A 288,358-nucleotide genomic window follows, 5' to 3' on the forward strand; every position below is an offset into this window, starting at 1 on the left:
AGAGGACCTGGGTTGGATTCCCAGGGCCCACACAGAGGCTCACAACCATCTGTAACTCTAGTTCCAGGGTACCTCGACAGCCTTTCCCACTCTCCGTGGGTAACAGGCACACACATGGCGCACTTACACACAAGCAGGCAAATACTCACACACATAAAATAAAATTAGTAAATAAGTCTGTTTAAGAATATTCAAAAGGAATGTGGTCCTGGGGCTGGGGAGGTGGCTCAGTGGTCCAGCGCACTTGCTTTTGCAGAGGACCCAAGTTCAGTTCCTATCACCCATGTCAGGGGGCTCACAACCACCTGTAACTCCAACACTGCGGGATCCAGCATCCTCTTCTGGTCTCCTAAGACATCCACAAATACATTCTCACACACACACACACACACACACACACACACACACACACACACACACACATATAACACAACATACCTTTTAGAATGTAGTACTTAAACACTTTATCCCTAGCAACAACACCACCCAGCCCCTCCAAAAAAAAAAAACAAAAACAAAAAAAAACAAAAAAACAAAAACAAAAAAAAACAACCCTTCTCTTTAGAAAAAACAAAAACAAAACTATGGTATTACTTCATGAACATTGGTTTGGATTGTTCTCTCATTTCCTCTGTTTAGTAAGTGCTACTGGTGTATGTGAAGAGAGTATATTGCTCCTAGTACTTACTGAGTTTAGAAGAAGCAGCGACTTAAAGCACATCAGGGAGCCAAGAGTCTCCTAAGAGCTGCCCGACCAGTCTTTCCAAACACCCTTCCTTCCGGCATGTCCTCAGCACGGCCCAGCTCACAGGGTCAGGAAACTATTCCAACTCCAGCACCCAGTGAGTCCCGCTAGAAGAACGTGCTTAGGACAAAGGAAACAGCAACATCTGCACACTTGCCTAGAGCAGCATTGTTCAAAAGGTGACAGCTTTTAAGATCAGCTCATAACCCAGCTCCTCTTCTCCAGGGCTCCTCTCTCTGGGCAGCCACAGGGTAAATCTCTGGAGGCCATGTTTGCCCTGTATAATCAAATCTCCCTACCCACAGCTTCAACAGGGATGGATCTACCACCAGCTTGGTGTAGAAAGGAGGCCGAGGATGGTTACTCTATTGATGGTCAAGGTGGCACATATTCTGTTCTGGGGGGCATCTCCATCCCCCACAGGGAGAGGTGTTCCTGGTAAGAGAAAAAGGAGTGAGGCCGGCTCACCAAAAGAAACGGAAGAGGTGCAGGAAGAGCGCAAGAGTCCTCTGGCTCTTTCCGGACTCCCAGCTGCCCTTCTACTGAGTGATTCTACGATATCACTTCCACCTTTATAAGAAAGCATCCTATCAACTTAAAGCTTATGGAATCACTTTCTCCCCACTCCCCACATTTGTTCTTTTCAACACAGGGTTTCTCTGTGTAGCTCTGGCTGTCCTAGAACTCACTCTGTAGATCAGGCTGGTCTCGAACTCACAGAGATCCACCTGCCTCTGCCTCCTGAGTGCTGGGATTAAAGGTGTGCACCACCACTACCCAGCCGAATCACTTTTTCTTGTTCATAACTGAGTCTTAACAAGACACAAGAATTAAAAACTAAAAGCAGCTCAAATATTCCCCAATAATGAAAGAATTAAATAAATTATTGCATGTTAGCATGGTTGATTTTTTTCCAAAGGATTTATTTTATTTCAGGTTATATGTTTGTGCATCAGTGTGTGCATATGAGTGCAGGTGCCTGTGGGGGCCAGAGGTATCAGAGCCCCCGGAGCTAGAGTTTTAGGAGCTGCCTGGCACAGGTTTTGGGAATTGAACTTGTTTCTTCTGCAAATGCAATAAGTTTTCTTTTAAAAATGCTTTTTTATTATTTTTAATTATGTCTATTTATTTATATCTATGTAAGGGTGTGTGTCTGTGCAAGTACCCATAGAGGCCAGAGATTCCTGGTGCTGTAGTTACAGGCATTTGTGAGCCACCTGCCAGCAAGTGCTCTTAACCACTGAGCCATCTCTCTAGTGACCAATAGTAAGTGTTCTTAACCACTGAACCATCTCTTTAGCCCTTAGCTGAAAAATTTTAAATCAGTGTTTCAAATTGCTCACATGGAAAAATGCAGACTCTGAAATTATATGTACATGTTACATGCAACTATTAAAATGTAGATCGAGTCAACAAGGGCTGGAAGAATCCATAAGGCAAACAGTTACTAAATGTGTTCTCTGTACCATTGAACTATACCCTCAGATCCCAACAATATCTTTCAAATAAAATTTGGGCCACCAGGATTTTGAGATATGGCTCTAGCACATCTTTCCCAGAATATTGATTATTCTGATTATGATCTACCCTATTATTCTCCCCTGAAAACACAGATGTCCTTGAATCCTTGTCTTTTTTTTGTCCATTTTTTTTGTGTGTATGTGCATGTATAAATGCATGTTTTTTTTTCCTTGTGTGTGGGCTCATATGTAGGTGCACATGGATGTGTGTGTACCTATGTTTGGAAGCCTGAGATTGGTGGAAGAGGAATCCTCTTCAATCATGCTTCTCCCTTCTTGCAGCAAGTTCTCTCAGTCAAAGCTAGACCCTGCAGATACGGCTAGTCTCACTAGGCAACTTGCTCTCAGGATCCTTTGTCTTTGTCTCCTGGAGAGAGTTACAGGCTGACTGCCATGGCTGCCTGGCATTTGCATGGGTTTCTGGGGATCCGAACTCTGTTCCCTGCACTCGTGTGGCGAACGCTTTAACTGCTGAGCCACCTCCCCAGCCCTGCCTTCTTGCCTTTCAGTCCCCACATGTGAGCAGCAAATTCAACACCTGTGACAGGAAAATCTGCTGCTGATCTGCCTCTTCATGCCATGCCCTCTGTCAACAGTATGGTGCAGGAGACACCATCTCACCTGGATTGCCACATGTCCCTAGCCGGTTCCTCCAGGTCCACTTAGGTCCCTTGTGTGACTACCTTCACAGAAAATCAAGGGTAGTTGTCAACTGATAGCCAGACTTATGACTACTGATTTCTGTTATCCAAAAGAAGGGGACCAGGGCTCTTTGGAGAATTGAGTGACTATAGTTGTGGGCAAGAACTGTAGAAGATCGGAGGAGGCAGGAATTGTACAAGACTAGCTCAGAACATCTTTTCACACCAGATACCAGTGAAGCCACTCCAGTCCACTGAGGTCATGTCAGAGACTCAGGAGGCAACCTAACGAGGTCCTGTTGGCACAAGACAGCGCAACTTAAGTATTGATCTTCAAATAAGTTACTGCAAGAGACTGGAACTGATAAAGTGCTTGCATCATATACTACGGGATGATGAGAAAGCTCAGTGGGTAAAGGTGCTTCTGCCCACGCCTGATGACCCAAATGCAGTTTCCAGATCCCATGGACAGGCAGAAGGAGAGAACTGACGCCATAATGTTACATGTTTATCCCCACATGCTTACCATGGCATGTGCACCCACATAGACACACAATAACAATAATTAATAATAATAATAATGTGGACCCATGTACATACATAGTAGCAACAACAATAATAATTAATGAGCACAAAAAACTGAATTAAATAACTGTATGGAAAAATAACCCCCAAATCATTTAGGAACTTGATTAGGGATTATAGCAAAACAAAGCTCACACAAAAGGTCAATTACTTCCTTATATATCTGCAATAAGTTTGAAATTTCAAACACAATGACATTTATATTAGTGCCAATATAGAAAACAAAAAATAACAAAACTCTGCAAAACAAAATAAAAAAAAAATCCTTTGGTTATAAACCTGACAGATATGTCCAAGATGTATATGAGAAAACCTACAAAAGTCTGATGAAAGAAACCAAAGACGTAAGCTAGGCACAGTAGTTCACTCCCACAGTCCCGGAGAACAGGTGCTGGAATGGAAGAATCCCTTCCTGCAGGGCTGTGACATTCCTCAGGGCCGCAGAGCAGAGCCTGTCTCAGATTAGAAGGCTGCACTATTTGTCTGTTGCTGTGATAAAGAAATGTGACCAAAAATGACTTCTAGAAGAAAGCGTTTATTGGGGCTTAGGGTTCTACACTGAGCAGGGCCCATCCTGGCAGGGAGGCATAAGTCAAGCAGCTGGCTGCCAGAGCGGGACAGGACGCTGAAAGACTACATCCTCAACCACAAGTGGAGAGGTTGAACCGGAAGTGGTCTGGTGTTTGTAACCTCTCAAAGCCCGCCCCTAGCGATGCACTTCCTCCAGCAAGGCTGCAACTCCCCAGCAGGGAGCGCCTGTTCAAATGCCTGTGGGGGATATTTATCATCCAAACCACAACAAAAACAAAGGACAAAAAGATACAATTAAACAGGAAGCTAGTCCCCAAAGATCCTCTTGTTTCTACTTCCCATAGGGTTCGGGTAATAGGAGAGGGAGGCCATCTCTGGCTTTTTATGTGGATGCTAGGAATTCGAACTCTGATCCTTACACTTGTACAGCAAATGCTCTTATCCTCTGAGCCATCTCCCCAATCCAGTCTTGTGCACATTAAACAATGCTCTACCACGAAACTAGGGCCCCAGCTCTTATGATTTTAGTTTTAACATGTATCTTACACTTTCTAGAATCCATTCCCAGGTTATCATGTTCCATAGAGATGTTTGTCACCTCGATCTGCTGTCTGCTGCCACCAGGTTTTAATTAATAATTAAATGAATTAAAGGTTTAATTAAAGGGTTTTGTTTTATAGTGTGTTTCTGTACCTGATTCACCAGACTCCCCCCCTTGTCTTTAGATTGGTATTTTCATCTGCTTAGTTTTCAGAGGACAGTCAGGATAATGTCCAAACTAAAGGAAAAGTCCCTTTGAAATGTCGAGTGATTGGAAGTGCGTATACTCTATGGGAGGAAACTTCTGGAAAATATCCAAACATTAGGGCCAGAGTTTCCTGCCACTGGGTCACTCAGCCTGTGGTGGTAGGTTCTTCCCTCTCCAGATCACTGTCTCTTGCGAAGAATGATGTTGACCTGCCCAGTACAGAGACTTCCAAAATTCATATTTTATAAGACATTTGTGTTGTGGCTGATATTAAACTTGAAGGTAGAATTTATATATTTTTAATACTTTCTTTGCAACATAAATGTACACATTTCAGAATAAGTGGTGGGAAATCGTATCTACCTTTTTACCAACTAACAAAAGTGTTTCTCAATGTTTTAATGTGGAAATCTCTTTTGTTTATGAAGTTTATTCATTTGGTTGGGTAGCTATCTGGTTGGGTAGCTATCTCTCTAATTCACTTAACCATTTACAATTTCATTGTATATTAATAAATGTATGTTGTATATTTATTATACAGCATATGTACACAGTATTATGTATTTATGACAAAACAGGATCTAAATTCTCCACCTATTGATCTTGTCCTTGAATGCTGAACCCTGTAGTTGTGGCATACACAACCAACATTTGGATGCTGGGACTGAAAGCAATCCATATAGTTACAGTCATCCAAGGCCACATCTAATATTGAATTATAGCCTGAAAATACCGAGGCACCTCCCTGGGTACCTCTTGGGCAACCTGTATTTTTCCTGGGAAGGAAGGAATACAGATGATAATGAGGTGTTACAAATTACCTTTGCGTCTCCTGATCTCATTTTATCTTTCTTATATCTGTTTTCTATGAAGGATGGGAATGATTACAACCCACATTTTCATACTGTATTAGAGATGAGAAAAAATGATGAATATGTGACTTTCCTGGATGATAAGTAGTAGAACTAAGCCTTTGGCCCTAAAGCAGTACTTCACATTATGAGGCTTTACCCAGGGCAGGGAAGACGATGGTTCAATCTGTAAAGTGCTTACCTTGTAAGTATAAGGCCCCGAGTTCAATACCCTAAGCCCACGTTAACAAGCCTGTTGTAGTGGTGAATGTTTGTAAAAACAGAGCTGGAGAGGGAAGACAAGCAGGTCTGCGGCTCTCAATAGCCAGCCAGGTTAGCCTGCTTGGCGAGCTCCTGGCCAGGGAGAGACTCTGTCTAAGGAGGAAATCTCTGAGGAATATGTCTCTGTCTCTGTCTCTGTCTCTGTGTGTGTGTGTGTGTGTGTGTTAGAGTGCATACTTAACATGCATAGGAACTCTGGGTTCCATCCCTAGCATCTGAGGGAGAGAGAGAGAGAGAGAGAGAGAGAGAGAGAGAGAGAGAGAGAGAGAGAGAGAGAACAAAAGGAGACCTTTTTCTTTTGTTGTTTTTTCCACTCTGAATTTTTTTTCATGTCGCCACATTTCAATCCATTCTGACTGCTGACAGCAATAAAATCTATAACTGCACTTAAGTTTTCAAAAGGAAATTTCTGAATCACCAGCAATGCTGATGAGAATTAAAAAAGCATGGTATCTTCCCTGTCGTTGGATGTATTCTCCCTTCAAGATAGGCATGCCGCGTAAGGATTATGTGTGTTAGATTCCTGACGCTGTCTAAGAGACACCTACTACCTGCTCCTAAGCTGTAACCACTTCTAGGGCATTTAACAACATTTTATATTTTATATATTTTTTTTTCCATTTCTGTTCACTCTTAAGATGGGACTAAGGCAATGGATCACTGTTGTAGTTGGTGGCAGTTTTAACTTCACGGCGAATATGAGGCATAATTTATGCTAATTTACAGGGCAAGGATTTCTCCTCTAACATAGGGAGTACTTAAGCCATTTGCATCTGCTTGTATTTATCTTCTGGCAAGACTAGATAATGCTAAAAATAGAATATATTATGAAACAAAACAATCTAATTGTACGTGTGCAGTTGAAAATACAATGTTATACCAGGCTCTGTGTTTTTCTTCCTTTAAACACTGAGGTTTCAGGTACTATTACATATATTTACAGTCTTGAGAACCAAACCAGTTTTAACCAGATTAGAAAATAGACTACATACAATGATAACACGATGCCGGAAAGAAATGAACTGAATAATTAGATCTCTGGTTAATACAGCAACACCAAAGTAATACTGAGACCCTCTGCTCATCAGTGAATACTTTCATGGATTTTATTTTAAAGTCTTATGTCCACAAAGGAGGACTGTCAAAATGGTTATTAAATCAGAGAATGTGAACATCCACAAACAGATGATTCTGTTCATCTTAGCTGCAAGAAAGAAATCTATAATTGAATGATAAGGAAAATCTGGAAAGGGGTTACATATGCTATATTAAATTTTATATCTAGAATGTGCATATGCATATGACAAAAAATTCTACATGAGGCTGAGAAATGAGCATCATGAGATGGATTATTTAAGATGACTATTATGGATTTGTAAAAAGGAACGTTTTAAAATGAGAAATATCTATACCTCTTTCCCTCTTTGTGGTCTGGAAGTCTTTGTCTCAACCACAGTCCTCATCCTCGTTAGCCCCCAGCCTGTTGTGCATGTTTGCCTTGTCAGTTTTCTCTCTTCAGATGTTTTAATCACAGCTGCTATTTTCGTTGCATCTTTCAATGAAAGAAGTGAAACACGGAGAAGATTGAGGCCACAGAGTTGGTACCCAGAGCTTGTCTGGGACAGGTGCTGAGCGCACACTGGGTGAGTGAGTGGACAGTGCTGAGCGCACACTGGGGGAGTGAGTGGACAGTGCTGAGCGCACACTGGGGGAGTGGACGGTCTGAGTGCACACTGGGGGAGTGGACGGCGCTGAGTGCACACTGGGTGAATGGACGGTGCTGAGCGCACTGGGTGAGTGGACGGTGCTGAGCGCTCACTGGGTGAGTGGACGGCGCTGAGTGCACACTGGGGGAGTGGACGGCGCTGAGTGCACACTGGGGGAGTGGACGGCGCTGAGTGCACACTGGGTGAGTGGACGGTGCTGAGCGCACTGGGTGAGTGGACGGTGCTGAGCGCTCACTGGGTGAGTGGACGGCGCTGAGCGCACTGGGTGAGTGGACAGTGCTGAGCGCACACTGGGGGAGTGGACGGTCTGAGCGCACACTGGGGGAGTGGACGGCGCTGAGTGCACACTGGGTGAGTGGACGGTGCTGAGCGCACTGGGTGAGTGGACGGCGCTGAGCGCACACTGGGTGAGTAGATGGTGCTGAGCGCACACTGGGTGAGTGGACAGTGCTGAGCTCGTACTGGGTGAGTGGACGGCGCTGAGTGCACACTGGGTGAGTGGACGGCGCTGAGCGCGCACTGGGTGGGTGGATGGTGCTGAGCGCGCACTGGGTGAGTAGACAGTGCTGAGTGCACACTGGGTGAGTGGACAGTGCTGAGAGCGCACTGGGTGAGTGGATGGTGCTGAGTGCACACTGGGTGAGTGGACAGTGCTGAGAGCGCACTGGGTGAGTGGATGATGCTGAGTGCACACTGGGTGAGTGGACGGTGCTGACTGAATGAGTGGACGGTTCTGAGTGCACACTGAGTGGAATGGATCTTTGCAGCCAGGCAGTTACTGAAAAAGCTAAAGGACCCATATTGCAGTATAAGATCACAAAAACAAATAAACGAAATAATCCTATCTTTAAATTTTGGTATTGTGTTTCCAGTTATTTTTATATTTATTTAATTTTTTAAAATTTATTTTTGAGACTATAATTCAGTTACAACACTTCTACCTTCCCTCCTTCCATCCCTCCAAATCCTCCCATATACCCCTCCCTGCTTTCCTTCAAATTCATGGCCTCCTTTTTATGAATATATATATGGTTTTTTGAGATATGGTTTCTCTGTGTAAGAACCCTATCCTGGCTGTCCTGGAACTCACTCTGGTTTTGAACACAGAGATCTGCCTGCCTTTGCCTCCCCAGTGCTGGGATTAAAGCTGTGTGCTACCACTAACAGTCAAAGTTGTTTTTTTTTTTAAGTCCTTTAAAATATTTATTTAGTCAGATGTAGTGGCACATGCCTTTAATCCCAGCACTCGGGAGGCAGAGGTGGTGAATCTCTGTGAATTTGAGGCCAGCCTGATCTACAGAGTGAGATCTTGGCCAGCCAGGGTTGCATAGTGATGTATTGTTTCAGTTTTTTAAAATATAAATTATAGCCGGGCGGTGGTGGCGCATGCCTTTAATCCCAGCACTCGGGAGGCAGAGCCAGGCGGATCTCTGTGAGTTCGAGGCCAGCCTGGGCTACCAAGTGAGTCCCAGGAAAGGCGCAAAGCTACACAGAGAAACTCTGTCTCAAAAAACCAAAAAAAAAAAAAATATATATATATATATATATATATATATATATATATATATATATATATATATATATATATAAATTATATATTTGGAAAGGAATGTCACTATTGCTCAAGCTGACCATAAATTCTGAGCTCAAGTGATCCTCTTGTCTTAGCCTTTTCAGTAGCTGGAACTACAGGCACATCCCATTGCCCTAGCTCCCAACCTAAAATCTCCTCCTCCAGCAAGTGCCTCACTTGGCTCCTGAAAGGAGTTCCAAGGATGCAGAAAAGGAGTCCACAGGGAGGACCTAGCGGGTGAGAGGGATGGATATACCTAGTTATTGGGGAGTGGTTGGCCGGACTTGCAGAAAAGCCCCAAATGACCAGTAGGACTTGTGCCTATTGGAGATGGCTAAGGGAGAAGGGAGCTGGGATGCAAAGGAGCCGTCTCAACATTTCACAAGGTGAGACCATGGAGGGACATGGCAGTTCAGGATGCTGCTCTGTAAGCGCTGGGCAGGCCCATGGATCTGGGGTGCATAAGGCAGCGGTAGACGAGAATGATGAAAAGCGGTGAGTAGATTCTTTTGTGACATGCCTCTGTTTAATTCAGGAGGCAAGGGAGAGCTGATGAAAATCCTTTATTTTATCCCTTTTGGTTTCTAAAGCGCATTTAAAAATGTTTTGAGTTCTTTCACAGGAAGACATCTAAAACGTGAAATGTATTGTTGCTGGTGTTTAAGATTCATACCTCTTGCCAGGGTAGTGGCACACGCTTTTAAATGATGGCTCTTTTTCTTAAGAAGCCTCACACAGCCTTGGGTGCATACAATTGCTGTTTTCTTGTATATGCGTGAAGCCTGCACCTAAATATGTTACTTTTCTTAATAAACTCCAACTTTGATTCAAAAGGAAAAAGAGCAGCGACGAGTCTTGGCCTTTGCATTAAAAAATTAATTTACATTTGATCATGAGCCTAAATGTAAGAGCTAAAAGCAAAACATTTCTAGAGGAAAATGGGGGAGGGGGGCAGCTATCTTAGTGACTGTCTTTTGCAAAGATTTCTCAGATACAAAAAACCATTGCTATAACAAAAAAAAAAAGGGTAGGGCTTTAAATTAAAATGCAAATTAAAATTACAATGAGATGCCTGATGGGATAGATAATATTAAAAAGACCCCATCCTGCGGTGGTGGCTCACGCCCTTAATCCCCTCACTCAAGGCAGAGGCAGGAGGATCTATGTGAGTTTAAGGCCAGACTGGTCTACAGGGTGAGTTCAAGGACAGCCAGAGCTGTTTGTTATACAGAAAAACCCTGTCTTGAAAAACAAAAGAAACAAACAAAAAAGATAGACCATAGTAGAGCTTGGTGAGGCTGTGGAGGACCTGCGCTGTCATGGATGGCGGGTGGGAGTGCAAGATGGGACAGGAAATGATGTTCTATAGATGAACCAGTTTTTAGAAAATTAAACATACAACCCAGCCCCTCAACCTTTGGGTATCTTCCCAAGCGAAATGGAAACAAAACAAGACAGAAACTCATCTCTAAATGCTCACAGTGGTTTGATTTGTGATAGGCCCTGACTGAGAATAACTCAAATATCCATCAATAGACACATAGATTAAAAGAAAAAAAATCGTGCCATAGTCACACAGTGAAAATCGGAACAAGAACTAACTGTTAACATTAGAGGAGGAAAATCCCCTCAAAATAATTGTGTTAAGTGAAATAAGCCGGGGGTGGGGGAGGGGTGGGGGGACCTGTCTGATGTTCTTTCTTATGGTAGAATAACGAGCCAGATGAAGTCTCTGGCCTGTATTCTAGTGGTGGTGAGAAGTTTGAGTAAATAAACAAACACAATAGAATGTCAAGTGGAAGCACGACTATGGGGCAGAGGGAAGTGGCTGAGGGGGGAAGGGTGAAGGGCCGGTGGGAGTGGTGGTTTGAATAAGAACGGTCAATGCTTAGTCACCAGGAAGTGGAATTATTTGAAAGGATTAGAAGGATTAGGAGGTGTGGCCTTGTTGGTGGAGGTGTGTCACTGGGGATGGGCTTTGAGGTTTCAAAAGCACATGCCAGGATGCCAGCACCCCCATCTCTTCTCTCTCTCTCTCTCTCTCTCTCTCTCTCTCTCTCTCTCTCTCTCTCTCTCTCTCTCTCTGCCAGTGGATCAGGATGTAGCTCTTAGCTTCTGCTCCAGCACCATGTCTGCCTGCACACCACTGTGATCCTGCCATGATGATAATGGACTGAACATCTGAAACTGTATGCAAGCTCCCAATTAAATTCTTTCTTTTGTAAGTATTGCCTTGGTCATGTTGTCTCTTCGCAGCAGCAGAACAGTGACTAAGACTGAGAAGTGCCTGTGCTATTTGTGACAGGAAGTCCTGGCGGTCTACAGGTGACAGCCTCCAGTGCCCTAGGCATGCTGGAATGATTTGGTCCACGCTAGTTTTACTCTCATCTGTGACTTTGGGGCCTCGATCTGTTCATGGGGTGGTACCTTGCTGGAAACAAATGGGAGTTGCAGTGCAAACATGCCAGCTTCCCTCCCACCGTTGAGGACTCTGAGGTCTGTGCCACAGGTCTCCAGGAGGTTCCTTGTGGCCTGGATTGATCCTCACCTGTTCTCAGTGGTACGCAGGCTGTTATAGAAGTTTGTATTGGCTCTCCCCTTCTCTGCCTCACCTCTTCACTCCTCCCCATTTCTCCCCAGTACCACATTTTACAGAGTCTACATATGCTACTTATACTCTCATGCTTAGTGTTAAAGAACCCAGCCTAAGTTTGTAGATCTAAGGAGGGAGACTCTCAGAACGAGGCTCTAGAATTGATTGGATAACAGGCTGGTCAACAAAGACCAGATGGCAACAAGGACTCAGTTTTCATCAACAAATGGGCATGCTGCAGCCTCATCATTACTGGCATAGTGTTCAGATGGAAGAAAGTACGTTGGGCAGATGTTAACAGAAATGTATGGGGTGGAGGGAGGGAGTAATGGTCACTCTGAGACCTACAGAGCTGGGTTGATTCCTGTTAACGGATATAGAAACCACAAAGGAAGAAAATACCATTATTTCAGGAAACCAGCACGAGCTGAAAACCAGGCACCTTTCCGTAACATCAGTTTTGTAGGAAGCAAGGAGAGTTAGCTGAAAAACAAGGCTCAGATTCGATGGTAAACTAAGCAGATCTGTAAAGAAGATTGGCTTCAGAGCCCAGCAGGTTTCTTAAGGTAAAGTCAGGGGCTTGCTTAGGAAGAAGCACCCTGAGACTCTGATGCGGGTTATCTGGGTGATAGCCTTGAGGACTTTAAATCTCCAGATTGCTCTCAGCATTCTAAGTCAGAGTATTTTGGACTTTCTCCTTTGCTAAGTAAAGCCAGGCTTCTATTGCCTGGAGCCTGTGCAGAGGCCTCACATAGAGCAGATGCATCACAAGATAACACTCCTTTCTATTTCCTTACATCTCTTCTTGGCTTCTAGACCAATAATTAGAAGTCTTTTTTATGAGCCACACAGGGAAATACTGTTATGTGGAAAAGGGATGATTCACCAAAAAGCACTGCAGAAGCCTGGCAAGTATGTACCAACAAGAACCAGAGAATGTACCTTGAAATGGATCTTTTTTTCTTTTCTATTATCAGCTTGATACAGTATAAATTCTTATCCTAATAGTGAAATGTTTCACTGAGGCTTGCCCAGTGATTGAGTGAAACCAAAACTTATTATAAGCCATAGTCGTCCTAGGGTCCCCCCTGCTATATAGCCTCCCTGGTTCTGTGGGTTGCAGTCTGATTGTTCTTTGCTTTGTATCTAGAATCCACATGTGAGTGAGTACATACCTTTTATGTCCTTCTGGGTTTGGGTTACCTCACTCAGGATGATATTTTCTAGTTCCATCTATTTGCCTGCAAATTTCATGCTGTCATTGTTTTTCTTTGCTGAGTAGTACTCCATTGTGTACATGTACCACATTTTCTTAATCCATTCTTCAGTTGACAGGCATCTAGATTGTTTCCAGGTTCTGGCTATTACAAATACTGCTGCTATGAACATAGTTGAGCATGTATCTTTGTGGTATGATTGAGCATTCCTTGGGTATATGCCCAAAAGTGGTATGGCTGGGTCTTGAGGTAGATCGATTCCCAATTTTCTGAGAAACCATCATACTGATTTCCACAGTGGTTGTACAAGTTTGCATTCCCACCAACAGTGGAGGAGTGTTCCCTTTGCTCCACATCCTCTCCAACATTGACTGTCATTAGTGTTTTTGATCATAGCCATTCTGACAGGTGTAAGGTGGTATCTCAGAGTCATTTTGATTTGCATTTCTCTGATGATTAAGGATGTTGAGGATTTCTTTAAATGCCTTTCAGCCATTTGTGGTTCTTCTTTTGAGAATTCTCTGTTTAGCTCTGTAGCCTATTTTTAATTGGATTGTTCAGTATTTTGATATCTAGTTTCTTGAGTTCTTTATATGCTTTGGAGATCAGTCCTCTGTCAGATGTGCGGTTGGTGAAGGTCTTTTCCCATTCTGTAGGCCTTCTTTTTGTCTTATTGACCATGTCTTTTGCCCTGCAAAAGCTTCTCAGTTTCAAGAGGTCCCATTTATTAATTGTTGTGCTCAGTGTCTGTGCTGCTGGTGTTACATTTAGGAAGTGATCTCCTGTGCCACTGTGTTCAAGAGTACTTCCTACTTTCTCTTCTATCAAGTTTAGTGTGACTGGATTTATGTGGAATGGATCTTAAAGCACGAAGAATGGCAGAATACATGGCTTGGCAGGAGAGAGTGTACCAAAGTTGGTGCGTTATCAAGTAACTCACCATGTTGGATGTATGGTAAAATGACGAGAAGAATGCTTAACATGTGCCATGCCAGCTCTTGAAGTTAAATACAGCAGTAGATGCTGGAACTTCTTAGAAGAGAGATATGGAAGGTGTCTGAAGGTTGGAAGAGGTTAGAAATAAGAATGTGCTTGTTACCAGAGGCCTCGATAATGAACAGTATTCCTCAGTAGGGCCCAGAGGATGCACCTCTTGTTAAAAGATGAGGAATGTTCTAGTGCATTCTGAGATCAGAATTGTCTGTCCTTAGATCAAGGTTGGTGGTGAGAGATGTTCCATAGTCGGTGAGGATAACAAGAGTCTGGAGACCAGTTGGTGGTAACAAACCACCAGCCACAGAGGCTACCGTTAGGACCATGTTTTCCCCCAAGCTAATTCTGAGGACCAGATGTTGAGGAGTGAAAAAAGAATCTCAAAAGAGCACATAATTATTTATGGTTTTGTAAAATATGGAAAATGAAAAAGATGTGTATGCATGAATGATAGGTAAGTACACAAAACTAGAATAACAGAATTCTGGGAGATGTGGGGGGGGAGAATGAGGATAAAGAGGGGGTGCATATAGGAATGGTTAAGAATCATCACCAGCAATATTCTTTCTCAAGCGAGCTGGTGTGTAGTTTATACAGGTGTTCCCTTTATAGTTTTTTGGATGTGCTTAATCTTTAATAAATAATTTAAAGAAATAGTGTCTAACCACAATTTCTCACCGGATGTGACTCACAGTAAAGACTAGTGTATTAGTCAGGGTTATCTAGAATCACAGAACTTATGGAATGAGTCTCTAAATATATCTGTCTATTTATCTATATATAAATCTACACATATATGTATATATGCATAAATATACATATATATGGGAATTTATTAGGATGACTTACAGTCCTGCATGTCCAGCAACGACTGGCTGTGAATGGAATCCAGCAGTTGCTCAGTCCCACGAGGCTGGGTGTTTCAGCTGGTCTTCTGTATATACCGGACTCCTGAAGAAGCAGGCTCCAATGCCAGAGAAGGAATAATGTGCTGACAAGGAGAGGGCGAGCAGGCAGAGAAAAAAAGCTTTCTTCTTCTGTGTCCTTCTATAGATTTCTAGCAGAAGGTATGGCCCATATTAAAGGTGTACCTTCCCACCTCAAAATTTGGATTAAAGGTGTGTGTCTTCCCGGCTCAAGATCTGGATCAAAGGCATATGTCTTCTCACCACAAAGGTCCAGAGTAGAAGTGGATTCACCCACTTCAAAGCAAGTAACAAATCTCTCATAGGTGTGCCCTCCATTCCTGAATTGTAGTTCATTCCAAATACAGTCAAGTTGACAACCAAGAATAACCATCACAAGTAGTGAAGTACATATGGGTATTGGGCCTTGCACCAAATAGATCCTCTCACTGATCCTAGGGTTCATTGACTTGGTTAGACAACTGGTCAGGGATCCTCTTGTCTCAGTTCCCTAGTGCTGGGATTACATGCACATGCCAATGTTCCTAGCTTTGACGTGAGTGTTGGGGATCCAAACTCAGCTCCTTATGCTTTCATGTCAAGCCCTTTACTGACTGAGCCATATTCTCAGACCTCTGAGGTTTCACATGCAGTTTTTGGTAATATTTATCCAGCAGTGTAGTAGTGCTGGGCAAATGATGCAATTTATGTACTATCTACTGGAGCTGGTACACAGCTAACGCTCATGGAATAATACTTGCTATTCTGATTTGCCCATGCTTCCCACCTTTTCCTCTTTAGAAAATTCCCATCTTCTTCATGTAACTTCAATTTAATTTTGTCCTGCAAACAAAGTATTATGTGGATGGGCTGTGCCTTCATTTTCAAATGTATATTTTAGTTTCCAGACTGATCTCAATTCAACCCTTAGTTCACAGCTTAGGTTGGTACATGGAAAAAGATCAATCTATCTTAGTAAATACACAAAGAAACAGGTAGATATTGTGAGCTGAATCATGTTCCCTCAAAATTCCTATGTTGGGAACCCAACCCCCGAGAGCTCAGGATATCTGTTTCAAAACAGATAAAGTTTTGAAAGTAATGATGAATTTGAAACGAGGCTGTTAGAATAGAACCCTGATCCAGTACTGCCAATGTCTTTGTCAGAAGAGGAGGTAAAGCCAAAGACATACACACACACACACACACATACACACACACACACACACACACACACACACACACACACACACACACACACACACACAGAAGAGCTCGGGGAGAAGACAGACATCTGCAAACCAAGGAGAGAGGTCTCGTGGTCACTGGACCCAACACCTTAGTCACTAAGACTATGAGAAAATAAGTTTCTGTTGTTCAAGCCATCTAGTCCCTGGCATTTGGTAAGGAATCCCTAATAAACTAATGTAGCAGGGCAAGTATAATGACCCCATTTGTAAACATGACGTGTAAAGATGTACAGCATCATGAGCCGTGAACGGCTGAATTGGTGCCGACTCTGGGTCCCCTCCCACTGCTTTCTGCTACTTTTCATGGTATAATAAAGGTCCAAGCTGGACATACTTAACTTTTAAGTTAAATTGTGTTTTTTATCACAAAATAGTATAGGGGTATGCAAAAAAAAAAAAAATTAGCCCTTGCCTTTTCCTCCTTTATGAGACTAAGGTGCTATCCACAGAGTTAGTGAGGCACTTTTTCCTTTATCTAATATGGTTTCCTTAGGGGTCATTTCAACTCTTAGGACACCCCCCCTTAGTATTAGCATCTGTAAACTTATACAGATGGGTCAAATCAGAACATCCTCTATTAATTTCCCATTATTAGAGATGAACCATTAGTAATCTCAAGACATACACACACACACACACACACACACACACACACACACAAACACCTCTCCATTACTGAGCTCTTTTCCTTTTGAGATAGGGTCCCATGTAGTCCAGGCTGGCCTCAAAGGTGCTACGTAACCGAGAGGACGACTTTGAACTTTGATCCTCCTATTTGTGCGTCTTGAGCTCTGGGATTGCAGCATTGAACCCAGGGCTCTGTGCATGCTAGACAAGTACCACCAACTGAGCTATATCCCTAGTCCTCCTTGTATTTAATATTCATTTGTCACAATCTTAATGTCTTCTTTCCTTCCATATTGTCTTAGTTTTCTTCGGTTGTTTTCTTATTTTCTTTTCAATGTTTACATTAGACTTTCTTCAAGTATCTGGTGATCATTGACGGCCATTTATGTGGCTTTCTTCTTCTTTTTTTGAGCTACAATATAGTTACTCCTCCTCTTTCCTTCTCCGAAACCCTCTCATTTATCCCCCTTGCTCTCTTTCAAATTCATGGCCTCTTTTCTTTAATGTGGTTACATATATACGTGCATGTATGTACACACACACACACACACACACACACACACACACACACACACACACACTCCTAAATACACAAATACAATCTGCTCAGTCTATATAATGGTACTTGTATACAGGTTTTCAGGGCTGGACAACCAAGTGGTGTGCTCTTCCCCGGGGAAGCCTGTTTCTGCTGCTCCCAGCATTCCGTAGTTGCCTGTAGCTCTGTGGGTGTGGTTGCGGCCTCAGGAATTCCCTGCTTTCCTCCGTGTTAGCATGTTGGTGCTGTTCTTGTCTGACTTAGCTTCTCCTTGCAGTGGCTGCTGGTGTTCTGTGACAGCGGCGTGTGTTCTGATGGACTGGCTCGTTCTTTGCCAGATACTTGTGGGAGCTCAAGCTGTGGCTTCCTTGTCTCTGAGTCAGACACTCCTGATGGCCACCATGTTCTATCTTTTAGAATTTTCTGGCATTCACTCTCTGCAGTCATCACCCTTTTTTTTTTTCTCTTTGTGCTTTTTGTAGCTTAAAAAAAATCCCTCTATTGTTGCCTTAGGGGGTTTTGGGAGGAAGCATCAACAGACACAGGTTGCTAACCAGGAGTCCACCTTTCTAAGTTTTGACTTCTCTTGAATTTTACTATTAGTCAATAAATATTGGTTACTTTCAGTTCAGTGCAAATGAATGAGAATTCCCCTAGGTAGTGCCTTTCCAGCAGCTGCTGCAGTGGCTTCTTCATAGAGAAAGCATGTGTGAAGGGCAACGTAACAGCATCTACTCTGGTGCCACTCATATAAGACTTTGTGCTTGGAGAAAGGTGAGGGGGTGTCAGCCAGCCACTCTGGTGATGTTTCTGTGGATCCTGAGGAGGATGAAGAAGGCGTCTGCATGAGTATGGCCTAGTGTGGGGTGGCAGAGCCTGAAAGAGGTGAGACCTGTGATGGGGACATCTGACATGAAGGGCCAAACCCCAAGAAGTTGAGGAGGCACCTACATCCTGGGGATTAGCTGGGTGAGCTATAAAGCTCAAATTGGGAGTAAGAAGGTGTCTTCATGTGGGGATGGCCTGGCACAGAGGTCAGGCTGAAGAGGGTAGGGGCAGTTAAGGGATAATGAAGTAAATAGATGAATTAGGGATAACTGTAGCCAGACTTCTCACTATAGGAGAATGAAGTCAAATATGAAAAGAGAAAGAAGTAGAAGAACAGCACAGTTGAACCAGAAGTAACTGCCAGTGCGAGGTTATGGGATGCAATGTGTCTATGACACCTGCTTGCTCAGTGCAGTGTGCATAAGTGACGTCTTTGTGTGTGTGCCACCTATTCTGCCACCCAAGGGTCCAAGAGTTAGGAACGGAAGCTGCAGCCACCAGTTCTGCAGAGATCTTGGCTTCCAAGTACTAGTTGTCACTTGAGAGGAACAAGGGCTCCTTGACTGGGTGCCAGACTTAATAATAATAAATAGCAACCATTCCTTGCATATAAACTTATTGCACAAAACACATCTATACCAAACATTAATTCATTATTCATCTGAAATTCAAATTTATCTGATTGTCCTGTCAATTGCTTGGCAACATGCTCCTTGGAGAAATGACTGACTCCACCATCACTGGGACAAGGAAAGCACAAGATGAGACCGGAACATTTGTTGTGTTTTAAAGGAAGTAAATGTTCAGAGCTGGTGAGATGGCTCTGCAGGGAAAGGCACTTGCTGTCAAGCCTGATGTCCTGAGTTCGATCCCTGGGACCTCCGTGGGGGAAGGAGAGCCAACTCCTGCAAACATTCCTCGGGCCTGTACATATATTCCACACTCAGACATACAGCACTAAGAAGTGTAACAAGAGGCTGGAGAAGATGGCTTGGCGGGTGAAGCTGTTGTAGAGGGCCAGTTTGGTTCCCAGTGCCCACACGAGGTGGCTCAAAGCCACCTGTAATTTCAGCTCCGGGTGATCCGGTCCCCTCTTCTGGCCTCTTCGGGCTCAATGCATGCGTGTACATATACTCCCCCGACATCATACACATAATTAAAAAATAAGTCTTTAATAGGTGTAAAAAAAGAAATATTCAGAGAATCATGGGCCCAAATGATAGAATCCCAGCTCAAGGGGATTCTGCTGGCTAAATATGGGCCATTTTGAGCATCAAAACAATCATTACTCCCAACAGCTCATAGTCCACTGAGCAAAATAAAAAATGATAATCCACACTGATAAAATGAAAAGAATAAAAGTTTGATGAAGACTATACTATGAACAGAGAGCTAAAATATTTGCTTAAAAGTTAGTTACTAATTTCAAGTGAGACATTCAGCAGCTTCACTCTGGGTTCCTGGTGAAGAAGACTGGCAAGGCACCATTTCAGTAAAGTAAGTGAAGTAAATGTCATCAGTGCTAGGATGAATTAAAACTGTCACCTGATGCAGAAAGAATACGCTGTTATTTTGGCGATGTTCTTGCTAAATAAACACAAATGGGTTGGAGTTGAGGGATAGTTAACGAAATGATTAGTTGTCATCTTGAAAAGATTAAGGTCATGTAAGCCAAAGGCTTTTTGGATGGGACAGCGAAGAGATGGGACAATTAACTACAACACATTCTGAAGTGGCTCCTTGTCTTGCTATAAGACATATAATGAGCCAGGCGGCGGTGGCAGCATACGCCTTTAATCCCAGCACTTGGGAGGCAGAGCCAGGTGGATCTCTGTGAGTTCGAGGCCAGCCTGGTCTACAAAGCGAGTTCCAGGAAAGGTGCAAAGCTACACAGAGAAACACTGTCTCGAAAAAACCAAAAAACAAACAAACAAACAAAAACAAAAACAAAAACAAAAAAAACATATAAATGACATGAGGGGAATAATTGAATTTAATGAGGTCCTAGGATTATATTAGCAGGACTTTTATCATTAATTGTGATTATTAATGAGAATATCATTCATAGATCCCTTTAAGCATTTGGAGCAAGAGGGCACATGGTTGACAACTTATTCCTAAACTGCTCAAGATAAAGCTGTTTGTGCTGGAGTTGTAACTGTAAGTTTCAACTTGTTTTTAAATAAGCAAAAATACTTTTTTTGTTTGAAAAGGAAAGAAGGTATAAACATCTTTTACTTGAAGCTATAAAAAGAGCTTAAAATGCAGTAATAAGTGTGTTTTTCAATACCAATACAAAAGACAAAAAGTCAGCCATCTGGAGATCACAAATTCATTTATTAAAAGATGATCCTAAGAGTTAAAATTTCAGCTTTAAAACTACAGGAAAAAAAGATCAGCTTCTCCAACTACATATTTTCTGTGTAAAACATAGGAAGAAAATGGATATCTAGAACAAAAGCATTTCTAGAGGTTAGACAATAGTATTTCATCTCTAGGGGAGACCTCAGTCCTCTGTGTACCTGGGATTTTTCTACCCATCTCCTCCTTTCCCATTTTTCTCATTCACGGACCCCCCACCTCACTCCAACCTTTAGGTAATTGTGCCCAGCCGAAACATTTCTCTGCTGTACTTGGAACAGGGCATTACCTCAAGACACCATGCCAACGAGATCTAAATGAAAGTGTTCTGGTTTACTGGGGAAAGAATCAACGTGGTTGTGACTCTTTTTGGATTAGCAGCCTTTTGTTACTTGCCAACTAGATGATAAACGTCAGCAGGAAACCAATGCCAAAGGAAAAGCAATAGCCTGGGTTTAGGTTTGAATGTGAAATGCTGCCCCTGCTTCTCCAGGCCCCTGTGTTTGAACACTTGGGGAGAGGGGCTGTTTTGGGATGTCATAGAACCTTTAGGAGGCGACACCTGGCTAACCCTGAGGTGGGTCAATGGTGGCAGGACTTTGAAGGTATAGGCCAGCCCTGGTCCTAGTCAAGTGTTTTGAGCATCCTGTTAAAATGTGAACAAGCCATACTGGAAGCTCCGATTGCCAGAGGAAGTTGCCAACTATGGTTTCTTATCCTCATTCTTCCCTTTTGGTGTTTCTTTCTGGTGGATGGTACATCGAGGAGAAAAGAAACTGACACACCTGGGCACCCAATGGCATCAGTGAGCATCGCATCAATTTTGGACTCCCTGTCAGCCAACTTCTCCTCCTCTTCCTCCTCTTTTTTTAAGTTTCACTCTAGAGTCCAGGCTGGCCTTCTTCTTTGGCTTCCAACTCCTGAATGCTGGGATTCAGGACTGCATAACAATGCCCTCTCCCAGCTGAACTTTTACAAAGTAAAACAGTAGCCCTTAAATATATTTATGCCAGTTATGTTATTGGCACCATTCATTACTCACGAGTTAGGTGTGGTGTGGTGTGGTGTGGTGTGGTGTGATGTGGGGTGTGTGTGTGTGTGTGTGTGTGTGTGTGTGTGTGTGTGTATGTGTGTGTAAGGAAGAAACCGAGGAGAGTTGGGAACTGTTAATGCAGTGAAAGGACCCGTGTTTAAGACTGCTTTGGAGAGATCTGGGGGATATGTGAGGGTCAGAGGAACAAACGTAGTGTCATGGGAAGAAGATACAATGGGATGTAGTTGCTGAGAATTTCTCTAAATTAGCAGTTGTATTTGATGTGGAGTTCCCCCTCATCTGTGTGTGTGTGTTTGCATGTTTTCGAGTGTGAGTGGTGCACATGGTTGATGCAGCCGGAGGTTGATGTGAAAGTTCTTTGATCACTCTTCACCTTCTTCATGGAGGCCTGGTCTCTCCATTGAACCCAGTGCTTGCCAATATGACTAGTTTGGTTAGTTAGCTTGGTCCAGGAATCCATCTCCACCCTTTGAGCACTAGAATTGCAGGTGGCCTACCATACCCACATGGCGTTCTCACATAGGTTTTGGGAATGAAAACTCTGGTCCGGTCCCTGAAGTTGCAGAGCAAATGTTTCAGTCATTGAACCATCTATCTCCCAGACTCTGATGTGGATTTAGGAGATGTTTCCTATGTCCTAAGTAGGTTCCTCTACTAACTGCCATTCTTAACTCCAAACCTAAAAGGCTGCTGGGTAGAACAGTCTTTGGTTATGAAGTGAAAGAACAGTAGTGTCTGGCTCATGAGCCGGCGCTGGGACAGTTTAGGGGGATGCCAGCTATGGTGCAGACAGTTGGCATCCAACTTCTCATGTGAATCTCTTCATATAAAATAGCAGGCCATGACTTTTATTTGGCTAGTAATGAGATGCTAGCCCTGGAGTGCCAAAGCTGTACATTTTTGAAATGGAAACCTGTTTGTTGAAAAACAAACCTTCAGCCAGCATCTACTGAAGGACAGCTGACCTAAGGTGGCACCTAGTTTATGGAAGAGCCAACATTTTTACCATTTTTAAAGGCAGGGTCTCACTGTGTAACCCAGGCTGGCATCACACTCCAGATTCTACAGCCTTGCCTCCTGAGTCTTGTCCACAAGTTCTTTTACAGTTTAGATTAGAATCCCAAACTCATGGTTCTGGAAACCTAGCATCACAAAAGTGGGTAGCATTGTCATAGCGGGTCACAAGACTGATGTGACCACCTTACTAGGCTAGAGTACTCCCACACTTTATGTCTTGTCAAAGTGCAAGCCTGCTATGAAACTTGTTCAGACCACTGTCTGAGCTCAAGGGTAGCACCCAAGCAAGCGATGGTAGAGTTTGGTAACTGCCATCATGTGGTGCGCTATCTGAATGTCTTTTGTTTCTGCCATTATAGTCAGGAAGAAGTCAATAACTATTTCATGAGAAGACTTTAGGGATGAAGCTGTTAGTGATATGTATGACTTTTGCCCACACGTTATCTGCAAGGCTAACTGCGCATGACCCAGTCTAAATGCAAAGGAGGCTGGGAAATGTAGGCTCTTCACCTACTTTGTGAGACTTGAAAATTAGGTAATACAGCATTGATAAAAGCTATTTCCTTTTCTTTCCTATGGATCAGGTGACTACGGTAATTCAATGTGATGAAGCAACAGTGGTGGATGGTGGTGGTGGGCTGCAGGAGCAGGCTTCCTGCTGAAGGATAAAGGGACATAGTCAAGGGAAGCAGTTGTAGATTTTGCTCTGGTCACAGTCAAAGGGAAGCAGTTGTAGATTTTGCTCTGGTCACCCAAAAGGTGGATAGAGAATAAGAACTATGGAGTTAGAAGATGCTCTTGAGAGGGTCCTAGGAAGGACAATTCAAGGACAGAGGAAGAAGTACTAAGGTGTGCCTGGAAGACCAATCTAGGTCTTCCAGGGAAAGCATGTTGGGAAAGCAAGGTGGAAGGAGCAGTACCCAAGAAATGTACAGATTCCTTTCAGAAAATAGGGGTGCTCAGTAATTTAGTGGCTCCTCTCTACTGCAAAACATAAAGCTGCTTTAAACGAGGTCAAAGGCAAGTATACATCTACTAAAGAAAACAGACAATTTTTCACTAAAATTTCAAAATGCTCAATGGATTTGAACAAGCTGTAAAAAGAGGGTAAGAAAACAGAAGGCAAGTCTCTGTATTAGTGGAGAGCATAGTTTTTGTTTCTCTAAGGAGACACAACTGAAGAATGCTTTGTGTGAAATTTGATTGGACAAGGATGGGTGGTAAGCCATGGAATATAATGTTAGGACAGGAAAAATTAAATATGAACTGAAGTTAGCCATAGATTTTTTTTGTTACTTTCTTAGGGAGGATCAAAGATTAGGGTAGGTACAGGTGTATCCTCTTCCTGAGCACTTCCTGCGGAAGTACTTCAAGACTTGAACTGTCAGAATGCCTGCAAACTCATTTCAAATTGTCCAGAAAGCAGACACAGCAAAATGATAATGCCTGAACTTGGTGGACAGAGTATGAAGACATATTACCATGCTCTTTGTAGTTATACAAATTGACATAAATTTTCAAAAAGAACAAACATTTCTGCTACATCTTGGCTTATCAAGAGAACAAAAGCTGTAACTCATTTACCCAGAGAACACATCAGATAGTGTTAATTAACAAATTCTTTTTTTTTTTTTTTGAGACAGGGGTTCTCTGTACACACAGCCCTGGCTGTCCTGGACCTCACTCTGTAGACCAGGCTGGCCTCAAACTCAGAGATGTGCCTGCCAATGCTTCCCAAATGCTGGGATTAAAGGTGTGCGGCCCTGCTGCCCAGCTTAATCAACAGTCTTAAAAGGTAGTAGCTAGAACTAACAACTACTCACCCTGTCATATTCTAAGCATTAGGCTATAAACTCCACAAACGGAGGAGGAGTGAAGCCTTTTTTCCCAAATATTAAAATATTTTTTTTTTTTTTTGTGTGTGTGTGGGCAGAAGTTAGAGAGGGAAACTTGGGAATGTTCTCTCCTTCCACTGAGTGGGTCCCAGGGACTGAGGTCAGGCTGCCAGGCTTGGCAGCAGGCATCTGCACAGACAAGCCATCTCCTTGGCCCCATTTTTCTCTCGCTGCACAGCCTCTCTCCTGCATTTAGCCAACTGCTAAGAAGTAGGAGAGATGTGTGATTTTGTCACATGAATGGTGATGTAAATGTGAATATTCTGTGTACAATACTCTTCTACTTTCTACATATTCTGGAAGTAAAAACAAGTGCACACTAGTAATATTTGCACAACAAATGCTCTTAATTTACTTCCTGTAAATTCAGTAATTTAAGTTCTGGGTCACAAACTAGACGTTCTCAATCCTTTGTGCCACAAAGTTAAGTAATATCTAGCCCTACTTAATACTTTTATACATTTTTTAAAGACAGTTTTACTTAACATTTTAAAAACGGCGGGAGCCGGGCGGTGGTGGCGCACGCCTTTAATCCCAGCACTCGGGAGGCAGAGGCAGGCGGATCGCTGTGAGTTCGAGGCCAGCCTGGGCTACCAAGTGAGCTCCAGGAAAGGCGCAAAACTACGCAGAGAAACCCTGTCTCGAAAAAACCAAAAAAAAAAAAAAAAAATAAAAAAAAAAAATAAAAACGGCGGGAAGGCATCACACCATACAACAGGGCCCATGTAGGAGGTTTATTGAGGGGAGGGAAGAGAAGAGGCAGGGAAGGGGGCAGAGACCGGTTCCTTGGGTTGAGCATGAAGGGAGAGGAAGGGAGAGAGAGAGGGAGAGGGAGGGAGGGAGGGAGGGAGGGAGGGAGGGAGGGAGGGAGAGAGAGAGAGAGAGAGAGAGAGAGAGAGAGAGAGAGAGAGAGAGAGAGAGGAGAGAGGAGAGAGGAGAGAGGAGAGAGGAGAGAGGAGAGAGGAGAGAGGAGAGAGGAGAGAGGAGAGAGGAGAGAGGAGAGAGGAGAGAGGAGAGAGGAGAGAGGAGAGAGGAGAGAGGAGAGAGGAGAGAGGAGAGAGGAGAGAGGAGAGAGGAGAGAGGAGAGAGGAGAGAGGAGAGAGGAGAGAGGAGAGAGGAGAGAGGAGAGAGGAGACAGGAGCTGTACAAGGCCCGCCTTTTATAAGCAATCAGTGAATGTGCACAGGGGGTGCTCTTAGTGGCTGCAGGTGAGGTCTGTCCTGTTAGGACCCTAACGGCAGGCCAGTACAGACGCCTAAATGCTAACAGTGGCTGGGTTTTATTACATATTTCACGACCAGGTAAAACCAAGTGGTTATATCCTGAAGGAGAAGCCTCTGAGGTTTTAAGGCTAGATTATGAATGATTACAAATGATTCAGTTGTTTTACTGTTTTAAAAATTGAAACCAGTGGTCACCTATCACTTACTTTTCAGAATCAAGTCCTCTTACAAACCCAAATGAGGAAAGCAACCCAGAAGAGTGCTATCAGTCTGCAAGTTCCCTGGGTTGATTTCATTCTCTTAAAATGTCATCGATTCTGTCATTCTTCAACACCTGCCACAGCACTGTGAAATTATTAGGGACCTGCTCACTGAACCAGTGACCTTTCCTGCAACACCTGACACTTCCTGCCTACTGCTTCTTTTTATCAATTTCTTTGTACACGTATCAGGGATTATAGCAGTTAGTTCTAAGTCGAAGGGCAGAGGGAAGAAAACATTTTATTTTCAAGGCAAGTTTCCTATTATTTAATCCATTTTAAGCATTAATCTTAAAATTGTCACTCCTGTAAAAAATAATCTTCCACTATTTCATGCATAATGCACGGATTCCATTCCCCTCCCCTTATCATCTCTTATTCTCTTCCTAGACCTTTCTCCTTCCCTCAACAGTCCTCAACAGGTCCCCAAATGCTTAGGCCAGAAGGAAACTTACTCAACTCAGAGCTTTGCTATGTGGGACTGAACAATATTCTATAGATCCCAGGAATCAGTCTGCTTTATTGCTCCAGAAGGTTGAGTCAGTGTGATAGAATGGTCTTTTTTTGAAGACCTGGGGTGGAGCTAGCCTTCCTATTTACTTGCTTTCCTGACTCTGGGTAAATCACTTCATTTCTCAAGGCCTCAGCTTCCTCCAGTTTTAAAATATCACCAAGTTTTAACAAAGAGCTAAGATAAGAAATGGTAACAGTCAAATGAAGTATATTGGGTGGTATGTCACAGTATATGTGGAATTACTGACTAAAATTATAAAAATAATTCCATATATTCTAGTAGGGACTGTAGGAGAAAAGAATAAGCCATTGTGACTTTTATAAAATCAATGAACCAAGGAAATGAAAAATACAAAAGATCTTGTGGGAAAACAATTTCTTATAATTGTCTATGAGAAAAATACAAAGCAATAGAAGAGATTTTACTCACACAGCTTTGAGAGTAAACAATACCTTTATGAACCGAGGAGAACTATAATACAACTAAGATGTTACACTTTTAATAGTTTAAAAAACATTGTTTTGGAAGGAATATGTGTGTGTGTATCCTACTTTAAAGTTTACTATCAATCCATAAAGTAATTAGGTAAGCTAAATTCTAGAAAGAATCTGTCCACCCACCCCCACCCTCCACAAAAATCTGGGCCAGCCTGGTCTATAGAGTGAGTTCTAGAACAGCCAGGGAAAATCTGTTGGGGGGGGCAGGGAAGAAGCTGTCCCAAACATAACTCATTTGGTGGCATTACTGTACCCGAATCTTGGTATTCAAATATGGACTACAAAAAGACACTGGAATTGTGGGCATTTCAGAGATTGCACATTAGAAAAATAAAGACTAATCCAATTGTTATCAATATACTTGTGATGGTTATTCTTTGTTGTCAACTTGTCTAGATCTGGGATTAACTAAAACCCAAGCAGCTGGGTACACCCATAAGAGTTTTTTTTTTTTTTTTTTTTTTTTGGTTTTTCGAGACAGGGTTTCTCTGTGTAGCTTTGCGCCTTTCCTGGAGCTCACTTGGTAGCCCAGGCTGGCCTCGAACTCACAGAGATCCGCCTGGCTCTGCCTCCCGAGTGCTGGGATTAAAGGCGTGCGCCACCAACGCCCGGCCGAGTTTTTTTTCTTAACTAAATCATCTGAAGTGAAGACCCACTTTTAATCCAGATCTTCTGAAAATTCACCTTTAATCTGGGCTACAGCTTCTGCTGGCAGCCTATGTGAAGGACATGGAAGAAGGAAGCTTGGCCTCTTTGCTTGCTTGCTCTACCTCACGGACAAGTCCGTTCCTTCACTGGCATTAGAGCCCACTTCTTCGGCATTCTGGTGAACATTGAAAACCAGCTGAGGCATCCATTCTCACGGACTGAACAACTGGATTCTTGGCCCTTTCTGTGGTAGACAGCCATTGTTGGGACTAGCTGGACCATAGCCTGTAAGCCATTCTAACAAATCCCCTTTCTACAAATTCTGTTCCTAGAGAGAACCCTGACTAATACAATAGTGGATATGTGAAAGGTCCTCAACAAAGTCAGTAACTGGGGAAATATAAGTTAAAACTGAAATGAGAGACTCTCCACACTGAGCAGGATGAGAAAACTGAGTTCTTGCCAGAGTCGTGAGGTGTGGAGCAATGGCACTCATATGTAGCTAATGTGACTGAATCATGTTAGAAGAGCGTGTGACATTATTTATTCATGTTTTATGATATACACTCTCAAGTACAGATTACACAGAAACTGATGTAGATGAGAGGGAATACAGACTTAAGGAACTCTTTGCAACAGCATTTATAGCAGCCTCAAACTGAACCCAGACTTCCATCAACAACAAAATGGCTAAACAAACTGTTACAATGAAACACTGTATATGCAGCAATTAAAGGGGACGAATTATAGCTATATGAACAACCTGAACAACATATGGATTACAGCACAGTTGAGCAAATATGGTAAGCATAACAGATTACATGTTATCTCATTTATGTACCATTCACAAGAAAGGGAAAAACTAAACAATGTAATGCTTAGGGATGAACACCTGTGATAAAACAATAAAGAAAAGCAAGGAAATGATTACCACAAAGGTCAGAATAATAGTAACTTCCAAGGGAGAGGGAGAGTTGTGTTTAGGAAGGTCATTAGAGGGCTTTTGGAAGGTTAGCAAAACTCCACTGACTGGCCTGGTTGACTGCTTACAGGGTAGTTTCTTTGATAATTACAGCACACAATTGCCTTCTATGTTTAAAGTCTATTTCATGAAAAAGCTTAACTGATAGAACAGTAGAAACCAGCCAGGCGGGTGGCACACGCCTTTAATTCCAGTACTCGGGAGGCGGAGGCAGGCAGATCTCTGTGAGTTTGAGGCCAGCTTGGTCTACAGAGTGAGATCCAGGACAGGCACCAAAACAGCACGGAGAAACCCTGTCTCGAAAAAGTAAAAAACAACAACAACAAAACCAGTAGAAACCACTGGCATGAGATAATAAAACCTTGATTAGTTTCTCATACAAGCTCATTCAAGGGAAAAGTTATGAAACCTATATGGACATCCCTTCGTCACACTCTTAACACCGTATGCAGATCTTTATGATAAAGTGATGAGCCAGGAAAAGAACCCTGTTACCTGAAATAAGTTTTTGATCCTGATTTACATTTTTGGAAATCTGATGTATTTCTCTTCTTGATTCATAGGCAATATACAGAACTGAAGGGATATGGAACGAGTTGGACATGTACGAGTTCCTCCTCTCCAGCAGCCAGCTGTGTAACAGCTGTTTTCTCCTGTTACCAGGCTGGGAGGGGAAGAGAATGGATCTTATTCAGTAAGCTTAGTGGAGCTGCTGTTCCTAAGTAGGTGGCTCAGGGCTCACAAGAGTGCCACTCTGTCCCTCAGCGACGGGGTTCTAAAGTGGAACCCTAGGCAATGAAACGGCTCAGGCCTCTGACCACTCTGCCTGGCACACACTTTCCTGGAAGCCTTCTCAGTGGCAGAGCTCTGATGTCTGGACTCTCTCCATTCAAAGTCCACACAACTAAACTCTGAGGGGCCCAGCTTCACAAAGCTCCCCTAAACCTATATTGCACATCTGTAATTTCTGCTATTAGGAAGAGAGGTCAACAAAAAGGATTATGTTGCAGCCATGTCTGGCTATTGATTCTCTGTGAGTCTTCCTTGAACATGGCAGGTGAATGGATCATGCTTGTAGACTGTCAAACCCAGTGTGAGGAGGGTGAGATATCCCACTCCTGGGATTTCAGGTGGAGTACATCAGGGTGGAGTCTGTCCTTACTTCTGGGGCATCCTCCTCCCCCTTATTTATTTATTTATTTATTTATTTATTTATTTATTTATTTATTTATTCTTGCTGCCTTTGAACAAAAATGAACCCTTGATTTATCAGAGTAGACATTTCCTTGATCTACTGTTTGCATGTGGTGGCTGCAGCAGTGGCAAAGCCCTGTGTTTCCCAAATATGTGGATAGTGTATTTAAAATGTCCAATCTTCCCAAGCAAGGTTGAAAGAGCTAAGATACCCACCAGTGATGCTTCCAGAGGCATGGGGTGCTGGGGTCCGGCCACACAACTGTGGGATTCGTTTCTCTTCACCTCTGCTGCTGCTCTAATCTCATTCTCACACCACTAAGGAGGGAAGCAGGTTCAAGACAGATTTCTTGAGGACTGTGGTCCTTTTATCTTGAAAATTCTTTTACTAGAGAACCACAGCTTAAATTTCACTAGATTTTCCTAAAACCTATTTCCTAGAACAGAATCTGTAGGGCAAACAGCCCAATATATTTATTAATAACGGGGAGGAGGGGGAGGGGGAGGAAAGGAGGGGAGGGAGGAATGCGCGCGCGAGCGCGCTTGAGTAAGTCCTGAGACGCGGGCCAAAATTTTTCGAAGATAGTAAGGGATGCATTGTGATGAACAAGATCAGCTCTCCCAAAGATCCAAGAGACTAGCAAGAATGACTCTTAAAAGGGAGGCTCGACTACATCCGCCCCTTGAAAACGTAGAAAACCCTTCTATAATAGCCCAGAGTTGGTTCGCTTTCAGCCCTCTGCTCCCCAATCCCGGCAATTCGCCCCCTTTCCCACAAAAGCCTGAAGTTGCAACTCCACAATGTCAAAGCCGCATCCCTTTCCTTTCACGGCTAGAGGGTGGGGGTGGGGTGTATCACAACTCTCAGGTTTCTAAGCTGCGATTTACAAAAACACTTGCACTTCCCACCATCACGGCCGAGTTCCGGGATTGCTAGGCGAAAGGCATTCATTCACCCATGCATTCACTCATCAAAACCTTCGTACCGCACCGCCACACATATAACGCGGCTCAAGGTTTCGCCCCACTCCACGGGAAGGGTGGGGCATGCTCCCGGGAGCAGGTGCAGCAACTGGGCTGTAGGTCAACTTTTCCACCCGTCTCGCTGTTTCGAGAGTCTGCTCTGGGCCAAATGCCTCACCTTCGGGTGGTGCGCGCCCTAGCCCGGCCCTGGGGCCTGGGCCTCCTCCTCGTTCCCAGAGGAGCAGTCCGCACCTGCCCCGGAGGGAACGGCTACGGAGCTCGCTCTCCGCGCCGCCCTCGGGTCAGGGGTAAGATCAGGCGGTAGCTTAGGCTCGCCTGGGCTCCTCCCCTTCCTCTCTTCAGTTCTGACGCGGCCGTAGAGGCGGTGGCGGCGGCGGCGGCGGCAGCGGCGGCGGCAGCAGCAGCAGCAGCAGTCCCGCGGCCCGAGGCGCACCCACCCGCTCACAGCGCTCGACTTCCTCTTCCCTTGGTGCGTCATCAGCGCGCGCCGCAGTCTCCCAGGGCGGGGTGGCTGGAGATGGGGAGAAAAGGCCAGCGGAGGAAGGCGCAGAGAGGAAAGAGAAGGGAGGGGGAGGAGAGCGGTTGCTAGGCGACTTGCGTCATCGCCGGGCGCCGCTCTCCTCCCGCCCCTCTCTGGAGTGAGGCGAGAGCCCCGCACAGAGCGAGGGAGACAGCGAGCTGAGCTCCGGGCGCTGCCGCCGCCGCCGGTGAGAGCGTGAGAGCGAGTGAGTGAGCGAGCATCCGAGAAGACCGGGCGCCCGTGCACTGGCCGCCGCCGAGACCTTCGCTTCAGCCCGGGCCAGCGGGAGCCGCGGCCGCCGTCTGCTCCCCCCCTTACCTTCCCGGCCGGCAGCGACTGCCGCCGGAGCCGGAGCCCTAGCCGGAGCCGGAGCCCGCGGCCGGGGGGCAGGGAGGCGGCTGCTGCGGGTCGGGACTGATAGCTGCTCAGCCGGGAGAGGACGCCCGCGAGGGGCTGGGCTTTCTGCCTCGCCCCGGGGAGTGGGGCGAAGGACCCCCCGAGGTGTAGGGAGGGGGTCCCGGCCGCCGCGACACATGCGGGAGCCGGGAGCGGGGGCGGCGCCGATCCGAGCCCGCCGGGTCCCCAGCCTAGCCACAGTCCGGTCCGGCCGTCCGAGGCCGTAGCATCCCTTCGTGGAGTGTATGAGCCGGGGCCCCCAGCCCAGGAGCCACCGCCGGGCCGGGGGGGCGGGGACCCCGATGTGAAGCGGCTGCGGCGGCGTGGTGAGCGGCCCGGGCGCCGCCGTCCTCTCCTTCCCCTCCCCTCCCCTCCCCTCCCCTTCACCCCCTCTGGGGGGCTTCTCTTTGGGCCCGCCGCCGCCCCCTCGGCTCCTCGGCGGGACTCCGGGAGTTCTCGGCGCCCCCCTCCCCGCCCCAGCCCCCCCCAGGGCAGCGGGGCCGGGGGGGACCCGGGGGGCCGGCCGCAGCCTCCACCCAGAGGAAACTTTACCCAAACAAAATCATCGAGCTTTCCGATCGTGACTGTCCCGGGACAAGTGGCCCAGGACCGGCAGAAGCCACAGCCTGCAGAGAGACCCAGGAAGAGGAAAACCGGTGAGCGGGGCCGCCGCCTCTCCCCCGGCAGCAGCGCGGAAGAGACCCGGGTGGTTGCCTGGTGGAGCGACGCTACTAGCACCGCTTCTTCCTCAGTTCGGCGCCCAGCCTTTCGCAGCTGCCGCCTCAGCCCGAAGGAGGAAGGGAGCCAGCCCACATTGTCAGCGCCACCGCTCGTCCCTGAAGCGTGAGTGGACTCGGGGGAGGGGGGACATTCTGGGGTAGCAAGTGGGAGCGGGTGGGTGCTTACTTAGTGCTGGAGTTTGGCTGTTTCTTGGGAGGGTTGGCAGTGGAGACCTTTCCTTCCTGCTGAGGGGAGAAGGCATCAGGGGTAATGCAAGTACAGGGGGTTTTACTTAGAGGAGGAGCAATGTCTCCGGAGTGGACGTTTGCACCTTTCTGCACACCAATTGGCAAAGGGAAATCGAGAAAGCCCATGGACAGGTCTGTCCTGTACATTTTCCTGGCCACCGATTATGATCCGGCACAGTGGTTTTTGTTTCAGGGAAACTCCCATGGATTCCCACGTGGGAATCACTTGAATCAACTCCTTAAAACTCTTAACTATTGTTTTTGAAGTTGTCCTTGAGAGGAAGATCACTTTTCATTTTAGTACATTCGGGAGTTTGGTACCCCCGAGGCCGTCTTTCCCAAGTCCAGAGATTCTAGTGTGTAAGGAGGCGGCTAGCACGGTTCAGTAGCTCAGGAGAGTCCGAGTTCCTAGGATGCACACAGCTCATTGAGACTGAATTCGGGGAGAGCACTTAATGCATTACCATTTCATAAAAGTGGCAACACTTTCTTCTTCCCTAATGCTCTTTTCTTTTTTGGGGAAGAGCAATGTATTTTATATGATAGCACATTTTCACTCGGGATTGAAAGGGCATGTGTGCGGCTTCTCTTACTTGGCTTCACTTGTCAACTTAGGAGAAGCCTATTACTCTTTCAAGAAAGTATTTCAGTTATCTTAAGAGTGCTTAAATTAGAGGTACAGAAAAGTCATGTTTCACATATGTAAGGTTAAACTAAGCACCTTGAGGGTTAAACATACTGTGGGATCACATAGTGTAAGACAGAATTCTGGTCCATTCAGACGACTGAATATGGGCAGAATAGAGATGTTTTGTAGAAATGGACACCTGGGCTTGTCCATCCATCTTAATTTCTCCATTTAGGATCATGATTAAATTGATTGAAAGTTTCTCACATTTTGCAATGTTTGGGTCCTGTTCTCTCTTTTTAAAGTGACTAGTCTGAAAGTTTACTAGTTTCTGCATTATGTATCAACTCACCTATCTTCAAACTTCCAAGATATAGTTTGAGGAATGCTAAAACAACCATGAGTTTATCTTTTCCTGCTTTTATAGGCTTTGGTTATTCTCTTCTGTTGTCTGTCCCAACTTTTTACTCTTAAAAGTGCTTTTAGTTTGTTTTTTTTTTTCTTCCACATTTCTCTAATCACTTTGTCCTCCTTTGGATCTTCTTGCTGTTTTCCTTTTCCTTTGATATTTTGTTTTTCATGTTTTCATAAGACACTGTAAATTCTACTTAGTGTAAATGGAAATTCACATGAAAATATTGGATGGTGAATGTAACTTTAGGCTTAGAATAAAACATGTTTTTGGATCTATTAACCTTACTTTGTGACCCTGAAGAAGTCGTGTATTCCATTTTTCGAAAAAAATGATTGAGAAACTAGTCTTGCATAGTTTGCTTTTTGGGAAGAAGGGGATGTAAACCAAGAAATTCTACTTTGAGTGTGTATCGCATCTTGTCAGAGTTGCATACTGACTTTAGGATTTGATTTGTTTTAAATTGGGGAAGTACTTTATTGAATGTAGAAATAACAAAACATTTGATACGTTAAGTCTTTGGGGGTACCTTCTCCTTACCAATGACAAATGCAGTTTGCATTGTAATCAAATACAAATTGCATAAAATTGTTGGAGATGGCCCAGTGGGTAAAGCTGCTTTCTGTATAAGTCTGAGGACTAGAGTCTGATTCAGAGAACCAAAGTTGGAAGGGAGAAAACTGACTCTGCAGAGTTGTCCTCTGACCTGTGTCACATGCACACACGTGTGGTGGTAGCAGTAATAGTAATAGTAATAATAATAGTAATAGTAATAGTAATAGTAATAATAAATAGATTTTTAAAAAATGTAGGAAAGGGGGAAACGTATTACCATTGTTACTCCAAGATCACTATATGCCAGGAACTGTCATTGCACCTTTCATTATGGAAAGGTTGATTTTTGGACTACCCAGGAATAATTGGAGTCTCTGAGCCAAACTTGGAAGAGCTCCTTCAGGAAGAAAAGAACACATACAAGCAAAATATTAAAGATTCAGAGTCAGAACTCTAAAAGTCGAGATCTAATTAGGAAGTTAGCTTGGTGGGAATACATACATACCTACTGCTGGAGGCTCTCCACTAGGGTTAAGATCAATTTGCGCCGTATAGATGCATGGTTACAGTTCACAAAAGAATTTGAAAACTGCTCCAGAGAGGGTAGTTGCAAGTGATTGGGAGAAATTATACTCTAGAACAAAGACATTATGCTGGCTTTAGGATTTTGTTTCTCTAGGAAACCAACGTTTTTACACCATGGGGGCTGCACAGAAGGAGGCGTGAAAGAGGAAATGCTTTGGATGTTTTTTAGCATGATGCTAGTAGTTTCTCAGGAGCAGGAATTCAGAAACGGGGTAGCAAGGCTTTGCTTTGGATGTTGAATTTTGGTTAAGAGCTGGATATCCATATAGTTCAAGTGTTGGCCCATTCTGCTTTTCTTTTTTTTTTTTTTTTTTTTTTTTTTTTTTGGTTTTTCGAGACAGGGTTTCTCTGCGTAGTTTTGCGCCTTTCCTGGAGCTCACTTGGTAGCCCAGGCTGGCCTCGAACTCACAGAGATCCGCCTGGCTCTGCCTCCCGAGTGCTGGGATTAAAGGCGTGCGCCACCACCGCCCGGCTCCATTCTGCTTTTCTTTCTCTCCCTCTCAACTTTTTCACTTTTTCTCTGTGGTTTCTTTTCTTTTTTTTTTTTTTTACTCTGTCTTTTGTCCCAGGCTGACCTTGAACTTGCTGTGTAGCTGAGGATGACCTTTAATTTCTAATCATCCTGATCCTGCCTTGACTTCCTGAATGCTAGACTTACTGGTGTGTGCTGCTATTTTTGGTTTATGTAGTTGCTGGGGTTTGAACCTAGGGCTCTGTGCATTATCTAGCAGGTACTTTGCCAACTGAGCTATATCCACAGGGCCATGCTTCATGTGGCTTTCAAGACTGCAAAGTAGTTTGGGTAATATGCCGACAGCGTGGGTAGAGATAGGAGTCATTCTTAAAGCCTTTAGGTTTCTGAGATTACTAATACCGAGTAAAGAGCTGAAGAAGGAGTTTGAAACTTTGGGGATGGGGCATATTTGTGTTAGCTTATGCACAGGCATAATAAGAGGAGAGACATTCCCCAAAAGACACGCTTCCTAAGTGAGCGAAAATGGCAGTTAGAAAGAAGAGCAGTCTTTAAACTTAGCTGTCAACTCAATCCCAGGGCATATAATTCTGTCTTAGAAACAGTTACAGGTTTTCAGTAGAGTATTTATATCCTGAGTTGTATTTTCAGAAAACTTAGGACTTTGATAGGGAACTAAAAAATAAAATGGAAGATTAATTTCTCCAAACTCAGGTTTTTGATATTTTCAACCTCCATGGAGATTTCTCTGTGTAGCCCTGATTGTCCTGAAATTTGTTCTGTAGACCATGATGACCTCAAATTCAGATCCAGTGCCTCTGCCTCCCTAGGTGATCATTGCCTCCCTAGGGATTATAAAGATGCATACCACCACAACCCAGCTAAGCTTGGTCTTAATACTAATGAAGTGGGGCTAACACTTCCTGGAAGGGAAGGCTGTCTCCCTGTCTTGAACTTTCACGGATGTGTGTCTTTGTGTCCCATACAGTGCAGGGGATATTCCTGTGTTAGCACTGAAGTGTTAGGGATACTTTCTTTTGTGTGAACTTAAAATTAAAAGCAATTTAGTTCTTAAGAATATTCAGGCAGCTTTATGGTTAACATTTGGTGTTGCCTCTGACAAGGATAAAGGATTGTGAGTAGAAATACATAATCATTGTCTTTATATTCCTTAGTTTGAATTCAGTGCCTTCCAAAGCTTCTTTGGCTTCTTAAGAGAATATCTGGTAGTCAGAAATCCAGGAATAGATATTTTTAAACAAGGAGCCTACAATGATTTTACATACCTACAGTGTAGGTCTACAGTGATTTTAGGGTGAGAAGATAGTGATTGGAATATCTGCTATATAGGTTTTTTTTTTTTTTTTTTTCTCTGCTTTCCCCATTTCTTACATGGACACAGACATGCTTAAATGTTTTAAAAAGGCAACCTTTTAGCATTAACATGATTTACTAATATGGTGGAACTCCATGATGGGGAATGGTAACATCTACATTCTTTGACATGGCAGTTTTGTTCCTAATACGAGAGACTTGAGGGTTCCTATGTTTGTGTCTTAGCACCAGAGGGCTCCAGACTGTGTGTGGCTTAGCAGCAGCTTATTTAAATATACTTTGAAGATGATTCTTGGAGAAGTCTTGTGGGACGTAGAGGAAGGGTTGGCAACTTTTCTGTGTGGGTCAACATACTCACACAACTTGCAGCTCTGTTCCTGCTATGTGAAAGCAGCCATAGATGATATGGACTTGAGCTCCAATCTGCTCCAATGAGAGCTCATGCATAAAATCAAGGAGTAGATGGGGTTTGGCCTGTAGGCTGAAGTCTATAACCCCCTGCCAGAGGACACTTAAATCTGCCAGTACATAAAGTGAGCTACATTACACTACAAAGCCAGATTTGCCATTTTAGGTGGATTCTGTTTTCCAGGTGATGTATTCCTCTGGGCTGCTTGTAATGATGAGAAGTATGGACTAAGAAGCAGACATGATACTCTGTAAATGGAGCTAGAAAGAAGAGAACCCCATTTTATCAAAAGATGCCATAATTGATGTCTCATTTACTTTTTTATTTCTGTGACAAAGCATCATGACCCAGGCAAAACACACACACACACACACACACACACACACACACACACACACACACACACGCGCGCGCGCGCGCGCGCGCACACACAAATTTAATTTGCTTACAGTTTCAGAGGATCAGCCTGTGATCATCGTGGTGGGTGAGCATGGCAGCAGGCAGGTAGGCATGGCATTGGAGAAGTAGCTGAGAGCTCACATCTGACCACAAACACAAGAGACTGGGTCTGCCGTGGGTTTTTTTGAAGCTCAAAGCCCACCTCCAGTGATACACTTCCTTCAACAAGGCCACACCTCCTAGTCTTTCCAAAATAGTCTTTAACAACTGGAGACCAGGCACTCAAATATATGAGCCTGTGCGTCATTCTCATTCACACCACCACAGTTGATATGGAGGATATACTTATTTTGTATTATGGCTAAAAGAGTCTGTGAAGGAAGAAGCCACCCTCTCCCCCAACCAGAAGTACTATCACTGAGCTACATCCCCCAGTGTTAGAGGCTTACTTTTGAAAGGTTCTGAAAATAAATTGTAAAACATTTAATTTCACATTAAAAGCATTTAAGTTCTTTTAAATCAGACAAAGATGTTAAGTCAGATTTTAGGAATGTTAAATTTTAATGCATTCATCTCTTTAAAATCATTTTAGTAATGATCTCATTACTAAATCAGTGTAAAAAATTTAGTTCAGCCAGGCCATGGTGGCTCATGCCTTTAATCCCAGCACTCCCGAGGCAGAGGCAAGGGGATCTCTGAGTTTGAGGCCAGCCTTGTCTACAGAGTGAGTTCCAGGACAGCCAAGGTTATATGGAGAAACCCTGTCTTGAAGATCTAAAAAGAAAAAAAAAAGAACTTAGTTCAAAATTATTTTCATTTTTTTAAAGTGTTGCTGTATCTTAAATCACTTATATAATTTGAATGTATATTTTAAACAACATTGCTATCTTTAAGGGTAAATATATTGCAAATGTATTGTCTAGAAAGGACTAGCTATTCACTTAGTGCAAGTTTTAATGGTACAGATAATTTTTTTTTTTTTTTTTGTATTTTTTCCCAGACAGGCTGTTGCTTTGTAGCCCTGGCTGTCCTGAAACTCACTCTGTAGACCAGGGCTGGCCTCGAACTCGAACTCTCAGAGATCCGCCTGCCTCTGCCTTTGGAGTGCTGGGATTAAAGGTGTGCACCACAGTGCCTGGCTACAGGTAATGTTAAAACATTGTTTCATATGACAACAAATACTAATACCTGTATTAAATGGTAGTATATTTACCCTGGTTTTACGAATTTTGTTTCTAGATGCTCTCTTTTGTACATTGCAGTACACTTGTAATTCCTTTTTTGTTAGTTTCAAAGCTGTCTTTACTATAGTGATCCCTCTGTATCATAAGGCCCTGCAGATACCGAATCTGAGCATGTTTAAGTCTCTTAAAGGGTCCAGTGAGGTGGCTTGCTGCTATGCCTGAGGACCTGAGTTTCATCCCTAGAACCAACATGATGGAAGGAGAGAACTGACTCTTCAAAGTTGTCCTCTGACTTCCATGTGTGCAGTGTTGTGTGTGCCCCCCACAAATGATGTAATAAAAAAGTATTTACATACCACACATATATACCTATGTATACACATATCTTCCTGTATACTTGAAAATCTGCCTCTAGATTAGTTATAATACACAATACAATATAAACAGTTAACAGTTGTTATACCATATCATGCAGGGGATGACAACAAAAAAGTCTACGAATTTACTATACTCATCTTTTTTTCTGGATATTTTGATTTGTGGTTGGTTTAATCTTCAGGTAATAGAGTGAACTATCCTTTCTGTATGTATAATTGATACTTGGCTCTCTTGAGCATATGGATTGAGAGGGTAAATTTAGGATTTTTTTTTTTTTTTTGTGGAGCTGTTACTTTAGGGCGCGTGCATTTGCATGTGTGCGTGTTTGAGACAGGCTGGTTTTGAATGTGGGATCCTACTGCCTCAGCTTCTGGGGTCATGAGATTGTAGGTATTTACAACCATGCCTGGTTTTATTTTGATCTTTTAAAAATCTCACTTTAAACATTTTGCTTTTTAAGATACTTTAATCAAAGGATGGGTGGCAGAGTTAAAGACGTGAGTGTTCCTCTCGTGTCTGGAAGGATGTGGATAGGGATGTTTTCCTTTGGCAGTACTTAGTAGGCCAGGCTGGGGAGCCTTTCGGTGTGTGTTCATCAGCACTGCAAAGAGATGAGTAAACTGCTTTTCAGTAGTGAACTCTTGCTATTGCATCTTTCTGTTCTGAGGCTTTCCCCATCTAGTATAAAACCATTCTGGCACAGGCCTGAAAATATACAGATTTCTGCTGTTTTCCGATGCTACCTCACTTTGAGTTTCTTGTAACACCTTTCATATCATATGTAAATGGAGTATATTTCCTAAATGAAAATGATGTTTATACATATTCTAGTAATTACATGTTTGTATATAAATGTACTTAAAATTATTCCTAAGACACTTTGAGATTGTGGAATCCTTGAGAAACTATTGCAGTTCTCTCTGAGTTCTGGGACAGGAGAAAGAGTAATTTAAAAGAAAAATTTTCTAAAATGTTCCTTTAAATTTTCTAAGTACTCTGGTTCTGTAATAGAATAAGCTCAACCAGGAAACACGAGAACCAGCCTTCAGTTGTGTTATTTCCCCTGCATGTAGATGGAAATGCACACGAGATCTTACTGCTCGGCTGTCATTTGCTTTCTCCTCATCAGACCTAAAGCACAGCTGCGCGTCAGTCAGGTCCTGTGTGGTTTGTTGCTGAGCTTGTCGCCTCTGCCCTTTCCAGGTGAAGAAAGGCTACTGGAAATCTGGGTGGCTTTTGGAAGGAGGTAGTTCTTTTTTCCCTTCTCTGTGTTTGTGTACCTGGTGTATTGTGATTGACACCTTTGTCCTGTGCTACACGGCTGCTCTAATATTTGTAAATCTTAAAAGCGAGTGCAAAATAAGGTTGACACCACTTCAGCTTGGCCTTACCTCTGAGAGGGCACCGTTGAGCACACTATGTTTGCCTTGGGCTTTCACATCCACACTGCTTTCGTTTTTTGGCTTCTCGTGATTCAGCTTAGGCTAGTGTAGAACTCACTATGTCACTACACAGGCCTCAAACTTGAGAGCCCTTCCTTTGTGCCAGCTTCCCAGGGCTGTTGGTGCTGGAGTGCTATAGGCCTGTGCCACCACTCCACTCTCCAATACCGATGCTTGTCTGTCGGAAGAGTGTGTACCGTTAGTCGATGTTTTAGGATGTCTGATTTTTAGGAGAGTCTAAGGAGTGATAGAACTTGGCATGGTGTTCTGGGTCTGAGAATTTGTGTCACCGAAAGTATTGAGGTAATTTATAACTAACTACAACCAGAGGTTGAAAACATTCCTGGAAACAGCAACAAATTGCTAGCTCATGTCTCATTTACCTAGGAATATACATTCACAATTCTGGCGCTGAAGACGCAGTTAGATGGGCAGTACATTTCCTAACTTGGTGGCCTTGGACACAATGGCTACTTCAGCACCCATTCACAGGGAAAGCATGTTCTTCACAGATTTGCTCTCCTTAAAAGAATTGAAAACTGTCTTTTAATATGTGACGTGGAGAAGGTCAGAGTCAGGCATTATTTTGCTCAACATTTTAATGAGCACTTGAGTTTGTAGTCCTGTTTCATAAGCATCAAAAATGAATATATGTTTCATTAACATTTTATTAAAAAAATCCTTAGCCAGGCGGTGGTGGCGCACACCTTTAATCCCAGCACTTGGGAGGCAGAGCCAGGTGGATCTCTGTGAGTTCGAGGCCAGCCTGGGCTACCAAGTGAGTTCCAGGAAAGGCGCAAAGCTACACAGAGAAACCCTGTCTCGAAAAACCAAAAAAAAAAAAAAAAAAAAAAAAAAATCCTCAAAACTAGAGAAATGTCAGAACTAGACATTTATAGACAAAGGTTTTTTTGAACATTACTGGACTTTTAATTCGTTTCCAAAGATCTCAATACTAAATGGAACAGGTTTCCTCTTTATTCTTAAATAATTAGTGATATTTTTTTCTGATAGTGATGATGATTCAAGTTGCCCATTGAGAAATCCCAGAATGTAATTCAGTTATCAGTTCTTCTCATTTTTTACTGCCTCTTTGACTCTGGAAATAAAAGCTTTGGAAAATAGTGAAGCTGAACAGATTTATCTGTATTGGTTACATTTCAAACTGAAATTGAAATATCTTTATTTAGGTGAACATATCATTAGTAGATACCTAATTTTACTCCTTTTTTTTTTCATAAAGTGATTTATGTGTGTTTAATGTTCCTTAAATACAAGATCGCTTTCAGAAATACTTTTTCTTCAAGTCTAGAATTTAGTTGGTTTTTATCAGCATAAGTGCTTCTTAATGGGTTTAAAAGAAGATTTACATTGTTTTTAATTGTATGTATATGTGTATGTCTCTGTGGGTTTGTGCACTGTGCATGTATGTGCAGATGCGTGGAGAGGCCAGAGGTGTCAGTTCCTCTGGAGCTTGAGTTCAGGTGGTTGTAAACCCCGCAGTGTGGGTTCTGGGACCTGAACTGGGCTCTTCCGTAAGAGCGCTGTCTGCTCTGACCTTCTAACACATCTCTCTAATTCCTCTGATGTTACTGTATTTGGAAGGTTTTGATGACTTGAGAACCATTTGCTTATGCTATTAACCATTTTATGTAGCAGAATTATATATTTAAGTATATAAAAACCCACCGGCCAGATAAAAGATGGGAAACATATTTTTTTTTTAGCAGTGATGATCTTGTTAGCGCTGATCTTTTTGCTTTATTTTCTCCTTTTAAGGCCAATTTCCTTTAGATTTTGTTGTAAATGCAAAATTAGGTTTGGTTATCTGAAGGTTGATTTCTGGTTAGATGGTTGATTTAATGAAGATCTAATTTTTAAGATTTTCAGTATTTTAACTTTTTCTTGTTGGTAGCAATTGGAGATCCGTCTCCAGCTTTCTTCCTATTTCAGTTATTTTCAAGAAGGATCTTAGACTTAAGGGGGGAGCCTGTCTTGATTTCTCTAAGAACTCAATCATCTGTTGCCTTATGTGTGGTTGGTAGCTGTGAATTTGGTAATAAGATTTTTTAGAGTGCTTACAGGGGGTGGGGGCCCTTTATCCATGGATCTTTTACACAGATGGGATTGTTTTTATTCGAGAAAGGTAAGATTTTAATTTACTGGATTGAGAAATTTGGAGTGGGAAACAGAGATATTTAAATTTGTTGTAAAAGTCACCCTGTAGGACAGGAGAGGAGGTATATACAGGGGAGGGAGAGGAGGTGTGTACAGGGGAGGAGAGGAGAGGAGGTATGTACAGGGGAGGAGAGGAGAGGAGATATGTACAGGGGAGGAGAGGAGAGGAGGTATGTACAGGGGAGGAGAAGAGAAGAAGTATGTACAGGGGAGGAGAGGAGAGGAGGTGTGTACAGGGGAGGAGAGGAGAGGAGGTATGTACAGGGGAGGAGAGGAGAGGAGGTATGTACAGGGGAGGGAGAAGAGAAGAAGTATGTACAGGGGAGGAGAGGAGAGGAGGTATGTACAGGGGAGGAGAGGAGAGGAGGTATGTACAGGGGAGGAGAGGAGAGGAGGTATGTACAGGGGAGGAGAGGAGAGAAGAAGTATGTACAGGGGAGGAGAGGAGAGGAGGTGTGTACAGGGGAGGGAGAAGAGAAGAAGTATGTACAGGGGAGGAGAGGAGAGGAGGTGTGTACAGGGGAGGGAGAGGCAGCAGGGCAGAAGAGGGAGGGCTGAGAAGCAGACTTGGGGAGCCTGTCTCCGGAAGTTTTGAGGTCAGTCTTAGTCAGAGGTCACACCCTGTTATTTCTTTGGGTTGTGGACTTGGGGTGTTACCAGTTGTTATCTGTTACTCTTTGAAATGTTGATTAGAAGATTGATTTTCTTCTTGGCTTTTCAACATCTGGATTCTTAAAACCATTGAATTTATAATCTGTATGCATAATCATTGTGTTCCAGGGTGGGAAAATTTCCACTGTACCTGATAGGAGAAGGTCTGGACAAAGGGTCTGACTTCCTGCCGTCCCTGATTGGCTGTTTTTATTCCCTAGCTTCATGCGAGAGGGATGTTAGTGATTCTATATGAATAAATGAGGCAGACTGGGTTGATGGCCCAAGTTCCAGCTCTGCTACTTTGTGGTCTTGGGCACATTATTTATTCAATGTGTTTCCTGTAAAGCTGTGAGGATGATAATAGTACCTAGGGCTCTCAGAGAGTCATTAGGACTGAGTGGCATTATGCACAAAAGCCTTAACGCAGTGTCTGGCTCAGTGCTCAGTAAATGCTAACTGCTGTAGTAACACATAGTATCAAGTTATTGTTTCTGTGAGGTTGCTCTGTTTTTGAAAACTGATGTCATTTGTGATCTTTGCTCTTGAATATGTCCCTATTTTGAATATTGTTTTTATTCAGCAGAAGATATTGACTGAACACCTACTGTGCCAGGCATTGATTTAAGTGACCAGAGCATACAAATATCTGCTTGCTTGAAACTTATCTCTGGTTGGAGGAGGCAAGATACACACAATAAAGCAAACCAGAAATTAAGAAGTTGGGTTGGCGGACTTTGTGTGTTGGGAACTGCCATTAATCAAACCTGCTAGTCTTGCCCTGTTTCTGTTGCCGTGCTTGAGTTGGTACCCTGAGCACACCACACAGAGCTGGCCTCTTCGTCCCCAGCTCCAGTTCTGTCTTCCTTTTAAGGCGGCCCCAAGGTGTTCATCTTTGCCTTAACTTACCACTTAGGCTGGCTAGCTCAGGCTTTTCCCCTTCAGCCTTCAGCCTTCAGACCTTTTTGTTTTATTCGTGTTTTTGCCTCTCTCCCTAGCCTCACACCTTTTGCTTTTTATCTCTGTCATTCTCCAGACAGTTCCCCGAAAATCTCTTTTCAAATGTACTCACTGTTTATGTGGCATTTTCCCATTTTGTATTTCCTCCCTTTTCATTATCCTTAATTGAAATAGTTAGCTTGATTAGTCTCATTAAAATTTTTTTTCTTGTATCTTCAATTAAATTGTGAACCTCTTAAGGTTATAGACCACTTTTCCATTCTAAGCTGAACTTCCTTACTTAGGAAAAAAGGATAATACTTGCTCCAAGGGGTGTTGTGACTTTTCTAATAGAGAACACAGAGAAGATCTTCACAGATGGTGGTTTCGCTTTCCCTTACCCACTCTGGTTGCTCCAGTGGTGACCTTAGTGCTGAAAGTTAGTTTATCCTGTGCAGGGTTTGGGAGGTTTTACAATTTCACTTCCATTTCCATTAATAGTTAGTTTTAGTTTTTCTTTTTTTAATGGTTAGCTTTTTTTTTTTTTTTTTTTTTTTTTTTTTTTTTTTTTGGTTTTTCGAGACAGGGTTTCTCTGTGTAGCTTTGCGCCTTTCCTGGAGCTCACTTGGTAGCCCAGGCTGGCCTCGAACTCACAGAGATCCACCTGGCTCTGCCTCCCGAGTGCTGGGATTAAAGGCGTGCGCCACCAACGCCCGGCAATGGTTAGCTTTTTATGTTGCAGTATTACTTTTCAAAAATCACATGAAAAATGTGCTGATGAGCCGGGCGTTGGTGGCGCACGCCTTTAATCCCAGCACTCGGGAGGCAGAGGCAGGCGGATCTCTGTGAGTTCGAGGCCAGTCTGGGCTACCAAGTGAGCTCCAGGAAAGGCGCAAAGCTACACAGAGAAACCCTGTCTCGAAAAACCAAAAAAAAAAAAAAAAATGTGCTGATGAAACTAACAATGATTATAGAGCAGGAACTCAGGCCACCGGTGTGTGGGTGCAAACACAGGTGCTCACACTTACTGCTCGTGGGACCTGGGCAAGTTCTTTCATGTCTGTTCAGTTCATCTGTGGTGGGGAAAATCAGAGACTGTATTTTTAGGAAAAGTGAGGCTCGCAGAGCTGTATCTGGCATGTAGTAACTCATGTGTAACAGTGGAGGTGTTTCTGATGGTCATAGCTGTATGGAGGGAGAAGAAAGGAGGAGCCGAGGAGCAGTGTGGGGGGCATGAGCTCCTGGTATCTAGTGAATAGAAACTGGTATAGACGATATGTAGATAGGACAGTACTCGAAGCAGAGGATTATCTGTAAAATCCCAATAATGCCAGTGTTGGGGAACCTGCTTGTAAGTAAGCCCCCACTCTTTCTTTTGCGTATGTTCTTTGTATAAGGTATTTTACCAGTCAGATTCTGTATAAGAACTGGCTATTGATAAGGAGAACAGGGATAGGACTTATTTCACATTCATTCTCTAAGGAAGACATAGGGAAATCAGTCGATAACACTTTTTTTTTTTAAGGTGAAGGGCAGTTGCTTCAATGATAATTAAAAAGTTCATATGCTCTTTCAGAAAATGGGAAAACTTTCCCACTTGATGGCAGCTTTCACTAATTTTTCACATGGTAAACTGTTCACGTAAAAGTGTATTGAGGACTGAGGGCTCGTGAGATAGGAATGCTCGCATGTGTATTTTGTAAGTGACCTGTGCATTAAAAGGAAGAGCACACATCCAGATGCGGAAAACTGTCTGACGGGGAAGCCTGGGCCGTGTGCTCTCTTTCTCTCTTTCTCTTGTTTGATTACTTACTAAGTCAAGGAATTTTTAATGGAGGAACTTGCTTTCCTATCTTCTCTTTTTAATTGTTTTTTATCATTGTTTAAAATTAAATCTTGCTGTTCTCTGTCTATTTCATGAGCTTTTTTATTTCTTTGTTTTTGTTCCTGCTATTTTCACCTCAGTTGACTCTTGGCTGGTAGCCTTTCTAGTACAGATCCTATCTACATGCAGACCTCTCTTTACTGTCCCCTAATTGCTGGGAGACAGTTAAGCCCTAACGTCCTCAAGTGGGAATTGGGAAGAACACATTTTCTCTTGGACATGGTATTGCTTGTGTGCCATCTGGTGAAAATCAAGAAACTAGTCACATCATTTTCAGTTTGTATGTATGCTTTGTATGCAGAAGACTGGCTATGTTTCCAGGTATACAAAACATATGCATACTTTGTTTGTTTGTGTGTGTACATGTGTGTATACAGCTGTCCCTCAGTCTTGGTTCCAGATTCCCCCAGGCTCTTTGCAGCACTGCTTATAACCACCTGCATCACCTTGCATACTTTGTCTCTAGGTTACTTCTAGCTAATACAGTGTAAAGGTGATAGAACAATGGTTAAACCCCATGTTTAGGACAAGGAAAATGTGTGCATTCAGTTACACAAAGCAGTTTTTCTCTGGGTGTGTCTATGCTTGTGTATTTGCACTTACCTGTATGTTAGCATATGTGTGTATGGAGACTAGAAGTTGATATCTGGATAGTCTTACCTGATTTTTTAAGGCATGTCACCATTGAACCTGGAACTCACCAGTTGTGATAGGCTGGCTGACCACTGTGCTCTAGGGATCCATCTGTGTCTGGCGTCCTGGTGTTGGGCTTAGTGGCTGGTTTTTAACATTCACCCTAGGGATCTGAACTGAGATCTTCATGCTTGCATAGACAACTGTTTTCTAATTGAGCCATCTTCTCAGCTCCAACAAGCACTTTTTACATTTTTGTTTCTATCTTTAGTATTTTTGATCTTGAGTTAAACTGAGGATGTTGAATCTGTGGATGTGGAGCCCATAGATGCAGAGGCCCACTGGACTTAGGAGTATATTTATCTCTGCACCTTACTATTCCTCTGTCTAGAGGAGTCTTTCTTCTTTAAGACCCTACCTAAAGATCCTCCTAGGAAACATGTCTTGATTAATGTAAGTAAAGTTAGTTATTTTACTTAGGGTTTCTGTAGCTTTTACAGCCTCTGCTGTGATTCTGCTTTTCTCTTTACTTTCTTTGAAGGTAGCAGTCATGTCATATTTACTTTGTTTAGTGAATTTCTCCTCCCCCACATGCCTTAACATTCCTGCTACATAGTAGGCATATGGTATATGAACCAAGACCGGAAGAGAACAAAACAGGAAATGTTTTTCAGTAATCTCTACCCTGGGAGCTTTGTCTTCTTACCTGTAAACCTAGGTGCTTAGTGGTGTCTTCTTAGAGGTATTCCGCAGATACTGAGTGAATTAGAAGTACATTTTACAATAATTTTGTTTTAAATGTACGCGCGTGTGTGTGTGTGTGTGTGTGTGTGTGTGTGTGTGTGTGTGTGTGTGTGTGTTTGTGTGTGTGTCTGTGTATGCAAGGTGTATGCAAGTGCCTGTGAAGGCCAGAAGAGGACTTCGAATCCTATGGAGCTGGAGTTAACCTATGGTTGAACCACCCAACATGGGTATAGGGAACTGAACTTGGGCCCTCTCTTAACCACTGAGCAATCGCTACAGCCCGAGAAGCGACTTTTCACAGTTGGTAGATTTATTGTGACCTTCTTCCCTCCTCCTTTCTAAGAAACATGGAGAACTAGGCCAGCTCGGCACATCTCGGAGAGCTGTGTTCCACGCTGGCCTCTCTTGACTCAGTAGGAAGATGCGACCCAGGTGTCTTCAACTTTTCCTGAAACTTGTTTGCCTTTTGCCTAAAAGATTTGTATTCAACCCTGGGTGTAGTATGCAAAATATACATACAAGTTAAATCATTTACTGGCAGTAAATAAAATTTAAAGCAATTCTTTGGTTATATCATTTATTAAAGACAAAAGCAAATTTACATACTAATGTGATGGAAATGCTTCCCAATTTTTACGTAAAGAATTAAATCTTAGTTGACTACTTGATCTGCAGGGCACAGACATTTTTAGCATTTTTCCAGAGTTGATTGATATTTTGATTCTATAATTATCAGTGCTGAGAATGTTGCTTTGCTTAATTGTGTAGTATAAATGGCAGTAGTATGTTTAGGGTAATTTCAGAAATTGTTGGAAATTTTGTTCTAATTTTAAGCCAAAATTCACTGAATAATTTTTTGAAATGAAACTTGAGCCAGCAACTTGTTTTTCAAAGCAAACATTCTAATACAATATAATTAAGAGATACACTAATTTGATACTTGCATTCTCGGGAATGATGGTTGGAATATATTAAAAGTCTTTGTTTTCCATAATTAAACCATTATGTTTCTGTAAGGGCAGGAAACTCTGTATGGGCAGTAAAAACACTGCATGTCACAGTAGTCTCAAATCTGACCCAACACATTTAGGCGATTGATGTGCGTGTGTTTGCATGACATGACATGCACAGTGCGGAGTGTTCGTGTTCTGTGTTCAGAACCAAGACTTCAGTGAAGTCACCTGATACAGCATTCGGCATCTGATTTTACATTAGCTTTCAGACATTGTGTGTTCAGAAACTTACCATTGCCACATTTTTCACCATCTCCACACTGAGCTATGTGACCCCAGTGGGATAATGACCAGCAGTTTAAGAAATGTTGATCTAAAATGGGTTGCAAGACGATTTTGATTGATAGTTTTTTTTTTTTTTTCATTCACGGGCCTCTTCTGGTGTTGTGTTTGGAAAAAAAAAATGAATGTTGTCTTGTTAGTCTTGGATTACACTGTAATGTAATATTATAATGCTAAATGAAACTTAGAACCAAACCGAAAGAATATGTATATATTGGTGTGTGTGTGTGTATACACGAATGTATGTATGTATAGCTGAGGCATTTGAGGCTTGAAAGAAGGAAGAGCTCAATTGGAAGTGAGGAAGTTGCCACTACATCCCTTTTTCTTTTAATGATTGATTTTAGCCTCAGACGTGTCCTAGTTATTTATAGGTAAAAAGCTAGAAGGGAGAATTGTGTGAATCTAGGAGACAAGCATGTAGATTTGGTCATGTGGCAAATTAATAATTTGTATTGGTCATCATGGTCATCGTTAGCACTTAGTGAATGTGTCCTGTATGTCAGTCATTGTGCTAATGACTTCCACATACATCATTTATAGTTTATTTCTCATTTTGTCACATGCTGTAGGTAGAGGAAACAGATTGAGAGACTTGAACACAGGGCTAGGAATTTGAACTCAGGGAACTCTGCATTGTGCTGCTTTCCATGGTAAGCTGTGTTCCCACAGGAGAAGTGTAGTGGGTCACTCTGTTAGAAGGAAGATTACAGGCTCAGAGAATAGCAGTTCCCAGGTATGTTTCCATTTTCAAAGTCATTGTGAAATTTAAGCCATATTTGAATGGTTTTGCATGAACCTTGGTTTTTAGTCATGTTTTTAGTGTCACTTTTAGACCAGCAGTCCAAGACATTGTCACTTCATTGCAGCAGTTTATTGAGGTAAAATGTTTTTAAAACATAAAGTAGGGCTGGGGTTGGTGCAGTTGAGTGGTAGTGTGCTTGCCTAGCGTGTACAAGGTCTGGGCTCCATACTTAGCACTACCAAAATCGGGGTAGAGGGAAGGGACTTTGTCAGTTTTACACTCCGTTAATAATCTTTAAAATTTTAATTAATTAGTCAGGACAAGATTGCAAGTAGTCTGGGCCGACCTTGAACTCCTGATCCTTCTTCCTCTAGCTGACTGCTGCTGGGATTGCAGGCACTTGCTGGCATCCTCGGGGAAGGAGATTTATTTAGCCTTTGAAAATTAGGTTTGGATGTGTGTGAAGCATAGCAGAATTTGAGAATTAATACTTGTTAATCTCTTGATTATGTTATTTAAGTAAGTGGTTCTGTGGAATATTCCTCTAATGTAATTTCCTTTTGGTCATTTAAACAATGTCACTTTTTTCTTTCCTATACTTTGTCTAGAGTAAGTCCATACTCAGTATATTATTGATACTTTCACTTAAGAATTACTTCTGGCCGGGCGTGGTGGCGCACGCCTTTAATCCCAGCACTCGGGAGGCAGAGGCAGGCGGATCTTTGTGAGTTCGAGGCCAGCCTGGGCTACCAAGTGAGCTCCAGGAAAGGCGCAAAGCTACACAGAGAAACCCTGTCTCGAAAAAATCAAAAAAAAAAAAAAAAAAAAAAAAGAATTACTTCTGATGTCTGCATTACTATTTTTATGTTTATTTGGAGATTTAAAAGCTTCACATTTTAATTTTACTACCTTACAAAGAGCTAAGCCTGGGGATTGGTTTTTAAATGTTTGTTTGTTTATTTATTTTGGTAGTGGAAATCAAACCCAGGGCCCTGTACATACTAGGCAGGCAGTCCACTACTTTTTAGTAAGTAGTGTTAGTATGTTTAAACTTTGCCTATCTGAGAATTTGAAACTGTGCTTTTGTAAAATTTTATCAGAGGTTACGTGTAAGAGTAGAGTACCTAGTTACTCTCGAGTACCTAGTTTAATGTTTCATTAAAGTTTAAAAAATACCGAAATGGGGGTGGCTGGAGAGATGGCTCCACAGATAAGGACTTGTATGTACTGCTCTTCCAAAAGACCCAGGTTCAGCACCCCTACTCCCCTAGCTCATAACCTCCTGTAACTGACTCCCGAGGAACCAGCACTCATGTGCCCCTCCACCACACATACACACTTAAAAATAAGTATTTTTTGAGGAAAAAAGCCTGAATTGGGGCCTGAGATTCTTAGTTGGTACTTGCTTGCAGGTTCAGTCTCTGGAACTGACATGGTGGAAAGAGAGAACTGACTCCCTCTGCATGCACACTGTGACACATGTATAACAACACACAAATGTATGTACATACACAAACCACCACAAAGGAACAGCCCTGCTTTATAAATTTAAAAATGCACAAACACGGTTGAATTCTGCTAATGGAAACTGGGGTTTGGAGCAAAGAGAATCAGAAGTCTTAAGCTCTTCTTGTCCTTGGACATTGTTGGCCTTTCTTAAAAGTGACTGTTAATGTTAGTGGTGTAGAAGCGGATGGACAGACACCACGGTGAGCGCTCAGGGCAGGCATTACTGAGGCAGTAGAATTGCCCCTTCCCACAGCCCTGTGTCCTATTGAAAGCTTGGCCTGAAGGTGGAGTGTGCTCACACCTCCTCCCTGACTTGGTAGTTGACCTGGGCTTGATGCAGGCAGCTCGGCTCCAGTGCTACCCCATACTGCTTGTGCCGTTTGCAGTTTAGACCAGAGCCTAACCCACACACTATGCAAGTGTTGGCTCTCTTCGGTGGCATTTAGTTACATGTTCTCTAAGTTTGGCAGAGCATGCATAGTCTTCCTTTTATTAATTTTCACTATTTAAACATTGATTGATTGATTTGTGTGTGAGTGCACATGTGTTTTGATATGTATGATGCATGTGGGCCCATGGGGACACACATGCCCATAATGTGGGTGTGGAGGTCAGAGGACAGTTTGTAGGAGTCAGTTCTCTTTCACCAGGGGAGTTCCAGGGATCACGCTCAGGCTGTCAGGTTAAGAAATAATCACCACCCTGCTGGCCCCATTTTTCCAATTAATTAGGTTTCAGATTCTCTCTCTCTCTCTCTCTCTCTCTCTCTCTCTCTCTCTCTCTCTCTCTCTCTCTCTCTCTCTCTCTCTCTCTCACACACACACACACACATTTTTTTTTTCTTAACTAAGTTCCCTGAAGTTCTTGGATTGGCCATGTTAGAGCTCAAAATTAGTTTTTCTTACACTTGCTGACTCTTGTATGAGTGGATGAGAACTGAGACTGCTTCTCTTCGCTGCCCTCTTCTTTTCTTTTCTCCTGTCTTTGTATTTCTCTTCTCCTTTTCCCTCCCTCCCTCCCTCCCTCCCTCCCTCCCTCCCTCCCTCCCTCCCTCCCTCGCTCATCTGCTTAGGAAGGCAGATGGTTGCACACTGAGTTTATAGTCTTGTTTCTGCTCACAGTTGATGGAGGAAAAGCAGCCTTACAAGTTACAAAGTCTTTCTTACACTGAAGTTTTGAGTAGTGTTGCCTTATTTTACTGACAGGGGAAATTGAATTAGTCCCTTTTGGTGAGGTGATATATAGAATTTGGTTTAGTGATGAAGATTGGCAGCATTAAAGAGAACTAAGCCATATTTTCCTAATTCTGAGGGTCACTGGCTTTTCAGTGCTGCATAAACAGTGATTACAAACTCACATCTGACAGTCTCCCTAGGACCCTGGGTCTGCTTCAGCTGGTCCTCCCCGTCTCAGGGAGCTTCCAGGCTGAGTGACGTTCAGGCCTGTTCTCTCTCTTCCCGATGCTCTGCCTTGTCTGGGAGCCTCACTGGTTGGCAGAGTTATGGTTGTAGGACAGATGTCCCTGTTTTCTTGCTAGTTGCCAGCCGGGGATCCTTCTGAGTTCCTCGGGCCTGTCTGTGTTTTTGCCATGTGGCCCCTGCAGCAGTGTCGAGATGAGTCAAAACCCAGTGATTGAGTCTGCTCTGCCCACATCTGCAGATGTGCACAGGGATGGTGAGCGCACCTGTCGGATGTGCTTGTTTGCTGTGCCCTGTGTGCTTTCGGTCAACTGTACTGCGGCATAATTTATATGAAATAAGCCCGTCTAGTTAAAATGTATGGTTTGAAGAGTTTGACAAATGTATATCCCATGAAAACATCACAAGGGAGGAAGTTGCATCATCCTTTAAAGATCGCTCCTCATCCTAGTCAATCCCTCCTTAAAGCCACTTCATCCTCTGACAAAAACTCATTTTCTGTTTACTCCAGACTAATTTGTACTCTGGTATTTTAAATAGCGTGAAGAAAAAAGAGGAGATGGAGACAGGTTATTCTTTGGTTTTTTAAAAAAGTAATTAAAATTTTAGCTTACTTTAGGTCTATAGATATTTTGTTTGCATGGATGTCTGTGCATCACGGGCATGATTGGTGCCCACAGAGGTCAAAGGGGGCATCTGATCATCTGTAACTGGAGTTAGAGCAGTTGTGAGCCACCTGATGTGGGTACTGGGAATTGAACTTGGGTCCTCTGGAAGAGCGGCCAGTGCTCTGAACCGCTGAGCCATCTCTCCAGCCCTGGTACAGATTATTCTTATCTTCTGTTTTCCTCAGATTCCTCCGTGACAAACTATTTCCTTACTAGGTGTTGCTTTATTGTTTTGGGATGTGGCGAAATGATTCTTGTTGCCTTTTCTCTAGATAGTTCCAGCATGTTCTCAATCTCTGTTAGCTCCTAAGCTAGACAGATTTGAATAGGCAGCTTCCTCATGCACTTTTCTAGTTACTGTCTCATTAGGCCAAACCAGATAATTTCCCACTAGAAATTCTAGTATTGTTGAATCTTTTCACTGGTTACCGAGAAGCCCCCACCCCAGAGAGTTCAGAGCACACTCATCTCGTTTCCTCTTGTTACAGTTCACATCACAGTGTGAGTTTAGGAGACCTAACAGTTTCCCTGGTGGTCACTTACTGTCATTCCCCTCCCCACTCCGTGTAGTATGCAGTGTTGTCGAGTGCAGGAAGCTCTCTAGGAAGCCTTGCTTCTTGCAGCAGTAGAAAAAGGGCGCTCAGAGGAGACTCAGTGAGACTCCCTAACAAGCTGTTAACTACGTCTGAGACCGAATTGCACAGTGCCACATACCTGAATGCAGACTTTCTACTAGTGCTGTTGAGACAGGTGGTACCAATTTCAGTGTACTTTATTATATGTTTACTATGTATTTGTATAATAGATCCAAATATTACCACTTATGCATTTAAGCTGACTTACTGAAGTATTGAAGTGCTATTAGAATATTAAATCTTTGATGTCATGTGTGCATTTTATCCTTTATACATCCAATTTAGTGTTCCCTCCCTCCCTCCTCTTTTTCACCGTCCTTGGTATGTAGCTTCCACTGGCCTGAGTTCCCTGTGTAGCACAAGCTGGCTGCACCCTCCCGTCTCTGCTGTAGATAGTGCACATCCCAAGTGCCCAGTGGTGAGTGTGCTCATGTTGCAGGTGCTGCTAGCTAGTGGCCACTGCATTAGACATGCGTATGCTGCAGATAGTGAACTCTCTTTTTCAATTACACAACATCACAGGAACTCCCCAAGAAGCTGCCTTTAAATAAATGTCTAATTTCTTGTAGGTTAGGGAGGGAGCTCAGAAGGTTTTTGGGGTTTATTTTGTGAAGATAAATATGTTGTAATACATTTTCATTATACAAATAATGGCATTATTGGAGAGGTGGAGGAGTCTGGGTAAGAGGCTACAGATTATCCTTGCTTTTTTAATCCAAATGCCAAGTTAAATTTGTGCTGAGTTTCTTGTAAGTGTGTCATTTTAAATTAAAGAGAGAAATAGATTCCTTTTGGTCTTAATCTTTCCTATCCAGACATTCCCTATTAGCATCTGTTGACCTACTTGATCTTTAAAGTTTTGCATTCTTTTTTTCCAGGCTGCATTCTCTATAGGGTCTGCACGTGGCATTCTCACAATAATCTGCATGCTTCCTGGACAGAAGTAGAAATCTGTATTTTTGTTTACACTATAGTCTCACAGCTCAGGCTGGCCTGGGCTTTATTATGTAGGTGAAGATGGTCTTGTACTCCTTATCCTTGCATCCTTACGGCGTGCTGCCCTCGCTGCCCAAGGGAAGCCGTCTCCTGTCTCACCCATACTTTTCAAGCACAGAAGAGAGGTAAATTAGAGTAAGTGGGGAAACAGAAACCAAGAGTTCCTTTTCACTTTGTTAGTAGAATCAAGAATGTGTGAGAGCCTCTGTGCTCTCCCAGGGGTTCCTGTACTGTCGTCTGTGTAGCCCTGGCTGTCCTGGAACTTACAATGTAGACGAGGCTGATCTCGAACTCAGGGAGATCCTCGTGCCTCTGCGGCCTGAGTGCTGGGATTAAAGGCGTGCGCCACCGTGCCTGGCCTGCCTTGTTTCTTACACCCACCGTGCACCTGTTGAAGCGAGGGGAAGAGGACTCGCATTGCTTTTCTCACTGCCCTGACAACATGCTCAACAAAAACAGTGAGGAAGGCAAGGCTTATTTGGCTCATGATTTAAGAAGTGATAGAGTCCATCATGGAGATGGAGGCTTGGCAGCAGGGACTTGAGGTGTCTGGTTGAACAGTGTGACATAGAAGCTTTGGAAAGTTCTTGAGCAGAGGGGTCTGCAGGTCTGGGTCTGCCTGTGTCATAGGGTAGCAGGCAGACTTGCTGACCACGGTCACTGTTGTCATCCTGTGAAGGACTGCGTTAACCCAGGGTCCTGTGTTCCTCCTCCTCTTCCATCGTTAGCACGATGTGCCACATTGTGTGTAGTTACCGACTCAGAAAGCGGCTTCCGCACTCCTGTTACTGTGAGGGTTTCAGACAGCGATTATATAGCAGTATGTGTGCCTTCAACCCTTTTAAACCGTGCAGGCACATATGTCTGTGGAGGCCAGAAGAGGGTACCAGGGCCCTGCAACTGGAATGAGCTGGCGCTTGTGAGCCTCCTGATGTGAGTGCTGGGAACTGAGCTCTCGTCCGTGGACGAGCACGAGTGCTCTTACCTGCAGAGTTCTCGTCTCAGCCTCAGCGTCTGACTTTTGGCTTCTCTGTTCCTTCTTTCTTTTATCTAGGAAGCAGTGACTGCTCGAGCTCATTAACCTCATATCTCCAAGATTGTCACTGTGAGACTCTGGGCCAACTGGAACAGTGTCTTCGCAGTTCTGCTAGGTATTTGACAGGAGTTGGAAACAAGACTGCACCAGTTCACCGGCTTTATTTGCAGTATTGGAGTGCAAGGCTTGGTGCGTGCTAGACAAAGCTTTACCACTGAGCCACATTCCAGCCCACTTGGTTTTGTTTAATTGGTGCTTTTAGATCCCCCTCCTTCAGACTCAGAAAAACAAAACAAGACTTGGCAAAAATAGTACAAAGAATGAATTCCCATATGTCTTTCATTTGATTTCTTCAGTGTTAATACCTTACGCTTTAGTATGATCAAAACCAGGAAAATAACATTGATATGGTACTGTTACCTCCTCCAGGCTAACCACACAGTGCTCTGGTCGGTTTACTGTTGCATTTTGTCCCACCAGGATCTAACAGTCATTCGCTAGTCACACTTGCTGCTGTATTAGCTACTTCTGTTGTGTGATAAAGCACCTTGACCAAGGCAACTGCTAGAAGAAAGGTTTGTTTGGGCCTACAGTTCCAGAGGCCTGAGGATTCCGTTCACCGTCTTGGTGGGGCAGCATGGCAGCTGGCAGGCATGGCTGCTGGAGCTGGAAGCTTCGAGCGTCCATCTCGCACCACAAGCACAAGGTTGAGTGGACTGGGGATGGAGGGAGTTTGTTTTAGGCTGCACAGTTCTTCTAATAAGGCCCCACCTCACCTCCCCAAACAGTACCCCAAACTGGGGGTCAAGTGTGCAAGTGCCCGAGACTCTGGGAGGCATCTCATTCAAACCACCACACTTCCCACAGGTCCTTCATTTTCTTCTTGTATTATTATTAGACTTTGGGAGACCACTAGTCAGTAATTGTGTTGAATCCCTCCGGTGTTTGTTGGTATGATTGGTGACCATTCTTGCTGAGAATACTACACAGATGGTATCCCGAGTCTTATTGGATGGCATACAGTATTGGTATGCTCATCCCCTTGTGCTGTCAGCATTGGTCGCCTGGTTAAGGGATGCTAGGCTTGCATAGTAGTTGCATGTCAGCCTTGCGATTGAGTGTCCATGGGGAAAGTACTTTGTGATGAAGTCGGTTACTTTATTTTCATCATGCTTTCACTAGTTTCAAATTCTGTTGCTCTTATTACCTGATAAGTAGCACTGCTTTAGTGTTTGCCCAGGGTTACCTCCTCTCCTTTCTCCTGTAAGGAGCAGCTGCCTCTTCTGAGGGACTTGCTTTTCTTTTTTTCTAAGTTTATCAAACTAGGCTCATGAATATTTTTTGTTTAATCAGAGACTCAGATCTATAGTCTCTGGGTTTAACCGTCTTTTCTTCATTTTGGTGTTTTGGCCATCCTAGATTTGGTCTTCAGGAGCCTCCTTAAGGCACTTGATCCTCTCCCCATGTCTCCATCACTTTTTGAGGCCAGGTACAGCAGCAGCACAAGATGTCCCAGGCCCATCTTGTCCTTTCTTCTGCCCCCGTCCTGATGTCAGCTGTCTCACCAAGGAAGTTGGACTTATTTTACTGTAGCTTGAAATTCTTGCAGTTTTCTCTCTGTTAATTAATTAATTTATTTGTTTATTAATTTTTTTTTCCATTTTACATACCAACCACAGTTCCCCTTCCCATCCCTCTTCCCACTCTAACGTATTTTAAGAATGTTTGTGTAGAGTGACTTTGGATGACCTGGACATGTGACCCTTCTGAATGGACACTAGTTTATAGCCAGTCGTCTTTGTGAGAGGCTTCCCTTCCCAACAGATGTAATCATGGGGGAGTTTTCCACATGTGAACATTGCTTTACAAGTTATTCCATGGGGAACAATATTTTTCTTTGGTTTTGTTAAGTATTTGGTAATAAAAATTTAAAAAGCTCTTTTAAAAGTTTCCTTCTAATATAATATGGTATACAAATGAATGTTTAGGTCCTTCACTTACTTAGTATATTGTAATCGTTTCAATTTTTCCATAAAGGACGTCTAGACTGTTTCTAGGTTCTCCTAGTTCACTTCCACGTTAGAGCTGGGTTACTCTCTAGAATAGATCTGTTTGTCTGTCTGTCTCCGTGTGGTTTGGTATGGTGTGTGCTATTGTGTGTATGCATGCACGTGACTATCAGGTGTACACGCCTGTGCATGGACGTAGGAAAGCCAGAGGAAGTCAGTGGGAGTCTCCCTTTCTGACTGTTGGCCGGCCTTATTTGGATGACACAGGGTCTCTTCCTGAGCCGGAACCGACACTGCAGCTGCTCTGGCTGGCCAGCATCGCCTGTTCCTCTTCCCAGCGTTCTCCTCAGCTCCTCATGCTTGCACAGGGAGTGCTCTCCCTGTGCTGGCTCCCCAGGTCTGCAGTGCATTTTCCATCAGCTTCACAGAGCCTGTAGGAGATGTCAGTTTCCCCTGCTGCTTTGATTTGTAAAGCAGGCGTTTGTCCTCAGTTTATTTCCTATGTGTGTTGTAAACTGCAGCTTGAACTATGCAGAGTCCTGAAAGCTGGAAAAGAGAAAAACATGGAGCATGGTTTCTAAGCCACTGTCCCAGAGGTTGTGCTTTAACTCCACGAGGCATTAGGACCCTTGTACTTAGACTGTGCCGTGCACTTCACAGCGTTCACCCGTGTGTCCCACTGATTTAGCCCAGTTTCATCTCCAAGTTCTGTTTTCCTACGGCTCTCCAAGTGTGCCCGCTGCCGTGGCAGCATCAGCCTCAGATCAGAATGGGCACAGTGGACTTCCTGGCTCACTCTTCCAGGTGATGTCGCTGTCTGGTGAAGGTGGAGCAGTACCCATGCTCCTAGTGACTGCACAGGAGCAGCCAGCTCTGAAGTTTCAGAGTTAGTCAAATGCTCTTCAGCTGTTTCTTGTCGTTTTTGTGACTGATTTGTTTAACGATTCTAATCAAACATTTGTGTGTGAGTTTGTTAGAAAAAGTATGACATCTTGATTATTGATTGTGTTAGGGAAACTAAATTTCAACATTGATGTCTACTCAAGTAGCCAGGTCATGCTAAACTTTCCTTTTTAGAGGCTTCAGTTCAGTGTGTTCATAGTCAGTGAGATATGAGAAACAAACACTGTTGCTGCTGTTGTTCTTGTTGAATAGTGGAAAACATTTCGATTCTCATTAGCGTTAACTGTGGAGTGGAGTAAATTTTTATGAAATTCTTACCCAGTTAGTCAGTGAGCAAAGAGCACTTCTGTTTTAAATGACTTCTGTTTCGTCTTCATTCCCACAGACTGGCTAGGATTGGCATCTGCAGACTGAGCAAGTTATGAACTCTCTCTGGGAGCTTTTATAGTTCTGAGCATAGCCTTTTCAGTGTGTGTTGTATGGGGGTAAAGCAGGGAAGGAACATCAGTTTCTTCTTATGTATTCCTGGGATAGCTGGGGCAGTCAGTTTGATAACGCTAATTTTTAGTACCTATGTGATATTTTTGACATATATGAGAGATTAGTGAGGTCCATGCCATTAGTAATAATTATTACTTGGTTGTTACCATTTAAAAATTTTTTTTTAGTTGTTTTTTTTTGACATAGGGTTTTGCTGTGTAGCTCAGATTGGCATCCAACTCAATCCTTCTCCTTCAGCCCGTTGAGTGTTGCGATCACAATTGTGTGCTACCATGGCAGACTGATCATTTTAATTTTTAAAAGCCACACCTTGACAGGATTTCTTTTCATTTGGAAGCTCTGTGAGAACTTGTCTGAAGTCCTGATGGCGTCTGTCTCCCTTGTTCTTTGACTCATTGAAAACTGAAAGTGATTTTTCAGAATTTGGATTTATTGATTTTTGATACTATTACAAAGGCCTTTGATGTCATAGGCAGTTGTTATTAAGTAGCCGAGAATGACCTTGACCTTAGGACCTGCTTGCCTCTGCTTCTCTTGTGCTGGGATTGTAGGCTTGCTCCACTCTACCTGGTTTAAGCACTGTTGGGGATCAAACCCAGGTCCTTGTGTGTGCTGGTCAAGTGTTCTACCAACTGAGCTTCAGCTCCACTTGTACCACTTCCCTTTTTGTCCATTCATTTAACAATATAAAGAGTTAAATTGCATACAGAAGATATGAAAATAATGCAAATAAAAATCAAAAGGCATTTGAATTTAGTTACCACTTGTGATTTAATTTGTATTATTTATATAAAACCATCTGTATTAGTTTATAAAAATCTTTTAGCAAATACATTATACTTTATATTGAAAATTGTAAAAAAAATTCCCTCCAACTGAAACAGTTAACAGTCACTGGCAAGACCAGTATTATTTTTATGTATAATACTGAAAAGATTTATGTCCTAGGAATAGTAAGTACCAGGGGGACTTTTTAATCAAGAGCCTTGGAATGAGCTGCTTAGTACTATAATTTTCTTTGTAGCATGCCTCACTGCTATGAGCATTAAAAGAGAAGAAAATTGAAACATTGTTCATGGGTAAAAGTCTACATGGTGGGCTAGTGGGAAGGCTCAGGAGGAAAGTGCTTGCCGCCAAGCCTGGTGAGCCGTTTGATCCCCGTAACTCACAGCATCAAGGAGAACTGACTCGAGTGAGTTATCCTCTCCCTTTTACACATGTGCTGTGGTTTGTGCGTGCATGTACACATACACACACACACACACACACACACACACACACACCCTCACGTTTTAGAAAAGACGGTAATCAAACCAAACCAGGAGCAATCTCGTTGAATAGCTCCTTTCACAAATAGAAACTGTTCTCTGTGTATACATGTAGAGGTCTGAAGTTTGGAACAAATCTTTAGGTTATACATTAAATTCCAGTTGACCTGTATTGTGGGGAGATTGTTAACAGATCTCAAATGTTTGCTATTTCGAGTTTGGGTAGATACGTTTTTTAGCTCGCCTCTTCTGTGATGTGCTTTTGAAGACAAAGTAGAGGTATCTCAAGAAGTTCGAGCACTAGTTTTTCCTCCCCTTCCTGCTCTGCCTGCTGTTTTCCTTTGACCAAGCCTGCAGTAAGTTCTTCATGTCCGATCCCCAGAGGCTTCTGCTGGTGTTGACCCCACCGTCATCATGATCTGCAAATACATGGTGATGTCCAGAGACTGCTCTGAAGTCAGAGGAATAAATAGCCCATGGAAAAAGGAGGAAGAGACACTTGAACAAACCTGCTAGCTTTTCTTTTGAGAGAATTGGTTCAGTAGTTTGTTTCCATAGTGTGTTTTGTGGCAGTAATTTTAGGTAGGACAGCTGGTCCTGAAGAGAGAGTTCTGTGATTAAGTTGAAGGAGCACCATATATTGTTAATTATAGCCTAGTAAGGTTCACAGTGCACATTAGTATGTTAAGGGCTCTGATTGCTTATCCTGTATTTCTTAAGTGTGTTGGACAATGGGATTCTTTCCTTCAAACTCTTCTGTCCTGTGACAAATGCTGCCCTCTAGAGGCTCTTCAATTCGAGCACCATACTCCTTAATGGGAACTAAGTAGCCGGTAAACACCAAGTGCAGAGTAACAAAACAGCCTACTAGAAAAATAGTGTCTAGTTTAATTTTAAGAAAATGTATGTTCTAAAATTGGATTTATTAAATTTATTGCCAATCATCTTAATCTGGTCTCTTTTTGGTAGTACTTGGGGTGGAACCTATGACATGCACTAGGTGGGTCTTCTATCATTGTGCTACACATGTACCTGAATACGTTCTTTTAATAGAAGAAATTATTGTTATTGTTTTGATTTTTATTACATTTTAATTTTGTGAACATGTACTTAGAATGCAGCGAATGCCTTGCAAGGGTCAGTTCTTTCATCTTCCCTGGAGTAAGTTCAGGTGATCAGGCTTGTCAGCAAGCACCTTGATCTGCTGAATCACCTTGTTGGCCCTATACGGGGAAGTTATACAGGCAAAGATAACTTTTGCCACACAATTCTACAGGGGTTTCCCCTATTATCTATGAGTGTTGCTTGTTGGTGGCAGAAGTTATCTTTGCTTGTCCGTGTGTGTGTGTGTGTGTGTGTGTGTGTGTGTGTGTTTCCCTTAAAGACAAGCTTTCATTCTGTAGCCAATAAGTTCATATATAGTCTAGACTGACTTTAAACTCCTGATGAACCTCCTGCCTCATCCCCTCACATCCAGCTTTGCCTACTTTCTTGAAGACCTAGAACAACCTTGCTTAGGAGAGTGACCAATCTTACCCACAGTCCTTAGGTTCCCAGACCTCTAACTGGAGCTAAGATTATACCATACTACACCCTTGTCTAGTCAGACTGGAAAGAAAAGGACTGTGTATTGAGTACTTTTTAAGACTTGCTAAGATAGCAAAAACTATACGTATGTATGAAATTGTTTCTAAAAATGGGTGGGGAGGAGAGGAAAAGAGAGGGGAGGGATAGACACATACAGACACACAGACAACATGCTTGTGCAGTTTTGCTGAATGAGGTAATGTGGTGTACTTACAAAGATTCTGGATTCAATATTTTAGCTCAAATGGTTGTAATTGTTTGCTCCTTTGATTTTGGTATTGCCTTATACTAACTGAAACTCATGGTACAGTTTAGAGGAAGTGAAACCAGGGTCGATGGAGTCCATTTATCTGTCTGACCATTCAGCCATCTTTCTGATTCTCTCTCCAGAATTCGCCACTAAAGACCCTGAATATACTGCATTTACCTAAGTGATAAGAAAAGCCTTAAGGGCAGTGTTTATTAGAACACTTGACTGCTGCTGTGGTGATAGAAGATGTTTCCACTGAAACTGCAGGAAGGGCTGTGGATTCTTCCGTAAGGAAGCTACACATCATTCCTGTAAGGAAGACTGACAAACAGAATGGTCAGAGACACACTAGCATCAGTTCTCCTTCGTGTGGCTATACAATGGTAGACTCCCTAGGTCTCAAATAGAAGGCAGCCCTTTGGGATCTGTTAAGTTCTCCCCACTCCCCACCCTCCTAATACTGGGGACTGAACCTAGGCCTCTGTGCATGCTAGACAAGTGCCTGCTCCTTGTAGTTTGTATTTCAAGACAGTTTCTAAGCTGCACAGGCTTGCCTTGAGTTTGTGATCCTCTTTCCTTAGCCCTCGCCAGAGGCCGGGCTAAGTTCCTTTTTATGTGCTTATGTGTTAACACCTTTCCCTTCATACTTTTCATTCCCATCCTCCTGTGCAGTTTAGTCTGTAGGTTATAGAAAAACACAGGAAACAGCTGTCACTTAGAATCTCTGATATTGGAGCTGGTCTAACAGCTGATGTGTCTTTCACATTCCTGTGAGGAGCACTCTTTATTTTATACAAGCCTTTGAATCTGTCATCTTGAGAACCTTGTTGGGATTTATCGTTAAGAATAATTGTATATATTGGTCATGTTTTTGATTTATTTCAGATAGCTTCTCTCGGACATTTGCATGCTAGGCCATAATATGCAGAATTTGGTTTCTCAGAATCCCTTCTAATAGGACACAGGCATGTGATCTAGACTTTTTGTGGATTATATGCATCCATAAGATAGAAATTCAAAAGAGAAATGCTCTTGCTTGGAAAGGCTACTTCATGCGGGTATGGGGGGTGAGACACTGCGTTTAAGGAGGCAGTAGTGGCCGAGGGCCCTGTGCCCTTGTCCTAACTGAGCTGTGGTGGTACTAGAGTGTTGCTATGGGGATCATTTGGGAGACTGCTGTTTCCTAGCTGCACAGCCTGCAGGTTGGTGCTTTAGCTCTCTGAGAAGGATCCTTTGAATCGCCTGATATGTTTTAACAAGTTCTTTTTTGCAACTTAGATTCCTGGTTTTGTAGATTTTTCTTTTATGGTGAAAGTATTTTATTTTTCTAAGACCTAAAAATTGCCAAGCACATTACCTGCAGTTTTTCTTCCCCAGAGGTTTACATTTTTGCCACCATTTTTCTTGCCTAGTGTGTTTGCACCTTTGAATTGTTCCCAGGTGTTTTTGTCCTCCACCTACTCAGATTTAGTTCCACTGTAGTTAGGAGACCTTTCTGAACAACCCCAGCTGCCGGCTGGCTTCTTTTCTTCTGCACGCCAGCTGCAGTTGTCTAGGTGAAGTGTTGGTTTTTCTTTCTGTGTGCATCTTAGTGCCACACTGAGTGATAAGCTCCCAGTGAGCTGGTGACTGGCCTTTCTGTGTCTTGCATTATCCGCAGAATGCACCTCTTAGATTCAAGGTCACCTGAAAAACAATGAGGCCAGGCTGAGTGAGCTGAGATAACAAACTAGTTATACTTGATTTACCTTAGCAGGCTGGCCAGGAGGCCCAATTTCCTTCTTCCTTACTGAGGCTCAGAGCTGCTCTCTTCCATAGGTCACGGCTGCACCAGCTGAATTATGTCTTTGTAATGGTTCATGGTTTGTACCTTGACAAAAGCCTGTCTATCTCCTACTTCCTGCCTCGCTCCTTTCCTTGTACCTTTTAGAAATGGCAATCATTATCAGCAAGTTCACTACTCTAAATAACTAACATTTTATATAAATATAAATATTTGTGTGTGTGTGTGTGTGTGTGTGTGTGTGTGTGTGTGACTCAAACACACCGTGGAAGTTCAGAAGGTATTATAACATACCCTTTGTGCCTAATTCAAGGTCAAGGAGTCGTTAACCTTTGCTTGGTCTCCCATGAATCCCTCACCTGTTTTGTAGCTCAGGCCTGCTTTGAACTGAGCTTTTCTTCCTTTGAAGTTCTTCCCTTCTCAACCGTCTTCCTCCTTTACTAGATGCCCCGTGTCCTAAGGCCCTGTGCTCATTCCACTGTGGCTTTTGTTTGTCTGTGGTAGTCAGTGGTTCTCAGCCTTCCTAATGCTATGGCCCTTTAATAAGTTCCTCATGTTGTGCTGACCCCCAACCATAACATTAGTTTGTTGCTACTTTATCTGATATGTAACCCCAAATGGGTCGAGACCCCAGATTGAGAACCACTGATCTAAGAAAGGTACATAAAATAACCTAAACAGTTTTATGCCACATTGCTTTCCTAGGTACATTCAAGTGACACATGTAAGCTAGTTTACTTCTTAAAGTTGCTGTTAACTTTTCCATGCCGAGTAAGGTTCGGTTTTGCCTTTTAGCAAGCAATATTGTAACAAGCGCACATAGTGTTTACAGTAAGTGTGTGACTTGATCTGGGCTAGACACCAGGAAGGGGGTTGGAGGGTCTAATTGCAGGTATTGCTTTTGGGAGTTAATACTTGATACCTACCACCATGTTTTCCTTGTCAACATTTAATTTTATCTAGCTTCTGATTGGCCTATCTGGAAGATGAGAACTGAGTTTTCATAGTTTTTTTTTCAACTTTAACTTGATATAGAATTTGTTTAATTTTATTACTTTAATTTCTAGTAAAGTTGAACATCTTCAGTCATTTTGGTTTCCTGTTCTTTGAATCTTTTCTTTGTATGCTTTACATTTTATTTGTTTTATTTTGGCTTTATATTGATTTCTGGCACTCTTTTCTAATAGTTTGTACATTACTGTTCTAGGAAATATGCATTGCAAGTACTTTTTCTAGTCTCTCTTACACTCAACTCAGTTAGTGTCTTAGTTTGTTGTTTGAGTGTATAGTTAATGTTGACTCTCAGCCCGACAGATTGAGCCATGCCTAGGAGCTTAGTAAAGTCCACTTGTGGGTGTTTGCAGACGGGCTTGAGAGAGGAAGAGCTGCTCTGCCGGTGGGCTGCACCAGTCAGTAGACTGCGGGGCAGGTGGAGTGGAAGTGGGAAGGGGAACAGGTGTACACAGCCCTCATCCCAGTACTCTGGAGTCAAGCGTTTTAGGCTTCTTTGACCTACTTAGCAGGACCTTGTCTCAGAGCCCAGGGACTGAGAATACACTCCATGGTAGTATGTGCAAGGCCTGGGTTAGATCCCCCATCCCACTCCAGAAGAAGGGGGCGGAAACCTGAGGAGGGAGGTGCTAGGGGAAGGAAGCAGAAGCCTGCCGGCATAGGCATAGGCATAGGCATAGGCATAGGCATAGGCATAGGCATATAGGCATATAGGCATATAGGCATATAGGCATATAGTAGGCATATAGGCATATAGGCATATAGGCATATAGGCATAGGCATATAGGCATATAGGCATAGGCATATAGGCATAGGCATAGGCATATAGGCATATAGGCATAGGCATAGCCATAGGCAGGCATGCTGTCTTTCTGCTTCCTCACCACTGTGATATGACACCATGATAAGGGCTACTCTGCTGTGTCACACCCTCCTGCCACCAGGAACTACAACTCCAAGTCAAAGAAATGCCTTCTGCCATGTGCTTTTAACAGTGCGAGAAGCCTGGCTAAGACAGCGAGTTTGATTTGCATTGTTTCTGTTCTTGGGCTGACTTGGTTTGTCTGCTTTGATGTCCTCATCATACTGTTAAAATTAGAACAGTTTTAATGTGGTTTTGTTATTTATCAAGTAAATCTTCTCTGAAACTTGGAGGTCAGCTTATTGCTTTCACACCTCCTCCCAAAATAGTCTAATAAAAAGCAGACCCCAACAGATGTTGGAATTCTGATTGGAACTCACTGAATTTATAGCTTTCAGCACGGGTAATGGTCCTCTGTCTCCTTATGTCCTGTTTGATGTCTTCTGATACAGTTGATTGCTTTCCATCTTTAGATTATTCTTGTTACTGTAGCCTTATGTAGACCAGGCTGGCCTCAAATTTAGACATCCACTTGTTTCTGCCTACCAAGTGCTGAGATTAAAGGAATGTACCCCCATACCCCATGTGCCTACTCCCTAGTCCCACCCCACATTTTTTGTTCCCCCTGAACTCTTTTTTTTTTTTTTTTTTAAATGTATTGTGTATACAGTGAGTGTTCTGTCTGCAGGCCAGAAGAGGGTATCAGATCCTATTATAGATGGTTGAGAGCCACCATGTGGTTGCTGGGAATTGAACTCAGGACCTCTGGAAGAACAGCCAGTGCTCTTAACCTCTGAGCCATCTCTCCAGCCCTCCCCCTGAACTCTTAATTCAAATAATAGATTCCTTGGGGTGCCCTGTGTTGATAAGCCTATAAATTAGCAGAGTGGTTGTTAATGCTGCCCAAGCCTGTTCCTTTAATTTTTCTGTACTAACATTGTATGTTTACTAATGCTGCAACCCATCCTTGTTCTTGGTTATTTTTATGTTAGCGTGTGGAGAAGGGAGGGAGTTTTGAGTTTTAAGGACCAGAGTCTTAACTGCAATCCATATAAAGGTTAAATACATAGTTCCAGCTCGCAACCCTTTATAGGGCAGAAACTTTGTCCCTTTGCAGTCTTGTACTGACATGTGAAGATTTCACTTTCATACTGGCTAAAAGATTCATTTGAAAGAATGGCTTTGATGTATCCTTCTTAGTGAAGCTTCTATGGGAGACTTTTCAGAAGTGAAATACAGAGATAGTTAATACATTTCTGTAATTGAAACCACACTCTGGACAGCTACTGTAACCTGAATCCTTCTTAGTGTTTGGGGCATCATACACTTTGTTATAGCATGGCTTAAAAGAATAACTTGGATAAGTCCCTTTAAACTTCTTCAGTAGAAGTATCATTATATCTTGTCATGTAAATGACTACATAAAAAAATGACTACTATAAAATAATGCCCAGAAAGCATCTAGAAGCATCTTAATCCCTGGGGTTAGCCTTGAATCAGCTGCCACCTTTCTGGAGTTTTTTTTTTTTTTTTTTTTTTAAACAAATTCTAGGGAAGACGCTGGTATGAGTGTGCATTTCCAGCACCACGGTAATTCTTCTTGGGTTTAGTATCTGCATGGATGACTACCCAGTGTTCTGGGCTTTATTTACTTCCTGTGATTTTTTTTTTTCTTTCTTCTTCAGCCTATGACAGGGAAATTGTTAGTGATTATTACACTTAGCTAATCACTGGTGTCCCTCCTGAAAGCTGGGTTAGCTGTTCCTACTGTAACTCCTTGTACTTTAGTGTTTTGCTTCTTCTGTGCATTAACTTGCTCTGTTTTGCTTTTCTCTTGTTAACTGAGTCTTGTCTACTTCTTAGCCAGGCCGTAATTCCTCCTTACTTGCATCTATTTGTCCCATTTGAATTCAATCAGTTACCTGTTTTCTTTGTTCCTGTACCACTTAAATACTGTAGTTGGAGGCCACTCCGGGGGGTGGACATATGCACACATATGTACACACACACATATATGTATAGAGACTTTCAGTTGTAAATAGGTAATTTTACATACTTGTAAGGGTGAGATTATAAAAATGATTATAGACTCGTGGCCAACAAGCAGTGGGTGTTTACACAGCTTGGCTGCCGGTCGTGTGTTTTTGTTGATTGTGTTCCTCATCTTCCTAGTGTCACTTCAGTCACTCTCTGCAGACCCCACCAGTGTCTCTTCCACAGAAGACCTTGCTCCCACTCTCCGGGGAAGACAGGAGTCCTGGTCGGAGTCCTTAGTTCATTCTTACTGAAATCCAGGTTCCCTTCCTCTGAGCCACGTTACATTTCTGCTGCTCTGCATTATTCTTAACTTGTAAGCAACAATTTAAATTTGTTTTTCCCCCTTTGATTTAATTATTAAATAAAAAGTGAAATTTTCTTGATTCTTGGACCTAGACTACTCTCTCCTGATTTTTTCCGCTTTCTCCAGGTATTCTCAATACCTTTATTCTACACCACACTAACCTGACTGTGCTCCAAACCTATTTATGACTCCGTGTAGCTATCTTAGTAGTAGCTCAAGCAAAATAAGTTTAAATCTGAATTACCAATCCCCACTCACATGATTTGACCTTTAGCTTATCTTTCAGCCTTTTCTCATGGCCTTTTACTTGTTATCTCTGTGCTTATAATTATTCTGGTCTTACGTCTTAAATGTATATATTTTTAATATAGACAAAAGTTTCTAATGTCAGTCATTAGGGAGATGCAAGTTAAACCTATAAGATAAACTTCAAAAAATGGCCAGAAGGGCTAAAATTCTAAGACTGGTAACACAGATTTTCTAGGAAGATACCCAGGACCCTCTTAGATTACACCTTTAGCAGCCTCTTACAAATTGAAACATGTATTACTTCTGCTGGATCTAACATTGTCCTCCTGTGTATTCCAAAGAGAAATGTAAACACTCATTCACAAGAAGCTCTTTGAAAAGAAGGAGTACTGAATTTATTCAGAGTAGCTGACAACTGGAAGCAGCCCAAACATCATTCAGTAGCTAATGGCTAAAGTTTCCTGCAGGCAAGTGCTACTCATTAATAAAAAGGAGCCTCCAATGTAGAAAGAGATGTAGATGAATTGCACAGACACACTCAGCAGACGAAGCTGGATGCAGAATTGGTAATTTCATTTGTACCACGTTCTAGATAAGACAGAGCCAGTCTCTAACGACAGAAGTAAAGCGAGTGACCCCTGAGTGCCTTGGGTTGTAAAGAGCGCTGACGGTGGAGAGTTGGCCAGACAGGCTTCCTGACGTGCAGGAAGTGTTCCGTGTCTGACCAGTGTGTGAAAGAGGGGCTATCTGTTTGTTGGACAGCTATGAAATGTGTATTTCCAGGGATGTAAATTTATCTAGTAATTCTAAAAATAGTTGAGTGACGGGGAATGGGAGTTAAAGATGAAAACAAGAATTGATTGGGAAAGCTGGCTAATGGGTCCACAGCCATTTATTCTGCTTATTCTGTACATTTTATGTATGCTTGAAATTTTCACATAAAAATTTGAAGGTCAAATGTTATGAAGACACAAATACCGGTGCATGCTCTATTAGGGCAATAAAATAACCTTATTAATGTAATTCCTGTCTCTTATGATTCTACACTGATTCCATTCTCTTGAGTCTCTTTTTAAACCTTTTTTTTTTTTTTTTTTTTTTTTTTGAGGCAGAGTGTCACTGTGTAGCCCAGGCTGACCTTGACGTTGAAGTCCTTCTGCTCGAGCATCCCAAGTGCTGGGATACAGACATATCCACCCTGTCCAGCTTTTCTGTGCTTTAAGCAGCTTCTGTATGTTTTAAAAGGTCACTTCCGTAGAGGAAAAGCTGTTCTTGATTTAGAATACTCATTAGGGTATGCCCTAAATCACGGTCATGGTTTGGATCTAAAATGACCCTTGCAGGTTCATGTTTTGAATTCTTGTTCACAAGCTGGTGCTGTATGGGAGGTGGGTCTCAATGGTGGAGGTCGGTCACTAGGAGTGCTCTTGAAGGTTGTAGCCTGGACTCTGGTTCTGGCACTCTCTTCCTCCTTGTCTGTTGTGATGTGAGGAGCCTCTGGCACAGGCAGGCTTCCTCCTCTACAGACTCCCCTCCGCCCTTCCTGCAGTGGTGCATGCCGACCTCCGCCCTTCCTTCCTGCAGCAGGCCTGCCAGCCGTCTCAGCTGCTCCATCAGTAAGCCCTTCCTGCCTGTAGTTGTCCTTGTCGGGTGTTTTGTCATAGTGATGAGGCAAGTCGTTAACAAGACTGTCTCTCTCTTCAGAAGACTGACGTTTGCAGAGGGCGGAGGGCAACTATTCTTCGTAGTCTAGTATTGTTTTACTTAGGCTTTTTACATCCTTGTGACCAATACTTGAGAAAAGCAACTAAGGATAAGGTGTATGTGTGTGTATGTGTGCACACACGCACATATATGCACGTGTGTGTGGAGGCCAGAGCTTGACCTTTGGCACAGTTTCTCAGGACAGTCATGTAACTTGTTTTTTGGGTAAGGGTCTGTCACTGGGACCTGGAGCTTGCTAATTTGACAGCCTGGCTTCAGAGCCTCTTGTCTCTGGGACAAGCATGCTTCACCATGCCCAGCTATTTATGTAGGCGCTGAGGATTGAACCCAGGTCCCTGTGCTTACTAGCCAGGTACTTATAGACTGAGCTATCTATCTCTTGAGTCTTGGGAAGCTGTATTTTGGCTCAGGAGTTTCGAGGTTTTAGTTTATCATGGTAAGGAGGGCATGGCAAAGCACAGCATGTCACATCAAGATAGCCCGGAAGTCGAGAGAAGGGGTACAAGGGGGGCAAGGGCAAGTTCCAGCCCTAGGTTCACGTTCTAGTGACTGACTGACTTCAGATTTTCACCTCCCAATACTACAGTCACACCACGAATCCATTAGGGGATTCTTGTGTTGATTTGATTAGGACAGAGCCCTCAGAATCTAGTTGCTTCTGAAAAGTCCATCGGCAGGCAGCCAAGCCCCTAATACATTAGACCAGGATGGAGCAGAAGGAATGGCATTATATACTCAAACTAGAGTGTGTTTTCACATCCTCAGTGAATGACTGTGTAGCTTTAAAAACTAAGCAGCAAAGTTTAAGAGCTGTTGTTATGGCTGACTCTTATTGTTCTGTTTGTATTTAAAATGGGATGAACAAGAAATAGTTATGAGAGGTACTTTTCTTGTGACCTTATTGGCATTGGATTTTTTTTTTTTAAGGAGCATTAATGATACACATTAGATTTAGAACTAAGCAAGAAAGGCTCTGCAGTTGGTTCTCTAAAGCTCCCGAGTGTTATCGTGGATCTTCCATCTCCATCTTTGGAATCTATGATTAAGGGCCCTTCCCTGTTTTCACAGATTGTTCTGGATACTGCCCCCTTTCTGTCTTAGGTTCCCTCCTTTGCCTGCTAGCTTCAGGGAAAACAGCCTTTAAGGGCTTGTTTTCTTTATTTTTATACTGATAGCTAGGAAAATAAAAGTTAAATTTGTATGGAAAAATTAAAACATGGATAGAATAAAAGTATCCATTGCCTGTTTTCACAGCCGTTACATTTTAAAATTTGATGTTTCACTGCCAAGGGCAGGTATGAACTTCAAGTTATGCGGTTCGACAAACGCTTTGCTCACGATCCTACTATTGAGCTTGTTATCTCTACATGTTAAAAAGCACTACAGGTGCTCTCTGGAGTTTTGCTGTCCCATATACCCACAGGGTACTTGGTAACCTAAACGGGGTGAATCTTTTTACTCTTGCTCCCGCCTAAGAGAGAGCAGATTGTAGTGGTCAGGAATGAGCTCTGGGGGCTCAGATCACCTTCCTACATCCCACTTAGGTCACTGTGACAAAGGGACCTACCTGCCTATGCTTAGGGAATGCAGAGTCAGTGCTTCTTGGGTTCTGAGAACTCAGTGGTACCACTCTTCATGAAGAGGCAGGTGTGTGTGTGTGTGTGTGTGTGTGTGTGTTCATGTGTTTGAGTATGCATGTGTGTGGTAGCCATCTTCCCATCTTTTCTTTGAATTGTGGCAAAATATACATAGTATGGAATTTATAAGAGTTTAAATATTGTTTTGCTTTGCTCTACAAATATATATTAATTATTATTACATAATATATTAACATTCTTTTATAATTTCATTATATACAAAAATATAATATACTTTGGTTATAGTCTTATAAATTATCTTATTTGTTTTCCACTCGCACAAAACCCTTCTTCCCATCAGGTCCCCATTTTATTTTCATGTCTTTTTATTGTAGGCCACTACATTTCTTTAGGATTCCCTGTATGATCCTGGGTTATGGAGTATTTACTTGAGTGAGGGCAGCCTATAGGTAGATACAGCTGGGGTATATAACTCTCCCCCCAGAAACCCTTACTTGCCTATAGCTCCCATTTGCTTTTGTCGTTTAACAAAATACCCCAGGCAATACAGTAATGGTGATAACCTAGCTCACCCAGGAATAGCTTTAGATCTGCTCTAAGACTACCTTCAACAAAATTCAGTTCAGGCTGGAAAGATGGCTGCTCTTCCAACAGACAGCACCCATGTCAGGCAGCTCATTGCAGTCTTTAACTTCAGTTCCGGGGGATCCAATGCTCTCCTTTTGCCTTTGTGGGTGCCTGCACTCAAGTGCACAAAATGTACACACAGATACATACCTGCACATAATTAAAAAACAAAGTAGTTCTGTGACTTAACTTTGCCAAATCCTCACTTTTTATCTCCGAAATGTGAATACTAACAATTTCTATATTGTTGAACTTGGAGAGCATAAGATTATTATGATTTTTTAAAGAGACATGCGAAGTTCCCAATTTTGTGTTTAGCATGTATTGAACAAGTGTGGCAGAACTAGCCCTTTGCTTCTCTTAACGTTGTTAACATTTTGATCTTATTCTCTTTCCTTTGAGATGCTCCCCACCTTCCTCTCACCTCACTTCATATTCTCTCTCTCTCTCTGTCTCTCTCTCTGTCTCTCTCTCTGTCTCTCTCTCTGTCTCTCTCTCTCTCTCTCTCTTTCTCTCTCTCTCCAGCCTGGTCTGCAGAGTAAGTTCCCGGACAGCCAGGGCTACACAGGGTTTGTCTCCAATAACAAAACAACAACAAAACAGGTCAGAACAAACAAAAACTAGAAAGTCAAAATTGACAAAACAAAAGCATACAACCTCCACAAAAACAAAACCCAAACCAAACCACAGTGTCTGTTTTGTGTTGGCCAGCTCCTCCTGGACTGATCTCTTTCTCAGCAGGTATCAGTTGTAAGTATCTTCTTGGTTAAGGGTGGGACTTGGTCCACTTCCCCTTCTTTTTGCTACGATTTTGTCTGGTTTGAACTTTTGTGGGTCTTGTGCATCTGTTGTGTGCCTGAGTTCATCTGTGTATCAACCTCTTTGTGTCTGAAAGATGCTCTTTCCTTGGAGTCATCCACCACCTCTGGCCCACACGATCTTTCCACCTTTTCTTACACATAGATTCCTGAGCCTGAGTCCCAAGCCAGATGTGTTGACTGTGGGTCCCTGGTACAGAGCTGTTTTGTGGGTCAGCTAGGAGTAAAAAAGGAATGGAAGATGGTTTAAAAGGGATGGCTGAAGGAGCTGGCAGAGAAGAACTAAGATTTTAAACATTTTATATATATATAGTGCAGTGGCAGTGATATTTTACAGCAATCACTATTCATTTCTGTAATCTTTCTTTTCAACAGAAATGCTTTGCCCTAAGGAATAACTCTCCATCCCTTCCTCCACAGTCTCTTATAACCTCTGTTCTACTGTCTCTATGAACTGGATGATTCTAGGTAGAATATGTAAATGCATATGTCATTTGGCACAATGTTTTCAAGGTTAATCTACATTGTAGCATGTGTTGTAGCTTTGATTTACAACTTCATTCTTTGTGAATGGAGAAGATGCTATTCCAGTAGAAGTGAAAATGTGTCCACAGAGTTTTTCCAAGAATATTTATAGTAGGTTTATTCAAAAGAGCTAACAAGTAGAGACGGGGATGGCTGTGTCGGCCGGACTAATTGACTGTAGCTGGTTTATGTAAGAATATGGATTAGGATAGTTGTGGTGTGTGGGGTTAGAATCCTGAGGAAATGGTAAGTAGTAGAGCAAGAGAGAGAGCCCTTGGAAAAACAAGAGCACAAGCCAAGACAGTATCATGAACATTCCTAGTAAGATTGTAAGTGGGTAAACGCATGATTAGGTCTATGTGTTCTGAATGCTGGGCTGGCAAGATGGCTCCACAGGTAAAAGAAGTTGCTGGCAAGCCTGATGACCTTTGACCCCTGAAACCCATAAAGTGTCAGAACAGAACCCAGCTCCAGAGAGTTGTCCTCTGACCTGCATATGCTTGCCGTTGTGTGCGTGGTCCTGCTCCCAAATTAAAACAACAACAACAACAACAACAACAACAACAAAATATCCAGTTCTTCCTATTGAATTTAGAAGTAGCACAGTGTATCTTATAGTTCTCAGGAACATTGTCTTGAATCCTTGAAGGGGTTGAAATTACCTGCTATTGTAATCATTTTATGCATTAATTGATTTTTATCTTTTAATAACAAATATTTTAGGAAATACTAAATTTAAACTAGTAGTCTATACTATATGTAGTCATATTGCTTGTGGATCATATTTTAAAAATCCAATCTTCATGTACTTCTGTGGTGCCTTTATTCCCCAAATCTTTATGCATTCTGAAGGTATTGGAAATGGGGACTTTTAGGGCTGGAAAGATGGCGTAGTGGATACAGAGTTCTACCATAGCACCCATATTGAGTGGCTCACAACTTTGTATAACTCTAGCTCCTGGGGGATTCCATACAGCGTTTCCCTGTGTAGCTTTGGAGCCTGCCCTGGAACTTGCTCTGTAGACCAGGCTGGCCTCGATTTACAGAGATCCACCTGCCTCTGCCTCTTAAGTGCTGGGATTAAAGGAGGGCACCACCACTGCCCAGGCCACTTTTTTTTTTTTTTTAAATTCTTAAAACGGGAGGTTTTGATAATTCAGATGGTTGGGGGGTATTTTGGAGTGGTAGTGCTGGAGGTTGGTTGTTCACAGCAGTCATCTTTCTAAGTGACAGACCTCATAGAACCTTGCAGTAACTGCTCATTACTTGAAATCAAGGCCAGATTCTAGAGTAACCAAACATGAACCAACAGGCATCTCCTAATAGGATATTTCCTTAAGCCAGTTCTTTACAAGAGTGGTATTCCATTGTAGCCTTACTGATGGATTAGAAGTCTGATTGTGGCATTTGATTTACCTATCTTTGTATAAAATTAATTATATGTCCTTTAGATCATATTTAGTAGTTATCAATATCATATGGTATTTTGCAGTAGTTTTTCTAGGTTCCCACTTTATTCTTCAGATTAAATTGGTTGAGGTCAAAGATGCATTAATTTTGCAGCATTTTCTGTGCTGTGCTGACTGAAGTTGATCAGTTAGTGCTGATTGGACAAGTGATCAGTTATGCTTTTGATTTTGAATGTTATAAGGGATGTTTCTGAGACACTTAGCAGGTAGCATAGATTTATACTTTGTTCTCATGGGAAAATAGAATAAATTAAAAGAGAATAAAGTACATATTAGTTTAATCCTCAACATATTTTGCAGTACAGAGAGAACATTTTTAGGCTTCTGTGGTAAAATGGAAAAATGAGGACACCAGTCTCTGAAGCTTCTGATGTCTACAGTTGAACCAGGGATGCTTCAGCAGCAGCAGTGGAGCAGTTGCTCTGTTGGTTGAGATGCACTAGTAGCTCTGTCAGTCAAGGGCTGGGAGTTCTTCCTTCAGTTCATGGTTCTGCCAGAGGAGTGAAGGGAGAGCAGTTGACCTGCTCTGAAGCAGAGAATAGGAAGTTTTTACAAATAGAGTAAAGCACATACGATGTGAGGAGCTAGGTTACCGCTCCATCTCTTTAACATTAGAAATTTCATCTTTTCATCTCCTGTCTTCACACAGTTGACCCTCCGTACTTACTAATTGATATGAAAATACAATAGCTTTAATAGGATGGTTTATTGCAATTAAGGTAACACAACTGAATTGTTTGCACATCTCTGAGTGCTATTAGATACCCAAAGTAATATGAGGTACAGGATTGATTAAGCTAGAGAAAATGTAATGCCACTGAGATGGTACATCTTCCTGTTTATTTTGTGTGTCTGTGGACATGCGTCTGTGGAGGTCAGGGGACAATACTTGTAGAAGTTGATTCTCTCTTTCCATCATGCAGGTCCAGGGGTTCAAACTCAGGTTGTCAGACTTGGCAGCAAGCATCCTCCTCTACACTGAGTCATCTTGCTAGTCCTTGAACTATAACTTACCTGTTAGGCTTTTTCTTTTCTAATTTTACTTTTATTCGTAATTTTCAATTGTGCATATTATAGGTGTTTTTTTTTTAGATTGTCAGTGTATTTTTTTTCCTCATTTGTTTTTATTCTCTTGGCTGTGCTTTTTTTGTTCTTCAGTTCTCTCATGTTATTTTTAATTCATTGCTTTTCTTCCCTTAATTTTACTTTCCTGGAGAAGGCTGTCCTCATTAGGGCTATCATTGCTGTGATGAAGCACCATGACGAAAAGCAACTTGGGGAGGAAAGGGTTGGTTTGGCTTGTGTGTTCTGAATCACGATCAGATGGAAATCACGGCAGAAACTCAAGCAGGACAAACCTGGAGGCAGGAGCTGATGCCAAGGCCATGGAGAAGTGCTGCTCACTGGCTTGCTCAGCCTACTTTCTTATAGAACACATGGCCACCTGCCTAGGGGTAGTACCAACCACAGTTGGCTGGACCTCACCTTCAATAATTAAGAAAACACCATCAGGGCTTGTCTACAGCACTGGAGACATTTTCTCAGCTGAGGTCCCTCCTCTCAGATGACTACAGCCTGTGTCAACTTAACATAGAACTGGCCAGGATCAATTCTTCATTCATTTCTTATTGTGTCTTGTCCATTTCTATCATGGTCTTTGTGCTTTTAGTGAAAGATTAAAGCAAACAAACTTGTAACTCTCCACTGTAGTCACTTCAGTTGACCTTATTTTACTGTGCTTTCTGTGACTTTTGGTGGAGAGGTGGGAAATTTTCACTAGCCAAAATATTGTGATTTGGATTATCTGAGTACTATGTGGCTTTTTGGTTGGTGACTTCTGTTCCTTTCCTGGCTAAGAATTGTAGTTGTTTGTTGGCAAAAGTGGGGGGCGTTGTGTGGTTCCTTCCTATGCTGGTCTCTTCTCTGCAGGAGATTAGAAAAGGTCAGGAGGGGTTGATGTTGCCTTTGGTTTTTCAGTCTTTTTTTTTTTTCACTCTTTTTCTCCAGAACATGTAGTTTCTACCTTTGTATTCCTTCACTTGTGAATCTCAGCGGTCCATTTGAGTTCCCTACTGTTGAGGTGTGGGCTTCTGGGAGCTACTCCCTGCCGTCTTTCCAAGTCTTCTGTGTCCTAGCCATGTCCACTAGATTATGTGCTTTTGTGTTGAGGCTGCCTTTTTGTAGGGTAAGGAGGACATGTGGACAGGTGAAGATGTCAAGGGGGCAGCTGTTGTCCTAGGAAGAACCCAGCCATCTCTTGACCTTTCACTTTACTGTTTTTTACCTTTCACTCTTAGAAGAGCCTTTCCTAACTTCCTGTCTCATGAGATTATTCCATACTTTAAATGTTTTACTTCGATTTTCATTTATTTATTTGATTTAGGCATCAAATTTTACTAAGAGAATTGTAACTAGAATGGAACGACCCAGAGAGATAGTTTTTTAAAGTTGGTGATTGAATGTTCTTGAACCATTCAAGGAACAATCTGTCAATGATTGTTCCTACCTCAGCTGTGAGTGTAACTGCTTTTGTAATGTGTGAGAATTTTGGTATTGTATTGTTTCATTGCCTTCTTGCCTAATACTGCAATATTTTCTAACAGACTTAAGATTTATATCTGGTGGTGAGTTTCTTTTCATTGTACACACACACACACACACACACACACACACACACACACACACACACACACCCCTTTTGTAAATGAAGTTTGGTTTCAGTTTTCTTAGTTTCTTTTTTCTTTTTTTTTTTTTTCCTGACAGGATCCTGTGTAGCCCAAACCCCGACCTCTCAGTCTTCCTTCCCCACCTCCTGAGTGCTAAGATTAAAGGTATGTGCTCCTGTGCACACTTCTGTTGGTTTCCCTGTAGTCTCTTTCTCCATAACGTAGAGACAATCTGTGTATATCAGGAGGACTGACATTTAATAATACTGAGACTTTCCCAGTCCATGAATATATCTCTCCGTTTAGTAGATCTCTGGTTACCTTCCTTAGCTTAAAGATTTTTCACATATTTTGTAGATATAAACTTACTTCTCTATTTAATATTTGTTGTTATTGTGTATGTACATGATGTTGATCAGAGGACAACTTTCAGAAGTTAGTTCTCCCTTTCCCCTGTGAGATCCAGGGTCTGAACTCCATGTTGTCAGGCTTGCCAGCAAGTTTACCTGCTGAGCTGTTGGTCCTCTTCTCTTTCTTGATGACATTGGAAATGTTACTGCTGTTTTTCTTTTTTCTTTTCTCCTAGTTACTTTTCTGTAGCTCTGATAAAACACCGTGACCATGACAACTCATTTAAAAGAAAGCGATTAATTGGGTTTACTAGTTCCGTTTGAGTCCATGATGGTGGAACAAAGACATGATGTTAGAAACAGTTCAGAGGACCTGGGTTCAATTCCTAGCATGCAGCAGCTCGCAAATGTCTGTAACTCCAGTTCCAGGGGCTCTAACACTCTCTTCTGGCCTCGGTGGGTATCCAGCATGAGACTGGTGTACATATGTATACAACATGTGTAGGAAAAACACCCATATGCAGCAGATACAAATGAAATATTGGAGTAAGTTCCTTTTAGAGGACAGGAATTCGACTTGTACAGTCTTGTACAGTGTACATGTCAGGACAGTAAAAGGATGCACTGGTGCTTGTGTGGGTTTAAGGAAGATGCATGCTTGATAGAAGTTGGCTGCTGGTAACTGAGGGATTTTGAAACGGTCTGTGGAAGTGTTGAGGAACACTGAGGAAACATGCACTCTACAGATGAGGTGAACTGTACTGAAACCTCTCTTGTACTGTTTTGATAATTGGAGTAAATCAGGCGGTTTAAAGGCACCGGCCATAGCTTCCTTCTGGCTTGCTGGAAGCAGCTTATGAATGTCAGTCAGAAAGCTGAGGTATTTCTTTCAGACTGAGTTACCACATGAGAGCTTTCTGCTGTTCTTTTGTAGACCCAATGCCCCACACTTTATTAAGGAGACAGAAGTGTATCATGAGGCCCTTTTAGTAAAAATTTAGATTTTTTTTTAAATAAAACTTTCTCATGCATACAGCTTTTAAAGATATACTTGAAGGAAAGGGTAGTAGAGTATAGCTTTGTATAAGAGGAGGAAAATAAAGTGGCCTACGCTAAGCTCCTTTGTGAATATTAGAGTAGACTAAATGGGTGAGAAACTTGAGAAATGACCTCTGATGTTTCTCCCCAATAATTTAAGGTCTGATGTTGATGTATCTCCAGTAGCTGCCTCTTCGCCCTGGGGAACACACCCCACGATGTCAGTGGGTGCTTGAAGTCTTACTTGGGATGGAATAGTGTAGATCCATGTGTACCCTGTAAAGTTGAGAATTTTTACCCCTCCTGTAAAACAGTGGTTTTCAACCTATAGATTATCATTTCTTTGAGGTGAAAACATTCAAAATCTAGCTTTTTTGAAAAATACATTGTTATTGTTATTTGTAATAGTTAAACTATAGACTACTGTGCTACAGAATACTAGAACTTCTAACTTACATAGTGCCTGGGAAAGTACTGGTTTGTTAAGTATCAGTGTTTGCATGGTTAAGACACAGGGAGAAGCTTCATGAACTTTACTATTGTTGTACAGTGTGCAGCCACTGAGGTAACTGTACTTCTGTGTTAGTGGAGACTTCCTGCTTCCATTCTTAGAGACTTTCTGAGATCTCTATGTTATCAGAAATCATAAAATTGGGTACTACCCCTTCACAAACCCACAGTTTGGTTCTGTGGGCTCTAGACAAGATCTGTTGATCTTGCCGTTGGTCATTGTAGACTCTTACCTTCAAAGTAGACACCCCTCTCCCCCCCTCTCCCTCCCTCCCTCCCTCCCTCCCTCCCTCCCTCCCTCCTCCTCCTTTTTCCTTTCTTTTCTTTTTCTTTTTTTACTGAGAGGTACAGATCTCTTTGGGGTAAGAGTTCAGTAGTTAATCTTTCTCTTTCAGGAAGACAAATTTCTCATTAAGGGGTTTCCCTTTTTTGTTATAGGATATCTCTCCAATTAACACTTACATTATAGGATGCTGATATTGCTCTTAGTAATTGAAAGACAAGAACCTTAAAGAAGTATGTTTCATGCGTGAAGGGAGAATGGAATCTGATTTTTAAAATGGACTCAGTGGAAGTGTTTCTGTACACTGTGGTCCGGAAGTGTCAGCTCCGTATTGTGTGGCTGGCTGTCCTCTCACAGAAACCTCAGTTCCTGGTTGAGTGCAGCTTTCTCCCCCAGGCCAAATTCTTACATTCCTGTAACGTTTTGGTTAGTCGTCTCTAATAGCTGCTGGACTGAGGAGTAGCTGAAGTTCGCAGCGTTTGGGGATTGTTGAGGGAACTTCCCTTCAAGGCCTGGGTTTGCAACCCAGTGGGTTTGCCAGGTGTCCAATGGTTAAAGGTGTTTGCTGCCAAGTCTGCCAGCCTGAGTTCAACCCGTGGGACCCACAGGTGGGCAAAGAGAGCACACTTCCACGAGTTGTTCTCTGATCTCCTTATGGCACTTGTGTGCACACATACACATGGCTGTGCACCTGCCAAACAAACAAACAAACAAATGTAAACAGAAAGGAAACAGGTAACAACCCAAGGCAAACCTGTTGCTGTGGATTATAAAGTAGGTGTCTTTATTCAAATGTGTTAAAAAAAAAACCCTTCAAATTAAATCAAGATGCCAATTTAGTTTAGAGAAAAATAGAAATTGTTTACATTAAGAGACACTGATTAGGTAAATCAAATGGAAAAGTAAAATAAAAAGAAATGAGACTAATATTTTAAATAAGGAATCTATCATTGTCAATCTTAACAAGAAATTTAGGGATATAAGAATATTATTTGATAAGCATTTCTTCAGCAGGTTAAAAAGACTTTTCTTTAGAGACATTGATTTAAAAAAAATCTTAGTTTTCTAAACAATAGGACTGAATAGTTGTCTTTAAAGGTTTTACAAATGTGTGGCATGACCATCTGGTTGTTGTTAATTCCTTTCTTTATGTGCTGAGTTATGTATTTGTAGTGTATGTGTATGTTGTTGTTCATGTATGTGCGTGTATGCCACAGTGTATGTGTGTGTGGAGGTCAGAAGACAGCTTTCAGGAGTTGGTTCTATCTTTCCACTGTGGGTTCTGGGAATCAAATGAGTCAGGCTTGCATGATAAAGTTTTATCTGCTGAGCCACTTGCTGGCCCATATGTTTGTGAATTTAACTTGAATATAAGAAGTGTTAGCAAAACTTGGTGTAAGTGGTGGAGCTGTAGCCCGGTGGTAGAGTGCTTGCCTTGCATACATGGCATCCTAGGTTCAGCACCCCCACCCCAAGACACCATTCACAAATGGAGCTGTAGAGAGCTCTCAGTGAGCGAGAGTGCTTTGCAGCACAAGCGTGAGCCAGGAGAGCTCATGTGCCCTTGTGACCCCAGTGCTTGGGGCAAGCATCCGTTGGAGACCGAAGGATGGCTGTGGCTTGCTGGCCAGCCAGCTTAGACAAAAAAACAGCAAGCTCCAGGTTCAGTGAGGGACCCTGTCTCAAGGGTGGCTGCTGGAAAAGCAGAAAGTGCCCTAACCACAGAGCCATCCCTCCAGCCTTGGTTGTCATTTTCTTGATGACTTGAAATTTTTTTCAAAATGTGTTTTGCATATGAATCTTAGTTGCACATGTCCCTTGCTAGAGTTCTCTAATCTATAGTTTGCATGAAGTTTTTTATAAATAATATCTGATTTTAACAATCAATTTTCCCTTATGTGTGATTTAAGAATAATCTTTGCCTTATTTAAAAAAGGTAAACCATTTCTTGTCATCTTACAGAAACTTTATTGTCCTAAATTTTGTTTACATCTCTAATATGCCTTTCTTTCTACATTTTCTATGGTCTGAGGTTGGATGCTATTAATTTGATTGCTCTTGACTTTAGCACAGTTAGATACAGAAAATCTATTGGTATGATGTACTCAGGAAATCTTAAAAATTACACTGTGTGTTGTGTATGCAGGTGTGTGCTGTGTACATACTTGTTTAGGGCAGAGGACAGCTTGCAGGCTAGGCTCTTTCATCCTTGTGTGTTCTGGGCATGGAGCTGAGATCAGATAGAACACGACCTAGGGCCTTTTCCTGCCGATCCATCCTGCCAGCCCAAGGAACATTTTATTTTTATAACTGGTGGTATACTTTCTAGATGGTAACAGTTTGTGTTCTTAGTTAAATCTGGTGAGTCTGTAAAAGGAATTTTAAGAGTTTTCCCCCTTGACTAAAAGGCAGGCAGTTTTACTTGATACTGAAGTACATTCGTGTCTTGTGGTGGTGATAAAAGATGTGTGTCTTTTCTTTTGAGGTGGTATCTTTAGCCCAGGCTGCCCCAAAACTTCCTGTGTGACCTGACATGGAACTCTTGATCCTCTTGTATCCACTTCCCAAAAGGGCGGAACCCATATCCAGTTTATAATGATGGTTAAAACGTGAACTGTGTAGTTGAGTGCAGCTGCTGTGTTTAAGCAGATGACTTAGTCGTTAATAAGAGTGATATGATTAACAACGGAAAAGATAAATACAGGGTTTTTAAGGTCCAGAGTGAAGTGCCTGGCAATTAGTCAGTTCCCTAAATATTATTTAGAACTTTTATTCCTGAGTCTTTGAACCTAATTAAACTTGGGAGTTGACAGAGATGATTTGTAGTATAATTTTTATTAAATAAGATGACTTAAATCTGACTTTTATAAACAGTAAAGTCAATTTGTCAGTTTATATATAACTTTTCTGTGGATAAAATATTTTAATATTGTCAACTTTGCCAGTGTTCTGGTAGTTTGTTAGTCCTCCATGTGTTATGTATACAAGTTCTTTTTAAGAACATGAGAGTTTTGTTTAAATTAGGCAGTCTGTTTAACTGACATTGAATCATTTTTATTTTCTTTTTGTTATTAGGAACTCTCGGCTGTCAAGGAGACTTTTAAAAGGCTCTCTAAATACTTGGTAAGTACTTGCTTTCCCTGTACTTTTGCATGTTCCTTACGTTGATGCATATTCTATTTGAACACCTCTGACAACAGTAAGTTAAATCGCAATAAGAATTATATTTGTTTTCATTTTTACCTAGGTACGAGAATTTCTTCTCTTTATATCTTTTGTGATCCCTCTACACATTGTGTCTAGAAAATCAGGTTAGTAAGCAGGAATAGTAAATTTATGAATTAAATAAGACTTTTCCTACCTAAGATTATATACTATAACACATACAGATTTATTATTATTGTTGTTATTATTATTATTCCATTCATTGCTTGACTGTTCCTTAATGTATTAAATATTGTTTACTACAGTGTGTCAGCATAAACACTATTACTGTGGGTTAGCATCTATGCTATTTCCTATCTGTACTATTTCATTTTTTTGTTTTAAGAGTGAAATTAAAACTTTTGTAGTTACTCTAATTAAAAATCTGCTAAGTTACCATTTCACTAGGGCGAACTGTTTCTTCACCCCTGACCCCATCTCTGTGTATAGATAGTGTGTGTGTGTGGTAAATAGATGTGTGCACATGGGAGTACAGCTATGTGTGCATGCATGCTGAAGCCAGAGGAAGATGTCAGGTATCTGGCTTTATCATTCTTTCACCTTATCCTCTTAAGACGGGGTCTCACTGAAACTTTAGCTCACCATCTTTTGGCCAGACTGGCTGGCCAGCAAGCCCTGACAGTCCTTTTGTGTCCCCACCCCAGTGGTGGAGTTAGAGGCCCACGTGACCCTGCCCAGCTTTAATGTGAGTGCTGGCACCAAAACGTCGGCTCTTAGGCTCGTACAGCAAGCACTGAGTCACCGCGCCATCTCCCCAGCCCGTTTCTTGTTCCTGCTTCTTCTAGGCCCGTTCCTTCTCCTAGATAGCCGCCTTCTACATTTACCCATCCACCCATGCATCTACCCACACACACATTGTGTATATTCTGCGTATAAATCAGACCCTAGTTTCTTTTCCCTGAATTTGGCTTAATCATCGATTAACATGGTGATCTCATTTCTACCCATTTTCTTACCATATTTTTACTCATCTTTATAGCTGGAAGTGGGAGGGGGGCAAACCTCCATAATGTGTATGTGCTATAGTTTCTTTGTCCATTCATTCATCTGTTATGAATAGTGCTGCCATAAATGCTGATGTACGTAACACTTCGTGGTATGCTGACTTAGATTCTTTTGGATATATGCCCAGGAGTGGGATAACTGGATCATATGGAGTTCTATTTGTAGTTTTTTGAGGAGCCTCTGTACTAATTTCCATAGTGGTTACACCAGTTTACATGCACTCTTTTTTAATAGTGAAAAATTTTAAAGTGATTAAGTGTTCTACAAAATGAGACAAAATGCTTAGACATCTGATAATCAAATTCCATGATATAGTTTATGGTTGTTTTAATAATATAATCACCAAAAATGTTTATTTCATTAGCTAAAGGAGAGTCCCTAGATACATAAAGAAATATGAAATGAAAAAAAAAAATCCTTTCTTGTACTAAACTGTTTACTGTATTTGAAATAGTAAATATTTAACCAGAGGATATTTCCATAGCAATTATAGCAAATGCTTACATGCTCAGCAGTTGCGATCTTCACTTGTAATCTGTAGCAAATTTAGGAGCGTATGATAGAACAAAGATACTTATACAGATTTTTACTACCTTATAGTGTGGTGACTGATTCTGGAGTGTATACACAGAAAGGGGTAGTTTGACCCTTCCTAAATTTGAGTTAGAACCAACTGTCAGCATTGTTGGCTTATGGTTAATATTGAATTTTAAATGTATTTAGTGGCAGTTTTATTGTCCTATAGTTCACACAGCAGGAAACCTCATCCTTGTATACTGTTAGTGATCCTTGAGTATATTCAGTGTGTACACTCCTCACGGCCATTCACACTCAGGCTGCTTTCATTTCCCTTCTTCCCTTTGTCTCTCTCTCTAGGCAATCAATGACGGGGCTTCTGCTTGTGAGAGTTTGCCCGTTTTGGACATTGGTAAAAATGGCACCACACAGTATTTGTTCTTTTGTGCCTGGCTTCATTCACTTAGCACAATATTTTCAGTATTGTATGTGTCATATCAGCATTTAACTTATTTTTATGACGTATTAATAGTTGTTCGTATGCCACATTTTATTTAGTCATTCATCGGTGGGTAGATCCACTTTTTTGGTTGGTAGGAATGTATGTGTTGTGAGCTTTCTTGTATAAGTTTTTGTGTGGATGTCTATTTTTATTTCTTTTGAGCATATGTGAATGGGGTAGGATTGATACTTAGTCCTTTGTGTACCTCTTCAAGTAGCATTTTACAGTAATACACAAAGGTTCTAGTTTTCCTGCATCCTCATGGACACTTATGCCTGTATTTTAGTCTTCCTAGTTGGTGTGAAAGGGTGATTTCATTGTGGGTGATTTCATGTGCTTGCTGATCATTTGTTGTCTCTGAAGAAAGAGCTATTCAAGTTCTTTACTCATTTTTCAGCTTATATTATACTTTTAATATTGAATTGTGAGTAGTCTTTATAAATTGTGACTACTAGACCTTTATCAAATATGAGTTGCAAATATTTTCTCCTATTCTTTGCATTATCTTTTTATTTTTAAAAAATGTCATTGGAAGAATGAAAGATTTTAATTTTGATAGAGCTCAGCATTCATTTTGTTGTGCATTTTGCATAAAGTTACAAGTTCATTTTAAAATAAGTACTTACTGATAGTCAAAGTCTGTGACAGGCTTCATCACAAGTCCATACAGAACACTGACATGTCTTGTATCTCATGGCCAGAGCTCAGCAGAAGCAGTTACTATTGTATTTGTGTTTCAGTTCCTCAGGGCTTTGTTTCCATTAACCTCCTGTTTGACTCTGTGTGTTACAAAGACTATGTTGTTCGTGTGTGGTTGGTTTATGTCAGTCAGTGTGGTATGGTTGGTTTATGTCAGTCAGTGTGGTGTGGTTGGTTTATGTCAGTCAGTGTGGTGTGGTTGGTTTATGTCAGTCAGTGTTGTATGGTTGGTTTATGTCAGTCAGTGTGGTGTGGTTGGTTTATGTCAGTCAGTGTTGTATGGTTGGTTTGTCAGTCAGTGTGGTTGGTTTATGTCAGTCAGTGTGGTGTGGTTGGTTTATGTCAGTCAGTGTGGTGTGGTTGGTTTATGTCAGTTAGTGTTGTGTATGGTTGGTTTATGTCAGTCAGTGTGGTATATGGTTGGTTTATGTCAGTCAGTGTGGTGTATGGTTGGTTTATATTACTCTATGTTGTGTGAGCATTCTTTCCCCTACGCCTGATGAGACAGGGTCTTGCTCTGTCTCCCTGGCGGGTCTTGGATATCCCAGCTTCCCAAGTACTGGGATTTTGGCAGTTTAACATTCCTGCTTGTGATTTCTGTTCTCAAGAGAAAATGGATCCATTTGAGATATGTCTTTGTTTCTTTTTGACTGAATATGTTTTGACTGGTCATGTGGTCTGGGTGGCCAGAAGCTTCCTTAGAGTATCGCAGACAACACAGGCTGACAGAAGAGCTGAGATGCTGGGAAGAAACCTTGAGGCCAGAGAACATCAGAGGATGGGAGCCATCCGAGTACAGTCTCTACCCAGTTCTTCCACTGCCACCGTCAGCTACTCAGGGGCCAGGGTAACGTCCCAGGCATCAGGCTGAGAAATAGAAAGATGGCTCAGAGATGAGGGGACTGAGCCAGGTAGTAGCCACACACTGCAGAGGAAACAGTTTGGAGTTCCCATCTACAACACTAAAACCAGAAGTTCCTCTGAAGGAATATAGCAAAGTCCAGATATGCTGTTATTATTTATATTGTCTGTTTTCCTCCAGAAATTACTAGATACATATGGAAAGTAGATATGACTCATTTTCAGATACAGTAAATTAACAAGTAGAAACTAACTATGAGAGGACTAGATAATGGTTAAAGATTTTAAAATAACTCTGAGGTATCATCAGGAAAAACAAGTAATCCTGTGTTCAGATGATTGAAAAAAATACTGCAGAGTGAATAGATAGAGCACAGAGAACATCAGCAGAGATACTGTATAAAGAAGCAGGAGAGAGTTTAGGCCTGTCTGGAAAGAGAGCTAATTAAATAAGCAAAACAACTGTTGAGCAATGAGGAGAGTCAATTAACTCAGAGTAATAAAAGCCATCAACTGGAAGGAGGGGGAGGATCAAGAATCGAGACAGTAGAGAGAAAGACCTGGTCAAAGATGGCTGGCTGTGTCAGTCACAGGAGGAGAAATAATGGCTGGTGAGCCTATTCAGTGGGAAGAAGTGTCAGCCCCAAAACCAAGAAGCGCAGGCAGAACCACCATCAAAGAATCTACACTCAGTCGCGTAAGTGGTCGAGCTGCTCAGTTGCCACCAATACAGAGAAAATCTTGAAAGCAATAACAGAAAAAGAACTTATCAGAAACAGTGTTGGCTAGAAGGTGAGGAGTCGTCAGTCAGAGAGCTGAAAGGGGAAGCTGTCACGTATGAATTCTGTGACTTACATTTGAAAGTAAAACAATGACATGTTTAGAGAGAGAAACACTGGGGCTTTCTGTTATCTGACCACAATTAGAAGTAACTCGAAAGGAAATCCATCAGTTTGAAGGAAAATAGCCATCTAGTGAAAGAACTCACATCAATGCTAGCAAATATGTAATACTGTCATTTTTCTAATTATAGAAAAGCTGCATGCTTTTTCCTTACTGTAAAAATAAAAACAACAATCTATAATACTATATTGTTGACTAAATAATGTCTACATGAAAACGTTTATCAAATTGTGCTGTTTCTTTTTGATTAAATTTTGATTTTTTTTTGATTGTTGTTGGGGATCTTTATTGTACTTTTTGTTTATTTGAATGTGTTTCTTGTTAAATATCTGAGAAATGATACACCAGAGTGTTTTTAATAATATCACAAATTGATGTTAAATGATATTCTTTATTATATGAAATCTGTTTAAAGTTTAATTTCTGTTCAGGATTCTTAGTAGCACATTTTTACTTCTTTTTTTTTTTTTTTGGTTTTTCGAGACAGGGTTTCTCTGTGTAACTTTGCGCCTTTCCTGAGACTCACTTGGTAGCCCAGGCTGGCCTCGAACTCACAGAGATCCGCCTGGCTCTGCCTCCCGAGTGCTGGGATTAAAGGCGTGCGCCACCACCGCCCGGCTAACATTTTTACTTCTTAAAATGTGAAAATTTTATAACATAAACCTGCCATTCTAACTATTTCAGGTAGGCAGTTCAGTTACGTTAATTACATTCACACTGCTGTGTACCTATCACTACTTATATCCAGAACTTTGCTCTTACTCATACCAGAAACTCTGTACTAAGTGAGCAGCAGTTCTCCCGTCCCCGGATCCTCTTCTTCCAGCATTGTTAGACTGACTGACTCAGCTGTCAAGAGCCCTGTGTCTTCTTGACACGAGCTGCTTAGATAGCTATTTGCTGACTCTTCTCAGTGTGTGATTGATTTTCAAAAGTCTTTTATTCAAAGACCATTTTATATTTTTGCTTTTACATTTCATACATTTTATTTTAGAAATTCTTTTAGCATCTCTGTATATACCCTGGCTATCCCATAATTCTTACATAGACCAAGCTGGCCTCAGATTTGCATCGGATCTACTGCCCTAGACTCTGGAGGGCTGTATTGTCAGCTCAGCATGTGCCACCATGTCTGACTTTTTATATTTTGTTGTTTTGTATTGTATTTTGGAAGACTGAATAATCCCCCCGACACTGTGTCTGCATCTTAATTTTCAAAAGCTCTGTGTGCCTTGTGCTGAAGGAACTCTGCATATGTGATTAAGAATGCTGAAGAGGCTAGGAAAGAGGAAGAGATTAGAGAAAGATGCACAAGTGGTACTGTGCTTTGAAGAAGAAAGGGGCCAGTAATCTGGGGGATTCAGTAAGCATTCTGCGGGCTGTAAAAGCAAAGGAGAACAAATTAATTTGGCCTGCAAGCACTTTGGATTTAGCTCAGTAAAACTAGTTTTGGATGTGTGATTTCAAGAACTTTGAGCTAATAAACTTACTTCTGCCAGTGAGTTTGTTATGTAGCCACAGAAGCTGATGCAGACCTGAGTACCTATTCATGGAGTGTTGCTATTAGAAAAATCCCTTTAGATATGTGTGGGAGAACTTGGGGAATGTATAACAAGTGATAGAATTTTGAAGAGCATGAATGGAGAAAACCTAGCTTGCTTTGAATAAGGTGAAATATAAAAGTTTTGCTTGATGAGGCCTCAGAAGGACATAAAGGACCTTGGTTTAAAAAAAGAAAAAGAAAGCTGGAATTGGGGCTAGAGAGATGGTAGACCGGTTAAGAACACTTGCTGCTCATGCAGAGGACCCGGGTTAAGTTACCTGCACCCACATTAGGCAGTCCCAACTTCCTGCACCTCTACAAGCTCCAGTAGATCTGATGCCCCCTCAGGGCCTCTGTGGGCACATATATGGATGTGCCCATACTAACATACATGTGCACAAGCACATGCATGCTCTTACACAAATAAATAAATAAAATACAAAGAAAAGAAAGCCAGTTTTCGTAAGGAATCGGTGAAATCCTCATACATAGATGGCTGATGGAAACGTGATTGTTAAAGGTACTGCTGGTGAAAGTCACCCGTGGGTGCACGTGTGGAGGCTGATGCTGAGGACTTTCTGTCATGGGCCATTTTATTTGTCAGCACAGGGTCTCACTGAAGGTAGAATTTCCCAGTGGGTTAGACTGGCTGGCCAGCGAGCCCCTGCATCCTCCTGCTTCTGCCTCCTCGGTGGTAGGATTGCAGATGCATGCTAACCTTTTTACCTGGGGGTCTGGCTCAGGTCCTCAGGCTTGCCCAGCAAACATTTCGCCTATCTAGCCATCTCCTCAGTCTCTACATTTATATTCTCATAAAATACCATATTGCTTGGAGCAAACATCTTTTAGGGCTGGGGGTGAAACCCGAGGATTTGCATGTACCGGGCAAGCTCTCTCACTGATCTGTTTCTCTAACCCTATACATGGTTAGGAGTTTTGCTTTTTGAGACAAGATTCCTTTGTGAAACTCTGGCTGTCCTGGAACTCACTCTGTAGACCAGGCTGGCCCTGAACTCACAGGCGCTCACTCCTGGGTGCTGGGATTAAAGGCGTGTACCACCACTGCTCCGCTACTTTGAGACTTCTTTTTGAACACATGGATATGTAAAAATTTAACTCAAAATTCAGAACTTCCTTGTTTAAAAGTTAAAAATTGAAATTATGATGAAAACAGTTATTTAACAAAATACATTAGTCTATTTAGATAAGCTTATTTATTGAAGAAAGTTACTTGGAAAGTAGAAGTACATTGTTTTTTGAATCATTTTAAGTGATAACATTTCATAATGGCTGATTAGTACATTTGAATTATACATATCCATACATTCAGCCTTTACCTACCTTTTAAAAGGACTTTGTTCTACAATGGGGTCTTGTTTGCTTGTTTTCTGATGGAAGCATATGTAATAATAATAATTGTGTTTTTGACCATCACTAAGTCGAAATTTAGTGTTTATATTTAAAGTAAAATGTAGTGCTACTTAGTATGGAGTTTCTAAATATTATAGTTCCCTCTTCTGTCGCTTCAGGGTTACTGCACCATGCTCAGCCTTTCAACAGCTGTTTAGGAATCACTAGCAAACTTAAGTTGCTGCTTGTTTCTCTAGGGCCAGAATTCCCATGTGTGCCAGTTATATTGTTAGCGTTTCTTTATTAGTTGAATTTAGAACACTCATTGCTAAAAGTTGTTTGTAGTTAAGTTAATATGCGAGTGTGGGTAACAAGGTAGGGGATACAGTGAAAAACAGACACTGCACAGTGTAAGTGTTGCTGCTGGACAGTGGCAGGGGAATCCAGGCGCCTGGAGAACTTCTTGGAATGAGAATGATGGAAGAAGGTAGGGGCAACAGAGTGCTACTCTTTCTGCTTAGAACTTGTTAACTGTAAAAGACATTTATGAGACAACATGGAAAATTTGGATATTGACTGGTGTTAATTGTTATGGAAATACAGCTAATGTGATGATATCGTGTGGTGATTCAGTGAACATGAGAGGCATTTGTGAAATCGTGTGTGCGCGTGCGTGTGTGTGTGTGTAGGGTGGTATGAGTGAATGTGTGTGTATGTGTAGTGCATGTAGGAATTTAGAATACCTGCAAGAAAGAAAAAAGACAAGGCAACACTGGCAGTATTTTGAGTTGGATGTAGTTGTACTAAATATGAATCTGCAAACCCACTCTTCTTTCTTCTGCATATTGGGAACTTTTCATTTGGAATGCCCGTTCTGTTCCTGCTGACTGTCTTGCTTGTACTGCTCCTCCTCTCCTGACATTTAAAAGTGTTCTGAAATATTTTACAAGTTTTACTCTGATTTTTGTTGTAGACATGAGGCTTTTGCAAACCATTTAATCTTTTCTCCTGTATTTTTCTTCTTGGTGAGGATCACCATTTATTACAGTAATTATTTTGCTTGTTATGTCTTTTTTTTTTTTAAACTTAGTTTTGTCTTTGATCCTGGAATATAAGTTTAATGCTGGTGGAAGGGATTTCTATTTCTTTTTGAATGTCTTTGTTACTCTTACTTGCCTAGCACATTAGATGCTAATAAATACTTGAGTCATTGAGTGAACGAGAATTAGTTCTAGAAGACCAAGGACTTGAAGTTCAGTCAAGGATAGAACCAAAGAGAATGTTTTTGAAAGTTAATCTTATGGGGCTTATGGGAACCTCAACCCTGTGGGGGAAAAATGTGGGCTAATATGTACAGATTTAGATACTAAGTCACCCACCAATTTTTACTATAAAACCTTGATATATCAAACATTCACCATAATTCTAACAATGGGAATTCCTCTAAGTTATTGTGTCGTACTCTTCCTGGTTGTCTTCTAAATGTTACCTGGTTTTTGAGACAGAATCTCATTCTGATTTCCAACTTATATGGAAGCAATCTTCCTGCTCAGCCTATCCACTCTCCAGGACTTCATGCCTATGCCACGGTGACTGGAGACTAGCCATAATATGTTCTTCTTTATTTTTATTTTTAAGATTTATTTTATTTTATTTGTATGAGTGTTTTGCCAGCATGTATATCTTTGTACCACATATATGTTTGGTGTCCATGGAGGCCAGCAGAGGGCATTAATTACAGATAAATATGTGCTAATTGAGAAGAATATCCTATTGCAGAGTTGTGTTTGTAGGTTTCTGTGGATGGATGGTGGATGGATAGATGGAACTGGAGATCTGATCCAGGGCCTTGTGCATACGAGGCAAACATTTAAGGCTACTACTAAACAGATGGATCCTCTTGTTTTCTCAAGAATTGAAAATTAATTCAGTGTGCATACATACAGTATTTAACTTTTTAAAGTAAAATTTTGACATTGAGTTACTTATAATTAAGGAGGAAACTGGTTAACTTTATAGAAGTAATCATGAGGACTGGGAGTGTGGCTTAGTGGTTGTGATGGTTTGAATGAGAATGGCCTGTAGTGGTTCATATATTTGAATACTTGGTCTGTAGTAGGTGAAACTGTTTAGGGAAGGATTAGGAGGTGTGGCCTTGTTGGAGGAGATGTATCACTGGTAGGTGGGCTCTGACCTGGCCTAGTGTCTCTGCCTCCAACCTGCTGATGAGTTGTAAGCTGTCAGCTACTGCCATGGTCCACATCATGGTGGTCATGAACTCACCGTCTGAAACTGTAAGCAAACTCCCAATTAAATTCTTTCTTCTAAAAGTTGCCTTGATCCTGGTGTCAGTCACCTCACTGCTATAGGGCAGTAACTAAGACAACGGTAGATTGTAGGCGGAGTTTTCCTGTTTCAGCAGCGCTACCAAATAATCAACACGGAGACTTAATATGAGTTATAAATGCAATAGCTCAGGCTTGTTGCTAGCCAACTCTTGACTTTAAATTAACCCATATTTCTTATCTATGCTTTGTCACGTGGCTCATGGCTTGTAACCTCATTTTCTACACATCCTGCTTGGTGTTTGGCTGATGTCTCCCCTGACTCTGCCCTTCTTGTCATCATTCTCAGTTTGGCTTTCCTGCCTAACTTTATCCTGTTCAGCCATTGGCCAGTCATCTTCTTATTAAACCAGTTCAAGTGACAAATCTTCACAGTGTACAAAAGGGTTATTCCACAGCAGTAGATCACTTGTTTACCATGCTTAAAGCCCTGGGTTTCATCCCTAGTACTAGAGAGAAAAAAATAATCATACTTTTAATTTGTTCATGATCAAATATTAATATGTAATGTTCCCTGTAAACAGGCCTGTAGGTAGATTTGATTAAATATTCACTGTCTTTTCCCAGAACAAAATTATACTTTTTTTTTTGACATTTTAAAAATGTTTGTTTCTGTTGGTTAGTCTTCAAGTTCTGTCTGTATGCAACCTAAGGATCAATAGTACATTGAATTAGCTGACAAGGAAGAAAAATGATAAATAATGAAAATGACCATTATTGCTTACATTCTATTTTTGTTAGAACTAATTTAAGAGCCAAGGGATATTGGGGGTGGTAGGGGAAATGAGGCTGATGAAGCATTTCATGGCTGGATGTTTCAGAAGCATTTTATGCTCTTGGATCTTGTTTTAGGCTTTGTTTGGAAGCAGTGGTGATGCTGAGGGCTCCTCAAATGCCTTGCTTTCATTGAGAGCAGCTTACATGTGCTGGGGACTTTAAATTGATACTTGCTTTATTTTTACACATGATGATGTACTTCTTCTGAGCATATTGTATATTTATTGGCAGTGTAAATTATGTCAAGTGTTAATGCTTGGTGCCTGTTCTTACCCTAGCATGATGCATTAATTTTTTCATTACCTCTTTTTGCTCCCCCACCTCCCCTATTTGCTAGAGAAGCTCATGAACAGCAGTTGAGACCTTGTCCCCTAATGTCTTTGACGTGCATTTCAAAAGGTGGCAGCGTGGCTAGAGCTAGATTTTCCAAGTTCTGTCGTTCAATCATTTTAGAACTTAGGCTGGTGGTCCTTTGTATTTTCATGTACTGGCTGGTGTAGTAGCAGCACGGGAAGGTAGACTTCAGGACAGGACAGCTCAATTGCATCTGGATTTAAATTCTCTTAGCATGCAGTGCCTTCAGCAGGCGAGTAGGAGGTTACTGAATTATTTTGCTTCTTTCTTTCTGTAGCTTTTATTTACAGAAGGTTGGGCTTTTGTCCCCCCCCCCCCTTGTGCGGTGCATGCCTGCTCATAGGTATTCTGGAAAAACTGAGTTAAGTATAACATGATATCAAAAGGACAGTGCAAGGTGAAGGCAGGAACAGTACTGGCTCTTGATAGCTCTAAAGCAGGGAAGGAATTGAGCATGAGACATACACAAGTACAGAGCTCTTCAATGCCACAGGACGTAGAATCTTGTAATGGAAGGCCTTTTGTTATTTTCACTTTCCTTTTTTTAAAAGATGTATTAAAAAGAATTGACAGTTGTATCTGTTCATTAAGTTATTTTGAATATGGTTATTTAAGAAGACTAACGTATTTGTATTAATGTGATTCTCTTATTCTGGGAATTTAGAAAGAATTATAATTACCAGATGCAAGTAACTATATCAGGAAAGGTAGAATGTTTTAAGTATAAACATATTAGGGAATTAGGGAATGACTAATATCTTTAATACTGTTTGCTTATATTTTCAAAGAGGTTTTCAAATTTCTCTGTCTACTGAAATGCAAATGACCAAGGGAGAAGATGCAGTGTGAGGAGAGGTCCTTGGTGGCTTTTAGTTATTACCGTACTTATGTACATAGTCACATCCCCTTTTTCCCAGTAAAACTGAACAGCCTCAATAGCTGGGATTGCATGGCTCACCTTGCTGCTCATTTCATCATTTTCTGTGCTGAATCGTTTTGTAGTAGAATTTCATTTTCATTACCTCTCAGGTCTGAGTACAGTATTCAGAGGGAGTTTTTTACTTTGTACATTGTACTCAACCACCCTCCTGCCCTCTCCCACCACTATTCAAAGATCTGTACCAGCTACTATCCAAATTTAAATTTTATTGAAAAGAAAAAGGATTTAGGCCTATGTTTTCTGTTTTCCCATTGAATTTGAGGTTGACAAATAAGATTGAGAACAGTACTGTAAATAAATCTGTAGTAGAGAAGTAAAGTGAGTGAGCATGCTTACTGTGAGTGTTTGGCAGGCTTCCTGAAGTGTAGATCCTAGGTCATCAGTTCTGACTGGTGAGCTAGAAGCCTGCCCAGTTATTCGCTCCTGTTGTTTCTCTGAGCAGCGCTGCAGCAGTTCTGAGTCGGAGTCTTTCTTGAACAGTGTGCGGGGACAGCGAGGGGTGGGGCTCTTTCCGGTTGGCTGTTGAAATTTACAGAGGGAACAGGTTGGATAGGCTGAGCGGAAGGTGTAGGCAATCAGATCCAAACTGATGGAAGGCAGAAAGAGTGGTTGGTATGTTTCGGGGTGTCTGGAGTTTGCTCCTTTGCTAAGTTCTTGAGCTTTAATATAAACACGTTGGAATATTAAAGCACTTTACATTTTTGTGCAGTAGCAGGAGACCTGATGCTTCTCACAGATTTTCTTGGTGATGAGTTTGTGGCTGTTATCTTCTGTTGTTGTGAACTTGATTTTTCAGTTGTTTTTAATTCATTTTTTTTTAGCAGTGTTTCTTTCAGCCAGAGAGCTGCAGAATGAGTCAGTTAGCTAGTTTTAGTCTGTATGGGACCTTACTAGTTGTGATTTTTCTAAGTCAAATTCTCTTTTAATGATCAAGTCAATGTGTGGCTGTGGCTGCATCATTATTTCTTTTTTAATGAAGAGGTTGTGTCGTTCGTCTTGCTGCTCCGATCTGTTCCCTGGTAGCCATACATCAGACCAGTTGCAGAGATTTTCCATCGAATGTCCCAGGCAACCAAAGGTAACTACATAGATTTATTTCAAATAAAAATATACAGTTAAAATGCCTGCATTATTAGTAGGACCAAATGATTAAACATAAAAGACCAATTAAGATGTTCTTAGCAGTTTTCTTGACCTTGCAGTAGCTATCCAATATCATTTTGTCATCATCAGATTGTGGCAGTGGAAATGTACTGCAGTAATTGATTTTGTAATAGGATCAGGTGATTTACCAGCGGCACTGAAAACCACTTGCTTGCTCTGACTCTGGAGCACTCTAATGGATGTTGTGATTGCAGCCTGGAGTTGCTTCGAGACTGCTGGCCACCCACAGCAGCAGCAGTAGCAGCATTTATTTTAAAAAATCAGGAGAGTAGTAGGCTTCTCTTGTTTGTGTTCTTTGCTGTCAGTTTTACTTGAGTGCCCCTGTGAAATCCTAGAGATTATGGTTTTCTTTTTCACCAACCAGTTCGTAAAAAGTTTATCGGTGTGCCTGGCCTTAAATACAATAAACCACAGTCTTCTCTCTCCACTTCTGAACTCAGCATCAACTTACTGTGGTGGTGACATGAGAACACATATCTAAAACATGAGCTTCTGAAGGATGTAAAACATCCTTAACACCTGGAATCTCATCAGGTTCCAACTCTAGCTGTATGACAATATCGGGACTACAGGAAATTAATTGACCCATAGAGTTACTAGAAACTTTGTTTAGTGTCTATTTTTGGTGTTTTGGTTTCTCAGTGGTTTATTTAGGAAGTCTGAACTGTATCATTTCTTGGGAATATCAAGAAAAGCAGTAAGGGCTATTGTAATGTTTAAGTATACAGCAAATTAATATAAGGGCTATTGTAATGTTTAAGGATAAAGCAAATTAATAAACTTGATATCCAATATTATTTAATGTCCAAAATTTACAAAATGACTATATCTGAGTAATTTTTTGGCTTCCTATGCCTTTAGAGCAAATAATTGATTACAAATATAGGCATACAAACTCATTCTTAGAATGCACCTGCTATTGTAGGGATGTGAGCTCTGTGCTGATACCCTGGCTGCTGAGGTTTTACTACAATAAGCTCTTGCTTGGGGCTTTGTATTGGTGAAAAAACATCTCCTCCCCCCCCCCCAGCAACACTGCCATTCTGTTTAGTATGTAATACAGTGTTTTGTACAGAAACACACACACACACACACACACACACACACACACAGGAATAATGGCTTCCCTGCCATCCCTTAGATGTGTTCCTGCTGTTCTCCCTATTGCATTTCACAACACGTAAAATAGTATTCAAAATTTGCTGTTGCAGAATGAAGCATAGTACTGCCATTGCATATGCTATCCAAGCACCATGTGGGGACTTTTCCTTTTTGATAGGCCCAGGGGCTAGTACTTACTGTTTGAAGCCTTAGTGTTTCTTAGAAGGTGAAAATATTAATAGTCACACTTTAAAAAGGTAATTATAGGTGATGTAATATCAACATTGGGTTTGTAGTCTTCCTTAGATAACTATTCTTCCCCTCCTCCTGCCAACAACAGAAATTCCTCTGTGTACATTGGTAATATGTACATGAGGATGTTATTGCCATTTGAGATTTGCTCCAGGGCATGTCTGAATTCAATATTTATTGGAAATGTTAAATGATGTACCAGCAGCAAATCGATCAAATGTTTTACTGTAGTATTGTACATTAAAGCCCCCTTCCCCAGCTTTGTATAGTTGATTGAGCACACCTGAAGAGAAATAAGTGCCAGTGTGTGACTGCTTGCTTAAAATCATTGTGAAAGGTACAGGGTTCTGTTACTACTCTGTAGTGCGATAGTGTTTCATTTAAAATTAAATGGGAAGGGCTGGAGAGGTGGCTCAGTGGTTAAGAGCACTGATTGTTGTTCTTCTAGAGGACCTGGGTTCAATTCCCAGCACCCACATGGCAGCTCACAACTGTCTGTAACTCCAGTTCCAGGGGACCTGATACCTTCATACCAATGCACATAAAATAAAGTTAAATAAATTATTAAAAAATAAAATTAAATGGGAGATGTATCTTATGAAGTTCTAGACCCAGTTTAGCCTTTTCTAAAGAGTCCCAGATCAAGCATTTAAGATCTGGATTTTATCTGACTAATTTGATGATCTTGGTCAAGTTACATATTTATGAACACGTTAAGGTCCCTTAAAATACTCATTCAAAAGAAACAGTTTATCCTGTCAGTGAGAGGTACCTGTAGTACTGGGGCTTGAAGCTATAGAAATTGGAGTTAAGTGGAAGGAATTTGGAATTTTAAAGAATGAATTTGTAGGCAGTATTGATACCTCATTTCCCTATTCATGTGTTTTTCTTTTTGTTAAGAGTGCTATTTTATCTTTTTGATACCTAATATTCTCTAAATAGGATATTTGTCCCGTGATTTATAATTGCATTTAAAAGACCAGACCTGGGGTTAAATTCTGACACTGGTGGTTTTTTTCCTAAGCACTCTAGTGATGATAATGTTAGGTCTTTTGTTTAGTATTTAACACGGTAGTTTTTAGTGATCCGTCTTTGGAAAGGCACTGTTGTTTCTAGTGCTCTGACATGAGTGCCGGGTATGTAAGTTGTGTGGAGGCTCCTTTGTTGCTTAGGCAACCAATAGGGTAGGTTTTATGAATTAGTGCTTTCCCAGGGGTGGTGATGTAATACTGGACTCACACTTTTTCTTGAACTTTTCTTTTGGACCAGGCTGCTCTAGTAAGGACTTCTGTGTCAGTCATTTCATTTGTGAGATGAGTACTCTCAATTTTTTTTTTTTTTGCAGGTGTATGTTTCAAGACAGGGTTTCTCTGTGTAGCCTTGACTGTCCTGGAACTTGCTCTGTAGACCAGGCTGGCCTCGAATTCACAGACATCTGTCTACCCTTGCCACCGGCCAGCCAATATTTTTAAGACAAGGAGACTGAGCTTACTAAGGTCTTGAAACTTTCCTAAAGATCAGACAACTAGGAAATAGTATAACCAAGATTGAAGCTCTACTTTAAAATACTTTTCTTTGTGATAAGAAATATTGCAATAAGACATAATATTTTCTTATATATTTCAAGAATTTTACCTTTCAATTAAGCTATAACTGCAGAGATTGAAGCAAATGTTTAAAGATACTCTCATTTAATATTTATGTCTTGCATAAGAAGGAAGTGACATGCTGGGCCTCTTATTGAGCAGTCACATGTATGTGGTAATTCATCTTAGAAGCATCTCATACTGTTGTGTGTCCTCTTTTGGAGTGGTGCTTAAGGGGTCACTTGAATCTGTATCACTCAGAAAGGAAGGGAAGTAAAAATTAGGTCTGGGGACATAGCTCAGTCTGTCATGTGCTTGGTGTGTAAGCTTATGGACCTGAGATTGATGCCTGGTACCCATGTAAAGGCCAGGTTGTAGCTCCCAGCACTGGGGAGGCAGAGACAGGGCTCCTGGGATTTGCTGGCTAGCTACTCAGGTCTGATTGGAAGCCTCAGGTTCCAGTGAGAGACCCGTGTTAAAAACAAGATGAACTGTGCCTGAGGAGAAGCAACAGCCCAGGTTGTTCTCTGGCCTCCCTCCAATTGCACATGCACGCATTTACAGGTGTTTCGACATACACAGTGGACTACACCCGTGTATATACACACACACAGTATATTAGTAACCATTGGCAGATGCTGTGTAATGGGATACAGGAATCTGTTGTGTAAAAAATTATTTCTGTGTATGAGTGGGTATCTGGTGCATACGTGCAGTGCCTACAGAGGCCCGAAGAGAGTGTTGGATCACACTCTCTGAACTGCTTCATTTGAATACTGGCCATTGAACTCAGGTCCTTTGTAAAAGCAGTGTATGCTCTTAACCACTGAGCTGTCTCTCCAGCCCTGGGTTCTTTTTTAAAGAACTTTTTGTGTCTTTTGAGAAACATTGATACTGAGAACATACTCTCATCTATAACTTGTTCTGTATGTTGTCTACAAGTTTTCCTTTTCTTAATTGATTTTTGTAAAGAATCATATTTGTAAAATCATGCTTTGCATTGTTAATGGTGTTGAGATAGAATGAGCAATCGCCTATACTGATAATTGTGTAATACAGGAGCGTGTTTAAGAAGGAGTAAAACTTCTGGTAAACCTTGACTCGGTAAATCTCCTGAAGGGAGTTTTCTCCTCACCCAAGTATGTTCTAGTTATTTAATGTAAAAATTGCGGTTTGGTAAGAGGAGTGTGTGCCATGCCGTACTCTGCCCTGTGTTAGGCCCTGGGCATTTTGTACATTTTATCTGTTTTCATCATTACCTAAAACATTCATTGGATAGAAGCCTCACTTTAGAATTTATGAGCCCTCGAGACTTGCAGACTCGATGAGATCACACTAATTGGTGGGTAGGGTTTTACCTCAGTATTACATAACTTCAGGGCCCACATTCTTATCCTCAATATTGTCTTAGTTAATTCCATCTGAAATTGTAGCGTTCAGAATGTGGGGAACAAGGGAAGCTTGTAATATAAGGCTTCCTTATTGAAATTACATAATGAACAATTTCCATTTTTAGTCAGCCATTGTTAGATGCCTGCTGATGAGGACGATTCATGTGCCGTTCTTGTCACTTACTGGTAGCTGGATGATAGTTCAGTTCCTGTGCAGACAGACCACTGCAAATACTGGAACAGACCAGGCAGAAATTGCTCTGTGGAGGTCGGAGGTCGGTGGGCCTGTTACTGTTAGGAAAGCCGACACCGGAGAGCACAGGTTAGATGTCGTTGGAGCTTGAGGTTGTTAGGCCTGCTTTAATGGCTTTGAGAGAGCCATCTCAGAAGAGAGCAGTGGAGAAGGAGCCATTGATTTGACTCTTCCACAAGTTCTAGGAATCTTTCCTGGAAGCAGCGCCCTTGCCTCCCATGGATGGTTTATCTTGTTGAGCTTTAAGACTCAGCCTTGTTGGTGGCAGCTGATGTGGTGAGAGCGGGTGGCTAGCCGGAGGAGGGCATGCAGGACAGGGAGGCGGAAAGCAGCAGCATCACAGGATGAGTACCCGGAGGGAAGGGGCTAGTGCTGCTGAGGTGATCCACGAATTGGGCAGTGGTGATGGGAAAAGCGTGTTTGAACAGGAGTAAGTAACAGGTTGTAGTAGTGGACTGAGTCCAAAGCCACAGATTGCACTTTTAGCTTGAGAAGTTACTAGTTTTTGTTTGTTTGTTGGTGGTGGTGGTATTTTTTTGGGAAGGTGGTAGTGGTGGTAGTGTTCAATTCAAATGGCTACTCTGGATATTACATTAAGTTCCCTCTATCTAAGACAACTACTCATATCATGCAGAACTTGGCAAGAGTAATTGGTAATTGGCTTCCATGGGCATGAGTTAAGAGCAGTCTAGAAAGTGGCATTTTTTAGGACCTAAGACTGGAAATGTTTTGGATATTCTTTAGTCATATCTTTAGGGGACAGACATCTGAATTCTTAAGGAGCACTTCTTATAAATTATTCATTTATTCTTTATTTTAAAATAGATGATTAAGATTGACTAAAAACCAGTGTTAACTTTCTAAAGACATCTGGATATGGTAGCATCTGCCTGAAATTCTAGTCTGAAAGTTAAGCCAGGAGGATTAGCCTGGGCTACTTAGCGGAGCCCTGTCTAAAAACAATACAAAAATAAACCCAAACATTAAATGTGTAAGCAACAGAGAAATAAGCCTAGGAACAAAAGTCTGTAGTGGTTCCTTCTGTGTGGGCCAGCCACCCAAAGAGCGCCTTTAACATGTTCGAGGAGCAGCTGCAAAGTCCTTAGTTACTCAGAGATCAGAAGTCAAGACAGTACACTTTCTGCTCACTGCAGACTTTATTACTGACTTTTGCTTTTTAAAATTTTCTTTCTCTGATTTGAGTTTTATTAAGAATAAATTGAAAAGAAAAGTTAAAACAAGAATTAAACCTGAGCAATTGAATTGGTACAGATTTCTGCTTTGTGAGACTTCACTCATTTCTCTTGGTTTTGTGTTGACATTTAAGAGTCGATGTTAGACTTGTGCATGTTCACAGGAGGACTGAGTGAGGTTAAGGAGTTGGAGCCTTTATGCAGGAGGGAATGGCCAGTGGGTCCAGTTTCTGGAGTGGGGAAGATGTTCAAAAGAACTGATGTCATTAGTTTGGAAATGTTAAGGGAAGGCACAGGGAAGAAGAAGGAGTTTAAAAAAAAGTAAGTGTTGAGATTGGCACATCACCTGCATTGACGGAGTACCCATCCTGACAATGCTAGTCATCTCAGGAGTAATGGTAGTTTAGCAGGCTGAGTTCTAGTCACTTACAAACATTTTATTCTGTGTAGATTGTAGTTTTGATCCTTACTTATTTGTGTTTTATCAGTAGTGGAAATTGCCCTTAATTACTGCTTGTATTTATTTTTTAGTAAGAAAGGTATTTGTTTGTTTCATATTAAAATTTTTGCAGAGACCAGATGTGGTATGCCACATGCCATTAATCCCAGCATTTGGGAAGCAAACACAGGTGGATGTCTGAGTTTAAGGCCAGTTGGTCTGTGTAGCACAATTCCAGGATTACACAGGGCCATACAGTGAGCTCTCAACAACAACAACAACAACAATAAAATTCTTATGGAGAAGAGACATGCCTCATAGTGAAGCTTTTTGAAATCCAATGAAGTAAATTTAGGAAATGAAGAAAGAAAAATGAAGTTTTGGAGTAGTTATTGACCTTAATCCCCAAGCCAGAAGCCAATCCTGAATGTTAGAACAGAGAGCTTACATTGACAGAAAAACCAAAACTGGTGTCAGTGACTAAGTGCCAAGGATATTATTATCTGTACATTGGGAAGGATGTGATTAGTGTTTACTAAGTTGATGGACGTCTTTGTTAAAGGGCCACTCCACTCCTCCTCTACCCTAAACACCACACATGCTTTCTCTCTTAGTCCTTGCTTAAGTGGTTCCATGGTTCACAGCGTCACAAATGGTACATTTGAACTTAATGATTCAAGTTTTAATAATTTGTATTGTCAAAATTAAGTTATGAATCATTGAAAGTGTTAAGTATATATTATCAACAGATTTAAATGCTGAACTCAACTTTATTGTTGTTCAGCTTAGTTAAACAAAAGAGTTACCTATAACCAGGGATGCTGCACAACTCTTTCTCCTTGTTAATTTTGGATTTTCATGAAGAAAATAACTTCAATTTTGCTCTACAAAAGGCTAAAACAATGACTCCTAGGGGAACATACCATTTTAATGGATGGCATTTTTGTCATGGCATTACTATAAAATCAATGAAACTGACTCAGATTATGGTTTTAAAAATGGACATCATAGACCAGAATTTAAGTTTAACTTGGCATAAAGGACCAAGCATTATAATTACAATCTGCATTTCTAATTTTTCTTTTCTTTTCCTGAATATTTCATTGTAACCATCTCTATTAGTGTTTCTTACACCACAAGCTGAAATGGGCATTGTTTGAGGCTGACTGAACATGATTGAAGTGTGCAGCAGGAATAAAACTTCATCTCAGTGTAGATGGTCTTTACCCCATCCATGGTTGCAAACCCTGAGGAAGTAAAGCTGGATCTAAGTAAAGCACTTGATAGCTCTGGACATCTTTGAAAGCTGTAACATGAACAGTTCTGTTACATATGGTGATCTCTGCAGAGATCACTCAGTGGGTAATATGCTTGCCCCATAAGCATGAGGACCCATGTTTTGATCTCCAGTACCCAGGTAAAAAGTAAGGCCTGGTGGTATGCGCCTGGAATGCTAGGACTAGAGGGATGGGGATAGGATCCCTGGGGCTTGCTGGCCAAACAGTGTAGCTAAATCGTTAAGTTGTAGGCTCAGTAAGAAATACTGTCTCGACTACTTCCTACTTTCTCTTCTAGCAGGTTCAGAGTAGCTGGATTTATGTTGAGGTCCTTGATCCACTTGGACTTAAGTTTTGTGCACGGTGACAGATATGGATCTATTTGCAGCCTTCTACACGTTGATATCCATATCCATTGATATGCCAGCACCATTTGTTAAAGATGCTTTCTTTTTTCCATTGTACACTTTTGGCTTCTTTGTCAAAAATTATATGTTCATAGGTGTGTGGGTTAATGTCAGGGTCTTCAATTCGATTCCATTGGTCCACATGTCGGTTTTTATGCCAATACCAAGCTGTTTTTATTACTGTAGTCTTGAACGCATTGGGATAGAAGATCACTTCCTAAATATAACACCAGTAGCACAGACACTGAGAGAAACAATCAATCAATGGGATCTCTTGAAACTGAGAAGCTTTTGTAGAGCAAAGGATATGGTCAACAAGGCAAAGTGACAGCCTACAGAATGGGAAAAGGTCTTCACCAACCCCACATCTGACAGAGGACTGATATCCAGAATATATAAGGAACTCAAGAAATTAGACATCAAAATGACCAATAGTCCAATTAAGAAATGGGCTATAGAACTAAACAGAATTCTCAACAGAGGAAACTCAAATGGCTGAAAGACATTTAAGGAATTGATCAACATCCCTAATCATCAGGGAAATGCAAATCAAAACAACTCTGAGATACCACCTTACGCCTGTCAGAATGGCTAAGATCAAAAACACTGAAGACACTTTATGCTGGAGAGGATGTGGAACTAGGGAAACTCTCCTCCACTGCTGGTGGGAATGCAAGCTTGTACAACCACTTTGGAAATCAATATGGCACTTTCTTAGAAAATTGGGAATCAATCTCCCCCAAAAACCAGCTATACCACTCTTGGGCATATACCCAAGAAATGCTCAATCATACCACAAGAGCACTTGCTCAGCTATGTTCATATCAGCATTGTTTGTAATAACCAAAACCTGGAAACAATCTAGATGCCCTTCAACTGAAGAATGGATAAATAAATTGTTGTACATATACACAATGGAATACTACTCAGCAGAGAAAAACAATGACATCATGAGGTTTGCAGGCAAATGGATGGATCTAGAAAAAATCATCCCGAGTGAGGTAACCCAGACTCAGAAAGACAAATATGGTATGTACTCACTCTTAGGAGGATACTAGATGTGGAACAAGGATGACTGGACTGCTACTCATATCACCAGGGAGGCTACCTGGAAAACAGGACCCCAAGAAAGACACGAGGATCGCCCAATGACAGAGAAATGGCTGAGATCTACATGAACAATCTGGACATGAGTGGGAGTAATGAAGGGTGAGGATCGAGGGAAAGAGAGCCTGTGGGAGTGGGAGATCCCAGCTGGATCAAGAACAGAGAAGAAGAACAAGGAATAGGAGACCATGGTAAATGAAGACCACATGAGAAAAGGAAGAAACAAAGTGCTAAAGAGGCCCACAGAAACCCACAAAGATACCCCCACAATAGACTGCTGGCAATGGTTGAGAGACAGCCGGAAATGACCTACTCTAGTGATGGGATGGCCAAACACCCTAATAGTTGTGCCAGAAACCCCATCCAAGGACTGAGGAATCTGGATGCAGAGATCCACGGCTAGGCCCCCAGTGGAGCGCCAGGAGTCTAATTAGCGAGAAAGAAGAGGGTTTATATGAGCGAGAATTGTTGAAACCAAGGTTGGATAAAGCACAGGGACAAATAGCCAAACGAATGGAAATACATGAACTATGAACCAAAGGCTGAGGGGCCCCCAACTGGATCAGGCCCTCTGAATAGGTGAAACAGTTGATTGGCTTGATCTGTTTGGGAGGCATCTAGGCAGTGGTGCCAGGTCCTGGGCTCATTGCATGAGTTGGCTGTTTGAAACCTAGGGCTTATGCAGGGACGCTTGGCTCAGTCTGGGAGGACCTGCCTGGACTGAGTCTACCAGGTTGATCTCAGTCCTCGGGGGAGGCTTTGCCCTGGAGGAGGTGGGAATGGGGGTGGCCTGGGGGGAAGGGGAGGGGGGCAGGAGTGGGGAGAACAAGGGAATCCGTGGCTGATATGTAGAACTGAATGGTATTGTAAAATAAAATAAAAGGGGAAAAAAAAAGAAATACTGTCTCGAGTGAGTACTTGGGAGGCAGAGGTGGGTGGATTTCCTTGAGTTCAAGGCCAGCCTGGTGTACATAGTGAGTTTCAGGCAGCCAGAATTTCTTAATAGAGAGACCTTGTCTTAAAAAGACCAAAATAAATAAGGAGAGAGAGATATAGGGAGGGAAGGAGGGAAGGAGTGAGGCAAGGGATGGACAGATTGAGAAAGATACCTGATGTTGACCTATACTCCTCACATGTATACATGTGCAAGCACGCCTGTAGTACCCATGCATAGACAAGCATGGGTATGTTTCACATGTATACAAATAATAAACAATCTATCTTTTTCTGAAAAAGAGTGAAGTTCTGCAAAATCAGGCTCTGAAAATAGGAATATGGCATTCAGAAGGTTCTGCAGTCTTGAATTCTGTACCACCAACAACCAGTAACAGTTCTAATAAAACACCAGGCAAACAGGGCCACCCAGTGTCAGTTCTGAGTGTTAAGATTTAGGACATACTTGGGATACAATTGCTGAAATAATAAAAGTATCTAGGATATAGTCTTTCTATCATTGTCCCATCCCTGTAAAAATAAATGTGGAGGAAGCATTTCATGTCTTTACTCATACGCAAAGCATTACTATGGAGTTTATTATGGAAAACTTAGTAGTTGAAGCCATTAGCCAGCCTGTGGTTGTCCTCTTCTGCAGATTTTTTATTTTAGACCATTTATTTGTTTGTTTGTTTAGTGACTATTTCTGTGTGTGTGAGTGCATGCATGCCATGGTGCTTTTACAGGAGTCGGTTCTCCTATCGTTCTTTTCTTTTCCGTGTCCATGGACAGTGAACTCAGGTCATCAAGCATGGCAGCAAGTGCCTCTTTGGCCCCTCAGTTTTATTCTTAATGTTATTATATATTGATAATGCCCTTTTGGTGAGAAGACTTTCTTCTGATGGTGTTGGCTGATTTTTATGTCCACTTGGCATAAGCTGTAGTCCCCTGGGAAGAAGGAATCTCTGCTTCTATAGGACTGATTTTTAGGTAAGTCTTTAGGGCATTTTCTTGATTGATATGGCAGGGTTTGCCTACGAAAGCCATAGAGAGCAAGCCAGTAAGCAGCACTCTTCCATGGCCTCTGCATCGGCTCCTGCCTCTAGGTTGGTTCCTACTTGGTTTGAGCGCCTGCCCTGATTTCCCTCAGTGCTGACCTGTGATGTGGAACTGTAAGCTGAAATAAACTCGTTACACCCCAAGATGCTTTTTATCATAATCATGGTGTTTGATCACAGTAATAGAAACCCTGAGATAGGTGTCTTTATAACATTAGTGAAAAATACGGTGGACTTAAGTGACTTTAACACTGTACTGACTTTGTCCCTCAGTGGTGAATACATTAACTGATTCACACTGCAGAAATGTTTCATAGAGAGATAAACTGTATTTTCTAGTCCCATGCTTTGTCATTGATTCTTCATGTATTAACATAGATTTATAGACATTCTATTTTGCTTCTGTATTATTAGTAAGTGCCAAGCTTTTCTCCCATGCGAGAGGGAAGTAGTTGGAATGTAGCTCACCCTTTAAAATTCACTCGTATATGGGCTGAGGTCAAGGCTCAGAGTTACGAGCACTTGCTGCTTTTGCAGGAGATCAGGTTCTGGTTTCCGTACCTATATGACATTTCATAATTATCTGTAACAAGTTCCAGGGGACCAGATGCATTCATGGTATACATGTACATACATGCAGGCAAACAGGCACATAAAATAAAGGCAAGTGTATTTAAAAATTAGTTTGTATAGCTTTAGTGTATATGGATTATCTCACTTTTTTGTTAGGATTATTGTATATTTCACATTGTGTACATGTTAACTTATACATAATCATTTCAAGGTAGTAGATAGAATAAAGGAGATTAGGCAAATTTGTGAGCTGCATGTGGGAGCTGTAAACAGACCTGAGTTCCCTACCAAGAGTAGCAAATGCTTATGATCTAGGCAAACTTCATTTGAGTGAGGTTTGGTTATATTTTGTACTGCTTATTAGTAGGGTTCTTTTGAATATTGAAACAGTTTATACAAAACACTGCAGTGTTTGGAATATAGCTTGTACTCAGCAAACATTTTTGTCTGTGTGGCAGAACTCTGATTCAAAGACCACTCAATTCCCACCCTTAGTTATGGAGAAAAATGAAGCCAAAACTTAGCTGTAGGTTCAGAAGTGGAATAGTAAACATACATACCCGTGTCTACTCAGGCAAGCAGATTCTCTTAATTCAAGGCTTTTCTTTAGTTGGTAAATGTTTCACGTGGTCGTACTCTTTTCTGCTTTTATCATGGTAGTGGTGATGGTGATGACGGATTGGCAGGAAGCTTTTAATCTGAATTCTTCCTCGAGTCAGACTTGCACTTGAGAGTGCAGGCTGCTGCCGCCCTGGAGGCTGTGTCAGCACTTCCGCTCACACCTGCTTGCTCCTCCTTCCTAGAGCACAGGAAAATGTTCTCCTAGCTAAGCTATAGTACTTAGATATGGCAAGTTCATTGTTTACTCTCAAAACGTGCCATTTCTCCCTGTCTGAACGCAGCATACAGAGTTGCTTGCCTTATCCTCTTGTTACTGTGTGAACTGTATGAGTTTTCTTTCCTGACAGTTTGTAAATTAATACAAAGTTAATCTGGTTATTATGCAGTTAATTCTCTTTTGTTTCTCTTAAAACGATCATTATATTAACATTTTGATAAAAATGCAGCAACAAAAATGAGTATTTTCCTTTCCTTGGTTTGTTTTCTGGTAGAAGAAGGAAGTATTTCTAGAATTGAGATTTGTTGCCATTATCTGCAGTCATTTACGTCAGAGCCCGGTTCCTGGGATGCTAGAGGATATGCATAGAAGGTGTATGAAAGAGGTTATATGGCTTTATAGAGGTCATTATGTCCTTTTATGTTTTGCAAATTCAAGAATTGGAATTCGTAGGATTTGATGTTGCAAAATGCCTGACTTCTATTAAGTTTTAAACCATCTTATAAAAATTTAGATTGCATATCCAAATTTGTTAATACTAGGCAATGAGCTTTGAAAAGTGCTATGCTGTGTTATTTTTCCTAGTTGTTATATTCCAGTGAGATTAAGTTCTATTCTGTGTTTCTTTTCATGGTTGTTATATTCCATTGAGATTAAGAAACCTACAGTGTGTGTGTGTGTGTGTGTGTGTGTGTGTGTGTGTGTGTGTTGAGTTATTTTCACAGATAAAGAATGTTTAAATGCTGGCATGTCATTAGTACTTGTGAAGAAATGTATAAAGAATTAAAATGTGAAAAAAGTATGCTCTGTAAAATATGTCAGGCATGTATTCAAGTTGTAGTGCCTTGCCAAGGAGCAAATTCCATGTTATTAGTTGTTGAGTATGTAAATCAATCATATGTGTGATATATGACTAAGCTGAATATTTTTGTTTATTCATTTGTTTCTCCCATTAATATTTATTGAATTTCAAGTGTAGAACTGTACACTTTCAGTCACATAAGATTTCTTCCTTCTTGGGCTTGATATATATAAATCATAATCTAATTCCAAGTAATTGATAGTACAGAGTACTAAAGTCCTAAGTAGATTTCAAGCTATCTTAAAGAAATGGCAGTTTTTTGGTCATAGATCAGCTTTATAAAATAGTCGGGTTTTTTGTTTGTTTGTGTGTTTCTCATGTATATGTTCTGGTTGCCTAGTACAGTAATGGTGATTTTTAAATTAAACTTTGGTTACAATGGTAGGAAAAGGAAGCAGAGGGTACATGCCAAAAAGAGCATTGTATGGCTGTGCTTTAAAGTAATTAAAAATGTAAAATTTGAGAAAAGTATATTGGCTGAACTTTGTAGTTCTTAAACTAAACTATGAAAGGATTCCTTTTGTATTAGTTACTTTTCCTGTTGCTGTGGTAAGACACCCTTAACCAAAGCAACCTAAGGGAGAGCGGGCTGACTCTGGCTCACACTTGGTTATGGTCTGTCATGAAAGGGAAGTCCTAGTGCTCAGGCTGCATTCTTACTGTGGAAACAGTGTTGAACTCGTGCTGCCCAGCAACTCTTCTCTTTGTCGTTCTGTTTAGGACCCAGCCTAGAAAGTCAGTGCACCTCCCAACTTGAGGGTGGACCTTCCAGCTCAGTTAACCTAATCAAGGAACTAGGTACAGGCATGGCCAAAGGCTGCTTTCCTGGGTGGTTCGAGGTCCTATTAATTTGACAGTATAAACTGTCACACTTTCCAATGGCTAGTGGAATCTTTGATTTTTTTCAAGGGATCTCATGATTATGGCCTAGTAGTATATACACGTACTTGTGTGTGTGTGTGTGTGTGTGTGTGTGTGTGTGTGTGTCTGTTTGCACATACATACAGAGGTCAGGTCAACCTCTGATGTCATTCCTCAGGCACTGCCCACTTTGTTTTTTGAGACAGTGTTTCTCACTGGTCTGGGGCTCATGAATTAGGCTAGATTGGTTGGCCAGCGAACCCCAGGGGTCTTCCTGTCTCCTTTGCTTTGATTAGAAGCAGTAGTCATGTCTGACTTTTTTTTTACGTGGGTTCTGGGGATTGATCTCAGGTCTTCAAGCTATGTGGCAAACACTTTACTGGTTGAACAGTCTCTTCAGCCCACTTACCTTATTTCTTAATAAGAGAGAAGAATCTTCTGTTTATATATAAGCACAAGTAGAAACAATTCTCTGACACCTTCCAGTTCGGTTTCCTGTAGGCTCCTAGAGCAGGTCCCCCTTCCCCACTGGTTGAATAGTGGTGTAAGGAGGTGTGTTAAAATAAATTAACTGACTTGAAGATGAATGTTAACATTGTGCGAAATAGTTTCTAGTAGAATCGTTAAGACAGACATCACACATTTTACAGTAGTATGCTCTATCAGTTTCCATATCTCATTCAGCTCTACTTTAAAATCATAAATGCCATTGTTCCTTGGCTCTTTCTTGTGTGCTAGCTGAGAAAATTTGAAATGGGTTTACAGAAGATCTTAGCAAGCCAAGTTTATTACAGTAGAAGTGCACTCTAAATTGACAGGGAGGGCTGACCAAGAGGACTGGCCCACAGGTCTCTCAGGCTATGAGGTTGGTTTTTAAATCTTTTCCCGTGTCCACTAGTTACGTCCCCTTCCTTCTCCCCTTTGAACCATAGCTTTATAAAACAGCTTGTTTTTTTATCTTTTCTCAGTGTATACACCCAGTGCCAACTTGTTTGTGATCTAGTGTCCTGATGACAGGATCCCATGACCATTTGTCAGCTCTGATATCCTGTTGCCATAGAGCTAAGATTAAACCATGCTGCCTTATCCAGACCCCTTCGTCCACTGCTCTCATATGACTTCAGCCCATGGTGTGACATCCGGGAACTGAAAGTAACTTAAATGACACTGGCCAGATGAAGCTGTGGGGAAGTTCCTATCAGATTGACAGGTCTTATCTTTTGCATTTAACTGTCACCTTTTCACAGACAGTGGCTTTAAAGTGGTGGCTAGGTGGTGATATTCCTGGGCAGCTAGCTGAAGCAAATTTGACCGTTCTCTGAAGCAATATAAATTCAACCAGAGGCACAAAGAATTCCTATAGACAAAGGTCCAAGAGAAAATCCCAAAGGGACAGTGATGCTCCAATAGACAGGTGAATTGGAAAAAAAAAATGATTAAGAACCAGGTATTCGTCTCCTTTGCACTCCAAAAAGAAACAGAAGGATGGGGAAGAGTCTGTTTAATATAAAAAGGCAATGCCTTTTTTTTTGGAGCTGTAAAGGTATTCTTGTTATTATATATGCAAAGCTCAGAGGATATCAGTCAGGTTAAATAAAAAAAGAATTTCACACTCAGACCCAGCATATAGTAACTGCAGAACAACCAGCCTAAAGAAAATATTTAAAATACAACCAGAGAGCAGAAGTAACTTACCTAAAAAGAATTAGGTATTTCACTGCATTGGGAGTAGAAGTTGTGTACTCCTGATGATGGTAACTTTAGTGCTGAGAAAAACAAGACAAAATGGAGACCTGATGTGGTGGTAGGGAAGTGGACATGTAATGATTCTGTCCATATTTACTCCTACTAGTAGTTTTGACAGCTGGCAGACCCCTCATGTGGCTGTTGCCTACCACATCAGAGGTGCCAAAGGGGGAGTCTTTATGCTGGGTTACCTGAGCCAAAGGATGACAGTACTGTATAGACGGTACTATCTTTGGAAAGCACTGCTTATTATAGTGTGCCTGCTGCTCTAGCTTTGCAACACTGATGTTTAATTAAAAAGTGTCCGTATACACACTATAAGCCATTGTTTCTTTGGTCAGAAAATTTCTCAGCATTGTAATGTTGTTGTATCATCCAAAAATGTCAGCTATTACCCCTTGTGTTAAGAAGACAGCTACCTATTTTGAAAATTAGCTTAAACTTTAGCTTCGTTAGTTACCTTGGAAGTCTGGAGAGAGGTAGAGGAAGGTTTTGATTTTTCCCTGATCTGTGCCTACAAGGCAGCAAGATCCCACCACCTACAACTCAAAGGCGGTTTTGTCTATGATCGAAGTATTTATTCCCAGAATTCCAAAACACCCATAGCTACGAGGTCTGGGTAGAAAAAAGCAAAGGGAATAGTGGGAATAGGGCACAACACAGGACCCCAATACTTGCTTGCTTACAGTGTCCCCTCCTTTTGTCTCCCAGATTACCTACTGGTAGATCTTTGTCCACAGTAACAGAGCGTCTGTAAAATTTGAGAAGCTGTTTTCACTAGTAGACCAGTAGTATCTGGAGCTAAACAAATTCAAATCTAGTATGTGCTGAGACTACACTGGAAGGCTTGCTGATTTTGAGCTCTATACTTTCATAGGAGAAATTTCTTGGAACTTTTTGATCAATAAAAGGCAAACAGAATGATGAAGTTTAAAGTTACATGTGAGAACTACTTTAATGAAGTCAGATGGTTGTGTTGAGAAAGTCAGTTAGATAATATCATGGTTAGACTTTGATTTTATATCAGCCAGAGAGGCCATAGCAAGTAGAGCTTTCAAGGGAGGAGATTTTAACTGGAGTAAAGAAAGATCTTTGTATGTTTAAATTGATTGAAGAAATGCAATGTATTGCTTGGATTGTAAGAACTGGCTGTGTGGATAGTAAGATCACCTGCTGTGTGGATAGTGCTATAAAAGTATTTGACTGTATTAACTTAGTATTTACAATGCTCTTCAAAGTATATTATTCACATGCTGTACTCATCTATACTCAAGACTTAGTTAAGAGAACTTGATGATCTAATGATCCGGCTTCCCATTTTGCTCTGCACTTGTTAGCTGTTGTCATCTTGGTCCAAGCACTTAACTCTCTAGAGCCAGTTCTAGGGTCAGTTCTAAAGCTGGTAAACACAGAAGACACATGAGACCCTCCACAGTTCCACTTGAGAAGTGTAGTGAGTGGTCTTTATGTGTCATTTCCACTTCTGACTACCAAACAGCAGTTTCAGACTAAACACTGAGAACCCTTTATACCCTTAGAAATTACTGAGGACGAGGCCACCTAAAACTCTTGTGTGTGTATGTGTGTTTTGTCTGTTCTATTCAATAGTAAACTTAGTAAATAAAACACACTTGCCTATTAGAGTTCCGACACCACCATGAATTATTGTCAGTGTGCACTGAGAGAGAATGGGAATGAAGAGGCAGTGGGGTTCTTGGTGTTTTCAAGTGCGGTCATATGTAGAAGTTTCTGCCAGCCTTCCTTGTTCCTTTTGCCTTTTTGTGGTCAAAGGCCTCAGATGGACATTTCTGGGAAATGTGAGCTCAGAATGAAGGAGCTTTTCAGTATGCCCTTTACATATGTTAGGTCCTTGTCCTCGTTTTTTTTTTTTTCTTTTTGTTCCTGATACTTGAAATTTCAGCACACACACACACACACACACACACACACACACACACACACACACACACACACACACTTCTTTTTGAGACAGAGTCTCACAATGTAGTTCAGCCCGGCCTACAAGTAGGTAGTCTTTCTTTTGCCTCCTCTGAAGTGCCAGGATCACAGACACGTGTCACTATGCTCCACTTTAACTTTTAATATTATTCGCTCTTACATAACTTCCAGTTATCAGTTTTAAGAAAGCTTTTAAAGTGAACTGCCTCATCATGATTTCAGTATCTTGCTTGCCAAAATTCTTCAGAAGAAAAGTATTTCAGATGTTGCATATTCTGAGATTTTGCTTTATTTCTGTAGCCGTTATTGATTGATCATCCTAATTAAAAAAAAAAAAAAAAACTGAAATCCAAAATGCCCCAGAAGCCAAAATTATTCACTCTCATGTTGGCACACAGAAAGTTTCTGATTTGGGAGCAGCTGGACTTCTTGAGATTTTGGAGTAAGGGATGTTGAACATACAGCATAGTAAGTACTCAGTGTGTGGGGGAATATCTGTCAACATTGTATATGCACAGGCGCTTATTTAATCTTTAATGCTTCTGTGAGACATAGGTACAGTCATTCAGAATCCTCTTGTGCAGATGAGACAGCTGGGATTTAAAAGCATTGAGTGATTTGCCCAATTTTATAGGTAGGTGCTGGTCCAGCTTGTCTGTGTAGCTACTCACTACGAATCTAGGCCTCTCTCTTATCCACCAAGCTTTATAGCCTGGACATTATGTAGCTGAGTATTTTTCCATCCATTGGCTTTGATATCATCCAGCAATGGTCTATTTTTTTTTTTTTTTAATATTCTTTGTTACCATTTCTTATTTTTGCCCTCAACGTAAAACAACTGTGCTGGAACTGGAATGGATTATCTTTGACCACAGTATTGTGTAACTTTTATAGCCTTGGGAGTGGAATTCAGAAGGGCAAATATGTTGCAGTAGATGGTCAGTGCTTAGGAATTTTGAACCTTATTTTTTTCACCTGTGACGCAGCATGTATCTGCTGTATCTGCTGCATGTGCTGCAGCACGTATCTGACAGTAACATTACACTTTATATATGCAGCATCCAACAAGCACCTCACATAACTAAGATTCAGTAGGAGACAATGGTTGTTTTTCAGTCGTTTGGGGAACTAGACGACAGCAAGGTGAGGAAGCTGGACACCCTTTTTGTGTTAGAATCTAGACTTTGATTATCATTGTTTTGCTTTAAAAATAATTTCAGATGTCAAAGTACTTTTAATTAAATGTAAATACAGTGCTTACTTAAATTCATATGCAGCTTTAAAAGTACTTTGTAACAAATCATCAAGTTACTTTTCTGATGGCTGTGATAAAACATCATGACCAAGGCAAGTTTCAGAAGAAAGTGTTCATTTGGACTTAGGGTTCCATAGGGCTAGTCCAATGGTAGGGAATTGTGGCAACAGAAATAGCTGAGAGCTCACATCTCAAATCACAAGCAGGAAGTAGAGAGCAAACAAAAAGTCCAGCCCTAGTGACATACTTCTTCCAGCAAGGCCCCAGTTCCCAAGCCTCCCCAAATAGTGCCACCAACTGGCAAACAAGCATTCAGATGCCAAAGACTATGGGGGACATCTAATTCAAACCATTACTGAGAGCAATAGGAATGCATGCATGAGTTTTGGGGTATGCACAATAAGGTGAGGCGATGTTGCCAATTACCAAGACCAATGAGTCTTAGCTTCTTGCCTGCTAACATTTTATTTTCTGTATCCTGAGTATCTTAGTTGGTAGAGTAGGAAATAAATCAATAGTGTTTTCTGTATCATAGTTCCTTAATTGGTAGTGTAGGAATTCGATAGTGTTTTCTTTTTTATTTCTTCCCTTTTCTTATTTCGAATTAGTGCTTGGATCTTGTCTAAGCAAGAAGAAATGAAGGAAATGGACCTAGAAGTTTGAAGATCTGTATACCAGTCCTTTGAACAAATGTAAAAACTAGTGGTTTTGAGGGTCGTGACCACCCTTATTGTCTCCTTAGTTGCGTCAGTGTCTGAGGTCAGTGGTAAAATCCTTTGGCAGCCTCCACTCTGATGAGGAATTCAAGCTGTGACCAACCCACGATGCTAATCGATGCTGCTGCTTACTTTTAGGGTGACTGTACAACACATTGTACTGAAACTGAGGGTGCCTCCAAGTTGGAGAGCACTTGCAACTTCTGCCTTGTTAGGTTGATGTAGAAGTACTGCTTTGTAACCTAAAAAATCTGAAAAAAGTCTTGTGTGAAAAAATAGATTATTACAATTAGGATCTATTTTAATGATTCATCATTAAGATGCTGTTGCTTTATTTCTGCACAGATAGAGATCTCTATAAGAGAATCACAGTATTTCTTACCACGTAGAGTTCACAGTCTCTGTTAGAAAAAACATATAGAAAATAATTTAAATTTAATATGCTTTAGAATTGTAGCTAATGTTCTAAGTGGCTTTGGTTGGGAGAATTTTTATGGCAGTGGTGGTTTGGCTACCACAGTGTTGATAGGTAAGAGGGACCAAACCAGAAGGAAATGCAGATAACCTGGTTTCTACCCATAGTTGTATTGCCTTTCCAAATCTTTCATATTCATAATGCTGAAAGTCAAACTAATAAGAAAAACTATTTTCTTCCTAATTTTAAGTTATTGTCAGTAGCTACTACACTGTTTATTTTAGGTGCAGGGCTTTATGCCTTTGGTCAGTATTCTGTCCCCAGTGCTGGCTCATAACATTTACATCTCTCTTTTTCAAGTACATATTGTATGATAACACTCTTGTACAGGGCAATTAGACACTGTCGTCCTTAGTGTGTCCATGATCCTTCTTGCCAAGAGTTTGGAGGAGGGAAAAGTGATTGTTTCTGAGACTCTGTCTGTGAATAGAAATTGTTTGGCATATTCATCTAAGACTATCTGCTTATACAGAGCAAGGAGAGCAATCCAGACAGGAGTTCTTAAAAATGAGTAGATAAGTAAGGGGGCAGCATGGACTTAGTAGAGTTGGAACTACAGACTTAACAAATGAGGACTCAGGAAGTGATGATGTAAGAGGGGCAGGCAGTAGTAGTCACAGAGAACATGATTCTTGGTTTTAAAAAGCAAATTATAGGAAAAGATTTCCCCCTTTATGTTTTAAAACCAATAGTTACCATATTAAAATGATAGCTAAGTTGGGAACCTCGTTAAGGAAACAGATTCATCTCTGGTTCTCTGCAAATACTGTTTTCCATACTGCAGTGATAGATTTATTTTGAAGTTCAAAACATTCCTACAAAATGATTGTGAGGCAGAGTGGAGAGAACATCTAAAAGGCTTTGAATCCATAATAGTTACTTGCCAGTCTCCTTGTGATGATGGTGCTGAGCAAGGCTTTCTTTAAAGATGCTGAGTTGTTTTTGAAGCTGAGCAGGTCTGGGTCTGTCTCACCAGTCCTGCAGTCACTGGCTCTTTAGAGAGAGGCTTCAAGTGCTTCACCTAGGGCTGTTGCTCCTGTGACTCTCATGTTCTCTACCAAAATGTACCTGCCGGGGACACTGACAGTGAACGTGGGGCTAACTCTTCCATTCCAGCAGTGTGCATTTGTAGAAGTCTGTCATTTTGTCTATTGAATTGGGAAAATCTGGGTTTTAATCCTGTTCCCTGATGAGATTTTATCTGATGTTATTGTAGGGAAGTCCTTACTCATGAGGGTATGGAATCCAAGACCAACACCTTCCTCAGCATTTAGCAGCAGACTCATAGTAAGAGAAAAGCAAATAGAGAAGGTTGTATTGTCTGCAATTTTATGCACGAGCACACAGTTAAAAGTTAAACATGTAAATGTTTGTAATTTACCACCAAGATTTGACATTTCAGGTTCTTGCAGTGAGTCAACGGTTGGAAAAGAGTGATTGAGACACCTGGTATACATGACTAATGATGCTACTAAATTAAGTTCAGGAACATGACCTGCCCGCTTTGTTAAGCAGGACTAGAGATCTGAGATTGACTGTGGAGTTAGCACATACTTTGAGCACCTATTTGGATGCATAGGTACATCCTGTACAGCGAGGGTTATTCTAGTGCCGCTGTGTATTTAGTACTGTAGGGACAGGCAAGACACGGGGAGGAGGGCATGGTGTGGGGCTTGTTACTGGTTTCAGTGGGCTGGTGAGAGTGTGCGTGTGTGTGCAGGGCTTCATGCCGTGCGGAGGCCAGAATGGATGCTGAGTGTCGTCCTGTAGTGCTCTCCAACTTATATTTTTAAACAGGGTCTCAGTAAACCTGGAGCTTACGATTTCCTCTGGACTGGCAGGCTAACAAATGCCTGGAATCTGCCTGTTGCTCCCCTGCTCAGCATTGTGGTTATAGGCTTGCTCTGATATGCTAGGGTTTTACATTAGTGCTGGAGATTCGATCTCAGATCCTCATGCTTGTAAAGCAAGCAATTAGCCACTGAGTCATATTATCAGCCTACCTGTGGCCCTTTGATAGCCATTTGTGGACATGTGCATGACCCTGCTCCCCCCAAAAAATGAACCCAGTCGACATGCATGTGTCAACATGACAATGCTTTACCTTCTTGTTTCAGTTCCACACCATTAACAGGTGTCCTTTTCATGATTTGTACTGAAATATATTTCTCATTTTTGTGACTTTTGTTGCTTGTGTTGTTTAAAATGACCCCAGTCATACAACCAAATCACCCGCTAATGTTCGAGAAAGATTGTGAAGCTACCTTACAGAGAAAATAATGCATGTTAGATAAGTCTCGTTCAGATAGGTTTTATACTAGTTGCGCATGAGTTCAATGTTGAGTCCATCATATGCATTAGATAAGGTGTTTTTTTTTTTTTATATCAGAAGTGGAGTTCTGGTAGATAAACAGTGTTGTGATCCAGAGGCTGATGGGAACCGTTTTCCCCAGGAACAGGGCTCAGGATGTACTAATTCACTGACTAAAGCGACTAAACCAAACATGAAGACCACAAAGAGAATTAACTATATTTAATTAACAGTGGTGACCTAGAGGGACTTTGGGTATTGTGAGTGTTTTATTATCCCTACTCTGCCTGTAATGTGAAATCTTACTTTACTGTGGGTTCTAGTCAAAAAATGCTAAATGACAATGCTTGATGCATGCAGAAACATGTAATAGATTTTGTTGTTTTATAATTTATTCTGGGTAGTACTTGGGATTAGGTAAAGAAACAATTGTAAATACTTCCCTCCAGTCTGAAGTGGATGCTTGTTTTAAAGTTAATAATCTGTGAACACTGCATTGATTCTGGTGTTAGAGAAGGCAACATCCATGTTTGAGATTACTTCTCTTAGGGTTTTACCATGTGCTTCTTGTAGACTAAGAAGGTGTAGTTTTACAAGTTCACATCTGGACTGAGCCTCAGTTGTCTAATGTTTAGTTAGCAACATTTCGGGTTTGAAAGTTGTAAGGTTTTGCCAGTATAATTTACATTCTCATCATGTCCAGTTGTCAAGGAAATAGTGCAGCATTTGGTAATTGTACAGTATAAAAACATATTAGCTATCAGATTTTATTTTTCTGAGCTCCAGTTAAACCTCATTAGATATTGATAAAAACATAAGTTCTGTATTTTATATATATATATATATATATATATATATATATATATATATAGAGAGAGAGAGAGAGAGAGAGAGAGAGAGAGAATTATATACTTCTGCTGGTGTGACATAGGAGAACATTTTAAAATGTTAAACTTGAAATTTTCAATTTAAACACAATAAAATACTGTTCGTTGATGTTTGTATTTTATATAAGTGTTCTCATACATACAAAGCTTTCTCTAAAATGTTGAGAATTAGTTTGTAAAACAAAAATACATTTTTAGAAGCTTAATTTTAACCTTTTCTATATGAAAATTTCAAAGTTCAGGTTCTAGTTTTTTTTAATGTATGTAATGTGAAATTATTTTAGGTAAACTTGAACTTGATCAACTATCAGCAAAAACTCTGCTGCATAATGATCACACCGAAAATGTAACATGAAATATTAGAGCCTGTGCTAACTAAGTAGCAAAAGAAAACATACTTAATGTGTAAAATTTGAGAAATAGGTTTAAAGCATCTGTAATGCTATTGCTTAAGATGCAAGTGTTTTGAAATAACACCATGTAGTCCTTCTGCAATCTGGAAATTATACTGCAGTGTGCACTTGTCATGTAAGTTTTCTCACAGCATAGTAGATACAGACATACATACAAACACCAGGTCCTCAACATACTCTTTAAATGGATCATGGCTTGGACACAAATTCTAGCTGGAGGACTGTTTGACTCTCATTCTCTCTCCCTCTCCCCTGCCTTCCTCTCGGCATCCGTGAGCATCTTCCATGTCATTTTTTCCTTTCCTGTTTCAGGATTACTTCCTTAGGATAGATTGCCAGAAGTGGAGTTACTGGGTCAGAGGGTATGGAGCTAAGAACTTTCTGCTTTTGTACTTTTAATTACAATTTTTAAATTTGTTGTTCAGCTGATTTATATTCATTGTGGAAGATAGAAATCACAGTGATTGTGCTTCGTATCTGAAGGCAAGATTTGTGATCAGAGAAGCTTGGGGAATTGCCAGGTTAATACAGCTTTTTGAAGGAGATTTCCTTCAACATTTCATGAACCCAGCTGGACACTTGATGGGTGGTTTTGTTTTGTTTTTTGTTTGTGTAGATATGTTTAATATTTACTGAATGGTTTATACAGGCTATGGTTTCTGAAATAATGGTTTAAGATTTAAAATTGTTTTATTGGCTAAGTTATATCATACCGATCCAAACAGCTAACTACTAAGCTTTTAGAGGTATATGAAAAAGATTGATAAAGGTCTTTAGTATGAGTTTTTAAAAGTGTTACAGCTTACTTAATTTAAACTTTACTAAAATGTATGTGAATGCTTCCCACAGTCTTTAATTGTACTTAGATGATAGGCATGTGACTCAAAAGTGGATGACAACATAGATTGTACAAATCTTATTTATCCCCCATTTCCTCCTACAGAATGTGAAAACCTTTGCATCTTCTGATAGTCTAGCCAAGGTCCAAGAAGTAGCAAGCTGGCTTTTGGAAATGAATCAGGAACTGCTCTCTGTGGGCAGCAAAAGACGACGAACTGGAGGCTCTCTGAGAGGGAATGCTTCCTCAAGCCAGGTAGATGAGGAACAGATGAATCGCGTGGTAGAGGAGGAACAACAGCAGCAACAGAGACATCAAGAGGCGGAGCACACTGCACGGAATGGTGAACTTGTGGGGGCAGACCCTAGACCTGGAGACCAGAATGACTCCCAGCAAGGGCAAGTGGAAGAGAACAATAACCGCTTCATTTCAGTAGATGAGGACTCTTCCGGAAACCAAGAAGAGCAAGAGGAAGATGAAGAACATGCTGGGGAACAGGAGGAGGAGGAGGAGGAAGAGGAGGAGGAGGAGGAGATGGACCAGGAGAGTGATGATTTTGATCAGTCTGATGACAGTAGCAGAGAAGATGAACATACGCACAATAGCAATGTCACAAACTGTAGTAGTATTGTGGAGCTGCCCATTCACCAGCTCTCTTCCCCATTCTATACAAAGACAACAAAAGTGAGTATCTTCAGTATCCTTTCATCTCACATACTACGTGCTATTTCGGTGTCATGAAATCATTCTTAGAGTCTGTAATATTGCTAACTATCTTCACATGTATAACAACTTTATTAAGTAAGTTTTAGTTTGTTAAAGGCATCAGACAGTATTATAAATTGGAGAGCTGGTAAGAGTGCAATCTGATTGCAAAATGAGGGCAAAAATTGATCTTGCTTTCCACAAAAAATTACCAGCTTCAGATTTGTGTGAGTGTGCAGGGCTGTCGTGAAACATAATGTGTATAAATCAAATAATGGAGAATCTTTTTATTTGCAAAATAGCTAATGTATTCACAGGTGTATTTTCACCAGAGTTACTCTAATGTAAGTTACTGGAAATCATTGAAAATAGTTCTGTTTCATTATTCATAAGTTAACTGGGACTCAGGAATGTCCATGTAGAACATCCTTAGGGGTTAAACTGTTCTGGAGATTGTTTTTGAGTAATAATAGTTCACTTGTTTACAGACTTAAAAACAAACACCATCTATAGTACACATCCTTTTACTCTTTATTTGCTGATTTTTAATTCAACAATGAATCATTGGATTTTACCCATAAATAGTTACAATTTTAACAGCATCTATTTCAATACAGTTTGACTTGGAACAAAGTGTCTGTACATTTGGCTTAAATTTCAGTTTGCTGAATCAGTTTTGTTTTAGTTTGTATAAAACAACAACAACAGCTACTACTACTACTGTGTCAGAGAAAGTGTCTGTCTAATTTCCATAGCCTCCTCCCATGTTATTTTATTTCTTTTGGGGTGTTTTCTATCCCGGTGATGGACAGACCCATTTGAATTAACTCTTAGTTGTAGGGAGTCTCTGTTCTTTACTAGAAAGATACACTCCATTTTCATTACGTTTTGTTTTTATGGAAATGTACAGTTGAATGAAAGAAATGAATAAATAACAAAGAAAGGAGAGGGACTGAAGAGATGGCTCAGAGGTTAAGAGCACTGGCTGCTCTTCCAAATGTCCAGAATTCAATTTCCAACAACCTCATGGTGGCTCACAACCATCTGTAATGAGGTCTGGTGCCCTCTTCTGGTCTGCAAGGCAGACATGCAGGCAGAACAGTGTATACATAATAAATAAATAAATAAATAAATAAATAAATAAATAAATAAATAAATAAATAAATAAATCTTTAAGAAAAAAAAAGAAGAAAAGAAAGGAAAGGACTTGACTGCTCCTAGGAATGGTGGTAGAGAAAGTTTATTGTAGAGAAAAGGGAGAGTATAAGTAGCGGCAGGGACAGGGACATCTGGGAAACTAAGTGAACATGACCAGACTGAGCTGGGCCATGTGGGGAGAGGGTCAGGGAAACCAGGCAAAGCAGCCAGGAGGCCCAAAGCACAAAAGGCGAGTAACCAAAATGTCTGGCTTATATAGTGACAAGCCTCTGGGAGAAGGACAGCCCAGCTCCTGAGCTGGGGAGTTCAGGGTAGAGGGTGGGGTATATGAGTCATACCTTGTAACAGGTAGGGACTGAGAGATGCTGGGAGAACCTGGTGGCCAGGCCCAGCTTTGATGTGTTAAATAGGTACCTCGGCCAGTTGTCCTGAGTTTGAAACCTAACATCAGTAAACAGTGTAGATTAGAAATTCCAGGCCAACCTAATACTAAAAGTCAAGGCTATTGGTAGTCAGGATTTGCTGTTCATTAAATTCCTGTGATAGATGAGAAAATTGAGGTCTATAAGGAGAGCCAGATGGTTCACCCCATACCACACTTGTTTTTAGTTTTTTTTTCATGTTTAGATTTTTCTTGAGAATAGATTTTTTTTCATACAATATATTCTGATGATGCTTCGCCTCCCGCAACTCTCCAACATCTTTCCAACCTCCCCTCCCATCTGAATCGACACCCTTTCTGGCTTTCCATAGAAAACAAACAGGAATCTATAGAAAATAATAAAATAAAACATGATAAAACAAAAACAAATGAACCAGAATAGGACAGAACAAACAAACAAGCAAACAGAAGAAAAAAAAAACAAGCATAGGAAACACATACAGAGGCAGAGACACACATGTTCATACACAGGAATCCCATACAAAACATAGAACTGGAAACATTACACACACATACACATACACATACACACACACACACACACACACACACACACACACACACACACACAAGATATGTGTGGTAAAAAGGAAAAAAAAAAAACCCTGACAAAGCATTATGAGACAAAGAACCTCCAAAGCTAACATTGAATTCATTTGTGTATTTACTGCTGGGCAGGAGACCTTCCCTTAAGAGTACTTTGTTTCCCCAGTGAGACTCTGTTAGAGAAAACTGATTTTTTCATTTGCATGTGGTTATCCATTGCAGATAGCTTCTGGATTAGGGATGAGTGCTTGTCCTCTCAGCTCTGGGACCCCATCTGGCACAAACCTGTGCAGGCCCTGTCCACGTTCTTAACACTAAAAGATTTTATTCTTGATCTGCCCAGTTTCTAAAGACCTTTCTCTTTCCATATGGTATGCTGCCCCCTATGGTAGAATGTAACAAACAGTACCAGAATGTTTTCTAAGTGGGATGAGTTTAGTATTATGAAGCAACCTCGGGTGCTCTTAGAACCACCTGAGAACTCAGACAATTGCTTTTCTTGTGATATTTAATATGACATTATTAAAGATAGGAGGCTGCAAGACTGAAGTTGAAAGAGGAAGAAAGGATCATGAAAAAGAGATTTGAGGCTGGGTACTCTAGAGGCCATCAAATATGCTTCTGAACTAGGACTTCTATGCTAGCTGTTTGTCTCAGTGTAAGTAGTCTTCCCGAAGTTCTAGAGTCAACTTATTTTGACAGTTTTGAGTGTCTGTCTCTTCAGGTTTTCACTGTGTTAACAGCTTATAATATCTTAATTTTTTATTTTCTCAAAAGATTCTTAGCTCATGTTGAATCTTTGACATGAAATTTTTCATACAGATTATTAACTCTTGCTACTGTTTTATTTTTATTAGCTCACTTTCAGATAACATGAAAAGCAAATACCAGACATCAAGTCTTTATCCTTCTGATATTTTTATAAAAATAAGCATGTTTGAGAAGTCATTTCTGATGCTTCCATCCGGAACTTCGTTCCTTATCTCAGATTGTTCTACCCATCTTGATTCTTAGATTTTTTTTCTATTATCTGTTTTTATCCATTTGCCTCCAATAAGAACTAAATATATACATGAATACATATGCAAAGTAGTCTGTTGAATAGATTGTGTCTTTAGGTTCTAAATAGTAGAGGATAAGCAGGGTTTAGTCACAAGTGCTTGTAGTCCTGGGGACCAGAGAGGAGGGCTTTAGACCATAAGTTTGAAGGTGGCCAGGACCAGGATCAAGGTAACAGTTGTGTGGTAGCTCTACTAGAATTGGAACTGCCAGAAAACTTTATAGACTAATGTGGCCAACAGCTGAAACTTAAAGGTAAACTAAGTTAGGCTACTCCCTAGAGAACGACATTTTCCACAGAAAGTCCACGGCCTAGTTTTGCCCATAAGTCTAAAGTTCTGTTAGGCATAGGCCTTTCCAGAAAGCATTTGTCTTATATAACACTTGCTAGGATATATGACCCCTTGAGTGGCTGTGTCCTTGCCTTATAAATGAGAAGAAAAGGAAATGTGGTGGGTGGGGTCTGGCTTAACTTGATTTAGAATGTGGACCAGATGATGGGACAGGGAAAGGGGCAGGCCAGAAGGATGAGATGGGTTCCCTTAACACAAGGAGTGATATAGCTCTTGGGACTTGAGCTTGGGTTCTGACTCTGAAACATAGGCCAGTGTAGTTGGAAGTTTTCCTGTCCTCTTCACCTACTCTCCGTCCTGGTAGCTGCTTCCAAATTATCACACAGAGTCATAATATTATTTATAAATGCTCGGCCAATAGCTTAGGCTTGTTACTAGCTAACTCTTACATTTAAATTAACTCATATTTCTATATATGCTTTGCCATGTGGCTCATGACTTGTGACCTCATTTTTTTATACATCTTGCTTGCTCAGTGGCTGGCTGACATCTCCTCTGACTGCCTTTTCTTCCCAGAGTCTTCTGTTTCTGGCAGTCCCGCCTGTACATCCTGCCTGGCTATTGGCCTGTCAACTTTTTATTAACCAATGAGAGTAATACATATTCAAAGTGTATATAAGGATTATTCCACCACATTTCCCCCCTTTTTGTCTAATTAAAAAGGAAGGTTTTAACTTTAACATAGTAAAATCATATACAACAAAAGCAGTCATCAAGTAAGAATTACAGTTACAATGTTCAGTCCATTTGTATTTGGCAAAATTAGAGAAAATACTCTATTATCTATCTTATCTTGGTGAGTTTAAAATTTTATATCTAATTTTCCTTTTATCATAACTAGAGAAAACTATAACTATCTAGTCTTCAGCAAAGATCCCAGAAAGGGTGAGATCTTACCTAATGGCAGGTACCTCAGGCTGCCTGGACAGTCACCCAAGGTTCCTCTGTAACATTGGGGCACCCAACTCTGGCCTACAGGCCTAGCATATTTGACACACTTTCCTGTGAAGCAGGGAATTCTGAAGGACTGTCTTATCTTGTCTTGGCAAAGTTCAGCAGTCACCTTTCTTGTGTCCTGCTGGTCCAGTTTGGACAGTAACTGTCAGCAGTTGAGGCAAGGGCAGTTTCTTTGCCCACATGGCTAGGTTTTGCCATAAATAAACAAAATCTCTACAAGAGTTTCTTCGATGGCATCTTCTCTGAAGTAGCAGACATGTCTCACTGTCATGAAAAGCCTTAGGTTATTAAACTTATTAAATGCCATATTCTGAAGGTCTTTGAACTGTTTGAAGACCATATCTCTATCTAAATATATCTGTTTAACCTTGAAAACATACCTAACATGACTAACGTTTGACTATATTTAAGATTATATTATTATATATATTTGACTATATTTAAGATTATATTATATTTAAGATTAATAGTTGTTTTTTGGATTAAAGTATATTCAATAATGTACTTTATTATCCTATCATTGTACCTCTTATCCTATCATTTCTATATCCTCTCTCTCTTTTTTTCTTTAGAAAGAGATCTTTGAATCTAATTCCTTTGGCTAGTTTCTTGTTTTGTTTTGTTTTTACCATGACCAATAATAATTTGCAAACACTCCCCCCCCCCCCAAACAAAGACAAACATCTGTAATCCATTTTTTGGGAATGTGGGCATAGTTCTCAAAACTACTTCCTGTTGCCTGGGGGCACTGTCTTTGAGGGACCCTGAGAAAATTCAGGATTATAGTCAAGTCCTGACTGAAGTATTCTATGAGGCTGGATCATCTCAGTCTGCAGCAGCCTTGAAGCTGTTCTGGATGTTGGATCACCTGGGCCTTTCAGTTTTTACTGGTGCCTGGTTTCCTTGCTCTGAAAATATGCAAACTTTTAAAGGTAACATACATATCTGTATTAATATAAGTATAGACTGTGCACTGTACACAATTCAGCCAGGTGATTTTTTTGTTTATGTGTTTGAGCAGATAAAATATATGTTATGTGTTTTGTAGTTTTCATAGTTTTATTTATTTATTTTTTTTGTCTATAGCCAGGATTTCAGGGGGGTCTTCTTCCATCAAACCTGATTTTCCTTAACTCAGAATGAATCCATCATTTCCTGAGGAAACAAAAGCATAACCTCTCTCCCAAAGCGACATATCTTTTGACTTAAATTTTGAAATCAAGATTAGTTTTAAAATATATAGCTTGGTTTAATCTAGCAGTTTTCATAGGCCTGTGGCCTGGTTTTGTCTGTATCTATCCTTTAAAATGCAATCTATTCTCAATAACACACACACACATCTGATCACCAGCAGGGGTCCAAGAGAAAAAGAGGCTTGGACCTTTGAAACCTCCAGTGACACATCTCCTCCAACAAGTCCACACCTCTTATTCCTTCTCAGTTTTAGCAACTAGGACCAAGCATTCAAATATATGAGCTGATGGGGCCCATTCTTGTTCCAACCATCACACCATGAAACATTCTTTCATTTAATTTGTGTGTGGGTGGATGGGGGGCGGAGAACAGTTTGAGAATCTATCTTTCAAAACAGTTCTGAAATGTTCAGTGCTTTAACAGGAAGGCCAAAGTATTTTCCCTTTTCTTTCCTGCTCCCAACTCCCCATTTACTTAGATCTGTTAATGCAGTAAACTACTTAGCTTTTCTGCCCTAGTTTTTAACTACTCTGTATTAGAATCTGAAATGGAGGAGACTGTTGGGATCGTCGGCTGCAAGTGTAAGGTCATCATTAGGAACTACTCCAATGGGCTTGAAGTAGCTTTTTATTTTTAGACAGTTCTTTAGGTTGAGCTCTCTTTCTTTTTGGCTATTGTATTTCTTTTCTTTTTTTTTTTTAAGGTTCACCAAAGTCATTTAATCTGTCAGTTTCTCATTCATTTTTATGTCTTAATAATATTCTATTGTATGAATAAGCCACATTTTATTTCTCTCCAGTATTTGATAGCTATTTGAGTTGTTTTAACTTTTTTACTATTAGCAACACACTGCTGTAAACCTTCATGTACATGTTTCATAGGTGCACATTTTCAGTAGTTTGAGATTATATTCCTAAGGGTAGAATTGTTGAGTAACAGAGTAACAATGTTTTGCATTTTGACCAACCACCAGACTGTTTTGCCAAAGTGGCACACCATTTTACAATCTCACCAAATCCTTGTTTTTAAGGCTCTGATTTTTGTACAAAAGCATTCAATCATTCTGTCAGACCAAACCAGGAAAAGTAAGCTATAGTTCAGAGCTGTTCTATTCCATTTACTATGCAAAGCCAATCTTGGCGTTTGCAACTCTCAGCCCTTTTGAGTATTCTTGCAGTGTTCACCTTTTCCTCCACCACTTTTTTTTCTTCTTTTTTTCTGGTTTATTTCTATTACAAATGTATAAAAAATCCTCCATCAACGCTGCTGATAGCAGCAGAACCTTGAGAAATATACCTTTGGTTTGCCTCAGAAAAGGAACACATATTGTACTGTAAAGTTTATAAAATTGGCGCAAAACATTGTAATAATGTTACAATACCAGTTTTAAGAGTTCAGTGACTAATGGGGAACCGATGGGATACATGCAGAACTGTGAAAGCGATCTCACTTAGCCAGCTGTACACGTAGACTGTAAATCTACATTCAGATCATTTCTGAACTAAGACTATCATCTCAGTTTATCTGTTGAGGTCAACCAGGAAACCCTAGAATATACCTTGATTTTTGCAAAAAAAACAAAATAGGGGGAGGGGTTTCTTTAGCATTTCAGTCCACGAGTAACAGTATCCTAACAGGCAAAGTGTTCTCTCACTGTCAACATAGAATGAACTGCTGCTGGAGGTCAACTTGGGCTTTAATTTGCATTAGCACTTACATGCATAGTAGTCCAAATTGTTGACCTCATGACTTTAAAAAGTAACTCTAAAAAAGTAAAATGGCCCTTCTTGGAAGACTAAAGAAAGACATCCAGCCACAGTTGTAAAAAGTCTCATCAAAACAATATACCCTTTTATGAATTACGCCTCAATTAAAAAAACAAAAAAAAAGTAGCCCCAAATAAGAAGCAGCTCTGAAAAAGAAAATATAACTTAAGATATTTGAAAAAAACAAGGTGAATACAGGTTCAAAAGTAATTAAGATATATTTTCTTAAGGCTATCTAGAATTAGGCTTTAAAGAATTCTACCATTTCAAGTTTACCACTAGTTACTAGATACCTATTTACAAACAAGATGTTCACCTTTTTTGTTCCTTTATCAAGAAAAAAATCTACCTTCAGACTATGAGGATGGTGATAGGGAGGGACTAGAAAACAAGATTCAAACAATCCCATGCAAATATCACATTTTTCAAATGGAAGAACTCCAAACTGCACTAGAAGTCCCAATCACTAAGACACTTTCCATTGAAATGATTTAAGTACAACTACATGGCACCAAGGTTTAGGCCTAATATAGGCCCGACAACCAAGTCCTTGTTTTCTGGAAGAAAGGCCTCAAAAGTCCCACTCAATTCCATATAACAATACTTCAAAGATCAATTAGGTTTTCCTTTCCTTAATATTTTTGTTTTTGACTTCTAATCCTAAAGACTAGATTAAAACTTAGCTCATTTCCCAGAAGGCATTGCTTCCCTTTGCTCTATGAAAGAGTCCACCAAGACCTCTTCCTCAAAACCATCTAGCCCCCAGCCTCCAGCCTTTGCTTGTGATGCATCTTTCTCAACATCCTGAAAAGGTAATGTAGGTAAAATATGCTCATAAACATTAAATCTAGTTGTTAGAAAGACGTAACTAGCTTTATAATTTAAGTTTTAAAGCATAAATACTTGCAGCTTAATCTGCACTGACAATGATTGTCGAAGCCTAGAATTCAACATTTACAAATTCTCATTCACACACACACAACACACTATTATCACACAACTTGTGTCTTGAGAGAATCTTCTGCTTTTTAAATCTTTGGCCTCCCAGTCAATCCCAAGTTCAACCAACTTTTCCGCGTTCTGGTAGTTACCTGGACCACTGAGGCATTGCCACAAGACTTCTTCTCTTTTGAAACATCCTTTTTCTCTAGATATTAGGATAGCTACACCAGCTTGTTTCTTCTGTGGTGTATGTTGGTGTGGGATTATCTATTGCTTGATTTTTCATGGATGTGTTTAGCTTCTTTGGGTTGAATTTTCCCTTCTAGTGCTTTCTGTAGGGCTGGGTTTGTAGACAGGTATTGATTAAATCTGGTTTTATCCTGGAATATTTTGTTTACTCCGCCTATGGTGATTAAGAGTTTTGCTGGGTATAATAGTCTGGGTTGGCATCCGTGGTCTCTTAGTGTCTGCATGAGATTTGTCCATGATCTTCTAGCTTTCATAGTCTCTATTGAGTAGTCTGGTGTTATTCTGATGGGTTTACCTTTATATGTTACTTGGTCTTTTTCCTTTGCGGCTCTTAATATTTTTTCTTTGTTCTGTGTGTTTAGTGTTTTGATTATTATGTGGCGAGGGGACTTTTTTTTTGGATCCAGCCTATTCGGTGTTCTGTAAGCTTCTTGTATCTTCATATGTATTTCTTTCTTTAGGTTAGGAAAGTTTTCTTCTATAATTTTGTTGAATATATTTCCTGTGCCTTTGAGTTGGTATTCTTCTCCTTCTTCTATCCCTATTATTCTTAGGTTTGGTCTTTTCATGGTGTCCCAAATTTCCTGGACGTTTTGTGTTATGACTTTTTTGTCTTTAGTGTTTTCTTTGACTGATGAATCTATTTTCTCTATCATGTCTTCAGTGTCAGAGATTCTCTGTTCCATCTCTTGCAATCCGTTGGTTATGCTCGTTTCTGTAGTTCCTGTTCGTTTTGTCAGGATTTCTATTTCCAGCATTCCCTCAGCATGTGTTTTCTTTATTGTCTCAAATTCATTTTTCAGATCTTGGAATGTTTCTTTCATCTGTTTAATTGCTTTTTCTTGGCTTGATTTGATTTCTTCCCATTTTTTGTTCGTTTTTTCTTCCATTTCTTTAAGGGAGTTTTTAATTTTCTCTCTAATGGAGTTTTTCATTTCCTCTTTAAGGGAAGTTTTTATTTCCTCTTTAAGAGAGTTTTTCATTTCCTCTTTAAGGAAAGTTTTTATTTCCTCTTTAAGGTAGTTTTTCATTTCCTCTTTAAGGAAAGTTTTTATTTCCTCATTGAGGGAATGTTTTATTTCTTTTTTAAGGGCCTCTATCATCTTCTTAAAGTCATTTTTAGGGTTGATCTCTTCTGTTTCTTCTGTCATGGTATGTTTAGGTCTTGTAGGTGTAGAATCACTAGGTTCTGATGTTGCCATATAGGTCTTTATGTTGTTGCCTGTATTTTTGCACTGGCGTCTACTCATCTTTTCCTCTGTGCGGTGCAGGTGGTGTCTGTGTCTGAGAGTGCCTCTCTTGTTCTAATTTTTAGTCTTGGTTTAGTAGGGGTTCTTGGTTAAATTGGTGCTATTGGACTGTTTCTTCAGGGACAGCTGATTTCAGTCGGTGAATTATATACTTACGATTCTCGTGATCTGGTTTGGTGACTGGGTAGCACCTTCTTCTGTGTTCCCAGGTCACGTTTTGTTCATTTGTCAACTCCTCAGCTGATCTTGTTTCTTCAGACTTCAAACTGTAGGCATCTGAATCCTCTCCCGGATGGGTTTCAGCTGAGCAGGGTAGTCTCACCAACACCTCCAAGTTGTTGGGTTTCACAGGATCAGCAGTTGGGCCCTGGGTTGTCCCCAGACGGAGTGTCCAGACTCGCCCTGGTTCCGACCCACGGAGATAGCCTCTTCCCCAGGTGTTGGGGCTAGGGGCATCCCCGTTCCAAGCTGTGTCCGCCCCTCTCCATCCCCGGGCCTGTCCACTCCTGTGGCCCGCTGCCACAGGCCCACCTGCGTCCACTTGTCTCCACTGCTGGGTCTGTATGTCCCTGTCAGCTGCCGCTGGGTCTGTCTACCTCTGCGGGTGGCCAATGGGCCTTTATGTCTCTGCCGACTGCCTGCCACCGCGGGCCTACCCACCTCTGCTTGTCACTGCTGCCGGGCCCATCCACCTCTGCGAACTGCCACGGGGCCTGTATGTCTCTGCCGGTTGCTGCCGGGCCTGTATGTCCCTGTCGGCCGCTGCCACCAGGCCCTTCCACCTCCGCCGGCTATTGTATTTCTATCTAGAGTATTAACAACCCTTTCAATAGAAGACTTCTATCATACTGGATGTATTCCCAGGACACCATCCTGGTTGTTTTTCTGAATAAGTTGCATCAGTGTGATGTTGCTGAGGGGCAATTGACCAAACCATGGTCTGTCCTTACAGTCCAATGGAAGATGGCATCAGTAATGGTGATAGCCATATTAGCAACACCCAGTCATGTGGCACATTGCTTTAGTCCCACCTATTTTGTATTCTCCTCCTAAGGATCACTTGAGCCCACAAGTTCAATACCAGGCTGGGCAACATAGAACAGCCTTGTCTCAAGCAAACAAAAACAGATAAGAAACCGTTTCTTGAGTGCCCGTTCCTCTGTTTGGAACACTGCTAGTTTCCCGATGTGTATGTTCTTGCTGGTTATGGCAGTCTTTAGTGGTCGGCCTCATATCTGAGAGGAGATGTGAACAGTTCTCCTGGTTGTAAGGTCAGTAGCAGAGCTGGCATTGGAGCTGAGGCCTCACTTTCAGCCCATGTTGTAACTCCTTTTAAATAGGAATGTACAGTGAGACAATAATACTAAGTTTGGGGTCCACAGGCCAGGAAATCACCCATAAACCTTAATATCTGTTTTCAGGTCCCCAGTATTACCCCAACTAAATCTCTGCTTCTATGGCAGCTTTATTAGGGCTTGTATTAAAATTGTTTTTATGCCAACTTTGCCTAATATTTATCACCTCTCAGGCATACTCTAACTATTAGCTATTATTTGTGGATTCATTTTTATAATATTAATTTGCTAGTTTTTGACCACATGAGTACATATTTTGCATAGTTCAGGCCACTGTAGGTCCTTGAATTACCAAGAGTGGTAACAGACACTTCATTTAGTAGCCTGTTTAAACAATGGTCTTTTAGAAAGAAACTTTCCCTCTCTACACCACTGAAGTTATGCTCTATTAGCATGGAGCCTTCCTATGAACTTTGACCTCATGTTTCATCTCTGTAGTCACCCTACCCATACCTGGTAGGAAGAAATGCCTTACACTCAACAGGATCCTCCAGATTTGGGAAGATGGTTTCTGTGGAAGACTTTCCTGCACTAGCCATTCTTTGTCATTTTTAAAATTAATAAACTTATTTTTTAAAGGACTTTGAGTGGGAGCACAGAAGGTTCTCATTTGCTGCTTAGCCCCGCCCACATGTATCATGCCCCACAGTAAATGCCCTCACCAGAATGATACATGTCTTACAAATGATAAGCCATAAGCCAAATTGACGTTAGGCTTCACTCCTGGTGTTATGTACTTTGTGGGTTTGAACAAACGTGTAATGACATATTTACCAGTGTAGTACTTTATAAAATAGTTTCTACTGTCTTACAAATCCTCAAGATGAGCCTATTCCATCTCCACCCACCCAACCCGGGGCACCCAGCAGTCTGTTCACTGTTTCCAGTGTCCCCTTTTCTAAAGTGCATATAGTTGAAATCATAAAGGATGCAGTTCTTTTAGCTTGGCTTTTTAATAGCATTTGTTAAATTTCTTTAGTGTATTTTCAAGGCCTGAACGTTCACTTATTTTTATGGTTGAATAATATTCCTTTGTCTGGATGGGCTGCCGTTTATTTATCCACTCACCTGATAGAGACTATTTTGGTTTTCCAGATTTGGCAAGCATGAGCAAAGCTGCAGATGGGGAGTACTATAGCAGTATATTTCCTTTTGTAAGACATTGCCGGAGTGTCTTCTATTGACTGTGTTGCTTTTGCATTCTCACTGGCAGTGAAGGAGATTGCTCTGTCTGTCCTTGCTGGCGCTTGGCATTCTCAGTGCTCTGCACTTGGGGCTGTTCTGAGATGTGCTGCATTTCTTCAGTGTTTTCGTCAACATTTCTCCAGTGGTGTATGATAGTGAACATATTTTCAGGTACATACTTACCGTAAATACATCTTCTTTGGGGAGGTATCTTTTCAGGTCTTTTGCTCATTTTCAAATTAGATTGTTTTCTTAACAATGCTGTTTTTAGAGTTTTATGATTTTTCAGTAAGTTATTTATTGGCTGTTTAGAGTTTTTGATTTTCAATAACTTACTTATTGGATTTTTTAAGTTTATTTTTATTTTATGTGCATTGGTGTTTTGCATACATGTATATTTGTGTCAGTGTGCCAGAATTCCTGAAACAGGAGTTACAGACAGTTGTAAGCTGCCATGTGGGTGCTAGAAATTGAACCCAGGTCCACTGGAAGAGCAGCCAGTGTTTTTAACCTCTGAGCCATCTCTCCAGCCCCCGGATGTGTTTTTACAAGAATTTTCATCTTGCTTATGGCTTATCTTCTTTTTCTGTTGATAGTGTCTTTCAGAGACACTGCTTAATTTTAATGATGTCTATTTCATCGATTACTTCTTTCAGGGTGATGCCTTTTACCTGGTAACTAAAATATCGAGGCTATCTGCCTCGGTTTTCTCTTGTCACTTTTTGGGGGTTTGATAGTTGTTGATTTTACATGTATGTTTGCAGTCTATTTAAGAAAATGTTTGAAAAGGTTGTAAGGTCTATGGATGATGATGTTGATGGTATGTATGTAGAGGTCCAGGTGTTATGGTACCATCTACAGGAGACTGACTTTTCTTTTGCACTGTCAAAGATCAGTTGACTGCATTTACATTGGTCTGTTTTGGGGCCCTCAGGTATATTTATCTGTTTCCTAACAGTGCTCTCTTGATTTATGAAAAGACTTGAGGTTGGATAGTGTCAGTCTTCTAGTTTTGTTCTTCAGTATTGTATTGGCTCTTTCAGGTCTTCTGCCTTTCCATATAAATGTTGGAGCAGTTTGTCAGTGTCTACAAAGTAACTGTGGGAATTGGGTTGGAACTGTGTTGAAGTATTTTTACTTCTCCCCTGCCTTCCCAGCCTACATTTTAGAATTCTTCTGCTGTATACTCAGCATATAGATAGTAATTCAAAAGAAAGTACAACAGTGTTGTACTTCAAAGAAAGTCCAACAACTACAAAAGAGATGGGAATGTTCAGTTTTTAAGGAGTCTTACACTGATATATTAGCAGTGTTTTTAGTAAATTGGAGAAAGTCATTTTGGCAGTAAAACATGTAATCATTTAAGTTTCTTCATTGAACACTAGAGGGCCATGTAGTACCTTGTTGATAGTGCTGTTTTCGTGTATTTAAATATATTATCATCTGCTTGTCTCTTGCCTGTCATTTCTTGCCCCAATTTGGAATAAATATTGAGGGTGGTTATGTATATTGTTATAATAATACTTCTGTATTTTTTAAAGCAAGCAATCAGCCTATTCCCATTTTGCTATTTAATAACAAAAAGATACAGTGTATATTGTCCATGTGTATAAAGTTCATTGCTTTGGGGAGATGAGTACAGTTTTGAAACCTTGTCATGAATTTACACATAATCTTCAATCAGAAGACCTTCCATGACTGGTTGCTCTGGGCTTCCTCAGCACATGTGCAAAAGAAGATGGTCCCTCTTGTGTTAGCACCAATGTGGGCTATGAGCATCCAGTCATCATGAAGTGAAGAATGTTCACCAGTTGACTGGATTTTTGTGCTTTCTTTTAGTGTGGTGTGTAGATGAAATTCTAAACCGTCTTAGTAAATAAGAAACGCAGAGCCAGGATCTCCTCCCACAGGCTCTCTTTCCCTCGACCCTCGCCCTTCATTACTCCCACTCATGTCCAGGTTGTTCATGTAGATCTCAGCCATTTCTCCGTCATTGGGCGATCCCCGTGTCTTTCTTGGGGTCCTGTTTTCTAGGTAGCCTCCCTGGTGATATGAGTAGCAGTCCAGTCATCCTTGTTCCACATCTAGTATCCTCCTATGAGTTAGTACATACCATATTTGTCTTTCTGAGTCTGGGTTACCTCACTCAGGATGATTTTTTCTAGATCCATCCTTTTGCCTGCAATCCTCATGATGCCATTGTTTTTCTCTGCTGAGTAGTATTCCATTGTGTATATGTGCCACAATTTATTTATCCATTTTTCAGTTGAAGGGCATCTAGGTTGTTTCCAGGTTTTGGCTATTACAAACAATGCTGATATGAACATAGCTGAGCAAGTGCTCTTGTGGTATGATTGAGCATTTCTTGGGTATATGCCCAAGAGTGGTATAGCTGGATCTTGGGAGAGATTAATTCCCAATTTTCTAAGAATGAGCCATATTGATGCTGGATCAAGAACAGAGAGGGAGAACAAGGAATAGGAGACCATGGTAAATGAAGACCACATGAGAAAAGGAAGAAACAAAGTGCTAGAGAGGCCCACAGAAATCCACAAAGATACCCCCACAATAGACTGCTGGCAATGGTTGAGAGACAGCCAGGACTGACCTACTCTGGTGATGGGATGGCCAAATACCCTAATAGTTGTTCCAGAAACCCCATCCAAGGACTGAGGGATCTGAATGCAGAGATCCACGGCTAGGCCCCGGGTGGAGCTCCGGGAGTCTAATTAGCGAGAAAGAGGAGGGTTTATATGAGCGAGAATTGTTGAAACCAAGGTTGTATAAAGCACAGGGACAAATAGCCAAACGAATGGAAACACATGAACTATGAACCAAAGGCTGAGGGGCCCCCAACTGGATCAGGCCCTCTGAATAGGTGAGACAGTTGATTGGCTTGATTTGTTTGGGAGGCATCCAGGCAGTGGGACCGGGTCCTGTGCTCATTGCATGAGTTAGCTGTTTGAAACCTGGGACTTATGCAGGGACGCTTGGCTCAGGGACTGGACCTGCCTGGACTGAGTCTACCAGGTTGATCTCAGTCCTTCGGGGAGGCTTTGCCCTGGAGGAAGTGGGAATGGGGGGTGGGCTGGGGGGAAGGAGAGGGAGACAGGATTGGGGAGAACAAAGGAATCCGTGGATGATATGTAGAACTGAATGGTATTATGAAATAAAAGGGAAAAAAAAGTAGTTGATAAGAGAAAAGGTAATGGCAGGAGTGGGAGGGACACTTGAGAGGGTAATGGATGGGTGGATATTACAAGAATACCTTATATATATGTATGAAAATGTCTTGTTGAGACTTATTGTTATGTATAACTAATATATGTTAACAAAAGCAAAATAAAAAGAAAAAAAAAAAAAGAAAGGCAGAGCCAAATACAGAGTTAAAGCCTAAGAGATCAGAGCACTAGCGAAGCCCAAGACTACCTTTAGCTTACCAGTCGCTGCCGTCTCTTCCCCTGAGAGAGAGACCTTTTCCTGTGTGACCTATCTTTTTATTGTCTTTCTGTTCTACCTTCTCATTGGCTCTAAACCCAACCACATGATTTCCTCTTCACTGCCTGTCTATACAAACCTCCAGGTCTCTATGGTTCGTACTGGGATTAAAGGTTCTGGTCACCGCTTGGCTCTGTCCTTGACTATGCAGAGACTCTGCCTGCCATGTGAATGGATTAAGGACATGTGCCACCACTGCTGGATTTCTGCTAAATGCCTTGCTTTTAATTCTGGTCCCCAGGCAACTTTATTTATTGACATACAAATAAAATCACATTTCAGTACAAGTAAAATGTCACCATAGTGGTGTTGGTGAACCATACCCTCTGTCCCCTCACTAAGTAGTATGACTGTGTGAAGAGCATCATGATCAGTTTGTTTAGAATTGGCATTTCCTGCTTGTATTTATTTGACAGAACACTTCTCTCTCTTAGTTTCTAGAGGACATAGGTCATTTTCACTAGTCAGTGTTGACACTGTTTCTGGGAAATGGGCAAGGATCGTGAACACAGTTGGAGCACCTTCTCTGCAACTGAGGACATGAAGCCAGCCGCCAAGGGTGGGACTCAGACGCCATCAGAGATGTAAACCACTGCATCCCCTGAGTGCCCCCTTGGGGCGACATTTTATTATTAAGCCACTTAATTTGTTTATTTACTAGATAAATAAGCTGGCAATTTTGGTTTGGAGATCTAAATTCTGTGGACAAGTTAATACTTTTGCGTATCAATGAATATTAAAGTTACTGCTTATGATGGCTATCCCTGGTTGTCAACTTGACCGTATCTGGAATGAACTATAATCCAGATATGGAGGGCACAATTGTGATCCAGATCTTGAGTCAGGAAGACAGTATAGCCTTGATCCGGCTATCATCATCATCATCATCATCATCATCATCATCATCATCGTCATCATCAATCCAGACTCAGAAGCTGGAAGGCACACCTTTAACCTGGGCCACGCCCTCTGCTGGAATACTATGTAAGGACGATGGAAGAAGGAAGGGTGTTCTTGGCCTGCCTGTCCTACCTCTGTCAGCCCATCCATTCCTTCTTTGAGATCCCAGCAGCCAGCTGAGACAGCCAGCCTTGTGGGACTGGGCAGCACCTAGACTCTTGGACTTTCCATTCATAACTAGCCATTGTTGGACTGCAGCCTATTAGTCATTCCAATAAATTCCTCTGTGTGTGTGTGTGTGTGTGTGTGTAGAGGGAGAGAGAGAGAGAGGGAGAGAGAGATTCGAGAGATTCATTCCATAACTTCTGTGACTCTAGAGAACCCTGACTAATCACTGCTGTTGACAAATAGTGTGTAACTGAAAAGATTGTGATTAATATGCTTTTGTCGTGTTCTCTGTGTCACTGCTATTTTTCTGCAGTGATAGATTAATGGTAGATTAATGTGAATTTAGGTAACTAAACACTTTTTGCTAGGGTAATGAAATTAGTTATAATCTATTATGTTGGTGAAAGTTAAATTCTTTTTTTTTATAATTTTATTTTTATTTTATGTTCATTGGTGTTTTACCTACATGTATATCTGTATGAGGGTGTCAGATCCCCTGGGACTGGAGTTATAGACAGTTGTGAGCTGCCACATGGGTGCTGGGAATTGAACCTGAGTCCTCTGGAAGAGAAGCTAGTGCTCTTAACCTCTGAGCCATCCCTCCAGCCCCGAAAATGAAATTCTTAAAAAGCTAAAAACATAAAGCAGGTGAAAGAGGGAGCGGTGTCTGCCGTGAGGAATGCCTGCGCTGCTGCTTTCCAAGACTGCTGCTCCCAAGCAGCGGAAGGAGCCAGCTCGGGCTTGATAAGCATGTGTTTTCAGATGGTATTTCGTGAGTTTTGAATATTCTGCATGCTCTAAAATTTAATAAAGCCTTTCTGTACCTTTGTTTCACTACAAGTCCCCTTCATTCTAGATCATACACAGGGAAAAAAAGGTGGGTGTTTATCACTAATTGCAAAATCAAAATAGTTTTCATCAAGTAAGTAAGTATTAATAAGAACTGGGTAGAAATACAGCATTGAGTGCCACAGCTGTGCTGTATGGTCTGTTTTTCTTTTGAATTAGATTATTTCCAGGTATCCAGCTGCCAAGTGTCTAATTTATTATTCTTATTATGATTATTGATACTTTTATTGTTTTGTGTTGATGTTAAGAATGGTGGCCGTACCTGTCACAGTGTTACTGAGAGGGTTCAGTGTGGTCTGAAAGGTAGCCAGGACAAGGATGGGGAGTGAGTCTTCAGTAGGTATCAGCTTATTATATTTCATAATGTCAGTTATTTTAAAGTTACAAGTTTGTGCTAAAGCTAGCTTGATGGTGTGTCGTGTCATGCAAAACATTTTTAGTTTCTAAGATTTGTGAGTTGAAACTGTTCCACTGACTTCTGCCCAAATGATCGTGGCATTTAATGTGAGTTGAACTGTAGGCTATTTAAGTTTAGTTAGCCCTAACTATGAAGTACATTTTCTATAATTAATTGCTTAATGTTGAAACTAGAAGAAGGAGTTTGGAAAAGAACTTAAAAGAAAATATTGATAAACTTGGGGCTAAATGAAAATGATCAGAAGAGATGAAAGGGCATCTTCTTGAGATGATTGTGTGTTGTAGGACAGTGAGTGGAGTAACTGAAGGAAGGGCCCATTTGCTACATCTGCAGGTCTGGTTCCTGCTTTGAGCTAGAGAGAATGCCTAGATGTTCACACTGAAGATGCGATTGTAGACAGAGGCAACAGTAGCTGCAGACAGGTTAAATTACCTGTACTTGGGGTGCATTTGGAAGAATACCCTTTGTAAACTTGTGGTGTACTCACTGGCTGTCCGGCCTAGAGTCCTAACTGGCTTGCGCCTAACAGTAAGTGCCATAATTAGGAAAGCAAGCTGCTAGGAGCTTAACCTTTCACTATGAAATAGGAGCAGAGAGAGGAATATTTGTTTTCAGTGACCACCAGGTTTAAAAATCTTAACAGTGTTTTAAATATATTTTCCCCAGAAAAGAGTCTACTTTAGACAGATGTGCCTTGCCCTTCTGTCAGATGGTCCTTGCTAATATAGTCACTAAAATGACTTTTGCTTTGCAAATAGAAGCTCCTTTTAGGAGATGTTCTACTTTCAAAATGCTTTAAATATCTGGGCTTCTGGTTGTCGAAAGAAGAGCCAGTGAAGACTGGACTGTGAGGAAGGTGCCATTGAGTTTGGGGACACTTGGAGTTACTCATCACTGTATGTGTTGGTTCTGCTTGTCTACATTATACTCTGAATTTTCAACAAGGAATTCCTTAGAGTTTGCCAGTGTGTTGGCATCTATCTTAGGGTATAATGAGTGACAGTTTTGAGTAGCTGAGGTATGTCTGTAGTGTTTATCAGCTAAAGTTAGTTTTGAGGAGTCTTGCTTTATTCTGTTACTGCTAGGGGAAAAACTGGTCTGCTGTGGTGTGCATCTCTAATCCCAGGACTTCACTGTACCAGAGGCAGGCAGGCATTCTCTGTGAGTTTGAGACCAGCCTTGTTTACCCACCTTCCAGGCTCTTGAGGGCTGCAGAGTGAGACCCTGTCTGGGGCAGGGAGACTTAGGTTAAAAAGGAAGGAGAACTTATTTTTTTACTTAGTTTAAAAGAGTATTTTTACCTCTTTTAAACTGTTTTGTGATTCTTTATTCCAGACAGAAATAACAGAGATTGCAAACTGTTGTCTCATAAAATGTTTTAACATTTAAGATATTTGGAAAATTTACAGATAAAAATACTGCATTTGCACATTCCATTGAAACTGTAGGGTATGCGGGTTTTCTAGGAGCTTCTGCTTACGTGACATAGTCAGTTACTCCTTTGAATTAGGATTTCCAGGTCCTAAAACTGACTTCTTTTCTTTATTTTTACCTGTCTACTACTCTGGTCTTTTGAGTGTTCATGAAATAAAGATATAAGTGTGGTGATGAGGAATTGAGTTCATATTCTTTTCTTTTTCTTATATTAAACTGGCTCACAAGAAATCCAAGCCTAAGTATTATATAACATTTTCTAAAGTTTTATTTTGAAAATAGCCAGAGACTTGCTAAATGGGTCATTTTCAGTAGATATTATCAAAGTGGGAAACTGTTACCAAAATATTTTTTACTCTCAGAATAGCAAGTCATCCTTTCATTTTGGACAGCCATTTTTCCTTTCCACTCTTGTTAAAATTTCAAATTAACACTCGTTGGAAAGACTGTGTATATACCATATCACAGTGAAGGCTGTGTAGATACCATATCACAGTGTAGACTGTGTAGGTACCATATCACAGTGAAGACTGTGTAGATACCATATCACAGTGAAGACTGTGTAGATACCATATCACAGTGAAGACTGTGTAGATACCATATCACAATGAAGACTGTGTAGATACCATATCACAGTGTAGACTGTGTAGATATCATATCACAGTGAAGGCTGTGTGGATACCATATCACAGTGTAGACTGTGTAGATACCATATCACAGTGTAGACTGTGTAGATACCATATCACAGTGAAGGCTGTGTAGATACCATATCACAGTGTAGACTGTGTAGATACCATATCACAGTGTAGACTGTGTAGATTCCATATCACGGTGTAGACTGTGTAGATACCATATCACAGAGTAGACTGTAGATGCCATATCACAGTGAAGACTGTGTAGATACCACATATCACAGTGAAGACTGTGTGGATACCATATCACAGTATAGACTGTGTAGATACCATACACAGTGTAGGCTGTGTAGATACCATATCACAGTGAAGACTGTGTAGATACCATATCACAGTGAAGACTGTGTAGATACCATATCACAGTGTAGACTGTGTAGATATCATATCACAGTGAAGGCTGTGTAGATATCATATCACAGTGTAGACTGTGTAGATACCATATCACAGTGTAGACTGTGTAGATACCATATCACAGTGAAGACTGTGTAGATACCATATCACAGTGAAGACTGTGTAGATACCATATCACAGTGTAGACTGTGTAGATACCATATCACAGTGAAGACTGTGTAGATACCATATCACAGTGTAGACTGTGTAGATATCATATCACAGTGAAGGCTGTGTGGATACCATATCAGTGAAGGCTGTGTAGATATCATATCACAGTGTAGACTGTGTAGATACCATATCACAGTGAAGGCTGTGTAGATACCATATCACAGTGTAGACTGTGTAGATACCATATCACAGTGTAGACTGTAGATTCCATATCACGGTGTAGACTGTGTAGATATCATATCACAGAGTAGACTGTGTAGGTACCATATCACAGTGAAGGCTGTGTAGGTACCATATCACAGTATAGACTGTATAGGTCCATATCACAGTTTAGATACCATATCACAGAGTAGACTGTGTAGATTTCATATCACAGTGAAGGCTGTGTAGATACCATATCACAGTATAGACTGTGTAGGTACCATATCACAGTGTAGACTGGGTAGATACCATATCATAATGGAGCTGTATACTTGGTGCCCTTTGTTTTTGTTTATGTTTTTATCCACTGGCACATTACACATTCAGTCTGTTTGTACAAGTCATAGTGGAGCTAGAGGTGAAGCCGTGGTCTGAGTCCCCTAGAGGCTGAAATGTATTCTTCCCATCATTCAGTCTCAGGCCTTAATCCATGTATATTCTTCTTACCTAAGCTACCTTGGACTTTATTCTGTGATCTCGGGTTACTTGGGCACAGCACATCAGTGTGAAAAGCAAGCTGAATCTTTTTTATGACATCCTAGACTGTCACAGGATGTTCTAAAGGACAGAATGTTTAAAGATGTTTCAAGAACAGAAAAGTCTGGTAAGTTTTTTAAGTGAAGAGGATGTGGCCGCTACCTTTCAGAGTAAAGTGTTAGGGTCCTCCTGCAGAGTGTGAAGGCGGGAACGCCCATAGTGACCGTCTTTAGGACTATGTATGCTGTAGGATATTGTATTATCTATGCTCTCCATCCTACTTGCCTTTTCATATGTAGAGGCTGGAGATGGATGGCAGGTGTCTCACTGAACCTGGACTTTGCTAGGCTGGCTAGCCAGCCAGCCTTGGGATCCTTCTCTCTCCTGTTGGGCACTGGATTTTAGATGCCCACCTTCTTTATAAATGTAAACATGGCAGCTGGGGCTTGACTTCTGGGTGCTCATGTGTGCATAGCAAACACTTCCCCAGCCAAGCTGTGTTTCCATAGCCTCTGACTTCTTCCTCTTGACTTCCAGGATCTTTCTACACTAGCGCACTGAGGGATCACAGAAATTGAGTTAATTTATCTTTTTGATAGCTAATTAGTGTTTTATTTATTGAAGAAATGAAAACTCAGATGTCTGCTATAAAATTAATGTTGAGATTTATGAGACTATCAGTTCATCCAGGAATGAAACCCTAAATTAATTATTTTCTCTAGCTTTATTGTATATTTAAACTATTTCATTTAGAGTAAATACTTAAATTCTTTTATTTATGTTTTAAAGGTGTACACACAAGCACACACCACACACACACACACACACACACACACACACACACACACACACACACTTTCTGCAGGCACAGAATAGTGTGACTTCCTGGCCTGCAAACAGTCTAGGACTTTTGCAGAAGTAAATGATTTATAGGTAATATTTTAGCTGAAAAGTTGAGTTATTTATGCTTAAGCTTGCTTATAAAAGTAATTTAAATGACAGACTTTAGATTTTTACATTGATTTTGAAAACTGGAAGATGAAGTTGTTTCAGCCTCTCCCTGTCATCATGTGAGATTAGGATTCTTGCATGATTGAAATACCTGTAATTACAATGCCATTTTTGTCATAGTTGACTTAAAGGTACAGCTATATTAATCATTGGCTGAATTCTTGGTGAGCAGCTGTGTAAGGCCAGTTTAACAGCTGGGGTAACCCAGCACAGAACATAAGAGTTAAACTTAATCATGAGGTAAATTATGTTGTAGACATAGAGGACTTCATACAGGGCATTGCTGAGATACTTAGAAAACATCATCTGAAAGTTGAACTTTAGTTTTTAATCTCAAGTGTTTCTTTAAATACCTGATAAAAGAATGAAAAATGTGTTGTGACGTTAACAGTTCTTAGATTCAATGTAGGATTGAAATCCAAAGCTTACATTAAAAGAGCAAATCATATCATATGTCTGTATGCCTTGTGTGTCACTGCCTAGGTCACTGTGGTAGATAGGAGAAGAAATAAAATAGGTAATTTATTGTACTGTTGATTTCTTGAATTTCATCTTTTGGTCCATTTGTAAACATTTTTCATTGTGTCTGTAACTTCTTTCCAGTTAAAATACTGTCTTTGTATACAGCTCAACTGCACTGTCTACCACACAGTCACAGCTGCCTGCTTTTGAAGAGTACACAAATGGATTGAAGCAGTGAGCTTTATTCAGATGCATTGTATTTTAAAGATTTAAATTTTTTAAAATTCATTTATTGGGAGGGAGGCGAGTAGACACGGTCAGAGGACAGTCTATAGGAGTTGGTTCTCTCCTAACATTTGGGTCCTGGGGATCAAGTCCAGGTCTCAGGCTTGGCAGTAAGCACCTTTCTCCACTAAGCCATGTTGCTGGCCTTGGATATACTTTGTAAAGGTAACTTTACTAGTCACTAACTTGTAGTAAAAGAAGGCTCACTAAATTGATAATCTGCATAAGACCAATAAAGCTACCATATACACTCCAGATTACCAAGTTTTCACTTTCTGTCTTCTGTCCCACTCTCCTCATTGGGAATCTGAAGTGTCGGGTAAGCAGCCAGCCCAAGGTTCCCAGTTCATGGTGACTGTGAAGCTAGAATTTAAAATTCAACCAGTATTCTATGTGTGCTGCACAGCTGCCCTCCCACTTTAGATAATTCAGCCTAGACAGTGATTCTCAGCCTTCCAAATGCTGTGGCCCTTTAATACAGTTCCTCTTGTTGTGCTGACCCCCAACCATAAAATTATATTTTTTTGTTGTTACTTCATAACTGTAACTGCTACTGTTATGAATTGTAATGTAAATATCTGTGTTTTCTGATGATCTTTGGCGACCCCTGTGAAAGGGTCATTCTACCCCCTTCAAAGGCGTCGTGACCCACTTGCTGATCTAGAGGATGTTAATTGGGAGAACAGTTCAAAGAATAGTTTAGCTGTAAGTAAGTTAATAGATACTAACTTTAAAAGGATGTCCAATGGTGTGGTTTTTGTCACCGTTAAACTGATCATTTTGGTGAACTTTTTGGCATTTTACTTTTAATTTATAACTTATTTTCAGCCAATCACTGTAGCTAGAGTTTTCCTGCCTTGCCCACAGTCAGGACAAATTCTTTCTTTTCTGTTAGTCCCGCCTATACTTCCTGCCTAGCCACTGGCCAATCAGTGTTTTATTTATTGACCAATCAGAATAATTTGACATACAGACCATCCCACAGCACTTCCCCTTTTCTTTTTTTCTTTTTTTTTTTTTAAAGGAAGGTTTTAACCTTAATGTAGTAAAATTACATATAATTTGGGAATTTGGACGTAGCTTCTCTTACTACTTCCTGCTGGAGGGGTGGCGCTATATCTTTGTGTATGGGGACACAAAGAAAATTTTAGGATTATGGGGTAGTCCATGAGGGTGTATCCTCTGACCCAGTTGCCTTGAAACGGTTCTGGATGTTGGATCATCTGGGCCTTGGTGTGGACTTTTCAGGGGGTCTTGGCTGGTCAAACCTGAATATATCTTAATCTGAAACAAATCCGTAGCCTCTGGCCTTCTGTGGAAACAAAAGCAGAGCCTCTTTTCCAAAGTAACATATTCTTACATCCAAAATTTGAAGTCAAGGTTCCTTTAAAGTATACATTTTGGCATAACTCAACAGCTTTTGCAATCAAATGTTTTTCTTCAGTTACGAATATCAAAGAGAACATAATCCAGATTCTCTTTGTGGTAGCCATCGTTATGTGGCTTATTTTTTATATTACCTTGAGCCTATTGCTTTAAACTGCACCATTCTAAGACTGAAAAGGCACTGTGGCTGCTGGCTCCACCCACTTCATCTTCCCAACATGGCGGTGGTATGGTGGTACATTTTCCGCCAGCTCTGAGAGCCATCAACTCTCAGAAATAGTGGGTCAATGCTTCTATCAAAGCAGCGTGTAGCCCAGAAACCTCTTTTTGTTTTGTACTAACAAAGGCTAAATCCACCACGCAGCTTAATGTGCCACTTGCAGAGGCCTCATTCCTGCCAAACTGCAGGTCGAGCGCACACGCCAGAAACCCGCCATAGTAGCTCAAACACGCAGGCTGCCACTAACTTGAGAGAAACAACTAGAAACTGTTTTTAGCTCCATTTTAGAATCTTTTTTCTCAGGTTTTAGGTGAAAACTCTTGCCAACACGTTGGGCGTCATTTGTAGCTAGAGTTTTCCTGCCTTGCCCACAGTCAGGACAAATCTCTATCACCCGCCAGTCCCACAGCCGCTCAGACCCGACCAAGTAAACACAGAGACTTATATTGTTTATAAACTGTATGGCCGTGGCAGGCTTCTTGCTAACTGTTCTTATAGCTTAAATTAACCCATCTCCATAAATCTATACCTTGCAATGTGGCTCGTGGCTTACCCTTGTCTTCACATGCTTCTTGTCATGGCAGCGGCTGGCAGTGTCTCCTTCCGCCTTCCTGTTCTTTCTTTTCTCCTCTCTGTTAGTCCCGCCTATACTACCTGCCTAGCCACTGGCCAATCAGTGTTTTATTTATTGACCAATCAGAGTAATTTGACATACAGACCATCCCACAGCAAATCACTTAGATATAACTGGGAATTTCCAGTGGAATTTGGAGCAACCTCCTTGAGTATATAAATCACAATAGCTATAATACCTTATACAACCCAGTATTCTGGGATTTTTTTGTTTAAAAATATTCTGTGTGTGAGTGTGTTATGTGTGTGTGTATACACATATGTACAGCTTTCAGTTTTTGAATGTGTAGCAGCCATGTCTATTTGTATAAACTGTCTGCTGTTTCAGAACCCAAGCTACTATCTGCTTATGTGGTTAGGGATTAGGGGTTGTCCTTTGTGTCTAGATAACAAAACTTATCAGGGAAACTCAATAATACATTGTGACCCACTAGTAATGTTCACATGCTGTGATGCCCCAGTATCTGTAACTGGAAATTGTAAACTTTATGATGTGTACTTGGAGCATTTAAATGCTGTGTTGAACTTCTGTGGAAATAATTCTGCATGGGACTTCAACTTTTTATAAAAAACAATTCTTCCATCCAATTTCATTTTATGAATACTAAGAGTGTATGGGGGTACACCAAAAAGTTAAGTTTTCATTTTATACTGAATGTCTTTTTCTACAGTTGAGGTATTATTAATGTAAGCAGAGAACTTCTTGGTTCATGACTGCTTCCTGTTTGTTTTAGACTCTTCATCTTCATGCATTAATTGCTTAGTGAACAATAGTGTAACAGTCTTTCCTCTTTGGTGCTATGCTATGAAAGATTGAAAATTGATTCAACACAGACAGTAACGTCTACAAATTCCAGAGTATGGTTGACAATACTTTGTTGTCTATTGGAAGGATAGTTATTCTGACTTATTTTACTCTAGTTAGTGCTATTGATTTTAAGTATCTAGAATTTTCTATTTCATTAAGAATTAAGTCATTTTTTGGCTTGAATTCACAGAAGCATTGAATAACACTACGATTCAATGGCATGTGTTAATATTCTCTCTGTAGGAAAAAATGTGAAAACCCATGATACTAAATCAGTTTCTTAGAGCTAGTGCAGTGGCACATGCATGCAGGCCTCGCTACTTAGAAGCTGAGGCAGGAGGATCCTTTGAGAGAAGATTTCTTTAGCCCAGGAATTTGAGGCTAGCCTGGGCTTTGTAAGGAGACCCTTTAAAACACTTACTGTGTTCCAGGTGAGGTGCCATATACACTGTTCACAACGTCCTTCATTGACTGTGGAGCACATGGAACTGGCTCCAGCTTAGTGTGTTAGTTAGCAGTTGAGATGACGGACACATTGTCCCTTGGTGTCCTTTGTTGACTGGGGTTTTCTTATGTAGTTGAAAGGTCTGTTATTTTGCACATTTACATTCTAGATTGAGAACATAGCTTCAGAAGTAAGAGTTCCTCAAAGCACAGACACTTGTAAGTTAACACCCCGCATTGATCATCACTAAAGTGCATTATCTTTCTAGAGGCTTGGCTAGGCACCCTTCCATTTAGTGTTAGGTTTGTTGGAGTTGCAGTGCTCTGTACAATCCAGTTGAGGGCAGCTGTTGACCGACTCAAGTAAGAGTTGAGAATGCTACCACGTGGTGCTTCTGAAACTGTAGTTTCTGATACACAGCAGTGTTCATTTTCTCTCCTGGGTTTTTCTGGTATCAAACAATCATGGGAATATGAAAAGTCTAGTTTTCCTTCCTAATTGTTTAGTTCTTTAGGAACCAAGGGAGGAAATTTGATGTTCATTTGAAGTTTTTCACAGTTCCAGTTCCTTTAAACTCCAAGTCTTCCCGCCTCCATCAGACTTTAAGATTGCATGATGGGAGGGATCTGGGGCTCCAGATCTTAACGTGCACACGTGTAAAGGCGTGGCTTTGCCGGGCTCTGGGGCCTTTAGTTGTAAATGTGAGTGCAGACGATGTTTGCTGTGCTGCTATTGAATTAACCAGTGCTTTAAGTAAAAGTAAAATCACAACTGACCTGCTTGATATGTTTTTTATGCAGGATGATTGCTAAACTTACAGAATAAACTGCTCTCTATTTTTAGGATTGAAGTGTCATTTAGTTTAAATGATGTCTTCTGTGTTGTTCAAAAAGAAATTAGAAGGGCTAATTGTTTTCAGAGATTATCACTGAAACAAATTGTTTTGAAAATAAAGATCTTAGTTTGTATAAAATTGTAATATTAGCAAAATAAGTAGTGATTCTATCTGGGGATACATTAGCAAAAGGGATGTTCTAAGGAGACAGACAAAATATGAGTGAGGGTTATATAATATGAACAGAAATACCAGTCTTACTCGAGAGAGTAAAGTGAGTATCAGAGTTAATGCTAAGACTGGGAGATTGTAGCTTTTTTTTTTCTTTCTGAGGGTCTTGAGAAGCTGCTGGGACCATAGACATGGTGGTCTAAGTTATCTGTTTTAACTTTCCTCCAACCTGACAGTTCATAGATGTCCAGTGTCCCTGTGCTGTCTTTTCTCTGTCCTGACTCTGGATCTTTGTTGGGGATTGATGCCAAGCACACACTACCATGTGTTTCTTAGAGCTTGTCCTTGTTGAGAGAGAGAGAGAGAGAGAGAGAGAGAGAGAGAGAGAGAGAGAGAGAGAGAGAGAGAGAGAGAACATGTGACTGTGATCATTGTCCATCATAAGCTATTTTATAAAAGTAGACACAATGTGTGTGTGTGTGTGTGTGTGTGTGTGTGTGTGTGTGTGTGTGTGTGTGTGTGTGTGTCTGTGCTGTGTAGTCTCATCCTCTGTAGGACAGAGCGCGACATTAGGTGTCCTATGCAATCACTCCTTGCTGTATTATTACCTGAGACATCCTCTCATTGAACCTGGAGCTAGACTGAAGCCTCACAGTCCCCAGAAATCCCTGTCTCTGTCCCCTCCCCTGCACAGCACTGGAGTTGCAGACCCATGGGGCCACATCCAACTTTCTATGTGGGTGCATGCAAAGCTTCATAGTCAGGTCCTCATGCTCGCATAGCAAGAACTCTGTGTCTGTGGAGCCAAGTCTCCAGTCCCAGCGTGAAGGACTTGTGGTGTATGTGTCTGTTCTCCTTTACTTTGTAAATTTATTGCTGTTGAATACCTATAGCATAAAATGTAACGTTTGTTCATGTATAATCAGTGCCATTAAATACATTCACAATATTGTATAACAGTTATGCGTAACTTTCCCTCTCTGCATCTCTCTCATTTTTTTCTGGCTGAAACTCTGTACAGTGTTAAACACATTTATTGCCATGTCCTTGAGACCACTCTTCTGCTTTCTGTCTCTAAATTGAACTTTCCCTACATACTGCCTAAGTATTTGGTATAAATGGAGTCATGCTGGTTGGGGATTTAGCTCAGTGGTAGAGCGTTTGCCTGGCAAGTGCAAGGCCCTGGGTTCGGTCCTCAGCTCCGGGGGAAAACAAAACAAACAAACAAACAAACAAAAAAGCCCAACTAAACAAAATCCAAATGGAGTCATGCTACATATGTCTCTATGTAATGTGCTTGTTTCACTTAACATGACAGCCTCAATTTTCATCAGTGTAGTGAGGCTGGAATTTTCTTTGTGAAGACCAAACAGCGTTCAATTGTATGAGTGTAGCACTTTGTTTACTTGGGTTATTTACACTTTGGGATTGTTGTGAATAATGGTACTTCTAGCCAGGTTCCTCCTTTTTAGTCTTGGGTGTGTATCTGGCAGTGGAAATGCTGAGTGACGTGGTGGCTTTGCATATAGGTTTGGGGAACTGTCATACCATTTTTCATAGCACTTACAGTGATGTCCACCATATTCCAATTTTCCTGCGTACTGCCAGCATTTAAAACTACATTTCATATTTTGATATTAGAGAGAAACCGATCTGGTTTAAGAAGATACATCAGGATAGGGCTAGGAATATTTATAAAACTGTCTTTTTATCAGTCTGTTCCTTATAGAGTAAGATTAATCTTTCCACAGTGGGAGGGGGAAAAGAAATCGGACAAGGTGGCTCACCCTCTAATTCTAGCACTTGGGAGTTACAGGCAGGAGGATCAGGAGTCAAGGTCATTCTTGGCTGCATAGCAGGTCTGAGGTCAACCTAAGTGGTTAGTTTAAGGACGCATCTGAGATTATGCTGCAGAGATTGGTTTGGGAATGCTTTGAGGTAGTCTTTGCCTCTAAAGTTTACCTTGGGCATTAGGGAGCTATTGAAAGTTCTTTGGAATTGTACAGCCCAGTCCTTTTCCGTGGTTTGGGAAGATTTGTCTAACTGATACGTTGGAGAAATTAAGCACTAGGAATTTCCACACGCCCTCCAGTGTTTCAGTCACTGAATTTGTGTCAGTGTACACGATGCTGTGTGCACGCTGCCGTGCGTTTCTTCGAGCATGTCCCTGTGGAGAAGTGGTGTGTGACCACAATCACTCTCTATCATAGGTTATTCTATAAATCATAAACAGTGTATGTGCCTCAGTTAGTCCTAGGGCTATTATAATAGAATCAGGGAGTTTTCCAGAATTACAGAGAAGGTGAGATCGATAATCTCCTTTAGAATGATTCAGGGTTATTAATAGCTAGAGAGAGGTAGGGTGTGTTTACTGTCTTGGTGAGCAAGAGATAAAGAATGGTTTGTGTAGAAAGGGAAAAAAGCACATGACAGACACTTGAAAAGAGCACCTGCTAATACAGATGAGGTTGACCAAGCATGTTGTTTTTAACATGTGGAAGCACCCCTTAAATTTGAAGCAACTCAAAGCATTCTTCAGATATTTATGGTGACATTTGAGAAAGGAAGACTCAATAAGAGAAAATAGAGTTGTGTGTGTTTTGAATTTTGTAAAGAAAATCTTACTTTTCGCTTTCTATGGAGCACCTTGGTTATTTAGTTGAAGTATTCCCAGGACCCTGCAGCCCAGCCCTGCTCTGCTCCTGTTGGACACTCACTGGCTGTGGGAGCTCACCAGCTGTTTGACTGGCAGGAACAGGAGCGCTCACTTGAGGAGTTTCTAATTCCTGGCTATTCTAGGACAGTTTGCACTTCACCAAGCCTCAGACAGGTCAGGACACTCGCAAAGAGAAGGTTGAAAGACAAAAGCAGCAGCAGGCCTTGGGTTCTCGGCCCTTTAAAACTACTATAGATGTCTTTTGATTTGGTGACTAGTGCTGTAGTAATGTGCCTGTGTTACATGTAGAGAGTATTCATCAACCAAGAGGAGTTTAAAATGTCAAAGCCGGGAAAAGCTCCTGTGAACCATGGCTTGGTTCCTGTTGATCTTAAAACCTCAAAAGAACCTCTGCCACATCAGACTGTGATGAAGATCTTTAGCATTAGCATCATTGCCCAGGGCCTGCCCTTTTGTCGAAGACGGGTAAGTCAGTCACTTTGGGAAAGCAAGAATGTTTCTTTCAATGCTTGTTTTTCTTCTAGTGAAGCAGGGTCTGGGTTACATGTGTGTTTGTGAGGAAAGCTAGCGGTGCATTGTGTAGCCAGGGAAAACGCACACAGCACCAGCTCTACAGATGACCTGGAGCCTGGCAGGCTTACCCACTGTGTCTTCTGTCTCATTTATTTTTTCCTGAGACTAAACTCCTCTAAACTTATTTCAAACTGGTAAATATGAAAAAGATATGTCTTGAGATATGTAGCTAAATATTACAAACTCAATTTTGAAGCTTTTGTTTTGCTGGGAAGTCAAAAGCTGCTGCTGTTGTGTTCCTTCCATGTGGGAAATACAGCATCTAGTTCAAAGAGCACTCCAGGTCCTTAGAGGTCTTTGGCCCTTAACACTGGGTTATTTTTAAAAGCTGTTTCATGAATTAAAACTTAATAAATTAAGAGAGATGTCACTTTTTTGCTGAAACAGAAGTAGCATGCTGCTGTGTGATCCAGTTTATATATAGACATCCCAAACTAACTTGCATTTTGCGAACTAGTGTTAATGTATAATTAACTCAAGATCCATTGGATGTTTTTCAGTATGACCTACTGAAGCTGTTAGTATTAGCAATATGTGTTTCTTCTGACTTAGCTGGTGTTAGCATTTTTACTTATTTACTAGAGTGATGTATTTATAGATCTAAATACGTTTATGATCCTGAGCACATTAGGCCCTAACGCATGTTTGTTTGTATATGAACACATGCACGCATACACGCACATACAGTCTCCTTGGAAACAAATGAGAACTTGTTTAATCAATGTTGTTAGTGTCTTAGATCTCTTATAGTTATTTTTTTTAAACTGAAGGAGACAAGTAGAATAACCAACCCATAACATTAAAAAAAATAGTTTGTCTCTGTAAAGAGACTCTTCTTTTTACTGAGATTGAAGTAGGCTTTGTAATAATTTTTTTTCTAATTGCCTAGTTCCTTCTGAGTGATTTCAACTTCTGTCCAAAGTAAGTGGCAGCCATGTTGGAAAACGAAGTGAAAATTGTGTATTTTAAAAGTTGGAAACAGAATCCCAGTACCTCTCTTGTCCTGTTTCTCCTCTTCTCCCTTTCTTTCCTGGTTCTTCCATCTTCTGATTCCCATCTTCACCTGTCAGTTGGAGAGCTTCTGTGGAGTGAGGTCACTGCTCGAATCTGCGTGTTTTACAAGAGGCCTTTGACAGCTGTAAAGGCATTCGGAAAATAATGTAGTCCTTCTGTAAAAAAAAAAATACCAGCACAAATAAGTTCAAAAGACAAAACTTAACAAACGTATAAAACATGAAACCCTTTTACAGTAAATATTTAAAATATTGATAACCAAGTTAATTTTATCTTGTTCTTACTTTGTAACAAACTTAGAGAGTTTTGGTAGGTGGGAGACTTTCTGTCACAGTGCATTTGTTCGGAAGCTGCTCCTATGGGAAGAAGGACCTTGAGGCTTTCCTGGAGGTTTTCTGATGTCCCTCCTCTGACTTTCTAGGTTACTATGCTAAATTATAGCCATGCAGCTGCAATACCATGATCAAACTAAGTATGAAAATAAAAATTGAACTAGAAAATTAGAAGTAAAAAATGTCTAAAGGTTTGAAAAGGTTTAATTTATAAAGAAAATCAGTCATTTAGTTTTTGTGTGCCTGTTCATCATTGAGTGCTCCATGACCCATTGGCTTTGCCTCCTGGAAACACCAGCGTTCTGAGACCTTCTCTCCACATCCGCTTCCTTTCAGTGGACTTACAGTATCTTCATTAGCTTACTGACTTTCCCCTGGTACAGCTATGGCAGATATTTTAAGTGTATTTTGTTTATGAGAGAATTCTTCTGAAGTGCCATAGAGTTGATTATATTTTATGCCAGATGTTTTGGAGAACATGATATCCCTTTCATAGATGCTGAGTCAGTTCATGTTTGTAGGGCTAGTGTTTTGAACGAAATTGAAAACAATGACAGTATGAAAATTGTGAAAAAATCTTTAAAGCCATAACCATAGCTACAGTTTCAACCTCTCTCCCTCTTCCCTCTTTAGAAAATGTGTTTAACTTATTATCAAGTATCATATTAATGTGGGTAGTCTAATTCATTAGTTTTTCTAAGCTCTCACCTGGAGTATGTAAGCATTAAATTTTTTTTAATGTAGCAGTAAGTAAATAACAAACTAGGTACTAATCTGTAACTATTGAGTTAAAATACTTTAGCATCAATGAACCCATCAGCTAGACTATTTGTTAAAAAAAACCAACTCTGCGGGGGCCTGGAATATGGCTCAGTTGTTAATAGTGCATACTGCTCTTATAGAAGGCTCTTATAGTTAATAGTGCATACTGCTCTTATAGAAGTTTGGTTCCCAGCACATTAGGTGGCTCATAGCTCACCTATAGTTCCTGCTCCAGGAGATCCTGACACCCTCTTCTAGACTTCTCAGGCACCTGCACTCACATGCATACACTCTCCCCAGCTACACACACACACACACACACACACACACACACACACATTTTAAAAAATTCTTTCAAAGGTAAGCTCTATAGGCAATTCTTAGTATCACAGAAGTTTAGGAATAAGCCTTGATTATCTTTTAGAAGAATAGAAATAATTGTATAACTTTATTTTTCCTTTGAAATTGGAATGCTTTTAATTATGATAGTAATATATTTCTGAAATCCCAATATACTATTTTTTCTACATTTTGAGGATATCTAACACAAAGATGCAGTTTTTTTTTTTTTAACTAAGAGAAATATTGGTAAATTTTACAGTGAGTATCTTTGAAGAAAACCACTCAGTGTTTAAATCTCATGTACTCATTTCAGCTTTGGAACACTTAAATGTCTAGACTGTTCTTGTAGTTTTATTCTTCATTGTTACTATTTTGTCAGAAATTTTGGGATGATATGTAGTTGTTGATATAGATAGGGTTTTTTTTTAATTTTTATTTTTATTTATTTATTTATTTATTTATTTATTTATTTATTTCTGAGACAGGGTTTCTCTGTGTAACTCACTCTGGAGACCAATCTGTTCTCGAACTCAGAGAGATCCTCCTGCCTCTGACTCCTGAGTGTTGGGATTAAAGGTGTGCACCACCACTTGGCTTAGATAAAAGTGTTATGCACCTGGTTGTGCTAGTTTATGGCCAGAAAACGCCCTCAGCGTGGCTTGTAGGTTTTGGGTGTGTGTAGCACAGGCTTCATTTAGCAGCATGGACAACTGAGTTGGGTAGAGCTTGGTGACAGGCGGGCATGAGTGTGGGAAAGGACTCGTAGGTCCGTTTCTGTTATTCATTTGTGTTTGTTTCTTGAGACAGTCTTACTGTGTAGTTCAGGTTGGCCTGAAACTAGAGATTCTCCTGCTTCAGCCTTCCTAGTACCAGGATTATATACCAACCATGCTTGATTTTACAGAGCCCAATGTGTAGTCTACGTAGTGCTCTTGTCTTTTGAGCCTTCAGTCCTTAAATGACTTAAATGCAAGTTACATACTGTAAACCAAGATATTTCTCCAGTCAGTAGATAAGGGAATGGAGACTTAACCAAGAGAACTCTCCTAGTTTTTGTGGTGAATGGCAGACATAACTTAATAGCTTGTTCTGTATGCAAAGACTCATTAGTTTAGGCTGTATGTCATTTTATTCATGTTCTACTAGTGGACTTTAGACCACCCAGTTAGAATTTTTCAGCAAAAGTCTGCCATAATTATTAAGCAGTTGTACTGTTTTTTGTTTTAGGAAGAACGCCTCTAATTATCCCTTTTGTAGTAAAATCTTCATGTGTATAGAGATTTTGCATGCTCCTAAAGAGTATGCCACGATCATGACAGCCTTTCTTAGTAAAGCAAATGTATAATGTACTACCATACTGAATTTAGAAATGTAGTATCTCCCCAAATTATCTGAATTGGCTAACTTATGTAATGACATTTTATTTTCCTCTAATATTTAATACCTCTTACATCTAAAAAATAGGACATGCTTATTATATGCCAAAGATTTTTCTTTACTTCCTAAATTGTTAGTAATTTTACTGCTCAGAAACAACCAAAACAATAGTTTTAAATATTTAATTATTTTTAAACCAAATTGACAGTTGTACCCATTCTTACTGTGTTGCTAGTATTTCTCTAAGTTCTGGAATGTGTCTCATCTGCCACATGAATGTGCCATAAGTGTGCTAAGTACACGACACTTGTACAACTGTTAATTTAAATAGTGACATGCTTTGCCCCCCCCCACACACATACACATACACACACACACACACACACACACACACACACACACACACACACAATTTTTAAGTCACTTTCCAGAAAATTGTACCAATTATAAAAATACCACAGGGGCTTTCTAACATTATTAAAATACAAAGATAATCCCAAGCCTATTTATTCTTACTAAAACATGTTATGGACATTTGCCTAGGTAATATCTGTCCTGGAATTTCAACTAAGTATGTATCATTATTTCTTTATGAAGAAAACGTGAAAATAAATGCAAAATTATTTGTTCACAGTGATCCTTTTCTTTAATGTGGAAAAGGACATTTACCATAGACTTGTCACCTGTATTATTTCCAACTGTAAGATTTTCTACTCTTCTCATACCTTTTAAACTATGTTCTATGTTTTTGTACAAATAGATTGCCCACGTGTGATTTTTTAAAAATGTATTTCTGATTCAATGTCTTCTTTTTATTACTGGTCTTCTGATAGATGCCTTGGTTTTTATGTCACATTATACTCTTACACTTCTGGATTTTAGTGAGGTATTTTTACAGTATTAATGGCAGCCTCTCCCAAAGTGTACTGCTATTAATAATCTCTGCTTCAGAGTCCTTCTCATGCTCACAGCAGCAGCTGCCAGAGATACTTGCCTGTTTCTTGTACAGTGTTACTTAGGTCGAACATTTTTGTCATAGCTTTGCCAATTAGCCACTTTCTAGGCTTACCTTGCTTTCCCTCTCTTATGAATTCCATTCTTGCCATGATTAACTTTCATTCCTCATAGCTTTTAGCAAGTCTTCTCATCTAGGATACCTTGATAGGCAAATCAGATTTCACTCAACATCTGTTTCTAGAAACCTTCAGCTGAATATATAGATATGCGTGGATAGCTCTTTAACAGAGAGATAGGAAAACCTTTAAACACATCAGCCTCTTGTGTTATCTGTGGGTCTTTATCTCCAGGTCCTTCGAAGACCTCACAGTGGAGCCTGCCTGGATGGTTAATCCTTCCTCCAGGCACTGGCTTCTGCCTTAGTGGTCCTCACCCATCCCCTCAGCCTACTGCACTTGCTGAGTTCCCTTTGCCCTTGACATGGTTTGGGAGTCTCTGTGGTGCTGTGTGACTGCTTTGTAGAAACTTTGGTGGCTTCGGTTAGGCTGTCAACTGTTAGACCACAGAGGCTGACTCCAGTACTTTCTATGTTGCAAGTGATAATGCAGGAGAAAGTTGGTTTAAATATTTGTATGACTGGTTTGTTGAAATAGCTGTTAAAGTTGAAAATTCCTTCTAAGAGTTTTTGTGCTGTTAGAGCATAGCATGTTTTTGTTTACTTGTTTTAAAATGACTGTGCAGCTGTGATTTTGAATATTTCATTTTCTAAATTTAACCAAACTCAGATACAGTTTGACACTTAATTTTAAAAGTAATTACTACTTACCAATTTCGAAAGCGAAGGAAACAAAATATGTAGTATAGTCATCTAGGAGTACTTTTGAGAGTCATTTAGGAGGCACAAGGACTTGAGCGTGTCAGTAAAGGCTAAAAGAGAAAAAAAGCCTAACACTTAGAAGAGGAAGATGAGTGTTGTGGGAGCTGATCTGGAGAGAGCTTTAGAGTGAGGAGTAGAGACATTGCTTCCCAAGAGACCCTCTGCACACAGCTCCACTGGAACGTCAGAAGGGTTGACATTTGCAGGTCCTCTATGTCCTCTTAAGGCCACCAGTTGGTTACCATGTAACACTATGCAATTTAAAATCCTGTCACTCTGTTTATTCCTGAGAACTTTGCATGCCTCATGTATAGACAGGAGTAAACAAAGTAGAACTCAAGGTTTCCTGGAGAGTCTGTACTCTCTGTAACATGCAAGGCACTGGCTATAAATAGAAACTCCTATACAGGGTTATGCAAAAACAAAAACATGCAATCCTTTAAGCATCTTGCATCTGTGGTAAAACCTCAAGCCATTGTAATACAAGAGGAAAAAATGCCTAAATGGGCCTCTGTACAAAGAGGGGCCCTCAATGGTTACGAAGACTTGAGAGTAGTTTTGCTTCAAGCATGGTGTTTGCTAAGCAGCTGGCCAGCCAGGGAACAGGCCTGTTGCTCATGCCTGTGTCTTGTTTCCTCACGTTAATCCTGCTGCTGCAGGTTATCCACTGGCACAGAGAGCCTGGACCAAGTTGAGAGCGAGCTTTTCTCTAGCCTTTGCAGTAAACTGACTAGAGAGAAAAATGCTGTGCTCTGATGGAGCTTAGATTCTAGTTTCAGGAGGCCAGAAATGCTCGTGGAGATGCTCATGTTGTGATGACAGTAACATGAGGTAATGGAAGTGTCGTCTAACTGGGTGTGCAGATGAGACAACCACTCCGAGGATTCCTATCAAATACTGAAGATAACCTCATGAAGACATGTGTGAGAGATCTGAGGCGCAGGAATGTTTAATAACTTGTCTTACAACTAGGAGTTCTGTAGTTCTGGCAGGTGGTCAGTCGCCAGGGTAACAACCACTGCTATGCATGAGACTTACTCATTAGTCAACCTTTTCACCGGAGGCTGGGGTTTCCATTATACAATCACTTTTACCTTCCCATTGGTTTGATATTAATGCTCACCAAAAGATACTGAGTACATGGAACAGAGTTGAGAACTTTGAATGAACCTGTATATAAAACAGGCCATCCTTTATATTCTTCACATGGAATGTTCATAGTTATATAATTATGACATTGCTTTCTAGACATTTTTGTCATTGGATTTTACTAACATTGGGTTTTGCTTCCATTGTTAAATCTAAACATAAAGCAAATTAAATTAGCACATGATAGCAAATCTACAACCTCATTGAGGAAACACTGAATCATTTCCTGTCACCCATAGCAAGCTGTACAAATGGTTAGTAGCCTTAGTATCAAAAGGCAGGGCTACTTATATTTGCAACTTACACTTTAAGAAACAAATTGACTAGTAAGACTTGTAGAGTAAGCAGCAGATGAAAAATATACTAAAAATAAACTTGGAAGGAAGTTCCTGGCAAAGTAAATACTTTGAAATAAATCTACACAGTCCCTTGCCTGTACACCAGAAATCACACAAGCCCTGGAAATTAAGATTTAAAAGACTTAACTTAAAGCTCACACATGATGGCTTCCTTTAATACTTAACTAAATGATTATTTATTTTGCTGCAGAAATACTAATGTAATATGCTAGGAATTTTTGTAATATGTAATATATGTACCATATTACTTTTCTAAAATCCAGAATGTACATATAAGAATTTAGTTGTTTTCAGAATTAAAAAGCTAAGTCAGTAGAATTATAAGGTTTATAGCTATCATTTACATTTAAAATGGAATGCACTTGGAAATGTCAGGGTTATCCAAGCTTTATCTTAAGTTCATGTACAGATAGATACATGTGTATATTTAAAGCACGCATTACATAGATAAATAACCTAAATTTTATTAATCTAGTTATAGGTAGGTCATTGTAATATAATGATAGTTTGGAGTTTAAGTATCACTTTTCATCAGTGATTAATATACATTAAATCATGGGAAAGAACCCCAATCACATTTGAAGGTCTGTGTACATTAAAATAAGATCAGCTAATTTAGCTTTAACCTTCCATTACAGATTTCTGTTCTTTGTGTATTTTGCTAGCATTGTAAAGATGGATAAGACAGAGCAGCTTTCTATAAGGAGACCACTGATGCCTTCCTGTCTTGAGAGATATATCTCCTGTTCTCATCCTGTAGTCATATGTCAAAAAACCCAGAATAACAAGCTGGACATGATGTACATGCCTGTATGCCAGCACTTGGAAGACTAAGAACGGAAGATGTATGTGCTGGGCAGCATAGTGGGACCTTGACTCAAAACAAGAACAAACCCCATAGGTACATGATTTCATTCATTCATCAAATAGGTATTAAATAGACCAGACATTGTTGTAGTTAAGAGTGCATTTGTATTTGGATTGTGCCAAAATACAATATGTCAGCAGATTCTTTTATTTTTATTTTATGCCTATTGGTATTTTGCCTGCATGTATGTCTGTGTGAGGGTGTCAAATCGCTTAGAGCTGGATTATAGACATTTGTGAACTGTCGTATGGGAGCTAGGAATTGAACCCAGGTGTTCTGGAAGAGCAGCCCATGCTCTTAACCACTGAGCCATCTCTCCAACCCCCAGACTATTTTATAATGCACTTAAAAGTATTTATTTGAGAGTGAGAAGGAGAAGGGGGGAGGAAAGGAGGGAGGGAGGAAAGAAGAGAGGGAGGGAGGGAGGGAGGGAGGGAGGGAGGGAGGGAGGGAGGGAGAGAGAGAGAGAGAGAGAGAGAGAGAGAGAGAGAGAGAGAGAGAGAGAGAGAGAGAGAACGAGAACGTGCATGCAGTTCTCCACAGAGTCCAGAGGTATTGGATCTCCTGGAATTAGAGTTACAGGCTGTTGTGAGCCAACAAATAATAAGAATGAGTGCTGAAACCCAAACTCGGGTCTTCTACCAGAGCAGTACATGTTCTTAACTGCTAAGCCATTTCCCAGCCCTCCTTTATTATACACTTTTATTTTAAAATTAATTGCAATAATTTGTGTTAAAGTTTTTTTTGTAAGTATACACTTATAAGTTTACACACATACATGGATATACACACTTTACCTAAAGAGTATACATGATTTCATCTTAATTGTATTTTTATAACAAGACTTTTGTTGAGAGTCTTTAATGTCCTGTCAACCACATCCCAGTGACTTGCTTATGAATTATTCCTGGGCCAGAATTGAGTTCTCTGCCCTCCCTCTCTCTTATTTTCCCCAAAAAGTTAATTGTCTCTAACACATAAATCAGTTAAATAGTAATAGAAATAATCTAAGAGTTTTTGAAGTGTGTTATAAAATTTTCTGCCAATAGCAATCCTCTACTTGAGATAAATATAAACCTAAAGAAACCCAAGACAGAAAAGGTTAAATACCGACCCCCAGAACTCATGGACAGTTAACATGCTTGTCGTAGGTTATTTTATGATATCTTCATATGATATTGAGATCTGTTTTGAGAAGAAAAAAATACAGTAATACTGAATAAAGCCATTGTCTTAAATTTATCCTTTCTGTTCTTGAATGTGGAAATTGAAGCCTGTGCTTATTTACACTTATGTGCGGGTGATTCATATGCAATAGTTCACTTGTAAGCAATTTATAGCTTTTCAGTCATCCACAGAAGTCTTTACCAGTTTAGATTTTTTAAGTGTCATTGTTACTACTGCTATGAACACGTAGAGGCAGTATTGCACTGTTTTTGTGAATCTTGTCTGAATTTTGGGATTTTTAAACTGCTGCAGTTACAGACTTGTTCTTGGATGAATGATAACCGGATGTCTCACTTTTCAATGCACAGTTGGGCCTGCTCTGTTAGGTTGAATTCAGGTTCTAGTGTGCATTATGCAAAGCTCTTGTTTTGCAAAAACTCATATCCTTAATTTGTATTTGAAGTCAAGGAATGTGTTGTTAATTAAAAGAATAAAATTCATTTGTAGTTAGACAGTAAAATATGAGTAAATTAATTCATGAAAATAGGCATACTACTAAAATCAGTGCAATTTGCTCTTAATTGTTTTATAAGAGCCTTTCAAGAATGTGAGGAAAATTTTCATGAGCTTGTCAAGCAAACAAAACTTAGATTAATATATAATCTTACTTTAAGATTCTGTAGTTGTATGTACTATTTTTCAATATTAAAATTAAGATCATTACACATTTTGTTACAAATTTTTATAGTTTTTTTTCCCTGACTCTCACTAAGAGAAAACTGAGCCAATTGTATTTCCATCTATTAATTTGGTTTTTTTTCAATGCTTTCTGTGATCTGAGGACTGCTTTCCACATTTGGAAAAAACAGCGAAAAAAGCAAACCCAGTCTTTACTATTGGTTCATGTCAGAATAGTAGAGAGCTTAAGTCCTTGGATAATGGCGCTCTCCAGACCTGGGCATGCATCCTTACTGTATTGGTTACTAAGTAAGCCTTAGTAAGTAAATACTTAGCAAGTAAGCCTATGTAAATGGAGACAGTAAGTACCTACATCATAGGGTTGCTGTAATGGCCAAACAAAAGAATCCACAGGAAATGTGGCTATGTAACAAGAGCTCACTGTCCTCAAGCCCATGGGGCTAAAGAGTATGATCAGTTCACAATATCAATATATCTTACTTCTACTTCTGATTTTTAGAGTAAGTATTTTGAATATTTTTTAAATTGTGAAAGAAAATGCATAGCGTCAATTTTGAATAGTCAATTTTTTTAGTTTTCTGAGTGACTGGTAATCACTGCCTATAGAAAGTTAATGTGATTTGGTTCTACCTTCATTATGTAGATTCATTCAGTGTGACTACCCTGTGTAAAAATTAACCCCATTATGTCTATATCAATGGGAAAATGATACATGACATCTTTGTATTTTGTTTGGTGTTGGCTTAAATGCCATTAAATGGAATTTTTACAAGTGCTATATAAGACTTGAAAACAGTTTATTGATTGATGTATTCTGTTACTTCCTTCAATGTCTCTAGTCAGTTCTTTCCATTATGATTTTAAGTTATGAGACCTTTTCCCTTCCTAAAGCCCCTCAAGTTCAGCAATTAAGAAATGGAACACACTTGTTGGCATCTTTGAAGATGATCTGATTAAAGTGGTGCTCATTACTGTGCAGGCAGAGACTCAGAAGCACATGGAGAACTGAGCTTCAGATATTAGCAAATGTACCTAAACATTTAGATTTTTCTTTACTACACCGTGCTTTCTTCATTCTTGTATATTTTAGTCCTGTAGGAGCCATGCTTTAATGTGCTTACATGTATGAACACACCACACACACACACACACACACACACACACACACACACACACACACACACACACACACATATTATTCTGGTCTGCACCCCTGTTTAATAGCTTATCAGCTATGTTCCTGCTGCAACTGCTTCCCAGAGGGGAAGTGTTGCTCTGCTGTTTTCGTATTAGCTTTGTTATCATGCGGTATTTCTCAGCTGCTCCCACTCATTACCATACAGCTGGTGTGTAGAGAGGAGGAGGAAGCAGGCAGAAGTTGTACTGGCTACAAGAATAAGAAGCTCTTTTGCAGATGGGGTGCTGGCAGATGGGGCATGTGTTTGAGCAGGTTTTACTAATGACACAGTGTGTTAAAAATCCTTCTGAGAAAGTCCAAGGTCACTGTCATGAATTTAGAGCTTTCCAGGTTGTTCAGCTTTGAATAAAACAGACCTTTTTAGAGTCTTAATTAATACAAAAGGTAATAAGTGGTAAGCCCTCAACTCCAAAAACATCTGAAGAGCTTTTCCTTTATTTTAGTATGTTTTACCTTTCTCTAACATGATCCAGAAGCCTTGATCTTATCAGTTAGCGTCTCTTACCAGTTTGTGTTGTGCTGTTAGAATTTTAAATATATTAAATTTCAAGCTATATGCAAAATATATGCTTTGAAAAATACAATAGCACTCATTTTTTCTATACAATGTTAAAATAGTAGAATATGAAAATGGCAGAAGAATTAGAAATGTGAGTGTATGTGTGGTGTTGGGTATACTGAAGATCAGGGTACGTACTGTACAGTTAGAAACGGTATGAAGAGAGGCGTGCCTTGTTAAACTGTCCTGTGCTTGTTTCTCATACCCATAAAGCCACATGAGATGAAATTGGAATGACTCAGTACTTACTTTGAAACTCTCAGCCAGATGAGGTCGCACACATCTGTAATGTCAGGACTTGGGAGACTGAAGCAGTTTGGTGCCGCTCTGTGTTACATAATGAGTGCCGGATTAGCCACGGTTGTGTACCAAGACTATGAGGAAAACAACAACAGAAGAATGTTTAGCAGCTTCTTACTCCTTTGCCCCGCTCTGTCCCCCGTCCCCCCCCCCATTTGTGTTTTGTTTGTTTGTTTCAAGACAGGGTTTCTCTGTGTGTAGCTCTGGCTGCCCTAGAACTTACTCTGTAGACCCTGCTAGCTTTGAACTCACAGAGATCCACCTGCTTCTGCCTCCTGAGTGCCGGGATTAAAGGCATTGGCCACCACTGCCCAGCTTGGCTCCTTTATATTAACTCTAGTTTTTTATATATTCTGTCTCAGTGGAAGATTATTAAAAAGAACAGCTAAAGTAAAATACAGCTAGGAAAGTATATGTAAAATGTACAGTATCCACTTTAATGTAAATAAAACTCTTATTTTGTTAATGGAGATTAAAATATATAAATGCACATTACATACAAAATATAGATAGTTAATTTGGGGTTTGACGTTATAACATGTTTGCTTATAAATTTTCATGCTTTTATTATTATTTTTTGATTGGTAATTAGAGGCACAAATTCTGTTAATGCCTATAAATAAATAAAACTACCTGAGATTTGCAGAAATATACATTGATAAACATTGTTAAAGTATGTTCCTTTTATAGTGAAAGTTTATATTCAGTGAGGCAATTTTAAAGGAATGAGAAGTCTCAAAATATTCCATTACATTTCCATTATGTATCAAATTGTATTTCTGAGACACACATTTTCTTAGGGAGAAAATACATAAATATACAAAATTATAAATAATATGTAATAGAATAAACTAAATAGCTAACATTTTAAAATTATTTCTGTAGATCTGTTTATCTGGTAGAGTATATCTGACATTGCCAATAATCTCTTATGAGTATTATTTGTTGATACACTACAAAAGCATCAAAATGGAAATGGTCACTGCTGTCATGAAGCCTATAGTCTTATGGGGAAAACAAACAGGGTAGTCACACTTGACAAGGTTCTGGCTTCACTGTGATTGAGAGCTTTAGAATGAGGAGATGATAGGAAGAAATTAGGAGAAACCTCTGTGCAGGTGACTTACACTATTTCCTCTTCAATCCAGACCTTCTGAGCTTCAGAGCCAGTCGGTACATGGTGCATCCTAGTTTGGATGTCTGAGAGACATGCTCCTTCTCTCCTGTCCTCCAGAAAACAGAAACAATCAAACAGCAACAACAAAAACAATCCTTGCTTTGTCATTTGTTGTCTTCTAGCTGGTCAAGCAAAAAAAAAAAAAAAAAGATGAGACCTTTGACATATTCTTTTCCTTTGTTTCTGTCACCTGTCACTAATACGTACTGCCAGTTTTGTGTCCAAACACCTCAACTGTTGGTCCTTGTGTGTCTGTTACTATCCTGCTAGTTCACGCTGCCATTGCCTGTGGCCTGTCCAGTGAGAAATCCCTCACGGGGTGTGCCCATACCCTCTTTGAGTCAATTCACCTGCTTTCTACCTTGCATTCGGAATGATTTTCCAGGAAAGGTTATCTGATCACGTCTCAGTATTAACTTTTCATCGCTTTCATGTAAAGAAAAAATTCTTCACAAAGTTTTGTATAACCCAGTCTTTTCTTATTTTCTACCCTTATTCTGTGCCACTAGCCATACAGGGTCATGTCGTCCTGTCCTGCACCCGCCGTGATCCATCTGAGTTCAGAGACTAGCCATCTCTGAACCTCTAGACTAGAACAGACCTTAGCATTATGCAGTCTTGTAACATTCTGCAGCACACAGCACAGTTTTAGAGCCTCTCTTTTTGCTTTATTGTCTTTATTTCCTTCCTGCAGTACAATCCCAAGCCATGAAGTTGAACTCATACTTAGCTAACACAGAGTAGACAACAAAATGAGTACTATATTGAATGAAGGAGTGTCGTTGGAAATTAAAATAGCCATATAAATCTATTTGTCAAAATCCTGCAGCCTAGCAGGATGAAAGTAGAGACAGGATAATGAAGTATTGAATAAATTTACAGAGACACACATTTACTAACAATGATGTTTGCTGTAAGGAAGGGACAACTGTACCTGGGTCAAATTGACATCTATTAAATATGGATTGGCTAGCCGGGCGGTGGTGGCGCACGCCTTTAATCCCAGCACTCGGGAGGCAGAGGCAGGCGGATCTTTGTGAGTTAGAGGCCAGCCTGGTCTACAGAGCAAGATCCAGGAAAGGCGCAATGCTACACAGAGAAACCCTGTCTTGAAAAACCAAAAATAAATAAATAAATAAATAAATAAATAAATAAATAAATAAATAAATAAATAAATAAGGATTGGCTCTTAGAAAAAGAATGTATGTGATAAAAATCAGAAAACAGTGCCAGAGCCAGGTGTGATGATGCCCAGTACTGGAGGTGGGCAGGGAGAAGTAGAAGGATCATGAGTTCCATGCCAGCCCAGGCTACATAGCATGCTGCAAGTTAGCCTAGATTGCATAGTGAAGTCTTGGAAGTGGCTAGGTGCAGGGGAGGAGGGGACTGAACACAAAGAGATAGATAGCCACATTAGGTACTACGCTTGTACTTGAATGCTCTGTGAGTCCATGGAGAAAACCTGTGAATCTGTATGTGCTACTTACAAGTAGAACTATATTGTTAGATTGTTAATGAAACTGAAAATATTTAGTATCAGATGAAAGCTATGATCTCCTTCAAGTGTATTTGGCTGGAGGAGTCAACAAATAGCACTTAAAATAATTTCTTTGATTATGTGGTAGGGATTTTCACTTCTGTCAGTTACTCATGGGGTTCAGATCATCGTAGTAAGGAGGGAAAATCTCTGACTCTTTTGAAAAGCTATTTCACTGGAGATGCTTCAGTGTATTCTGGTCCCTATTAGCTTTCGTTATTTCCTTAGAAAATAAAGCATAGGACCATGAAGAAATGAAGGTAGGACATAAAAGTTCCTAAAGGGCCTTGAGAAACAGCTCAGCAGTTAGGAGCACTTGCTGCTCTTGGAGAGGACCAAGGTTCAGTTTTCAGCATCCTCATCTCGTGGCTCACAACCACCTGTAACTCCAGTGCTAGGGGATCTGACACCTTCTGGCACCACAGACACTTACATATACATGGTGCACATACAAATGAGCAGGTACGTACTCACACATGTACACACATGTAAAAATAAATATTTTAATTTTTTAAAAGTTCTTTAGGGGCTGGAGAGGTGGCTCAGAGGTTAAGAGCACTGGCTGCTCTTCCAGAGGTCCTGAGTTCAATTCCCAGCAACCACATGGTGGCTCACAGCCATCCGTAATGAGATCTGGTGCCCTCTTCTGGCCTGTAGACATACATGCAGGCAGAACACTGCATACATAATAAATAAATAAATAAATCTTTTAAAAAAAAAAAAAAAAAAAGTTCTTTAAAAGTGAGAAGAGTACATAATGTTAAGGTTGGATGTACTGGATCATGTTGAGGTGGGAGGTGACCCCTGTTTGTTTCATGTGTTGTGAGTAGTTTTCTTAGACTTTCTTCCTCTGCCCACTGATGACTGCCTTGTCTTAATATATCTAACACCAAAGATAAAGGAACTTGTTTTTAGCAAGGGGACATTAGCAGCTGTATATCAATTCTTTGTCTTGCAAATTCATATGTGCAATGTGTCAATGTACACATGTAGCTACCTGGTACCTGGTTTGTCTCTTCTATGTCTACCATAGCTTTGGTGCGGATTTCATCTACATGTGACATGTTTGCATGCTGACACTGCTCAGAAAACATCCTGGAATATCTGAACTACCAGTATTTCTTGCCTTAATTTCGAAAATCCCATTTCATTCTGTCATTAGAGGCCAAGATCTGCCTGTGTTCTACTGCCGTATTTTTCTGGCCTTGGGGAAGTGAGTTAAACTCTCGGCTTCTTTCTTCATAAAAAGTTGGATTGGTGTCATGGCACCTTTGCCATAAGGCTATTGTACAGTTGTCATGAGCCAGTGAACATCTGGAAGAGGCCTCACTTGGTGTGTTCTCTTCCCAGGGTCCATCCTCCTCTTAAAAGGACATCTTCGGGTAAAGTAGTTGCTTATAACCTCTTTGATTGTGGCCACTGAAGGAACACTCAGTCATTTTAATACCTAGTGACTTTTCCCTGTATTGTTTTGGTGTCAAATATTATCATTTATATTTCCTAGAAAAAGTTATCTCTTCATCTTTTTAGCTGTATGTGTTTTTATATGAATTGAGGAATATATTTCATTAATTATACTCATCTGTCTTTTTTTTTTTTTTAAATTGACCTGTCTACCCTTGTGAATTAAGACGTATTCTAGGATAGAGACTACTATATTATGCTCAGCTTTACATCTTTTTTTATTTTTTTTATTTTTGGCTAATGTCTAGATTCTGCTAACCTTGGCTCAAATGTGGTAGATTTAGATTTTTTTTTTAAAAGCTTAACCCTTATTTCACTTTTCACCTTCTCCTTCATTGTTTAGAAAATAGGAAACCATTATATCACTCAGAATGTGTTTGGCTAAAATTGATTGTATTGCAGTGGGATTTGGGGGTAGAAAATCACTGTGTAAATTAATCCCAGTAATCTCCCTTTCCTGTGCTACCTATATATGAACAAATGTAGTGATTTCACAAAATCAAAGTTTTGGGATGAATAGATTGGTGGAGGTAAATTATAGTTGGCCTGGCAAAAACCTGTTCATTGTAACTGTTAAATAAAAACCAAATAAGTAAAAATGTTTTAGAAAGTAACATTTAATTTTAATCTTTGCTGTTGGTGTGATTGTGTTGCTGATTAGATCTTCACTTATTGTCTCTTGAAATACCTTTAAGATGTTTCAATATGCTATTTTGTTCCTGTAGGATAATTTTTAAATGAGAGGCTTAACATAAAGAAATTATTTATCTATGAGTGTACATCTTTATCTCAAGAACTAACAAATGCCATGACTTTAAGATTTTGATCAAGTTTGACATCTTTTTGCTAGTCTTAAGTTTGTATTCTAGCTATATTCCTGATACAGTTATTTTTCCTGTAAAATGTACGCATATGTTGACTTGTAAATGTAAATCTTTAAAAGATTAAAATTCACTTTTCAAAAGTACTATGAAACCACAGTGTAGGGATGCTAGCTGTCTGCCATGTCCAGGGCCAGAATGGATCTCAGTTTATCCCAGCATCTGCTCATCCATCCTTCCATTTCACACCTTCATTTGACTAGTGGAAAACTTAAGATACCATTCCACAAAAAAAGAACCTTTTGAAGTTAGATATCAGGTATGACAACCATTTAAAGTCAATTTTTAGACATTCAAGGTCTTCAAGTACTTATTAGTATACATCTGTAGATCGTGTGCTAATTTTTTAAGTGAATAAACAGAATGAATTTATAAATAAAAGATTATGTCAAACTCTACTAATGGCCCATCTATTTCCAGCAATATGCTTTTGTATTCAAATTGTCTTTGGAATCTCCTGCACAGGTAGGGGATCATGTAAGCATTATGCTACTCATAATTCTTGCAATTTGTTAAATTATACACGCAGTAACTGCTTCAAATGTAAATTGATGTTTTTGATATGAATATTTAGCACCTTCCTTTCTTTCTAAACATAGTGGGGTGATCACTGGTTTCTTTCCTGCTCACTTGACAGTACATCAAACACTTGAATACTTGGAAGAGCAAGTAAGCTACATTAAAAGATCACTCTGATGTACTTTTCATAAAGCAAAAAACTGGTGGTGTTTTGTTTATTAGCCTGCAACCACTGTAGAATTCAGTGTTTCCAAGTAAGTGGGGTAAGCTTGTATTCACAGGCATTGATTCATGGTTAGAGTCTTTAAAATTTGCTTAACAGACCATCTAAGGCTACAGAGTGAGTCTCTGTCTCAAAAAAAAAAAAAAAAAAAAAAAAAAAGAAATTGATTAAAACTGTCTTGTTATTTTGAATTCTAGAAAATTACTGAGTTGATGAGAAGAAATACCTGTTTCTAAAAGTTCAGTGTTTGAATCTGACTTTATGTATCTACCACCAAATGTTGGCAACTGAACATAATTGCCAAAGTCAGAGAGTCAACCATAGCAAGTCATAGAGTTGCAAAGCAGATCTGTGACTGCTTGTTGCCAGGCTGCATCTGTGGGTAAGAGCAACTCTGGTTGAAGGTCTTCTTTAACTTGGGGGTTCTGTGATTATTCTCTGTGTTCCTTTATGGTCACAGAGAATAGTTTATGATGATGTCCTTTCAGCTCCAATAACTGAAAGTAAGTACATCTTTTATTGTAGTGGACATTTGTTAAAACAAATACTGCCAGATACAATAATAGTCATTGGTTATTTGAATCCAGTTGCTCTATAAAATAGTAAATTATCAAATGTAGAAATCAAATGAGAACAGAAAGCAGGAAAGCCGTGAGGTAGGGCTGTAATGTGGTAGATCCTTGGTTCTCACAGAACTGGATCAGTAGGTGGTAAGAACCTCAAATGGTGCTTTACAAGTGGTACAGTAGCTAGGGATTGGGCGATCACCTGCTCCTAGTTCACTTCTTGGTCCTAGTTTAGTGGACTTTGAATTAGATGCTATATTTGAGAGCTGTTTTGAGGTGGTGATTATTATAATATGGAGCAGTTGAAAAGAAGTCAAATACTATTAGACTTTTCCCCATGTCTCTGTGTGGATGTGTGTTTATGTTCAAGTGGGCATGTGCATGTGAAGTGGAGGCCAGAAGTCCACATTGGGTGTAGTCCCTTACAGCTCTGCACCTTCATTTTTGAGACAGTCTCTTACTGAGTCTGATGCTAATCTTTGGCTGGGTGCTCTGGGCAGCACCTCCAGTGATCTTTTCGTCTTTGCTTTTCTCTCCCAACGCCGAGTTACAGATAGGTGCAGTCTCACCTTGCCTGGCTTTTATGTAGGTGCCGATGATCCAAACTGAGGTCCTGTGCTCACATGGCAGAGACCTTATTGTATCCCTTATTTCAAAAGGTAATGATCACTTTGTGAGTGACGTACAACTTTACATTGATGAGAATACACAAGAGTAGGGGCAGGCTTTATACAGGAATGTTGTGTTAAATCATTCCCATTTAGAAGTCCTTTAGTGACTCACATTGCCTTTCAAACTCTTGATAGTGGTCTGTATGATCCTTCATGTTCTGACCTGTGTTTACCTCTCTGACTCCGTCATTCACCATTGCTTCAGCCTAAACAGATGACCATATCCTCTCTGAACAACCTGAGCCTGGGCTCAACCCAACACCTTAAGTGACAAGTTGTCTCCTAGGTGGACCATTCCAAATGACCCTATCCTTGTAACTGCTCACTTGTTTCAGAGCACTGTGCTCTTGTCTTAGAGCTGATGTGAACTTCTTGTGTTCATTTTTTTAGTATTTTTGTCTCCCTCCTCCTGCAGAACATGCACACTGCATCTAAGTAATGTGCTTATATACACATAAGAGGTGCTCAAAGAGCAAGCTTGTTTCTTTATTGACAGGCAAGGAAAGAAGAAGGCCCACAGAGCCACTTAGATGGCTGCCATCATTAACATTTTTATTTTTAGGTTTTTCTTCCCTCCTCCTTAAGGGGCGATTGTTGAACTTCAAAGTAGCCCTTCCCCAGTTTGGTGTTTGATAGACAGTAGTGACGTATGTATTTTAGAAAGAAACTTGAGTCTAGGGGCATAGGAGGCCCAAGTATAGGAGAAAGGGCTGATGGTAGAACAGTATGGGAAAAATTCCAAACTATCCATTTTTGAATAGTAAGGGTTCCGTTAGTGGGACTCAATGAGTCATATCTCTCCGCCTCTCTGAGGTGCACTGAGGAGTATAGCATTTTACTAATGGTTAAGAGGTCTCTCTGCACTGTTCTTCCACTACACTGTATTCAGGAACACAACTTGCTTGTGAGTGTCTGTTGAAACAGAAAGACCTCTTATTTATTAGTCAGTATTTCCAACCAAAATGAAAAATAGTCTTCATGCCTGCTCATACATTCCTGTAAGTTCTCCTTGTACAGAAAGGCATGCAGGCCTCTTAAATGAATTAGGTAGATGGCTAATAAATTAAAGAACATTGTAACTTTAACATTAGGTAACTGAGTTAGTAAATGGGGTGGTGTATGGGTTACCCTATAATGAACCCTTTAATGTAGTATTTTTATTTGTCTTTAGTAGCATTATATATATATATATATATTTGGGACAGGATATTTCTCTCAATTATTATTTCTTAGTTGATAGATTTTTGTTGTTGTTGTTGTTTTCCAGACAGAATTTCTCTGTGTAGCTTTGTGCCTGTCCTGCATCTCCCTCTGTAGTCCAGGCTGGCCTCAAACTCACAGAGATCCACCTGCCTCTGCCTCCCGAGTACTGGGATTAAAGTCGTGCACCACCACTGCCCGGCTAGTTGACAGATTTTTAAACCTAACTTTTCTTCTCAGTTTCTGTCACCTTTTCCTGAATTGACACTTTCCTCAGATTTCATACTTATAATAGAAGCATGGTTGTGAGGACCTGAGTGACCGTTCTGTTGATCTGAGTAAGATTAGCTTGTGGTTTGCATTTATAATTATTGTCTAAAGGACAGAACACGTCTTTCTTTAGCAGCGTCTGATTTTGTGCTCAGCTTGACCCACCACCTATGTACTTCGAAATGTTGAGCTCTGGAGCCAGAGCCAAGTCCTGTTTAACCTAAGTAAGACACTCAGTTCTTACCCTTTTCACCTGTTAATGGCAGTTACCATTTGTAGCATATTCATTGCATGTTGGACATTCACAGAGTCCTCACAGTGACTGTGGGGTATGTGAGTAATACCATTACCAACTGAGCTCATGAATGCCGAGTGACTGAGGGCACACTGGTGTTTAAGTCAGGGTTCCTCTGATTCTGCATTTCACGTTCATCCTCACACAAAGGAAATCTAGATTAGATGGCTTCCAGGTCCATTCCATAGCATATGGATGCCCACTGCTACTCAACGTTTTTGTTGGTTCAATAGATAACACTACTTTTACTTCTTAGCTTTTAGCTTTTTTTTTTTTAAATGACCCAAACTTTGTTGTGACTAATAGCTAATTTAACTCCAGAATTTTAAACACCTTGAAATGAATATAAGATTGGTATTCACACATAAGATTTCAGATACATGAAAACTTTTCTCATATACATTTGGACATCCAATAAATCTGGAAGTGGATAGAGAAAATAGGAGAGTAAATTAGACTATAACCTTACATTAAAGGGAAATTAATTTTATCATTTCATTCTTTCCTGTGTGTTAGTTTACTATTTTGTTTTTCTTTTTTCTTTCTTTTCTTTTTTTCTTTTTTTTTTTTTTTTTTTTTTTTTTTTTTTTTTTTTTTTTTTTTTTTTTTTTTTTTTTTTTTTTTTTGGTTTTTTGAGTCAGGGTTTCTCTGTGTAGCTTTGCGCCATTCCTGGATCTCATTCTGTAGACCAGGCTGGCCTCGAACTCACAAAATCCGCTTGTCTCTGCCTCACGAGTGCTGGGATTAAAGGCGTGCACCACCACCGCCCACGTACTATTTTGTTTTTCTTAAAGTCAACCTCTTTTTGTATTTTTCCCATGACATTTTCCTTACTTTACTGAAAATACTACTATAAGAATAGGTTTACAATAAAAATTTAAGGGGAAATACCTAATAATGTACATATTTAAGATACTGGTATTATGTTATAGATCTGAAGTATGAATGAGATGGAGAAACTCAGTACTTGTTAGGTAAATCGGAGCTAACTCAAGGATGGCTTGCATGCGCTGGTGCCGGGTTAGTGCACAGCCATTGACTAGAATGTGAAGGATGTTGCCCTCATACTAAGTCCCCGACAGTTCTACAGAAATATAAATTCTAGAAAAATAAATAAAACTTCTATCTGTATTATTTTCTTCTGTAACTATGCTAAATGGAACTCTTAGCTTTCATCTGTGTGTAAGTTCTGGATGTGTGAACATTTATGCATTTAGGATTTTGTCTATACACACATGTGTTGCGATCTCTGCATCAACATTGTAATTGATCGTGTCAGTCACCAGAGGCTGGTTCTTTGTAAAGAGCTTGAACTTAAAGGAAGGAAAATAAAAAAAGAAAGAAAGAAAATATTATTTTTACAGTTATACTTAATTAAATAAAACTTCTAAAGTCTGAGCTTTATGTTCATTTACAATTTGATTTACTATGGTCACAACTTTCATATGTTATAAAATCTTCATTGTGTAAGTTTTTAGTTTTATTTTAAGCTATGGATTATGCTGTTTAATGTTGGTGATTTTTTAGTAATACATTAATATTGTAGTGTTGGTATAGTTGGAAAGTAGTCTCAAAAACTAGATTTTAGTATTTTTAGAACTGATTTTATTGTGGGTTCTAAGAGAGGTGTGTGTGTGTGTGTGTGTGTGTGTGTGTGTGTGTGTGTGTTACCTTGTCCTTTCTTAACTTACTATATGTTAGAAGAAAATGTCTTAAATTATACACTGTCCTGTGCTTGACACGTTTTTTAATGAACGTAGGAGATGACTTACTAGTCTGTGCTCTCACCTACTGCAGCAGTACACATGCAGATGCTGGGAGCCTTTCAGTATGAACTTACATCCCAGAAAGTTAATGGCGATGAGTTGGTAACGTTTCAAAACGTTTGTTACAGCCTCAGCATGCTTGGCATTCCTTTCTTTGATGTAGAAAATTTGAACTGTCTGTAATCTAAATTCTGTGCTCAGGGCAAGACAGCTAACTGTGGTAGGTAGTTTCCTATTCCTTCCCAGAGTAGAGTGTTGTCATGATGACAGAATCACTGGCATCAAAATACAAGCACATCCTTTTACTATTATGAGGTAGAAATGTAGTTTTAAATGTTAGCAAGGTAACGAAGAACTTATGCTCATGGTGCAAACAACTGATTATATTACAATAAGCCTGTAAATACTAAGTATAATAGGTATTAAGAAACATACTTTATGTATACATACATATGTGTCTCTGTCTTTACTAAATTATGCTATGGTTGCTACTGCTTGCTTGTATGGCCAATTGTTTAAAGCTGTTATTTGATACATAAAGCTTTTCTGAATGTCCTACAAATAAACTTGAGTGAGATATGAACCTTCAAGGAGTAATTAGTAGAGAGGAAGGTGCACAAAAATAATGCCAGACTGCTGTGACAGAAGCAATACCAAGACTCGTTAGTAGTGATGTGGAGCAGCAGTAGAGCTGTGTATTGTGAGGGGGTCATGAGCCTGAAGGTCAAGGCAGAGGACTCGGACTCATTCTTTCTTTTGTTGACACGGCGTGTGCAGACTCCACTTGCACCGTCCGCGGAAGACTGGTTATTTTTTCTCACTGTACATAGGTTTTGTCTGGTTTTGTCTCTAACCATCATCTCGTTTAATGAACTCAGTGATTCCAACCATGTGCTGAGAAAGCCCGTTCACTTGGACTAGCTGTGTGAGTTATCTCCTGTAGGCCTGGGCTCTGGGACAGAACATGCATCTCTGTGCTGTTTATTTCTGGAGTTACTGCCGGCATCCATTTATATACATCCAACTCAAAGTTGTTCACCTTGCTAATAGATTTTAAGGAATGCTTACAGGTTGTTAGCACAAGGGATGTTTCTAAAGAATGGAAAATTTATTGCCTAGCTGAAATTACATGAAAATTTACTTTAGTGTAATGAATACCTATTTAATGTGATATTCTAAAATTTTATACAATCCTCTCAGTATTTACTTAGTTGTAGTAACCTACTATCTAATCTTTTTGATGAACTTACCATTTGATGTTACAGTATAAGGCATAAAATGCAAAATAAGCTGAGTTACATAGACCATAAACTAAAATTCTGATGTTTCTGCCTACTCAGGTATAATATTGGTAGAAACAAGGACCTTATAAAAATGTATTACTAAAACACCTGAATATGATTAATGCTTGAGACCATCAGTATTTAAGCTAAGACAGCCAGAAATCAGACTATGTGGTTGATTTCCTTTACAGTGTTCATGAGTAGATGAATTCTGGTGAAAGACACAGCATGGTTTTCACTGAAAGGACTTCAAAAGACGTTGGAAAATTTTTTCTTTGTTACTTTGAAATTTGATTAGAAAATTGGTGAACTAGTTTTGCTTGGCCAATTAAATTAGCATTGTAGATTGAGTACTGGGAGAATTGTTTAAATACTTGGTAAATTGAGGTCATCATTAGCGATGATAACCACACATATTTTTCACAAAGGAATAAGTTAACAGAAGTCTTTCCCAAGTGAGAACCTTGATAGATGAAGGAATGGGGAAGTATAGACTTCCCAATGTATTGTTTCAATAAACATTTATGAGCAAGTTTTCTTGTAACTTCATGGCAGCTGTGTAACAATGAGAGCATTCCTTTGACTATATAGAAGACTCAGCAGCAACATTTTGAGGTAGTTTTCCATTTTCTAGTGAAAGTTCATCTCTGTTCTTGACTCAGTACTTGAACAGAGTTAATTCAGTTAGATATAGGCCACAGTTTGAGCTGACACAGAAGGGGACCGGGCCTGTCCTACCCTGGTTCACTAAATTTACCCAGGACAAGATGGTTGACCCTAACAGTTCTACAGGAGATTCCAGCTAGTTGTTAATGTTCTTCAGTATCCTGAAACAAACAAGGAAGTCCTATTTGCTGTTTTTTTTTTTTCCTAAATCATGAGGCAACTAGTTAATAAGGGTCTGTGTATCTTCCTAATTATTGGATTCTCCCCCTCCTCAAATTAAGAGATTTTTAAAAGAACGTCCCTTTGAAGAGAATGAATTGATTGCTAGGAAAACTAACTTTTGCTAAATATTTGTGTACATGTTGTGTCTGATGGGGGAATGATGTAAGAACTAGGTAAATGTTTGAGAAGATAATAGTAGAACATAATTTCTAGGAAAGAATCTAAAATGTGCATCTCCATAAAATTTACATTATCTTATTTTCATTCGAAAGTAAACGGCTTTACATAGAATGTCTTAGTTATAATAGTAAGCATTTTTCAAGTTGATATTTCACATAATATTCTATCACCATGAAGATATGTTAGACAGTGCTTAACTAGTGGGTTTGTTTGTTTGTTTGTTTGTTTGTTTGTTTGTTTTCTGGAAAAAGGAACTGTCTAAGTACTTTCAATAACTGTAGGCACATAGCTTACCTGTAATAAAGAACATTAGTGGGGAGGGGAGGAGTTAATTAGCTGGGCTCTTGATAACAGGCTCTTCTTACCCAAGGAGCCTTATCACCGCCTCCAAGGGCAGTTGTGTAGCAGGTTGCAAGATGAATACCTAAATTCATACAGTAATCATTCTAAAAAAAAAATGTTGCCTTTAGGCAAAATTAGTTTCTTTATTATTACATAAAATTCCCTTTTAGTGCTAAGTGATGTGCATTGTCAAGTCATTTTTGAGATACAAGTCCACTACCTCCTGTTGACCCAGGTTGGACATATGTCAGGAGGTTCCCCAGTGATCAGGGAGTGCAGCTTTGGCTCACTTTGGAGACAGTAGCCTTCAGACAAACGTTCTGCAGTAGGTAGAATTGGCTTATCTTTAACGATAATCCTCATGGTTCCCCAGAATCACTGGTAGTTATCTTGAAAACTATATTTTAAAAGAATGTAATGGCAAAGTATAAAAAATATTTTCTTTAAATCTTAATATAAGAGGCATACCAGCTGAAACATATCTTACATTACATAATTTCTGGGTGGTTTTTTTTGTTGTTGTTGTTTAAAAAACAAACAAACAAAAAAACCTATATGCTTCAGACTGGTTTACTTTATTGGCAGTTCCCCCAAGAATATTTCATTTCTCCCTTTGGACTTGCCCTGCCGGTATTGCCCAAGCTAGGTGAGGAGCCTGATCAGCCTCTGCCAAGAGTGGCCGGTGGGATGACAGTTAATGAAATAGCCTGCTTTGCCTTGGGGGCGGGAGTACCCAAATACATTTCATTTTCAAAATGTTTCTGGAAGGACTTATTTGTGGTAACGCTGAGTGCTATTTAAAACTCGTCAAAAATGTGGGTTTTACGAAACACAAAAATAATCTCCTGAAAGTTTGGAGGGGAGAGGGCTGTGGTGTGGGGGCGGTCTCTGCTGCCCACGTCCGCCCTCTGTTCAGCGCGTGGTGTGCTTACGGGCTCCCTGGAGCAGATCACCATATAATTGATGTGCAGTCTGCATTGCTGAACCCTGGACTGCACCATTCTGTGTTCAAGGGAAGATGTAATCTGATCCCTCTGCTGCTGAGGGAGGAATCTGTTCAGTCAAGGCTTTGACAGGGCACAGTCTCCTCCAATAATCTTGTGGGTTCTCGCTCATTATTCCCCGAGTTCTCCTCAGTGGAGCTGCATGCGTGTGTGCGTCCCGAGCAGCGTTCTGGTTCTGAGCTGCGTCTGCTGGTGCTGGGGAGTTTTGCTGCCGGTTCCGCTGCCTAATCTTCCTCTTCTGGCGTGCCTGAGCATGTCCACGTTAGAATCTGTGACATACCTACCTGAAAAGGGGTTATATTGTCAGAGACTGCCAAGCAGCCGGACACACGGGGGCACAGAATCCCTGAAGGGGAAAAATACAGAAAATATGGGTTTCTACGGCACATTAAAAATGATTTTTTACAAAGTAAGTAATCTGTTTTCTTCCTGTTCTGTGTGGTTGTGTGTGTGTGCCTGCCTGAGAAGGAAAATCTGTATCATCAGAGATGGCTGCAGTATCCTCTAATTTTGGTGGGTGGCTGGATGTCTGGTATTCTGTTTTATTTCATGAATGTTGTAAGCAGCTATGGAACGACGGCGTGAGCTGGGGGAAGCTTTAAAATGAAATGTATATTTCCATCTGAGAATTTTTCACTGAGAATGTATCCAGACTTGAGAAATGTGGCTCCGTTAAATGCTGACCTGGAAATACTCAGCCTCACTTGGCTTTTCGTGAACCTTTCCGTTCAGTTTTCCTGTACCATAGACATACATATGTGTTCACTAGTTAACTCTTAAAGTGTAGTCACTGAAACGTGTGGGGTTCATATTTGAAGAGATTGTACTACTTGTGGTACCTTAAAAAATTATCCAATTAATTTGTGGTTGTAAAGTCAGTATTTTCAGTTAACAGTACAATATTTAAAAGACTTTTATAGTCATTCAAAAGGTGCTTTGTTTTATAAAATAATTTAAACATAAAACCCCCTTCTCGGTGATTTCCTTGATATATGTTTTAAGTATTTTTATTCATTGAAAGAGTCTAAGATGGAAATAAAGTTTGCTTTTAGTGGCAGATGGCATTTGTACCAGTGTATTTACAAGACATTCTGGGAAGTTCTGAGAGCCAGCATTACTGACTTAATTCAGATGAGTATCAGAGATTCTCATAATGATCGTGAAAGACATCTGTGAAAGTTACCAAGTTCTGTGCTGACTGACCTTCCTGATGGATTCATTCGTGTACATGTGCATATCTGTGTGTCTGTGAATTATACACGTGGAAGCACATGGCTACCTATATATTACAGCTTTTATATTATTTATGTCCGGTTTTCAATACAGTTACTTACAAAGAGAAAGAAACAGTATGTTTTGGAGAGGATTGTCTTTAAAATGACATGAGTATAGAAACTCCAGAGGGGAGAACGCAGACCAATTCCATTTTCCCCAGTAGGCATTTCATGAACTAAGGTATACATTGTGCATAAGCTTCTTGAACCTTCGCAGCTAAAAACCATCCAGTGTTGACTGGAAGACTTTGTGCATGATGATTAGAGTCCTTGCTGTCCCATCTCAGAGTTCAAGTCTTTTAGGTTCTTTTTAGTATTTACAGTGTATACACTATGTTCCATGTGTTCCTATGTGAAGCAATAGGTAGGAAAATGAGGCTGCTGCAAAATAGGGGTTCCACTTTACTATAAAATAAAGATGGCTATCTCCCCATAACATGCAATAATACAGTAGCTAGTGAGTACGTGCAAATCCAAGAGAGGGTGTTGAAATAGAAAAAGTTGAACCTCAACAGATTGTATTTTCTAGTTTGGAAATAAACAGATGACCTACATTAATTGATAGTGAAATACAAAAAAATAAATTTCAATATTAACGTTAACAGAATGCAGTTTTGAAAGTATTGATAGCATAACATTGCATAGTGAGAAACCTTTAGGATGTACGTGTTTGACATGTCTTATATACATTTATCTTAGTCATAGTTCACTCTCTTAAAATCCTTCTGTTGTTTCAAGACTGTTTTGTCCTGATTATGGGCTGTATACTCTGCATGTAGCAGCCGATGGCTTCTCCTACAGCTTTATTGTAGCAGATGCAGATTCTCTGCTGTTAGGGTTTACTCTTTTGAACTGTCTCTGTTGTCCATGCTAATTACTTTCTTCTTTATTATAATCACTGGTCAAGATTAGTTTATGTACATTGCTCTCTACCTTTTTATAATGATATGAATGTTTAAAATTCAGTTATCCGTATTTTTGCTTGTGAAATTTTTAATTTAATTTTTTAGCTTAAAATAATTTTAAAGAAAAATGAAGATTAGTAAGAAAGGCATGTTAAATATGGTTCTTTTCTGTGTGTGCTAATAAAATATTTCTTGTTATTAAACTGAAAATATGAAAAGTACATAATTCTCTAGGGATATGATGAATATTAGTTTCTAAATCACCATACACTGTTCATCCCAACAGAATACTAAGAGAACATTACCTACCCAGTCTATAAGAAAATAGGAAATAAGCAAATAGGAAAAACTATGTAATATATTTTCTATTTAACCTACCAATAGTCACCATTGTAGGTACATGAAAATTTAACAGTTTTTAATATTAGCATGTGAACTCAAAGTCTGATAATGGACCAGGTAATTTACAACAACGACAACAACAACAACTTATCTGTTTTACCTTATAGATGAAAAGAAAGTTGGACCATGGTTCTGAGGTCCGTTCCTTTTCTTTGGGAAAGAAACCATGCAAAGTCTCAGATTATACCAGGTAACGTTAAATAGAGGGGGTAGATGGGGGTGTCATTGAAAGCTTTTCTTTGGATTTGTTTTCGCAGAATAACAATGCTACTGTATTCAGTGTTGTCAGCTGTTGTAACGTGTTTTGATGTTATAGAAATGGAGAAGGGCTCCGTCTACACCTGAGCAGAAGAGCTGGCTCTGTCCATGTCGTACCTTCTTACTAATACACTAATGGGAGGCACATGCAGGACTTCTTTGAACAAAAATTTAAAGTCACAATTTTAGGGACTTCTAAACAGTAAACCACGAGATCTGAATGTGAGGAAATGTCTCTAGTTACTATAGCAACTGCTATTCTAGGGTAGATACTTACATATACCAAATCGAAGATAAATTTATTAGCAGTGAGGTAAATCTCTCAGTTACGAACTTAGTCTTACTCCATGGAATGAATGTGTTAGAAATCCCCATTTATTGACTTGATAGGTTTTATGTTTTAACACATACATTTCTACTCTTGTAGAATAGTTTCCATAACAACTAGATACAATTGTAGTCTTGTTTCCTGCTTCACTCCATCATTTTTGGATTTTGCATCAGTATAAAACTTTGCCCACTCTCACGCTAATTAGGCTAACTTCTTAAGCACAATATCTCATTTCCCAGCCAATTAAAAATGGCTTTGGAATGCTCTATTTTAAAATTTAAATGACAAAAGTATCTTAAGAACCTTTGTGGTCCCCCCCCCCTTTTTGAAAAACAGGTCAGAATGAACAATAGACATTCTAAGGGCATCATGGTTATGATCTTTTTTTTCCCAAAGCATTTTGATTTAGTTATTTTTATTCTATAAAGTAGAATAAAATTAACATTGCCTAGATACAAGGTTCCTTAAAACCTTACTACAGATTGCATCCCCCTCCAACAGTTTGTTTTTATTTCATTCAATTGTGGAAATTTCTTTAATGCTCTTTTGTAAAATTAAGGGATCATACTGCTTAGAATAATTTTACGTACAGAACACTCTGGAGAGACAGTGCCACAGAACAGAAGCTTCGTGCTGCAGAGAGGCTCTTCTCTCCCGAGTTCTCTTGGTCATCTGACTGCTCCACTGTTTTAGGCACTTCCACCAGAGGGTGTGGAGGGATAGAGAGACAAGGAAAATGTTCGTTTCAGTTGCTTTTCCTTCTAACCTTGAGAATGTATTTCTTAGCTGAGAAAGTTGAGTTTGATGTTAAACTAATTGTCAATGTCATTTTTTTAATGGACAGATGTCAGTCTGTCATCATTTTGGTTTTCTGGTAATGTTTTAATCCCGAGACAAAAGTATTAAATGTTCAGTTATTTTAGAATGGAATTTTTGGTACCGAACAGATTTTCATAAAATTTTAGTTGCTTACTTTTTATATCAAGAAAGCAACTGCCTTTGCACAAGAATCGTCCGTACTAAAGCAAAATTAGAACCGATGCATATTTATGGCCATGTCTTTGGTACTCTTTTGTCGGTTACTAACGTATATGTTTGATATTTAGGGATGCTTTGGACAGGTTTTTGACAGGTAATAAGATAAAACTCATTTTCTGCCTTTTTTTTTTTCCTTAGGAAGTTTAAACTATTAACACATCGTGTTTTATTTTTGAGAAAAAGAAGCTGAATTTGCTTTTGAATTAGAAGGAAGGAAAGATTGACTTACTTATTGAATATTAGAAATTGTCTTAAATAAATATTGAAAGATTCAAAGAGTCTAGGCATGAAGATTTTTCTGTAAAATACAGTGATTTAGGTATCATTTTAAAAAATTGAGAGTTGTTTCATTAGCAGTTTGTCAGATGTTGATAATCAGTTGTTAGGGTACATTTATATGTGCTCTTTGGATTTTTTCTTTTCTTTTCTTTTCTTTTTGAAACAAACCCTCACTGTAACCCAGTCTAGCCTGGAACTCACCGTGTCTAGCTTGGGCTTGCCTTAAACGTGCACAGTCCGACCGCCTCACCGTCAAGTGCTCTGGGAACAGGTGTGAGCTGGCTGCTCTTGGGACTTCAAACCCTTTCATTACCAGAGTTCGGTGAAGGAAGGATTCTCTCACAGATGGAATTTCCTAGACAGGGCTTGTCCTTTTAGTACGCCTGCAGAAAAGCTCAGTGTTTGCTCTGTTGTCGGTGCTTGAGCTGCCTTAGAGGACCACCACCCGAGAACACCAGTACATGTCTGCATTCTGCCTGCTGTTAGGTAGCGGAGTAATACAGCTGCAGAACTAGATCAGAACCACTGTTCTCGGTTCTGAATGTATTGTTTAGATTTTTTTCCCCACCATCTCAACGTTTAAATTATTAGACAAGAATCTTTCAACCGTCTTTTTTCATTTAATTTTGCCTGAAAGTTCTCTACTTGTTCTGAAAAGCTGCATGTCTGATCAAGGCTGACTACTACCAGATACCTAAGCTCAGCTTAAATAAAGGCATCTGGGGCAAACTTAAGGACTTATGTGTAAGAAGTGAGATCCAAAACATTTTTGTCTCTGAAATATTGGTAACATTAATGCTTTCACATTCCTTTTAATAAAGAAAATCTAAACTTTAATTTGAACTAGTCATAGAAGTAGGAGCTATATGTTCTAGGGCCATGTTTGCTTGCCTGTCTGCTTAGTCATTTACTTACTCACTTATGGTAAGAATTGAACCAGGCCCGTGTCTACTCAGCATGTGTGCTACTACTAATTGCGCCTGCAGCCCTAAGCAAACATGTACTGGTGACATACAGATTTTTCATAGAGTCTTCCATTTGATTGCCAGTAACATTGCCTGGATGATGATAGGGAGAAACTTTAATTATAATAGTAAAACAGGGCCAAATGTGGTGGCAGATACCTGTATTTCCAGCTTTAAAGAGTTTGAAACAGGACGATTGTGAGTTCAAAGCTAGCCTGGGCTGCATAGTAAGTTTGATGCTGGCCTTGACTGCATAATGAGACCATCTGTGGAATAGGAGAGAAAGAAGAAAGCAAAGTAGGCTTTGTGTATCCCTGCCCTCTGAGAATAGCCAGCAAAAGGGATTGCTGTATTGATGTTTGAAGAACACCAGATCATTATTCTGATGAAATCAGAGTTCACAGCACTTAACTAAGACCTGTCTTTACCTCCACTCTTGTACTTTTGTTTTTTGTTTTTAGTACCACTGGGCTTGTACCATGTTCAGCAACACCAACAACTTTTGGGGACCTAAGAGCTGCCAATGGGCAAGGGCAACAACGACGCAGGATCACTTCGGTCCAGCCACCCACCGGCCTCCAAGAGTGGCTGAAAATGTTTCAGGTGACTATGGGACCACGTTCTTGAAATGCTTCACTCAGTTGCTTGGGGTTGGGATAGGAGAGTAGATCATTCAGCCATTTAAAACATGGAGTGTTGTTTGTGCTGTGCCAGGTATGAGCCTTGGAGACACTGCACGAAATGAAAGAAGCCAGATGTAAAAGGAAATGGTTATTAATAAAAAGAGACCAAGTAGGTTAGTGGGTGCCAGGTAGACAGGGGAGAGGACTGGGGCTACCTGCTAAGAGGTGTAGGGTTTTTGGAGGGGAGGATGATAGAAGATTTCTGGAATTGGGTAGGGTCGTAGTCATCCAGAAAGACAGGCATCCTGGGAATCCCCGAGTGTACACTTAAAATAGCAAGCCTATGATGTGACATACATCTTTCAGAATGAAAGTACAGTGCTTATTTGTATAAGTTTGTATTTGCATATCTTTATTGCTTTTTTTAGTTAGACAAGTCTTTATTTTCTTGTTTATGTTTGGATTTCTATGTCATTGAATGTATTCTTGATTTCTGAACACGTTTCTTGTAAATAAGGCATTTGAGATTAAGAACTGTCAGTGAGTCTCTGGAGGTGACTTACCCTTCACTACTTCCTTAGTGGAGATGACTTGGTGGCTTCTCTCAATGCCTTGTTTGCATTTGGCTTTAATCTGCTCAAGTTCCAGTCTGTCTTTTACTAGAATTTAAATTCTTTGAACATTTACTGGGAAGATGAGTCACCTTGAATACTACAGATTTTTATAACTTAAATTAGTTAGACTGTTTGATATCTTCTTATCATGAATGGTAGACTAAATCAAGTGCTTATCAAAACAGCTGCCATAGATGAAGTCCTCAATAATTCTTTCCAGACAATAATCAATAAAAATGTGAACATACCTGATATTGGCCACCATACTAATATAAAATGAACACATTTCACTCCCTCTGGATTCTTGAATTATTAGGTATATAATGAACACATAAGGAAGCTATAATTTAAAAACTTACATTGGCTTTGTTTGTCATTTCAAATATTTAAGCCCTGTTATTCAAATCCTAATATTTTAAATACTTAGTGTCTCTCTCTCTCTCTCTCTCTCTCTCTCTCTCTCTCTCTCTCTCTCTCTCTCTCTCTCTCTCTCTCGTTTGCATCTATAGCTACAATCTTACTTGAAGTGTTTTGCTTCTAGATGGTTTTGTACCTTCTAGTGATTCCTGAAACACTGGCAAAGTGGGTTAGGGCAGGTGGAGCTGCTGTAACTGACAGATGTGGAGCTCTGGTTCTTCACAGGGTTGAGTTTTTCCCCAGATGAATAGATGAGGGGTGAGACCCTTTTGATGTCTAGCTGGTAGAGGCAATATGAAGGAGAGCCTCCCAAAACAAATAATTATCCAACCCAAAATGTCATAGTACTAGGTTTAAGAGTCTTGGGATTAAAGCAATGGAAGTTAGATTTGACTTAGGGAAATGTTGTAACACTACAGTCACAAAGAGAGTTTTCGTGTTCACAGACACTTGTTGATGAAACTCACATAAGGATTATCACCTTCCCCATTCTTTTACCTCAAGTTCATTTTTTTTTTACAATATATGCCCTGAGAATTCTCAACATTTTCTCTTGTCCAGCATTTTAGAAATAAATAAGACTCAAAATTAAATCCAGACATCTGTTTATATAGTCTTAAAGGAACATTTAAAATATTAATCTCTAATTAAGCCAGGGAAATGGGAATATCAGTGTGTTCTCCTGCATGCACATGAGTGTGTGCACAACCTAGCACCCAGGAGTGCAGAGTTGATGTCTCACCCAGATGTTGAAAACCAAATGGTAGCTTTAGCGTCCATCCAAACAGCCTTCAAAATGTTGATCGGAACAAAGCTCATTAGCAGGTTACTCCAAATCATTTTTATATTGTTGGGCCCATTTTTCCCACAGCATTTTAATGTACCGAAATATTTTCTGTAAGCCACTTAGGATGTTGATTAAGAGAACTTTTTCTGATATATACCTGCAGTTGAGACATTGATGCTTCCTTTCCAAGAGGCTGTTTTAGAGAGCCCTTTATACGATGCTTATTTAGTATCCCATACTTTCCTTAAGAAACTGTCCACATGTTAAACTCACTACATCTCAGTTTCAGATGTGTCAGCTGTAAAAATAAAATCAGAAAACCAAATTCCCTGAGCCGTCTTTGGTCCTATAAGAGTGTGTCTGTTTCGTATGAGTAGTTGTAGTGAGAGAGCCCGTTGTTAGTTCACAGAAACAATGTGGGATTATCCCTGAGAGTAAAGATCTTAATTCTGCCCTGCTCCCCCAGACATTGTGTAGAAACAAATCTGTAGCAACGAAAGGCCCACCTGACAAGGTCGATCAATCTTAACCTTCTGTTCCATATCTGTCTCTGACATGACCCGGCCCCTGTCCTGTCCTAGCCTGTTGTGTGGTGTGTGGGTGTGGTGTGGTGTGGTATGGTGTGGTGTGTTTCCAGGCTAGTGCCAAACTAACTAGAATTGAATCACTTGCCTGGAGGCTTGTGATGCTTCAATGCCAATCTTATAGACAGCCACAGCTCCATGGCAAAGTGGGATGGTGTGAGCTGACCCATGAGGGATAATTAAACTGGCAAGCTTTCTACAAATATGCGACTGGGGCATTTAATGGTGACTTCCCTGTTGTGTAACAAGCAAAATGGGAGCTCTTGTCCCCTTACTGTCCTCCTGTTGCTCTTCAGGCAGTGATGCAGCATTTGGTCCAGCTTCATCTACCCTGACAAAGTACTCTCTACTCTATTTGTAAATTGCATGAGAACAAATGATACTATAGATAACAGACTATTACTGAAAAACAGAAATGTAAATTAAAGACAAAAGCAAAAAAAACAAACTTTGCACTGCTTAAATTGATTAAACTTTCCAATGGTCGTTGTGTCTGCTTTTTCCCTTAGCCAGAGGGGTAGGGTTTGTTTGGTTGTTTATGTAATTTGGATAGTACAGTGTATGGTTTTTTACTTAAAAATTTTAGAGTAGGTAAAGACTAATGGAATTAGTCTTTTATGGTTCAAAGGCATCATGGAAGAGAAGCATGTATGATCTAGATGAAAAAGCTTAGTTCAAATTTTGGTTTTGCCTCTTAACTAGTGGGTAATTTTATTAAGGAACCATTGTTCCCTTTATTTCATACTACATAAATCAAACAGTATACTAAAAAGTGTCCAAAGGAAAAAGTATGTAGATGTGCCTCCAGCTCTACATGGAAGGACAAGAGTAAATGTCAGTTTCCTCCATTCACCAAGACACAGCTTTCGAGCCGAGTTCTCTTGGGTCTAGAGGAGCCTGTGAGTACTAGGCTTCCCATGGGAGTCTGAGGGACAAAGGTGAAGTGTGTGAGAGCGTTAGCACACTTTAGCAGAGCAGATTTAAATTAAGGCTGTGTGCTTTGGAAAGATCTGTTCGACTCAAACCAAAACACAAGAACTACAAAAGACATCTGTTTTGCTATTTATAATTAATAAAATCTATATTGAAGGATTTATTAAGTTAAGCTCCATGCTAACTCCAAAATTACATGTATTTTCTGCTTTATTTTACTTGTCTTATTTGTTAGTGAACAAAAGATTAAAACCTTAAAGAGGGTGACAACAAGATCAGTTTATTGTTTCTTTGAAATTGTATTTGTTACAGCATGATAAAGAAAGCTTATTAAGCCGGGCGGTGGTGGCGCACGCCTTTAATCCCAGCACTCGGGAGGCAGAGCCAGGCGGATCTCTGTGAGTTCGAGGCCAGCCTGGGCTACCAAGTGAGCTCCAGGAAAGGCACAAAGCTACACAGAGAAACCCTGTCTCGAAAAACCAAAAAAAAAAAAAAAAAAAAAAAAAAAAAAAAAAAAAAAAAGAAAGCTTATTAATCCTTGTGTAAGAAAGTTGAAGAAATTCATGTATTTAGTCAGATAAGACTACAGGAAAGTACTGTTTTTAATAGCTCAAAACTTTACATCAGAATAAAAGCAGATTGAGTCTTGGGTTCTTTAGAAAGCAATACCTGAATCATGTTTTCTGAGTTGGATTGTAAAGCTGTTTGGACTAACAAGGAGAACTGCCCACAGTAGTATAGGAGCTGTTCAAATAGATAGGTAACCTGGGTGTGGTGGCTCAAGCCTGGAATCCCAGTAGAGAAAGGATTGCCATGCATTTAAGACCAGTCCAAACTCTACAGTGCAAGACACTGTCTCAAAATGAAACAGTCAGGTAGACTGCACTGCCATGCTTAGGTTCTAGAGGAGTGAGTTTCTACCATGAAGCTCAGTGCTGCCCAAGATCATGAAACCTTGTGCCTGATTGGAATAGTAAGCACACCCTGCCAGTGTCCCCAAGTGCTGGTTCATGAATCAACGTCGGATGAGTTGCCTGTATAAAAACTAAACTGTCCTTGGAGTGAATTGTGGGACCCTGGACAGTGTTTGGGAACCACTGTGCCAACCAAGTCTTGTCTTAGGAGGCTTAAGGCTGTAAGCAGAAGAGTCACTTTAACGTAGCTCTGAGGACTGTGTGGGGGATAGAACAGAACAAAGCTACGAAGCCCAGAGGCCATTTAGGGGTCTGAACATCACCATCTAGAAGAGACACTGGTGGCTTAGATGGTGCAGTAAGGACTAAGTTTTTCATGTCTTGAAGTTGGTGGATTTGTTGGTCTCTGATTCTGCACTATTATTCTGTTTTCAAATGCTTAATTAAAATTTGCAGTTTCATTGAGTCAGCATAGTTGTCTGTCTCCCCAAACAGCCATGGCCATGATAGTGTCTACAAATTTTCTGTAGTGTAGGACAGGTAGAAATGATCAACATATTATAAAAAAAACATTTCAAACACTGTGAGGGATGTAAGTCAATAAATATGAAATTTTAAATTATGTATAATGTATGGTCAGTGGTGAATGGAAATTGACCACGTCAAATGGGTCAAATCTGAGCCAATGCCTGAAGGGAGAAGGCAATGTGCTGTGGGAGAAGACAAGACAATCCAGTGCTTTTACTCAAGTGTAGGGCACTGTATGTATTGTATGTCCAACATCTAGGTGTATACCTGACTGAGCACAGCGGATTGAAGATGAGTGGGGTAAATGTTTTGAACATTGTATGTGCAAGTGTAGGAGAGGACACGACTTACTGGAGCCTGTGGTTCCTTACATTGGCAAAGTAGAGTAGGTCGTGGAAGTAGTTAAATACTGGCTGATGTTCCGTAGTCAATTTAGAAGAAGGAAGAGGTGAGGTCATTGTAGAGTCTGAAGGAGTAAATACCTCTTTAAGAATTATTCTGAGTGAAGCTTCCTAAGAGCCTTAACACAGTCTTTATGTATTCTGTCTCTTGTGAAGTTACTTAAATGTTTTACATAGTTATTACAAAATTCCAAAGTTTTAAATTACTCATATGGCCATAAGAATTTTTCCTTTTAAGAACCATGGCTTTCCTAAACAGTCATGCTGACTGTTGGAAAAATATTTTGAGAGAGAGAGAGAGAGAGAGAGAGAGAGAGAGAGAGAGAGAGAGAGAGAAAGTGAAACAATAACAAAATCCAACCTGAGAGCTATTTAAAGGAACTCATATTTTTGAAGTGTAATTATGTGTTTTCACTTTTCATAAGTATAGCATTTTTTTCTTACTCCTTTTTGGCCTAATTTTTAAAAATTAACTGAGGTAATTTTTTTTGTTGTTGTTTACTGATTATTATCTATATTTTTATAAAACAAAGCATTTTTTTAAAGTTTATAGAAGACACTTGTCAGATATGCAGAATATCCAACTGTTAATTTCTTTCTAAATGATGTTGCAAATCTCTTAGCTCTTAGATGAAAGCCTTATTCAAGCCATAAAATTTTATGGCTGTCCACTAAAATGAATATAGAGAAAGAAAAATGATCTATCAAAATTTCCTATTTATTTAGTAACCCACATTGATGTTTCTGGAACAAGATTTTGGTATCTCCACCAGTGTCTTGGTGTTGTATGGATGCATAACTATTATAATTAAAAATAAATGCAGGTTTTTTCTGCCAGTCTTGACAATGCTTTGCCAGAAGGGTGCTCAGTAAATTTGTTGAAACGAAAACCTGGATGGCTTCAGAGGCTTCTGGAGGCAAGTTCTCTGCCCATGGTCCCTTGTCCTGTGGTTCCACTGCTCAGATGTGGGCACTCAGGTCTTGTGTATAGTTTGCAATTGGAACATCTCTGAGGTGGTAAAAGTGTCCAATCCCTCTTTGGTAGAGCTGGAGTGGACCAGAGAAGCTGCTGGCTTTAGATGAGCTCATTGATAGCTGTGAACCAACACAGGTGAAGCATATGATGCAAGTGATAGAGCCCCAGTTCCAGCGAGACTTCATCTCCTTGCTCCCGAAAGAGGTAAGTAAGGGCCATCAGTGGCGCCCCACACGGGTGCTGTCCAAGTATATAACTGCTGCCTCCTGTAAGCAGTGTCCTGCGCCTTACGGTTTGACACTTTGACAAACTGCTGTCACGGCTTAATGGTACAATTGTCACATAAAGTATGCTTTTAACCAAGGTACATCTTTCTTCCACTTGGATAGGTAAGTCTGCATGAGAGTCACTGAGTTTCTTCAGATTTTCCTTCCGTTATCTGAAACTTGACCTTAGTTATTTGGGTATATTTATTATTTAGTCGATGTTTTCAAAATTCTGGATTCATTAAGCAGCAATACTATTTTTGCTCTTATTTCATCAGTTATTTCTCTTGCATTCCTTCAAGACTAGTAGTTTTCTGACTGTTGTTATTTCTCTGGTCCTTGAATTATGTAGTTATTTTTATTTATCTATTTTCTTATGTGCATTGGTGTTTTGCCTGCATGTATGTCTGTGTGAGGATGTCAGAAACCCTGGAACCAGTGTTACAGACAGGTATGAGCTCCCATGTGGGTGCTGGAAATTGAACCCAGGTCCTCTGGAAGAACAGCCAATGCTCTTAACTGCTGAGCCATCTCTCCTGCCCCCTGTAATTATTTTTAATATGTAGAATTTTACCTATATGTCCTTGTCCATTTTTACCAGTCATCTTCCATCTGAGAGAGAGAGATCACACAGAAATTCCATTCTTACAGCACGTCATCATACAGCCATATGTGGCTACATAGTTTAAATATAATGCATGTGTTGACATTTTAGACTTCACAGCTTAATTTTTATCAGGAGAAAGGAACAACTCCCATGCTTTATATTTTCTCAAATTACTATACACATGCTCCTAGTTACATACCAGCTAAAAAGACAGTACAGAAAAGTGACACATGATGACACATGACAAATGATCCTGAAACCGCAAACTGGAACAGAAAAATAGTTATGCTTCCTCTTTTCTTAGAGAACCACTCCAAGGTTTTCTTAAGAGACATTAATAGTCCTAATTATAATTTTGCATTAAATTTGAGTACAATCGAGGAAACTAAACATAACTCGAGGGAAAAGCAAAATTGACAAAACATCTTTTTCCTGGTACTTTTTAAAAATGACATTGTCACACAAAAGAAGTGTTTATTCTTGTGAGCTTTTTCTACAACAAAACTCTGAATAAACTCAGGAAAGTAACATGAGGTCATCAGGGCATAAAATAGTAGGAAACATTTTTTGTAAATGAAGCAAATACTCACCTTGATATATTTTCCATACCTGAAACCCTCCTTTAGAATCTTAATTTTACAGATTCTCTCATAGCTTAGTGTTTTTAGTTATCTCTGAGAGTTTTTCTATTTTGTTTTGCTTTATTTTTATTTGTATAGACAGCTCTTAACATGCAAAAACTTCCTGACCTCAAATCAATAGAATTTGAAAATCTTTGTGGGGGTTATTTGTATATATATATTTGATGTGCATGTGTTCAAATGAGTGTGCATAAATACATGCAGATGCTTCTGCACACATGTACATGTGGAGGCCAGAGGTGTGTTCCTCGGGTGTTCCCACATTATTGAGTCATGAGTCATGATCTCTCGCTGAATCCAGAGCTTACCCATTCAGCTAGAGTAGCCAGTGAGCTCCTGTCAGGCCTCCCGAGCACAGGGATTATCGCTGCCACTGCCATGCCTGGCTTTACAAGAGTGCTGAGATCCGAATCCTTATCTTCATGGCTGTACATGAAACATGACCAACTGAGCCTTCACCAAGCCCCACAGTTTGAGAATGTTTTAGCATTTAAGAAGTAAGCACAGATTATTAAAAAAAGGTAAGCCCCAGAAGATTATCTTGGCTTACATGCTCTTCCAAAGACTGTCAGAGGAAAAAAAAGAAGGGAAGTTAGAAAGAGAGCCTGGTATCTATGGTTTTTTTGTTTTCAACGACTGGGTGGGGAAAGCTTCTTCATTTAAAAAATGTTTTATTTCATATATGGAAGAATAATGGCATAGATCTAAGTCCTTAGGGAAGTTTGTGTTAGAGAGAATGTGTTACTTAAAACCTTATTACTGTATTGACATAATGTACTGGTGTTTTTCTAATAATTGGTGTGAACAAATCTCAAGCCTTTCTTTATCAACATTTAGGCTAATCTAAGAACTGGAGCACTAGGCTCACACAAGAAACTTGGGATCAGTGGCATTGTTCTCACTGTAAGTAAATACCAATAAAATCATCTAGAATAAAGCCTCAGATTCCTGATAGGAGATTAACGAGCATTTTCTTTGCTCTTAAAATACTGCTCTTCTTGATTCGCTCGCTCAGTCTACCAAATACAACTGTCCTAGGGAGATGCTCACCCTGTGGAGATGCTCACCCTGTGGAGAGTAACCTCTGTCATTTTCGGAAGTGTGAGTGTGCTGTCCTTCTTCCTTCCCACAGCTGGCACTCTATGTACTTTCATTCCTGGAACCCAAGGACCTGCTGCAAGCGGCTCAGACTTGTCGATACTGGAGGATTTTGGCTGAGGACAACCTTCTCTGGAGAGAGAAATGTAAAGAAGAGGGTAAGGTTCAAAATCACATAGAGAATGTGTTTCTACCCTGCAGAGACAAGTAGACAGAATAACTTTCCTGTGCAGGGAAAATAAATCACTGGCTCAGTGGTACCTGCCAGAGTGAGTCTGTGTCTATTCACTTCCTTGATCTCAACAGCGAAGGAGTCCACCTGATTTAAAGGAAACCACATTCAGCAATTAATACCCATAGAATTGAGTATTGTATCCACTCCTCCCATAATTACATGGTGGACATTCATAAATGCTGGGGAGACTGTACTGTTTGACGTCTTCCTCATGACATGGACCTTATATTCTTGAAGCATAGTTTGGTTTGGTTTGAACCCCCTTTCTTAAGAAGGGAGTAAGTATCTTCCATATTGATCAAAGGGAAGACCTTCTGTTTTGCAAACAGGCATCTAGAAAAGTAATCATTTTGGAGAAAAAATTGTTTCTGAAAAGCAAAATGTTAGAGGAAAAACTGGTAGTGCTATATAATATGAAGGATGCTCTCTGCAGAGCTGTGTGGCCAGGTGGAGAGCATTGGTGGTAGTGAGGCTTAGTAAAGACTTGGGGTGACGAGCTTGGGGCTTCTTGCTAAGCCTGGTCCTGAAGTCAACTTCTGGCTGCTCTCGGATTAATCAGTAAAATCTTCTTTCTCAAGCATCTCCATATGTAAACTAGGGTTAATCAACTCTACCTTACCTTCTTTCTCAGAATCTTTTGTTTCCTCCTTGAGGCAGGGTCTCTACAGCTCTGGCTGTATGAGAAACCGAAAGGTAGACCAGGCTGGCCTTTAACTAATGAAGATCTACTTTCCTCTGCCTCCTGAGTGCTGGGATTAAAGGTATGTGCTGCCATGCCCAGCTTCAGAATCATTTTTAAATGTCCTTTAACTGTGTTTGTTAAAAATGATTCTGAACAGCTTGGTCTACATAACAAGTTCCAGGACTGCATAGTAACACCCTATCTCAATATACATACATACATACATACATTACCTGAGGTAATGGTGTGCATCTGTAATCATACTACTTGAGAGATAGAGGCAGGATTAATGAAAGCCATCTTGGTTTACATAGTGAGTTCCAGGCCAGTATCATTTAAGTCATTTTGTTGTGTATGATACAGTGATATTCTCCCCATTCCTTCTTGCCTGTTGCCTACATGCTTTGTCTCTGTAAATATACTATTCTAGGAACCTGTGATAAGTAAAATTATACAATGTTTATCCTTTTGCAATTGCCTTATTCACTTAGCAATACGTCTTCAAGGTTCATGTCACAGCGTGTATCCTACATGCCCTTTGTTAAAGCCGAACAGCATTCCATTGTGTGTATTGCTGCATTTGGGTTTTTGGACAGACACGTGGACTGCTTCCAACTTTTGGCTAACTGAATAATATCAGTATGAGCATGGGTGTATAGATAGCTGTTCACATCTCTCTTTTTAATTCTTTTGAGTATACATGCAGAAGTTAAAAGTGCTACATTCTGTATTACGTTTGTGTTTTTGAGGAGTCCCTGTGCTAATTTCCACGGTGGGGGTACCATTTTACATTCACACGAGCAGTACACACTCATTGCTGTCTTTGTGTGTCCACACCAACACCTTCTTTGTGAGAAGGAGAAGTAGTAGTGAGTACAGAAGTGCCATACCAAATGCAGACTTACTGCCGTATGGCGCAGTGACCATGTTAGGAGATGCTACATCACTTGTGCTAAGCAGAAAAAAACAAGATCTTTTAAAATGTGTAATTTCTATTAGTGGTGAAAGGACTTATTCTCTTGAACTCTTTGATACTTTAGGAATTGATGAACCGTTGCACATCAAGAGAAGAAAAATAATCAAGCCAGGTTTTATACACAGCCCATGGAAGAGTGCGTACATCAGACAGCACAGGATCGATACCAACTGGAGACGAGGAGAACTCAAGTCTCCCAAGGTAACAGAAACCTTCAGTCAGTAGGAACACCTGATCCGGCTCTTCTCCTGCTGCCCTGAAGGATGCTTGCTGCCTGCCTTCTGTGAAAGAAAGCTGGCTGTATTTTAAAATTAACTCGAAGTGTAACTAACAGTGTTCCTTTATTTCTGCTTTCTTTAATCTGTTAATTTTATTGGAATCAAAGATGAGTTGATCCAGGCATGGGGGCTTGTGCTTGTACTCAAGTACTCAATCCCTGTATTCAAGAAACTGAGGCAGGAGGATAGCTGTGAGTTTAAGACCAACCTGGGCAACATACTGAGCTCTAGGCCAACCTGTGCTATGGTATGAGACCTGATCTCAAGAAAATCTCCCAAAAAAGATGAGTTAAGAGGAAGTGAATTTGTTCTGGACCACTCTGCATGACATTGCTATTATTAATTATCATTATTACTTTTTAGAAATATCAGTTTTGGTTTTCTTGTGGATTTTTCTGTGTTTTGTTTTTTATAATTTGAAGCAGAAGTCTCATTTTTTGTCTTAGAATATTATTTCAGATATATAACTGGTAGAAATCCTCAATTCATAAACTTTTATAACAAAAAATTAACCAATTTTGGGGGGCATTATTTTATATGCCAGCATTCACTGGCATAATTTTTAGGTTGAAAAAAAAATTATTTGTTATTCCTCTGTTTCTAGGTGCTTTATTTTTTGAAGTGTTAAAAGTTGATCACAGAGTCCAGTCCTCTTCCTCCTCTTTTTACTGTTTTAATTCTGAGCTGAGGTTTGCCTAGGTTATCCAGGTTGGCCTGGAGCTCACTTGGTAGCCCAAGATGTGCTATATATTTTATATAAATTTCATTCTAAAAATAGATTACAGATTACTGTTCTGACACATAAACCGCTCTTGCTTTCACTGGTATTTGTGTGTGTGTGTGTGTGTGTGTGTGTGTGTGTGTGTGTGTGTGTGTGTGATGTATGCACATGTGTGTGTGTCCTTGCATGTACCCATGCGCACACACAGGCCAGAGGAGGATGTCAGCTTTCCTGTTCTCATTCTCTGTCTGACTTCCTTCTTTGAGATCGAGTCTCCTCCTGATCCTGGAGCTAGGCTGGGCCACCATAAGCTCCAGCAGTTCTGTCGCCACACTCCACAGTGTCCGGGTCACAGGCCTGTGTGTGACTCTGCCCAGTTCTTACGTGAGTTCTGGGGCTCTGACCCCAGGCCCCGTATATCTGAGCCACCTCTGCGGCACTTCACTGTATTTAAAGCCTGTGATGTAATGCCATAAACGTGATGTGTACGTTTTTCTTACAGGTGCTGAAGGGGCATGATGACCATGTGATCACATGCCTACAGTTCTGTGGTAACCGCATAGTTAGTGGGTCTGACGACAACACTCTAAAAGTTTGGTCAGCAGTCACTGGCAAAGTAAGTTCACTTCTTTCCACACTTGCTGTTTGGTTGTTGTTTCGTGTGTGCAGGCAGAGTAAAAGAGGGCTTTGATCCTCCGCTGTTGTGATACCAAACATCAGGCTGTCTTTAGAAACGTTACCTTGGCATGGCGGCAGCGGTGGTTTCTTCATTTCAATAGTTTGTTGTCCTTGTCACCTAGATAGTCTAACATTTCTCGGATTCGTGTCCTCTTCTCTGAGCTTACTTCTCACCTTGCCCATGTGAATTAGAGTCATTATCCCCAACATCTTCCAAATATGACTGAGTGATTTGTAAGTTTTCTTATAAACTGCTTTGTGGCTGAGCTTTCTATAATTTAGAAGTCAAGTAAATCCTGTTCATCTAAAGTTGTCTCAGTCTTGAATGGTAAGGGAATGAAGCAGGGGAGGTTTTAAATACCGGGTTGAAAAGCCAAGTAGTCCAAGCAGTGGCTTTATTTCACATAGCATTCCTTAATGAGTCTCTAGTGAACATTGACTTTATTCATCCAAAAGAGAGTATTTTCATGAATTAAGTAATCAACCATTTAAAAGGTAAGAGAAAATTGAGAAAAATCTATGTTTTTAAAAACATTTTTTGCTGTGTTGTTCCTTAGACAAGAATCTTATAAATACTCAAAGCAGATGGTAAATTTTCAAAGCAGCTACACGTTTCCAGGATATAATATTAGTTTTGGACTTATCTCAGAGTCTCGGTGTCTGTCTTTACATGTCTAGAGTAGCATGGGCAGCCCCTAACTACCGCCTTCAGGCAGACGGGTGAACGTGGTATGTGGCCACACCTAACCCTCTTGGCATTCTTGCCTTGGTTCTCTTCCGTGGGAGACACCCTGCTGCAGCTTGAATATTTTTCAGTCATGGCGGCCAGGCTAGAGCTGTTGAACCTGCTTGCATTTTAGTATGTTTGCTTTCTGTCATGGCTTATGCTTTATAACCTACAATTATTTTTAAATATTTTACTTCATTTTATTATTTTATGTGTGTAAGTATTTACCTGTATGTATGTATGTATGTATGTATGTATGTATGTATGTATGTATGTGTGCATGCCAGGTGCCCTTGGAGACCAGAAGAGGGTGTCAGATTCCCTGGCACTGGAGTTATAGGTGATTGTGGGGCACTAGGTGCTGGGAATCGAACCCAGGTCCCTGAAAGAGCAGCCAGTCTTAGCCACTGAACCATCTTCCCAGCCCTGCCATGCTAATCTTCTGTCTCATCTGGTGTGTGCTGTGTCAGCACTGTGGCTCAGTGGTGTGTGCATGTATAAGCATGTATCGCTACCAGATAAACAGTTTGGTAATAATGGCGTCATAGAGCATTGGTGTGCAAAATGCTTTCCTGGTGCTCTAATAAAGTTGAATAAGTAAAATTTATTCTAGACTTTAGTGAGATAGTAGTATACTCTTTGACTTGCTTTCATTTCTACCTAAAATTAATCATCTGAAGTGTTTTTCCAGTGTCTAAGAACGTTAGTGGGACACACCGGTGGAGTGTGGTCATCACAGATGAGAGACAATATCATCATTAGTGGGTCCACTGACCGGACTCTCAAAGTATGGAATGCTGAGACTGGAGAGTGTATACACACTTTATATGGGCACACTTCCACCGTACGCTGTATGCATCTCCATGAAAAGAGGTAAGGGAAATCCCATTATGGTGGGGACTTTCACTTCTCTTACTTGTGAATTTGAGATTCATATAGTGCTAATGAGCTCTTAAAGTAGACACTAATGATTAAAGTGCAGTGTTTCTAAGTTAGGAAAGTCTGGTTATATTGGCTTAAAATTGGAGGATTGTCTTACAGTGTCCTTCTTCAGATGACGGTATAGCCTTTTTTCCTGAAGCGCTGCTCTCCATTCCCTTTGTTGATGATTTGATGATTCATCATCTTCAAACAAAAATCATTTTCTTTCTTGATAATCACATTTATGTTATGCAAGAGCAACAAATTCAGTCACTGAGACTTCTGGCCTATGAGTCCTTGAGTGACCCACCCACATTGCCCCCACTCCATCACATCCCTGGAACTAGACAAACACTGCGGTCCAGGGCTTTGACTTTTTTTCTCATTACCTGTCATCTGAACTATTCAGAGCTCTCAGATGTGGTCTTGCCTTCTGCACAGCTGACAGAGAGCCCTGGTATTAAGATAGCGTTGATGCCCTACTACTGCCCACCAAATTATGGAGGAACTTCCAGTCCCATTTTCAAAGTGGTTGCAGCCCATCCTGGTCTGCTTGTCCTCGCCTTCCCAGTGCCTCTGCCTGCTACTTTTTATTTTGCCTGCAGTGCCCTTCTGCTAAAACCATGTCCTTCTGTTAACACATTTTCATTGCAGACAGCTAAAAATTGTTTTCTACTTCATTTGTCAAAAAATATTCTGTTGGCCTTATGTGATACATGCTGCTGCTAATCTTTGCACTGGGAAGGTAGGAACAGGAGGATCCTTGAATTCACAGCTTTTAGAGGAGACCCTTCCTCTAAAAGAATGTATCTTAGAAGGGTCCTTACACTGAATCCACAGCAGCCATGACCTACACTCTATCCATAGTGTTTTTTTTTTTTTTTAATTCAGAACTGTTTTGGTAAGTAGACTGTCCCCTACAGTTGTGGTATGTACAGGGGCCTCCTTTTTATTTTAATTTGAGCCTGCTTTGCACAGTGTGTTGTGTGATTGAAGTGTAAGGGATGAGTTTCAAGAGACCTTGCATTTCCATTCTCGTTGCGTTCATTTTCCCACACGTCATCATTCCACTCTTTCCAGTGTGGAGACTGGCTTTTATCTCTTGGGATTGACATGAGGTGCCTGGTTAGCAATCCAGAGGTAACTGCATGATTGTATCACTCTGGTTTCCAGAAGAGTATAATTTTATAACATTGAGCCAATTTCTGAAGGCATTTCTAGACTATCTTTAAAAGTCTGTGCATCAGCAGCTGTGAGCACATGTCTGAAGCTGACTTTTTTTCTGCATGGGAAGTATAAGGGAATAGCCATAGTTTTCTGAGTCCCAAATCATTGAAATTTTTACTTTCTCAAATATTTAATAGAAACTCATAATTGAAATGTAATGAAATGACAAAGATCATAAAGTAAGTTTTGGAATGTTCTAAGTTAATACCACCGAGATCTGCACTGAGGGTTGAGCTGCATGTGCAAGTTACCATTTCCCTTCTAATCAAGACAGCTTGTGTGTATGGAGAGCTGTTTGCTTCTTGGATACAGTGCAGTTGTTTCCAGCTGTGCCATGGAACCTTGAGGGGGAACCAAGGTCCATAAACCAGGGGGAACAACCAGATGAGCTTCTGGTCGTCCTCAGTTCCCATCCCAGGCAGAGTGACTCAGATATATATTTGAAGGCATTAGGTAGGGTCTCTCTTCTGGAAATCTTTCTGTTGTGTTTAAGAAGAAGAAAAAGCAAACACTGTTTTACCTGTCGGGTGTGTTCATGCTCTTCAGAGTTCTAATACCTTGTTTTCTGTGCCCTCTCTGCAGAGTTGTTAGCGGTTCTCGAGATGCCACTCTCAGGGTTTGGGATATTGAGACCGGCCAGTGTTTACACGTCTTGATGGGTCATGTAGCAGCCGTCCGCTGTGTTCAGTATGATGGCAGGAGGGTTGTTAGTGGAGCGTATGATTTTATGGTGAAGGTGTGGGATCCGGAGACTGAGACCTGTCTACACACGTTACAGGGACACACTAATAGAGTCTATTCATTACAGGTAAGACTGTGTCTCTCCCATCCCTTAGATGCTTTGCTGATGACTCATGAGATCATTCTCCTCAGTTAGTTACTGCCAAGTTGCTGTTTATATATACCTTAAAATTAGCATGAAGAAAACATTAATTCCAAAATCATTTAACTGGTTTAATAGTTTCAATATCTGTGATACATTTCTCAAAAACGCAAATATTTGTCTTGGAACCTGGTACTTCAGGGCTGTAAATTTTGCTACATTAATTAATAGTTAGATAGTCTCATAGGAGAATACCTTGGATTTTAATAAACTCCTTAGCTGAGGATTAATTTGGCCAAAAGCTGCCCCTTTGCCTTGATAGCTAAAAGTTGATGGGCCATGTAATTGTGATTCCATCCCTATTTAAAGTGGCTGTGGAGCCTGTCTGCAGAAAACTACAAACTTGCCCAGGGCCATCGACTGGGAGCCATAGAGAGGTGAATTTGACTAGCCTGTTGTATTCCTTTAGACTTGAACTTCGTATTTATTAATAGATTATGATATTTCAAGATCTTCAGTAACTAGACATAAAACGTGGGTTGCCTTTATTTCTGGAAATGCAGCATTTTCCATTTTAAAATATTTCCTGTTACATAATTTTCTTCCCAGTTACTTGCCTGTTAGTGATCAGCTGAGTAGAACAGGATCCCAGTGCTGACATTGCTGTTCTTAGGGTATTTGATTCTTAATTGATGATACTGCCCAAGTAATGAAATATCGATAGATGAGAAAGATGTGAATTACTTTAGAAAAGATGATGGCTTCCAAGGGGAGGGAATTGTCTGCCACTGTTGTTGCTACTTGTGGTGTGCTCAGAACTGTAGAGAATCTCAGATCTCAGAATACATAGCCAGTTGTTAGATCTGCCTCCTGGGGATTGGTAGGAGTTTGTTGGCTTTTAGTGTCCTTGGGAAGCTGAAGGAGAGGCTGCATAGCTTGCTTTTGTTACTAAAATGCCTCCTTCTAATTCCTGATAGAGTTATCTTTTGGGATATTTCCTAATCAGCAGTAAGTTCTTTTCTTTTTCTTTTTTCTTTTTTGGTTTTTTGAGACAGGGTTTCTCTGTGCAGTTTTGGTGCCTGCTATGGATCTCACTTTATAGACCAGGCTGGCCTTGAACTCACAGAGATCCACCTGCCTCTGCCTCCCGAGTGCTGGGATTAAAGGTGTGCGCCACCACCGCTACCTGTCTGCAATAAGTTCTTGTAAACAACTTCATTTTACAAACAGGTTTTAATGGAATTTACCTTTGAGCATCACAAAAGTTATCTGTGGCCCTTCTTATGCCTTGAGTGCTGATAAGCACAGCTTTTGTCTCAAGCTCTGGCTTGGGCTTGCTATGGGCAAGTCAGACTCAGCTTTCTTACTGAATACATGGGATGTAGCTTCCAGCTGGGACCAGGTGATCTGAAAGAATGATGCTCATTTCAGGTGCTTCGTTTTCTTTTTGAAGTTGTTTCTGCCTCATGTTTGAATTATTGGGCAGTTTTGTTGAGTTTTGATTTTTTTTTTTAATTTTTAAGAGAATTTATAAAAAGTGTTTTGGAGACGTGATCCACAAACTGGCATGATGGCATGCACATCAGCTTACCTGCGAGTTTATCCCAGTGCACTCTTGTTCTGGCCTTACATGTTGCTGTCTCCCACTCCCCACTGTGAGGAACGTCTGCCAGCTGAAAGGAAAGATACCCATGTCTCTGTTCTAATACGCTATGTCTGTTGTAGTTTGACGGCATCCATGTAGTGAGTGGATCTCTTGATACGTCAATCCGAGTCTGGGATGTGGAGACAGGGAATTGCATTCACACGTTAACAGGACACCAGTCATTAACAAGTGGAATGGAACTCAAAGACAACATTCTTGTCTCTGGGAATGCAGATTCTACAGTTAAAATCTGGGATATCAAAACAGGACAGTGTTTACAGACATTGCAAGGTAAGTATTGGCCCTCCCACAGCCATTTTCTTTCCAAATGTCTTTGCTCTTCAAGAGAGAACCTGTGTAGAGCCGAGATTTAACCTCATGCAGAGTACTTAACTCCTGATGACTTTATGAAGGTTTGGCTTTCAAAAGTAGGCCACCTTGAGAAATGGTTTTCAATTGTCTTTAATGTGAAAATTCTTACTTATTTCCTGCATGTTCAGTCGACTCTATTTAACCTTAACAATGAGAAGAAAGACTTGGCTGTCTCACAGAAGCAACACTTTTTTTGACTGATCATTATATTTTGAATTGAAGCATCTCTGATAGGAAATTACTTTGGCTTCCACTTAGCCAACTGCTTTAGTTGGGATGAGAAGGAGTAATGGTTCCCTCTGAAATAAAGAGATGTGTGAGAAGGTTAGTATTGGAGGCAAGCACCACTGGACTCTTTATGACTCACTTTTTTATATTTAGATGCAGCCCTTAGGTTTGTTTGTTTTTAGTGAGGCCGGCCATCTGGAGGGCATCACGTGGTAGCCTTTGCCCATTAATTTTGTGTATTCTTGGGAAATTGGGGGTAGTACAAGTTCAGTTTTCTTCTTTGGTTGGTCCATTGAGAGTGATAGAGTGACAGGTTTGTCACATTCCTTTTTCCAGCAGTAGAATGTGTGAAGCTGCACTGCTTTGTGTCGTTTCAGGAAAGCTCTCTTTCATAGAGCCAGAGAACAAACGGTGTGCCTGTAGCTAACCAGGCGTCCTGGGCGACAGGCCTTGAGGTTGGGGCTTCCGTTACAAATAGCTACCAGATTGTTTTATATCCACGCTGGTCTTAAATACAACAAGGTTTCTAAATATGCAGCTTTTCAATGTTGAGTTTCTCGTATGTTCTAACTAGAAGACAAGTCCTGTGCAAAAGCCCCTGACCATCTTTTCTAAGTAGTCATTAAGTCCCTGTGCTTCCGCCTAGGTCCCCACAAGCATCAGAGTGCTGTGACCTGTTTACAGTTCAACAAGAACTTTGTAATCACCAGCTCAGATGATGGGACTGTGAAACTCTGGGACCTGAGAACGGGTGAATTTATTCGAAACCTAGTCACATTGGAGAGTGGGGGGAGCGGGGGAGTTGTGTGGCGGATCAGAGCCTCCAACACCAAGCTGGTGTGTGCAGTTGGGAGTCGGAATGGAACTGAGGAAACCAAGCTGTTGGTGCTGGACTTCGATGTGGACTTGAAGTGAAGGAGCAGACAAGATGAGTTTTGTCCAGCTGTGTAGACAATATGCTCCCTACCCTTCCCCCTGCGCAAAAAACAAACAAAAAACCGAAAAGGAAAAAAAAAAAAAACAGAAAAGAAAAAAAAAAGAAAAAAGAGAAAAAAAAAGAAAAGGAAAAAAATCCCTTGTACTCAGTGGTGCAGGACGTTGGCTTGGGGCAACAGACTGCAGAGACCTACAGACTAAGAAGGTAAGAAGGATGAAAGAGACCAGAAACCGGAACTGACAGAGGTGGCGGCCATCGCAGCACCTACAGGCTTCATTTCTGACTGAGGGGCAGCTTTGCAAAACGAGACTTTCTCAACGCAACCAGGTGCAATTATCCTTGATTTTCTTCTCCAGTGGTCATTGGACAGAGCCACACCAAGACATTGTTACCGTCACCTAGAAAGGAGTGGCAATACTATCCAAACCTGTGCTGGTTCATCTTCTAATCAGAAAGCATCTGCAACAAAAGTCATTTTTCTGAAGTGGAAAAGCTTAAAGAAATTACTGTGAATTGTTTTTGTACAGTTATCATGAAGCTTTCTTTTTATTTTCTTTTTTTTCCTTTTCCTTTTTTTTTCTTTTTTTGTTTTTGTTTTTGCCAACCATTGCCAATGTCAATCAATCACAGTATTAGCCTCTGTTAATCTATTACTGTTGCTTCCATATACACTCTTCAGTGCATCCGTTGCTCGAAGTTGGCAAGTTGTCCTGGGTTCTGTGAGTCCTGAGATGGATTGAACTCTCGCTGCTGGTGCTAGAAGTAGGTCTTGAGATACGGGATCGTGTCCCACCCTGTACTGTACTCCAGTGGCCAAACTTATTTATGCTGCTAAAGGAAAGAAAGAAAAAGCAAATTATTTTTTTTTATTTTTTTTCTGCTGTGACGTTTTAGTCCCAGACTGAATTCCAAATTTGCTCTAGTTTGGTTACAGAAAAAAAGACTTTTTAATGCCACTGAAACTTGAGCCGTCTGTGCCTCTAAGAGGCTGAGAATGGAAAAGTTTCAGATAATAAAGAGTGAAGTTTGCCTGCAAATAAAGAATCGAGAGTGTGTGCAAAGCTTATTTTCTTTTATCTGGGCAAAAATTAAAACACATTCCTTGGGACAGAGCCTGAGGTGCCTGTTCTGTGGAGAAACTTCTTTTTTGAGGGCTGTGGTGAATGGATGAACGTACATAGTAAAACTGACAAGATATTTTAAAGATATATATAATACAAAATAAAAGAAAGTTGCTGGTCAGTCGTAGCATCTTGCAGTATTTGGGAAAACAACTGTTACAGTTTCATTGCTCTGAGTAACTGACGTGAGAGGAACATTCGCTCTGTAGTGATGGCGTCACACGCAAACCAGCGCGATGAACCAGCGCGATGAAGCATCGCGATGAACGGGAGTCAGATGGTCCGCCTCATTCACCAGGAGCCGTAACTCAAGCTGAACTGTGAAAGTGGTTAACACTGTATCCTAGGCAGTCTTTTTTTCCTCCTGTTTATTTTTTTGTTTGTTTTATTTATAGTCTGATTTAAAACAATCAGATTCAAGTTGGTTAATTTTAGTTATGTAACAACCTGACATGATGGAGGAAAACAACCTTTAAAGGGATTGTGTCTATGGTTTGATTCACTTAGAAATTTTATTTTCTTATAACTTAAGTGCAATAAAATGTGTTTTTTCATGTTACTACGCCTGTTTCTTCCACTTAGATAATACTGTTTCATTATAAAGATATGGGTTTGTGTCTTCTGTTTTAAACAGTCGAGTTTGGGGTTCCTAGCATTCCCTTCATTGTGACGTAGAAACCAGTGCTTCCAAGCTCAGCCGAGAAGGAGGCACTGCAGATGTCCCCCTGTGCTGGCAGGGAGGCCACTCCACTGTGCTTGCTTCCCTGTTTGCACTGGGTATATAAACATGGCAGCTGCTTCCTTGGGCACCTCAAAGGTGGACCTGAGAGCTGCAGCTCAAGCTGTGTAGGTAATGCCTCAGATTAACCATCATGATGGCAGGATCCAACCCGTTTTCAAAAACCGAATTCATGCAGCCTTGGATGAAATTCTAGCAAACTGAAACAAGATTTGGGAGGGAAATGCCCTTTTGGTTTTTTTTGTTTTGTTGTTGTTTGTTTGTTTGTTTGTTTTTGTTTTTGGTTTGTTTTTTTGTTTTTTTTTTTTTTTTTTTTTTGCTTACATTCTTCTTTTGCCATTACTGAATCTGGAAAGACATAGATCTCTAATTATTTAATCTCAACTATCCAGGCCATACGAAACAAATCTCAAATAAACATGGAGTCCTATCTCACTATCTCAGGCGTCGGGCCAGGAGTCTGTTACAGGTGACCCTGAGCGTGGAAAGGCACTGGCTTACACACTGCTCTCCAAACCCTTTGGTTTCGCCGCCTCCGAGAGCTACTCGATAAGAACAGGGAGCGGCAGTCAAGACTGGAGCGTTACAGACAGAGCGAGCACAGTGCAGACCAGTTAGGCTGTGAGTGCAGCTCTGAGAGGACTAGGCCTCAGCCCAGAGCCTCGCCTGCTGCCTCGTTAGTGATGTCAGTCAACAAAAACTCAGTGGCTGATACAGTTCTTGGAAATTGATATTTTCAAAGAGTCGCCTACAATGAGGCTACACTGTGGTATAACTGAAGAAAACACCCACCTTTAAAACATGACAGAAAATAAAAGCTCATTGATTTTGCAAAGACGCAGGCGTCCCGTTGCTAATACTGTCAGTTACTAGATCTTTGCCGGTCCAACCTCATCTGTCCTCACATTCTAAACTGGATGGTAGCACCTAATGTTAATGTGAGGCTGTCACAAAGCACAGTAGGTCTTCGGCAGCACCTAAAACTCAGTGAAAGGAAGCCACTGTTAAATGTTCACTAGGTAGCAAAGTAGCTTAATACAGGCTTGGTGCCCTGAGGTCTGTCCCTGGGACCCATGACAGAAGGAGAGAACCAACTCCCAAAAGGTGATCCTTGACTTCCACACATGTACCATGTCATAGGAATGCCACCCCTGCCCCCATCATACCCACACAAAAATAAATACAGTTTTTAAGATAACAGAACCAGGTCATTGTAATGTTGTCTGTTTGACAATTGTTTTGTAGCTCATTCAGGTATATCACGAAAACGGCATAGCTAAATATGTAGAATTTATACTTCCATGTGTGTACATGTTGTGTTACACCAGTTTACATTATCTTAAGTGGAGTCACATGGATTCTGCCATCTTACAAAAATGCAATACTAATATTGAGCAGCTAACACTGATTTTGTGTCTACTCAGGTGTTAAGTATTGTAGGAATACATAATGTTTACGGATGTACAATGGTAGAGTGCTTGCCCAGCATGCACAGAGCCCCGGGTTCAATCCCGAGCGCCACATAAACCAGCGATTTTGAGAAGTTGAGACAACAAGATCAGAAGGTCATTTCTATTTCTAGCAAGTTCTATTCCAGGTTGGGATACATGAGACCTTGTACTTCAAAAAAGGGGTGGTGGTGATATTAGAGTAGATCTGTTCCTGAAAAAGAAAACGTTAGTCTCATTTCTAAGGAAATTAAGGAATTACTGTAGTTAAAGATCCCTGAGGGTCCTCTACCGCTTGACTTCTGCTGAAGGAATTGGCCGCTCCTACATGTAACTACAGTTCTGTAACTGCCATGGTAACAAAAGCTAATGCTTAGGATGACAGTACAGCCCTGAACCCAGCGCAGGTGCCCAGTGGGTGCCGCCGAGTGTTGCTAAGGGCATCGTGGACTGGGTATCATTTCTTACTGAAATTGTTTGTACCTTTGGCTGGGAAGCCCCCTGGCGAACTCGGTTGCCTCAGCTCTTTCATTAACCTCGCCAGCTAGTGCCTACCAAAGGGCTACATGAATACTCCAGCCTATTTGGCTAATTTCAGAAAACAACAATTGGCATCTAATTATTTGTATGAGCAGTTGTGGGCCATTCAGTCCTCCAGCTAGTTTATTATAATGCCATGTCCTTGAGTGAATCAGAGGCTACAAACAGTAACGGGAGAAACCTCCCTGGAGCCTTCCCAGCCCCAGCCATGCCATACTTCGAGGCCCTTCTCCCTAAGGCATTTACCACACCCCGTGAAATAGGGGTTCCGGAAGAGCCGAGCCCTAAGTGAACCTTGACCCCGGGACTGTGTGAAGCCCTGCTGTTTGCTTAGCAGGGACGGATGTCACTGTGTTTCCCACCCTCTGGTTCATCCGCTTGGGAAGGGGAGAGGTTGGGAAGTCTTTTTCAGTCAATACTCATTCCCCTCAGACAGCTTCGTTCCTTTCCTTCTGTTAGGCGTGCCTCATCCCAGGAAAGATCCAGACTGCGACCTGTGTTCTCTCAGGCTTGCCCGCCAACGAAGGATTTCACCCGCCATACCTTAGGGCAGTGCAGGAGAGCATCCTGTTCTGCAACTCTGTTGTAGCTGAGGGCCAAGTGCCCCTGTGTTGCCGAGGCATGAATGAATTGGAATAAAGGGCTTCTGAGGCAGGTTGCTTTGGCAACTTGGAGATTATGTGTACAAGCACCTTCACATACACAAAGACTACTGGAAACAGTTTCTGTGTGTTGACATAGTGTCATTTCCCCTTGTCCCTTTTCCTTGTTCACCCATCAAAGGGGGGAAAAAAGGAAAACCTGGTCCTGATGGCTCCTGTTTGTGATCCCAGCACTCAGAAAGTAGGGAGATCAGGAGATCAAGGCCACATGAGACCTGCCTCAACAGGCAAAAATCTTAAAAAGGGCTTGGTGTCCAAGGAGACCCCTGTGTCTCCGGTGGATCACTGACCACTGGGTCTGAGAGGTGGTGGTATTCACACAATGTTCCCGGACTCCTGCATTAAGTAACCATATGGCAATTTGAAAAGTTGGTACGTAATTTTTCATTTTGGCACTCTGTACCACCCACAAGCTAGATACTGTTCGATCCACAATGACTGCACCCAGTTCCTTTGGTCAAGCGCTTTGAATTGTGAGCAAATGTAGCATGGTCTGGCATTGTAACTAGCCAACATGTCTCACCAGCCACTCAATTAATGCCAATGGGGCCCAAATGAGTGAAGTCCCTGCCGACTGCCACCTCTTGTTAAGTGGACAGAGCAAACTAACAGGAAACTATCAAAAGGTAATTTCAAAGGTTCTTCAAGAAAAGGGAGCACCAGAGCATACCTTCCTCCAAAGTGTAAAGGAGAAATGAATCCCGCATCCAACTCCTAGGAAGACTCATTGCTGTAAAAGCCTGGCAACTTCCCAATTTGCAATTGAGTATAAAAATAGCAGCATTTCTATTTCAGATCTGATTCTTCCTTGGATCCTGAAGGACAAGGCACCACTGAGGAGACATTTTGGTGGTTCTCTTCTTCTGAACATCTTGTGGCAAAATCTCCTTCTGCTGTTTGTCTTTGGACTTTGCTTCACTCCGGCAGCCGGGCTCTGCGAGGAAAAATTGCTTTGAAGTGACTCTTGCAAATCAAAGGTTCAACAATAATAGGCCACAAAAACATATTACCAATTTACCGTTTTTGGGTTTTTTTCCCAGGAGGTTCGCAGCTTATAAAAGAAACAGCAAAACACTCCTCAGTGTAAGGAGGTTGCTAACAAGACTTTAAGATTCACATTGCAGCCATAAGACTCCATTAAACCCTCCATACACCACACTAAGTAGTAATTGGGAAAAGTGAGACCGTCAAGGTGATTAGTCAAGTCAGGTGACTAGCTTAAATATACCCCCAAAGGATCCTTGTGTGTATAAAGGTAAGGGTGCACCTGAGAGCAGGTAAAAGTGGTCAAGACTGGATCCAGATTTGGGAGACCTGACGCTTACCAATGTAAAAGGGTTTGTCAAAACTGGATCCAAAGTGAGCATTAGTATAAGAACGATACAACAAAGTTCTGAAGGCTTGAGAGTGGATCCCTTCTGAGACGTCTAGGCAGTCGTCAGATATGTGTATTAGAAATGCGTATTATCATAGTATGGGTTCTGCCCACTAGGAGGACTACAACTCCCAGCAACCCCTGCCCATCCGGAGGACTACAACTCCCTTATGTAGCTCCTTCTCTTTCAAGGTGAATAGGCCAGTCTCTCAACTTCAGGCTCCTCATCTGTAAGTGAGGTAATATGAGGACAACATGACACAATGTAGGTCAAGTCAGTGTAGTGCCTGACACGTAGGAGTCATTAAAGGGTTGTAGTTGCTACTGAATGGAAAAAAATAAAAGGAGGACGTGACTACTGAAGGTATGGTGGAGATTTATTACAGGTATGAGGGGGACACAGGCATCTGGGAGAATCCAGAGTGGACGTGACCATCAGACTGAGGTGGGTCATGTGAGGAAAGGGAAGAGGAAGAGAAGGAACCTGGAGCCAAGAGGCCAAAAGGGCCAAAAAGTCAAAAGGGGCAGTGTTGCCAAAAAATGGCAGGATTATAGAGGGAAGAGCAGCTGGGCAAAGGGCAGCCCAGCCCCTGGGCTGGAGACGGTGGGGGGGGGGGGGGGGGGGGGGCATGCCATCCAGGAAGACCCTTTAACAGGTAGGCACTGAAGGATGCTGGGAGAACATGGCAGCCAGATCCGCTTTGGTATTTTAAATTGGCACCTCAGCCATTTGTCCCAAAGCCGTAACTTTAGCAGCTGGTGGTCACTGTACACTTCGGTTCTAAGTATTTTTAAATAATCTGTGTGATGAAGCAGTTATTACAGGCAATCTCATTTTATTGTCAAGAACACACAGAAGAAAAGAAACTTGTATTGGGGTTCCAGAGACCCAGCTCTTTTTTTTTAAAGGTCTCACTATACAGCCCTAAATGGCATGGAATACTCTATGTAGATCAGGCTAACCTTAAACTCATAAAGCTCTGCCTGTTTCCACCTCCCATGTGCTGAGATGAAAGGTATGCATTACGATTCACTATATATATACATTCAGAGCTTTCTTACAAACATGAGGGAGTGTGTCTATGTGTGTATGTATATATGTATATTATATATACATATATGCACAGAAATCTATATATGTATACACACACACAAGCCATACCAGAAAATGTGATCCTCATTCTTGACCTATCAACTTGGAAGATATGAAAGCAACCAGAAGCCTTAATTGAACTGGAGAGGACTGGAGAGCACATCCCTCATGTGCTGGTTTCCCAGTGTTGTGCGCTGGAATCCCTCACTCAACTTCTCCAACTGCACACGCTGAAGAGTTGCCAAAGAATTTGGTCTGAGATCCGGACAATGGCGGGAATACAGGAAGAGTGGGGAAATGCTGCTGGTAAAGTCAGCAGCCTCCTTTCTAGGGCAGCTGAGAGGGCTCAGCAGTAAGGGTGCTTGTCATCAAGCCCGACAGCCTGGATTCGGTCCCTGGGACCCACATGGTAGAAGGTAAGAACTAACTCCCACAAGTTGTGCTTTGACGTTCACATGCCTGTGCCCTACACGTACACAAATAACAAATGTAAAACTAATCTTTTCAAGAAAGTCTGTTTTCAGGTCCTTGGGTGGGGGAAGGGACTATTGCTACAGAACAGAGAGGCTTCAATTATATAAGAATTTTAAAAATAAATGCTACTGGTCTACTTGTGTGCCCAAAACAGCCATCCAAACAGAGGAAGAGAAAGCTTTTGCATTCTTAGACACGAAAGGAGGCCAGGCCATGCCGAAGGTAAACCCAAGCACATGAGTCTTCAATACAGGATAACAGACAATTGCTATTATTATCATCAGAAATGAGAGACAATTGAGTTCAAATTCCGTATCAGCCACTTCATGTGACTCTAGAAGATTTTAAATTTTTTGCACTTATTATTTGCTGGGGGGCATACACATGCTATCTTGCCTGTGTGGAGGGCAAATGTGTGACTCAGTACGTGTGCACTTCATAGTAACCACCATCATCACTACCACTGCCATTAACACTGTCATGGCGCCTACTTCAGGTCACCATTCCAGACTTACTTGTCTGTAAGACTTCCAGGACACCATTTCCAAACTACCTCCCCAAATGTGCCAGGGATCTGAAAGCAGTCTCTCCTACGGGGATGTAATGTGCAGTGCAGCCTCGTCCCCGGAGAGATGAGATAGGGGAAATGTCAGCACTAACTGGCATTGCGTGGGAGGCTTGGGAGGCTTGGGAGCCTTGGGAGCCTTGGGAGCCTTGGGAGCCTTGGGCATCTTCCTTTTGCTGAAGGACCTGCAGGACTCTCCAGCAGAGCTGTTGGCCCACCCAATCAACACAGCTTCCTGCGGGCATGCATTGTTTGCTTTATGTTTATTATTTTGCCTGAGACAGAGTAGCCCAGGCTGTCCTTGAATATGTGATATTTGCACCTTAGCCCACGATCAGGAGTTATAAACATACACCCTTGTGCCCAGTTTTCTTGGTCTCTTGGTGTCTGTCTCTTAAATATAATAGGATCACTGAGCATTTGAGAAAAAGATTGCAATCTCACACAGTAATTCCCCCTCCAGAAATGCCATATAAAATAAACCTTGATCAGGGACTATATGGAGCTAGAGAGATGGCTCAGTGGTTAAGAGCACATACTACTCTTGCAGAGGACCAAATTTGGTTCCCAGCATCCACATTGGCTCACAATTGCCTAGAACTCCAGCTCTAAGGTATCTGATGTCTCTGGCCTCTGTAGGTACCTATTCTTTTGTGTATACAAACAGAGAGAGAGAGAGAGAGAGAGAGAGAGAGAGAGAGAGAGAGAGAGAGAGAATTTAAAATAATACAAAATCTTAAATACAAAGAACCACACTATCCTCACAGTGAAAAATACTGCACTATGTAGTAGGGAGTAAAATGCAACTTTTTAAAAGAGCTTGTGGAAACTAAAATACGGGAGAAAAAATTCAAAAAACCCTTCAATTCAAAATAAAAACTAAAGAATTCAAAGTTAAAGAGGAAAAAAATGAAAGTAGAGAAAATATAAAAGATTAGGATTGGTCTGGGATACCGACTGCCTGAATAATGGTAATTTCAGGAAAGAAAGTAGAGAATATAGAATGAGTTATTCAAAAATAATACAAGAAAATGAACCGATCTGAAGGCTGATTGAAGGACCACTGAGACCCCTTTGGAGAATGAATGAGAGAACCTCCCTACTGTAGTTCGTCATTATGAAATCTTAAGAGCACACGGGCTGGGGAGAAATTCCTACAACCCTGAGAGAAAGAGAGAGAAAATCAGGACTAAAAAAGAAAACCGGGGGTACTGGAGATATAACTGGGTCCATAGGGCACTTATCAGACATGCACAAGGCCCTGGGTTCCATCTGAAGCAGGGAGGTTACAGGGATAACTTAGTAACCTGGGACAACCCACCACCCAGTACCAGCATCAAGCAACACACAAACCCATCTCCAAATAAAGTAAGAATCAGTACAACTTACAGCTCCTTAGCAACCCCTAATAACAACTACCTTTTTTTGTGGCTAAACACACCCTGGAACATAAACACACCCTGACATTTGAGGCAGTGCACCAATTCAGCCTACCCTAGTTAGGTCCATGTGCAGCAAGGCAAACTGCGTCTTCTAAGCATTCAGGGATAAACCTGTATTTACATCTTATGCACAATGGGATGTGCATATCATTAAGAGCAGATGCATCATGGGAAAGAATGCGTGCAGTGAACGAAGGCTTGCATAGCCTAAGCCTATCAATCAGAAAAAACTACCCATACCCTGGCTCTAGCAACTAACTTCCTCCTGGAAGGCAGGAAGGCACACTCTTGAGCGTCACACTTGCTCAGGATGGGCAGCCCCTTGGCAGTGCATCCGCTCTGCGTGTTCGCTTTCCTTCTGAATGAAACCCTTTACTACTCTCCTGTCTCTGAGGGCTCCTTCAGTTCTTTGAACAAGATACCAAACACTAGAAGCCCCAGCTGATCTCTGAGGCCCCTGGTTATACATCCCCAGCACTGCAACAAGACGAGAATGTAGCTAGAGTTTTCCTGCCTTGCCCACAGTTAGGACAAATCTCTCTCACCCGCCAGTCCCACAGCCGCTCAGACCCAACCAAGTAAACACAGAGACTTATATTGCTTACAAACTGTATGGCCGTGGCAGGCTTCTTGCTAACTGTTCTTATAGCTTAAATTAACCCATTTCCATAAATCTATACCTTGCCACGTGGCTCGTGGCTTACCGGCATCTTCACATGCGGCTTGTCATGGTGGCGGCTGGCAGTGTCTCTGACTCAGCCTTCCACTTCCCAGAATTCTTCTCCTCCTTGTCCTGCCTATACTTCCTCCTGCCTGACTACTGGCCAATCAGTGTTTTATTTACTAACCAATCAGAGCAACACATTTGCCATACAGAACATCCCACAGCACGAGAAGGAAGAGGAAGAATTGAAACTTTCGACTTCTCAATAGCAGCAGTAGATGCCAGCCCCGGACCTTCATTAGTACTTACATAGATGATTTATTTTCAAGTGAGGATTCAATACCTAGCCAAAACATTTCAAATGAGAGGGAGAGAGAAAAGAAATTTTCAGACACGGAAAGACCCAGAGAGCCCCTGCTCCGAATGTTTCCTGGTAAAGAGATTGTCCAACAGAACAGTGAGATAAACCATGAGCAAAGAACATGTGTGTGGTAGTTTGAATGAAAGTGGCCCCCCATAGGCTCATAGGCAGTGGCATTATTTGAAAAGGATAGGTGACCTTGTTGGAGTAGGTGTGGCTCTATTGGAAGAAGTGTGTCACTGAGGGTGGGCTTTGAGGTTTCAGAAGCTCAAGCCAGGCCCATTGGCTCACTCTCCTTCCCGGAGCCTGCAGACCCAAATGTAGAACTCTCAGCTACCTCTCCAGCACCATGTCTGCCTACCTGCCACCATGCTTACCGCATGATGATAGTGGACTAAACCTCTGAAACATGAGTCAGCCCCCATGAAATGTTTATAAAAGCTGCTGTGGTCCTTGTGTCTCTTCACAGCAGAACACTGACTAAGAAAATGTGTCATGCAGAAATAGGGTGTCAGCTCAGAAGCTGAGCAAAGGGCATTCTGGGACAACAAGTGGTAGCTGGGCTGAAGACTCAGTTGAAGTGGGAGCCTGGAGAAAGGTCTCAAGAATTCAAAAGAGAACAACAGATCATCCTCCATGACAGGAAAGAAACGTCTCCAAGTTCAGAAGTTCAAATGATGTATTTAGGAAACAGAAAGTTTCGATATATAAAAGCTATGCAATTGATAAAGTAAGGCAATTAGTAATTTTAAAAATGTATGAAAAAAACCACAGTGCATTAATTAGCCCTAAAGCATACAATATTTACAAAGCCATAAAATATAAACACTAATGACTTTGATCAAATCAAGGAGGGTGGAAGAAGGGAGTTCATTCTTCCTTGACCATAATTAGACATTATTAATATCTAATGATGAAACTCCAGATGTGTATTGCCTATAAGGACAGAGGTCCACATCAGAAGTCAGGAGTTGGAATGCTTACCTCCATGGCCTTGGAGCTCTGGATTCAGATTCTGAATTAATTCAGGTACATGCAGATGGATAGACAGCCTGTGTGCCCTTCCTGAGGAGGGCTCACCATTCCTGGAGCCTCAAGGGCAGTAGGCCCCCTCCTCCCCAGCCCACTTCCCTATCAGTTCTTCTTACAGTGGGCTATGGTTCCCAAGTTTCCTACCAAGAGTCTTAAGGTGTTTTCTCTATTGGGCAGTACTTCTTGGGAAAGTGTAAATAGCTGATTTTTCTGGAAAGCTAAGTTTAGAGTATCCATTTTTTTATAACTCTGTTGCTCCCTCAAAAAATGTCTTGGGTAAAATTTCAACAAGGCCAGAGTGGAAGAGTAGAAGCATGACTTGGAAGGAGTTCTCTGGGTCTGTAGTAGCGACGTGGCCTCCTGACACCAAAGGCATTTTGTCCCCAGGAAGCAGCAGGGGAAATGAGTGGGTGGACACTGGTACCGCGGGCTACCACTGACCTTCCATTTGCAAGGGCAAAGTCACAGCTGTTCCTTGAGTGAATTCATGGGCCCTGGCTTGGTCTCCTTGAAGGTTCTAGAACCACTGAGCCCCCATGGCCCTCAGGTGTGGTGGCCAATGCAGAAGGGCTAGCTGGTGTCAGCCCAGCCCTGCAGGCCAAATCCCAAAGTCTAAATGACAGGCAGAGAGTTGCCACCTGATCCTTCTGAGCACACCCTAGACTGTCCCACAGCCCCCAAACCACAGACATTGCCCGTCTGCGCTCTGTGGTTTGGTGAGCCCCATAGTCACAGCTATCCATTAGGGCTTGCTCCACTGTGGCTTTCTGCTCAGCGGCCTGGACTTTTATACAGCCAGATGACTTCAGGTTTCAAAGCAAAGACAGACCGTGAGCAATTTTGTCTGTTTCGTAGATCCTTGTAACCATTACTTATCAACTAAAATGGGCTGTTTGCTGAAGCAGGCGACTTCTTCATTTCCTGAAGTATCAGCGATGGCTCACTCGCCACGTCGCCAAACTTTTTCAAGTATCTGTGAATAGATTAGGCTCAAGCTACTACCTCAGCTTTTTTTTTTTTATTTTTTTTTTTATTTATTTTTTTTTAAGTTAAAGCAGCCCTGAGAGGCTTGGGGTCTAACTTAACTAGATGACCAGGTTCCACACTGAGGGTCTCAATGACAGAGTCCCTTAAGAGTTGTTGCTGCCGGGCGGTGGTGGCGCACGCCTTTAATCCCAGCACTCAGGAGGCAGAGGCAGGCGGATCTCTGTGAGTTCGAGGCCAGCCTGGGCTACCAAGTGAGTTCCAGGAAAGGCACAAAGCTACGCAGAGAAACCCTGTCTCGAGAAACCAAAAAAAAAAAAAAAAAAAAGAGTTGTTGCCACCCTCTGGACCTCGGCCCACGTTCCCACATGGGTGTGCCTTGTGGAAAAGGAGAGACTGCTGTGACGTGTATTAGAATTTATGTCTCCTGCTTTGATGAATATGATTTCCTTTTCTTATCTTCTCCTCTCCCTTCTCCCCTCCCTCTGTCCCTTCCTTCTCTTTCTTTAGGCCTCTTCCTATGCCTCCCAGGTTGGCCTTGAACTCTGGCATCTGCGTCTTCAGTGTTGAGATTATAAGTGTACCCCACCACACCCGGGCCAAGGGCAGTTCTTTCACGTTCATGAGGAAGGACTGCCGGCCTGGAGAGATGGCTCAGTCGTGCAGAGCATTTTCACTCCACCGTGAGGACTGCAGTGCGGATCGGAGAACCCATGTCAGATGGCTCACAAACGCCTGGGACTTCAGCTCCAAGGGATCGAACCCCCTTTTCTGGCCTTCAGTGGCACTGGCACACACACACACACACACACACACACACACACACACACACACACACACACACACTCCTAAATAAAAATAAAATTAAAACCAAAACCAAAACCCTCTCTGGTGCTGTACTCCCCCCAAGCCCAACGCACCTCCCTTTCTCAAGCATACACATGCACACAGGCACTCCACCTGCAGGCCCTGAGCCTACACACTCCCCAACATTTCTATTCCTCCTCAGTCAAGGAATTGTTGCAGATAAATCAGTGCTAAATGAGACTGAGATTCCAAGAGTGAGCGGCGTGACTGCACATGAGCATTACTGGCTGGTTTATGTTTCTGCTGCCTAGGGGTCTGTTCTCCTCCATCGGGGACCCACAGCTAGCGAGGGCACAGAAGGGCAGTCTGGCGCGCCGGGTCCGAATATGCCCAGTGGTCTCTTCCTCCAGGAGAAACAAATAGCTCTTATCTACAAAGCCCTCTCCGACCATTGGAAAGACGCTGCTTTCCTCTTTGCCCTCTTGGTTGTGCTGGAGAAATCCAAATGAGAAAACTTCCTGTTTAAAATACGCAACGGAGGAGAACAACAGATCGACTTGGGCTAATACTGGTAGCGGGGAAGACCAATTAACAGCTTCATGAATTGTGCTGTTTACACTTCTATTCCTAAGGTTAATTATGCGATCAAGTAATAGCTTTTGCCTTGATTAGAGGGCCCTCAGGAAATAAAAGTGTGTTTCCATTTGAAAGGCATGTTTGCCTTTCAGTCCTGTGGCAGTAGCTGAGGAGCTAGGCTCAGCACGCATAGCCCTTCCACAGCTAGTGTCCCAGAAGTAGCTCAGGAGTCAGGATCAGCACATACTGACTGTCACCACCACAACTATTAGCCAAGGCATCCTTCCCTTCAACAGCGCCAGAACTGGGGGATGCACGAAGCAAAGGTGGGCTCTGACCCTAGTCCTTGCTCGCTCGCTCGCTCTCTGCTTTGGAGTGGTGTGTGTGTGTGTGTGTGTGTGTGTGTGTGTGTGTGTGTGTGTACATGTGTTCTAGGAATTGAATGCAAGTCGTCGGTTTTGGTGGCAAGCACCCTTACCGTACCCCGCCCCCCACCCCAGCCATCTCACTGGCCCTCGTTGAACTCTGTAGTGCTTTCCCAAGGTTGTGAACATTTCCCATTGTTCTTTATTTGGAAGCATCAGTACAATTAATTCCTCTACCCTAAAACATACAGGAAACCAACAAAACCCAAAAGAACAACACCCATTTTCATGGATGTGCTCAGCCATGTTGTCTGTTCTGATCACGTTAGTACTAGATAGTCACATATTTTTAACACGACAAGATAAAATATAGTCAGGTGAAGCAAAAACTATCATATCAAAGTTTGACATGGCAACCCAACAGGAGGAAAAGAGTCCCAAGAGCAGGTACAAGAGACTCACCTGTTCTCATAGTCAGGAGTCCCATAAAAAACGCCAAGCTAATAGCTATAATACATCAGAAGAGGACCTGATCTAGACCCACGTGGGCCCTGTGCTTGCTGCCTCAGCCTCTGTGAGCTCATGCTCTCCTGGTGTCCTCCATCCCCTCTGGCTCTTACAGTGTTCTACCTCCTTTTCTATGGGATTCCCTGAGCTCTGAGGGAAGGGATTTGATGAGACCTTCAGTTTAATCTCTCTCTCCACGTAATGTCTGGCTGTGGCTTTCTGCATCTGCTCCTATCTGCTGCCTAAGGAAGCCTCTCTGATGACTGGAGAAGGCACTGATCTGTGAGTATAGCAGAATATCATTAAGAATCATTTTATTGGTTTTTGTTTTTATTTTTTTAGAGCAGTAGTGTTTGGTTTTACCCTAGGTCTCTGTGCTATCTTGTCTGCAGTACTTGGTTACTCAAGTGGTGTTGGGTGTGGGTTCCTTCTCATGGAGAGGGCCTTAGGTCAAGTCAGTCATTGGTTGGCTATGCCCACAAGTTGTGTGCCGCCCTTGCCCCAGCATATTTTGCAGTCAGGGCAGATTGTAGGTCAAAGGTTTTGTGGCTGAGTTGGTTTCCCCTTCCTACACCAAAGAGTCTAGGACATAGAGGCGAGGGCTCCATGTAGGCATCAGCTCTACTTCTCTATGTTCAGTGAATTGTGTGGGTGCTGCCTTGGCAATGGGGGCCTGCTGTCAGTTTAAAGAGAGCACACTTTTGTCTTAGCACAGCCCGGGTTGCTAGGAGATTTCCATGAGATCCCCTTGGCCAACAGCTCTCTTGAATGCAACCCAACCCTGGTACTAGAAGTCTCGTTTGGTGACAAGAGATGGCCAGCTGAGACTCCGTGTCCCCCATTACTAGAAGTTCTTATTAAGATAACCTTCATAGATTACAGGAAGTTTTCACCGCACCAGGTATCCACACCACCACCCCAAATGTTCCCACCCCCCAATCCCAGCCCATCTCTCCTTGCATTCTCTCTCCACCCATTCCCCCTACCTGATCCCGACCTCCCATCCCTACCTGCTTCCAGTCTACCTGTAAAATCTATTTTCCCTTCCCAGGAAGATTCCTCCCCCCTAGACCTCTCCTCTTTACCTAACCTTTCTGGGTCTATGTATTGTAGCTTGGTTATCCTTTATTTTATGGCTTATATCCTTCTATAAGTGAATATTGTCTTTCTAGGTCTGGGTTACCTCACTCAGGGTGATTTTTTTTCTCATTCCATCCATTTGCCAGCAAATTTCATGATATAAGTTTTTAACAGCTGAGTAATACTCCATTGTGTAAATATTTTGTTTATCCATTTTTCTGTTGAGAGACATCTAAGTTGTTTACAGTTTCTGAATATTATGAATAAAGCTGAAATGAACATGGTTGAGCAAGTGTCCTTGTAGTAGGATGGAGAGTCCTTTGGGTATGTGCCCAAGAGTGGTATAGCTCGGTCTTGAGGTTGATTGATTCCCAGTTTTCTGAGGACCCACCATGTTGATTTCCATAGTGGCTGTACAAGTTTGCACTCCCACCAGCAATGGAAGAGTGTACCCTTTGCTCTACATCCTCGACAGCATGAGCTGTCACTTATATTATTGATCCTAGCCATTGTGACAGGTGTAAGATGGAATCTCAAAGTCGTTTTGATTTGTGTTTCCCTGATAGCTAAGGACGCTGAACATTTCTTTAAGTGTTTCTCAGCCATTTGAGATTCTTCTATTGAGATTTTTCTGTTTAAATTTGTGCCCCAATTTTCAATTGGATTATTTGGTTTTTTATATCTAAAATATTAGTCACATTTTAAAAAATTAAAATGTTACTTGTGTGCATGTGTGTACACATATGGTATATGTGGGTATGTGCAAGCATCCATGTATACATGTGGAGGCCAGAAGAGAAAAATGGACATACTGCTTTGTCACTCTCCACTTGATTCTCTGAGGCAGGGTCTTGCACTGACCCTGGAGCTCACTGTTCATCAGATGGACTGCTGTCCAGCCAGCCCACTATCCCTCTACCTCTGCCACCCTCGGCATCAGGGTCACAGGCACATGCAGCCACGTCTAGCTTTTTTTCCCATTTTATTTTTACTGTGCGTATGTGTGTGGGTATGTGCACATGGGTGCAGGAGCCCGCAGAGGCCAGAGGGGACAGATCTCCCAGGAGGTGGAGCTATAAGTAGCTGTGAGCTGCCTGATATGGATGCTGAAAATTGAACTCTGGTCTTCTGGGAGAACAGTGCATGCTCTTAGCCATGTGCTCTTTCTCTTGCCCATGCCTGGCTCTCTTGTTTGGAGGCTGGGGCTCCAAATTCAGGCCAAGCTTGTGCAGGAAGAAGTCTTACTCACTTAGCTATCAGCTGCCACACTCGGGAGAGCAGGCCCTGCACCTTTCTGGGGCAGCTCAATAGAGCCAACCCGGCTGGCACAGGTGTGGGTGAGCCAACCCTGAAATTGTGAGCCTGGGACAGCTGTCCTCATTACCCATCTGTCTTGTGGTGGCGTGGGCAGAGGAGAGTTGCCCTTCCCCCCACCCACATCCCACCCATCAATGCTTGTGGCAGGTGGGAGAGCTGGCCCTGTGGTCCTAAGAATGAGAAAGCCAACCCTGTTAGTGCAGGTGTGGGTGAGCTACACTAACCCTGAAGTTGTACACATGGGAGAGCTGTTCCCATTTCACATTTGTCAGACCAACCCTACAGCTGCCCAGGCCCAGACACAAGGATATGACTTGTCCCACCCCCATCATCCACCCCATCTATGATCTGCTGGAGCAGGTAAAGGGGCCTGACCTGCAGACCCAAAGCTCCAGGATCTCCACAACACAGGGCAACAACAGGATATCCAGGAGGAGCCCTAGCAAGGGCCCAGCATCGATAGGGTAGGAGAAACCAGAGGCCCTGAACCAGACCAATGACTCTTTGCAATGGACATTTGCAAGTAAAGACAAATGGGCAAAGGGGGTTATGTCATGACCTACTGTGTCACACTGCAGCTTCCATGATGAGATTTAAACATTTTCCCTTTTTAAACTTTTTTCCTTTTTTCCCTTAAATTTTGCTTTACTTGTGGGAGGTGTGGGGTGGAGGGCAGATATGAAGGGATGGGGAGATGAATGGGATCAAGATACATGATATAAAAGACATATAGAAACAATAAATAAATAAATAATTTTTTTTTAAAAGAGCACCTATTAGAAAGAGGAGGAGGTAGATTCAGTAGTGTTCTGCTCAGGCAATGGAGTCAGACACAATGAAGTCAAATTCCCTCTCCACATCTCAGTGGTCCAGTGCAGGTGACTTTTCTGTCCCACCAGCCAGCTTACGAACAACCACATAGAGACTTATTAATTATGAAAACTTAGTTGATAGCTTAGGCTTATTTCTAACTAGCTCTTATAACTTAAATTAACCCAAAATTTTAATTAATCTATGTTCTACCATGTGGCTTTTACCTCTATCCTATTTTGTGTGTCCAATTGGTTTCGTGTCTGGCTGGCTTCTCTGCCCTTCTTCTTCCCAGTGTCCTCTCTGTCCCTAAAATCCTGCCTAGCTATTGGTCATTCAGCTTTTTATTAAACTAACCCAAGTGACAAATCTTCACAGTGTACAAAAATATTATTCCAGCACTTGGGAGGCAGAGCCAGGCAGATCTTTGTGAGTTCGAGGCCAGCCTGGTCTACAGAGCGAGATCCAAGACAGGAACCAAAACTACACAGAGAAACCCTGTCTCGAAAAACCAAAAAAAAAAAAAGGGGGAAAATGTTATTCCACAACAGCTCAGTAGATGAGTCTTTGCACCTCAGCAGTCTTCATTACCTCACAGGTTGTAATGAAGGTGAAATTAGGTCACCCAGATAAAGGGCTTAGTTGACTACTACAAGTGTGGTCTATGGACCAGCACAAAGGAGTCTCACCTGGGTGTTCCCTGGAAATGTGGCATCTCAGGTCCCATCCCAGACTTGCTGCAGCATAATCCATTCGTTGACCCTCAACTCAGGGTCATTCCTGAGCTTTACCCCGAAGGCTGAGCTTTGAGAAGTCATGGTAAGTGAAATGTATCGTGACCACCGGTGATAATTACATACATTTAGGTAACCCTATCAAACAATTTCAGTTTATTCCAGGGGCCAAATATTGAAGTAAAGGACCTCAGAAATAAGCGACAGGGGTCACACCGGGAGCCTCTTCCCTGGCCTCCTGTTTCCAAATTCTCAGAGATGAAGAGACTGCTTGAAGAAGGAAGGGAGTTGAGACTGTTGGGAGAAGCAAAGTCGGGGAGGGGAGCCGTCATGAAGCTACACCTGCCAGTGACGGCCGTCAGGAATTCACCATTACCCAAACTAGAGAAGCCTTTGTTCTTCTTGTAGCACAACCCAAGGCTCCATCCAGATCATGGCTTTTCATTTGAGTGCACGGTTACTCCTCAGAAGTGGCTCACTGGGCTTGAAAGAGCCCCTCTCCTTTAGAAGTCGTTTTTAGAATGCAGGCAGACCTTGAAGATTGGTGCGGGGAGTGAAAGCATTTGCCTGCCTAAGTGCTCAATCTCCCAGGCACTTAGACGCTTCTCAGCGAGAACGGATGTTCATTAAACTGTAAGCAAATTAGAGTTCAAGCCAAAGATATAAAGGCAGACATCATTAGTGCATGGGAGCCATCCACCATCATCAGACTTCTTGTAGGTGAGAAATCCTGTACCTCAGGATTCGTCTCCTGCACAAAAGAAAACCACACTGCTGCTTTTGGCAGGGGAGCCTGAGCGTTATCGCCCTCCACTCACAATGAAATGGAGCAGAAGGCTGCGAGCCCCCCTTAAAGCTTTGGTTTCTCTTCTGGGTTTTGCCTCCATGTTATCTTTGGAGGGCCCCAGAATGGTTTGGTAAATAAGGCATTTTGTCAGTCGATAAATTAAAAAGTTATTTTGATCAAGTGGCTGTTCAATTGCTGCTTCACATGGCAGAAGCTTCCTGGGTGTCCAGGGCATGGGAGGGCACACCATCCCCTCAGCAAAATCTATTTGGAGACAAAGCAACAGTCTCTGTCCCCCAAATCCAAGGCATGTATTTCTCTGCGGCTGGGCCGGCTCTGGTGGCTGCCTTCCGCAAGCCTGGATTACAGCTTTAAACGAACTGAACTGGCAGAGGAAGATGGGTCTCATCCGATTCTTGCAGACTGACCCTGAAGCCCCAGTTTCTTGAGGAATGAATTCCCAGGTGTCCCCCAGGACTGTAAAACTATTTGCAAGCAGCTGAAACAGAAGCCCCAAGAGAGTCAGGTTTGAGTTTCCACAACTGCCAGTACCTGGGGCCTTCATTTCTTTATACCTCTGCCTTCGTGAGCTAAAAGTGAGGGGAACTTGGCAAGAGTCTGGAGAAGGCTCACCCTTGGCCTCGGGACTGGAAGGTGGTGATACAGAGGCCGGGGCAGGCTCCAAGTCCCTTGTCTCCCTGGGTCAGCTGGATAGGGAGCCTGAGCAAGCTAAACAGACCCCCTGAAAAACTCCATGCTGGCTGGGGGGCTTGGCTTGTCAGATTCCCCAGGGCCTGACTAGCCTTCCCTGTAGCCTCCAGTCTACCTTTGTGGGATGGCATCTCTGTAGGCAAATGTCTAGGCACACTGTTTAGAAACTTAATGCTGCCATTACTAACAGACACCTTTTGGCAAAGCTGATTTTGATGCAGCAATGGATCTAAAAAACAAACAAACAAAAACTAGATTGATTTTGAGCTCTATTTTACCAGTGAGCACTTAGGGGCTCACGTGCACCTCTTTGGTTTGCCTAAAGCCATGCAAATACGTGGTGGCAGAAACAGGCCTCTTCTCCTTGTCTACATTCAGAAAGCTTCTAGGCTGGGAACATCACAGGAACAGACTTGGGACACGATTTCTGAAAGACGGAGAAGAATGTTCAGAAGAATTGAGGAGTTGGGGATCCAGGAAGGCATGGAAAGATTGAAAAAACAAAACAAACGCCCCCGACCCCAGGTTTCTGAGAGGGAGAAAGGCGGGACACTAGGAATGGAAGGAAGCTGGTGGCCAGAAGATTTAATGACATGGGGAGCCAGCGCTTCATTACACTCCCCACCTCATTTGAGAAGAACCCCCAAACCCTCCTGGAATCACAGCCAGGCCAGAATGTAGAGGAACAGGGCCCACGCCACGGCAGGGCCATCTGCAAAGTGCCAGTCAGCCATCGTGACAAAACTCCAGCTGAAGCCTGTGGCTCCTTCCCCAGACATCCCCAGCGAGTTCTGGTGCATGTCTGTCTACACGGTGCCGTGTTCCAGAGAGGACACCTGGCAGTGTCCCTCAGGCCTTTGGTGTTGTGGTGATGGAGGCCCCCCAAAGGCCCCCTAAAGAAGATTGGGAGCATAGTGTCAGGGCTTCCCAGACAATGCTCACCCAGTGCCTCTAAGTGCACACAAAGGGTTGTGTTTTTGTATGTGTGTGTGTGTGTGTGGGGGGGTTCCTTTTTATAAGAGGTATATTTAAATGCATCGAATTTTTATTTAGTGTAATTTTACCAAAGCTGCCTGGATTTCTTTTCTTTGAGTTGGGGGTCTTGCCTAGTCTAGACTAGCCTCAAACTTACTATGTACCTGAGGATGACCTTGAACTTCTGATTCTGATTCTCTTGCTTTTTTTTTCTCGAGACAGGGTTTCTCTGTGTAGCTTTGGTGCCTTTCCTGGAACTCACTCTGTAACCCAGGCTGGCCTCGAACTCACAGAGATGCATGCACCTGCCTCTGCCTCCCAAGTGCTGGGATTAAAGGTAAAGGCGTGCACCACCACCGCCCGGCTGCTCCTCTTGCTTTTAACTCCCACCAACCCCTGTTGAGAACTGAACCCAGGTCCCTCATGCGGGCTACCTAAGCACTCTACCAAGTGAGCCACATTCCCCGCGCGCGCGCGTAAGCTTTAATCTTCTGTTGAATAGCGACTAGGAGGCGGGATTGGGGAGTGGAAGAGGAACAGAAAAATGAGAAGCCCTGGTGCATTGAAGAACTCACTGAGAAAAAACCCTCAGGAGCAGCAACCCTCTGCCTTGGCTGGGAGGGGAAGTTTAGCCCGACATCGCCATGGCTTGGGGTTGCCCTGTCCGTGACTGGCCTCATCATGAAGCGGCACTTCTGAGGACCTCTCTTTACGAGGCAGATGAGGGGGTTCGATGGGCTATCCTAAGAACAGGCAGGCCACCGACGTCCAAGGGTCTACCAAAGAAAGCAGTTCAACTTACGGGTGGAAGATTGGGGGCTGTGAGGCTAAGCCAAGCAGAACTGAAGGGGCCAGAAAAACTACCCGTGCAGGCTGGGAGCTGCTGGGCAGGGTATCCGACAGGAGCAAACAAAGACTCCAGCGAGGACCCCTCTGTGAGGATGCTGAAGTGGGTGTGAGAACGGTAACAGAAGGACTTGGAACATAAAGACACCCAATGCTCTGAAATCTCCAGGACTGTCTGAATTCTCAACTTTTTTTTTTTTTTTTTTTTTTTTTAATAAAAATGTATCAGCATTTCTGACCTAATGTCACATATATTTTGCTAAAAATGGCATGTTGAAAAATAATAGTGCTTCTGGGAAAAATAGACTCTAGGTACTAGCAAAAACTAATCACAAGCCTTAAAACACATGTGGACCTAGTTGCTTCTCTCCTGGCATGCCCGTATGGCACCGTGATGGACAGGGGTGAACTCTTGGCAGCTCTGAAGTCCACATTCAGAGCTCTGTCTTTCTCTTTCTGAACGTGGGTCCCGGAGGACATTCACTTCCTGGAGAGGGAAGGATCCATCAGAATTAAAAGTCTGAGTCAGGACGTGGGCTTCCGTGTTAATGTTGTTACCTTTGGAGGTCATGAACTTCTAGATCTAATTGTAGTTTAGAATATTGACAGGCACGCACAGAATGGTACAATGAGGTCACAGTGAGTCAAATCCTGGGCAAACCTGATTTGAGCAACCCAAATGCAATAAATAAATAGTAAGTAAATGAATAATAACATTTTGATAGTCAAGAAAAATTCAGCAGTAGCTTATAATATGTGATAGTTGGGAATCATTTTATGTGACTTTTATACAGTATGATAATGATATCATAGTTAATTAAAAATAGTTACCTATTATAGACAAAAATGAAGCTATAGGTAGACATGCCAAAAAAATATTAGCAGGTGTTAGACCAAAGGGATAGGTATGTGTGAGATGTCTTCATGCTATGATTGAATTTTTTTTTGTAATTAAAGAAACCAAGATCTTATACACTCATCAAACAAGGCACCCCAATAGCAACACACCAACAAATGAACAACTCCCCTGCATAGTGATTGGCTGACCCCAATAGCAACACACCAACAAATGAACAACTCCCCTGCATAGTGATTGCCTGAAAGAGCTCCCAATGGCCAACGCGGAACAATTTGAACAAAGAGCAACAAAAATGAGAATGAGCTTATCACTGAACACCTAAGACAAATATCTATAAGTTCATGATAAGATAAACAAGTGAACTGTATAAATAATGGGGGGGGGAGAAAAATCTGTCACTGTGAAGAATTCCAGAGAATTGTAAATATTTCTCCTTCGAGGAAGTGAGTTTTGTTAATTGGCTTTACTAAGGCAATTAAGTTAAGAGAAAGGGTTATTCTTGGCTTGCACTCTTTGGGCTTGTGGTAAGGCACACCATGACAGCAAGGTTTGAAGACCGAACCACTCATTTCATGAACCACAAACCAAGGAGAAAGGACAGGACTTGGGGTCCCACAGTCCCTTTCAAGGCCACACTCTGTTGAGTGTGAGGACTAAAGTCCTCTCATAGTTCTCTCCTAAGGTTTCTACCACCTCCCCATAGCAGGCCTTTACCCATGGGTCTTTGGAGAACATTCTAGATCTGAATTCTAGCTATGACATTGCAGCTTGCCTCCCAACTCTTTAACTGTGGGCTATCCATGGAGACATTCTTCCTGAGTCAAATATGGAAAAGAAGAGAAACAAACAAATAAACAAAACCAGTAGCTTCACAAATAAAGAAACCCAATCCCATCTCAGCCCAGCGGTCAAGGTCACCATCCACAGTGGCAGGTCATTCTGCTAAAATGTGCCCTTGACATGTAACAAAAATGGCATTTACCTTTATGATCTTTCCTTCAACATTTGTATGACACCAGTCTATGGTGAGAAACACATCAGGTACACCTAAGCAGAGGGGTCATGTGAAACATCTGGTTATTAAGTCTCAAAATGACCAAGGTTGCCGAAAACAAGAAAAGTCTGAGAATCTAGCACAGCCAACGGGAGCTTACATACAACAAAACAAGTGACTGAATATAATGTGGTCTTTTGCATAGGATCCTGTGGTGGAAAAACACATTATATTAAAAAAGACAACAGCCAAGGAAATCTGAATGAAGCATGGATTTTCGTTAATCATAATGCATCATTTTGGGGTCATTAGTTATGACAAATGTACTATACTAATGGAAGTTATTACTAATAGCAGGCACTGGGTATATTAGGGCATGTGAGGACTCTGTTATTATAGTTTTTCTATAAATCTAAATTTACAGAAAAATTATAAGCCAAAAGCTCTTCTATACTAGATCATATCCAAAAGGCTGGAAGTGATGAAAACTATTCCAAAATATATTTTAAATAATAAGGACAGATGGGTTAGGAGAATTACTAATCCCGTTCAACCCCCCACCCCATTAATTTTGGATAAAAAAAAAAAAGGTCCAGAACTCTCTGATACCAAAAAGAATTCAAACAGTTTGGTGGATTAATGAGCAGGCTGTGGCCAGAGGAGGTAGGACTCACCTTTATTATCCCAGTATTTCTCATTTGTCCCCCCTCAGTAGGGCTGAGCATGACCTCACTTCCCCCCTACATGATTCTGCGTGTTGGTTTGTTCTGAGTCATTCACACACCCAAAGGCTCACTCCTGAAAGTGCAGCTGTCTTACACGAGATTTCCCAACATCACCTCAGTTGAGTCTTAGAACATTGCCATCAGCCTAAGCAGGGATGCCACGCCCCTCAGCAGGGATGCCACGCCCCTCAGCAGGGATGCCACGCCCCTCAGCTGCTGTGCCCTCCAGGCTGTATCCTCAGCAACTACTAAACTGCTTGTCTCTACATAACCTGGCTATTGCTTTGATTTCAATGTCCCCATCAAAGCACATGTTGAAATTTAATCTGTGTAAAGTATTAAGTGGTGGGACTAAATTGGGCTTTTAAGAGGCCATTAGGAACCAAATATGGTACATACAATCTCAGGACTTGGAAATCAGGGGCAGGCCGTAAACTTGAGTCCAGCCTGGTCTATACAGTGAGTTCCAAGCCAGCTCTCGTGAGTGGATTAATTCATTCATGGATTAATGATTTAATGGATTAATAAAGGAGTGGATTTGAAATCAAAGTAAACTTCTTGCCTTGCCTAGTCTGTCTTACCCTGGGACACCCTCTGCCTTAGCCTAACATGTATCTTCGGGAAACAAGTTCTTTATCAGGCATGCAACTTGAAAATATTTTCTCCATTCTGCCCTTGCCAACTCCTTGCCCCCCAGAAACAAAACCAAATTTAAAAGAAAAATCAAAAACCAAACAAAACAAAGAAATAAAACAAAAATCAAAAAGAAAAAGAAGAATCTTGTGGTAGAAGCTGTAGTATGGCCCACTGAGACACACAGTTCACCCTTTAGTCTATTCATTTTCACTTGCAAGTGTTCATTACCATGAGTCCCTGGCCTAACTCGAGGCCTCTGGTTTCTGCTCTACCACCGATAATGGGCTGTCACTGGGGCTCCTCTTGAACATCTTGCTGTTGTCTTGTGTCAACAGAGATCCTACTGTTTTGGGTTTTTAGGTTCGTCCCCTTAGCATGCTCCAGCAGTTCATAGAGTCGGGGGATGCTGGGGTGAGCCACCTCATAACCTTGGTGCTGGGCCCGGGTGGTAGCTGCGTTGGTCAGTTCATTAGCTTTCCCTCATCTGCACTACCTGGATGAGCTCTCCAGCACTGCCTTGGCTAGCTCACCCAATGCAGCCTGCAGCAAGGAACAGGCAGGGCCAGTGTTCCTGCTTTCGGGCCTGCAGAGCCAGGTCCCCCTGACTCATATTGAATAGGGCCAGCTCTACTGTTTTACCCAGGGAAGATACAGGGCCCTCTCTCCTGGTTGCTGTAGGGGGCCCACAAGGGGTGTGGGGTCAGCTCTCTTGCTCTCATGCCCTCGGGACTGGCTCACCCGTGACCTGATAACAGGGTCAACCCTGGCTTGCTGCCCAGGTAGGGTGCAGGGCCTGCTCTCCTGTGTGCTGTAGCTGGTGTAGGACAGGGATAGTTCTCTCTCATGATCCAGAAGTCAGCTCTCTTGCCTCTCACGGGTAGCAATGGGCAGAGAGGGGAGGGCATCTTTTCCTCACCCACGCCACCACACGGCAGAATATGGAGAGCTGCTCTCTTGCTCTTATGTCCACTCGGCTGGCAGGTTCATCCGCCTCTTGACAACAGAGTCAGCTCTAGTGTGCTTCCAAGGTGAGGTGCACACTTATAGAATGGGGGATGGTGGGGGGGTGGGGGGGGTGAGAGGTGGGGATACCGAATTGGGAGGCGTCAAGCTCTCCCCTGTGGTGGGGATGAGCTCTTGCTGAGGGGTAGGGTCAGCTTTCCTGTTGCAATATCAGGAAGGAGCAGGACCAGCCATCCCAGGGCCAGTGAAGGGCAGAGCTGGCTCAGCACAGCAAGGTTTCAATGATCCCGTACTACCACCGGCCATGGGCATCACCAAAAGATTTATTTCTAGTTCCTTGTTCGTGGTTAGGTTTTTCATATTGCAAAATATCATTGCAGATATTTTGGAAAGTATGGCAAGGAATGAAGGAAACTATGTTAAAGCATGTTTAATCTCATCATCTAGATGAGCAAATCACATTTCTGAAGCTATCCTTTTGAAATTGTATTTTTCCATGTACATAAAAAGTCTGGGGCAAGGGAGCATGGTAGTACCACCCACCCTGTGATTCTAACAACGTGTGAAGTGGAGGCAGAAGGATTAGGAACTCAGGGTCATCCTCAGACGCAACTGGGTTAAGGGAACCCTGTCTGTATAAGCTACATTTCTTACTGTTATGGGGGCAAAACAAAGCAACTTGAGGAAAGAAGGGCTTGTTCACTGCACAATTCAAGGGCACAGCCTAAAAGGGGGGGCAGGCATTTCAGGACTATGAGGTGGTTGATAACATTGTGATCAGGAACCAGAGAGAGATGAATGCTGGTGCCCAGCTTGATTTCTCTTCTTTATTCAGTATAGGACCTCAGTCCATGGAGCGGCATGTAGGGTAGGTCTCACAGGCATTCCCAGGGGGCTGCCTCTTAGGTGACGCTAGAGTCTGTCAAGTAGACAATCTATATTAACCATTATGGTATCCCCAAAAAACAAACAAAATATCTGGGGCAGCAGGGGATGGAAGTGTTCGGACTGTGTGTCTTAGAACATGCAATGGTGATTCCCACATGCAGCCAGAGTTGAGAGCCACACTGAGAAAGACTGTCTCAGACAATGAAGATGTGTTTAGGTGAACTGTGGGAGCCAAGACTGGGCAGTATCTTAGGTAGTAAGTAAGGTGACACTGGTGAGGATCCCGGTAGCTCAATTAACAGCAGGAAATGAGGTCCATGGGATGTTGGGTGACCTCCCTCCCTATTCTTGGGGAAACACACTCATGTGGCTCCTTGTCGTTGTTTGTTTTTGCCATTCTGGGGGGCCCACCACCCAGCTCTCAAATGAATCACACATGGAGGCTTATTCTTAATTATAAATGCTTGGCCTTAGCTTGGCTTGTTTCTAGCCAGCTTTTCTTAAATTAGCCTGTCTATCTTTTGCCTCTGGGCTTTTACTTTTCTCTATTTCTGTTTTTTCTCTATTTCTGTTATTACCTTTTCTTTCCTTCTAACTCTGTGTCTGGCTGTTTAGCTGGGTGGCTGGATGGCTGGCCCCTGAAATCCTCCTCCTTCTTTCATTCCTGCTTCCTTCTCCCAGATTTCTCCTTCTATATCTTCTCTCTGCCTGCCAGCCCTGCCTATTCTTTCTCCTGCCTTGCTATTGGCCTTTCAGCTCTTTGTTAGACCATCAGAGCTGGGTAGTGGTGGCACATGCCTTTAATCCCAGCATTTGAGAGGCAGAGGCAGGGGGATTTCTGTGAGTTTGAGGCCAGTTTGGTCTACAGAGTGAGTTCCAGGAGGGCCAGGGCTGTTACATAGAGAAACCCTGTCCTGAAAAAAAAAAAAAAAAAGATTTATTAGACCATCAGGTGTTTTAGACAGGTAGAGTAACACAGCTTCACAGAGTTAAACAAATGCAACATAAACAAAAGTAACACACCTTAAAATAAGAGTCCCCAACAGCTCCTAGTCCAACTCATCTTTCTCTTTGAGTCATGGTGTTCCAGATCTTCTGTTTTAATTGTCCTGTGTTCCTTTTTTCCTAAGTGTCAAATCCATAGTCCTCCAAGAGATGATTTGATCATGTCCATGACTAACTATCCAACATGGAGTCCTCCATCCAGGTCACTGGAAGTGACCAAATAATTTGTCATTTAAAATAAGACACTTTAAAGAGGGGATGGGAGGGCTAATAACTGGAGAAAGAGATAAACTGAGGCTTTTCTAGAAAGATTGGGGCAGATGGTCCCTTTGCTTACATGTCTCCTACCGTCCTTAGTACAGTGCTTTTCAAAGTGTGCCCTGTGTGAAATACTGAAAACTAAGTACTTTCTCTCCCCACCTCTTCCTTGGCAGCTTACTGTGTGTACATTAGCATAACAATGGCCAGAGAAAGAAATCTGAATAATTATTTGTATTTATTTGTCTGTTGTCCTTTATCATCTGTATTATGTGTCTGGTGGTCCTTCTGAACCCTAATAGTTCCTCAGGACCCCCAGCTCTAGACAATGTGGGCATCCCCTCCCTTGGTTTAACTGAATGGTCCAGGGATAGCCACATGAAAGCTTTGGGACTTAAGAGAGCATTCATCGCAGACTGTGCACAAAAGGTACCCACCCTTTCCTTTCCCTCTTCTTGGAGATGTGAAAGAGCTATGGCAGCCGACAAGTGTAAAGAGCCTAACTGGGTCATCAGTTCGCTGGAGGGCAGAGAAGCCCTTTCGACAGGCTCCGCCCAGAGGGAACCGGAGGAAGTGGCCCTCCTGCCATTCAACAGATTGTTGCTGTCATTTAATGCTCAGGGGCTGCTCCTAAGGAAGTGTGGGGACCTGAATCTCTCCTCTTTCTTCCCAGTAGGAACCCATGTCCTTGGTGACAAAGTGCCCCTGACAGAGGGTTTCTCAACCGCAGCCAGCCCTGCCTTTGGGTCATTAGCCAGTTAAATGCCTTTGATTCCTAAGCCCTTGGTTTGGGTTCTCTTTCACTGAAATAAAAAAAAATCTGCTTGAGGAATGCTGGTTTTGCTTTGTTTTCTAGAGCACAGACCAAAGCTCTGGGTGCAGGGCAGTGTCGCAGCCCCACACAGAAGCTGTCACTGATGAACAGTTGTCCAGGATAGGCCGTGCTTGCAGCAGGCTGGATGCTGTTGATTCACAGGAAAGCCCAAGCGATATCCCGGTGATCACCTGTACTTCTAGAATATGCATGGCTGCTCCATGGGGCTCTGTTGTCTCTATTATCTGCATTCTGCTGCTTCCTTCTAACTAATAGACAGCTGGCTGTGGCAGTCCATGCCTGGAACCCCACCACCCCAAAGGCTGAAGCAGGAGGGCCTTCAAGAACAAGAGTAGGACCATCTTACCTCAAAAGCAGCCTCATTCCAGCCTCAACCGCCTCCTCTGTCTGATTACCAGCACTTTCAGCTTCTGGAAGTCAAAACAGCGAGCATCCCTGTCCCTTCCAGAAAACAGCTCCAAGACCAATGCCTCCCAAGCCCTACAGAATCACTAGCCTATGCGGGAGGTTTGCTCTCTTGCCTTCTCTCCATGAGCGTCCTTCTCAGGTTTATCCCAAAATAAACCTGTTCCCACTGTTGAGACGCCTGTCTGTCCTTTCTTCTTACAGTCTCAAGCTCTGAGGCCAACCTGGTCTACACAGGGAGAGCCTGTCTCAAAAGAACAAAAGAAGCATTTACTGTAAGCAATGCCTTGATGAACACTTTTGCATAAAATACTGTGTGTGGGCATCTCTCTTTCCTTACAGCTCATTACTGAAAGTGCAATTGCTAGCTCCAATGTTAAGATGTAGCCAGAAAGCTCTTCTATCATTGGCAAATGGCCATCTGTCCATGTCCCGTCAACTTACACAGGAGCCCCACATAGGAGTGTACGCAAAGTCACTTCAACATCCTGGCCCAAGAGCAGCAAATGAGAACCCAATTTGTGGTCATTTTCATTCTCAACTGTTTATTCCCGGTCAGTGTAAGAAACTAAGAAAGTTTCCTCAAAAGGCTGAGCAGACAAGTGTATTGGGGAACCTGCACCCCAGAGCCTGCTGTGAGGGGACACCCTCTGCCAGCTGCGTGGGGGAGTCAGGGGAAAGGAAGGGAGAGTCAGGAAGAGGAGTCTGGGGAGAGCTAGGAAGAGTGGTTCCCTGGACCTGAGTCTCAACAGAGCTTTCAGTGGAGGCAGAGGGAGGTGAGGCTGCAGGGCCTCCCACAATGACGGGGGTGGGGGGGTTGGGGGTGGGGGGAGGGAGAAACGGAACAGAGGAGGAGAAGGAAGGAAGACCCAGGTCCTCCCCAGGGCGGGATGCCATGCACAGCTTGGGTCAACAAAGTCATGAAGACTAGACCTTATTGTCTGTCACACAAGAGTTCCTGTGAGGAACAGAGGTGAGGGCTTTGTGGATGAGCCCTGAGTCCTGGATACAGGACATGCCTTCCTCTGGGGGAGCTCTGACTCCCCTAAACTGAAACTTGCGACCTTTCTCTTTTTAATTTCCCTTCAGTGAAAGATTGGTTCTGATTTGTGAAATAGTCTTAACTTTTTTTAATCCCTGGTCTGAGCCACGGATGCATGGGAATCTCACCACATCCCATTTACTTAGACTTTTCTGTCCTGGCCCACAGACTCCCTCCCCTTTGAGCGGCTCCTCGCCATTCCCATGCACACCCATGGCCTGAAGGCCGTGGGAGCTAAGATTGATGATAAGGATATGGTGGTGCGTTTCCGACCACAAACTACAAGAGCAAAGAATGAATAAAAACTGTGCAAAATCCTGCCTCCTCAGATAACTGCTATTAGCACAGTGTTCTACGTATCTTGTGGTATCCTTGGCATAGATAAATGTGTAATTCTTTCAAAATGTGAGGTGGAAAGGAACCTTTCCTCCCATCTTCCTCTTCCCTATCCTGGAATCCTTTGCTCTAGATATGATGTGTGCAGCAGACTAATGAGCTTACTGAGAAGACAGCAAGCAGGAGGAGGATTGCTTTAGAAAATGTCTGTGATAAACAGGAAGCAAATTACTACCTTAACCTGCATTTCAGAGAGTTGTTTTTTTTTTTTTTTAAATAATGACATGTCAAGAGCCCCCCTTCCCTTCCTAAAGCTTCCAGGAAGTGACTGTGAAAGAGATTCTTTTCTTTCTTTCCTTTCTTGAACAATCGCAAATGGCAAAGAAGATTCAGGCTGAGTAGTCCCAGGAGCTGAAATGATGGGGTAATGAGATCCAAACTTCAGCAGGCGGCAGGTGGTGGTAGTGAGGGGCATCCCCTCTTGGGAAGCAAGCTTGAAGCTCCCAGACATGCACAGGAGGTCACTGTCCCCACAAAGCTCTGGAAAGTCTTGGGGACTTGTTGCTGAACTCATTCAGGTGACTTCTTGGGCATCATCTGCCAGGGTACTGGGGAAAAGGAGTGCCCAGGACAGGTGTACCATCCTGGGGATCATGACTGATGCAGAACTGTAAACTGGGCACCTCATTTCTCCCACCTTCTCTGGTTCAGATGGGGTCCTGCCAGGGTGTATCCCTAGCAGGAGCTGTACCCACCAAGGCTATCATCTGAAGCCTGGGAATCTTTTAGGGGGTATTGAACTGTAGACTGGTTCACTGGATTTGATGAGATATGTGGTGGGGGGAGGAAGAGGAAAGAGAGACCAGAGGATCCTCAGGAGTTCCTGGCCTGGAACTCACCAATTACCCATTAGGCTAGGTTGACCAGCAAGCTCCAGGGATTCGATTGCCTTGTCTCTCCAACACTGGGATTTCAAGCACGAACACCATATCTGGCTTTTCTACATGACCTCTGAGGATTGAACTCGGGTCCTTGGACTCATCTTGCACTGAACCTTCTGTGCTCCGACTATGATGACATTTCCTTATCAAGAACCATCCGGTTGTTATCCTGATCCAAGCAGATGAGGGTGGGATGTACTCGGATTCTCGATCACTGTCCTTTAGCTGCCTTGGGGATAGTTTAGACCAGCAGTTTTCAAAGCCCAATCTTCAACCAGCAGCATCTGCTTGTCAGAAGTGGAATGGAGGGCTGGGGAAACTTGGTAGCTCCAGGCATGAGTGGTACTTGCTCAGCATCCACAAGGCTCCGAGTTCAATTCTGAGCATTGCAAAACTGTGTTGACTTTTAAAATCAATTGACAGTATCTATGAGCAGGGCAGTAGTTCTGAGAGTGATTCAACGTTCCTCTAGCATCCCACCAGGGTTAACACAAGACCCCACGAATACACTGGCTGCACAAAGAGCCAAGCAGCCAGGAGAGGCCTGGAAGGAGAAAGAAAACCCAGATAGATAAACGAACATCCCAAGGGTAATAGGATAGATTAACTGGCCCTATAGTCTCCCGTTTAAAGATGAATTCTAACAACAATATTAACGCTTGTTCAAAAAAGCCCATATCTTCTCAATGGGTTGCAGACAAATGCCCCCAGTAGAGAGAGCACCAGGAGAGAAGAACAAAGGCTCGGTGCACAGGACATGGCTGGGGTAAAGCCAACGGCATTGTAAAGACACTGTCAGCCTCATTTTCCTTGTCCAAAGACAGGCATCCAATTTGTCTTTTGACTTCCCGTACCAGTTGCTCTTTTGTGTCATCGGCCAACAATGGGCTCTTTAATTTCCCACCCCTTGACCATGCTCCATTCAACAAGACTCACCTTCTTTCCCCAGCCTCCTCTGACAACTGCAGCCTCCACGTTGGCATTGTAACTGTCGAAAGGCAACCTCTCAGTGCTGAGACCCTGGGACAACCTTCCTGGTTCCAGGCTCCACCTAGGGCCCTGCTTAGTGGCTAGCTACTGAACTTGGCTCTGTTCAGGGACATCCACAGTATCCTCCAATGACTGTAGGCAGGAGGTGAGGCCTCAAGATCCAAGTCCCTTGACACTCTACAGACAGCAGCTTTGCTGAACTCATTCTTCCCATCAGCTCCTCCACAGCTGCTGCCGCAGTACATTTAGGATCAGAACCAGCTGTGCTTTGGGGGGGGGAGGGGCGTGGACCTCACCCAGACAGAAACAAGAGTCCTGGGGTTTGGGGGAGCAGCAGTGGGAGTCTTGCCACCCCCAGTTGGTCCCCGCCCTTACCTATCTCTCTGATAGCCCTAACTTGTCACTTCACCCCACCCTGTGGTTTGGTGTCCCTCACTTGTAAAGTCTCTACCTCTGCAGGCTTTTTGTAGGAATTTAATGAGGAAAATCAGGAAGGCCCATTGAAATGCCTGGCATACAGTAAGCACTCAATAAGTGTCTTATTAGTTAATACTTGGAGGAGGAGGAGGAGAAGGAGATGTGGATGATGGTGACCAGCTGGCCGGGGTCCCCACTACCTGTCCCGCTGTTATTTGTTAGGCCTTCTCTACCAGCTCCTGGCAGACAGAGCTGCACCTTACACACCAACCATCTCCTCTACTCCCCCGACGGGCTCCACTGGCACATTAGGGATGGCTAGACTCCCCCCTAGGCACCTCCCCGCCACTTGACAGTACCACCCAGATGATTCTGTGCCCTGCAACCTGAGAACCTGAATCTTACAGTCTTATGTCCCTACTATCAACAAATTTTTGCCGAATGACCGAAACAATGGATGAATGAGTGAAGGAGTGTACAAACTCCCCCACTATAGTCCTAGTCATGTCTTCATGCTCTCTAATGCCTTGCTTAATCTGGCCCCTCGGCTGCTGGCTCCCCTTGGGAACAGTCTCCCCTACATCTGGGCCTGCTACCCTTCTCCTCTTGGAATCCTGGATGTGTGTGTGTGGGGTGGGGTGGGGGCAGATTTAGAACAGAAGGGTAGTAAACTTACTTTCTGAGAAAGAAGCTCCAGTAATGGGATCCATCCACCCCGCTTAGGAGGGCACCTGCAGCATTTCTTTCTCAATAAAACTTCCCACCGAAGCAGACTTCCCTTTAAACAGCCTTTGATTTGTAACGTTATCGGTCAATACGCTCTTAAGAGGTCCAGGGATGTGGTTAGCGCTTACTGATCGCTGAGGGCGAGGGAGGAAGACTGCGCTGTTCTGAATGTAAACTAGGCTTCCTTCAAAGTGATAAAACGTCCATTTCTGTCGCTTGTGTTCCTGGTGACCTTAGCTCCCTCGTGCACATGGGCTTCATTTCTAGGTGCAGAGGTGGGTGTGGCTATCAAGGGGGTATTGGAGTGGGAGGGTGGAATAATAGCATGTGTGATTTGACTCATGGTTACTGACTTTTTCACAGCAACACCAGCCAGTCAGTAGACATAATACAGCATCTTGCTAGGATAAATACATAGGTACAAATAAAACACTAAAAAAAAATATAAATTTAAACTATAATCAACCAATATTTAACTCTCGTTTTCTTTCTATTAAAGGAAAAAAAAACAATTTCTCCTTCCATGGTGGGGGATTGGGTGGAGTTTAGACCTTTCAGACTCCCATTCTTTAGCTGAAGAATCAAAGAGAGACACTGTGATGCTCCCTCGTGCGTGCGTGCTCAGAAAACCTTGAAGATGGGAATGGAAGCATGCGAACTCTTAGGAGCCACAGAGCAGAGCCCACACCAGAGTCCAGGAAACAGAAGGCTCTAGGGAGTCCTTGGACCAGCCCTCCCTGCTGTCTTTAGCAAGAGTTTATGGCTCCCCTGCCATCACTGACAGACACTCAACCAACTGGGCCTCACTTCTGTTGCTTCTGCCTTCCCAGCAGGGCCCTCATCCCTCAGCAGGGCCTTGTTTCTGTCACCTCCTTGAATTTGTTCTGTTCACCCAGCTTGAGATCTCTTGTGGTCCTCCTTAGCTCCCAACCGATGAACTTTATATAGCTTACACATCCTCTCATACATCCTGGCTCAATCCCAAGAGAGGATCACCTGTCGGCAGCTACCGTGGTCTCTGTTTGGGCCAAGTTGTGCTTAATTACCAACTCAGAAGCCACAGGCCGGCAAATAGGTTAGCCGACTAACATCTAGGATGAGACAGAAGCCTTGTAAGGGCAGAAGACAAGTAAGACCATAAATGAAGCCATCAACCTCAACTCCCCATCCCAGGGCTAATCAGATTTCTGATATTGAAACAAATATCCAAGTTAATAGAGTTAATTGAGGAAATAAGGATGACTTTGGCTCATAGTTTCAGAAATTTCAGTCCATAGCAGCTTGGCCTGTTGCTTTTGGATTTGTGGTAAGGTGGTGTTGTGCCTGTGTCTGGAGACCCCTGAGCAGAGCCGATATCTGATGCAAAACACACAGGGGTTTATTGATAACAAACAGGGCTGGGCTTGGTCCGTGTCCAGCACTCCGACACAACAGGTGAAGGAGGATGGCCCTGAGCTCTCAGGGTGAGGGGTTTTTAAAGGTAAAAACTGCAAGCAGGGTGGTATAAGCCTTGGTGTCATATGATGGGACCTGATCTCCGAGAGGAGACTGAGCCTATTACGGCATCTGCTTGGTCCTTTCAGTGGCATGTCATAGCAGGAACATGTAACAGGAAACTGCTCTTCAAAGTCCCTAGTCATCTAACCTTCAGTAAGTCTCACTTCTTAAAGGTCCCAGCAGCCCCCAACAGTGTTCCAGACTGATGACCACACCCTGGCCTGTGGGCAGCCCTCGCCCAAGTCATGACACATGAAGTTCCAGGTTAACTATCATTGGCCTTCTGGCAAATTCTTACACCTTTTCTCCTGTTACCCCAAACTGTGGGCCCCATCAAGGTAAAGCACGGGTCTTTGAGTTCACAATCGTGTCCTCTGTGTATGACAGGAAACCTGTGGGGTCCTGAAATTATTTCAGTGTTTGGAATGTTTTCTCCCTGCAACCTACTCAGTCAAGGTCAAATGAAGATCAGTTACCACCAAGGGTCTGTCATACCAGGTCACTGAGACATTCTCTGCAATCCCAAGTCCATGCATGAATGCGTGTGCTTCAGCCACATCAGTCCCACTTGACATAGTAGCTGTTTCTTTAATCACTGAGGGGACCGTGGTCCTTCCTAACCCCAGAAGTTTTTTGTTTTTTGTCTTTGTTTTTGTTTTTTTGGTTAGTGTTTTTTTTTTTTGTTGTTGTTGTTGTTTTTTAGAAGCTTCTCCACATTGTGATAACTCAATGGTAAGCACCTCAAGTTCCCAAGGAAGAGCTCCTGCATTTCCCTCCCCCTCTGTGGGGACGTGGATAGTGATTTATAGTTTGCCAGCCAGACACACTCATGAACGACTTGGATTAAGTTTCATGGGAAAAGAAGCAGGACATGGGCCGTTCATTCTGCTGGCTTGGATGATGGCGTTGGAGCCAGCCAGCCATAGTGGCAATGGCTTCCTGATTCAGAGGCTCCTGTCTGTGGCAGAGACAGCATGTCTTTGGCAGGCTATTTTGGCAGGATTGTGGAAGCTCAGGCAAGAGCCCGTTTCTTCCCAGTGATTTTCTGAGATATTTATAAACCCCAATTAATCCCTTCAGTTTAAACGAGCTAGAGTGGATTGCATTGTCTGCAAGCAAGAACCTTGACCAGAGCTGGGTTCGTTTCCTGAGACGACATTGGGCATGCCCAGGTATTAAGGCTGCAGACCTGGTTTATTTCCCATCAGACTGACGTCAGGATGGAGGTGCTCATGCTTTGTCTCTCCAGCATTTAGCACAGCGTGGTCCGTGTAGCAGATTCTCCATTTGTGTTTTTAGTCACGTATGTTTGCCTATTGTATACAGCTGTTGCCAACCAGTTGATATTTACATCAAATGGAAAACTGTTTATTAAATTAATATAGTGTTGTTATTGGGTGTATGTATAATGTGTGTGCAGGTGCATGCATGCCACAGGCACACATATGGAGGTCAGAGGATGATTTTGTGGGGTTGCTTCTCTCCTTCATCCTTTACAAAGGCATCAAAGGCAAGTTGTCAGGGTTACACAGGAAGTGCCTTACCCACAGAGCCATCTTGCAGGCTCACAAAGTCGTTCTTTGGGGAAACCTGAAGTCTGTCTGTGTATACGGAATGCTGCTTAGTCTAGCCATTGTGCTGGGCCCTGTGCCCACCAAGTTTAGTAAGCTACGGTGTAATCTGTCTATCCCTCCCACCTATCAGCATCATTCTCTACTGAAGTGTGGTTACAGCCATGCCTCCAGGGGGGAGATGCTGCTCGTCTCTCCTTGGATGGCATAGATCAGATCCTAGGAACGGCTGTGCCGTTTCCCAGCTATCTCCGGTCTAGCCGGCTTTACACTTTCATTTCTGTTGCTGTGATGAAATGTCCCGACAGAAGCAACTTTAAGGTAGAAAGGGTGGAGTCTACTTTTGATTCCAGGGTACAGTCCGTCATTGTGGGGAAGTCAAGGCAGGAACTCCAAGCATCTGGTCACATCCACAGTCCGTAGCAAAGAGGGTGCCTGCAAGCTCACACTGAGCTCATCTTCTGGGTTTTCAGACACTCCAGGACCTAATCCAGGGAAAAGCGCCGCCCACTTTTTTAGGCTGGGTCATCTCACATCAATTAGTGTAATCAAGACAACCCATGATGTCTACAGGCCAACCTGATCTAGACAGTCCCTCAATGATCCTTTCTTTCCCGAGTACTTCTAGAATGTGTCGAGTTGACAATTAAAATGAACCGTCACAACCAGAGTCAGCTCTCACATTCTGGTACTGATGCTGAGAAGAACAGCTTTGACCACCTCAAAGATGACAAACAGCAAATGACGTTTGAATGGAGTTTGGGATTTTTTTTTTCTTCTGAATCTGGCAGCTATTACTTGTGGGAATTTCTTTCAGAAGGCGCGATGAGGCAGAGGTGGAAAGACCTAACTCAATGGACTTGGGCTTTCTTCCAGGCTCCTGGCTGGCCTTTGGTGCAAACCTGAGCACTGGGGACAGATGCCCCTAGCTATCCGATTAATGCAGAGCATCACACCCCAGCCACCCAAACCGAAACCCTCCAAGTTGGGAACAGCATTAAGGGTTTCACTTCCACGGGGTTTCCCTGCTGCGATGCAGGGCTTCTGTAAAACCAGAGCACTGTGCTGTTGCGGTGACAAAGGATGAAAGAGACAAGCGTCTTTAAACTGGAAAGCAGAAAGGATCCGGAGTAATCTGTTGACAGGCCTTGGGTAGTGTTTGTGTGTCTGTTTTCTCTGTTGCCCGGTAAAAACTGTTCTCCTTTACTCTCACGGGATCCGAATTCTTCAGATAATAGCTGTTCTTGGCGTTTGCTTCTTGCCTGGCACAGGATGGGAGGTTTTCCCTGTGTGGGCTCAGTCACGCCACACTAACCCTGTCTGGGGGTCGCCCCGTTCTTTGCTCGGAGCCAGGGAGGAAGCAGTGACTCCTGCCAGCAAGGGGCCAGTGGCTGCTTCTGGCCCAGGTAATGTGTTCTCATTCCTACCTCCCAGCTGCCTTAACTGCCCAGGAGCACCAAGGAACTTCCAGAAAGTTCCTCTTGCCCTTCCAGTGCCCCAAGAGACTCAGTCCTTCGTAGCCTTGTCCTATTTCAAAGTTAAGGCCTTTCTCCCCTTTTCAGTGGCTGAGCCCTGCAGTGTAGATGTCTACCCATTATGTCATTATTCTAATCTCCTTTCCTAAATGCATTGTGAAAAAGGAGATCACATTCTTCCTACATGGGTGGCTGGTCTAAGAGAGAGGGGAGCGGGCATGCTCACTGCGTGCTGTATGGTTTCTAGACACAAACTTAAGGGATGCAGTGAGGGTATCTAGGTGTCCATAGAACATTTCTGTTTGTAAGGGGATCGTGAGTCTATTTCCTCCTCCCCCTTCTTTCCTTTCTTCACAGGGTTTCACTATATAGCCACAAACTGACCTTGAACTCACCATAATCCTCCTGCCTCAGCGTTCTGACCACAGAGTTACAGAAGTATGCCATCACTCCTGGCTCCTATTAGCTTTTAGCTATTATTATTATTATTATTATTGTTATTATTTTAAAGGTAGTCTCACTATGCAGCCCTGGGTGGCCTAAGACTCGCTATATAGAGTAGGCTGGACATTAACTCACAACAGCCACCTGCCTCAGTTTTCAGAATGCTGGCGTTAAAGAACACATAACCTATTGGCTGGTTTTCAATGTTCACCACCAGGCTTTGGAGCAGGTGTTTCTGTTACACTCTATACATAAGGAAACCAAGGCTCAGCCGCCTCCCATAGCAACAAGCTGTCTGTGGTGAAGTCGGCCAGAGCTGCTGGGCCAAGGCTGCCTCTCTGCAGCAGCCCAGTCAGGAGCCAGGCCCTCGGAAGCAGCCGCCTGTCAGAAGCAGGGCTCAGAAGCTCAGCTGTGTTCTCCCCCAGAAAGAGACATCTTCCAAACAGGCCACGAGGAAGCTTCCAGGAGCAAAAATGCTCCCTTTAGTGTCCTTCAAAAACCCAGGGGCAGCCACGGAGAACAAGGCACAATCTGACAATTTCATCCTTACTTTCATGATTTTCGAGGGGCTTCTGGGAGGACTTAGGCCTCTTGGGAATGACTGGGCCTACCACACTGTGCACAAGGGTCTTGCTGCCTTCTGAATAATTCGCTCCTCTGCTCACTGCTGCTTAACGTCCCCCTCAATATAAACGGCAGATGACAAACCCTCCTGAAGAAACTTCTCATGGCTGCGTTTGTCTGTATCGAGGGAAATTAAAATACCCACATTTCCATGCTCTGAAGTTTGAGGCCTTATTTGCATATTTTATTGATTTCCCCCTCCCCTCTCTGGAAGGAAAATACACCTGTATGTCAGCACTTACCCGAATTAGCTGAACCAATGCTTGGCTCTGCTTGGAAGCCCTTGGGAGGAACCCCGGAGAATGCTGTTTGCTTTGTAACTTCCCTATAGCCTTTGTTGTTTGTGGTTTTGAATTTTGCCAAGTAACATCGGTCTTAACAGTCGTAAGCATTCAGCTATGAAGAGTCCCTCTGCACACTTTAAGTTTTTTTCAAGATCTGTAGCTTCTTTGGCAAACGGGGTGGGGACTAGCCAAGAGAAAGGGCAAGGAGGAAAGAGTTCTTCCCACTTTCGCTGCTGGTTGCCTGAATTCTTTTTTGAAAGTAGAAAGTTTAGAAACAGGGTCCAGGTATGAGGAGGGAAAATACATATCAATAACTCTCACGTGTGTGTGTGTGTGTGTGTGTGTGTGTGTGTGTGTGTGTGTGTGTGTCGGTTGGTGTGCATCTATCTTCATTTTCACACTGGTAGGAGAAGGAAGACCCTCTTTTCATTACTCTGACTAGAATGGGAAATTCCCTGCTTGAGTAATTAGGACTTGACTCTTAGAAACAAGGCATAAGAAATCCATTTTTAAAAAACTTATGTAAGAGTAGAAAGAAAATGCTAGACTTGTTCAGCTCATTTGACTGGAAAACCTCAAAGTGGTGAAGATTCAGGCGTGGCTGGATATAGGTGAACATACAGTGTCATCCGGGCTTGACTTCTCTATCTGTTAGGGTTAATGCTGCTGTCCAGGAAGGTTTGCTTTATCTGGTTGCTTATAGCAGATCCAAAGTTACAATTTATCGGCTTGGCAGAACCAGTACAAAGTGTGGTATGGTTCCGATGGGACAGCTTGGTTCATGTGTTGTCTCTCAACCGATGACTGTGGCCACAGGGAAGGGCCTGGGCTAGAGCGGAGTTGGCCTCACCTGTGCTTGGGGCCTGAGTGGGGAAGGATGCTTTTCAAAAGTAAAATACAGACTCTGTCTCCAGAAGAAAGGATGGATGGTGTGGTAGTTAATCTTGTCAATTTGACAGGCTCTGGATTTACCTAAAAGACAAACAAACCTCTGGTCCTGCCTGTGGGGGATTATCTTGACTAGGTTAGTTGAGCTGGAAGATCTGTCCTAAAAGTGAGAGCAAAGTCTGTGCTAAGCCCTGATCCTTGTGAGTGAAGGACTCGCCACACCTTCTGCGGTCAGATTGGGCACACTTTGGTTAAACCCTCAACTTCTGGAGCTCTGTGTCGTCCCTCACTGCGTGAACTCTGCACCCTTGTAAGTCAGGCACGAGACACTTCTGCTTCCTCATCTGTGTGAGCAAGACCAATAAACCAGGTGTGATGGCAAATGGAAGTAGGAGGGCGGGGAGTTCAAGGCCAGCCTGGGCTGCATGAAATCTTGTCTCAACCCTTCCCACAGCAGCCCCAAGCAAAAGCAAACAAACAAACAAATGAGGACAACATGAAAGGTTTATAAGAGGATGGGAGTATAGCTCAGTGGTGAATGCTTGCTTGGCACACACAAGACCCTGGGTTTAATCCTCAGCACCAAAACAAACAAAAACACCCTAAAACAAAAGAGAGAGGACAAGAACAATATCCACATCACACAGCTTGTTAAGAGGCTAGCCTGGTCTACAGAGCGAGTTCCAGGACAGCCAGGACTGTTATATAGAGAAAACTTGGCTTAGAAAACAAAAAACAAAACAAGAACTAAAAGAAAAATACCGAGTGCCTTGAGGCGAGTGTGGTACCATTGGAAAGGTCCAATGTCTATTAGCTGGTACAGTAATTAGGAGTCCTATTTTACAGCCCCAAAGGGCATCCGTAGATCAGAAGTCCTACGATCACAGAGTGGGAAGTAGACTCGCTAACCCTCCCAGGCCAAGAAAGGGCACAAACAGAAAATGTAAACAGCGTGAGAAAGGGCTTGCTCATGAGCGGGGCTCGAACACGAGTGGGCAGCCTTTTCTCTGGCATAAGCTCATGACACATCGAGGGAGGAAAATCCATTTCTGCCCCCACCTAAGGCACAGGAGCCATCCTGGGCTGTGAAGAATTCAATTAGTCACTGGTTGCCATGCCAATGCAAACATCACCCTTCCACCTCCTCCACCATCAACACATTTGAATAAGTAACAATGATAATAGCATGCACTAAAAAAAATGCTATTTTTAAAAAGTTAAATGTACTTCTGTCAAAAGTCTGGTTTTTCAGAAATAATTGCTTTGGGCCAGATAAAGGTTTGTATAGGATTCCTAAAATGGGCTGAATATCACCACAAACGAGAACTATCTGTAGGTTGGTTATAAAGGGACTCCTCCAGCTTGGGGGATCTGGAGATGGGGAAGCAAGGCTCTTCTAATATTCTGAGGTGCTAGAGATGATGCTGGGGTAGACACTAGCTCGGCATCACCCTCCTCGCCGCCTGCAGCCTGACCCAGGGCCCGATCTTCACCATACCCCTACCCCAGTGGTAACCGGTATCTATAATTTGGTGATTTGTGACTGAAACTTTGAAATGTGTGTTTTCAGGACCTCAGAATGGAGTTTTTCAAACTCGATTCTGAGAAACCCATTACTAGCATGTAATAAGATTTATAATAGCAAAACTAAAAAAAAAAAAAACAAACCAAAACAAGAAATAGAAGTAGCCTAAAATATTCCAACTATTGTGCACCCACATGCTAGGCTCCGACGGGCTGTTAAAAATGAGGTTGTCAGAGGACGCGTCAGAGGACGCCAATGCAGGAAAATGGTATGTATTGTTAAGTGGAGCAAGCAGGCTACAGAGCTGGGGATGTGGTGAAACCCAGGTTTGATGTATGCAATTTTATGCAAATGTATGCATAGGAAAAACTAGTAGTGTGTTACTCTAAAATGTTAATAACGGTTATTTCTGGGCAGCCGGATTACAGGTGACTTTTGTTTTTCTTTTGTGCCTTCCTCTATCTTCAGAAACCACTTTAGATGATTGTGTATTTCTTCTATAATCATACACTATCCAGTCCGTGTTACTCAGATACTGAGGGCCTTCTGGGTTGGCAGCAGGCGAGTAAGGGCCAGCGGGGAGGGCTGTATTTGGGCCATCGGTGTCCAGTCCCTGCCTCCCTTCTTGGAGCCCAGCAGTCATGTCGGAGGAGATGGGCCAAGATCAAGTCAAGCCTGAGATGACCTGGGCCCTCAGGGGATTAACTATCTCCCTGAGGAGGCATTTCACACGTGTGGTTTTGGCCACACCTAGTGGAGCTATTAATAGTGACTCCTATCCGTCTGCACATTTCAGTAATTGAGATGAATACAGATGCCTGTCCAAATGGCCTCTGGTTTTCTAACAGAAGTTGGAGGGGGAGGTCACCATTGGGCTTGGAGATGCTCCACATTCAATTTCGAGACCAACCAACTCCCACGGTAATGTTCTGTTCCGCAGAGCCCATGCCCTCTTCCAGGCCCTGGAAAACCAAGAAAAGCAGACTGAAAAAGTGTGTCTTTGCGAGCACAGGGTTGGTGGTGGTCCTTAGAAATGATCTAAGGCATGGGTATTTCTTCTGTGTGCAGCTCTTCAGTGGCTGGCCCCAAATTTTCTGGCATGAAAAAAAGCAGGTGTCTGGGTCCTACTCCAGGCAAAACAGGATCAGCACCTTTAGGAGTGGGAGATGCAGAGAACCGCTTCCCCGGGAACTGGAAGTGCCAAGGAAGACTGTCCAAGTGTTTGAACTGAGTGGCATGCAGACCAGCCCCACCCGGTACGGCCATCTCCACCCCCTTTGGATGCTCAGATCTAACAGGCGGACTCCTTTCTTAATTGAATGCTGGTTCGATGTGAGACACATGCTGTGGCTTTGAACACTTGGCTTCAGCTCATCTCCTCAGGCTTCCCACAGGAAGTGTTTATCTACTTGAGAAGATGGAAGCTGAGGTACAGAGTGCGAGGCCGGATATGGGGTCAGGGTGGTGTGTACCGGGTGAGCGTCCTCCACACAGCCCCTGGGGCAGTCCTTCCTTCCCGCCTGCCACCACAGCTAACTGGTCGACTTGTGTCCGAGACAGTGGGTGTGGCCAGGTGTCTACCTGACCAAGACGTCATTTTTCTGGGTTCCTTCGAAACTAGGCTTAGTCCCATGGGTAAATTCTGGTCATGGGAATGGAGGCAACAATAACAATAATCATAATAAAAATGGAGTAACAATGATTCTGGGCACTTGAAACGGAGTCAGGAGGCCATTGGTAAGCAAATCTCAGACCCATCTTCAGCTGGACGTTTGAACCAGGCCGTTCTCTTGGATAGACCGAGTAACTACAGTTTGCTTAAACATCGTTTGCTAACCTCTCCTGTCCTGTACACTGGGCCCCTTTGCATACCCAGAGGCAGAGACTACTGAGTCCAATTCTCTTCCGATAAGACAGTTGAAGATTGACAGCATCTATGTCAATTCTTAGCTAACAATAGCATCAAAATCAGAAATGCAGCTTCTTTCCAGGATTCTGTGAATCTGCGCCCTTCCAGATTGCAATCCTAATTAGCTCCAAGTAAATACAATTTGTTCTTGACTGGGTTGATTTTATTCTTGCTCAGCACCTCTGCCCCGCCTCTGCAGTATGGAAATGGTATGAGCCACGTGAGCAAAGTCCTTGCCAGAAGAATGACAGAGTAAAGCCCTCAGGTCCTAAATGCTCTCACGGAACACAGGACATGGCAACCAGGCTTTTGGAGGAGAGAAAGAAACGTTGGTCTTGTTTGAGCCGATAGTTTCTTGGGTGCTTCCTCCTTGTTACAGTAAGTCACATGATATCTGGACACACACTGCATAAATTGAAATTCTTTCCTTGCAATTTGGAACTAGAAACCTGGGAGTCAGATGTGAGAGAGCTGACCCGTCACAGTAAAGGTCAGGGGCTGGGTCAGCCCAACAGACGGTGTGATGGAGTAAGCTGGCCAGTGCAAGGAAGTATGAAAGGAGAAAGGAGAAGAAAAGAGACCACAGGAACGTGGCCACACCACCCTCAGTGATAATCTGGAGCTCCACACAAATCTTACGGGGCCAGGTGGCTATCTCCCTCTGGAGTAGCACACATTGCCTTTTTGTTGTTGTTGTTGTTATTGTTGTTTTTGTTTTTTTAACTTCAGCTGCTGTAAGCAAATTTCTTTTTTTCTTTTTTGCAACCACAGGGTTTGAAATTAAAGTAAGTGCCCTTTATCATTATGCCACCATATTACAGATTCAATTCCTATTGTTATGTACAGTAAATAATATATTATAGCCTCTCAGACCTCAGGTTCCCATTTTTCCTACTTTTTTAATATTTCTAAAAATGGGGTGCACTTTTAAATCTCACGTTACCTCTTGCTAATGTCTAATGCAATCTACACCTTCTTTTTCCTTCTTGAGGTTGTTACGTTTTGGATCCACTCATGAGCATCTTCACCCACTGGTCTGGAAGCCCCCATAGTAAAGTGTTCATTACCATGCTCACAACAGTACCAGACACATGGTGGATGCTCATGATATACTCAGTGGATGAACTGTATTATTTAACTGCAGCTAAAATCAAGGACTTATCCCATAGAGCTAGACAGTGGCTACCCCAGGACTCAGTTCTTCATCCCTGAACTTACCATTTAAAATCATCATCCCAACTTTTTTTTTTTTTTTTTTTTTTTTTTTTTTGAGACAGGATTTCTCTGTGTAGCTTTGGAGCCTGTCCTGGAACTCACTCTGTAGCCCAGGCTGGCCTCGAACTCACAGAGATCCTCCTGCCTCTGCCTCCTGAGTGCTGGGATTAAAGGTGTGCACTACTACCACCTGGCAATCATCCTCCCAACTCTTAAATCTTAGCTCGAGCTCCTATCTTCAGACAGCCTTCTTAAAGAATCACCTCATACAAGCTCTCCACTGGGCCCCACTGACGGCCACCATGTCATCCACCTGCATGTCTTACGAGATCCTCAGTTTCATGTGGGGCACCTTCAGAACTTAGAAGTCTTGTAAGCAGGACTGGTCCTGCTCTCCACTAGCCCTTCCCACCTGATCTGGACAAGATGATGACAAGATGCTGCCCTCGGGTGGCTTCTACCTTCCCACATATGTCCTTAGCTTCTGGGACTCCAGGAAGGGTCAAGTATAAACCCTTTGGATCTCAGGACAACTGCCCTGTTTCCTCATTATCGTGGAAGACAGTTGCCACTGAGGAGGTATTGACCAGGCCAGCTGTGCTGACCTCTGCACATACAGTCTCCCTATGGATATTCAGCTGTGGCAGATGCTGGATATGTGTGCAGAAGCATTGAGTGAAGGAAGCTCCAGGGATGAACAGGCACCACCGCCAACGCTTCCTGACCCAGGGGCTAAGGCTCCTCGTTGGCTCCTTGGCTTATTTCCCCAGCATGGATGCAGCTAGAGGTGCCGAGTCAGTGTGGCGCTGGTGCCTGCACTCAACTTCCTTCCAAGGCGCTCCTGATTCCGATGGTGAGAGAGGCACCTGAGCGCTGCTCTGTCCTCAGCTAGAAGGCTTGGGCCTGGACGGTGGGGTCTGAGTTCCCAGTTCCTTGAGACTTGGGGGTAACCGGGGGAGAGTTGGGGGACTGAATTGTTTTCCTGCCACAGAGAGAACAGGAAGCCTAGATGGGACTTGTCCTCATCTTCCAGAAAGAGCCATGCTTCTTGTGCTCAGTGTGTATCTGGTGAGGCTGACCTTGTGTATCTGAGAAGGGCAGAAGGCCGGTAGACGGAGCAGCTTCAAGCGCCAGCAGTGGAAGCTCTTACTAGACCTGAGAGGCCCGTGCAGAGAAGTGAGTGTGGTCCTCAGGAGGCCAAGGGCCGCCCTCAGGCAGGAAGGAGTCCTGGAGAGGGCCAAGGAACTCTGTCCTTGGCAGGAAACACATGACCTTAGGAACTGGAAGGGATTCTCTGAAGTGAGGATTCTGGGGTGGCCTGGTGTCCCCTGAATGATGCCATCTGGTGCCCTGTCAAGTCCTGTTTTGGGGTCCTGCGCACCTGGAGCAGGTTTAGGGTATGAGGACTCTCCAGCTGCCCTCGTTGCTGCCCAGGCGGTTTCCAGAATAGCCATGGGCCAGTGTGGAGAATGTTTGCATATTATTTGCATACGCTTTGCACATGAATAGTCTGCACTATCTGTTCCCAGGAAATTTCAAGTTAAATATTAATTGTTACTGCCCTCGGGAGTTTTTAGTTTTTGATTTTGCTTTCTCTGTTTCTTCTTCTCACCCACTCGCTGTCAATGACTCAGATCCCTGTATGGAAGGGGAGGAGGAGGGAGACGCCCCCGCCAGGCTGGAGGAGGGCAGCTGAGGACCAGAAACTAGGGACTTAGGGAGTGGGTGGCTGGCATAGCTCTGCCGAGTGAGAGGCTGGGTGTACAAGGAAGACACACGGGAGATGCAGTTGGCAGGTACTGAGGAGATGCAATATCTGTAACACACAGAAAGCAGCAGACAGACAAAGCTGATGTCATAGTTAAGTGACTATGTATGTATATGTGTATATATATCTATGCTTCTCAGCCCCCCCCCTCCCTGCGCGCCTGTCCTGGCACCCACTGGCTTCTCAGGACCCCATGTGCCCATCCTTGTCACCAGGGGGAAGGACCAAAAGCTTTGTGAATGCAGGACAAAGGTTAAAAAATGGCTCGAGAATGCAGAATAGTGGTTAGCTCATAGGTTCAGGGGCGCTGCTTGAATTAGGATTCTGGCTTTAGTGGTCTATTGACTGCCCAACTCTGAGTGAGGGACCGCTGTCGTTTGGGAGCTGTTTGAGTGTGCCACCTAACAGCTCATACGCTGGAACCTTGGCCCCTAGCGTAGTGGTATTGAAAGGCAAGGGACCATGAAGAAGCAGGCCTAGTGACAGGTGATGAGGTCAGGACTGCTCATGGGGAACACCCAATCCTAGTGTCCCAGAGTGGTCCAGTTCTCTGCAGGAGTGGAGTCGTTACTCTGAGAGTAACAACAAATTCTGGAGAACATGGCATCTGCCTCCCTGTCGCACACACCCTCCCACTGTGTGATGCTATCTGCCATGCTGTAACAGAGCTGGGAGGTTCTCCCTAGAGGTGACCAGTTGGAGCCACCTCACCGTGGACTTCCAGTTCCCATCCTGTGAGTGAAATTAACCTCTTCTGTTCATAAAGTACTTAACACCAGGCATTTTGTTACAGCAACTCGAAAGGGATTAAGGTCATGGCTGGCTGCCCGTCCATGAGCCTCGGTTTTCTTTTCTGCAAAATGGAGTTGCAAGCAGTGTCTGCCTTGTGTTGGGGCTGGGGGTGTGGGTGCCGAAGTCAGCTGTTGTATGTTAAGCCCTGAACAAACTGCGCTTGGTTGAACTGTAAATACTCACGTTCCAGGTGCAGGTTTCCTGGTCCTAGGCTTGTCTAGTGCTGGTGCCTCTCATCAACATTTGATCATCTGGCTTGGGCTTGAACATTTCCTTGAGGTAGAGGCTCAGTGGCTTGCTCCTCCTGATGGTGCTCCCTGCCCCCTCTGCCACACACACACAACACACACACACACACACACACACACACACACACACACACACACACACGCTATAACTATACAAAATGACCTTTGAGAAGGGAGTGAAAAGCCTTTCTGGGAAGCACCTTCTGCTCTTGACCTACCTTCTCTAGAGAGGTAGACTTTCCTGGGACTGCTCCGGGCTTCCTACTTCCGGGGGACTGGAGCCTACCCTCTGGGACAGCATAGTCTGCAGCTTCCTCTTCTGAGACCCACTTGAGAGTTCTCTGTGATGCTCTCTTCCTGGGTCTTTTGTGTCCCAGCTGCTCAGACAGGACCTTGCTCTTACCCCAGACCCTGGCAGAACTACCAAAGTGTTCTCTCTTGAGACACTGAGAAGACAAAAGGTTGTCGCTTTGGAGCTTTCTACTGTAGCCCCTGTTTGGTCCAGAGTGGTCCTGGGAGGTGTGAAGAGCAAATCGATGGTATAATAGCTACCGTTTATTTAGTTTGCCAGACACAATGCTGAGTGCCTTGAATCCAGGCTTCCTTCCACTCCCATGAGGATGGTCTATTCTCATCCCCATTGTACAGCTGTGAAGACTGAGGCCTGGGAGAGACTGAAGAGTTTGCCCCAGACAGCTTAGTTTCCACATGAAAGAGCTGGGATGAGAGGGATTACTTCTCTAAAAGGATTTTTTTTTCTACACCTGGGTTTCTTTTTTCTTTTTCTTCCTTTATAATAGCTGAGTACTCATTATATAACATCTTTGAGAATTGTCCCATCTCTGTATCTGCATGGTAAACACAATTTAGGGATGTGACCTTACTAATCACACTAGTCAGCTCTCCACTACTGTGACAAAATTCCAGAGAAAACCATCATGTAAGCAGACAAGGCATGTTTGGGCTCACAGACTTGGAGATTTAAGGCTGTGGATGACTGGTCCTGTTGCTTCAGGCCTGTGGTAAGGCAGCCCATCATGGCAAGAAATGTGCAGTGGACAAGTAGTTCATTTCATATGACGAGACTATGAACAAGGGAGGAATAGACCAGGGTCCCACAATTGTTTTCATTTATTATTTTTAGATTTAACACTTTTTATTTAATGTGTACAAATACTTGCCTGCATGTATGCATGTGTCCCATGTGCACGTCTGATATCAGAAGTGGTTGTATCCTCTGGAAATGGAGGTATGGGTGATTGTTAGCAGCCATCTGGGAAGCGAACCCAGATCCTCTGCAAGAACAACCAGCACTCTTAACCACTGGGTCATCTCTCCACCCTCCACAATCCTTTTCAAGGAATGGCTCCAGTAACCTAGGGATCTCCCATCAAACCCCACCTTATTCTCCTGTTTAAAGACTTAAATTATTTTTTAAATTGATGTGCATGTTTGTTGATAAGTATGCAAATATGTGTGAGGCAGATGCCTGCAGAGGCTAGAAGGCAGTTGTCTTGCTAGAGTTTCTATTGCTGTGGAGAGACGCCATGACTACAGCAACTCTTATACAGGAAAAGATTTCATTGCGGAGGCTGGCTTACAGTTCAGAAGTTTAGTCCATTATCATTATGGTGGGAAGCAAGGCCCATGCAGGCAGACATGGTGCTGGAGAAGGAGCTGAGAGTTCTTATGTGTTGACTCACAGGAAACAGGAGGAAGTGGTCTGAGACACTGGGTGTGGCTTGAGCATACACGAGACCTCAACGCCTGCCTCCACAGTGGCGCGCTTCCTCCTGTTCCTAAAGGCCATATTTACTCCGACAAAGCCACACCTCCTAATAGTGTCACTCTCTTTGGGGGCCATTTTCTTTCAAACCACCACATTCGTATTGGATTTCTTGGAGCTGGAGTTACAGGCTGTTGGGAGCCCTTAGACATGGGTGGGTGTTGGGATCCTAGCTCAGGTCTTCTGTGAGAACAGCTACTACTCTTAACAGATGAGCCATCTCTTCAGCCCCAGACCCCACCTCTTAAAGATTTCTCCTCTCTCCCAATAGCATCAAACTGGGTGTGAAGCCTTCATCCAATACATGGGCCTTTGCAGGACATAAAGTTCCAAATAGCAGTAACATAGCAAGCAACAGTTTATCTCTGGGCGTTCATGGGTCTAGTGCCTGTGGTACTCCCCAGCTCCCAGGTCCACGTGGACCTCTCATTTCTGCAGAAGTACCTTACCCTCCATCTGTGTGCCCGGGAGGTGCTCAGTGCCTTTGGGACAAGGGCACAGCTCCTCCACCCACAGGCGACAAACTGCGCATCTCCTCATTCTGTGCTATTATCATGCATTCTGCTTACAGCTGCCCTGCCTCTGGCTGCCCTGGGCTGAGCACATGTCACACCCCAGATGCTGGTGTTCTGAACTCCCAGAAGATTAAGACCGTGGGTGGACTCTCTGAGCTGCCTGGCCCAGAAATGTCCTAGAGGACAAAGAACCAATGCCCCATCCATGTTAGCTGGTAAAATTGTCCCAAATAATCATGACCTTTGAAGCTATATCCAAATGCTTTACTCAGAACTGCAAAACTTAGCTATGCACCAACATGGTTATTAGGAAAATGGTTAACCAAGTTGTTATTTTCTTCAGGTTTCCACGGAAACATCTCCAGAGTTTCTAGAACTCTTGTATATGACACCAGGAGCTTGTGGCTTATATGGACGCTCAATCAGCTCTGACTTGATTTGGAATGCAGACCAAATCTTTAAAGATGTGAGAGAAATCGTCACTGGGAAAGAGGGGTTCACTCATGCATGCCTGAGCAGGGAAAGGGACTGACTGGCATGGTTGCTGATCCTGGAGGCTTGAAGTTCAAAGTTCACCCTTTTCAGGGCTGACATTCCCCTCAAGAGGAATCCAGGAGTAGCCAGGGAGGGGAGACTTGGTTTGGTTTCATCTGTCTCTTCCACTGCCTCCCAGCCTGAACTTCCTTCTCCCTGGTCCTTAGCCTCTGCAAAACGAAGGCATTGCCTTGATCCTTAATTTCCAAGTTTAAAATTCCAGATTGTTGATGAAGGTGTAGCTCAGCGGTAGAGTGTATGTGCTTAGTGCCTAGGTTGGATCTCCAGCATATGGCCACATGTGTACAGCATGTGTCATGACTGTTGTTTCTTCAAAAGGCATCTTTTGTGAAAGACCAGAATCTAAAACATCAGAAACACTTCTCCGGCTGAGATACATGTTCTCTATGGATGGTCATGGTGAGGGAATCTCCCCAGCTGGCCTCTAGAAGCTCATCAGCTTTCAGGGGGTGGAGGGGGAGGGTGAAAAGAGACCCTGATTCTTGCACCTTGGATCCAATCTGAATGAGGGCAGCCTGAGGCCTTGGAGGGCAGTGTGGATGGAGCGCTTCAGCACAAGCTAGGGGCCTGAATTTCTTACCCTTTCTCCCAAATTTCTTCCCATTCTCCCCTCTCTTCTTCTTCCTCTGGATCTCAAGGCAGTACCTCCACACCCACGCTGGTGCCCACTGGAGAGACTGAAAGCTGCTGCTGAGTCCCAATTCAGGAGGGGCTCCCTGGACTGGAAGACAGAACGACACACCCTGACCTCGCCAGCCAACGGCCCGCACTAAGTGGAGAACAGACATGATGGGTCCTCCTTTGGGGGAAGGTAGGAAAGAGGAGGGGGAAAGCCAGGCGGTTGTCTCTTGAATTATTATCTCTATACCTGAGGTACAGTGTCAGTATTGCTGAGAGGATGTCTTTTAATGCCCTGGATCATTAAAACCCAATAATCTCTTTGAAATGGCTTAACTGCTTCCTGCAAGGAGATAAAGCAAATAAAACTGTCATCTCAGGGTCCGCCGTCACCATATTGATGCGGCTTTTCTTTTCTCTTTTTTTTAAATAGCTGCATTTGTTTTATTTCAGGCCAATGCATTTATGTCATGCTGGTGGTATATAAATTTGGTAATTAAATCCTGTTATCTTGACACTATGGGCAGAATAAGAATCACTTGTGATGTTTTAGAGAGGGGAAAATACAGAAGGGGGAGAAGCGGATTGTTCTGTATTCTTTAAAAAATTGTTATCCTGGCAAGTTTTTTATTTTATTTTTTTTTAATACTAGGTAGTTGACAGATGCCTAAGGGAAGTCCTCCTGTGAGGACGGCACCTAGTGAATCCTGGGAAGTTGCTCTCGCTTTGTTATCCACTCCAGCAGAGGAGAGGCTGAGACGGTATTTGTCCCAGAACTTGGATTTTTAGCTTCACTCATGACTTCCCACCTGCTCAACTTGAGGCGAGTGACCTTCCTCCTCTGCCCATCTGGGTGTTTGAGGCTACGATAAAGAGAAGTAGAACCAGTCACCAAATAAGCAAGAATAGGTTTTGTGTCCTGTATTAATAAGCTGTGGTTTAAACTAACCCCAACGGGCCTGAGTTCAGCAGCTCACCAAGTGTACACTCTGAGTCTCTATCCTTGTCTGCCTTCCTCAGTGGGTTTTAGCCTGGGCTTTTAACCTAGGAACCCCATGATCGCAGACTGGCGGCCAGGATTTCCAGAAATCCCCTGAAGACTTAACAATGTTCGTTTTTTTTTTGTTTTTTTTTTTTAATCAGAAAGAAAGATTTTCTGGAAACTCTTTTGATGATACTATGACATTTCTCATTTTCTAGAAATCTATCACTTGTTTTATTTCGTAACCAGTCTGGCCAAAGACATCACAATTGACTCACACAAACCACAGTGTCCCCTTCCTCCATGCTGGGCTGGTCACGGGACTCCTGAAGTACACAATCGTGCAGAGAAGTCTAGATACCAAGTGAAATCTGGGTTTGATTAGAAAGATGGACCAAGGATAGATGGTTGTTGGGCTGGCCACTGACAGACTCTGTCGCCATCATTTTGCATCTCTATCTTTTCTTTGGTAACAGTCGAATCACAGATGCCCACCTCTACATATTATTGTGAGGACTCACAGAGATGAATAAGCTATGTGACCTCCCAGGCTGTCTGGCCCAGACGTGTCAGTAGGCTAGAGAGCTGACTTGAGGATGGTTGACTCCTTCAGAATAGGTCCATCAGTGAGCATGGACATTGTGACGGTTAATGTTAACTGTTAACTTGACAAGGTCTAGACTCACTTGGGAGACATGTTATGAGGGACGCGTGTGAGAGATTATTTAGACTCAGTTAGCCTCTGAGCATGTCTGTGAGCGATTATACAGATGAGGCTAGTTTAGGTGGGGAGATCCCCCCACCAAAGGAGGGTGGCATTATTCTCTGGGTTTAGGCCCCAGGTTACCTAAGAGGGAGGAGACTCACTAAGCACAGACCTCATTGCTCTCCTCTTCCTGGCTGCAGAAGTCATGTGACTATCTGCTTCAGGCCCCACAGCCTTGATTCACCACCCTCTACCTGTGAGCCAAAGTAATCCCTTCCTTTCTGAAGTTGGTTCTGCTAGGATAATTTAGCATAGCCACAGAAAAGTAACCAGTATGGGCCTTCTCCTCAGCCAGGGCCAGAGTTCCATTCAACTTGGCATGTAGCTGGCCTTTGTCAGTCTTCGGGTGGCTCCCAGGATCCTTCCTGTGTCTGTTATTTTCTGATGCATTCATGGCTCATGTGACCAGAATACAGCAGGGACCCTTCTTTTTTTCTATCACAAAGAGGGTCTCCAACAAGGCATGGTGCAGTCTGGGCTTGTGAGGAGAGCTACCCTGCTTCATCACCCCTCAGACAAGATGAGGAGCACCACAGAGGTGAACGAAGACCTTCCTTGAAGGGTCAGCAAACCCTTAAGAAGTGAGGGTGGCCAGAGATTGGTACTTCATAAATTTAGTCAACTCCTCTACCCTTCCTGAGGGAAGGCCCTTCAAAACCTGAGCCTTGGAGAAGGGAATTTGGGGCTGATGTTTCTTCCTGTCTAGCCTTTCTCTCCTTGGTATCCTCATTGCAGAGACATCGCCTTTCCAAGTCCTTTGTCCTACATCTTCACTGGAGAGACCCCATGCCTTGTCACAGGGGCTCACAGGCTCACCCTCTTCCCATATGTGCCTTACTGCCTACATTAGGAAAGGAACCAGCTGCCAGTAGACGCTCCGAGGGCCTGGTGAATGAACAGACTGGCGTCCTGGTGAATGAACAGACTGGCGTCCTCTGCAGTGGCTGCCTGCTGGCTGCGTCATCTCAGAGGGAAGCACAGATCAGGCTGGAAGGTTTCCCTCACCTTGGAGATTCTACAGTCTTGGAAAAAGAAGAGATCATCCTTCCTATTAGCAAAGCTTTGTTCTTGCCTTTTACATAACATTAGCTCCAGCGTTGCTGTGCTAAGAACCATTTGGCTTTTTCCATGAGTCTGCAATTGAATGACATTTCACAGGCCACAGTTGACAATTACATGGCTCCTCCTGTGGTACTCAGGAGGATGCCCCCCCCCCCCATTGGATTGTGCTCTCATGGATTCCCTTCGTAAAAAGAGAGGGAGGACTCTGGTTTATTCCACTCCTGTAATTTTTCTTTCTTTCTGTTTTTTTTTTTTTTCCCAAAAGCTGCAAGTATGGAGAACAAAGGCCTGTTTACCATATCATAGCATATTAGATAGCACTCACGGGTAATTTGTGAGGTTTGACTGAGGTGCATATAGGGGACCAAGAAGGACATACCAGTTTATCTAGCAGAAAATAAAATTGTGTGTGTGTGTGTGTGTGTGTGTGTGTGTGTGTGTGTGTGTGTGTAGTACCACAACATGCTCTTGAGGTCAACGATAAACCTGTGGACTTCTGGGAGTCCTCTCTTCCACCTCACCAGTTCTGGGGATCTACACATGGCAGCAGGCTCCTTATCCACTATACCATCTATCTTCTTTTCTTTTCTTATTTTTTTCAAGACAGGGTTTCTCTGTGTAGCCCTGGCTGTCCTGGAACTTGCTCTGTAGACCAGGCTGGCCTCGAACTCACAGAGATCCACTTGCCTCCACCTCCTGAGTGCAAGGATTAAAGGTGTGCGCCACCGCCACCACCGGGCTTGTACCATCTATCTTATCCACTTATCCCATCTTATATTTTGAAGTAGGGCTTCCTACTGGGACCTGGGACTTGCTGATTGGACTAGACTGGCTGTCCAGGCAGCCTCAGGGGTCCTTCTGTGTCTGCCCACTCTGGGCTGGGATTGTAGGGCTTGGAACCGTGCACAGCTTTTCACATGGCTACTGGGTTTCGGATGACCTTCCTCATGCTTGTACAGCAAGAATTTCACCAACCTAGCCATCTCTCTCTTCCTAACCTTTCCAATTTTTTTTTGTTCCAAAATGTTAGATTAAAAAAAAATGACAATTATATGTAGGCTTTATAAAGATTAGATTTGCATATAGTGTGTTAACCTCAAAACTCTAAGATAGCCAGTAAAACCTTTTTAGAATCAATGCATTTGATTTCTGCACAAGGTCTACATAAAAGAAAGTTCTACAAACCCAACAACATTCCTATGTACTTGGGTTGCTTAGCCAGAAAAATACAAGGGATGAGCAAACAGCAGTGTTTGGCTTGACGACTTTCCCGACCTTTCTTCTCCCACCAAGGAATCAAGCTGTCACCAGACACAGTGTGCCCTTGGAAAGGACTCCACAGACCCTGAACTGCTGCCCGTCAGCTCCAGGAACACCCCACACTTACCTTGTTTGTTAGAGTTACCAAGTCCGGCTTAGCAATAAGCTGAGACTGTGAGCTTCCCTGGGACAGGATACAGGATACCTGGCTCACAATCAAGTACCTAGTGTCCTGAAGCCTGTCTTTGAAAAAAGTAAACAGTTCATGAAATAGAATATCGCTGGGAAACATTCCCTTTTGGGGAAATACGTGTGACCCCTTTGAAGAAAACTTTACATAAAATATAGATCTGGAGATGTGTGGACCAGTGCCTCGCCCTTTGATACAGTGTTCTTTCTTCAAAGAATCATGTACAGACATCAGATACTACTGTTGTAGAATATTATTTTAAGGTGTGTTGCTTTTGTTTATGTTGTATTTGTTTAACTCTGTGAAGCTGTGTTACTGTGCCTGCTCTAAAACACCTGATGGTCTCATAAAGAACTGAACGGCCAATAGCAAGGCAGGAGAAAGGATAGGTGGGGCTGACAGGCAGAGAGGATAAATAGAAGGAGAAATCCTGGAGGAGAGAGAAGGAACAAGAGAGGAAGGAAGAGGACATCAGAGGCCAGTCACACAGACACCCAGACACCCAGCCAGCCACAGAGTAAGAGTAAGATTTACAGAATGGGAAAAATCCAGAGGCAAAGGGTAGACGGGGTAATTTAAAGTTAAGGAAAGCTGGCAAGAAACAAGCCAATCTAAGGCTTGGCATTTATGAGCAAGAATAAACTTCCATGTGTGATTTATTTGGGAACTGGGTGGTGCTCCCCCCCCAAAAAAAGAGCAAAAACAAACAACAACATACTATTGACTAAAGTCCCTCAGAAATATTTAGGAAAATAAAATGACTCTAGGAGGAAAATTGCATGAAGCAAAATCTCAGAATACTAAATTATGATCTTCCTGAATGATATCTTTGCTTCCTTCATAGTCTTTCTCTCACACAGGACAATCCTCTTTCCTTCCTATAGGGCTCAGGGAGGCAAGTCCTTGTGAAGGCACAAATAAGACCCAAGCAGGAAGTCACAGGGCAAATGACTTCCCTACAATCCACCCCTCCTTCCATTCTAGAGAGCACTGATATTGAGGTCCGCTGGTAGCAAAAGTCCACGAGAGTAAACAGCAGTGACAACTAGTGTTCATTCAGAAGGTCAACCTATCAGAACTAAGTAAGGGTTCTGTTAGAGGAAACCATCACACAAGGCGTTATGGAATTACATGTACACATAATGTGGAGATGCATGGTAAATGGGAGAATCATAGCTGTTATTGCACAAGAAGTTTACAACAAGAGACAGCCAGTTCATCCAAGAGGCAGTAATCCCATAACGCCTGTATACTCTCATGGACTTTTGCTACCAACAGCTCTCAACACACCAAGAGCTCACTGTGGCGGGGAGTAGAGGATGTGGGGGATGGGGGAGTGGAGGAGTGGGGGGTAGGGGGGTGGGAGGCAGGCTGTTTGGGGGGAGGTTATGGAACCTTTAGGAGGCGGAGCCTTGCTGGAGGAAGTATGTCATGGGAGGTTGCTTTGAGGTTTTACAGCCTTGCCCCACTCACTTCCTGTTCTCTTTGCTTCCCGTTCGTGGATGAAATGTGATTTCTGTTGCCATGTCTTCCGCACTCTATCCCACTGGAACTGTAAGCCCACACCAATCTTCTCTTCCTTAAGTTGATTTTGGCTATGCTATTTCATCACAGCAACAGAAAAGTAAGGAATACAGGCACCATGCTGCTGGAGCTCACAGAGCTAGCCAATGATGGGCTCACCATGTCCCCCACCCAAGGATGCTCCCCTCCAAGCTGCCTTGGTCTCCCTGTCATCCTCCACTCATTATCTCCATGATTACTGTCTTATTGCAGACCTGTGGTGAATCAGAGGAAAAAGCCAGCCACTTTATATTAAACATAGAAGTCAGGCAATGGTAGCACATGCCTTTAATCCTATCACTCAGGAGGCAGGGATCTGTCTGGATCTTGGTAAGTTCAAGGCCACACTGGGAACAGAGCCCAGTTGTGGTAGCATACGCCTTAAATTCCAACACTAGTTAACCATGGAGGTCTGGAGGTCTGTACAGACAGACAGGAAGTGACAGATCTGGGCAGGAAGAGGAAGTGATGTAGCTGGGCAGAGAGAGCAAATGATATAGCAGAACAGAAAGGCATATAGGTGTGAGTAGACAGGAAGTAGGTCTCTTTGGAAACTGAGGTGTCGGTGAGGTGAGGTTAGCTTGTGGCTTTTCCTATTCCTCTGATCCTCAGCTAAATTTTATTAGGGGACACAGATAAAATATCACCACACAGACCAGAGTGGGTGCTATCACCAGGAAGGATAATTTTGTTCCTTAGATCTTTAGAATCTTCTAGAAGGGTCTTGCTGGCCTCTGCAGCTCTTCTAGACATCTAATAGAGTCTAAAAATCAAGGCCATCTCATTGTGAATACAGATTCCATCTCCTTGGGATGTGTCTGCTCTCTTGACCTAACTGGGGTTCTCAACACATGGACCCAAGAAGAATAACATCAAGAGAAGCATTTGAATGTCTCATTTTGAACCAAACCAGATTGGTGTTTGCTATCATACTCCCTCACTTCAAGCTCAAACTCCACTCGGCTCCCCATCAGAGTATGCCCACCACATCACCTCACTTTTCCTTGAGGTCAGTGCATACATCTTAAGCTACAATAGTGGACTCCAGCCTCCGCGACCTTTGAGCCCATTAAAAAGGCTCCTTTGGTTATTAGGAAGTCTTATCAGGCAATCCTCATGAGTTTCCCACTGGACATGGAGCTGTCGATGTTCCCACTGGCTGCAGTTTCAGTGATATTTTTAAATCAGGCCAGGGAGATAATTTCCCCCTTTGCTATTTTTGCTTCAAAAAGACTCCAGCTTAAAATGGTGGATGACAACAGGAAGCCAAGGCCAGAGTTTGCAGAGCAAGAACCTAGTGGGGGTATCCAAGGCCCAGGAAGGAGAGAGGTGGCCAGGGAGAATTGCTTCCCTCCATCTTTCTGTAGGAAGTTGATACCCTCCAGCCTTATTCCCACACACCCCTGTCCCCACACTTGGGGGACTTCTGTTTCTATTTTGTTTATCTGGAGTAGGCTTTCTTACAGAGACTTGATGATCACTTGTTCATGAAGAACTATGTCTACCCTGGGTCAGAGGCTGGGTTTGGATGTAGAAGGGACCTGAGCTGAGATCAGTGTGGGGCGCCACTGGCTCCTTTCCTTCCCTGTTGGTGTCCTTCAGCCACCTTTGTGTGCCGGTCCCAACCTTGGTATCAGTTTGCTCCTTCTCACCAACAAAAGTTTCAGAAGCATGGTGTGGCTGGGACAGTGCATATGTCAGGGACCAGGAATAGGAAGAACAGGATTTGGAATGCTAGACTTAAATCCTTGCGAGGCTGTCTACTTGGGATGACTTTGAACAAAGCATGTAGTCGTTCCTTCCCCACGCAGGGTTAGATTTCTCCCAACTACATAGATGGCAGGGGAAGCTCCTGCCTCCTTGGATGGCTGCATGAGGAATGAGACACTGTAAGGAATACACTTAGCCCTGGGTCCATGCATCTTCACTCATGTTTGATATTTTTGTAAGAAATATGTTCTGTGGGCAGATGAGCTACCTGCTGCTGGGAATTGATGGAAAGCCACAGAGTCAATCTCAGAGTGCCTCATCTGGGTCTACAGATTCCACAGGGGCCCAGCTTCTAAAGCTTGCGGGACAGTCACTCAAACACTCATGTGCAACAGACCACGGGACATAGATCAGATCCGTCCTCCATGCTTGTGCTCACAGAATCACACAGCTGGCAGGCTCATCCCCAAGTGAGGAAAGACCACATTACTATGATCTACACACACCCCTCCATGGATTAAGAACCAGGCCAACAGCTCCTTGCCAAAGAAAGGGCTGAGTCATTTCTTTGGGGATATATTTAGACCTGACATGGGAGCTCAGTCTTTGCAGAGCTGAGGGGCCTGGGCCCGACATCATAGACTTCCCACCTGTGAAGGGATCCATGCTCCACAGCCACGGTTTTGACAGGTGAGTGGAGGCAGTTTCCAGAAAGCCTTGTTCATTTTGAGGTGAAACAGCAGGTGGACACTTGTGGCGATTCTCCACAACAACGCCATTGAAACAGCTTTCATGAGGGGGCGGACAGAAATGGAGTCTGCTGTCTTCTGTACATGTCGCCAATGGATCACGTTTCATACCTGTTTTGTGCCCACCTCTCTGCCTCATTTGGTGCCTTGTTCTTTTGATACCGAGGCATGGCTCCTTTTAATCTTGTGGACAGAGAAGAGGGAATTAAGGGAGATTCAACCACTAAAGGGAGAACATGACCCTGGCTGACCTTTCCATGGGTCCAGAGGCTGGCTAAAGAGTTTCCTAGGAGCAAGCCAAGGAGGTGTTGAGTGCAGTTTCTATCTCCAACTCTCCAATCTCTTCAACCTACCATATACAGTACTGGATATGGAGATAAAATCTCATGGGAAGTGGATAAAGAAACAGAAAAGCCAATCCCATGCCTAGTGTTTTTTTTTTTTTTTTTCTTTTTTTTTTTTTTTGAGACAGGGTTTCTCCATGTTGCCCTGACTGTCCTGGAACTCACTGTGTAGACCAGGCTGGCCTTGAACTCACAGAGACCCACCTGCCTCTGCCTCTCAAGTGCTGAGATTAAAGGTGTGCACCACCACTGGCCAAGCCATACCTAGCATTTTTTTGTTTTTGTTTTTGTTTTTGTTTTTGTTTTGTTTTTCGAGACAGGGTTTCTCTGTGTAGCTTTGTGCCTTTCCTGGAACTCACTCTGTAGACCAGGTTGGCCTGGAACCCACAGAGATCCGCCTGCGTCTGCCTCCCGAGTGCTGGGATTAAAGGCGTGCGCCACCACCGCCCGGCTAACATTCTTATAAGACAAACTGAACTGGGTATTTCTTGCATTTTGGGGAACAGGTGACTCTTCTTGATTTTCTTCCTGGGTGCTGACAGCAGGGTTGGATTGAGGACCATGGCCACACTCAGTGTCAGCTTAGTTCTCAGTTTTCTCACCGGTCCTGGCTGGCCAGGAAGCCCAGAGATGCTCGACCAGGTCCTTGCTCTGTCTTCTCTTTGTTTATGTGCTAGGAGGGCAGGTAATGGCTTCCCTGTCACCCCAGGATCCTTTGGAGAACTACACCACTTGTAGGCAGAACATAGGTGGTGGGTGAATGAGAGTCCTCGGCCTTTCACACTCTGTTCTCCAAACCTTCCTTGCAAGACCCCAGGTTTCCAGCTGCCCAAAGAAGCTGGCTTGCTTGGTTTCTGCAGGAATCATAGACACCTACAACAACATTACTGTAGGGCATTCGCTCAAGACACATCCAGAGCTGGAACTTGGTGGGAATGCATGACCCATGCCACCTGTTAGCTAGCTGTGCCTGTAACTCAAATCTCTGTACATATGGGCATTTATCTATATTTCCCTTAGCCAAAAGCACTCATTGACCATCTTGCCTTCTTTAGCCTCTCTTGTCAAAAGCACTGAAAATGAGGACTCTTTGCTTAAAAAAAAAAAAATTAGGGCTGTTGAGATGGCTCAGTGGGTAAAGGCATTTGCCCCCAGGCCTGATGACTTTGGTTTGATTCTCTGAACTGACATGGTGGAACCAGTCAAATGATTCCAACCAAGGTTTCCTCTGATCTTGACACGTGCATTATGGGACACAGCCACATATTTAAATGTATGTGCACAGAATAAATAAAGTAGTAAAGTAATACAATTCTTTTAAGTGTTTATAAAATTAGTAATTAAAAAATCCTTCTCCGCCATGGCAACGCCCAAGGAAAATGCTAACTCCCAAGTCCCCTGATGACTGACTGTCCCCTCCTTGTGGATCACTTGAGGCTCTGCTTCTTGGAGCTATCATCCGTCTTGCTTCTCTATCCTTCATCTCTTCACCGTGACACATGGTGTTCCCTGCCAGTTTTCACTCCCTCTATCATCCATCTATCTCTATCTACTGGCTTATCTATATATTTCCATCTGTCTGTCTCTATATATCTCTATCCCCGTGCTCGGAGTTAACAAACGCCAGCGAGATTCGCGAGAAGGAAGGAGCCCCCTTGACTTTAATGTGCTGCCTGAATGCTGTGGTGCCCACTTAACACCCGAGGTGACACACGTTCTGTCCTCCCCCAGACCTCCTGAGGAGAGTTTTATTAGATTTTTCTAACCTTCTGGGAAGGGATCTGGGAGAGAAAACAATGCCAGATTCTGGAGAGTTCCAGAGAAGATGGCCTTCTTCTGGGTGGCCGAATCTTTCACTGACTGCTGCTGAGCACTGTGCGTGTTTTGAGGACCATGGGGGTACCCAGAAGATTCAGAGATGAACAGGTCGTAGCTGTGACTTCTAACACTGTTCAGTAAGTCTAATGAATGAAGAATCAAGCTGAACACACTGCACCCTAGTGAAATTGGACCGGTGGTTGTAGACTGGCCTGGGGCAGGGGGGATCGGTATGTGCCAGGCAGCTTTGCATCATTGTGACAGACAATCCGAGTCCATCAACTTAGAAGAAAGGTTTATTTTGGCTCAGGGTTTCAGTTCTTTGTTAGTTGGCTCATTTGTTTTGGGGCCTGGGGGACGGACCACATGGTGGAGTAAAGCTAAGAAGGAAAGAGAGGTAGGACCTGGGGTTCACATGCTCTTTAAAGACACCCCAAAACTTAACTTCCTCTCACTGGGGTCCAACATACCCTTCAAGGACACAACCCCAATGACTTAACTTCCTCCCACTGGGGTCCAACACACCTTCAAGGACACACCCTCAGTGGCTTAACTTCCTCCCACTGGGGTCCAACACACCTTCAAGGACACACCCTCGGTGACTTAACCTCTTCTTGCTGGATCTCTCCTGCCACTGGATCCACCACTTCTTAGTAGTGGCACAGGCTTTTAATAATTGGGTCTTTGTGGACACTTACTCACATCTTAGCACAGTGAAAGGCAGGCCACTTTGTCTGGGAAATGTGACTAGGAGACATAGAAAAGCCAGGAGAGCGGGGGGAAAAGGAAAAACTGGCAAAATGGGAAGGGAACTCAACAGCTGCCTCTAGACTGTGAGCTCAGGGAGCTTGTCTCTTGCCTCCATGATTGAATTCCTGCATTCCAGAATAGTGCCTGGAACATGCCAGATGGTCAGGAACTAGTGACTGGCTTCCCTTTTATTTTGTTTTTTTCTTTTTGGACAGGCCATTTGCTGAAAGGAATCCTACCTCAATGTCCCCCGACAATGGCATTAGGCAGGTATATCTTGGGAATTTGGACCATCTGTTTGGGGCTCCATGGAAAGGATGTACCAGATGGATCCCAGGTCTATTTTGGTCTTTACTTTGCAACGTTCCTACTTTCCAGCATCCCATGCAGATGGATTCTGTCAGGTTATTTATAGTGGGAGTTTGCACACAATAATGGAACAGTTGCTCTAATCCCAATGCCAATCGAATGGCTTTGGTCTTGCATTCTTCAGAGGACCTGCATCAAACACAGTATTAAGGCATGTGGTCCTAAGACCGCCTCCCTGTATGACCTAACACCGTTGATTGGTATTGCCTTCTCTAAGACAGCTCTCCTTGAAGTGGAACCCTGTCATTTTGTGTACAGCCTTCTTCTTGGGCTTTAGGAACAATCCATCAACAGATGTAGACATTGAAATCAAATATAGTGCTAGAAAATCAAATTCAATAGATATTAAATAATTAACACACGCAGCCAAGAATGCAAAGATGGTTCTCCATACAAAGACAATTATGGCTTTAGGATTTATGCTAGTAGGTAATTCAGAACATTTGATTCATCCATTGTGGGTTGGTCCTCTTGCTTTTGGGTCTGTGGAGAAGTGCATCATCATGGTGGGAGTGTGGAGTAGAGTAACATGTATTTGGGGTCTATCTTAAACATTAATGTGTATTCATATGATACAATGCTATATAGCTATGAAAAGGTATATTTCAGACAATATTTTACTAATATGAGAAAATGGCTATAATTCATAAAATGATAACTTGTACGTTGTTCTATATGCACATATACACATGTATGACTTAATCTTAGCCGTCAACACCCAGATAAAAAGACAGACATAGAAAGATTGTGGATGACATATTTTCTCTTCCTATTTTTCTGTTTTAATTTTTATAGTAAACATCTAGTTACCTTTTTAGTCTAAGAAGAAACTCTGTCATTGATGCCATTTTAAAGAGTAGCCCCCTTGGTTTCTTCCAGGTTTGACATCTGAAGTTAGCACTAGGGACTTGCCCAAGGCAACCCCACTGTTAGAAAGGGAAGATACAAGGTGTGTAGTCCCAGTCTGTAAAGCAGGCGTTTTAAAGGATGCTCCTAATTTCATCTGGAAAGGAGAGGGTAGGTGGTGTCTTCTCTTCCGAGAGTTATCAGTGCAGGCTTGTGCATGATCCGAGCATCTTGACTGTGCCCTAAAGCACAACTATACAAAGCCACACATGAGGGCGGAACATGCGTTCTCCAGATCTATAAATTGTTGGTGTTTTAAGGTTGGTCATTTAGTAAGTTCCCCCAGGGATCAAGGCCAACGCCTGGAACCTCGGCTGTGAAGGAGTAACGGAGCTGCTTTGGGGAGAGGTGGTTCTACAGTTGGACCCTTCTTCTGCCTAGATTCCTGATTTCTGCACCCTGCCCCAGAGCTCAGCAAGCCAGGCGCTGGGAGCAGCCTCGCCTTGGTGTGCAACCTCACGTGCAAATCCTTCTTGGTTAAACACATGCGTTTTCTGAAGCCGGAGGGAGACCGCGTGACTCATCGCTCCTGTTCTAACTTGAGCAGCGCGGCTCTCAGAGCCGTACAGTGGGTTGCAATGATCAGCAGATGTATTTCTCTTTCCTGGTTCGCATCTCCCTGACAGTGTCATCTGCCCAGATACAGCAGCTCTGAAGCCATTTGCATTGCACGCACTATTTTTAACCAGAAGTAGAGCCATATCTAATATAGCCTATGATAGCACTGTAATTAAAATGTCTTACATAGTCAGGAAGTCCAATAAATAAGGGACAGCAAGTGTTATATTTCAGGATAAACAAGTGCCAGGATGGAGGTCTGATTTAAAATCCACCTACTGATCCATGTCCTCAAAACTCAACCCTGCAACTGAGAAATGAGTAGCAGCCTGCCTTTGCAAGGAAGCAGGGTTAGGGGAGTTAGACAACCGGTGATGAGAAATATAGATATATAGAAATATGCACCCTGTCTGATACCCACCGTTAATCCTGGGCAACCCAGGTACTAAAGACAGGACTTATCCAGGATCACCTGGCTCTCCCCTCCCTCCCTCCCTCCCTCCCTCCCTCCCTCCCTCCCTCCCTCCCTCCCTCCCTCCCTCCCTCCCTCCCTCCCTCCAACTTCCCTTCTCTCTCTCTCTCTCTCTCTCTCTCTCTCTCTCTCTCTCTCTCTCTCTCTCTCTCTCTCTGATCTATCAGCAGCAGAAGGAACAAGCTCTGCTCGGCTCTTCTCTATCAGCTTCCTGCTTCTGTGAGTTGTACCTACTATTCTGTCGCTATGAATCTGGGGGACACTCTGAAGGCTCTTGGTCTTATAGTGCTGCTTGAAATTTGCTCCAGGGAATGTTTCTTTGTTTCCTCCACATTCTTTGATATGGCTGCTACAAATAGACACATATTTTGGCCCTCTGAGACATCTCACTTTCCAGTGGACAGAATGTGGTAGAAACCTTTCCTATCAAAAGAGAGACGAGAAAACCCAATTTGAGGCAGAAATTCAAGAAGACAAGAAAATCTCCAGCAATGCTGCATCCTGCTTTGATTTGAAGGACTCCTGTCCTGCCATCTCTGTGAGCTGGTGACAATTGTCTGTGCTCCTGACCATGACCAATGGAAAATTTATAGCCTGTAGTGTCCCGACTGCAAGAGAGGTTAAGTTCTGGGCAGCTCTTGCTTATCAGAAGTTGCAAGCAGACCGGAATGGCTCAGGGTTCCTACTTTGGAACTGTCAACGACCAACCCCAGCCATCCACAGTACTGCAGGGCTGCTCAGCCTCCATTCACGTTTTTCTGCAATAGCAGAGTAAGCCCTTACTGAGGAAACATATAAACCACTGAACTGCAGGGTGAATGGAAGGAAAGCCGCAGCGAGCCCCACATCTCCAAAGCTGCCTCTGTGTACCTCCCTTCACATTCTCTACTCTTTTTAAAAATGTTTTATTTATTTTATTTTATATATATGTGCGAGGGCTTGTATCTTTGTATGGGCATCTCCTGAGACCCCCAGAGGCCAAATGAGAATGTCAGAGCTCCTGGACCTGGAGTTAAAGGCAGTTGGGAGCCTCTTGGTGTGGGTGCTGTGAAATGAACTCAGGTCCTTTGGAAAAGCGGCAAGCCTTCTTAACCACAGAGCCAGCCCTCCTGCCCTCGCTTATTAGTAATAAAATATGGCATAGAAATGCATGAACTCCTTGAAATATGTGAAGACTTGCTCACTAACTTCTATTTCAAGGTCAGTTTTACAGATACCACTTCATATATGCTCTAAAATAAATTTTGTTATGTGTGTTGGTTTTTATTCTTTTTTTTTTTTTGGTTTTTCGAGACAGGGTTTCTCTGCGTAGCTTTGCGCCTTTCCTGGAACTCACTTGGTAGCCCAGGCTGGCCTCGAACTCACAGAGATCCGCCTGCCTCTGCCTCCCGAGTGCTGGGATTAAAGGCGTGCGCCACCAACGCCCGGCTTGGTTTTTATTCTTAATCTAAAGCTCCCCCTATGTCCATTAAAATAAGTGGTTGCTGGATGTAGCAGCACACACTTTAACAGCATCACTTGGGAGGCAGAGGCAGGAGGATTGAGACTTGGATAAGAATCTGGGGTCCACAGTGAGTTCCAGGCCAGTGCGGGAGACACAGGAACACCCTGTCTAAAAACAGAAACGAAAATACCAAGCTGCCATTGTGCTGTCAGACCCTCTATAGCCTTCCTAAGTTTTAATCTCTTTGATGTACAAGTTTCACAGAAATACGTCAAAACTTCTGCTCGGAGGAAAACAAAACCAATTGTCAGTGGTTCCTTGTAATTCTGCCAGGTCTGGTTTGCATTTTTGCTGCTTCTTTACTAGTTCATACAAGATCAAAGTCATTTTTTCCCCTAGTCAACTTAACGCTTCATCTTTATTAACTGGCTCCCTGATATTTAAAAAGCCTCATGGGCGGAGTCCATGCAGGGTTCATTCATTTTCGTAACCACCACCTACTATGTGGCCTGGCATACAGAAGTATTTGTTGACTCAAAAAACACAACTCCCAACTCAAAGGGACAATTTATTCTGAAGCTCAATATGAGTGACCTTGGCCCAGGAATACAATTTAGATGGCTCCAGTTCCATGTTCTATCCTGGTAACCGTGTGATGAAGGCTTTACAGTCACAGAACAAGAAAGCCATAAAGACACCTTATAAATACAACGGTGGAAACATCAGGGTTACAAATTCGTGCCCTGTGACCAACAGCTTCATGGTTCCCCAGCTCCAGATCCCTCAGAACTACCCTCCTATTCTCTATTTCTGTGAGGTCAGTTGTTTAAGATGTATGGATGTGAAGCATGTAATATTCGTGTTTTGGCTTTTATCACTTAATGTTATGATCAGCAGACTCATTCATGTTTTCACAAATCCCAAGGACTTCGTTTTTTATAATTTTTAGAAGAATCTCAGTGTATGTGTCTCTGTATGAATGTGGGTATCCACATGTCACAGAACGTGTCTCTAGGTCACAGGACAATCCGAGGTGTTGATTCGGCGGCCTTCTACCTTGTTGGAGGCAGAGAATCTTACTGTTTACTGCTGTACAGCCAGGCTAGCAGCCCTGAGAGCTCCAGCATCCTTCTCTCCACATCCCATCTTGCCAAAGCAGCACTGGGATCCCACAGGTGTACCACTGCACCAGGCTTTGAGTGAGTTATGGGGATCTGAATTCGTGTTGGCATGCTCCCATGCCAATCGCCTTACTCACTGAACCACCTCTCCCTCTGGCCCCTCAATTCCTCTTTTTAAAGGCTAAATAACTTTCTAGCATTTATTGGGAGAGAGAGAGCTGGAAGCAGACCTCCTGAGATTTTTTTTTTTTTTGAACAGCAGCAGTGAAAAATGTTGTGATCCTGGCATAAAAACACATGCATAGGCCAGGATAGCTCCGCCTTTATTCATTCATCTTTTGAAGGACACTTAAGATTGTTCATTGACTCAATAATCCTGCAGTGAACATGGGAGGGAGGAACTCTCCTTCAGGCATGGACTAAGTAGTGGGGTTGCTGGATCATGTGGCAGTCCTGTTTTTTGTTTTTAATTTTGAGCCAGCTCCGTACAATTTCCGTAGCGGCTGTATCGACCGACATCACCACCCCCAGTGTAGACTATTCTCCACTTCCTCTGTGCCCTCCAGTCCCTGCTGTCTTTTGATTGTTTCCATCACAGCCATTTTTACAGGAATAAGGTGATGGGTCATCATGGCGCTGGCCTGGCCATTTATATACCTGCATTAGGAAATGCCTGTTCCCATCCTTGCCCAAAGACAATCAGAACGTGTTCCGTCTAGTTGTGTGTGCCTTTCATATAGTGCCCTTCTTAGATTTTACAAGGTTAGCCAGTGTTTCCTCCAACTCTGTGGACTGGCTTTTTTGTTTTGTCGATTGATTCGTTTTCTGCACAGACATATTTTCAGTTGACACGATCTTATTTGTTTCTTTTTGCCTCTGTTGCCTACATTTCCTTGTAAAGGAAATTATTACATCATAAAAGAAATGTCAGTGACATCTCCCTTGTGTTCTAGGTTAAATTTAAATCCTTAAGACAGTTCAAGTTTATCTGTATGTATGATGTAATATAAGGATCTAATTATTTTTTAAAACTGGATATCCAGTTTTCCCAACACCATTTATTGAAGACACTAGACTTTCACCACTGTATACGTTTTTGATAACTTTGTTGAAAATTAGTTGACTGTATATGAGTAGTTTACTTCTGGAATTTCTAGTCTGTTCCATTGGTCCATTTTTCTATGATAGTAGCATATCATTTTGATTATTATAGCTTTGTAATATATTTGAAAAGTGTGATACCTGCAGCTTTCTTATTTCTGCATGGTATTACTTCCAACCATCAGGGCTCTTTTTCTTTCCATGTGAATTCTTTAGCCTTTTAGGTTTATTTTTTCTATGTCTTATAAAACCTCACTGAGATTTTGCTAGGAATTACACTAAAACTGTAGACTGCTTTGAGTAACACAAGCATTTTTGACAATATCAATTTTTCTAGTCTTTGAGTCTGCAATAGCTTCCTGTTTATATCTTCAATTTCTTTCATCTATATTTTATAGTTTTCAGTGTATAGGTCTTTCATTTGCTTGGTTAATTTCATCCTTAGTACTTAACTCTTTTTGATGCTGTGATTCATGTTTCTTTGCCATCTTAATTTTTCCTTCTGAGACAATTCTCCTCCTCCCCAAGGTATATAATTTACACTTTTTTGGGGGGTGGGGGAGTATCTGTCTTCGTTACTGTTCTATTGCTGTGAAGAGATACCATGACCAAGGCAACTTACAGAAGGAAGCATCTAACTAAAGGCTTGCTTACAGTTTCAGAGGTTTGGTCCACAGTCACCGTGATGGGGAGCTTGACAGTCATCGTGATGGGGACATGGCAGCAGACAGTAGGCATGGAACTGGGGCAGTAGCTGAGAGCTCAATTTCTGAACTGCAGGCAGTAGTCAGAAGGGGCAGGGGAGATGAGACACAGAGAGACAGAGAAAGAGATTGGGCCTGGCACGGGCTTTTGAAACCTCAAAACATATCTCCAACAAGGCCACATCTCCTAATCCTTACTAAATAGTCTAGTAACTAGGAGTCAAACACTCAAATATGTTAGCCTATGGGCTTTTCTCATTCAAACCACCACAGGGTTCAGTCTGGCCTCGAACTCATGATGTAACCAAGAAAGACCTTAAACTTCTGATCTCCCTTCCTCTACCTCCCACAAGCTGGGATCATAGGTGTGTACCACCACAATACCTGGTTTATTTGGTGCTGGGGATCAACCCCAGGGTGTTGTGCATGCTAGGCAAACACTCGACCAACTGAGCTACACCATCAGTCTCCAAAGCATGCATGCCATTTAAAGTCCCCTTTGTGATAGTTAGTGACGACACACTCTCCGCTTTTATGTATCTGAAGGACTTTGATGTGTCTTGGAAAGAAGTAGACAGGAACTGTTGGTGATCGAAATAGAGGGCTACAATGGGGAAAAAGGGGTCCAGGAGAGTTTTGAACAGTGTTGCCCACGGTGGTGAAAAGGGACAAATGAAGAACAGGAAGCAACATGGGGTAGGGCTGTCAAGTACTGCTCGTCTGGAGGGCAGGCTCCCTAGTGCATACCAAGGCCCAAGAACTAAGTTCTGGGCCCCCTGGCCTTCACGAACAAATGAGACTAGCTATGTTCATCCATTCACCAGCTCTTCCCAGGATTTTTTCCAGATCTTCAGTTCATCCATTTATTCATCGTCTAGTTTTGTCAGTTAAGCACTTTCCTTTTAAAGCGTGAATGAAGTTCCTAGAAGGAACCATACCTTCCATAGGGCCTCTGCAAGGCTGATTGGCTGGTGAGAACTTCAGTATTGTGTGGAGGTGGGGATGTTGCAAGTCCAGGGCTATGGTGATATTTTATTTGTGCTGAAATGTGATTTTATTTGTATGTTAATAAAGTTGCCTAGAGATCAGAAGTCACAGCCAGCCATAAGCGGGAGTCAGGAAGTGGTAGCACATGCCCTTAATCCGACCACATGGCAGGCAGAGTCTCTGTGGTCAAGGACACATCCAAAGCAAGGTGACCTGAACTTTTAATCCCAGTACCAACCATGGAGACCTGGAGGTCTGTATAGACAGGCAGTGACGAGGAAGTCATGTGGTTGGGTTTAGAGCCAATGAGAAGGCAGAACAGAAAGGCAATAAAAAACAGGACACAGGAAGAAGGTCTCTCTCTCAGGGGAAGGATGGCAGTGAGTGGTAAGATAAGGTGGTCTTAGCTCTTGGCTACTGCTCTATTTCTGGGCTTTTAACTCTGCATTTGGCTCTGTGTTTCTTATTTAATAAGACAGTTTAGAATTTCATCTACACAGGGCCAGATTATCTTGAGCTAATCTTTAGCCTCCCTTAATAGCCATTTATTGCCCTCCTCTGTATGTGACCTAACATCTTGGTGACCATTCACTTGATAAATCATTTGGAAGGTAGAAACAGAAACCCAGTTTCTACCAACTAAAAGGCTAAACATGCCGTCAGAGATCATCCGAGGCCCATGGCTGAGATTTCCCCATTTTATGGTAAGCCACCTACCTGATGTTTCCGCCATTGTATTTTAAAACCGTCTTTATGGCTTCCTTGTTCTGTGACTGTAAAAAGCCTTCATCAGATTGTTACCAGGATAGAACATGGACTTGGAGTCATCTAAATTGTGTTCCTGGGTCAAGGTCACTCACATTTGGCTTCAGTATGGACTCCACCCATGAGACTCATGCACATAGCACAAAGGTTTACATAAATGTGAGGCTTTGATTTTGGTCATTGTGGAGGAACATTTGGGCTCTGAGAATCTACAAACTTTTGACTCTCAGGAGGTCAAAGCTGAGAAATGGCAGATACAAAGACCTGGGTAGCTGGGGTGGGGAGAGCGATCAGAGGGATGTGCATGGAGTCTAGAATGGTATGGTGGGGGCAGACTGAACCTCTAATCCTCTTTGCAGGGATGTATTTTTGTCCTGGGAACAATGGTAGCTGCCTACAGAGTGTAGGCAGGGCGACTGTCCACATCGGGGATGCTTTGAAGAGAGGCTCTCAGCTTCTCAGGCATTCCTACCGCAGTCGCCTGGCCTGGCTCAGGGCACTGCAGAGTGACTCTGGATTTTTCCAAACAGCAACTCTCTGCTTTGTGGGAGGGAAGTCTGGGTATGTCCACTCAGGGTGGGGGTGGCACTGCTGGTGGCAGAGATGAGAGACAGCCACCACCGGAGGCTTTTCTAGGACAGGGCGAGACTGTGGGTTCCTCTGCTCTGCTGCAGGCAGTTCTTGGGAAGATCTTCCAAATGCCTTCAGGAGGCAAAGGCATAATTAATTAAGAGCGTCCCCCAAAGCCCTCATAAACCGTGGTTCGGAGCTGAGGCTGCCAGGGGCCGGTCCTCACAGGCACGAACCAAGATGCTCCATCCAGCAGGCAAGCAGGCTGTGCGCTGCTCTGATTTATGTGACTTTCTGTCCCGGTAGGTAATCTGCCCTTCCCTCAGTCGCTGCTACCTCTGAACCCCTCGATCTCTAATGAGGTTGATAAGGATTCCAGGAATGGACAATGTCAGTGGAACGGAGGGGACCAGAAGGAAGGGAAGAATCGGTCACGAAGAAGGCATTTACAGCCCCAAATGGAGCCAGTGGGCCAAGGAGGGTTAGGGAGCCTGGGTCTAGGCAGAGAGAGTGATGAGACGCTGGGTCCAGGGAGAACCGTAGCCTCAGGTGCAGGCAAAGCCCAGCGCTGGACCAGGAAGAGCTGCAGTCTAGCTCCAGACTTCACTGTACCTCCTCAGCTGTGACCTAGGCAGTGGACATCACCTCTCACTAGCCCCTGGCTCCTCACCTGTTTGTGAGGAGCCCCCTGAGGTCTGGTCATGCCTGGGCCTGTAGCATGAGTAAGGTGGCAGTGAACTTAGATGATGTAGCTTCCCGTGGAAGATCTACATGACAGAAGATTTCTGAAGACAAAAAAATGTGATTTTATACTAAAACAAATGCTGGCATTTTTGCTCAGAATGCAAATGTATGCTTTTTTTTTTAAAGTATATAAAGGGCAATGTCAAAAAAATTGTCCATGCTCTTTCTCCTACTGTTCAGAATATTTGAGAAGGGAGTCAAGAGGCAGATCGGACACACTCAAAGATGCCCTCCAGCTCCTCTTTGGCCCCACAGAGAAGATCAAGAAGAAGGAAGATTCTGCACTGTGTTGTAATAAAAGGATTTGGGCAGCCCTTTTAGGTTCCAAGAGAGGTTATTCATGTGGGTGGTGGGAACTCAGCTGTGGCCCACATCCTTTCACACCCAGGCTTGGAAACCTCTTGTTCCTCTCCCAGGAAAGCCGCCTCATCCTTCCTGTCTGCCTGGCTCACTCCTTTGTGTCACTTCCTGACTCCTTCCTGATCCCAGCTAGAAACTAGGAGCGTGGGCACTGCCCTGCTCGCACACCGGACAGGACCCCACACCTGTCTCAAATTCTGCACTCATGGGTCTCTATGGCATTCTTTTCTTACCCTGTTAATCTACCGAGTCCTTCATATTGTTTGGAGAACCTGAGCACACGTGTTAGCATGCTAAGCAAGCCTCCGTCAGCCTCCCGCACTGGCATTTCTAACTTTGCGTCCCAGAACTGGCTCTGAGTTTTATTTTGGACTCTGGGTGTGTCACTGCCTGGTAGTGCTTCAGAAGTGCGCGGCTGTCTTCTCTCCCCATCTCATTTCCTCAGAAGTGCGCTGCTGTCTTCTCTCCCTGGTCCCGTCTCCTCAGATGCTCTTTCATCTTTGCCTGCATGAAGAATTTCTCTTTATCCTTCTAAGACACATCTCATTCGCAACCTCATAGACAAACCCTTTTTGGTCTCTCATGGCTTTCCCAGTTGTATTTCATGGTGCTCAGGAACACTTCTGTCTCAGTCTCTGGGCCAGCGAGTTTTATGTCAACTTGATAGAAGCTGGAGTTGTCTGAGTTAGGGTTTTTATTGCTGTAAAAAAGACACCGTGACCACAGCAACTCTTACAAAGAAAAAGCATCTAATTGGGGTGGCTTACATTTTCAGAGGTTTAGTCCTTTGTCATCATGGTGAAATGGTGGTATGCAGGCAGCCATGGTGCTGGAGAAGGAGCTGAGAGTTCTACATAGGCAACAAGAAGTGACCTGTGTCACTGGGCATAGTTTGAGCATAGGAGACTTCAAAGCCCACCCCCACAGTGGCACACTTCCTCCAACAAGGCCACACCCACTTCAACAAGGCCACACCTACTTCAACAAGGCCGCACCTCCTAATAGTGCCACTCCCTATGAGCTTATGGGGTCCAATTACATTCAAACTACCACAAGAGTTACTGGAGAGGAGGGAGCCTTAATTGAGAAAATGCCTCTGTAAGAGGGCTTATAAACAAGCCTGTAGGGCATTTTCTTAATTAGTGACTGATGGGGGAGGGTCCTGCCCATTGTGGATGGGGCCACCCCTAAGGCTGGTGTTCTTGGGTTCTATAAGAAAGCAGACCAATCAAACCATTAAGGAGCAAGCCAGTAAGCAGCACTCCTCCATGGTCTCTGTATCAGCTCCTGCCTTCAGGTCCCTGCCCTGCTTGAATTCCTGCCCTGATGTCCTTCAGTGATGAACAGTGATATGAAAGTGTAAGCCAAATAAATCCTTTCCTTCCCCAAGTTGCTTTGGTCATGGTGTCTCATCAAAACAATAGAAACCCTAAGTCACACCCCTATCCATCTCTGAGGTCATATGTTTGCATGAGTTCTGGGTGGACTGTAGCCCACGGGGGACCACTACTGTGTGCTTTGGGCTTAGAAGAAGGAGAATTACCATTATACCATTCTCTCATAAACATCCTCCTACTTCACACTAGTCTAAATAAGCAAAGAGGTTAACTTCTGGGTTCCCAAGGTTGTAAGCAGAACTCCATGCAGGCATGTGCCACGTGTTAATTGATTTCATCACTCACTCATCCTTGTCCTTTGACTCACATCATGGAACACCTGCTACTCATTAATTCACCAGAATGATCTGCACTGTTCTAACTGCTGAGACTTGACACTGAACCAAACAGACAGTTCTTACCTTCAAGACCCGTATGTTCTAGATGAAGGCAATGCAAGGTAAAGGAGATATTTGCCATGCTAAATCTGTTAGGTATTTTGTAAAGGAAAAACAAAACAGAACAGCAAGCCAGAGGTCAGGTCCTGGCAGGGCATTTAGGTCAGAGTCAGTGGTTACTATGAGTGAGCAGAGAAGTGAATTTGTCTCATGTGTGTTGTAACAGGATTACTCTGGCTGTTGTACGGTGAGGGGTGTGTGTGTGTGTGTGTGTGTGTGTGTGTGTGTGTGTGTGTGTGTAGGATGAGACCATCCAAGAGTCTGGGGATTGTACCAAACTGGTGTCAGTGGAGGATGACAGTGGTGAGGTGGGACAGCCAGTGGGCTCTGCTAGTGAGTAGCATAGGGTCCAGAAGAAAGAGGCACAGACGATTACAAACGATATTGGCCTGAACGACAGCAATGGGGCAGCTCTAAGGAACAGAGGGGCGGTTTCTGGAGGGGCAGGCCAGTTGGGAGCATCAAGGGTTTAGCTCGGTCAGTTCAGTTTGAGATACTCACTAGCCATGAAGGGAGCAGACAGATGGAGACTCATTCAGAGTTCAGAGGAAGGACCAAGCTGGGATGAGGATTTGGTATGTCACTTACACACGGATGTTGTGGGGTATTTGTACACCGTGTGAACATGTATTGCTGTGATTGGTGTAATAAAAAGCTGTATGGCCAATAGCTAGGCAGGAGGTATAGGCAGGGCTTCCAGACAGAGAACTCTGGGAAGAAGAAAGGTGGAGTCAACCAGCTAGATTCGGAGGAAGCAGGATGGGCAGTATAGAGATGAGGTAATGAACCCCGTGTCAGAAGGTAGATTAAGACATATGGTTAAGTTATAAGAACTAGTTAGGAACAAGCCTAGCCTGAGCATTCATAACTAATAGTAAGTCTCCATGTCATTATTTGTGAGCTAGCAGTCCCGATGAGAAAGTATTGCTATACACACCAATGAGAAAGTATTGCTATACACAGGCAAGGCCTTGAGTGAATGGCTTAGAGACAGGGAAGGGAAGCCAGGTCCTGAGATAGGATGTTGGGGGAGAACCAGGGAAGGGGAAGCCATCAAAGTCACAGAGAGAATGGAGGGATGTAATTAGGGCCAGGGCCCAGGAAGGGGAAAGGGGCCAAGATGAATGAAACATGCTCTGACAAGATTCTAGAAATAATAAGCAAAGGAAAGGAAGAACCATGGTGATTTTGGAGTTTATAAGTAGTCCATGAAACAGACATTTGTTTCAAGTATGTTAACTACAGCTAGCAGAGAGCAGAAATTTTAGAAAATTTGGTTTTGCCCCACAAAAGACAGGGAAAATTATTTTCATTGTTGGCAAATACAAAACAAAAACAAAAAACAGAAAGTAGGGCCTGTAACTCAATTAATGTCTTCACAGCAATAAAATTGACTTTAAAAACACTATGCCAGGAACATCAGAGTGTCCAGGAAACCATCAGTGTGTAGAACAGCCAGGAAAGATCTGCTAGAAGTCCCAGGGATGGTAAATAGCAGTCTTGAGAAAAGGTTTCTAAGTGACTCAACACCGCTCGAATTTGTTTTGGGAAGTGTTTGAGGCTGTGCCATGACCCACTTCCACAGAGCCCTTCTCCTCTTCCTGCAGCTTCCTCCTCTGGTGGGCAGGACTTCCTGCTGGAAGGTGGCTGGCTCTGACTTCAGGCCAAAGCCTTGAACTTGGACCAATTCAACTATCACTTCCTGTCAACTCTTCATTAATCTATCTAAAACTTGCACAGAATGTCAATGCCAGATTAGAGGTCATATAGATCAACCCTGCCAGACATACAGTGAGCACCAAAGACAAGCTGCATACTTAATTGACAATTTCAGTAAAAAAAGTCAATAGCTGATTTTAAAGTTTCTATGGAAAATCAAAAGACTCAGAATAGCCAACATGGTATTGAATGGGAAGAACAAAGCTGGAAAGCAAACACTCTCTGTTGTCAAAACTATAAAGCTACAATAACAAAGCTAGCGCTGTACTGGGTAAAGAATAGATAAATAGATCTTACAGAGTCTAGGTTCCTGAGAGAAAGATGGGAGTCTTTGGCTTCCCATTTTCCACCAGACCTTGCGCATAATGCTGGGAAGAGCTATGTGAATCAATAAGGAATGACTGAGGTGCTCACTGACTGACTGAGTGGATGTCTGCTGTGGGGTAATGCTCTTGTACACTGTAAAGATTTGTCACTCAAATTGGTTTAATAAAACGCTGATTGGCTAGGCAGGAAGTATAGGTGGGGTGAGCAGACTAGGAGAATTCTGTGAAGGGGAAAGGTGGAGTCAGGAGTCACCAGCCAGATTCAGAGGAAGCAAGATGAGAATGTCATACTGGGAAAAGGTACCAAGCCACATGGCTAAACATAGATAAGAATTATGGGTTAATTTAAGTGTAAGAGCTAGTTAGTAATAAGCCTAAGCTACCAACTGAGCATTTACCAGTAATATTAAGCCTCCAAGTCAATTATTTGGGAAGTGGCTGCTAGGTATTTGAGAATAGGCAGAGAAACTTCTCCCTACAGATGTCTGTGGAAGTTCTCTTATCAATGATGTAATCAACAAAGGCAAATTTTATAGATACTTCCTTTATATTTGTTTACTTTCCTCCCTTTCATATTTAGTTGGTTTTCCTTGGGTCTTAATGATTTAGTGCCCTGAGGGTCAGAAGAAAAAGGTGTCAGGATCATTAGAAAAGTGTCATTAATAGCAAAGACAGAGTAAGCATATCAGCAAGCTGCAAGTTGCTTTCCTGGGTGATGTCTGGAAAGAGTAAGGCCCTATCTCCATCTGGAGCTTTCTGAGTCTTAGTTTAAATCCTGAAATGACTCTGGCACCTGGAGATGTAAATAATTTATATTTATGGTGTGATATTTGTAGAGTATACTCTCTGGGTACAATGGGAAGGAAGACACGAAGGGCTGAACTAGGTTGTGGTTCTTTTACTGAATTCTTGAGCTGGGCTATTTTAACGTTTTATTGTTGTTGCTGGGGATTGAACTCAGGGCCTGAAGTGTTCTAGGAACGTACTCTCCAACTGAACTGTATTTGAGCCCTGTTTTGAAATATGCCATTATTGTACAGGGCTTACTTTCCTCACTTCTGTTAGACCATCTCCATCATCATCACCTCTGCTGCCATCACTGTTATCATCTCCAAATCTCCACTGCCATTATCATCCCCACCATCTCCACTGCTATCATCATCTCCACCTCCATTGCCATTATCATCATCTCCACCACATCTATCACCACCATTGGCACTAGCTCAGGCACCAATCTCCATAATGATTCTTTGCTAAGTACTTTTTTTTCCTGACCCATTCTATCCCTCATGGAGATTCCCCTGAGCACACTCTCTGCATTCTTCTTAGTATAATGGGTGATCTAGGGTTGGGAGACAGGATCTGTGAGAGTTGAGTATAATATACTGTACCCACCTAAGGCCTTATATTATTTTTGTTAATAAAAGAAAATGATGTTTAACAGTTGTTTTATGCCTACTCTTCAAATATCTATAAAGTTAGTTAATATTCTTTATGGTTAGCAGCAGGTACTGCACTATAAAGATTCATCCATATATCAGAAACGAACACAGAGTCGTGAAATCCGTTCCTTTGAACCTCTAGGTGACATCACGCCTCCTCTTTTCTCACAGTGGTGTGAGTTACCCTCTTTGTACAAGGCTGGAGCTTGGAGGAAGCATTGTTTCTGCCCTGTGGAGTCCATGGCATGAGGAACTGCAGGGAGGAATCTGGACTGAGCAGGCTTTCCAGAGCTGAAGAGGGGCTAGGGAACTTGGGGACTCATCCTGAGCCTCCCGCTGGGCACAAACCCCTCTGCTTTCTAATTGTGGCCATCGCAGCCTTTGCAAGAGATGCTGCTGACCATCCACCGAGGAAGTCTGCCTAGACTTTGTCCTCTAGAGACTGGAAAGCAGTTGCTATGGGAACAACAATCACAAAGTGTGCTAGAGATGTCCACATTGATGAGGTCTGTGCAATGAGCCCTGGTTTGTGCAGTGTGACCTGGGGGGGCAGTCAGAATAGAACTTGGTACGTGAGACTCAATAAGCCTTGTTGAGAAAGAAGAAATCTGCCAAACCTACCCTTTATTTTCCCCATGCACTGACTTACTGTAGGCAAATGTTTGTGCATGTTTATATAAGGTTGCAATTTTTTTTGGTCCTTTTGATTTTCTTCTGCCTCTCTGTCTCTTTTCTTCTGTGAAATCCCTGGTCCTCATTTTGAAGGAATATGAGCTATATACAGTAAGCTCCCAGATGCAAGTAGATGGAGACAAAGTGCCCACTTCGGCTCTCTGAACTGCCCCACAAGTGGAATCGGAGTGAGTTCTTGCAGCAGCACAAGATCAGAGTGTCCTGGACACATTTGGGAGGTGACTGCTCCTGCTTTGCATCGGGTCGTGGGTAACATAAGCCTGTTTGATGGCTCTTCCTAATTCAGAAAGGAGGGAGAAGCAGGTAGGGGCTGTGGAAGGTGAAGGCCCTGGCTCCCCTCTCTGCTGAGGCTACTGGATTCCAGCTGCTGCCAGCTGCAACGGGAGGGTACACTTTACTGCCTTGGCGGGGACTCTGGTTTCAGGCATTGGTGTAGTAAGATCTACTGCCAGCTGTTTCCACTGACAAGAGTGCTGTCCCCAGGCTGCTGTGTCCTAGCTGGCAGATGAAGAATTTGTTCTGAGTCCTGAGCTGGGGAGATACCACTTCTTCAGAATGTTACATTTGGGGATAGGGCTGCTCTGTGAACTAAGAGGGAGGCAGTAATAAAAACCTGGGGCCACATCCCCGTGGTCCTGATGTCTTGAAGAGGGCCATGTGTCTTCTGCCCTCCAAATGCTTTGGGGGTTGGCCTGACTGCTCTAATCACCTTGGCTGGTATATTAGTTACTTTTCTGTTGGTGTGATAAAAACCACGACTGAGAGCAATTTACGAAAGAAACAGTTTCTTCTGGCTTCTGGTTTGGAGTCCAGAGCGGTGGAGGAGCGTGACAGCCAGTGCAGAGGCTGAGAGCCCACATCCTCAACTGCAAGCAGGAAGCAGAGAGTCCACTGGAAGTAGGCAAGGCTTTTTACTCTCAAGTTCCTCCTCTAGTAACACTCTTCCTCCAGCAAGGCCACATCTCCTACGCCTCTCGAAACGGTGCCACCAAATAAGGACCAGTTTGCTAATACTGAAATGGTTAGGGTTCAAACCACAACCTCTGAGGACTCCTTAGCATCAGGTCAGCTGAGGACTTGGTGGCACGCACTCCATTGCCAGGGCCCTGGCATGTAGGAGGCTGAGGTCCCTTTAAAAAGGCTGTGTCTTGGGTAGCACGAGGGCAGTCACATGAGGGACATCACAGAAGAAGTCCCTGTGTAGGGAATGTAAGGATGACTTCCACAGAGGTCGTTTGTCCTTCGTTCCCATATTCCCTAATTCTCTTCTGATTGACGGGACCAGATGAGCATAGTGATGGGCAGTGAGCCTTGCTGGGATGCAGGACCAGATGAGCATAGTGATGGGCAGTGAGCATTGCTGGGATGCAGGACCAGATGAGCATAGTGATGGGCAGTGAGCATTGCTGGGATGCAGGACCAGATGAGTATAGTGATGGGCAGTGAGCCTTGCTGGGATGCAGGACCAGATGAGCACAGTGATGGGCAGTGAGCATTGCTGAGATGCAGGACCAGATGAGCACAGTGATGGGCAATGAGCGTTGCTGGGATGACAGGAAGATGGGGAAAATGATAGAGCTGTGACGGAGTTTTAGGGCGAAAGCTCCAGCTACTTCAGCCCCAGGTGAACTAGACTTGGTCCCACTGTGCCAATTAGAGAAATGAGTAAGGACAGTAAACAGAAAAGGGGAGGTGGAATCAATGCGGCCACGTAAGAGGAAGAGATGAGGGGGCCCAATGGTCCCAGGTGCCGACATCGGCTTTAGGCAGAAACAGAGGAAGAGGGGTGGTGGTGGTGGTGGTGGTGGGGGCAGAGGGCAAGAGATGGGAGTAATGAAACTGTCCTGGTCAAGTTGTCTGGTTGTCCTGGTGTTCGTCTGGTTGATCATTGCCTCACTTCTGGTTTTGTACGGTGGTCCCCAGACAGAGCTCATATGGCTGTTATCCCTTGGCCAGATCCTCTGGTTCATTACAGACTTAATGTCAGCTCCAGTGTCCAGGTTCATCCTTATCAGGGAGTGATCTGTCCTGGAAGATTTTGTGTCTCAGGAATGCAAGGTGACTGTGGGTTGAGAACAGTAACTCACCTCTGTTCTTGAGCCTTGGAAGGGGAATGAGATAGGTTAGACATGCTCCTTTATTGATGACCACGCCTAAGAGCAGAGTTCATGGGTTGCCCCAGGAGTAAAGGGGATACATGCACAATGATGGCAGAGAGCTTTGGTCTTGCTTTGTGTTTCCTTGCAGGCCAAGTGCCTTTTAGCGAAGGCAGCATCCAAGGGTCTGTTAGAGAGCTGCTCCTGGCCACTGCTCGCTCCATGTTCTTTGGCACCCAGCCGGTCCTCCAGGAGCACCTTCTTCAGCTTGGTGGAGACCCCCATGCAGACACAGGGAGCTTGGCCAAGCTTCCAGCAGTTTAAAGTATCCTAGCTGTTTTCAGCAAAGGTGAGGGGTGCTTCCTGGAGGTGCACTTCTGGGGTCCCATGGTCTTCTCTAAGGACCATTAATTCCATTCCTTTCATAAGACCAGTATACCAAGTTTCAGAAATGATTTCAACAGGGACACAGAGACTAGTGTCCAGTTGTCTCTCCAGGATGGTTTGGTCCTTTTCTCTCATGACTCATGCCTCGAAGTTCTTCTGAGACTTACCAGAAGGTCCATCCCCATCCCAGCAACACGGCTGTCAGAGACAATGGTGTGAAGTCAGTTTCGACTGGGAAACACCTAGCCTAGGAGACTGTTCTGTAGCAGAGCCCCGAATCTGCACATTTTCACAGTTCACTTTTGGGGTGTTTCCATTTGGCGGTGAAATGTCTCCCCATAGGCCTTATGTGTCTGAACTCTTGGTCCCCAGGCAGTGCTGCTGTTTTGAGAGGATGTGGATCTTTTGGGAGGTGGGGCCTGGCTGGGGGAAGTGGGTCACGGGAAGGGTGGGCTTTGAGGCTTCCGGCTCAGTCCTCAACCCTTGCTTTGCTTCCCAACGTACTGAGATGTGCTGTGGATATCTCTCTATATAAATAAAACACTGATGGCCAGTGACCAGGCAGGAAGTAGGTTGCCAGGCAGGAAGTAGGTGGGACAAGGAGAGAAGAGAATTCTGGGAAGCGCAAGGCTGGGGAGAGAGACACTGCAGCCACCGCCAGGAGAAGCAGCATGTAAAGACGCTGGTAAGCCACCAGCCACGTGGCAAGGTATAGATTTATAAAAATGGGTTAATTTAAGATAAAAGAACAGTTAGCAAGAAGCCTGCCACGGCCATACAGTTTATAAGTGAATTGTGGGACTGCGGGGCTTGGGGAACCTGGAGAGAAGCCCTCCAACAACAGAGATGTGAGCAAGGAGCCTCAGGTTCCTGCTGCTGGGAACCACTCCCGACATGTGCCTCCCCAACGTGCTGGCTAGTTTTTGTCACCTTGACACAAATCTAGACATATGTGGGAAGAGGGAATCTTAACTGAGGAATTACCTCCATCACACTGGGCTGAGGGTATGCCAGGAAGGCATTTTCTTGTTTAATGATTGATGTAGGAGGGCCCAGTCCACTGTAGACTGTGCCGCCTCTGGAGGGCTGATCCTGGGTTCTGTAAGAAAGTGGGTTGAGCAAGTCCTGGGGAGCAAGCCAGTAAGCAGCATCCCTCCATGGTTCCTGCCTCTGATTCTGCTTGAGTTCCTGCCTTGACTTCGCTCAGTGATCAATGGTGATTGGGATATTTAAGCCAAATAAGCCCCTCTCTCCCCAAGTTGCTTTTGGTCATGGTGTTTATCACAGCAACGGGAAGCAGACTAGAACATTCCATCATGGAGGACCATACCCTTAAACTGGGAGTCAAAGTCAGCCCTTCTTCCCCTGAATTGCCTCCTCTGAGACAGATGGTCACAGAAAGAAGAGAAAGAATTGGCTTTCTAACCCAACCTCTGCTCTCCGTGCATTTCCCATCTTGTTGTGTAAGACTGATGTCATCCAGGCACTAGCATGGGTGACATTGAGGGGCCATCTGCATCTCAAGCTTGCTTTGTTATTGCTTATTTATTGTTGGAGTTCTGAGGGGGAGATTATGAAACTGGGGGCTCCCAATAGTCTCACAACATAGAAGTTACCTGTGTAACCTCCCAGTTTCTACGAAGTACAGAAGGGTAAAATACACAACTAAGCTGGACACCCCTTGACTCCCAACCTAACCCAAAGACCACCACTGACGTCTCAATGATAAAAAAATTCCTGGACGTCTTGGGACATTTGTCATAGGCATGTACCATGGATATGGGTACATGTCTAGTGGGTACAGATCTTTTTGGTACTTTGATTAAATCCCAGAGTCAAATTTCCTTAAGTATATATTATAGCAAGTCAGGCCATGGGGAGGATCCTGAGGGTGGATTTACAAATCCGTGCAAAGTGGTGGCCATGTTAGGCAGGAGGTGTGTGTGTGGAGGTACGGAAATCCCAGGAGGAAGTGTCAGAATGCCTTTTGGTTATTGGCTTAGACATTTGCTCGACAAAGTGCTTCTGCTTTCCTCTCCCACAGTTCTGTGTCTCACATAGAAACTCGAGCTTGGAAAGTTTTAACAGATGAAATACCTTTGGGCAGAATTTACTTTGCTGATACAATTTGGATGTGTTCTGCTCACGGTGAGCAGCTGGACATTGATCCGATTAGCTGGGAGTTAGGAAAGTTTAGAGTCCCCCTTCTTCTGTCTCCTGAGCAGGGAGAATCATCTGCGATTTCCACAAACTAAATTAACCTTGCTCTGATGAGAGAGGCTGTCTTTTCGAGTTTTGCCTTTGAACAAGTTCAAACTTATCCCGAGGAGTCATTTAATCCATCCATTC

The 288,358-nt window shown here is 42.2% G+C and overlaps 2 protein-coding genes across 9 annotated transcripts; one reads left to right on the forward strand and one right to left on the reverse strand.

Annotated features, from left to right (window-relative positions):
• Window positions 1–28,151: 28,151 nt before the first annotated feature.
• On the reverse strand, window positions 28,152–34,026 carry LOC121830192 (uncharacterized). Its single transcript, XM_076575312.1, has 3 exons — window positions 33,996–34,026; window positions 30,941–32,571; window positions 28,152–30,117 (listed from the first exon to the last, which is right to left on the reverse strand). Exons 1-2 carry the CDS (start codon window positions 34,024–34,026, stop codon window positions 30,959–30,961), a joined length of 1,644 nt encoding a protein of 547 aa, XP_076431427.1. The 3' UTR covers window positions 28,152–30,117; window positions 30,941–30,958.
• Fbxw7 (F-box and WD repeat domain containing 7) lies at window positions 32,453–206,148 on the forward strand. 8 transcript variants are annotated; one of them, XM_076574329.1, is made up of 14 exons: window positions 83,267–83,294; window positions 83,419–83,482; window positions 85,278–85,329; window positions 121,192–121,770; window positions 181,866–181,948; window positions 185,091–185,232; window positions 191,476–191,610; window positions 194,053–194,176; window positions 195,976–196,112; window positions 197,413–197,526; window positions 199,007–199,188; window positions 201,046–201,271; window positions 203,012–203,222; window positions 204,178–206,148. In XM_076574329.1, exons 3-14 carry the CDS (start codon window positions 85,285–85,287, stop codon window positions 204,444–204,446), a joined length of 2,247 nt encoding a protein of 748 aa, XP_076430444.1. In that variant the 5' UTR covers window positions 83,267–83,294; window positions 83,419–83,482; window positions 85,278–85,284; the 3' UTR covers window positions 204,447–206,148. The 8 variants fall into 8 exon arrangements, with proteins under 8 accessions (XP_076430446.1, XP_076430447.1, XP_076430444.1 ...); XM_076574331.1 differs by lacking the exons at window positions 83,419–83,482; window positions 85,278–85,329 and adding an exon at window positions 32,453–32,542 and having other exon boundaries at window positions 83,247–83,294; XM_076574332.1 differs by lacking the exons at window positions 83,419–83,482; window positions 85,278–85,329 and adding an exon at window positions 78,096–78,155 and having other exon boundaries at window positions 83,247–83,294.
• Window positions 206,149–288,358: the final 82,210 nt, after the last annotated feature.

This window comes from Peromyscus maniculatus, chromosome 6 (genome assembly GCF_049852395.1).
Source record: "Peromyscus maniculatus bairdii isolate BWxNUB_F1_BW_parent chromosome 6, HU_Pman_BW_mat_3.1, whole genome shotgun sequence".
NCBI lineage: Eukaryota > Metazoa > Chordata > Mammalia > Rodentia > Cricetidae > Peromyscus > Peromyscus maniculatus.

What these genes read in the sequence shown, in the direction of transcription:
- LOC121830192 (XM_076575312.1), bottom strand. Translation starts at nt 34,026, where the DNA reads ATGGAATACACGACTTCTTCAGGGTCACAAA. An exon ending in GACTTCTTCAGGGTCACAAA is followed by an intron (nt 32,572 to 33,995) that starts GTAAGGTTAATA and finishes TTGCTACCCCAG; the next exon opens with AATGTCCCCCCTCCCCCGAG.
- Fbxw7 (XM_076574329.1), top strand. Translation starts at nt 85,285, where the DNA reads ATGACGGGGCTTCTGCTTGTGAGAGTTTGCCCGTTTTGGACATTG. An exon ending in AGTGGCTGAAAATGTTTCAG is followed by an intron (nt 185,233 to 191,475) that starts GTGACTATGGGA and finishes CCTCTTTGGTAG; the next exon opens with AGCTGGAGTGGACCAGAGAA. An exon ending in AGAGAAATGTAAAGAAGAGG is followed by an intron (nt 194,177 to 195,975) that starts GTAAGGTTCAAA and finishes TTGATACTTTAG; the next exon opens with GAATTGATGAACCGTTGCAC.